This window comes from Lepisma saccharinum, chromosome 3 (assembly GCF_977018435.1).
Source record: "Lepisma saccharinum chromosome 3, izLepSacc3.1, whole genome shotgun sequence".
Taxonomy (NCBI): domain Eukaryota; kingdom Metazoa; phylum Arthropoda; class Insecta; order Zygentoma; family Lepismatidae; genus Lepisma; species Lepisma saccharinum.
The window spans coordinates 50,645,260-50,933,617 of NC_139231.1; the positions used below are offsets into that span (position 1 = coordinate 50,645,260).

A 288,358-nucleotide genomic window follows, 5' to 3' on the forward strand; every position below is an offset into this window, starting at 1 on the left:
AACTCTTCTTGTGGTGGCAGGGAACACTCATCAAATTTAGAAAAATCTGTGACATAGTCATATGGATATACACCCTTCCGCCTAATTAATTTCAGGTCCTGATTTGGAAACGAAGCATGTGTGATTTTCAATTGATCATCAGATAATTGAGTGGTCAGTGTGGCCAGGCTAGCAGATAAAAATCTGTAAGAATCAAGAAATCTTATGTGAATAGGAACACCATCAACTTTAATTATCTTGCTAATAGATATATATTTTTCATCATTTTCAGCTAAAATATTTAAATTCTGCTTGTCAAACCCCTCGTACCTGATCAAATGATGGAAATCATAATTGGATGCTCCATGGCAAAATATGGGGATAAATCTTGGTCTCTTGATCTTAATATTACAGCTATTACACAGGGCCATTAAGAATTTACCATCTGTATGAGAATGGTGATGTACCTTGATATTTGTATCTGAAAATTCACAATCACATACCGGGCATTTTTCTGCATTGTTGAAATCTTCAATCTGTTCCTCTGTTAAAGGCAACATAGGCTTTGATTTTAATAAGATGTTAGATGCTATGTCACGGCACACATTTTCTATTCTATATGCAAATTCTTTGATGGCATTTGGTCCCTTGTATGAATATTTTTTAATAACAACACCATCCCGTATAACCACAAAACAAAAGCTGGAAGGTTCATGTAGCTGGTACGGTGTAATTGATGATTCTTCTGGATCTGGGCTACAGAATGCAAGAGATTTGAGATTCGATTCAGAATCCCAGACAATATATACAGGGTGTTCCAACAAGGCTTCATACTTTTTGAATTTGCAATTTTCACTTGGATTGGGCATCACCATATGAACAGGTTTATGGTTGCCACAGTATTTCAGATGCTCAATTAACTTATTTTTTGCAATTTCTGCACTCTCTTCCCGAACCCCCTTCACCATTTTTCTACCATCAAATACAGTTAAGCATCTTCTGCACAACTTGAATATTGTATGAGTTTTGTCTAGTTGTGTTCTCACTAAAGCTTCAAGATTATGTATCAGAGTATAATGATATGTGCCATCCCCTTCAATTAAGAGCAGATCAATCGGAATTGCAGATTCATCATCAAGTGTACTGATTCTGAGAGGTGCTATCGGGCAATTGCCAGTGGAACAAATAAATACATTAATAGATAATTGTTTGCCATTGATGTGCCTGGCCCTTTTTTCAAATTTATCAATATTCTGAACTGACATTGGATATTCTAAACCCTCCAATGCATCGTCAAAAAGATGTTCATGTTGTTTGTAATAACTTATTCTCTCAGGATGCCTTGAAACTAGAAACAAAGCAGCTAATATACACCACAAAAAGCATTTCTGGTCGGTATTTTCTATATTAACCACGGCTCTTTTGTTTTTGATATTGGCAGGTAATGGCAAATATGTAGATCCTTGTAATGGGCTGAATTCAGAAATATGAACATATAACTTGTGTGATGAACCGCATAGGCTCCATCCTGATTCTTTTGCCGCAAATTCAGAGTGTTTGATGTTCAATTGATTTATCAAGCTGCTTATTATTTTGTCTGAATTTGTATTTGAATATACAGGTACAGTTTCTGTTATGTGGGGCTGTGTAAATTTTGTGCCATTTGGTTTCTTATATTGTGCAAACAATTTAAGGGAGAGCTTATAAGAGCCATTTTGTGCATTAAGAATTGCCTGCAGATCAGAATTTTTACTGTTCAAGAAATTCTCAATGCCACATCTTGGCTCTGACACAAAACAGTGATCCCTAAGTTGGCCATTAAAACTGCTACGGATAGGTTCATGTCGTGGCTGCTTTGCTGCTCTGGCATTAACAGGTGCTTCGTGCTTTCTTTTCAGACCAGATGTAGATGGTTGTGTTGATGACTGTACAGAGCAAGTATTTTTATGTTTATATGTGAAATATTCCATGCTATATTTTCTATGGCATTTGGGGCAAATTTTTGTGGGAGTTCTGTATTTGTCCGGATTACAAATCTTTTGGTGTCTGGCCCAATTAGAGCTAAATATATTTTTATTGCATTGATTACAATATTTTTGATTCGGCATTTTTGTTGTTGTTTATTATATACAATTTCTTGGGATTCAATTCAAAATTCTATGCTGGATAAAAATATCAGTTGGGTTCAACACTGTGCTTTGTATGTGTGTGTATGTATTTATGTGTGTATACACTTAATATTTTTGGCTTTGGTATTTATATACAATTTCTTGGGATTCAATTCAAAATTCTATGCTGGATAAAAATATCAGTTGGGTTCAGCACTGTGCTGTGTGTATGTGTGTATGTGTGTATACACTTAATATTTTTGGCTTTGGTATTTATATACAATTTCTTGGGATTCAATTCAAAATTCTATGCTGGATAAAAATATCAGTTGGGTTCAACACTGTGCTTTGTATGTGTGTGTATGTATTTATGTGTGTATACACTTAATATTTTTGGCTTTGGTATTTATATACAATTTCTTGGGATTCAATTCAAAATTCTATGCTGGATAAAAATATCAGTTGGGTTCAGCACTGTGCTGTGTGTATGTGTGTATGTGTGTATACACTTAATATTTTTGGCTTTGGTATTTATATACAATTTCTTGGGATTCAATTCAAAATTCTATGCTGGATAAAAATATCAGTTGGGTTCAACACTGTGCTTTGTATGTGTGTGTATGTGTGTATGTGTGTATGTGTGTGTGTGTGTGTATGTATATGTGTGTGTGTGTGTGTGTGTGTATGTGTGTGTGTATGTGTGTATAGGTGTGTGTGTGTGTGTGTGTATGTGTGTGTGTGTGTTGATATTTTTGATATTGGTATTTATATACAATTTCTTGGGGTTCAAATCAAAACTCTATGCTGAATAAAAAAAACAGAAATAGGCCACAACTTGGCCACAAGTAGACCGGAAGTAGGCAAACCGGAAGTAAACCGGAAGTGGACCGGAAGTGGACGGGAAGTGGACCGGAAGTGGACCGGAAGTAGACCGGAAGTAAACCGGAAGTGGACCGGAAGTAAACCGGAAGTAAACCGGAAGTGGACCGGAAGTGGACCGGAAGTGGACCGGAAGTAGACCGGAAGTAGACCGGAAGTGGACCGGAAGTGGACCGGAAGTAAATATGTGTGGGTGGGTGTGGGTGGGTGTAGGTGTATATAGGTGTGGGTGGCCTAGTTTTAAGTGTGGCCCAAGAGGGGCATATTTTTGACAAATTTATGGACAACAATCTCACAGAAGTGCCTTTTGTAAGTATAGGCAAATCAATCTGAGGGAGCTCTTCCTTTCTCATGGAATCCATGAGGGCATTTTCACAAAAATCTTGGATTAGGCAGGGTTCCACACTTGAGCAAAAAGCTCATGTAGGCATGTTGAGCTTGTTTTAAGTATAGCCAAATCTGCTTGAGGGGGGCTCTTCCTTTCTCGGGTTTATAATACCACAAATACCACTACTCATATGAGTATTAAAGATACCCTACTACTGGTAAATAGATTATGTTATTTATTATCATGATTCCAGTCATTCGATAATTTTGATAGCTGTGTTACTTCAGTTATTTATTTTTACTATAGTTTTTGAGAATACCATACCTATGCAAGTGGTTTATCAATTCAAATTTGATATATGAATATTGCAATTAGGGTGTTACCCAAATTAATGATTACAACTATACACAAATAAAATTTTTGTAGGATTACGTATTTATGTTCACATCAATATATTTTTCTTGAAAACAAATATTTAATTTTTTTTATAGACTGATATGAAGTCAGCATTTTGAATGAAAAGTACCTGGAGCCCTTTGACTACAAAAGGGCCCCAGGTTCGATACCCAGCGGAGGCACATAGTGGTTCAAATCCAGTCTCGATCAGCTTATCTATGCATAAAATGGACTCATAACAAAAACTAAGAAAGACGCCAAGTTGGGAGGGGGCCTCCCCGATGGCGCAGTGGTAGCGTCGTCGCCTTGTAGTCAAGGGGTCCCGGGTTCGATACCCGGTGGAGGCACATGGCACAGTGGTTCGGATCCCACTTTAAACCGTAGGCCCAGTCCCGATTAGCCTTACTGTGCATAAAGTGGACTTAAAACACCAACTCAAACCAAACCAAGCCAAGTTGGGAGGATGGGATCCTCCTGCTCCTCCATTCCCCACACTGCTTGCTCATCATTCATCATTCTTCCTCGTCTCACAATTAGCCGAAAGTGGCAGAAAGCGACTATAGATAAGAGAATAATTAAATAAACCATTCATCCTCATTGTCATGATTGAGAGAAGTGGAAGAATAGATGAGGAGGTAAACAGAAGAGGACAAATGGGTGGTGGACTATTTCAAAGCGTTCGAAGATTAATATGGAACAAGGATGTACCTATGAAATGCAAGAAGGTAATATACGTATAACACATACTATGTGCCAATAATTACGTATGGAGCAGAGACTTGGACAATGACATAGAGAGACAAAAAAAGATGGAGGCAATGGAGATTAAATTTTTAAGTCTTTTGAGGAAGACTAGAAGGGATAGAATAAGGAATGAGGAGATCCGACAGACAGTGGGTGTAGTGAAGCTTCAGAACAGAATAGATCAGGCACAGACGAGATGGTTCGGACACATGAAGAGGATGGGTGCAGATAGACTGCCAGTAAGAGCTTACAATGCACAAGGAGTGGGAATAAGGCCAAGGGGGAGACCAAGATGTCAGTGGAAAGAGCAGATAGTGGAGAGTGTTAAGAGAAGAGAACAAGATTGGAACACTGTGGAAAGAGAGGAGTGGTGATAGACCAGGAAAAAATGGAGAGGCTTGACTTCTATGCCGACACAGCCAGAGGCAGGAAATGGCGAAGGATGATGATCATGATGATGTCATGATTAGAAACAGTTACAGAAAAGTGCCGCAAAAGGAGGAGAAATGCATAAATTTGAAAACTATGTACTTATATTAACTGAAGAAAATTGTCATTTCTGCAGAAAAGTCAATAACTCGTACATGCTTTTTGAAATATGATAAAATTATTGAGGAAACTGTTGTGTAAACCTGAGTGTTCTAAACATATTGTAATTTTAAAATTTGTGGACAAATACTATCGCAAAAATAATTGTAATTCCAGAAATTCTTTCATTCTTGTAACAATAATTTCTTGATGGTGAGATCCTACATACTGACGATGATCAATGCTGTTAACGTACTGAGCCATTTATTGCTGGCACTATTCCCTTGTCAGTGCAGTGGAAAATCCATCGCTCGTTTTTGCACTGCAAGTTGTGTCTTACACAGCAATTAATGACATTTTGGTGTGTCTTACACCATGAATATCCACAGGATTTGTTCCAGGGGTGACGCAAACGAGGCACTTTTTCCCAGTGGTGCAGCAAACGAGGCATGTTTCTCTCCAAAATAGCGATGCAGCTAAAAAAACGTAGCTGTTAGTTATCTGGATATCTGAATTATTCAGATACTAATTAAATAAATTACACAGATATCTATAATCTACAATCTAGATAATCTGTATCTCCATGTAATAGACTGTCTTTATGAACCTCCTGCAAAATTAAGGGTTATTGTTGATTTTTTCTGACGCTGTTGCCACATTCAAAATTCACCTCAAAATGCTGAGAAAAAATGTAGCTGTAGCGATTTCGCTACAACTACAGGAATTTTGTAGCTTCGCTACCGCTACAACTACAATTTTCAAAATGTAGCATCGCTACAGCTACAGCTACAAATTTTGTAGCTAGCTACAGTAGCGACGCTATAAGTAGCTCGCTACTTCTGACCACTGGATATGGATAGATCTATATGGATAGATAGATAATCGTGTGTCCATACAGGTGTATCGGTACACCATGCTATACATAATTTAGTGAATTGCCTGCAGCACAAACAGTTGTACTGCCGGCGGTACAACTAGGCATATTACCTGAAAGACAGTTGTATCACCAACTGTCAGGTGTTGTACAAATTCAGATTTAATGTTATCACTAGGGGGCAGATTTATATGCACTAAAAAGGCCAAAATTTGCACTAAAAAGGGCCAAAATATGCATTTAAAATATGCACTAAAAATTTTAAACAACCTATTTTAAGATTCTGTACGTCTTACATGCAAAGTAAATGTATCAGCAACTCACTGAACGCAATTATAGAATTGAAAGTGTGATAAATTGTGCTATTTAGGATTACTAAAAAATACAAAAGTACATTTTTTTTAGTTTCATGTAAACATATATCAATTTCATGTAATTTCCATACTTCAGCTTTGCCAGCACACTACTTTGGAGTGTGAACTTATGACTGGTTAACTGCTGCTTGTTTCACATTGAAAAATCTGGTGCTGGTTAATATTGACAATTATCTCCAACTGACAGATAGTTAACAGAAATATTAACTACACATTGAAAAACCAGCCCTAAAGAACAGAAATGTTTCATGCATAATAAATCTCTAAGGACACTGAACTCGGCAATCCCAGGAACACAGAAATTAGCCCAATCTGTTTCTTCTCCATTTCTCACCTCCTTTTGTCAGCTCTTGCAAAGTATATAAGTAAAACACATATTAGCATGTGGATGTTAACTTTATTAGGAGACCGATGTGTGTATATATTTTTTTTACCTCCTTCCCCCCTCCCCCAGTCACATCACTAAAGAAATGAAACTCAAGGACGGGTCGTACAAATATACCATCCTTACTTTCTTTTGGGCCAAAAAAATAATTAATTTTAATGTAAGACATTGAGCATACCATTTGTATCTTACAATCTTCAATTTGCAATCGGATATACAGATGTGAATAGTACCTCATATGGCTTGTTTGAATATGCAAAACTAACTGTTCTTTTATTAGCATATTTCTCGAATGCAAAGTTTCCCTTTCTTCAAATTCCACAAAAAAAAAGTATATGGGTACATAAATTCTTTAAGACCTAAACATGCCAGCACATCTAGATGGAGGGGTATGAATTCAGTGCAGATAACTCAAAACCTATTCTTGTCCCAAACACTGAATTTCCTAGCTACGTATCAGATAAGGAAATATTTAACTTCAAGAAACCATTAACAGATCTACACTAACAGCATTATATACAGAATAAAAATACAACATGAATGCAAGACAAATGTATCTTTAAAATCACATTGATCAATATTAATAGAAAGGAAAAAGTTAAACAAAAACTAATACTTAATAAAACCTTTTCAACTGTTTTGTAATTTGTTGACATTTTGATTGATTTGCTTTATTTTACTTCGCTTTTTGTGCCAGTTTTGGCTAATTTGTGAAGATGAGGATAAGTGATGACATGAAATTCTGCCAACAGGGCCGGCTGTTGACCTTTTGAACCAGTTGGCAAAGGAATTCATTTGATATTTTATAAATTAGTGATAAATATAATATGTAGTAGAAATGAATCTCCATACTAGACAGAAATCAAAACCTACGTTAAAGAAGGCAGTGGTCCTTCAAGGTTAATCATTCATATAACAATAAAAAAGCAACATGGAAGTTTAACGTACACTAAACTTAGTGCCCATTCCCTCTACCCACACTCTAATCCATCATTGCCTCAGTTGTACTGTAGAATAACATTTCTGATTTTTTTGACTCAAAAGAAATTTTCCTTTCATAGATTTTGGTTTTGCCCAGTACTTGAGCAGTCAAGATCAGAAGACTACACTGCGAGGATCTCCACTGTACATGGCTCCTGAGATGCTTCTGAAGCATAAGTATGATGCTAGTGTTGATCTGTGGTCAGTCGGTGTAATTATGTATGAATGTTTGTTTGGAATGGCACCATACTCATCAAAGACATTTGAGGAGTTGGCTGTGAAGATTAAGACTCAGCAAGAAATTCGGGTAAGAGTCCTTCCTTTTTATTTATTTATTTACAGTAATATTGGTTGTGATTAGGTCTGAATCAATACCACCGTCGATACTCATCAATTCCCTCCGATACCAATACTTTGAAATTTTAACAATTCAAAAGAATTCAGAATATTTTGCGATACAGGTTTTCCATTTGAACTATATCATAGCAATCTACAAGTTTTGTTGTAAAATATTCATAATTTTAATGAGATAATCATTTAATCACAAAATCCATTTCTCCCCACAATGTTGTGCCTCCCCAATGGTGCAGTGGTAGCATCATAGCCTTGTAATCAAAGGGTCCCGGGTTCGATACCCGGTGGAGGCACATAGTGATTCGGATCCCACTTTAAACGGTTGGTCCAGTCCCGATTATCTTTACTGTGCATAAAGTGGACTTAAAACACTAACTCTATCAATCAATCCCACAATGTTGTTACAAAAATAATGAAAATTATTCATTTTTCATAATTTCCAGGGTACTTAGACTTCACAAAACGGTTGTGCAACATTTTTGTGCACTCTGTATGACACCTGGATTCCATAAAAGAATCAGCCTGTATGGATGATTAAATTGCAACTATTACTTTCTGATGTCCAGCACCGTGGCCATCCAGTCTAAGGTGTTAGGCCTTTGGGCTGGGAGTTAAGGGACAAGTTTTGGGGGGAAGCATAAAAACTTTCCTCCTGAGATTACAGCCAATGTATGGGACCAACATTGTGAGGAAATTGGGGAGCTACAGATGAGTAGCGTAGCCCAGTCATGGAAACCTTCAACAACCACTGGAGGTTAATTGTACCCCGTAACAGGTTGGATGATCGCCCATCTCTGCTGAGGCATGTGGGAATGGGGTGGGCAGTAGGAAGGTAGGCCCTACCCCTCATGGCCTGTTGAGCAGTATGTTATCAATACTTTCTGATACCAAAACGTTAGTACCTTCCCCTTAGTTGTGATTATATTTATTTTATCATGTGATGTGAATTATCCATAGGTTCATAATTATCATAATAATCCACAAAAGGCCTGCCATAATAAATTAGACAGACTAAAAAAGCTCAGCCAAAGTATTCACCTCTGATATTTTTTTAATTGTGTGTTTTCCTCTGCTTATATCATGCACATGGGAAGTTTTAGCCCTTGTATGTTTTAGTTGCTGAAAAGATCTTCATCATGCTGAGACTGAAATAAGTAGTTTGACATGGGTTTGTTTCTTTAATAATGAAGTTTAAGGTGAGGGTTATTAGCAAAAAGCATCCAATCTTGGTGATAGTGCTGCTACCTCGACCTCCAAGCAGGCTGTTTTTCTGTTGGGGTTTTCTCACTTAACTTTTGAAGATCCCTCTTCACCTATTATTCAGCACACTTGAAATTTAGCTGCAAACGTATAAATCTACTACCTTCCTGTACAACTAATCTGTACGGTATGATGGTCTTGTACTTCACTTGCTTTCTAACTGTTGTACTAATTAGGGCTGAGCTGATACCACTTTGAAGCAACATTGATACCACCAGTGGCGTAGCATGAGCATTTCGGATGGGAACGCCAAGTCCGAAGGAAGGGTAGGCCTTTTTTTATGCTTAAGAGTTTACTTATGGAATTAGCCGACATATGTATTGTCTATTTAAAATCACAATCTCATTGTGTTTATTACATGAAGTCAGCCGGGTTCCGATAAAACATGATCCATGCTAGTAGAGACAATTGGACAGTTCTAAATAATCTTTTGAGGCTCGAATCATCATTTGAGGCTTGTCGTAGCCTTTTATGATGTATATTTTGAGGGCACAGAGTTGGCAACACTGTGGGCTCTTACTGTAGCTTTTTATGAGGGGGGCCCATTGCCCCCTGTTTACATCTGGCAACACTGCCGTAGATTTTTTGACAGTGTTGTTAACCTACTGGGTTTTTCACTGTAAATTTTCATCAAAGGGCCTGAGGGGTCCATGTATTTTTTATGTCTGGCAACACTGTTGGGGGCCTAGTGTTGGCGACCTGTGGGCCCTTACTGCAGCTTTTTATGAGGGGGACCTATTGTTCCCTTTTTACATTTGGCAACTCTATTGGATGTTTTTTTTTTTGAGGCTTGGGTTTTGCCAACCCATCCGAAGAAAATTCCACTATATGATCTTTCACTGGCTAAGCTAACCTACAAATAGGAGTTGGCAGCACTGACGAGGTTCGAATTATTATTTGAGGCTCGAATCATCATATATTTTGAGGGGGGGGTTATGGTTTTTTATGCTGTACGAATACTGGGAGCTTGACAGTGACAACCAACAGAGTAGGTAAACCTACATCCAGGAACTGGCAACACTAGTTTCTGACAGTGAATTTGAAATAAAATATTAAACAAAATACATGAGTAAGCACTGTGGGTACAAATAGTACCAGTGTTGTGCCCCCAACTCCAACTGGGCAACTGGGGGAAATAATTGTACAACAATTTGTACCTAATTGTACAATACTTGTACCTAATTGTACAACATACATATACACAGACATAAAAGAAAGAGCCTTCCCGCAACTTACTTCATGTACATTTTATATGATTTTACAACTGTGAAAAGAAAGCATATGTGTTCTGTATGCACACATTTATTCTTATTTTTCGAAGTTGAATGAAAGCACATGTTTTTACGTTCTCGTAATACTAACCTTGCTCCACTGATTTTAAATTGCTTCCATCCGCTTTTTTTTTTTTCTGTGTTATTTCCGTATGCATGCAACATTCGCTTTCAATAGTATAATGAAACACAGAAGGAATGTTAGTATAGCAGGCTCCAAGTTTACAATTTATTAAATTAAACAATAATTTATGTAAGAATATACTTGTACTTACCAGACACAAAATAATAAAAGCACATGTGAATGTTTGCGTGTGTTTATGTTATATGACGACTGAGTAAAAAATAATGTTGACTCCCCGAAAGATAAAGTTCCTAGTTCGACATCAGATGCATGCAAATTTTATGTTTTGCTCTCCAAAATCTTGATTTTATGTTTGTGCTATTTGTCATACAGCAGAGGAGGAGGAGGAGGGAGAGGGAGGGGAGGGGGTACTATCAGCGCCATCTATTAGCAAACAATAGAAATAAAAAGTAGGTCAAACTTTTTCAACACCCAAACATTTTAAACGTCTTCGCTTAGTAATACGATCTAGCTGAAGACGTTTAAAAGAGTACTCTTAGTCGATGAAGCTAATTGCTAGGGCCCTTATATTACTAAAATATTCTTTAATTTGCATATTTCTCATACCGCCATATGTTGTTCTAGTTGACTTCTTCCAAAAAAATGCTAATTAGCGAGAGTTAATTAAGCAAGGCAAGTAAAAGAAGCAAAATAGAACAACATATGTGCCAGCGTGAAAATATGTAAAAAAATCGATTCAGAGGTGGATCGAATTAAAATTGGGGAATATTTTGCATTTTTTCCCTATAATATACAAAACATTTACCGTACATAATCTTTTCCATTTACAACAGTATAAAATAAGAGGAATGTGTGACAATATCCATATTAATTAGGAAGGTATGTTGTATGCTAGGTTAGCTAATTGTGTCTTCTACAGCTTCACTGTATAGAGGGAAGATGGAAAAAGAGAGCTCTACGGAAACTGACGCTCTTAACAATATTGTATGCCCGTGAAAATTATATATAAATAAGACTTAAGCGTATTATCTGCTTTCATATCAGATTTTGCCAACCTGTGAGCTGTAGTGTTTAGGTGACAAGCGACCTGCTCAAATATGATACTGTTGACAATATTGTACGTTCGTGAAAATTATATATAAATAAGACTTAAGCGTATTATCTGCTTTCATATCAGATTTTGCCAACCTGTAAGCTGTAGTGTTTAGGTGACAAGCGACCTGCTCAAATATGATACTGTTGACAATATTGTACGTTCGTGAAAATTATATATAAATAAGACTTAAGCGTATTATCTGCTTTCATATCAGATTTTGCCAACCTGTAAGCTGTAGTGTTTAGGTGACAAGCGACCTGCTCAAATATGATACTGTTGACAATATTGTACGTTCGTGAAAATTATATATAAATAAGACTTAAGCGTATTATCTGCTTTTTATATCAGATTTTGCCAACCTGTAAGCTGTAGTGTTTAGGTGACAAGCGACCTGCTCAAATATGATACTGTTGACAATATTGTACGTTCGTGAAAATTATATATAAATAAGACTTAAGCGTATTATCTGCTTTCATATCAGATTTTGCCAACCTGTAAGCTGTAGTGTTTAGGTGACAAGCGACCTGCTCAAATATGATACTGTTGACAATATTGTACGTTCGTGAAAATTATATATAAATAAGACTTAAGCGTATTATCTGCTTTCATATCAGATTTTGCCAACCTGTAAGCTGTAGTGTTTAGGTGACAAGCGACCTGCTCAAATATGATACTGTTGACAATATTGTACGCCCGTGAAAATTATATATAAATAAGACTTAAGCGTATTATCTGCTTTCATATCAGATTTTGCCAACCTGTAAGCTGTAGTGTTTAGGTGACAAGCGACCTGCTCAAATATGATACTGTTGACAATATTGTACGTTCGTGAAAATTATATATAAATAAGACTTAAGCGTATTATCTGCTTTCATATCAGATTCTGCCAACCTGTAAGCTGTAGTGTTTAGGTGACAAGCGACCTGCTCAAATATGATACTGTTGACAATATTGTACGTTCGTGAAAATTATATATAAATAAGACTTAAGCGTATTATCTGCTTTCATATCAGATTTTGCCAACCTGTAAGCTGTAGTGTTTAGGTGACAAGCGACCTGCTAAAATATGATACTGTTGACAATATTGTACGTTCGTGAAAATTATATATAAATAAGACTTAAGCGTATTATCTGCTTTCATATCAGATTTTGCCAACCTGTAAGCTGTAGTGTTTAGGTGACAAGCGACCTGCTCAAATATGATATTGTTGACAATATTGTACGTTCGTGAAAATTATATATAAATAAGACTTAAGCGTATTATCTGCTTTCATATCAGATTTTGCCAACCTGTAAGCTGTAGTGTTTAGGTGACAAGCGACCTGCTCAAATATGATACTGTTGACAATATTGTACGCCCGTGAAAATTATATATAAATAAGACTTAAGCGTATTATCTGCTTTCATATCAGATTTTGCCAACCTGTAAGCTGTAGTGTTTAGGTGACAAGCGACCTGCTCAAATATGATACTGTTGACAATATTGTACGTTCGTGAAAATTATATATAAATAAGACTTAAGCGTATTATCTGCTTTCATATCAGATTTTGCCAACCTGTAAGCTGTAGTGTTTAGGTGACAAGCGACCTGCTCAAATATGATACTGTTGACAATATTGTACGTTCGTGAAAATTATATATAAATAAGACTTAAGCGTATTATCTGCTTTCATATCAGATTTTGCCAACCTGTAATCTGTAGTGTTTAGGTGACAAACAACCTACTCAAATATGATACTGTTGACAATATTGTACGTTCGTGAAAATTATATATAAATAAGACTTAAGCGTATTATCTGCTTTCATATCAGATTCTGCCAACCTGTAAGCTGTAGTGTGTAGCAACAAGTTATTACGTAATATAATGATGTCATATCAGTCGTGTTGTTTTCTGATTGGCTTAGTGTCTCGAGTAAAAAACAGAGATTTTGATTGGCTAATAATTTATACGTGGTGTTTTCTGATTGGTTTAAGTAAGCAAGATTTCTATTGACTATCTAAATCTATATAAGCCGGAGCACAGCGCTGATTTCTCACCTTTACTAAATTAACAAAGGAACCCACATAACGGGGGATAGAACCTGAACGGACTCCACCAAAGTATAGGAGACTAGAAGCATATAATTTGGCGGAAAAACCCAAGTAAGGTTATAGAGAATATTTCAAAAATAGATTTTTTTTTAAAAAAAAAAATTAACAATTATATTTTGCATTGCACAGCATTGGGTATTAAATAACATACCCCCAAAAAATCTCTGCATTATGCGTTCTGTAAAAAATTGCCCTACGTGCCAAACTGCTGTGTCAAGTAAAAATTTTCAAAGGCACTGTCGTACTTGTGTGCCGGGAAAGCGAATATGTGCGACCAAACTGTGCTCTAAGTGTGGAAAAAATATTACTATTGCCAACTTCAAGCGACACCAGCTTACTTGCAAGAGCACTGGAACATCTCTACCGCAACCTTCCAAGCGAAAGGTAGAAGTAACCTCCCTCGATGCATCGCCACCTGCCAAACGCGTCAAGCTGGCAAAGAAAGCAGACCGGTTTGCGTTTGAGCATTTATTAGAAGACTTTGACATAACATCAGACAGCTTCTGCGATGTGCGTAGTTTTCTGGAGAGCGAGCGAGCTAAGATACTATCCATCCTCAACGATGCATTGGCCACACACTCCACTAAATTCTATGCTGTGCTATGCTGCAAGTATAAGAAACCGTCTGATGAAATATATAAATTCTTCCATGCCACAAAAGCAAAAACACTGCATCAGGCAGATGTCACTGACCTCGACAGCATCTACGAGAAGTTTGTCGAGGAGCTTGTGGCAAAGCACGAGGAGCATCAGGCTGAAGGCTCGGGCGGTTCGCTGTGTGGCGACCCCCACGAACTTTGTCTGACACTTAACAAGTTCCTGCCACTGGCAGGGTCTAGCTATATTGCCCTGCCACCCGAGGTTGAAGCAAGGAAAGCTGTTCTCAATATTCAGAACAAAGACACCAAATGCTTCCTCTGGTCGGTGCTGGCAGCATTGCACCCTATACCTTGGGAAAACAGTCCACGCTATGTTGCACACTACAAGCAGTATGAGTCGGAACTGGAGGATGCAATGGCCGGGATTGCCTACCCTGTAGAAGTCTCGCATATTCGCAAGTTTGAGGTTCGTGCTCGTGACTTGTTGGGCCTGCAATTAGCCATCAATGTTTACGGTCTCACCGAGGCAAACATCGTCTACCCTATTCGGGTAAGTGATGTAGATGATGATAGTGCACAGCAAATTGACCTTCTTCTTATCAAGAATAACACCTGCCACCATTATACGCTTATTCGCTCTCTTTCCAGACTTGTTTCAAATCAGAAAAATAGACATATTGGTCACATCGTGGTGTGTCGCAGGTGCCTGTCCACTTTCGACAACCGAAACCATTATAAATTCAAACACTCTCGAGGACCCAACATTGCTGCTGAGAAGCTAGCTCGCCACATGCTCTACTGTGGTACCAACAAGCCTGCACGAACTATCCTGCCCGAACCTGGTGCAGTAGAGTGTTTTCGCATGCACAGTGCTATGGTGAAGCATCCTGCCTATATTGTAGCAGACTTCGAGGCCTTTCTTCAACCTCTGTCTAACTGCCATCCCAACCCCGAAACATCCTCTACTATTCCTTTCCAAATCCACGAGGCCTCGACTTACTCCTATGTTGTGGTGTGGCGAGACCAACATATTGCCTCCGAGCCCCATGTGTATCGCGGTCCCGACCCGGTCAAACACTTCCTGGAGAGAATGCAACAGGAAGGCATCAAGATAGGGAAGGTGCTGTTGGCCCCCAAGCCCATGCTGCCTCTGTCTCCGGAAGACAAGCATCAGCACGAAATGGCTCTAAATTGTCCTGTTTGCAACTCAGTCTTCAATGACGATAACAAAAAGGTCCACCACCATGACCATTATGGGACCGGAAGCTACATTGGCCCGTGGTGCAACAGGTGTAACTTGAGAGCCAGGGACCCGCGCTTCATACCGGTTTTTTTTCACAATGGCTCGGGATATGATTTCCATCACTTGGTCACACATCTAGGGTACGACAATGCAAGAATCAATGTCCTGGCACAAAACGAGGAGCGTTATATTAGCGTCAGCAAGTGGGTGCCGATCCCCGACTCAAAAAGCAGGAGCATCGAGCTTCGGTTCCTCGACTCTCTGAGGTTCCTCCAGGCAAGCCTGGATGCTCTTGCTGGGAAGCTCAGAGACGACCAACTAGCCATTACCACATCAAGTTTCCCGAACTTAGATGTCGCACTCATCAGACGTAAAGGGGTCTACCCCTACGAATACGTCACCGACCCTTCCAAGTTCGAAGAAGAGTTGCTGCCTCCCCAGGATAAGTTCTACAGCCAGCTGAGAGGTTCAGGTATTACCGACGAGGAGTACAAGCATGCTCAGTCTATGTGCGTCAAGTTGGGTTGCCGAACTTTTGGTGATTACCACGATGCATACCTGAAGCTTGATGTGACGCTTCTTGCCGATGTGTTCCAGGCGTTTCGGGCGACTGCGATAAACATTTACAACATGGACCCTGTATATTTTTACAGCCTTCCTGGACTGGCATGGTCGGCCATGCTCCTGCTGACTAAAATTAAACTTTCACTTATCTCCGATATTGATATCATGCTTTTCATCGAGAGAGCTATCCGGGGCGGCATGGTCCAAGTGTCGCAACGCTTCGCACACGCCAACAATCACCACATGGCCACTGGTTACGACCCCTCCCAACCATCAAGCTACATCATGTACACTGATGTGAATAATCTTTACGGGCACTCCATGATGCAGCCACTCCCAACAGGACAGTTTAAGTGGGTTGATCCTTTATACCACGACATCGAAAAAGAGTGCGACGAGTTTGGGTTTTTTGCCGAGGTGGACCTTGACTTCCCCGAGAAGCTGCAGGATACATTCTGTGACCTTTCGCCTGCTCCGGAATTCAAGTGTCCACCTGGCTCGGATCAACCGAAGCTCGTCATGGACTTGGAGCCCAAAAAGCGTTATGTGCTACACTACCGGAACCTCCAGTGGTTAATGCAGCAAGGGGTCTCGGTCAAAGCAGTTTACCGCGTGCTCTTGTTCAGGCAGTCTCCATGGTTGAAGCCGTACATCGAACTGAACACCAAACATCGCACTGCTGCCACTTCGGAACTTGATCGCGATTTTTTCAAATTAATGAACAATGCGGTATTTGGGAAGACCATGGAGAATGTGCGAAATCGCGTTGATGTGAGGTTGGTGACGAAGAAAACACAGTGTCGTCGACTTGTTGCAAGCCCGCTGTTCAGGTCTCGAACAATTTACAACGAACAGATGTCTCTGATTCACATGAACCGGGGCGAGGTGCTACTCAACAAGCCCATCTATGTGGGAGCTGCAGTTTTGGATCTGAGCAAGTTGTGCATGTTCGAGACATATTACGGCATACTACGTGCACACTACAACCACAATATCTCGCTCCTCTACACAGACACAGACAGCTTGGTGTACCATGTTCGCACGGCCGATGCGTATGGTGATATAGCCAAAGTTCCAGCTCTTGTCAAGCTCTTCGACACATCGGGCTATCCCCAGCTAAACCGGTATGGAATTCTGCCCCGGAACAAAAAAATACCCGGCAAACTCAAGGACGAGAAAGACGGGGATGTGATTGTGGAGTTTGCTGGACTTCGTGCCAAAGCCTATGCGATCCGGGCTGAGGGTTCTGTAACAAAAAAGGCAAAGGGTGTAAGCAGGCAAGTGGTTCGGGAGCACCTCAAGTTTGAGGATTACCTCGAGTGCCTCAGAACAAAATCGCCCATTCTACAAAAAGAGCATCGTATCCAAAGCGTCGATCATGTGCTTACAACTAATATTGTCAGGAAAGTTGCTCTGGATGCACACGACGACAAGAGGTGTATTCTTGAATGTGGGGTCCATACACTTCCGTGGGGCCACTATCGCCTCCAAACTAGTAAGGCCTGCCCAGAGTGTAACAAAAAGTAATAGGCAATGCGAAAAAAAAAAAACAATTTTAATTTACTTCCACTTCCTCGATTACATGCATGCATGGCACAGCAAAATTAAACTTCTGGAAACTGCTAATTGCAATTTGTACTTATATATATAAAATTCCACATTTCTTATTGTGTGCTATTTTTTTTTTATTTATTTAAAACTGTTCAGTCACTCTTTCATTCTTGACGTCATACACAAATGTTTTCTCTGCAATAAGAATGACACTGCACAGAGTATCTGCAGGCAAGGCATCGTGGAACTCGCATACAATCTTGATGTTGGTACGATCGTTGACCACCACTTGCTTTCTTTTCGTGGTGTTGATGACGAACATCGGCCTGCGTGTTTTGAATTCGCTGGGCGCGTAGTACACGTCCACGCTTCCCTCGGTCACGCGTTTGTAAGCCGTGTAAGCTTCGTAAAGTTTGAGGTAATCGTCTTTGGTCATGTCGAGGTTGTAATTCTCGCGCGGGAACACTTCGTTCCTACCGTTCTTCAGATAAACGTTCTTGATCTTGCAGTCGTCGAACTTGCTGGAATCTTTTTCCTGATTCTTGTCCCTCCCGGTCTGAAAAAGCACTACGACGAAATCTGGCATGTCGAACTGTATGTTGTTGAACTGTGTCGTCACGTCGAATTCCATGTGACTTCCCGACGCCATCTTCTGCACGCACTGGTAACCGTGAAAGTGAATCGGTACCTGCGGACTTTTCAAGATCTCCGCTTTGTACTTGAGGGCGTAGTTCGTTTCGTATTCCACCACCGGCATTCTCAATTCCATGCTCCGGATGACGCATTTCGCTGCTTCGGGTAAAGTGTTGGCTATCGGCGTGGTGCCGTCCGGACCCAAAGTAGCGTATCGCATTAGTGCGTCGTTGTCGTTGGCCGCTCTTCGAAACGTGATCCTCAGTCCTCCCTTCCACATGATCTCCTTGTAGTCCGAGAAGAAACCAGGCAGCAGACGCATGGGAAAGAGCACCGTGTGACTTCTCGTCGATATTTTGGTCCCGGCTTCGAATCCCCCGGCCTGGTAGTACGCTGCGTCCGTTTTGGATAATTTCAACGTTCCCACTGCCGTCGACGTGATGCCTGGATAATCTATTCTGTCGATGACGGTGTTGTGTTTCCTCACCTCCACCTGCGAGAACAGGTGAGGCACGAAGTTGTCCACGAGTATCAAGTTTGCTGCTGCAGGAAACGCGTCTCCGCTTTCCTTCTTCACCACGTCGAATTGAAGGTAGAGGTCCGCTCTGTGAGGATGAATGAACCCGTCGCCTACGTCCACGTCGTATTCGATCTCCCTGTTCGCTTCGTTCAGATTGGCGAACGTGCGACGGTTGGGAGGGAAAGATTGCAATTCGTAACTTTCGATTTGCTCCATTTTACATGTATGGTTATTTATTATACGTTGATCTCCACGATGGCCGTCGTAGTGGCACCTGCGAAATCCACCACGTCTCCTTTCTCGTTCGTCACCACCAACTCTATGTCGTCTATGCGGTTGCGACATACTGGAAAATAGATCGGCGAAGAGGGCATGTAGATGATCGGTTCCATGAACTCGGAACTTGGTTTGAAAGTGGCTATGATTCCCGTCTGCTTGTGACTTCCTAATAATCCGTCGGAAGATTTCGTGATCATGCCTTCCGCCACGTTGCAGTGTACGTTCAGAGTCTCTATGGCCAAGAATTTAGGAATGTTGGTTGCTACGTGCTTGATGCCAGCTTCGAGTTTTGGGTGGTTGTTCTCGAAACCTAAAAGTTCTCCCATGGTGCCCAGGTCCACGGTCTCCGTCGCGGATAGGATTTCCACTCTGTGCGTGACCGAATTTTGAGAAAGGTATATGCCTTTGGGTAATTGAGCTTGCAAAGTGGAAAGATTGTATTGTCCTGGCGTGACGACGATGTGTTCGCTTCCGACGCTAATTTTGTTGTTGTGCTGCGTGACGTTAGGTATGAGGTACATGCTGTAGAATGCACGCAGAGCCACGGATTTAGGATAGACGATGTCGTCGTGCAGCGTGAGTTTCAAGATTGAAGATTCGCTCGTGAGATGGAACACGCCCATCCTAGTGATGCTGTTTGAGGTTCCACAATGCTTTCTGGAAATCCTCGATCGTAGGGTTATTTATTTTAGAGAGAAACGCGAGCACGGAGAGGCAGAGATGACCGCAGTTCACGTCTCCGAAATTTTGAATGCGTTCGTCGTTGTAGTATATAGAGGTTTTGTTCGTTTTCAGATAATGAATTAAATTTGTAGGTGGAACACCTCCGAAAGAATCGAAAACGAATGCTTTATCATCATTTTTGTGGTAACATATCCAATGCGTGCCTGGATTTTCTTGACCGTCCAAGTTGACTACTCCGCATTCTCTTCTTTTAACGCTTGAAGGTAACGAGTCGGACATGAAAACTCCTGTGAAGTGTTTGATTTGTAACGGTTCGATCAGAGATTCAATGTCTCGGTTGATGAGTGCTGTTGTTTCTTTTTTTTAAACTTCTTCATCACGCCCTTCCCCCCTTTCTTCTCCATGGCCAGGTTGTGACGTTTCTGTTCTTCCAATTCCGCCTTGTTCTTCTTCGAGTCGATGACGGTTTTCGCGATGGCGGCACTTCCGCCAGCCAAACTTCCAACGGCCCCCAATGCTGCTAGGATGGCCGGGATGCTGAATATGAAACCTCCGATCTTTTGCTGTTTCCGCGAACGCTGCAAGCGTCTCAATTGAGGTGTGCTGAGAAGTAATTTCATTCCGTGTCCTTTGCTCAAGCAAGAACGTTTCTTCTCGCGTTGTTTCTTGGTGAGTAACCCATCGAGGGCACCTAGATTTTTAAGATTGGAGTATGGTATCTGGTACACGACACCCTTGGGCTTCATGTTGATGCTCTATGTGTTATTTTCACGGTATGTTATTTATATATATATTCTGAGATTTTTTCTTGTGTAGTTTTTTTACGGTATGTTATTTATATACCCCACCCCAATTTTTGTTTCGTGTTCATGGCGATGGTGGTACCCAGTGCGGCAACCCGTTCACCCAGCGATGCGTCTCTGCTCACGAACCTTTCGAAAGCTGCGTGCTCTAACTTTCTGTCTGCTTCGTGACGTGCATCCAGATCCGTCTGCGTGGTGTTGTAAGCGATGTCGTGATCTTTGCATGCGGCGTCCAACGGATTCACACCCTTGTCTCCTCTCTCCAATCTTTTCTCGAGTTTGGTACCCGGTCCGCAGTACTGGTAGCCAGGTAGATGCATCTCGAAAGGTAACTTGTTGATGATGTCGTTCACGAGTCCCTTTCCTTCGGCCACGTTCCAAAATTTCGGAGGCAGCGTGTTGATGACTTTGATCAGGTAACCTATGCCCTTGTCGTCGTTCACGATGAAGTTGGAAAGTTTCGTGCTGATCATGTCCACGATGCCAACCTTCTCGTTGTAGAAATTACGATTGCCTGCATTCTCTTCGCCGGCTATCACCAACAATCGGTCCACGAGTTTCCTAACGTCGTCCACCCAAACGAATTCTTTGGGTAACGTGTTGTAGCGTTTGACGCCGCTGCCTGTTTTGACCTGGTTCCAAATCGGTTTGATGAGATTCCTGTACTTCTCGCCGCTGCTCGATTTCACCCTATTCTGCGAGGCGTCGTTGTTCTGGTACAAGGCATCCGTCATGATCAGAATTTCCTTGTAACTTTGGTAATCTTCGTCGGTTTAATCTTTCGGCTGCTTTTTGGCGACGAGTTCCCACAGTCCCACCGTACCCGGATACCTGGTCCAACTATCCTTCTCGCCTAAATTAACTTTAATATCGTTGCCTTCGAAGGTCACCTTCGATTTCCCAATCTTCCACACCACACCACCGCCTTCGTTGGTTTCCATGCTGGGATACAATCCGAACACTTCATCCTTGTCGAATTTCCCCGTGCTCAGGTAGTCTCGTGCCAAAGGTCCCAACTCGATTTTATCCGAAGACGTGCTGCCTATGGCTCGACGTCGTGCCGGTGCATCCTTCAGTTCGAACGGCGTCGAAGGAATGCTCGAAATGGGCGTGGGTACGGCGTAACTTTTAGCTGCGAGCGGTACGAGTTCGTTGATCAAATTTTTATTTTGTTCCGTGACACTTTTAATTTCTTTACCTAGACCGCTGATGGCATCGATCACAGGTTGATCCTGACGTTTCTTCTCTTCGTAGAATCCGCGATTCTCGGATTTCCAACCTTTGAAGCGTTTCGCGAGGTAATTGCGAAGCTTGAGATTTTCGTCTTCGATTTTTCGTTTCGTCATGACGTTATTTATACACGTCGTTTCTCACAACGTTGCAACGTTTAGAAAGTCGTTGATTTTGTTTCTGTATTTTCCGTCGTTGGGTTTCCTCGTCATGTCGATCGTCGCGAATCCGAAATCGTCACCGTTCCAGCAAGTAGAGCAGCAGCGTTTCGAAAATTGATTGTAGTTCATGTCTCCGCCTACGTAGTCATCGTACGCGTGCTTGAGGTTGGTGTGATCTTGACGAAACAAACATATGAAATTAGCGTTGTCGCGTACTAACTGTTTTGGAATTTTGGAAAACGTTTGAGCTAGGTAGAAGCAATCCATTCCTTTGTGACGACCTTGCGTGAAAAAGTTGCGAATTTCATTTTGATTTTCCAGGATGGCGTCGTCGAACACAACGACTGAATTTTCACGACAATCGTCGAGTGGTTTTATTTCCGAGGCGAACGTTGCAATGTCCAGACCATCGTACAGTTTCATCAGTTGCTGGTATTTGGATTGCTCCAAACTTTTCGAGAACACGTACAGGTGCCTGTTCTTCCAATCTAACCAATTCGGTGCGAGGAGAAAATTGTCCACGAGCAGTGTCGTTTTCCCACACCCCGAAGGACCTACGATCAGACAGCGGATGCTGTCGGGAAGCAACTCACCGTTCTTTTTTTTTCTCGTTTGACTTTCCGGATCCGGTAGACGCTTCACCACGTTCCACGTACTCACAAGATCACTTCGTTCGCGTCGATCCAACTCTTTTCCGGAAGTCCCAGCCATTTGACAAACAGTTTGTCACCTTTCCTACGCAATACTTTCTCGATGAGGTACGTGTCGGGGTGTTTCGTTTTAGAGAGTTCCTCTTCGTAAAATCTTCCTTTCAAAATCTCGCCGCTACTATCTTTTATTATATACGTGTGTCGGTTTCCGGGTAAAACTAGAACCACCGTAAAAAGTTCCGTGCTCCAATTTTTTGTGAATCCCTTCTCGAAGGTGCGTTTGAATTTGCTGATCCTCACCCGGTCTCCAATTTTGTATTTAGCTTTTTTTGTCGTGGGTGTGTACTTTGGACAGTAAACTGTAGAAATTAAACGCTGCTCGTCAGATTTCGTAACGTCAGCTGGCTTCATGCCTATCGTTCTGTGTACCGTATCATTATAGGTGTCGACGAGTTCCGGCAGGATGTCGACCCATTTGTAATTTCCCCGAAGCGTGAATCGTTTCCACATGTGTGTTTTCAAGGTTCGATTGAATCTTTCCACGATGCTGGCTTTGATGTGACTGAAGGTCGAATAATGTTGAATCTTGTGTTTTTGAATAAACTTTTGGAATACGGCGTTGTAAAATTCTTTACCGTTGTCCGTTTGCAGAAACCGTGGTTGTCTGCCGCCGCTTTCGCGAAAAATTAATTTGAATGCTTCCGTGACGCATGTTCCCGTTTTCGCCTTCAAAGGTAGAGCCCATGCGAATTTCGAAAATGTGTCTATGACGGTGAGGAGGTACTTGTTGCCCTTGTTCAATTTATGTACGTTTTTCAAATTGCCGCTACTCATCTCCACGAGGTCACTTTGCCAGAGGTCGTCGATGCCCTTGGTTACCACAGCCAAACGTTCGTAGTTACGGCGTGCAGGTTTATGCAATTCTTCGACGATGGCTTGCCTAGACATTTTTTTTTTTTTAGAGATTACGTTTCAAGAGAAGCACAAGCGTGATGGGATTCAAAGAGGGTGGCACTTCGCTCGTGTTTTGAATGATCAGCTTATCGCCGGCACTCACGTCGAAAACGGTAAGATCTTCGTCTTCGTGTATTTCATATATGTTGCGCGTTTCGTTCCAACGTGCCAGAGGAATGTTTCCTGCTTTCTGGACACCACGATTCGATATCAAAGTCATGGTGGGAACGCTAGCTTTTCTACCGTGAGACCAGTACGAAAATTCGTTTATCTGAATCGTGCCATCGAGGAGAAACTTGTAGTACGGATGATAAGGATGTAACATGTACAGTTTGTTACCTTCGACGAACGTGGAGATTCTCTGTTGATTGGGTACGCTGTTGATTTCGATGGCTTGCAGAGAATGCAGTTTAGCGAATTTAGTGTCGACGCCGAGCAGATTGCTGTGAACGTGTCCGAGTTTATTTTCGATGGGCAGCAAATGCTCGACTATGGTATCCATGACTATGGCAGACAACGACGGTTTGATTTTCACTTCCACGTTCAACTGCTTGTAGTTTTCGTTGAGTTCTTGCAACTTGGAACCGAAAGAGGCCAGCGTCGATTCCTGCGTGGATTCCAGCACTCCAACTTGATCTCTGATGTTGACGACAATGTTCTGAAGGTTCTCGACTTGATTCAATTTCGAGCTCTTCTCGGTAAGATCGTTCACGATCCTTCGCATCTCTGTAAACTGCGTGTGAAGGTCGGCGACGCTCTGCGAAGTGGGCAGCGTCGACACCAGCGAACTAATTTCGTCTCGAATCTGTTCCACGTTCGCCGTTTCCGTTTCTAGTCGTTTCAGCATTCGAGATATGTTTCTTTTCAAAGCGTGCAATTCTTTGGAGGTGGGGAGATTGGCCACCCTACTCTCGAGATCGCTCAATGAACTTTTGATGTCGTTCGAATCGGATAGTGCCGTCACCGCCGTTTTCAATTTTTCCAAATCTTCGCTCGAAGGCACGCTCGTCCGTAACGATTCCAAGTCACCCTGTATGTTGTCGAGTACGTGATGAAAATGAGCGAGATTCGTTTCGACGTTCAAATTTTCTAAATATTCGATCTTCTGCTGAACCGTGCTTAACATGTCTTGAATGCTCGTCAACGCTCTTGCTTCAGCGTGAATATTTTTAATTTCTTCGTTGATCAATTCCAAGGACGCCTGAAGCGTAGCGATGGTGGTTTGAATGTGTTCGAAATCTCGATACGCCTCCAATTGAATTTTTATGTTCGCGACGCTTTTACCGATGACCTGCAGTTCGTCCGACGATGGTAGGTTCGTCATTGTATCTTCCAAAGTCTGCAACTTGGATTTAATTTCTTCCAACGTGCTGGTGAATTCTTCTTGTAATTTGGAAACGACGACATGTAAGCATTCTGCATCTATATCGTTCACAACGGTTTGAAGTTCAGAGAAATTCTTTTCTATTGCGGAAGTTCGTTCTTCGATTTCGAGTTTCAATTTTTCCAAATCTTCATTTTTCGATTGAAATTGCTGTAATTTGGCCAAATCATTTTGAAGCGAATCCACGCTCAACTGTATATTTTGAACGTTGTCGTAAGAAGGTACGTCGACATAATTTTTTATCAGCGTCTTCAGTTCGGAATCGATTTTCAGAATGGGGTCGAGACATTGCGTTTGGAGCGTAGCGATTTCCGACTCTAAACTTTTGTTTAAGGTCTCCTGCAAAGCAATCAAATCGGTCCTCAACTTCTTAACTCGAATGTCCAACATGAGAATCTCTTCTGCGTGGTCTACACGCTTGGTGTTGCCGAAAATGTCGTTAGGCATTTTTGGTTAACGGTTATTTATAATAGGATAGACGATTCGTAATTCTACAAAGAGAGGAATGAGTTTGTCGTAATCTCCGAGAAGTTCCATGTAAAGATAATCTCCTGCAGAAACATCGTACGTAATGTTAGAAAGCATCTTGTCGTGCTTGATTCGAAAAATATTCTTGCCGGTAGAAATTTTGATTTCGCCTGCGTTTTCCGGATTCACGGTGATTTGAAGTTTCCCGTCGATCGGAATTTCGTAGAAATGTAAATTGTTATTAAAAACATAAAACATCTTGCCCACATCGTCATTCAGTTTCGTCCAAATGCTGTTGAGATGAACAATCAGTAAACCATTGAGTTTAGATAACACGGAAGGTAAGAGGTTATTGAAATTTGGCGGTGCAGTCTCCATGTTGATCTGTTTGCGGAAGCCAAAAAGATTCATTGTCCTTGTTAGTTATTTAAGAATACGGTCAAAGTTTTTTGGCAAAGTTTTTTTTTTTTTGTTTGCTTGCGTCACAATACAGGCACGCGCGCGCGCGTGTGTGTGTGCGACACATTGTTCCCGAAAGAGGTTTACAAAGGTCACGATATATAAACATTTGGTCCCACAGTTGGAAAATTACGATAAGGTGCATTCATCCTTCAAGGATGAGAGAGTGCATTCGTCACAATACACGCGCGCGCGCGTGTGTGTGTGTGGCACATCGTTCCCGAAAGAGGTTTACAAAGGTCACGATATATAAACATTTGACCAGGACTTGGAAAATTACTATAAGGTGCATTCATCCTTCAAAGGATGAGAGAGTGCATTATTTACTCATCACGCTGTGTCAGCGCAACGAATAAATGCGCGGAACGTGGAGAGAAAGTGAGGTTTTGAGGTTTTGATGAAATTTTCGTAGGTTTTGCAACACTGTGGCTCACTTCAGTGAATTGAAGTGAGTTTTTGATGTTTTGGTGCTGTTTTCTTCGCTGCGAAACATCATCACCGCAATAAATGAGTCGCGGAACGTGGAGAGAAAGTGACTTTTTGAGGGTTTTTTTTTTGATCCTCACTTAATAACGTTCAACCGGCCCACCTGCACTACTAAAGCCCTTTTTCTTTACCCCCTACGTATGTTTGCTTCGTACAAAAAAAATTAGGTTAAATTAACCTCTCTCCGAGAACTGACCCCGAGCGTCCATTTTCAGCGAGCATCATTTCAGCAAGCGCCATTTCAGCGAGTTTAGTGTTTTGTAGAGCAAGTTGGTAATACTGTTAGTGAGGTTAACATACATTATCAAAAGCACATCGTGAAAAGCTACGTTTTGCTCGGGCACACGTACACTCACACACACACAAAAAGCTAAAAAAATTATACGCCGTGAAAGGCTACAACGAGTTGGAAACACTGCTAGTAGGAAACACTGCTAGTAAAATTAACATACACCGTGAAAGGCTTCAAAATATCATATAGTGGAATTTTTGTAGAGTGGGTTGGCAACACCGACGAGCCTCGAATGATGATTCGAGCCTCAAATAATAATTCGAGCCTCGTCAGTGCTGGCAATTTCTATTTGTAGGTTAGCTTAGCCAGTGAAAGATCATATAGTGGAATTTTCTTCGGATGGGTTGGCAAAACCCAAGCCTCAAAGAAGGAACATCCAATAGAGTTGCCAAATGTAAAAAGGGGACAATAGGTCCCCCTCATAAAAAGCTACAGTAAGGGCCCACAGGTCGCCAACACTAGGCCCCCAACAGTGTTGCCAGACATAAAAAATACATGGACCCCTCAGGCCCTTTGATGAAAATTTACAGTGAAAAACCCAGTAGGTTAACAACACTGTCAAAAAATCTACGGCAGTGTTGCCAGATGTAAACAGGGGGCAATGGGCCCCCCTCATAAAAAGCTACAGTAAGAGCCCACAGTGTTGCCAACTCTGTGCCCTCAAAATATACATCATAAAAGGCTACGACAAGCCTCAAATGATGATTCGAGCCTCAAAAGATTATTTAGAACTGTCCAATTGTCTCTACTCATGCTTGTTTTATCTAGAAAATAAGATGCCTCAGTGGGCAACAAATGCTTGGAGAACTGGTGTTTTATACCATTTTTAATTAGATTGCTCAAGTCAGAAACACCGTACACCATTCGGAGTATTTTGCTCTGCACGTATAACACATGTGTAGCAAAACAGTATTTTATAATCAAGGAAACCTTTCGGCATGACGCAAGTAATTTTTAAAAAACCTACCTGAATCACAAGCGCCTCTAGAACAACAGTAGACTTCATTGTTGTGGATGATACAACTATTGATTGATTTGGTTTATTTTATTTCGCTTTCTACCACTTTTGGCTAATCGCAAATATGAATATGAGTGATGATATTGATGAATCACACTCACAAAGAACAAACATATGTAGGCCGGGATTCAAACAGGAAACCTCTGGCGTCTTAGCGTGCTGTGCAAAACACTCTGTACAATCATACACTCTACTGACGTAACAGTGCCTATTAGTAATTCAGAGTTTCAGACCACTGTTTATTGCATCCTCAGAATGCTGATAGACATTTTAAAATAATTTTGTCAAGAGATCATACGATGTTAAGAGTTTTGAAATGAATGCTAAACATTTCCACTGGCACAATATTAGGCAGTAAGATACTAACGAAAAAATATTTTTTTAAATAAATAGTTTTGCAGGTTAGGTGGTAGATCAGCCACAGGCTGAACTTCTACCACGAGTACTTTATCAACTTGTTTGACAAAGACTGTTTTGTTCTTTTAGTTTTTAATGCACTTCACTGTTCTTGCAATAAAGTACACAATGCAGTGGTCATTATAGATACGTCAGTCAATATTGCATATTGTAGCATCACACAGCACAAGCAGAGGCACGAGGTTTGTCTATGGGTACGAGCGCGAAAAACCGGGTAGGAATTTCTGTCGTCTGCATCGGAAGTACATCGCCTTGAATCGGAAGGCAGGAAAGGTCACATGGCCCCTAGAACCAATCAGGTGCTCCATACGCCCGTGTATGGCGAGAGCATTTCGTCCGTGCTGTAGAGATCCAAGCGACAAGCTTTCCCTCCTCCTCTCTGCCTCCAGGAAGGCATGGTCCTGTACGCCAAACCAAGCTGGCGTCCGGCAAGCAGAGACATTAGAGAAATGCTACAACGAGAGCTGTTAGTGGAGCGTTGTAGACGGATCGAGAAATTAGCTTTTATAATGCCATGATGCTCAAACATGTATATAATTAGTCACGTTTTACTTTATATTTACAGCATTTACGCATTTTTTAAATTTTAAATCAGGGAATGCCGGGCGTATGGGTGTACTAGGATGCTACGCTACTGGATACCACATCCAATACTCATTGTTTCACACTAATGCCAGTACTATTACCTGAAAATTGTATCATTTCAAATTGTATCATTTCAAAGTACCTCAAAATATGTAAAAGCCGTTTTCTCCAAAGAAATGAGCAGTGTACATTTTCGGGGAAAGCAACTTTTATCCCACCCTGTATAAGGTTTGCATTGAAGCTGTGCCATAGGTGTCTACCAGTTTTGTTTTAAAATATTCATAATTTCACGTGAAGCAATTATTTAATCAGAGCCATGGTGGTCGACAGTAGGGCATCTAACCGCCATGCACGGGACCCCAAGTTTGATTCCCAGGGTGGGTGATCTAAGGTTGGAATTTTTCTGGCCTTATCCCTGAATAATGGGTACTTGGGGTCAGGGGAGTAAAGGTGGCTGGAGCATATTGCTGATCACATCACCTTAAAACAATGGCTGAGATGATACAGAGTGCATGGATTGATTGATTTATTTAGTTTATTTTACTTCGCGTTTTGTGCCTCTTGGCTAATTTGCGAAGATGGGGTGATGAAGTGATGAAATTGATGAATGAACATTCACAAACAACCAAGCCCTAGCGGGATTCAAACCCGAGACCCTTGGCATTGCAGCGCGATGTGCTAACCACTCGGCCACAGGGTCCGGCACAAAGTGCATGGATAACTTTACCTTACCTACCTAGTTATTTAATCACATATCAATTTCTCTCCATGATGTTGTCACAAAAATTTTAAGAAAATTCATTTTACACAATTTCCAGGCATGAGCAGTCTCTGCAAGGTATTAGGACTCCAGAAAAGTATCAGCTGTATCGCCAACCGACACTTTCCAATAACGATAGACTGGTTTTGGTATTGGCTCAGCCTTGATGGTAATCCCTGAGTATGGTAAAATAAATGCTATAACCTTGTGTAATAGATTGCATAATTAAATGAAAACTTCAAAAAAAATTCTTATATATTTTCAAAATTTTTCCACAGCTGCCACCACAGTCCTCCGTCTCTGTAGAATGCCAGGATTTGCTTATGCGCTTGCTGCAGCACGATCCAAAGCAGAGGATAACCTTCGATGAATTCTTCAATCATCCCTTTCTGGACCTGGAGCACATGCCAACTCCAGAGTCATTGAAAAAGGCTGTGAAACTAGTACAAGCTGCTGTGCAGGCAGATGCTGACAAGAAGTACAAGGATGCTTGGCAAAAATATTGTGATTCACTGCAATATTTTGTTCCACTAGTCAAAGGTATACAGTGTTGTAGTGGTAATGACATTCTTGAGAAAATTTTACATACGTTGCCAGTTTAGATTAATTTGTATAGGATGGAGAGAATGGTTCTGTGTGTGAATTTATACTGAAACGTGCTTCTGATATCAACTTGCAACTAACTAACACACATTCCAACACCACGTTGAAATGTAGGACACCAAATCAATTCACCTTGCTTCAGTTAAAATAAGTGCTCCTTCCCACATTCTATTTGAATCCATGCCGAGACAAAAGATGCTCTGGATTGCCAGTTCTACAAGTCTAAACTCCGTAGCACAACATTAATTTTAGGGTCAAGGCCTTCCAAGCAGCTTCTTATTGTGTCATGCATGGCTAGCAAATAGAATTGCATCGTTGCCATTTTCTGGTTGTTCAGACGAGAATACACTGTGATTGTTTTCAATCTCATAACTCCCTAAGTGTTGGCAAGATTTTTAAATTGATTACATTAAGAGGAATGATACAAAAACTGAACTCCATGCTCAACACCTCTAAGAGCCAAGGCCTGCCAGAGCAGCTTTTTTCATTGGATGACGCGTGGTCAGTGCATTGAGTCCCATCACCACTGTTTTCTGGCTTTCGAGACCGGAGCCTGATACTTATTTTCAAGTAGCTCCCCAATTGTCCTCTCAATGTTAGGTCATCACCAAAATTTTGGGACCTCCCACCAGGACCACTCGCAACAAAGATGAGAGCAAAAAAATTGTAAAGTTGTAACAGTTCAGTATAGAAAGGATCTTCTTATATTTTCCATTTCCTGGGTGGCTCTGGTGAATACAAGTATATTTTTATAAAAATGAGCACTTTTTCATTAACAACTTTAAATATAATTTACTGGCAAAAGATTGACTTTTTTTGGTTTAAAACATGTTTTTTTTGTTGTGTTTTTCATATTTAAAACAAATAAAACATGTTTAAAAAAACACAATTTTTGCCAACATAAGGGAGCTGTAACTAACTTTCTTGTAATCTAAATTCTCTCATGATTTGATAAATTTATGTAATTTTATGTACGAGGCTGATTCAAATGAAAACCTAAATTATTTATTATGAAGCAAATGAGGAAATACAGAAATATTATACATACATACTTTTTCGATGTAGTCCCCATGACGTGCAATGCACGTATTCCATCCAGCACTTAGGAAGTTCATGGATACCTCGAGAGAAGAATTATTTTGGTTGTGATTATAGCTACTTGTGCACCGTGGTTTCACCTTTTCATCGCTTCGGAAATGCTAGCCTCCCATCGCCTCTTTTGAGCCATCCGAACACATGAAAGTCACTGGGGGCAAGGTCTGGATTGTCGCAACCTTTAAAGGGCACTATGCGGCCGGGCATTGTCATCTGGTAACAATACACCTGAAGTTAGAAGTCCTCGTCGGTTACTCCTGATTGCAGGGTGAAGGTGATTTTGGAGCAGATCTGCATAAGAAGTACTGGTCACTGTTACTCCTTTTTCCATGTAATGTTAAAAATTTATCCCATTTGCATACCAGATCAGAGTGAGCATGACTTTTCCTGCTGATGGTTGGGTGCAGAATTTTTTGGGTTTTGGCGACAAGCACCATTCCTTGCTCGATCGTTTTGTTTCAGGTTCGCGATAGTGCACCCAGGTTTCATCTCCTGTAACAGTTCTTTACAGAAGTCCATCACCTTCAACCTGGAAACAACGCAAAAGTTTGTCACAGGCATTGATGCGATGGTCTCTCAATTCAGCAGTTAACTGACATGGCACCCATCTCGCCGACACTTTATTGAATCGCAGCACATCATGGACAATATTGTGTGCTGAACCAACACTAATATCCAAAGTGGCAGCTATTTCCTTCACAGTAATATGCCTCTTTTCCTTCACAACCTCTTCCACTGCAGTGATGTTTTCGTACACATTTTGCCTGGCCCGGATGCGGAGAGTCCTCCACACAAGTTACGCAGCTTTTAAACTTTCTACACCACAAGGAACACAAACGAATCATCGTACTGCACTTTCATCCTGCGATGAATTTCAAATGGTTTAATATCTTCACTACGCAAAAAACACATCACAGATCGCTGCTCTAACGTGGTGCATGTCAACAATTGGGTGGCCATCTTTGCACTGACGCTCCTTCCTTCTTCAGTGTTGCAGCATCATGTTGCCACCTGTTGGTCATTCTTTCAACCACCAGGATAACTCCTGCCAACATACAAATCAATCGTACAACTTTCAGAACTTTATTGCACTTTTAATATTTTCTTTTGAATCATCCTCGTATATTATACATCAGTTAATTGGCCTATATATACACTGTATAGTGTGTTCAACTTAAAAGTATAATAAAACAAAAATTATTAACTGTAAAGTTTATTAAGAAATTCCATACAGTTTTCTTCTACCTACAGAGTAACTCAAAAAGTATTTTTACATACCTAATACACCTCGATGTGTGCACCATTAGTAACACAACATATGTCCAACCTATATTCCTCAATGAACGAATTTCCTCAACAGCAGCATCTGAAACTTTGCATTTGGGTTGTTTACCCAATATGAAAAGGAAACTTCCCATTTTCCAAAAGCGTTTGTCCCATTCCATTTCATATGTAGCTTGGAACATCTTCAGTTGGTCGCAGTAGATACTCCTGTCCGAAATGACATTATACGAGGTTAACAGACTTCAGCTCGGTGAGAGAAAGCACACACCACACCTTCTGCTGCAGAGTCCACATGGCTACTGACGCTACTACAGCTTACTACTGGAAAGTGTTCAGTTTGCGGATGTGCAACCTAACGAGTACTGACGTCTTGCAAGCATAGTAAAAAAACATTTTGAGATTATGTTTCAAACTACGTATGGCTTATTGTGCTGTTGGTTAAATATTACACATGATTTTTTCTTTTATTATACGTTTAAGCTGGACACACTGTATATAGATATGTGTGTATAACAATAGCCCGTGGCACAACAGCCTGTGAGGGCCAGGGCTACCTACCCACATAATGCTGAGGTGGGATATCATCCGACCAGTTACGGGGTGACGTGTGGTCAGCACAACGAAGCCCCAGTCATTGTTGTAAGTTTCTATGAGTAGGTTACGCTCCCTAATTTTCTCACGATGGTGGGTTGCCACTGGTTACACTCCCCTCAGGAGACGAACCTGCGTGCATCCCGTAGCCAGAGTTCAAAGCATGATGCCTTAAGGGGATGAGGGACAATTTCGCACCAGTTGTGCATTTATTTCAATATCGTCTGAATGGACAATGCTACTGAGGAAAAAAAGCTGGTGTTCAATAGAGTATGACTTTCTCCACATGTTGCAAGTGAGTGTTTTTTTAAAGTTGATTATTAAGCTATTTTTGATGTTTGGAAAACATGACGAATAAGAATTTTCAGAAACCCATGTATTCCTTATAGGGAATCAACTTCAACTTAAAGTTACGTCTAATCAAATGGAAGTTTTGACATTTCTGCCTGTCAATTACTAGTTTAGTCTGTCCTTTTTCCGTTGATATATTTTTCTATGCCATCGGAAATTTGATATTCCCAAGAGAACAAATAAAATAATACTTCCATAAGAGCAATGTATTTCTCCTTGCCTCCTACGGCCATCCTGGCAGTGTTGCCAAACCTGATGCACATAAAAGAGCTAAATTTCACCGTCAACGGAGTAAAGACTTTCAAGCAGCTAGATTTACGAAACTGGATAAAGTGCCTCCTGGGGTAATTTTAGGTATCAAATGAGGTGAGGGGGATTGTTATTACTGTTACCTTTAAAGTGATGGCAATTTATTCTTAGTTTTCACCATCTAGATCCAGCAGCATTATCCATCTCAATAATCCAGCGATGGTCGTATGAAATCTAAAATAAAGTATTCCCGGATAAAATACTATGTCCTCTTCACATCAGCCAAGGCGCTATAAAGGAAATGAGCTGGGGATGTATGAGGGGGTGGGGCGTTGCAGCCAATATAACAATATCACGTCGCATGCAAAATGTATACTTATGACAGAAGTTGTCTATGTAAGGCAGAGCCAATGATGACACCATAGTGGAGCAGGTGCCATAGCTCACAGCCAAACGAGTGCACAAAAGAGCCAGATCTGGCTCCAAAAGAGCGAAGCTGGCAACAGTGATCGGCAGCTGCAGAAGAGAGAAGGACATGGGGGAAATTGTCCTTCTCCCCCTTAAACTGCATTAAGATGGTGCAGGACATATACATAAATGTATCAAAGGCCTTTCTTCTTTGGCATAAATTTTGTACAGGAGTACGTTGAAACCAGATACTCTTATAAATTATTAGCAAATAATATTTTTTGTCATATTCTGTTTTTTAATAAAGTTGAGATAGATGCAACAAAGAAAATTGCCCTGAGAAAGAAAGTGGATGACTACATCCGACGTGCAGAGGACCTGAAACAGCTCATAAAAAAGGAGGCAGGAAGTGGAAGCAGTGATATTTCTGGAATTCAGGACCCTGACAGTCTTTTTGATGAGTTATGTAGGTATTTGTCGATGTGTAGTTTATATGGTTATATAAAAAGTGCAGGAATGAATCGGCCGATTTTAAATACTCCACAGATAAGACAAAATAATGCATAATACATACAAAACATACGTAATTAAGACAAAATTAACTAATTTATTGACTGAAGAAGAAATACCAAAAGAAAATACAAATTTAGTCCTTACATTGTGATTTACTAGAAAATAACATTACTACGATGACCTCCATTTCATTCCAGACACTCTTATCAGTAAGGTAGGAATTTGACCCACCTCTTCCCAGATCTGATCTTTAAGTTAATTGAGAGTGCGTGAGGATTGGTTGGAAGATTTTTCCTTTCAATTACCCCCAAAGAAAATGCAGACTGATCTGGTGATCTGGAGAGGACAAGAAATATCCCCATTGTTGTTTTTGTAGTATGCTTTTACAGCAAATGCATGCTGTGTCCCATTGTACAACTCCCATCATAACTAAATGGTGAAGCAGGCTCTGCAAGTTGGCGGTAGTCACATATTACCTATGAAACAACAACTAGCTATATCAAGTGTTGCACAATTGCCCGATTCATTGCCGCATTGTATAAATTAACACTTTGAAAGTATAGTGGTTTTTGTGTAAGAGGTTTCAAGAAATCTTCAAGTTTATGAAATGCATGAACACATTCTGATCTCATTAGAAAGCTAAAGAAATGGAAAAATCAAATGAACCAAGAACATGCTCTCTAGCTTAAATTTATTCTGAGGTTATAACAGTATTTTGGAAAATAGGAATTTTCAAAATGTGCATAGTGTTTGGTAGTAGAAGCATACAAATTTCTTAGATCTCATTAAGTCTTGTATTGGTTATCTTGCTTTCATGTCATACATACATACATACATTTATGAGATTTTTTGTGTGAACTTTGCAGTGGCGTAATATGAGCATTTCGGGTGGGAACGCAAAGTCTGAAGGAAGGGTAGGTCTTTTTTTGCATAAGAGTTTACTTATGGAATTAGCAGACATAGCTATTGTCTATTTAAAATCACAATCTCATTGTGTTTATTGCATCAAGCCAGCAGGGTTCCGATAAAACATGATCCATGCTTGTTTTATCAAGAGAATGAGATTCCTCAGTGTGCAAGAAATGCTTGGAGCACTGGTGTTTTATACCATTTTCAATTAGATTGTTGAAGTCAGAAACACCGTACACCATTCGGAGTATTTTGCTCCACACATACCACATGTGTAGCAAACCGTCTTTTATAATCAAGGAAACCTTTCGGCATGACGCAAGTCATTAAAAACCTACCTGAATCACAAGCACCTCTAGAACAACAGTAGACTTCATTGTTGTGGATGATACAACTATTGATTGATTTGGTTTATTTTACTTCGCTTTCTACCACTTTTGGCTAATCACAAATATGAATATGAGTGATGATATTGATGAAGGGACACTCACAAAGAACATACATGCCCAAGGCTGGGATTCGAACCAGGAACCTCTGGCATTTTAGCATGTTGTGCAAAACACACTGACAGGGAGGTAGGTGGATGATCCAACAATCGTACACTCTACTGACGTAACAGTGCCTATTAGTAATTCAGACCACTGTTTATTACATCTTGAGAATACTCATAAACATTTTAAAATAATTTTGTCCAGAGACCATACGATGTTAAGAGTTTTGAAACAAATGCTAAACATTTCCATTAGCACAATATTAAGCAGTTAGATACTGACGAAAAAATATTTTTAAAAAAATAGTTTTGCGGGTTAGGTGGTAGAGCAGCCACAGGCTGAACTTCTACCACGAGGACTTTGCCAACTTGTTTGACAAAAATTGTTTTGTTCTTTTAGTTTTTAATGCACTTCACTGTTCTTGCGATAAATTACACAATGCAGTGGTCATTAAGAAATGGTATATTTGAGTTAGGTAAAGATACGACAGTCAATATTGCGTATTGTAGTATCACACAGCACGAGCAGAGGCATTAGCGCGAAAAACCAGGTAGGAATTCTACTTCTGTCGTCTGCGTCGGAAGGCAGGAAAGGTCACATGGGCTCTAGAACCAATCAGGTGCTCCATACACCAGCGTAGGAGAGAATTTCACCCGTGCTGTAGAGATCCAAGCCACAAGCTTTCCCTCCTCCTCTCTGTCTCCAGACAGGCAGAGTCCTGTACGCCAAACCTAGCTGGCGTCCGGCAAGCAAAGACATTAGAGAAATGCTACAACGAGAGCTGTTAGTGGAGCATTGTAGACGGATCGCGAAAAATAGCTTTTATAATGCCATAATGCTCAAACATGTATGTAATTAGTCAAGCTTTACTTTATATTTACATCATTTACACATTTTTAAATCAGGGAATGCCGGACATGTGGGCATACTACGATGCTACGCTACTGTAACTTTGTACCCTCAATCGTAATGTTTCTGTGCCACTGCTCACATTGGGAGTTCAACTTTGGACAATTTTCGACTTCTCCTTGAGGATGAATGGTTTGCGCCGAAGGCAACTTTGATAAATATTTAGCAACTTGGGAGCTCAAGCTGGTAATTGTTACAATCCAATGTACCACGATTTTGTGGGAAGTATAGGGTGAACAGATTTTCAGAGATGAAAAGCAGAACAGGACATTCGTAGATATTCACATTGAGGGTCACTTGACCCACTAATAAAGGAAAAGTCATACTTAAATATTACATACTTATCTTTAATCAGGTTTTTTTTGTGGTCCCACTTTCTGCATTTCTTTTTCAGTTTCCAGTATAATATTTTCAGTATACATTGCCAGGAATGCTAAAATTGTACTTCATAACCAATTTTTTTCTTGTAGGTCGTCTTGCAGCCGTAACTGCAAACATGCCTTCTGGACTAAATATTGGACATGCAGCAGAGCAGTATATGGCTGAAGGCCAGTATAGCATTGCGCTAGAGAAATATGAAATGTGTCTGGGCATACTTCTTCCTCTCTTGGCCCAGGAACCCAAAGGGCGGAGAAGGGATCTACTACGACTACAGGTAATACTACTTTCCTTTTAGAGCTGCGGTAGCACAGTCGTTAAGATGTCTGACTACCAAGCGCAACACCTGGGTTCGATCTCCAGTGGGGGAGAACCGGAATTTTTTCCACCTGTTCAAGTGACTCCAGCACCCACCCAGTATCGTATAAAGTGGGTACCTGGAGGAAACTTAGTCACTCCCACCTTCGGCCGTGATCAAGAAAGTATGGGGATCTAACTCCACACCCCCTATACGCCTTCATGGCATGGTGCAAAGCACAGGGGAGCACTTTACTTTTTGCTTTAATTTACTCTTAGTTAACCTTTATAGAGTGGGTAATTTCAAATTATGTGCTTTGGGATGGCTGGTTTAAAACAAAAGCTAGCAGCATGTGGCAGCAACTGACATGTCATTTCATGAAAACTCCAGATGATAATTCAATTCTGTTCTTCTTTGTTCATTTCTATACATATGAAGGTATGTCATAATGGAATGGAAAAAAAAAAAAAAAAAACCGCATTGTGCAAGAATTAGGAATCCAGTGGAAGACCACCAATTTTTAAAATTACCTGAAAATTATTTTTTCTAAAATTAGTTGCATATTTTCAGGGTTTTTTGGGGGTCTTTGTCATGCTTCCTGCAAATTTGATCCATCCAGCATCCATAGGGCCAAGCTAGAAGCGACTTTCTGTAAATTATTTTCATAAAATGTCAAAGCTGCTTTTTTTATATCTTATTTTTTTCCCAAGAAGTTTCAACGTGATTTTTTATTACATTAAGATTTGGCACACACAGAATATGTACTATGTAGAAATTTCAGTGAAAAATGCAGACTCGAACCTTGATCTCTGGAATACCATCCCATTTTTCAACCAACTGAGCTACTGAGCCAGCCTTGCTTGTTTTACCTGTGTAGAATCGTTTGTCAGTGCTACCGCAATGGGATCTGTTAACGTTTCCTGGTTTCTCCCAGTGTACAGATGTACATTACATTAAGTTTTGGCACACACAGGAGATGTTCTACATAGAAATTTCAGCGAAAAATGTAGGCTTGACCAAATGATTCCACACAGGTAAAACGGCGACAGCGAAAGTTCAGCCGAAAACAGTCCAGCTCATTTGGTAGAGAAATGACACGGTATGGCAGAGAATTGGGTTCGAGTCCTGGTCAAGCCTGCATTTTTCGCTGAAATTTCTACGTGACTTTTCATGGTTGTAGGAATTTACCACTGCTACATACCAGCAGCAGCTCTAAGGGGAGAGCCGTCGTGCCATGGCTCCACCCTCAGAAATAGCACATGCTTCATCAAAATATAGTTAAATTAATACATTAATGAACAAGATGATTCGAATCTCGAAAGCATTCAAGCTTTCGGCCACTTCAATCCCTGCACCACATCCCCAGCTGTTCTCTACATTTGCTCTGGTCTTCCAGGGTCATAAGACACCAGCCAGGCCAATTTTTGTTTGGCACAATGCAAAACCTCTTGCCAATGCAAGAGCTTTTGCATTGTGTTGACATAGTTGCAAACTTTAGAGAGAATTCGCTAATCCTGACCAATTTGTATACCCATTGGAGAAGTAATTCATGAGAAAGATACTTTTTCTGCACTTTTCTGCCTACTTGGGAAGAACGAACATAAAAGATACATTAGAACGTTGTTCATCCACACACTCAAAAAAGCACATAAATAACACCGTACAGGTAGAGTAATGTAATTTAGGCACGTACTGTACGTATATTTCGAGTGTTTTCTATTTTTCTCATGTCTTTCATTTTCTTGTACTGTATACGTATGTAGTACTGTGTACTGTATGTATAAAATAAACCTGTACTGTACGTGCTTTTCTTTGTTAAATAAACACATGTTTGATTATCTGCAAAAATTGTTATCTGGATAACCTTCGGTCCCAATTAATGAGGATAAACAATGTTCTACTGTATATCACTTGCTCTCACGCACACACATTTTGCAACTGACGTCAACAATATTCTAGACATTTTCTGTAAAAAAAGAATTGTCAAAATATCAAAGGGAACTTGCATCACCAGGGCATTTCTTACTTTATATATTTCTTAAAATCTCACAGATAATCTACAATTATATTTGAATTTCACTTGGAGATAGAATTCAATTTCTTGCATTGAATTTTACTTACAAGTTTTAGATCCACATTTCATTGAGCAAGATATTAGTGTAGTTTTAGTGCTAATCATATTTTAGTTGTTGGTAACACTGGTTGTTGATGTGTCGTACTGGAGGTGCAGAATTGTAAACAGCAAGGTGACTTAGGTGAAAATTCTGTGTTTTTAGTGAAGTGAAAGTGTTCTATAGTGTGTGAAATGGTTTGCAATGTTAGTAAACAAAGTTCCATTTACCTCTTTCATTAGATTTCTGTGACATATGGTAGCGAAGATTTTTTTTTTATTTCTTGATCATGTTGGGACTACCCATCATACTAGCTGCAGGCCACCACTGCTACAACTACATTTTTTTCATTCACTTTGGTCCATTCAAGAGGGTGCTGAATACAAATTTCTGTGTACAATTTTGATTTTTCTTCTTTAACACTAGGAGGATGGTGATTTCCTAGCTACCAATTAGGACTAACCCGTCATTTTGACGGGTATAGTTTTTCCTTGCAATATTTTTCCACTGCCTTTATTCTGAGCATCAAGAACTCCTGTGTTTCTTTATTTATTTTATTTTCACATCATTATGACCATTTGTTACAAATTCTGCCTCCTACAGTGGCTAATAGAGGGGCAGTAATGAGCAAATAGACTCGGCAGAAGGACTGTGTTATTCATATTCAGTTAAATCATGGAAGCTCTGGAGTATATCAATCATTCATCAACATGATGGCGTGTATGTGTATATTATGTATTTATTTATAGGTGTATTTTATTTATTTACATAAGCATATTTTTTTTATTTTTTTTGGAGTTTTTGTAATTGTAGAACCATTTTTCCTGACCATTTAGATTACAAATGCTTTTTTCATTGATGGGAACTTTTGACAAATATAATTTTCTAATTTTATCACAAATATTAAAAATACACGAACACTCACTTGGAAAGGAGGAAACGTCAATCTGCCTACACTCACATACATTGTCATCATCTTGCACATCTTCATCTCAAGAATAATTTCTAGACAAGGTCTTAGGTGGTATGTAATCAACATCTATTCCGGCATTGTCATTATCTACTCTGAACTCATCATCTTCATAAATATTGTCCTCTCACTCAGATTAGAAGTCTGACAAATCACAGACATAATGATGTAGCATCACAATCCGATAAGCCACATTCAGGTGACATATTGGACACTGAACTGGGCCAAATACAGAAATAGAGGTTGCAAATGTTTTACTCTACTATCAGATTAAATATTATATGAGGGAAAGTCAATATATAAGTTGCAAAATGAAATATCTTCGAATTGCTGCAATGTGAAATTGATTTATGAATATCAGTCATTGCACTGATCCTTTCCGGAAGTGTCTGTGTAGGTGGCTGCACCACTGTGTATCGTATATGGTGCTAGTAGTCACGTTCTCGTGCGGCGATGAGTCATTCAAGTGCCAAGTGTGTAAGATGGCAGGTGTGTTAATCGAGTGTACATGTGGTGAGCAACGGGCTGTAATTCGATTTCTGTGGGCACAGGGCAAATCTGCTGAGCAAGTGCACAAGGAAAAGTGTATTTCTGTCCCAGCGTCACACTGTCACTTCAGCCACGTATTGCAGAACTCTGAAGAAGTTATGGTCAGCCATTCGCATGAAACGTCCAGGTGCTTTGAGACATGGAGTTCTTCTGTTGGATGACAATGCTCATCCACACAGTGCCTACATCTAGCCTACAGTCCAGATTTGGCACCATCCGACTTTCATCTCTTCAGCCCACTGAAGAATCACCTGGTGGTCACCGGTTCCAGGATATGGAGGAGGTCCATCGGGAAGTTACCAGCTACCTACGACACCAACCACAAACCTTCTTCGCTGCTGGCTTTGAGGGACACTTGAAACGCTGAGACAAGAGCCTAAATGTTCATGGAGATTACATTGAAAAGTAAACCACATTTCATTAGGTAACTATTTCAACTTTTCTTTCTATTCCATTTTGCGACATATATTGACTTACCCTCGTAGATACTCGAGTTTGGACTCCAATTAAAAATTAACCAGTAGACCTACATAACGAGTTACATCAAAATTTAGCTTATTCAATTCTTCATTAATCTATGCTAACCAATTTTTTTTTCGAGTATGCCTTCTATTTTTTATCTTCGTAAGAACAAAAAAAGGGCCAGGTTTTTTGAGTTTTGCAAACGATCGTCATCTTTGAAATTCTGTAAATCAAAAATGGGTTGTCCAATCGTTATGAAATTTTAGTAGGATGCAGGCAGAAAGGTTTTAAACACAATTATTAATTTTCAGGTTTTCAAAATTCTCAAAAATCAGTTTTTAGCAATTTTACGAAACACAGTTCTCTTAGTATTGGGTAGTCCTACAAATACAATATTGGTCTTGTTTTGAAGTTCTTTGCATCTGTTTTTACCAGTTGTGCCGGTTAATAATTCTTTATTTGTCCGAAAGAAAACAAGTGTATCTGGGGAGAAAGGTAACAAATGCTTTATTCAAAGTATGCGCAATCACTAGCTATACATTGTGCCCATCTGTCCGTCAAATTGTGGATACCCTTCCAGAAAAATCGTTCACATTTTGAGGTGATCCAGTCAGCAAGCCACTGTTCGACATCTTCATAATTGTTGAAGTGTTGCTGGGAAAGTGAGTGAGACATCGATGAAAACAAGTGGTAGTCCGAAGGGGCTAAGTCTGGTGAGTATGGCAGGTGAGGCAAGAATTCCCAGCCAAGTGCAGAAATGGTGTGTCTGACACCTTTCGCTGTGTGTGATGAAGTGTTGTCGTGCTGCAAAATCACTTTTCCGTGTCATGTCACCCAATCTGGGCACTTTTCGAGCAATGCATGGTTTAAGTGTTGATTGTAGCGAACGGCATTCACTGTTTCACCTTGTTTCAGAAGCTCACGGTACACCACACCCTTCTGATCCCACCAAATGCACAGCATTGTCTTCCTTCCGAAGCGATTCGGTTTTGCGGTCGATGTTGAAGGTTGTCATGGGTCAACCCATGACATTTTGGGTTCTCAAAGTAGATCCATTTTTCGTCCCCAGTCACTATCCGATGCAAGAAAGACTTTCTTTCATGCCGAGAAAGCAACACTTCACACACCGTTTTTCGGTTTTCCATTTGTCTGTCATTCAGATGATGTGGGACCCATTTTACTGCCTTCTGGATCTTTCCCATGGCATGAAGACGATCAGATATGGTTTGGCGACCAACATTTAACTTCTCTGCCAGTTGTTGTTGCGTTTGCATATTGTCTTCGTCCAACAGTGCTTGCAATTCGGCATCTTGGAATTTTTTCGGCTGGCCCGGGCGATCTTTGTCTTTCAAGTCGAAATCACCACTTTTGAATCGTCGAAACCAATGCACCCACGTCCGTCTTGCGTTAGGACATTGTCACCGTACGTTTCCACAAGGATACGATGGCTTTCACTCGCATTTTTCTTTTGATTGAACAAGAAAAGCAGGACATGCTCCTTATTTGGTTTGAAGGTCAACATGTTTCCCACACAAACCCAATATCACGATCACTCGCACTCGGTTGCACATCCACTGCATTTTGACAGGTACTGTCCTGGCAACACACTGACGTAACAGTTGAGACTGTGCACCAACCCTTGCTTCCACCGCCATCCAGCGACGAAATTAAGAATTATTAACCGGCACACCTGGTAAAATGCATTATCATTGTCAATTCACATTGCGAAACAGATTTTATACAGATTTTTCAGTGGAGTAAATCTGTACGTGGAACGTGGCAACATTGACTACCAGCACCTGCTGGCAGTTTTTTCGTGGTTCAACGGACATCGCTATGTGACGTGTTGCCATGTTCCGCGAACAGCTTTACTCTGCTGAATAAAAATCTGTATAAAATCTGTTTTGCAATGCGAATTAACAATTATAATACATTTAAAAAATGGATGCAAAGAGATTCAAAACAAGACCAATATTGTATTTGTAGGACTACCCAATACTAAGAAAACATTGTTTCATAAAGTTGCTAAAAACTGTTTTTTGAGAAATTTTGAAAACCTGAAAATTAATAATTGTGGTTAAAACCTTTCTGCCTGCATCCTACTAAAATTTCATAACCCGGAAATTAATAATTGTGGTTAAAACCTTTCTGCCTGCATCCTACTAAAATTTCATAATGATCGGACAACCCGTTTTTGATTTACAGAATTTCAAAAATGGCTATCGTTTGCAAAACTCAAAAAGCTTGGCCCTCTTTTTGTTCTCATGACAATAAAAAATAGAAGGCATACTCGAAAGAAAAACAAATGGTTAGCATAGATTAATGCAGAATTGAATAAGCTAAAATTTGATGTAACTCGTTCTTATGTAGGTCTACTGGTTAATTTTTAATCCAACAGTAGATAATTCATTGACCGATCTGAACTAACATTCAACTTGAAAATACATATGTTAGACGAACAACAATGAGCAAAGATAAACAAAGGTTCACTTGCACTTTGATTCCACTATTGCTTACAGACATATCTTACCTATAAACTTTGCCCGTCATAATGATGGGTGATCATACTTATAGTAGTAATATATTGCAGTTTCCTTCAGAGGTGAGATAAAAGTTTAATTTTTTCTAGAAGTGTAGAGCACTAATATTTATTAAAAGTCACAGTACATGGAAACTGTGGAGTAAACTTAACATTATCAAAATTATAATATAGTGGTCACCTGTCAAAATGACTGGTCCAACTTTCATTATTGGGAGATAATATGTGTAAATTTCACCTCGCCAAGAATCTTGTCTTTTGGCAAAAAAGAATAAAACCGATTTCATCTCTCTACTACAATTAGTTCTCTTTCTTCAATTTTGTACATTGCAGTAAGTTGGAAAAGCACACACCTGTAAGGTTTCCATCCCGACAGGCTAACGTGCACGAGAGGCTCCTGCCCTCTAAAACTCTTTTTATTTTGTAAGTGCTCATAAATGGTACTACTATGTTGCAGAATGCCCCCAAAACATACATACATATATATATGAAATGTGAAGAATGTAAATTTTAAATGAAATTAAATTTTATGTATGTTAAATAACCAATGCACTAGAGATAACAATAATAATGTAATGCATCAGCTTTTCACCTCCCTAGCAGCTAATTGATGAAATAACTAAAACAATGCAATGAAACATTGTCCAGTATTTGGTTTTGGTAAACCATGAATTAAAAACATGAAAGTTACTGCAAAAGAATAAAAAAGGCAAATATGCAAACCTATTAATGAGAATAAAGAATGGTAGATTTATGTGATCTCACAGCTAATGTTAAAATGTCAATATATTTATCAGTAAACTGATATACCAACAGTGGCCAACACCAATTAGTTAGTCAGTGTAAACAAGGAGTCCTGGTTTTGAACCCCAGTGGAGGCTGGGACTCCATTTTAAACTGTAGGTTCAATCCCAACTAGTCTTATCTAAGCATACAGTGGCCTTAAAATGAAACATTTTGGCAACCAATTAGTCAGTCCCATCTTAAAAATGTATGGAAGTTCCTTTCTGCGATACCTGTTAAGTGTTTACAAATACGAATTGATTTACACCAAATGATAGTGAGTTACTAGCAGTGGTACTTATTTTCTCAATCCAGGTTGAGCAGTGGATGTCACAGGCAGAAACTGCAAAATTGTTGACAGCAGATAGCTCAGATGACTCCAAAGGTAGGCATTGTTTATTAATCTTTAGGAACATATATTAATTCCACTTTATAGTAATCAAATAGAAGAATAAACTATGAAGTTTTTAATTTGGAGTTTTGAATAACTGTAATAAAAATTGCAGAATAAAGTCATATTATGAACATAGTAATACATTGTGTTTCGCTTGGAGGGATTGAGAAATAATTGATAATTTGAAGTGTAAATAATGGTTTATTGTTTATTAACACACCATACCTTGATGTAGAAACTCTCAAGAGTTTAGGAAAATGGTCAGTGCAAAATGCAACTCTGTGTGTACCTTGAGTTGCCCTGCAGACATCTAAACGATATTCAAACCAGGTAAATACTGTTGCTCTACTGAATAGTGCCAGGCTTGTTCCTGCATTACACTACACATTGGTGCACATGCGCAAGCACGTGTATTCACTATTGGTGTATAAACTCTGAGAGTTTTTGTATCTTGTAAAATGAAAAACAATGAGCATTTATTTCTCGATCCCTATAAGCGAAGCACGCTGTATTAGTCGTAATATGAGATAATCATGTCGTGATTTAACAGTAGCAAATATGTATATACTAGAGCTGAGCCGATACCGATACCATGACCGATACCCGCCAATACCGATACTTGTATAATTCCAGTATAAAATAAAAAGGCTAGTTACAGAGTCATACTAACTTGTCACATCACTATGCACTTATCTAGAAATATAATTTTGGGAGCCAGTCCGAGTCAAGTGTCTCAGAAATATAATAATAAAAGTGTTTCTATTTAATACGTTAATATAATTATTGGTTGATTCGTAATAATATGTAAATTAATTAATTAGTACTTAATTTCTCCGATGCGTATGGAGTATTTATGTATGTAACCACAGACTAAGAAACGGAGGAAAGACAACGTTAATACCTATTTTGTTCTTTATTTCTTGACTAAAAAATATTGTTATTACATAAATAAAGGGTTTTTTTTTAGAGGGATAGAACATGAACATGAAATAAAACACCTGAAACTCGTGGTACTGGCCATGGTATTGGCTTTATTGGAAGGAGAATTGTATGCCATTATTGTTTAAAGATGATTTCGGGCATATGGGCACCGTGGCTGGCGCGAATAAAGTGCAATCTGGAAGTCCAATTGTTGACCACCTTTTCGAGCAGCTGGGGCTGTATATCGGCAATCACGCGAGAATGTTGGCTTCCAAGTCGTCCATCGTCTCAGGTTTATCGGCGTAGACAAGCGACTTCACGTACCCCCACAGAAAATAATCTAAAGGTGTTAAGTCACACGATCTTGGAGGCCAATTCACAGGTCCATGACACGAAATTATGCGCTCATCGAATGTGTCCTTCAATAAAGTGATTGTGGCGCGTGCTGTGTGGCATGTTGCACCGTCCTGTTGAAACCACAGCTCTTCCACATTGATGCCAGTCAATTGGGGAACGAAAAAGTCCTGAAGCATGGATCGATAGCGCTCTCCATTGACTGTCACGTTCTGGCCGGCATCATTTTTGAAGAAATAAGGACCAATGATTCCACCAGCACGTGACAGTCAATGGAGAGCTGTGGTTTCAACAGGACAGCGCAACATGCCACACAGTGCGCGCCACAATCACTTCATTGAAGGACACATTCGATGAGCGCATAATTTCGCATCATGGACCTGTGAATTGGCCTCCAAGATCGTGTGACTTAACACCTTTAGATTATTTTCTGTGGGGGTACGTGAAGTCGCTTGTCTACGCCGATAAACCTGAGACGATGGACGACTTGGAAGCCAACATTCGCCGCGTGATTGCCGATATACGGCCCCAGCTGCTCGAAAAGGTGGTCGACAATTGGACTTCCAGATTGCGCTTTATTCGCGCCAGCCGCGGCACCCATATGCCCGAAATCATCTTTAAACAATAATGGCATACAATTCTCTTTCCAATAAAGCCAATTACATGGCCAGTACCACGAGTTTCAGGTGTTTTATTTCATGTTCATGTTCTTTCCCTCCAAAAAAAAACACCCCTTAGTAAAAAGATGCTATAAAATCAGAGATAAAACAGCAAATATTCATCATCTAGCTTACGTATAGTTAAGACCACTAAAATTTGTGTAAAAACAACTGTCCTGGCAAGGAAATTAATGTCAAAGAAGTAAAAAAAATTGAATATTTATTGAATAACAAAAGGAATGATGGAACGTCAATTAGATGAAAAGTAAAGTTGCTGATAAATATTTTATGTACATTATTGTAAGTAATGGTGTACATAAATCTTCAGAGGGGCCTCTCCGATGATGTCGCTGTCACCTTGTAATCAATAGATCGCGGATCGATACTCAGTGGAGGCACATAGTGGTTTGGGTCCCACTTTAAAATGTAAGTCCAGTCCCAATTAGCTTATCTTCCTTAGTACTGCCATTCAAAGCCGTATGTTCCCAATCCAATCTTGGCGGAAATAATTTATTTGTGCCACTTTTGGCTAATTTGCGAAGTTCGGGGTGAGTGATGATGTGATGAAATTGATGAATGGGACACTCACAAACATCCATCCCCAGGCAGGGATTCGAATCCGGAACCCCTAGCATTGTAGCGCAATGTGCTAACCACTCTGCCATGGGAGCCGGCTTTTGGCAGAAATAAATAACCCCCATTGGCCGATACCAGCAGTCACACGAAAGACAGAAGTGAAGAGGATAAGTATAAATTGCTGATTCCCCTTCGCGCTTGAACGTAGATAAAACACAGCTAATTTCAGTGTCCTTCATCCCTCTTTTCCAAGAATTCCGCAACTACCTGACTCTGTATTAGTGCGGCGGGGGTTAAAAACATCCACCTATCTTAGGACCACGATCTTCAAGCAAGAATTGGCAATGAATGGTTTATTTCCCACAGCGTTAACTAAGTAGCTACATGCCTTCATGGTCATGTTTGGGTTCAGCTTTCTCTTGCCCATGCGTTTGATCTTGCCATCTGCTTGCCAGGAGGGTGGGGTATATGATCCAGTGTTTCTAGGAAAATCTATGGAACTTCCTGTGCTGGTCTCCCAATCTGTCACAAGGAAGAGTGAACGAAGTTTTAGAAAGGACAAATGTTGAGACGAGCAGTTGCCTTTGGCTGCTTTTCTAGCCACTGAAAATCTTTGGTATCGGTAAAAGAAAATCAACCGATACTCACTGATGCCGATATCGGCTCAGCCCTAGTATATACATACATCCAAGTTTTTATATTTGCATAATGCAAACAGTAAGACTTCTGTCTCAATGTCATATTTTGGGGAATTGAATTTGAAATATTGTAGCAGAGTTTGTTTATTCCATAGGCCTTAGATTAGCCCCAGCAAGTAATGTGCTTTTTCATAAATATTTAAAACGCAAGAGACTTACGATGGTATGTTACTTTTCCTTGTTACAGAACTGTGTCGAATGCAGTGATATGTTGAAGTAATGAAGATGTAAATTCATGATATTAAGGGTACATCTATTGCCAATTATGCTGAGTGCGCTTGACCCTGGCAGTAGCATCACATTAGAGCACGGCTGTGATTAGAGGGACCACATTTTATCTTGATGTGTGTAGGAAAACACACGAACAGTTATCTAGTAAATTAGTACTTTACTACAGAATTCTAATTTATTGCTGTTTCTTGCCATGTTCTGACTAAAAGCACGAACACATTTCATTCACCAGTGCATTAAGTTTTCAATATTTTGTCAATGGATTAGAAAAAGTGATAGAAGCAGCTGGTATGTATTTATGTGAAAACCAGTCTTTTAATAATAGTCTTTATCACAGGTAAGAATTCTTTGTTGACCATTTGGACGCTGATTCAAAAAGTTAGTGTAATTATTAATGTGTGAAGGCAGAAACAAATCTTTACATGTTGCTTTGTGATTATCTAGTATTCTTGACTCAAATTGCTGGAAAATATATAATGTAACTAATATGTTTTGTTTTTATGAACTTAATTGGAACCCTTTCTGTACTTACCACAATTACCCAATAATAGGCATTTTTATATTGTGGTTGTATGTATTGATATATAAAAGAACACCTTAAATATTCTGAATTTATCAAAATTCTTATAAAAGGAAATAAATTTTGTAATTTTTGTATTGGTATGTCCAAAGAAAATTGTCATGAATATAAAACAAAATGTTTCCTTATTGTGCCTCTACCAATTCATTCAATAAATATTTCTATTGTTTCCACCTCCTTGTATCATGATTAACATAACTGCTATTCACATGATGTGATTGCTTTAAATACATAGTGACAACATAGCTTCATCATATGTTTAATGTATGCTTTCATTTTCCTTTTAATAACAGAGTAATTTGTTTTCGTATTAGCAGTGTATTTATTAATGTCTGATTGTATACAACGACTTATCATTTTATGCAGTGTATCTTATTTTGTGATTTGAATAGTTCAGAGAACCTATCGTCTATGCAGTCAATTACTAGTCTTTCACCTTCAAGTGAAATATGTGCGTGTAAAATATTGGACATATGAAATGAAACGTTTGGTAATTATACTGAGCATAAGAACACAATGTACCAAAGATTTTTTTCTTCTTTGTAGCTAATCAGTGGTGATTTATTCATTCTAGTTTTTGGACTTTTAACCACTGCTATATTTTAAAAGAGATTTACCTACGTTTCGGAGGCTGAATCTGCCTCCGTCTTCAGGGTAACGTGTAGTCTGTTAGATCATATAAATGGTTGCCTTGGGGGATTATTCTTGGTGGCTCCACCGCGTCTGTCGGTCACAAGGACCTCTATATACAAAAAGTTGCCAGGTAGGATTATCAGTGGCCCAGGCTCCACTTCGTCAGATGACCACGTCAAGGTCACGATCAAGGCTTCGTGTGGCACCGTTAGGTTTCCACCTTGATCCCCGGGGACTGAACCACCCGGATTGCATGTCGCTCCTTATGACCGACAGACACGGTGGAGCCTAGGCCACCAAGAATAATCCTCCAAGCCAACCATTTATATGATCTAACAGACTACACGCTACCCTGAAGACGGAGGCAGATTCAGCCTCCGAAACGTAGGTAAATCTCTTTTAAAATATAGCAGTGGTTAAAAGTCCAAAAACTAGAACCAAAGATTTTGATTTGTACTCTAATGTTGCTTGTTCAAATTTCATTTTTTTAAATTAAATGTAGCAGAAAAACTGTACCTGGTACTTGACCAATTGGATGGATCTACATAAAGAAATGTACTGTGAAAATTCAATGCATATGGAGTGATTATTTTGACATAGATATTAGTGTTACGTGTTTTCTTCTAGGATGTAAGTGTAATAAAATAAACATTTAATTGCTCATGTTCTGACAATTCTGAAGATTTCATACACAACATTGGTAGTGAAATACAACATCACATTTTCAATATGTTAAGTATTTTTTAATGTGCATTTTTGTGACAAGTTTAACAAAAGATTAGTTCTAGACATTAACCTTTACACCGCCGAGCGGGTTTTCGAAAGTAACCCCTCTCTGGCCACGGCCTTTGCGTGCCATTTTTAAATTTTTACACCTATTTCAGAAAAACGTTATATCTCAGACTATTTGAGCAATCTACTTTGGCTAACTTTTGTTTGGAAGAAAAAACATCGGAGCACACAACCGTATACAATTCAGAGTGCCCAAGTAAGAAAAACAGGGTTTAGGGGGGCTAAGTCCCCAAATTTCAATGAAAAAATTCTGGATTTCGCCCCCTCTTCTCCCGCTATTTTGGGGAAAAAGCGCAAACTTTTGCATTGTTTTAAAAGAATAGACCTTTTTCAACAACGTGAAACTTGTTTCAAGTCCGTAGTCCTCATACTGGCTGAAATATGATGCAATATGTCCAATTCTGCATTTTGGCAAAAAAAAATAGCTAATTTGCATATTAGATTATAAATTATTATTACTCCGAGACTATTTGAGCAATCTACTTCGGTTAACTTTTGTTTGGAAGCAAAAACATCAGAGCACGCGACAATATACAATTCAGAATGCCCAAGTGAGAAAAACGGGGCTGAGAGGCGCTTAGTCCCCAAATTTCAGTGAAAAAAAAAATTGGCTATTTTGAGAAAAGGGTGCAAACTTTTGCATTGTCTTCAAAGAATGTACCTTTTGCAACAAAATGAAACTTGTTTCATGGTCATTGCTGTCATAGAAAGTTTAGACTGATGCAATGTCAAAAATATCCCGTTGGGTTACATTTGTCGGCAAACAATACGAAAAAGAGACATGATAAATAATGTTGCACAGCAAAATAACTAGTGTTATGTAATATATGTACTCACCACCTAGTTGCCCACATGGAAAGCCTCAAAGCACGGGTACACATATAGTGCAACTTTGCATGCCTTGCACTCATGGAATGTTTTCTTATCTTTTTTTTGCTGGTAACAAACGTTGCACCTTCTGCGTGTCGTAGTCAATATAGGCCAATGCCTGTTAGCCAAAGCTTCTCTTCTGACCATCTCGAGACGTGGTGGGAGATTGGCACCAGGCAAAAGCCTCGAAGGACCAGCCTGCTCTGCCTTCCCCTGTTTAGCCAGCACCCCGATCAAACTTATCCATTTAGCCAGCTCCCCGATCAAACTTATCCAGCAGAATGTCGGAAAGAATCAAAAGGTGAAGAGTTTTCAGAAAGATCAGAAGTTTTGGGTCCAGGTTGGCCAGTGAAAGGGAAAGCAGTTGGACTTGGAAGATGAGCGGGTCGTGGGCCCAAGGTTGACGAAGTTGAAGTCGATGCTGCTGATGTTGATGGAACAGGAGCATCATCTTCATCCGAAGAAGAATCCGATACACTTTCCCAATGAACATCATCAGCTCCTACAGAATCTTCGTCACCCTCTGGTCCTACAGTCTCATCTTCGTCATCCGTGTTGTCTAGGAAATCACATATCTCCCTTTCGCTCATTCGCTTTTTCCTGGACATGTTTGATCGAAGACCTGAATAAACAGAAAAAAGTGGATTTGCAGAACAGAAGATGTAAGTCCACAATCAGCCAACGCACAAGCAAGCACCAACAACAGGCACACAGACACACAAGTTTAAACTAGCACTCAAGAATCGCTTGTGACCTGTCACTGTGTGCGACTCACAAAGACGCTATTGGTTACATGGAAGGAGGGGGGGGGAGGCAGGATGAATTTCATGAACAAAGACAGCAGAGGCACCACATTTCCTTCGCAGCATGCTGTGACCAACATATTTCCTTTTGTTCCAGTCAGGCGTGACAGTGCATTTTGGCTTCCCTTGTTCAATTTTTAGACTCTCGTCACCAAATTAAGCATTGGAACACACAACCCAACATGTTGACAAAAGATAGCTTGGGTTTCCCAAGCTGGTAGGCAGAAAACTAGCTCGTAAATCTTATTGCATTGCATTCATTTCCCAACTGTCAAACCTCACATCGAAAAGGCGACGGGAAAGGAGGCGAAGGAGAGGGGGTCATGGGTAACTGGGTTTTCTTCGACAAGACATTTCCAAGTCTTATCTGAACATCTGTCAGCGTTTACAACCTCCCATACACTGAACATGTACTGAACTTTTTAATCAGCTGACTACGCCTATATTTTCAATGGGTCACATGTGACCCATTGGCCGAGTAAAGGTTAAGACTCGATCCTTATCTTCCTCCCAACTTTGTCTAGGCATGAAGTGACGTGTATCCATCACTCGACACAAGGATGTTTTCGAGTCCTGTAAAGATAGTGCCGGAGTTGGTCAGTTCCCTATGAACACTTTTTTCCAACTGTTTACTGTAGTGATTTATGGCACTGATGCACATGTGACATTGATGAAAACATAAGTTCCAAGCTATCCTAGTCACCCTCTTGAAACATGTTAAGGGTTTGATTTTTCCAGGATAAAAAGTTTGTAACTTTTGTCAATTTTTGTAGAGCATACAGTTTCAAGCATACACCCGTTAATAATTCTTAATTGCTCCGAAAGAAAACAAGTGTATCTGTGGAGAAAGGTAACAAATGCTTTATTCAAAGTATGCGCCATCGCTAGCTATACATTGTGCCCATCTGTCCGTCAAATTGTGGATGCCCTTTCAAAAAAAAACGTTCACATTTTGAAATGATCCAGTCAGCAAGCCACTGTTGGACATCTTCGTAATTGTTGAAGTGTTGCTGGGAAAGTGAGTGAGACATCGATGAAAACAAGTGGTAGTCCGAAGGGGCTAAGTCTGGTAAGTATGGCAGGTGGGGCAAGAATTCCCAGCCAAGCGCAGAAATGGTGTCTTTGACGCCTTTCGCTGAGTGTGATGAGGCGTTATCGTGCTGTAAAATCACTTTTCCGTGTCTTGTAGCCCAATCTAGGCACTTTTCGATCAATGCATGGTTCAAATTGATGAGTTGTTGACGGTAGCGAACGGCATTCACAGTTTCACCTGGTTTCAGAAGCTCATGGTACACCACACCCTTCTGATCCCACCAAATGCACAGCATTGTCTTCCTTCCGAAGCGATTCGGTTTTGCGGTCAATGTTGAAGGTTGTCATGGGTCAACCCATGATGTTTTGGGTTCTCTACGTAGATCCATTTTTCGTCCCCAGTCACTATCCAATGCAAGAAAGACTTTCTTTCATGCCGAGAAAGCAACACTTCACACACCGTTTTTCGTTTTCCATTTGTCTGTTGTTCAGATGATCCTGCCTTGTGGATCTTTCCCATGGCATGAAGATGATCAGATATAGTTTGCCGACCAACATTTAACTTCTCTGCCAGTTGTTGTTGCGTTTGCGTATCGTCTTCATCCAACAGTGCTTGCAATTCAGAGTCTTGGAATTTTTTCAGCTGGCCCGGGCGATCTTTGTCTTTGAAGTTGAAATCACCACTTTTGAATAGTCGAAACTAACGCACACACGCGTCTTGCGTTAGGACATTGTCACCGTACGTTTCCACAAGGATATGATGGCTTTCACTCGCATTTTTCTTTTGATCGAACAAGAAAAGCAGGACGTGCCACACATGCTCCTTATTTGGTTTGAAGGTCAACATGTTTCCCACACAAACCCAATATCATGATCACTCGCACTCAGTTGCACATCCACTGCGTTTTGACAGGTGCTGTCCTGACAACACACTGACGTAACAGTTGAGTGTGTTCACCAACCCTTGCTTCCAGCACCATCCAGTGACGAAATTAAGAATTATTAACCGACACACCTGGTGTAATAAATTATGCAAATAATTCATGTAAGTTAAAGGCAATGTTATTATTTATGCAGTGTTCCAGTGCACTGTATATACCTAGAACACCGGGAGCCCCTGGTTTAAAATAGAATCATTCAATAGCCATGCAATAAAAATGTTGGAAAGGGGGGCAAAGTGGTAGGAGGCACAGGAAATTCCTTGAAAGAAATTATTCAGGGACATTTTTAGTTTGTTTTTTTCTTTCCAAATTACATACATATTAGTCTGCTACAGGCTACTTCATGTATTTGCCTGTAATAGTTTCTCTCTCCCAGCATTCATCACAGTATGATCAATCGTACCACACTCCTAGTGGTCTGATTAATGCCACCCTCGAGATCATCCTTCAGGAGAGCATATAGACCCTGTACAAACTGGCACTGTCAACTTAAAGCACAATTTAGATTTGCATTCAATGTAACTTGATTGTTACATTTGAATATTATATAGGTAAATTATTCAGGTACTTTCACAATGCACCTAATATCAAAGGATCATTCCACATCAAATCACACAATGAAATTTCAGATTGATAACCACCGATTCAGATTTTGATGAAATTAGGTGTACTTCTTGAGACAACCAAGGTATGAATGCAAGCAAACATTTTCTTTTTGTAGACAAAACTAGGATGCTCAAGTTTCAGAATTTTCCATAGGTCAGTAACTGCCAAGGCAGTGATAATAGCCTACAGTGCTTGCAAAATTGTGAAACTTGAGAATCCTGTTTCTCAGTAACTATGAGAATGAAAATTTTTGTGTGTTCATACCCTTGTATTAACAAATACACCAAGTTTCATTGAAATCTGAATTAGTGGGTGTCATGGCCTGATTGATTTGAGTTTACTGTGAAGTTAACCATGGTTTTCTGGAGCCAAAAGTATTATTGAGAAATGGCAACACCACCTGCGCCTGCTAGTTCAAGAAGTAGTCCACCTCTTCTTCAACGGTAACTACATCATGGATATACATTTCTGACTGAAAACTGACTTATTTGATTAGTGCCTATTGAAAAAAAAAAAAAAATGCATTTTTAAAATTGAAACTGAGGTTTCATTAAAATAAATATTATCTGACATGCAACAACTTCAGTGTCAGTTATGGTACCTACACTTTATATATATATATATATATATATATATATATATATATATATATATATATATATATATATATATATATATATATATATATATATATATATATAAATGTAAGACCATGTTTACATTATTGTACCCTACGTTTTTAACTGAAAAATTAATGTACTACAGAGTTGATTGTAACACAACATGAATAACACAGTAGGTAGTAGAGAAGAAAGCATGGCTCGCAAACTGTTAATATTAAAATTTTTCAGCAATTATGAATTATGGAGAAACACTTTCATGTCTGTGCTGCTTTGCTGGTACACTGAGTTATTAGTAGGTTAAGAAAAATGAATACCTTATGCTTAATTGAACCAGAAGAAACTAACCAAATGGGAAGTTGCTTAATTGAACCAGAAGAAACTATCCAAATGGGAAGTGCCGTACAAATGTACTAACTTTACTACCCATTATATTTAAAAAATGGACTGCATACCAAGATGAAAATACTGACATAACTGACCATTTTTTTATCCTTGTTAGATAATGTTACGAATGGGGTTCAGAAAATACCAGCTAAGCATAAAGATATAGTTATGGTGATTTGTAAATGCAGACAACTAAGAATGCAGGTATTCTGAAAAAATGTCATGGTAACAGTATGGTATAGTGAAAACACATTTCTTCAAATTTACAGGAGAAACTACTTACGGAACTGAGTTTCTGTAGACTTTTGGAAGCTCGTGGAAGTGTTTTCTCCCTTCATTCAACTTATTCGGCCAGTAAATCATGTATTTTTCGACATAAATGTATCTCCGATGCACGATAGCTCTTGCCACCATTACCGTCGACTACGTGAATCAAAAGTTCCGTGCGTTCGATTATGTAACCCCCTGTTAGTGTAGCAACCACGCGGTAGTTTTACAAGATGACATGTGAAGGTTGCATTGTGAATTTCTTTTTTTTTTTCAATTTAATTTTCTGTTTGCCTAACATAACTAAACCTAACCTTCCGTGAATGGTTTGTGGATCAATTTTTGCTTAAAAACCTTCTGTGAATAGTTTGTGCGGCATTTTTCGTTTAATAAGTGAAGGTTGCATTTTGATTTGATCAGAAGTTCATGGTACACCACACCCTTCTGATCCCACCAATTGCACAGCATTGTCTTCCTTCCAAAGCAATTCGGTTTTGCGGTCGATGTTGAAGGTTGTCCTGGGTCAACCCACGACTTTTTGCATTTTGGGTTCTTGAAGTAGATCAATTTTTTGCTCCCAGTCACTATCCGATGCAAGAAAGACTTTCTTTCATGCCGAGAAAGCAACACTTCACACACCGCTTTTCGCTTTTCCATTTGTCTGTTGTTCAGATGATGTGGGACCCATTTTCCTGCCTTCTGGATCTTTCCCATGGCATGAAGACAATCAGATATAGTTTGCCGACCAACATTTAACTTCTCTGCCAGTTGTTGTTGCATTTATGTATCGTCTTCGTCCAACAGTGCTTGCAATTCGGTGTCTTGGAATTTTTTCGGCTGGCCCGGGCGATCTTTGTCTTTGAAGTTGAAATCACCACTTTTGAATCGTCGAAACCAACGCACACACGTGTCTTGCATTAGGACATTGTCACCGTATGTAACAGGTAAGTACAAATGTAAATAATTAGGAAATAAATGAGTGAAATGTGTTTTCACTATAGCATACTGTTACCAAATGTCACATCTTACCTTTGATTGCACATAGCTTATACCATGTATCAACGTAATTCATATTTCCAGTTGCCAATTCACTGAAAACATTTAAAATGTGCAATGTTCAAAACTTTGAGCCATCATGAGAAGATGGAACGTTCAGAAATCAAGGTAGGTGGCAAAGCACAGTAAATGTCCAATGCCACCGCACCAGAATAGTTTCTGGCTTCCAAGTTCTGGTTAGGCAATAGGTATTTTTATTCTCACATAATCATCGTTCAGCCCCATCATCACAATTAAAAGTCAAGGAAACTGGACGTTTTTCGTGCTTCACATGCATTCATATTTTTCTCCAACAAGCTTCTCGATTGTAATTTTAACTATATTTTATGTAAAAAAAAGAAAGTCCTTGTATTTTATTATTCTTGATTTCATGACAACCTGGGACCCTTAGATCCCACCGAAGAGCTAAAATACGAATGAATATATGAATTATATCAACGAGTTGTTTCATATTAAATTATCAGTACAGATATAACAATATGTTGATTTAAATACAGACTTTCATTGATTGATTGATTGATTTAGTTTATTTTACTTCGCGTTTTGTGCCTCTTGGCTAATTTGCGAAGATGGGGATGAGTGATGAAATGGATGAAAATGGACATTCACAAACAACCATACCCGACCGGGATTCGAACCCGGGACCCTTGGCGTCGCAGCGCGATGTGCTAACCACTCGGCCACAGGGTCGGGCTTAAATACAGACAAAAAAAAAAAACAAGGGAATTATGCGATATCGCCCGAACACCTCTCACTCGTTTCTTTCGTTAATTTTAGCATTGATACTTACCTATTCTGCATTGCGGAAGATTCTTTAAGGTGAAGTTATGCCTTTTTCCATAAAATAGTGTCAACTTTTCATATTACGAGTCATTATTTGTCTTCCTTGTTCCGCTTGGGTAACAGACACTCGTCATGGATCATTGCGCATCATGCTTGTGTCTTGTCGATTTGGAGTGGGTATGCAGTGTTTCAACCTTCTTAACCGAAAAATACCTACTTTCGTGTTCATTATGTCATCACAAACCATTGACGGATAGCCCCAAAAAATCCGCCCTAAAATTATTCACGATAGCCCCACGAACCATTGATGGATAACCCCAAAAACCATTCACGATAGCCCCAAAAACCATACACGATAGCCCCACGGACCATTTCCGGCAAGGTTAGGTTAGGTAAGCATTGTTAAAAAAAAAATTCTCGTAAAGAAAGGCACGTTTGGAAACACTGGCGAGACCGCGTGACTTTCAACGCTTGCGCCATCTGCAGGTACATAATGGAAACAACGGCATAATGTTGTCACTTTACAGAAAATGCAAGTTCCTTACATAAAAAGTGATTATTTCCGTGAAATTTTCCATTTCCGCGAAAGAAAATACCTCGAAGAACTTCGACAATGCTACAGAAACTGATTTCAGTAAGTAGTTTCTCCTGTAAATTTGAAGGGTAACACTTTACTATACCGGAGACGGATTTCTTCAAATTTACAGGAGAAAGTACTTACGCAAATCATTTTCTGTAGTGTTGTTGATGTTCGGGAATGTAGTTTTGATCCATTTTAATGCGAATGCATGTGGTTTTCTACGAAAATCTATTTCCGATGCGCTATTGCTGCTGCCACCATGGTGTTGTCCATATATGCTAAATTGAACGAAAGGAGTGCTAATGGAACCTAACCTAACAGGCCGAACCTAACCTAGTAGGCATACCTCGTCCCCGTGATGGTTCGTGGGGCTATCGTGAATTTTTGGGCTAACGTCAATGGTTTTTGGGGCTACCCGTGGATGGTTTGTGGGAAATAAGGAACAACAGTAAGTACTCGTTAATATAAGAAATATACATTATTTTTGTTATAAATTCATTATTTCACCTAAAGAAATGTTCCGCAATGCAGAAGAGTACGTTAGCAATGTTCCGCAATGCAGAAGAGTACGTTAGCAATGTAAAAAATTGCGAAATAAATCATTGATAGGTGTCTCCGGTATAGTAAAGTAGTACCATTTGAAGAAATCCGGTCGGGCGATATCGCATATTTACCGAAAACAAGTGCCGCTGTACTTTGAATATATCAAGTACTGTTTATTTGAAATATTAAGGGACCTACAAATATTTCTTCAAGGTTTTGGTCTATTGGCAGAACCAGAATGTGTTAAAAAAAAATGTAACAAACCACAAAATTGTCTTATATGAATGGTTCCTAACGAAGATTTGATTTAAACACCAAACTTATAATAATTGTAACTATTATAAGCGGATTTTCATTTATATACATTTCGTATATGACACCAACAGAATATATATGCACATATGGGTCTTCCTTATCGCACAGTACTTGAGCAACCAGGGTTCTGGCGTCACGGGAGAATGCTTTTAATTTTGGGCGAAATGCCTAAGTTGTTATGTTAGGCAAGCTAGGTTTAGTCGTCCTACCATAAATAAAACAAAAATCAATCTACTTATGCTAATAGACCCAAACCTATTATCCTATATAAGAGACCTAACCTAAGTATAAACGTAGGCATTCCTCGTCTGACGTCCATGTGCGATAAGAGCCTATACGCAGATGCACTTTGTTACATTGTTGCCAACTTGTCGGTAAAAGTTACACCAAGGATCCTTGGCTTCACTCTACTATCAGATATTTTCAATTTTATACTGCATAATCATTTGCACAATTTTGTATCTCTACCATAGTCTTTACTTCATATTTTATCACACTATGGTTTTGTATAATTTGTTTCTAATATTCATATAGAATAAAGAAATTACGAAATAGACGAACGCCAGAAAAGTGTTTTATTAGCGCGGCCTGACCTTATTCTATGCTCTGACACCCCGATTTTTTTTTTCAACAACTACATGCAACCACATATAATTTTCCAGAGATGCACGATTTATAATTTCGCAATACATTTGCATTTACAGCCTTCTAAATACGGTTCGACACTCCCAGACGGAAAATTCTGGGTAATCCCATGAGCCTTGAGTTTTTTTAAGCGATGCAAATACAGTGTGTAAAAAAAATTCATGGAATAAAATATGATAGCGCCAAATAATTACATTAGAGTTTGCGCCACTGGTTCGAAAGCAACTGTCATCCGTGATTCACTCCTTTGCCGCTAGGTGGCAGAATCGCCAGATTTAATTCGAATAATTTACCAAGAGATGGCGGAAGGCGTATTATTCTATTTCTTCATGTGGGTAGAGTCTTCCAATAACCTTGGGTAGAGTCAAGATACTTTCACAAAGGCAAGCCAGGCATCGCGAAAAGTAAACCGCAATTAAGTTACAGCAACTCAATTGCCACTGAATGAATACTTAAACATTGAGGCAACAACTCAACCTGAAACTAAACGTCGTCAGTGGCGTGCCCTTTGGCCTAGTATTAAAAAAAATAAAAAACACCGAAGGAAGGAAAAGATGGCAATATGAGGGCTGACTACTAAGTATACGTATCCCCTTTCGAAAATCCTCAGCACGACACTGGTCGTCGTATATATTGCTCAGCTCTGTGAAAAAGGGTGGTTATTTTTTTTAATATTATTTTTCTTGTTATTAACTATTAGAAAGAAGTGGAAAAGAAACTTAGAATAATTAGTATTGATTTCCAAATGTTGACGTGCACAGTATTTTTTAGAGGAACGGGGCTACGTGTGCTGTTAGTAGTTAGCCCTCATTTTACCATCTTTTCCTGCCTATTATGTTATTTTTTTTAGGAATATTGGTTCTGAGAGTGGTTATGACACCCCGTCAACTCCTCTTGGGCACGCCACTGCAAGCTGTACATTTGGATCACTCTAGAACCTTTAGCTCTGCAAGTTTTCTATTTTAACATCAACCCTCTTAACTCTTTGTTTCACAGCAGTCCCATGACTGAGTTGCGGGCCTCCTTTTAGTAACCATACGAGAAATCGTGTCAATAAGCTTGAACAACTTTCACACAGTCGTTTATATATGTTTTCACGTTCATCCTTGCAATCTTAACGGACTCACGAATCCGTATCTTCCACCCCACCCCCTTCCTTATTTCTTTTTTCAGATGGAATATTCCACACCGCCAAGTGTTGATAAAAACTGCGCGATAAGGTTGCGCGAGAATTGAATCAGGCATGCCTGATAACCATGATGACAAGTGACTGACTACCTTTAAGGACGAATTTCGCGTAGCATAGAGTCTAGTCTATTGATTATATTGATCCAAAATGGCGACGTTGCAGGTGATCAATTGTATCAGATAACATATCTAGTCCACTCCACTCTGACTCCTCCTCCCTTTACTGAAAGTGGTGAGTCAGTGATGACGTAGGCCACCAAACAAATAAAAAAAAGTGTGCATGCGCGCGCTTCCGGTCCATGAGGTCTAGCTCTTTGTTCTTCACGATCTTCTAGACCATTCCAAGGTCAAAAGGAGAATGGCTTTTTGTGTCTGTTGTCGGAGGGGGGATATGGCTTTCCCCACCTTTCCAACACGTCACACTTTTATATGCGCATGCGTGTCAGATGTTCTGGAATAACCTCGTTCAGAGGCACTCGTTTATTGAATAAATAATCGAAACGCCATGGTGTTTTACCGTTGATACAATTGTTAAGAATGTTTGCATTTTTATTTTTTATTTATAACTTCATTGTTGCTTTTCAACTACTAGTGAGACTTAATTGCGTGTTGTATAATACATATATAAAGACATTAGAAATCCCCTAAAAGTGTCTGCAGGACAAAAGTGAAGGGCTTGTGGGGAGGCTAGCGAAAGTATGCATTTCACAAGATCTATTGCGTCATTATATTTAGTTTTGTGAAAGTGAAGAAGGGCATGCTAAAGGAATCGTGAGTTACAATGTGCACTATTACATATGTGAGAGATCCAATTATTCCACAAACTTCAGGTAAGGTTGTTTTTAATTTTATTTGTATTTGATACATATACTACATGTACAGTATATTCGTATTTTATTGAATCAAAGTTTGATTTTTTCTTCTTTAAGTTCACTTTATGCACAGATAGGCTAATCGGGGTAGGTTCCGAATCACTATTTGCCTCCTTCTGGTATTAAACTTGAATTTAAATACTCGATTTATGAAATATTTCATATGTTATCCGCATAAATTGTACAATTTCTTAACATTCAGTGTCCTTGAACTAGTAGTACGAGTTTTCGTATGTAAGTTTGCTCCATTTGCAAGTACACACATAATTGGAGATATCATGTCCCAAACGTGAACTTTCAAATGACGCATTTTCTTAAATATTTACATTATTGCATAAAAGTAGAATTGACTCCATAATAGATGTATAGTATTATTACTGTCAAGAGTAGTAGTAACTATGGTGAATATGTACGTAATGGAACCACAAGCAAAAGCGCTTTCGGCCAGAAAGCTTCGCGCATGTTCCCCTCCATGCTCGAGCATGATCCACAGGGCATGCTGTTCAGCGCAATTTCTTTTGTTGGTTGTTCTACTGTAGAAACAAACTTGATCCAATGCTACCATATCTTGCAGTAATTTCAGTTACTGGTCAAGGACGCCATTTTAAACAACGTGGACACGAATAATGCGTTAAACATGATGGTAGTGTAGAATATTTGGTTGGAACATGCCTTCATTAATTGAAATCCATAATGCAAGTATACATGAAGCTGTTTATTTATTTATTTATTTTTTTTGCCATTTAACGTGTGTTTGCAACGTAATGTGCTTGTCACCAGAGTAGATGCTACATAGTTTTCCAATAGAAAATGTGTTTCTACGTTAACTTCACAGTGTTTATTTAACTCGTATGGTGTTAATATCCAATGATTCATCAATGGGGGAAAATATTAGAAAATGTTAAAGAAAATATTCCCCTGACAGAAACAGAAAAGGATTTGACAAAATTGTACTGTAATTTGACTCAATTGTGCATATTGAAATAAAAGCAGCAACTGCAATTATATGTTGTACATTGCTGGGGCACTCCAGCGTTATGTGTTGTACATTGCTGGGGCACTCATAGCGTTACGTGTGTGACATTCACACACAAAATGTAAGGTTCTAGACATGCGACTGGATTAAAATATTCATAATGAGCTAATATTATAGAATTATGTAGTACTTTGTGGTATCTGCTAACAAATGAAAAAAAAAAGAGTATGATAAAATAGCCTGAATTCATGAAAAGTAGAAACGAAAATGTGTTACATTCGTGACGCTTTAAAAATTATAGCAAAGTTTAACTTAATTTGTCTGTTAAGCACACAGATGCTAATAATTTGGGTTTGTGAAATATAAAAATTCCAAGCATTCACAAATATTTAATGCAGTTAGAAACAATAATAATTTTCATATTAATTCGTTTTGCTATTTACGTGGAGGAGGACTACTTCTCGTGGAATGCCCCTGCTGCAGAATTTGATGGTTTCAACAATGGGTGCGTTCCGAAAGTCTTAACGAAACGAACGCATTCAACGAAAATAACTGGGCTCGTGAATCTGGTGAAACCAGTTATTTTACAGATTTATGGGACACACTAGGCGAAAGCGCGGGCGCAGCGTTTTGTTTGGAGAAAGTTTCCACTTGGCGCCCAGCATGTCCTTTTGGCAAAAATAAACTCTACTGTGGACACTGTTACTAATTTTAATCACATTCTAATAACGGTTAAGGCATATTCATCATGTGCATGTTGCTTCACATCGCTATCTGTTAAAATTATAATACATTTTTCGAACTAGTGTAGTTTGAATCCATCAGCACGCGCGTTGTCTGAAGGCAGCAGACGATTCTCACCGAACTAACCAGCCTTCTGGCCTGTGCGTTTGGTGAATCTCGTTCTTGCACGAAACGACGGAAGCACTTATGGGACAGCTAGTTACCGTAACTTGTTTAACGCGTTAAACTCGTGCGACTTTCGGAACGGGCCCAATATGATTGGTATGAGCCATATAATTGGCAGATCTTGCCATGTGAATGTTAAGAAATCATTGGTCGAGATTCATAGCAATACATCGACAAGACGGCATGCATACGCACACGAACATAACAGTTGGGCTGAAAAGTTCGTAGGCTGACTCATAGATGGCGTTACTAGAATTAAATCCATGTGATTTTTACTTATTACTAACCTTCAAAAGATACGTGTATAAATTTCACAGCTGCCGGATAATTAGTTCGTGAGATATAGCATTGTGAGTGAAGCAGCTTTTGTTATTGTGAAAAAATGGATAAAAAAGAATTTCGTGTGTTAATAAAGCATTGCTTTTTGGCGAAAAAAAATACTGTTGAAGCCAAGGCTTGGCTTGATAAACATTATTCGGACTCTGCACCAGGAAAATCAACCGTTGAGAAGTGGTTTGTTAAATTTAAACGAGGCGAAATGAGCATCGAAGACGATGCACGCAGTGGACGCCCCAAAGAGGCTGTTACCGACGAAAACATCAAAAAAGTCCACAAAATAATTTTAAATGATCGTAAAGTGAAGTTGATCGAGATAGCTGAGACTTTAAAAATATCAAAGGTACGTGTTGGACATATTGTGCATGAATATTTGAACATGCGAAAGCTGTGTGCAAAATGGGTGCCGCGCTTGCTCACAATCGACAATGCACCGTGTCACAAATCAATGAAAACGATTGCAAAATTATATGAATTAGACTACGAATTGCTTCCCCATCCACCATATTCTCCAGATCTGGCCCCCAGTGACTTTTTCCTGTTTGCAGACCTTAAAAGAATGCTCGCTGGAAAGAAATTTAGCACTGATGAAGAGGTAATCGCCGAAACTGAGGCCTATTTTGAGGCTAAAGAGAAATCGTACTATAAAAATGGCATCGAAAAATTGTATGACCGCTATAATCGTTGTATCGCCCTCGAAGGCAACTATATTGAATAATAAAATCGAATTTTGTCAAAAAAATATTTTTTACTATGTTAGCCTACGAACTTTTCAGCCCAACTGTTACATACACCTACGCAAAGTGAAAACTACCGTATATTTCTGAATCCAAGACGAAGTTTTTTGCCGCAATTTCGTGTCCAGAAGTATGGGTTCGTCTTGCTTTCGCCTTATATGATGTGGAGTTTTTCTTTTCTTATTGAACAGAATCACGAGCTTCCATCAAGCTCTAACTCTACCCTCTGCCACGCCTACCTCTTTAGCCTTGAACGCTCGCATGCGCTTTGAGCATTGTTGTGCGATAGCACGTAGTGAGTTTTGTGGCGAACATTTTTCTTTATCAATTGTGAGACGTTGTAGGTTCCACTTTTAAACTTCGTAGTAAAGTGTGATATACCGTTCTATACAAAGGTGGTCCGTATACGCTATCTTCTTGACTTTATTACGATATTACCCATATGTAATGGATCGTAGTGTTGAACAACATGGTTCAACATCGAACTTCGCAACAGGGTGCAGGCGTTACTATGACGCAAATTTCAAAATCATGGTTGTTCGACATGCAGAAGCAACAAACAATTGTGTAGCATCGAGGAAGTATGGAGTCACAGAAGCTAATGTTCGGAGCTGGCGAAAGGAGAAAGAACGTCTGAAAAATGCTCAGTCGACTAGGAAAGCTTTCAGTGGCCCACAGAGTGGACGTTTCGAAAATATTGAAATGGAAGTAGTGGCATTAGTGTGTGAGAAACGTAAAGAAGGACTGGCAGTTAACCGCGATGTCATACGAATTAGAGCACGTGAATTGGCACAGGAACACGGTGTCCAATTTAAAGACAGCTCTGGGTGGTGTACAAGGATGATGCGACGCAATGGACGTGTGCTGCGACGTCGAACATCTCTTGTTCAGCGTCTTCCAGCATCGTCGTATGAGAAGTTGGTCGAGTATCAACGACACGTTATAAGACTGAGAAAGGAACATGATTACCTCTCAGGGCAAATCTGAAATGCTGACGAGACTCCTGTTTACTTCGACATGCCATCCAGTACATCAGTGAAGAGAAAGGCGCCAAATGTGTATTTATTCGCACTACCGGCAACGAGAAATCGCGAATCACCGTCATGTTGTGGTGCTTGCCAATGGAACAAAGATGAGAGCCTACGTCATCCTCAATCGTAAAACTATGCCAAAGGAAAAGGTGCCGTCTGGTGAGTGTCATATTTCATTGCAACAGAAAAGGGTGAATGACCAATGAGCTGGTTATAGATTGGCTCCGCACAGTCTGGAACAGGAGGCCATGTGCTCTGCTAAAGAAAGGTGGGATGTTGATCCTTGATGCTTTCAAGGGGCATCTGACAACAGTAGTGAAGGAAAGGAAGAAATCCTGAAATTAAACACAGATCCTGTCGTCATTCCAAAGAGGCATGATTTCGCAACTACAAGTGTTAGATGTGGCGGTGAATAAGCCATTTAAAGACCATCTGAAGCAGCTGTACAGCAATTGGTCGCTTCAAGGTGGTTGAAGTTGAAGAAGCCTTCAGTATCTCTTAATTGCAGAAAGGATCCAGACTGCTTGGACACGCATATCCAGTGCATCAATTGTGAACTGCTTTAAGAAGTGCTGTATAACAAATGCATTAGATGGGAGTGAAGACGATCTACTATGGGAAGAAAAGCAAGATCACAATTACAGTGACAGTGACACTGCAGATTCTGTGGACCATTCCAGTGAGGAGGACTAAGGGGGGGATCGGTATGTGACTAAGGGATGTCTGTATCTGATTTTATTTTTGTGTACCGGTACTTTTATTGTCTCCTTAAGTTACTTGTAATAAGGTAACCATTTGTAAGTTTTCAACATATTTTTTCTGTAATCCCTTGTTGAAAAATGGGGGGGGGGGTCGTCTTGGATTCAGAGATATACGGTACTTCACCTATATTTCTATTAAGAGAGTTAATGATTACCAATTTCTTTTGCAGGTTTCTTGTATATATTAATGTAGAGAATATTTCCAAGTCAACATAAATTAGATTATCGAACTATTCAGCTTCTACATGATATGTGTATATATATTAGGCAAGTTTTCTATATGACATGAAGACTACCCTACATTGGAAGAAAAATTATCAGCTAGGTAATTTTGGCATTCTGTGATGTGACACAATTTAATTGGTTCCCAAGAAATTCGAATTCTGATAAGCTCCTGATGCTTATCAGAAATGGTGATTGAAATGTAAATAGAACAGCATGCCCTTTCAAGATGCAGCAGAAGAAAAAATGACGAAGTAAATTGCAGTAAAGGAAAATAATTCAAGTTCTCAAATGTTCCTTTACATAAATGCAAATCCCATTAGTTCAAAATTACCTGCTTCTTGTAAATATTTGTTGAATACAGTTGTGTAAATATTGTTCTGAAAAACATCACATTCTTTGCATATTCATAGACTACCTACTGAAGTCCAACAACTGTTGTCTTTTTTTTGTCAGAGTAACTTTCTATAAATATTACGAATGTCTAAATAGGTAATAACGTTAATTGCAGTCATATAGATAGTGCAAAGTGACAAGTAAGAAGAGCATTACAATGTTTGAAATGTCTTCCCATTTAAATCCTAAGCAGAGTTTCAACAACCTATATGATTTGAAATTATGGTCTTGGTACTGTGATGGTTTTTCTTCACAGTAGCTCTTAATTTTACAATTTGTGGCTGTGAAGTGCATACATATACACACAAACGAGCAATGAACAATGAGATAAGGTTGTATGATTCCCATTCATATCTTTGCCACACTTTGGTTTTTAATGACCTTAGAAATTGTTTAGGTTTTGTATTCGTGTGAAGATATCACTGAGAGAAGAAACTGAAACTAATGTTGGATGCAGAATACAAGAAATAAGCAAAACCAAGAATTGAATGTAATATCTGGCATAGTTGGTTGCAGAGAGAAAAGGCAAAACCAAGAGCATAGGGGATGACAAGGTAGAACAACTTGTGTAGGAAATAGCTAATGGACTCATGCCTGAAAGCATGTGAGAAAATACAAGAATTGGTATGTGGTTATATGATTTCAGGTAAAGTTTCTAAATTACATGAAGTTCGCAAGAAGAGGAAGATTGAAGACTATCAAGGTAGTACAGATTTGGAAATGGATATTCAACATATACACTGTGTATATGGGGGGAGTTGACGAAGTAATGATTTGAGAAAAATCCTTGTGATAACATATACATGAAGTGTGATTCTTTTTCAGATATGAAGCATTGTTTGAATCATCTCTAAAACTACTAGGAAAACATTAATTATGTGTCACGTCAGAAAAAGTTTGTAAATTGATGAGGATTCAATGCTGTGAACATGTTGACAAGAAGCCTGCACAATGACATGAAAATTAACACAGCTGAAGTGACTATGAGGACTGGTAGAGGAAAACCAAGAGGAATTGTACGCTTAGAAATGTTATGGTTATATAACGGATGTATACATAAAGCATGTATATGAATGTAGGATATACATCGTTCAGAAGCCATCCGTAAAACGCTTATTTTCAGCAGCATGCAGTGAATTATACAGACTGAATACCCAAACTCTGAGTATGAAGAAACCTAGAATATAAGAAAGGAAAATGGAATGTTTAGCAGAATCACATAAATAAGCAAGCCTAAAGAAACGGACAATTTTTCCATGTTTCTAATGAAAATAGCAGCAGGCGAAGTGTTATAAATGAAAAATTTTCAACAGCACCCATACACATATCGTGTATTTGTAGAGATTGTGTGTAGAGTTATATATATTTTTATTATCGAGAAATTTTATGAATTCAATCTAACATTTTCGAATCCTAAAAATATAGTGTACGTGCACTCAGACCCAAATTTGGGAGTGGCGTGGCAACGCTACCAGGAGTCCCAATCCAAGATCTGAATATATGTGAATGCAGGATATACATGGTATATCCATAAAAGAGCCACATAGCAAAGAAGAAATGGTTTGGTAAAGTACTGAAATATTAAAAGTCGAGATACTGGAATCCAATGGAATAATATAAGAAACAACTAACCACTTGGAATAACCTAATCTCTAGATATAACTACGGACATGCTAAATTTACTGAAAAAAATCTTTAAATGTGACGCTTAAAATTCACATGAATTTACAAACTCTAGAAAGACCTGTTAAAATTTCCATGTACTTTGCCTATTCGCGATTAAAATTACCACCTGAGCGCTAGTGTCGCTTCCAATATGGGCGCTCTATGTAGGATAAATATTTGTTTATATTCAGCAGTAGTACAAAATAGCAGCGTGTTGTCATGGCTGGTATGGTAGAAACGTTTAAATTACGGGATATTTTTAAATATTGCGAATGCGATATGAATTCCAGGAACTCGAACGAAGGTGAAGCTGTGCTGAGAACGAAGCATTTAATTATGATAGGCAAATATAACACGGAAAACGGAGACGAAACTAATGTATACGAACGGGTTCTTCAAACAGCGCTGTATCATCTGTACCTCATGTTGTAACTGGGGTTCTCGGAAATTATTTGAAAATAAAGGAATTGAAATTGACCTGTACTTGAAAAGCTGAGACAGGAGAAAATTACGAACATATCGTTGCAGTTTTTGTTTTCATGACTTTTCGATGAAAACAAAGTTTTATTTATAAAGTACGAGTACAATTTAAAACTTCACTTTCATGGTAATACATATTTATCTCTCGAAAAATAAAGTGAGCATTCATCATAATTTCCTTGCCGAATTACAGTGTTATCCCCCATGCCAATCTTCTGTCAATCAATTACGTTTTCCCTGATTTATTAACAAATTTCATTTTGATGATTCGACGGGGTGGAAACACATGAAAACTTTAAAATCGGTTAATTTTAATCGCGAATTGCAATACAAAAATGCACGACATGAGAAGAAAATAAAGAACATGATTAAATCGAAACATATTAGAAAGATGGTAGAAGAGGATCCGCGCCAAGTTCTTACCTCTAAGCTCCTGTATGAATTCGGACCTGCCTATTGTTTTTAAAATACTTGATTGGCTAGACTCTTACACATGGTTCCAAACAGTTGTAACTGTTATATAATGTAGTAGAAGAGTGTGATTGGTAAATCTTGCGACAAGTTCCTTTTGTCTGTGAAAGAAGGCTAGTAATCTTCTGGGACGACAACACGTTTTGAAATATTACACCACATTATTTTTTGTAAACCTGTCAGGAAGAAGATTGCTGCAGTACTACAGCTACAGCTTTTTCGATCCCTCGTTAATTGATGAATTCAAACATTACGATCAGTATGAAGGCGGGGAAGAACGCGCTCCTTCCATTCCTGGACGTGCTAGTTCGCCGCGAAACAGCTGGAACCCTTGGACACAACAAATCGCAATTTCCATAATCGAGTTAACCACACTGGCTCACAGATCAGTAGCCATTTTGTATCAGAGAAACCTGCATCCTAAGTCCAACCATCTAAGATTCGCTATACAACGGAACGATTACAATATGAAAGAACTTTGATAACAGCACTGGGAGACTACAAAAAACAACGCAGCCCTCACAAGGACAGCCTAAGCACTGGAAACAACGCTGAGAAACGTCTCATTTGAACTGCAATGCTCTTTACCGGGCACACTTACAATAAACCACGCACGAGATGAAAACCATTTACAAACCAGCCAATACTAGGTCTCTAATACGACCTTAAGTTCCGAGTTTCAGAAGTATGTGTTTTTCTTGGCAATGTGTGACCTATACAAAGGCTACACCATAGAACATCGGCAGAATGAACATCAGTCTGCTAACCAGAACAACCCGGCCCAACAAAGCACTGCATCGTAGAAGATTTGACAGTTTCTGTGCGTCAGAACATGTTTATCTGGTAGTATTTGGACTGCGTCATGGGATTGTTTTCGCAGAAATGAACGTAAGGTTATTGGAACGGAAGGATAAAATAAGCCATATCTATCGCTCGTTCTTTAAGTCCATAGCTACACGTTTTTATGTATAATTACTAGTAGTTTGTGTAGTTCTGTATGCAATGAAAACTGCAGAATCAAGCAACGTACAATGCTCTTCTGAAGAGAAACTAATTTGCACAGTGTCAGCTCATATCTAGCTGAAAGGAAGTCAAATTCCCGATAGCATCGTGAATATCTAGAATCTTCCCATTCCGTCTCGTCACTGTCGTAATTGGACAACAGCGTGCTAACGAAAGTTTCGTGAAATTTCCATTTCGAGCCCTGCTGCTAAGCATACGCTGGTTGCCATACTGGTTATACACTACATTGTCTACGTATGTTACGTGCAGAAAGGGCCGGACTGGCACAACGCTCAAAATCCCGGTACGCCCTCTCAGTGCCCTTCCGGAAACGCACATTTGGCGCCCATTTTTGCTCAATTGTTCACAATTTGGCGCTCTGTTGAGAAAAATTGCCACTGTCCTCTTGCAGTCCCAGTCCGGCCATGCGTGCAGATACATATCGCTAGGTCATACAAGTGAGAAACTATAACCCCCATTAGTCTTTATAAAATGAACGTACAACATGCAGAAAGACAGGACGCAAAGTACTATTTGGCCAAGGAAAACTCATATTCCTTTTCATGAAGTTCCAGCGCAGACTGCTGTTTCGTACGTTATCACAGAAGCTAAAGTAAAATTTACGTGATTATTATCATAAGAGAATTGTGCCACATACTACCAGATAAACATGTTCTCATATGACGGCACAGAAACTGGTTGCATGATCCTGTAGTTCGTTGTTGGGATTGCGTTCTCCGATTATCCTGCAGGCTCTACCTAGCCGAACAGGGTAGTTGGGAGTCAGTCTAAGAAGCACCTTATCGCTAAACGGCTCCAAAGATGGACGAATATGAACGGCCATCTCAACAGTGGAGGAGGCGAAAGAACAAATTACACACTGCCTTAATGGAATGTGCGTAGTAAGCGACGAAAGAAAATCCAGGTGACTATGAAGTGGAAGTCGTCTTTATGGTTGGGCGACATGCTAAAAACCTGCCTCCCAAGACATCACTTTTTTTCGAAATCCATAGGAAGTGTAGGTAGTCGGAAAGCTAAACTGACGACGACACTAGCAAAGAAAAGGAAATTTGAGTTGAATGTTGCACGCTGGAGCAACAAGGAGACTGTTAGAAAGAATAAAAGAAATATGATATTGCTATAGCAGCATGTCAGGAAATTAGAATAAGGGTGGAGTTATAGATTTAAGGTGCATTACAATCTTCCAAACAGGATATGGTGCTATCACTAATTTTGTAGAGGCCTTTGTTTTTCATAAGTATAAAGGAATAATTATACAGTTCGAAACTATCAACGGAAGATTGTGCTATATTCGTGTTGAAGGGAGATACCTAAATATAGTCCTTATTTGTGCACATTTGCCTACTGAATGAACATTAGCAAGAAGAAATAGAAAGACTATGCTATTATAAACTCTGTAAATGCTTTAATAAAATTCTAAAGCGGACGCAGCAATAGCATATGAATATGCAAATGCTAGGATTGGAAAGATGTTTAGGCCAGTAGTGAGAAGATACACTGTACATGATGAATGGATGGAGTAGGGAGTACAGATTTAGCTTGTAATACCGGTAGAAACTTTAGAATTACCAGTACATACTTTGATCATAAGAATTGCAACAAGTAGGCGGATTGCCCGTTGCCAAGACACACGACACACCGGCTCGGTCCCCTCGACAGACAAAGACCGGGCGTCGCTGCCTACCAAATATCTTTCTGTTATTAATATATATATGCCACGACTACGCTCAGTTCCTGCGGGGCATGGGACCCCGCATCCCAAAGTTCGGGTAAGGGTCTGTTTCAAGATAATAATATAATCAAAAGTTAAATTTACACTTACATAACCAAGACTTCAAATTATATTAGCCCTTTCTCATGCTTGAACTCCACCGCAATCGCACCCGCATCCCACTGACCAGTGAGGATACGCATACGATTCGCGATTGAAATCAGCATAATCAATTCTGGCGTCCTTTGGATTGATAAGGCCTCCGCCTCACTGACCAGTAACGGCGGGACACCTCTCCAACCAAAAGGAAGTCAGTTAATTTATACTTATTAGGCAAACTTACTTCAAAGAAATACCAAATAACGATTATAAATTTATTTACTAATCCATATATATGTTAGGATAAAAGAAAGTATACAATCTTCAGATCGAGAAAAATTTACAATGCCAAAATTTAATTTCTGTTCAAATAACTTCCGAAAAACATAGACTGAAACTTGCTTTCTCATAAAATACAATCCAGAGAGCTCCCTCTTATATATATATATATATATCGTCCATATCCCAGCTTAACTTGGTTTCAATAAACAGGTGACAAATTAACAGTAATGATCGACAATTTCCATTAACCAAAACCAAAAGAAAATTACATAAACTTCTTTCCGTAAATATCTATTTGTGCTTCTGTCATATTTTCACTTCAGTATTATGTTCTTTAGAACTCTCGAGGTATACTACCCTCTTCGGGGCCAACCTCCAATAACATTCATAACTAAAGATAAGGGGAGCCTGTCTCTACCCAATTACCAAAGCCATCTCTCGGCCACAAACTACAAATGTTCGCTTGGAATTCCATAACATAACAGGGGACACTGTCTACCCTCTTTGGCTACTTACATTGCAAAAGCAAAACAATAGACTTTTACATAAAACGAATTTCTATAAAAACATTTACTCGACCGGTCACCTATTATAACTGTTTCAAAATTATATCTAACATAAAACCAAAATAAGAAAACCCATTAAACGTTCCGGATACTCAGACTTTAGAAACGGACGTAAAACTATATAAGTTATTAGATTTAAGAGACATCCTCTGACCAGAGGTATGCTCTCGGATTTAAGTATCAAAGAAACAAATTTATTTAAATGAACCTCCTGACCAGGAGAATTCAAAATGATTTAAGAATTAAAACAAATAACTCGACGAGAAGGAAGTATAACTTGAATTTATACCGGAGTCACACTGACCAGTGCCAACTTCGATAGAATTTATGAAACAAAATTTTAAATTATTAAGATTAATTATGTACAAATCAAATTATTTACAAGCCTGCCAAAATCCCCTTTAAGGATCATGCTGACCAGCACAAATCTAGAAAGGTGGCTTACGGAAAACTCAGGACATTGTAGAAGGGAGAGCTGACCAGCCCACTCCCCTCACAATGCCTGTGTTCTCCCAGCCCTGGACCTCGACAGGCAATTTAATCACCTAACGATTCCGGAATCTACTGCTATACTGAATTAATCTGCCAGCGAGAACGCTGATATTTATACTTGCGAGATTGCGCAATCCTATTTCTCAACAAAAGATTTCGACAAACTGAAAAGTTATTTTTAGCATCTAACAATTACCCTTTCCAAAAGACATATCCAGAAACACAATGCAAGCTAAACTTATTTACAAACCCACGCAGCGCCGAACGAAAAGAACTCATTGTTGTTAAGGAAGAAAAACAACGCAAGCTTCTACTTGCTTTGCGTTCTTTCTCGTTGGGCCAAAACTGCGTTACAATGTTAACAAAGATAAAAGATAAAAATGTACATTCAAAAGATTAAAACTCCAAATGAATTTATACGAGGGCTATTAAATATTAAAAAGATTTGCCAAAAATTTTTCAATCGTTACAGAATATACATGGCAACGGGTATTCCGGGTAGTTTTACAAGAAATAAAATTGCTCAAGTATTGATGGAAAAGTGGCATGCTTCGTATATTTATCTGGAAGCTAGAAGAGTAGCTGATTCCGATAGTTACTACTTCCCACTACAAATTTAAAATTTAGCAAATTACCAAAAGAAAATCAATATTATAACACGAGAAATTTGATGTGGAGAAATAAAAAAGATATGAATATAAGAAAACAATACAGAAAAAGAATCTCAGAACTTCAGGTCAGAGCTGAAGGAGGATATCAGAAGAAAGTAATAAAGGAGGCTGCAAAACTAACGATGGGTAGGCAAAATAAGAAAAATGGAGCACATGGGTTAGATGAGGTATGTGAAGATGCTCTCCAGGAAGCAAAATGATGCGAGAATGACAATGTTGCAATGAACGACTTGGCAGATAACCAATGTTTTAAGAACAATAGAAGGAAAGCCCATGCAATAAAAAGAAGGGAGATAACAACATATGAGAATTGAAAAGTAGAAGAAATAGAGCCAAAGATATGAGAACCATATTCACAAAGATAGACACACGAGGAGAGGCTACTAACCAAGATCAACTTTTTATAAGAAAAAAGATCAAACTCTGGAGGCAACAATCAAGTAATGAGAAGCTGGTAGCAATACTTTGATCGGTTATTGGATCATATAGAAGAAGAATTGGATGAAAATCAAAGGGATGGATATATATTATGAACGTGAACCATGCTAAGGAGAACCAACTTGCAGTACACAAGGCTAACAAAAAGAGAAAGAACTGAAACTGCCAAGGCATCAGGTCAGGATGAAATAATAGCCGAGTTGTTAAAGTATGGAGGAGATATGATATTGAATGAAATCTGCCAGTAGATCTGCGGATGTAGGATAAAACCGTGCAACTATTAAGCAGAGTTTCTCCATTAGAAATATCTTGGAATGGTGCAAATAATTTAATATCCACCAGTTCTTCATTGATTTCAAACTAGCGTATGAAAGTATCATAACAAGGGTATATAATTCTTCATCTACTAAAATACGGAATACTAAAAATGGAATGCAATATGTCAGAATTTAGTATACCGATTAAACCCATCAGACTAATTAGAATGATAGTACTTGAGACTTCAAGTGAAGTGAAGGTGCGGATAGAATTATCTGGTGTGTGTTACGTGTTCGGAGGCCCAGGACAAGATGTTATGTAAAAGGTAGATGTAGACTGTTGAGATCAATAAAAGAGGAACAATATTTAATAAAAGTGTCCAATATTTAGCTTATGTGGATGATGTAGCATGTGGACGTATCAAGAAATGTCATCGCACTTCCAGAATAATATGGACAGTTAGAAGAGATGCTTACAAATTAATGAGGAGAAGACAAATGACAACATGAAATAAATTAAAGACAGTAACCAAGCTTAAAATAGAATGAAAAGGCTTAGAGAGTATGACATTTCAAATATTTGACACCAACAGTTACTGAGGAAAATAGTATTACGGTTGAAATTAAGAATAGTTATTGGAAATAATAAAACATATTTCATCTCAGTCCCTATGTTTAGGTCATGAAGATTATCGAAGAACTTGAACTCAGATCTCCAAAACCGTTCTAGAGCCAACTGTGCCACATATAACAGAGAAATAGGGAGAAGTGGAGTAAGATATTTGGGAGACCAGGGCTGTCCAAGAGCTGTAGCACTATAGGAGTAAAAGTTACCTGACTTTACCTCAAGTTTCCGAGTGCCTCAAGTGGTATACGGAATATGTTAATTCGATGTCATTACGTTTAATGGCATTCATTTTCTGCTATTACTTCCAGGTAGAAAATATTTTACCATTTCATGTGTGCCTCAAAGTGTGTAATAAGCTAGTTTTGGTGTTCTCCGCCTGTTCTACATTCCGTGTGAAAATTTACTTCTGATTGTTGGGGCCTCCTCGATGGCGCAGTGGTAGCGTCGTCGCCGGTGGAGGCATATAGTGGTTCGGAACCCACTTTAAACTGTAGGTCCAGTCCCGATTAGCCTTACTGTGCACAAAGTGGACTTAAAACACCAAATCAATCAATCAATCAATGATGTGATGTGATGTGCTTACGGGAGTAGGTTAGGAGGGTCAGGTTTGGGGCTCTTGGTGCTATAATCATGCTCTTTCGGGCTTACGGTGTCACGGTTTAACGTTTTGAGTAGATTTGGTTTGTGTGGCTTGATTGCCTTCGTTCGTATTTCTACATTTCCCTTCCTCTCCTGTGCATAAGTCCTCCGCTATGGCGCAGTGGTAGCGTCATCGCCTTGTAATCAAGGGGTCCCGGGTTCGATACCCGGTGGAGGCCCGTGGCACAGTGGTTCGGATCCCACTTTAAACCGTAGGTCCAATCCCGATTAGCCTTACTGTGCATAAAGTGGACTTAAAACACCAACTCTCCTGTGCATATGTTTTCCATGCATAAAGAGCAAAATACGGGTTCAAAAATCAGCAGCTTCTGAGCACGGTCACTCTTAAGCTTCGTTTTAGCACATATATCACAAATGAATACTTTCTGAGTTTTCAAAAGGTCAAATTAGCCCATCCAATCGTCAAACTTACTTGTACGTACTCTCATTTAAAGTATTCAGAACGCCTTTGTTATCCTTGCATACGAAAAACTCGTAAATAATATGACTCAATCGGATCACAGATCTAGTGGCATATACCATGTACCGACTGAAAATCCAAAACTTGCGCTTGTGCAAACTTTAAACATGGCTCCAACTACACATGTTCTGTTGTTCTTATCACGATAAGAATTTAATTTTCGGTTCGGTTAAATCTAATTTGTTGTTTTTTAGTTCGGAGTTGCATCCCTTTTCAAAATACGTTTTTTTCAATACATCTTATCGTTGACTCATAAAATCATCATTGGCATGCATGTGTATATATATTTTTGTAGGGTACGGTTTTAATCAACACAAGCCGGAAAACATGTACCCTTCTGGCACGGTCGTGTCCCTCTGCCCGTGTGAACTCTCTGTACATCAGAATAGGCGTAAATGGAGCTAAATGGAGGGGGGCTAAATGGAGCTAATCTTATTCATGCTTTTATCCATAACAAAAATAATCATGGCCATTCTCTTTGGGAAACTGGTGATCCCCACATCATCCTATCCAAAAGAAATGGAATTGTGTTTATGTCGAGTGTTAATTTTATTAAAAGAATAAGTACACTACCTAGCTATTATAGATGGTTACAAATTTATTAAAGAGAACATTTCTTCTTTACGATAAGGAAGGTACAATTTTAATGCGTTCATGGTATTGAACAAATAACAAATGATTGTCTTATCTAAGTGCTCTTTTTTGTTCTTCTGTATAAATTCCTGAAGAATTCTTTGCGAACCACTACAATTTTCCTTTCTTTGTTCAATACAGTCTTGCCTCATGGTTGACTTTAGCCATATTCTCAGACGTGTCATTGCTGAAAAAGACCGTTCAGCTGTAGCCGATTACACTGTGCAATGTTCAACATTTTGTGCAACTGAAAATGAACATCTACCCAGGGTACGATTTGTGCTCCCCACCCCCTTACTCCTGCAAATTACGCCTATGCTTTCGGATCTTAAGAAAATGTATAGCTACTGAGGAAATGAATTAGGGAAACGAAGAATTCCAGACTAATTGAGAACCTCGTGAGTTATGGCATTATTCGCGAAGGTGGCTGGCTATTCTTGGTCTCTACGTAGGCTTTAGGATAAATTTGATCTTTTATCAAAATAATTATCATAGGCACCTGAAGAGTAGTTCAGACTTAAACAAAATTTAAGAAAGAAAATGCTTATACTAAACATGCACTAATAATAATTTTTGGCGTGAAGAATACAGAAAGTTGCAATTTATGTGATATATTATTAAATTATCCTCTAAAACTAGACATTTGATTGATTGATTTGTTTTATTTTACTTCGCCATTCTGCCACTTTTGGCTAATCGCGAAGATTTTTTAAAAATGAGAATTCTCAACCAGGGCTGGATTTACCTCTTTGCCGCCCCTAGGCCAAACAAGCTCTGCCGCCCCCATACCGTTTATCAAGAATGAAAAAAAATCATTATTTTCTGTATTACTATTTTTACTATTACGGCATGCTGTATTAATTAAATGATAGTTACATACAAAAATGTAACAAAGCGATATGACATTAATTATATAAATTACATTTTAACATTTACGTTGTTTTTCAGAGAAGACTTTTATTTTTACTTTGCCACTAGTTTCAAGTTTACTCGAGTTCGCCATTGCAACTAAAGAATCATTAGGTGATCCGCCACGGATGACTGATGCCGATGCCTGAGATTCATTGGATGCATGAGGAACATCTGTAGAATTCACAGAACATACACTGGGCTCATCAACGGCACTTTCCTCACCTTTTCCTGATTACATTTCTGTATAAAAAAAGAACTGATTTTCGGAACCTTCTTCAGAAATGCTTCCTGCTTTTCATCTTTCTCCGCTTTTCTCTTTTTGTATTGTGACCCACTGAGTCTTACTCTTTGATCTCTCATAATGAGCGTAATGACGTTTTAAACTTACCCCAACAAACGCACGTCGGACACTGACACACGCGAGACGTGACACACCACCTACTTCTTGAATAATATTCTCGAGCAACTAACAGTAGAATAGTACAATGCGAAACCCCTTTAATAATACTTGTGCCAACAGTTTAATTCTCAACAATTCAACGCGAATTACATGCTTTTGATATGCGGCCAATGCCGGCAGTAACAAGGGACGGCGGCGTTCCTGAAACGCAGCCAAGCCGGTGTTGTCTTTCAAAAGCAAGCGGCAGGCTCCACGTTCTTGCCGCAATCGCCGACCCGTCTCAGCACAATACTGTACATTCGAAACCACAACGTCGGTAATTAAAACAACAAATTACTAAACTCGTTCCGAGCCCTGCTAGCCTATCTCTCTTAAGAAATATTCTTCGTTGTATTTACAATACAACTACGTTAAGTCATTCCATTCGTGTGTCCGGAGAAAAAAAGAGGCAATCCGAGAATTAGGTATTTCTTATAAATTTAAAACAAACAATCGTGCGCCCCTACCAAAGTGCCGCTCCAAGCCCGGGCCTATGAGGCCTATTGTGAAATCCGGGCCTGTTCTCAACCAAACAACTTTTTACACAACCCTGACCAGGTGACTTCAAGAGAACACCAAGTATGACATTCAAAGTAGGATTTATAAGATCATTTAGCATATGCATCCTTTAAATTTCTTTCTCTAATTCAGTAGTCTAAATCTGTTCACTCGACACCTGGCTTTTACTATTAACAAATACAAACTCTTTAATCAAAAGGCATGATTAAATTTGTCATGTGGGACTTAATTTCACATGAGACATGTCTGTTACTTAATTTCACAAACAGAATGAGCAAAACATCAAGGAATGATTTTCCAATAATTTCCAAACTCCAAAAGATGATTAAGATTTCTTGCTGTTATATGAACAGCATAACCAAGTTTTAATTAATCATATTCCTGGTCCCCGGGTGACATATCTTTCATTCCCCGGCACGGGGCCAGACGTCACAATAGGTAGGGGATGCCGGTCGTGTGATTGCAAACGATCCAGGTTTTTAGTTCGGGTACTGAGAGGGTCATTGTTGTCGTACTTGTGCGAGGCGGAGATAAAATACCTTGAAATATTACACTTTTGGCTTTACTTAGTTGTGTCGACTCGAACAATAACAAAACACAAATAGCATTATACCTGATACCTGAAAACATCAAATGATACTCAGACGAACGGTAAAATATGAATATATTGTATCAAATAAAATATTGGAATAACAAATATCTTACAGGTCCCCCTGATTCACTCTCTCATTCTCACAGTTCTGATGAAAAGCAGCTTGCCCTCCCTCGGCGAATTCTCTGTTGGTCCTGACGAAAGTAAGTCCATCTGTCCTCCGTGACGAGCCGCTTCGGTTGCAAAAATATCATGTACTTTGCCGTGTTTACGGTTCGTGCTGACTCAGAAAACCTGTCCCCCTACTCCCGATGTCTTGCTCGAATATCTATTTTACCATACATGCATTGGAAATATTCAGATTACATAAACCAAACTTCACACTTTACACAAGTCATAATATGATTAAATAAACAAAATTATAAATATCGAACTGTGATTTTATACGTCACTGGATACCGTGACAAAGTATTCTCCTCCAATAATCTTCATGTGGTTTACTTGAAACAACAAATAAGCTTCTTCTTACCTCCAAAAAAATTAATCTATCCTGAGACTCCAAAAGATAAATAAGATTCCTAGAGCAGCATCATTAGAAGTGATCCACACGATTCACCTGTCACTAGGAGAATTGAACACAACTTTCAACTGCACCGCCCTCACACAATGGAAAATTCAAATAAATCCCGCGCATCTGCATACATATTCGTGACGTGACGCACCGCCAACGTACACAAATGACTTGGATGGGAACCATTCCACTAATGAACTATAATGATAATTTAATAAAGTTATTGCACGCGATTGAATCGCTTTTATACGATCGCGACACATTTACATTCACACAACATTCAGGAGGTGTATATCTTCAAATGACCCGTACGCAATGCAGATCCGCAGGAACTGATCTAACGCTTATTCCCCATCAAAACTGTTATTCTATTCAAGTCCGTCCCTTCAATGAATTTGTTATTTTTTAAGTCCACTTTAAGGACGCTAATCGGGACTGGACCTACAGTTTAAAACGGGAATCAAACCACTGTGCAATGTGCCTCCACCACTGGGTATCGAACCCGAGAGACCTTCATTACAAGGTCAAGTCTCTACAGTGACGGCTCTTTTTCATGTTCAGAAAAACTCAATTGTAGGACGTTATTGTTCAAGGTACATAGAGATTAGGTAAAGCCATCCGAAGATTGCCGATCTTACACGAACGCTTGGCGTCACCGGAGAAGCAGTGATCTCGACTGAAGCAGACGGCCCCTAGCATTTATATGGGAGATTCAGAGAGCGAAAGTATATTATTACTTTTAGGAGGGGGAAAATAATAATTGTCATCCTCCAAGATGGTACTGAGGCATCCTTTTAATGATTAGTAACATAATTGAAAACGCGCTACTTTTAAAAGGGGGCAAAGTACATGTGAAAAAATGTATTTTGAAAATTCATGTTCCTGAAACGTTCTGACCGATGCGCTACAAAGAAAGTTGCGTGTTCTCCTTTAGAATTTCGTTATTTTACAAATCGTAATATAATTTTAACAAAAACGTGGGATGCTAAAGAAGAATTAAAGAGTTTAAAAAAATAACTGATTAATAGACTTAGTTTATTTTACTTCGCTTATCTGTCACATATGGCTAATCGCAAGGATGAGGATGCGTGATGATATGATGAAATTGAAGAAAGGAAAGTAGACCCATGCCCGTTCGGAGTTCCGAACCTTGGGGCCCTTGGCATCGTAAAGCTTTGTGCTAACCACTTCGCCATGGAGGTCAGCATTACTAGGAAATAAACAGAAAATGTCAATCATAGGCATCTATGTTTTAATATGCGAGGAGGTTATTGAAGTAACAAATAATTATTACAAGACGTTGTGATGAAAATTATTAATATATCTGAAATATCGAGAGTTGACCTTGCAGTCTCTAAATGTACTTTTAGGGTTACGCAAAACCTTTACTCAAAATTGCTAGTGTAAATTTATAAGCTATTAAAATTTAAAACTTATTCCTGTTCGAAAAAAGAAACTGCCAAGTCAAATTAATATTTCGTATAAATACATATATTTTTCTTTCATGAGGACAGTATTTGGAGGGGACGGTGGCTTGGGAAGGCTATAGCCCCGGATCTCGATCTGCAAAGGGCCTTCCAGTGGGAAAACATTGCTATGAAATAGTCCAGAAGAAGGGGCGAAATGATTTTTTTTAAATGGCTCAAGAATACAATGATATAAGTGGACATTTGACAAGCTTAGTCTAAAACGTACAACTGAAATCGTACGTGTGGGGGGGGGGGCTGCGTGAGGTAACACAGTGGAATATGATTCACAATACTAAAGTTAAAATTGTGGGAACAATAGAAATCAAAGTATGTTGTAGCTTTGTGGGTGCTGTGAACTCCAAATTAAATCCACAACTCCAGGGGAAGCCCTGTATATGATAGGAATCCCTAAAAACTAAGCGTTTTGCCTCGTAAGATGGGTATATTAAATTGGAGCATGTACATTCACGAATATTACCAATTTAATTTAAACACTGAAACCGCATCCAATTACTCGCTGAGTTTCAGAGCCACCCACCTGATTGGTAGCGCTGTTTGCGATGACGTTAGAATTACAGTGACCAAATAAGACAAGACAGATCAAACTAAAGTAAAAATAATCCTGCAACAATGACTTCCCAATTATTTATGAGTTAATTGACACTTATCAACCCAGAGCGACTAGTGCGAATTGTACCCCCCCCCCCTTTTCTGAAAAGGAACACTGTCATTAATACATACATAACAATTAACACTGGGATTTCTTTGTGGTGAAATGTTAACGCTACGAAGTACAATTAATATATATTTATTTTGATAAACACAGACAAAGATTTATCCAACTGATCAAGCGCTTTTTTTTTATACTCAATTATTAACGCCAAAGTTGCATGCCATAATATCCAAGTAGCATTTTGTGTCCGTTGACTCCGATAAACAAACAGTGCAGTTATTTATAGAACTCAGCTGTTCAAGCTAACATGACGTGACGTCATCCCCAGCTAGAATCTATTCGACGAATTACTGGTGTACACTTGTGAAATTACAATGTAAACACCCTTAAAACAAGCAGTTAGTAGGTGACTTGTATTATCAAGAGTCTATCTTTCAATAAAAATTTGAACGATTACGGTGACAACTTGGCAACATACAAGTCAATCATTCACTCTATGTGAGGCAGTTACGTATTACCATACGTCACCTACCCGATGCTTAAACATAAAACATTACCCAAACCACATGTTCAAAGGAAGTTCCGAATACACAGAATAAGAGCATCAAAGAATATTTACAATAATTGATATATACATTACAGTTTCTTGACCGATTGTTTATACTCGCCAAGATGGCTACCTGACGCTCTCCCTTCCCGCCTAAATTAACGATGCGACGCGTCGACGAAAATGGCCAAATTCGATGCACACGAAAGCTAGCTTTTATAATTGGATGCAAATAGATTCCGCTGTACCACGAAATATCCTGCAGTCTTCCGATGACACTTAGATAAGTAAAGATACTGTACTTACGACCATCCGGCTACCTCATAACGCAGCTCACAATCGTCAAAGAAAATTTCAATTATCTGTCCACACTATATATTGCGCGCATAGATTTTTGACAAAACATGTTACACAGTCCTTTGTGTTTCGTTGGATCCAATCAAATTCTATCGCAATCCTTTGTGCGTTGGGATGATCACCGATGTCTTTGATCGGCGTAAACTCAAACAACCTTCATGTTTCCTTCCTCTCGAACCAGTCCCCGAATCGCTCCTTTGACCTGCTCATCAGAAAGCGAATCCGTTCTTCGGTTCCTTGATGAGGTTCAATCTTCCGTGCACCGTTGCATCCAAAACCCAATTTAAGTTGTGTCTTCTTCACAAAACAAATTATTAAACCATGGCTTTGCTTTCATGATAAATCATTTACATAAATTAAAGAGAAAACAGTCATTGATTTGTATGCAAACACCAGGTCGGCTGAGAACACGTATTGTTTACGAACTGTTCAAATGAACAGCTGATTCATCCGTCCTGTACACTGCTGTCACCAGGTGTACAAACATTGATCTCAATCGCCCACAAATATCTATAACGAGGGTGGCGAGGCATTTAACATAAAATTTACTCGTTGTATACATGAATTAACATGTTGGACCGAATGATTACATTAAAAAAAAACAACTCCTATGACCACATACGTCATAGTTGGCGCCCAACAAGAGGCTGAACCCAAAAATACACATCTACCAGTACAATTCTACTCTAGATAATACAGATCACTCATATTACAAGACTATAAAGAAACAAAAAACCATTACATGCATATGAAATTAACAATTATGAATCATCACCAATTATATACAACATTTTATCTTTATCTTTCACTGCTTGGTGATAACAAGAATCTTCCCAGAGAGACAAATGTCCAAATCGCACCAGTCACCCTGTGCTTGAACACTTCAGCTAGTGCTGACTCCTGATTAAAACCCACAATTGCATGCTATCCAGGCGAAAGGTTATGCCCACTTGATCACGCAACTGCAAAAGTCAACCCGACATATTGCCTCCGAAACTCAGCGTCATAAAGGATAGATCAATTTATTGTGCACGAGACTTAAAGATTTGGCCTGATGTCTTTAATGATGTCAATACCCATGGCCTTCATATTTGTACAAAACACCATCAGTGTTCTCTTTATACTGGAATGGAAGGAACTTCCACCCGTTACCCAGCACGCGCCAGAGCAAAAACAGTTTTGAGTTTGTCAACAATTTCCTTAAATATGCATTCCAGCATCAATCTAGAAATGAAGATTGACATAAAAGCAAGAACCAACATGGAACATATGCAATCAAGAATCGGAAATGAAGGGAGGAGCACTTATGTTCCGGTCCGCCGCGAAATTGCACCGACTTGGCAAACTTGCCCGCCGCAGGCGCTAACTCACTTGACACACAAGAAATTAATCTCCCTAAGCTTAACGACCCTCAACTTCATTTCGAACCCTGACATTGGGATTTTTCTTGTTCATTGGAATTCAACAGTTTCAGTAACATTTCTTCTACCCCATCCAGATTCATATCTAGTACTTTATTTACCCAAAATTTTAATTTGTCAATGGAACACTTCCATAATTTACAATTCTCAATTGATTGATTATCAAACCTTTCCCCAGACACGCAATGAATTAACGACAATGTTGAATTACTGTTATTTTTCACACACAGGTAAGGTCCAACAAAGAGTTCACAATACTTTTTTATTATTTTATCTTTCAGACCACCTGGGTTTTGGTTCTTAATAAAGACCAAATTACCCACTTCGACGGCAGGATTAGACATCTTTTCGGCATTGAGCCTTTTTAGTCTTTCGTGCCTTTTACTAAAACTGTTGAGATTTGACATCACCAGCTTACCATCCCATGTGACGTTATTTTCCCCGTCCCCAAGCGGAATATCCGTCAGTCTTCTTGACATATTTAACCTAAGCTCCGAGGGAGAGTATCCCGTCTGAGTCGCAATAGAACCATTTAAGAGGTATAACGCCTCTGCTATGTGTTCCGGCCATTTGTTATGATTAGAACAACACAGCACCCTCATCAATCGATTTAACTCTGAGTGATAGCGTTCGACCAGGTTCGAGCTAGGATGGTATACCGGAGTATACACCAGTTGGATACCCCAAGTTTTCATAGCCTCTTCAAAAAATTTTGACTTAAATTGTGGTCCGTTGTCAGAAACTATCTGTTTCGGGACACCTAAGTGCACAAAATAAATCTGAGTCAACTTATTTACTATCGTCTTGGCATTACTATTAACAATGGGATAGGCAACCATATACCTGGATGCAGCATCTAAAACCGTAAATAGGAACCTTTCCCGCTTCCGACCCAACGTGAACGGACCTTGGAGGTCAATGAACAGTAATTGCCCAGGTTTGTTCATGACGTGAGATTTTGCAACGAATTTTGCCGGATGTTTATTCGGTTTGGTGCGCTGACAGAGCTCGCAATTTTTTACGTAAGACTTTACATCCGTCTGCATCCTTTTCCAATAAAATACTTGGTAAACTTGAGATAAAGTTTTCGCGACACCGAAATGTCCCATATCATCATGACATGCCCTTAACACTTTTCCAATTAACTTGTCAGGAACACAGATCCTACAGCGAGAATCTGTATGGAAATCTTTAATATACAATACATCGTTATACAAACTATACGTTTGGTTCCAAGTTCTTGATCGAGGATTGACATTCAGCATCGTGCCCCTTAAATGATCTATGATTTGTTTCAAATTAGTATCCTGACTCTGGAACAAAATCAATTCCTCCCTAGTGACTATTTCCTTTACCAACTGTGAGACAGCAGAAATATTAACTAAAAATTGTTCATCCAACACATCGGGAAAATTCCTGCTCAGTGTATCAGCCAAAACATTGTCAGCTCCTTTACAATACTGTACCACAAAAGTATAATGTTGCATTTGGATGAACCATCTAGTAAGTCGAGCATTCCAAGAATGGGCCGACTCTAGCCACGTAAGCGATTTGTGGTCAGACACGACCACAAATCGTCTACCTTTGAGAAAGGTGGAAAATTTCCCTATAGTAAACAGGATGGCTAAAACCTCAATTTCAGTCGAGGTGTAAGACTTTTCATATGATCTGAGCAGTCTACTAACAAATCCTAAAGGTTTCATGTTTCCCTCTACGATTTGAAAACAATAACCCCCTATTCCCACAAGAGATGCATCCGTTTGAATATAAAACGTTGCTTCAAAATTCGGAAAATTCAGTGTCACCTCTTGGACCACCAGGGACTTTAGTCGCTTAAACGCTTCATCTGCTTCCTTGGACCAACGCCATTTGGTCTTCAATTTCAACAATTCATATAAAGGATTCGCAATGATGGCATAATTGTGTATATATTTAGCCAACCAATTGAAACTGCCTAGAATTTTTTGTAGTTGTTTCAAATTTTCTGGTTTACGTAAGTTGACTATTGAGTCCACGTAAGCTGGATCTTTGGTGATACCCTGCGTGGAGACGATATGTCCCAGAAATTTAAACTCTTTAACCGCGAATTTGCATTTTTCCAACTTCAATGTGAAACCTGCACAGCTTAGCCTTTCCAACACCAAAGCTACGTGCTTTAGATGTGACTCGAAGTCCCCAGACTTGATGATTATATCATCCACGTATACAACCACAAAGTCTAAGAACGAACCGAGCACTCTGTTCATCACGTCAACAAATACCGCTGTGCCGTTCACCGAGCCAAACACCACCCGCCTGAATTGATACAAAATACCCTCGAATGCAAAAGCAGTGTACCTGCGACTGTCCTCATGCAAAGGTACCTGCCAATAGGCATTTCCCAAATCAAGTGAAGTAAAAAATTTACAGTCTAAAAAAGAAGTCAATAGATCATCAATTTTCATTGGAGTCAGTTGCATCGGTTTAACATGCTGGTTGACTTTCTTTAGATCGACGCACAGGCGAATTTCCCCATTAGATTTCGGAACAACTAACAACGGCGAACGGTATTCAGAGTCTGAGAGTTCTATTACCCCCCATGTCAACATTCGATTTAATTGTTCCCTCACCTTATCCCTGTATGCATAGGGAATAGGGTAGTTCTTTGCAACGATCGGAACCTTCGTGTCAAGTTCCATGCGATGGACATATTCTTTACACAACCCTGGCTTGTCCGAAAAGGTCTGTTCAAACGAGGTTAGCATCTCCAAAAACCTTGAATTTAAATCCCCATCTAGATTTAGAGAACCTTTTAATTTATCTATCCAATCTAAGGGTTGATTTTCTAATCCGGGTGAATTCAAAGATACGTTGGATATTGGCACCTCCGATTCCAGAGTGTCGACTTCTTTAAGAAGAGTAAACTTTAAAAGAGCCCTACCACTGGGTGTTCTATAGAAAAAGGCCTCCTCATCAAAATTGAGTTCCCCGTGAATCCCATATATGACATCTAATCCTAATAACACAGGAATATTTAAATTTTTCACTACGATAAATCGCACATAGAAATCATAGCCCCCCAAATTGATCATTACCTTCGCATTTCCCTCTACTGATTTTGCTTTTGAGCCGGAATAATCAATCAATTTTATGCCGGAAGCAGGTTCCAACCTTGGCCTAGAAATTAATGATGAGATGGATTTCCAGACGCTCATTCCCATTAGGCTCGCCTCAGCGCCACTGTCGCAGAGGGCAACAAATGGTTTACCTAAAATAGCAATTTGAATCAAAGCAGAAGCGCACCGTTTAGAATCAATATTTACAGGTACAAATAAATTCTTCGAATCATCAAAATCACTTCCTTCCCCGATATCATTAATATGTACAAAACAAATAGCAGGATGTTTTATCTTGCCCTCACCCCCTGCCCAACGGTAAGAGCTCCTCTCCGGTTTTCCGAACTTGGATTTTCCCTGGAGGACCCGTCCAGCGCATGGATCTCAGCCTCAACTATGATTTGAGAACCAGATTCAGAAGCCCCTTGTCCTATCCTTCTTAAAATTCCCTTTTTCCTAAGAAAATTCAAAACCAGAGACATTCCTTCTCCATTCCAATGTATTCGATCAACTTTTCCCCGTGAAGGATTTCCCAAATATTCTTCATAAACGTCATAACGAATTTCACCCGAGCTATCAAAAAACAGAGAAGAGATATCGTGTACTTTGACATATCTTGCATCATGAAACGAGACTATGAAATCATTAATTCCTTTCCATTTGTGCCAGACATTGGAATTTTTGTTACGCATTATACGTGCTAAGGGAGGTAGGGTCAACCAATTGATCTCCTTAGTCCTTCCTTTCAACAAATCCAGCGTCTCCGACATGTTGCGCTTTATAGTTTCTTCCGTCTGAAAGTTAAGTATATCGTTCGTACCTATCATAATTATTACAGAGTCAGCCAACTTTGAGTACGACTTTAACCTGCCGTTCAATTGCTCGGTAGTTTGTCCGCTGACTGTTAATCCAATCCTACGATTTCCTTGTTCATCGAAATTGAGCTGATAATTACCAAACTTCTGAGCTACTCTGAGTAACATACTGTCGCCGATTAATTGTTTCCCTTCTAACAACGGTTGAATAGTACTTCTCTGTTGTTCTGCTTCCTTACTACTCTGAGGTAACGCAGACGCAACCCTATTAACTGGAGGTTTATTCATGCCTGAACCCACATCACCTCCTACGATGTGAGTTGGTTTCCGTTTCCCAACAAGGAATCATCGGCCGAATCCCTATTGTACTGAAAACGTCGTCTTGATTTGGGACTGAAATTGGTGTTCTTTCTAACGCCAGTGGGTGAAGTTTTTAAAGTCTGTGCCCCTGGTTTACCCTCCACCTCAGCACCCTGAGACGTGGCGATCGTGATTTTGTTTACCCCAGCTTTAAAACTCTTACCCTTTTGAAGCGGAGCTAGATCTCGCTTCACGGGTAAATCCCTCAATGACTCAAAATTTTCTATAGTATGCATGGCATCTGCAAATGATGAGATATCCTGCATTACGAAGTGCTCTCTCAATTTATAGGGCAATAGTGAACCTAACTGAGCAACAATATGAGCCTCTTCCGCCTTAGGTTGTATTGAACGTAGCAACTTGAAGTTCTTAGAAAAATACTGTAATACACTTTCTTCAGATGTTTTCTGGTAAGGAGAGTTCAAGATTTTGGCAAGACAAGTACTACGCCATCTAGAACTTTCGTAATGGCTTATGAATTCCAATTTAAATACATCATAAGAAATCAACTGAGCCTTTCTCTCTGCAAACCAGAGCTTCGCACTTTCAGTCAATAGTTTAGGAACATATTTAATGTAATGCGCTTGATCAATTCCATATAACTCCAAAAGTTCCTCTACCTTTTCCAGGAACTCGGTTGGAGTTACATTCGTGATCAAGCCATTAAATTTTGGGAATTTTACTAAATCCTGGGGCTTTATGCTATATACTTTCACAGGAGCGAACCCATGAACAGCATTAAAATCAGATTGTTCCTTCTTCCCTTCAATCTCTCCCTTTGGATCGTCAACTTTTTCCCCATCCCCACACATTTTAGATTTTCTGTGCCTGGTTTTTAGATAACCCTTCTTTCTTATCGCTGAATTAACTCTCCAAGATTTCTCAGCATCAGTCGATGACTCTGCACTAGAAACAGAATAGCCCGCAAATGGTTTCCGCATTATACCTGACTTGACATTCCCTGCATCCGAATTGTCTGTAGAAGTGGCCTTATCCAATCGACCCACCCCAGTGATTTCAGTTACCGAGGGATCGACACTTTTACCCTTAACCGGTTTTCCTTCACTATTCTGCATTTCAAATACCTTATGAGGACTCCCCTGCTCCCAGCTGGCCATAACCTTGCTAAACCTATCCATGGAATTCTCGAGAGACTTTAGCGTTACCATAACTTCTGGCGGCAGAGTATTAACAACCGAAGTTCCCGACCCTAGGTGCTGAGAAGAAACATGCACAACCGGTTGAGAGGATGATAGAGACTCCCTCTTTACCACTACCACTTCACTATCACTGATCGCTTTTCCTATCTGATAATCCTTAGGAACTCGATATGAGTCCTGACTTCTACCTGCAATCTTAACCAACACCTTTTCTACAATTTGCCCTTCCAAAGATCTAATGTGACTTTCATTATCAGTTTTAATTTGTACCAACGATTTCTGCACGCCCTGTACTTCCGAATCTATCCTACGTGCCATTTCATCATACTTCCTTTCTAACCCTTCAGTTCTATCCATGCATTCTAGTCTGTATTGAGATACTGTCAAAGTGAGATCATGAAGACCCTCACTTGTTTTGACCACATCCTGTTGCAAGTCCAAGATACATTTGCTGGTATCACTGAGGTCTGACTGAAGTTTTCCCACCAAGCTACTAGTGTGGGCAGTAAGTTCAGACTTCAGCAATCTGTTACTGTCATCCAATTCTGACTTCAGTAATTGGTTACTGTCACGCAATTCTGACTTCAGCAACTCAATACTAGCTTTTGACGCTTGGAACCGTTGATCATTCCTTTCATCACTCTGCTTGATGAACGCGAACAACGATTCCAACGTCACAGGTTCGTTTTCCGTTCCCATTTTGTTACTAAAAAATAAAAATAAAAATTTGCTTAATACCTATAAAACTTTCAACACTGACGTCTCATAATCTACTATTACGCTCTGTGGGTGCTGTGAACTCCAAATTAAATCCACAACTCCAGGGGAAGCCCTGTATATGATAGGAATCCCTAAAAACTAAGCGTTTTGCCTCGTAAGATGGGTATATTAAATTGGAGCATGTACATTCACGAATATTACCAATTTAATTTAAACACTGAAACCGCATCCAATTACTCGCTGAGTTTCAGAGCCACCCACCTGATTGGTAGCGCTGTTTGCGATGACGTTAGAATTACAGTGACCAAATAAGACAAGACAGATCAAACTAAAGTAAAAATAATCCTGCAACAATGACTTCCCAATTATTTATGAGTTAATTGACACTTATCAACCCAGAGCGACTAGTGCGAATTGTACCCCCCCCCCCCTTTTTCTGAAAAGGAACACTGTCATTAATACATACATAACAATTAACACTGGGATTTCTTTGTGGTGAAATGTTAACGCTACGAAGTACAATTAATATATATTTATTTTGATAAACACAGACAAAGATTTATCCAACTGATCATGCGCTTTTTTTTTATACTCAATTATTAACGCCAAAGTTGCATGCCATAATATCCAAGTAGCATTTTGTGTCCGTTGACTCCGATAAACAAACAGTGCAGTTATTTATAGAACTCAGCTGTTCAAGCTAACATGACGTGACGTCATCCCCAGCTAGAATCTATTCGACGAATTACTGGTGTACACTTGTGAAATTACAATGTAAACACCCTTAAAACAAGCAGTTAGTAGGTGACTTGTATTATCAAGAGTCTATCTTTCAATAAAAATTTGAACGATTACGGTGACAACTTGGCAACATACAAGTCAATCATTCACTCTATGTGAGGCAGTTACGTATTACCATACGTCACCTACCCGATGCTTAAACATAAAACATTACCCAAACCACATGTTCAAAGGAAGTTCCGAATACACAGAATAAGAGCATCAAAGAATATTTACAATAATTGATATATACATTACAGTTTCTTGACCGATTGTTTATACTCGCCAAGATGGCTACCTGACGCTCTCCCTTCCCGCCTAAATTAACGATGCGACGCGTCGACGAAAATGGCCAAATTCGATGCACACGAAAGCTAGCTTTTATAATTGGATGCAAATAGATTCCGCTGTACCACGAAATATCCTGCAGTCTTCCGATGACACTTAGATAAGTAAAGATACTGTACTTACGACCATCCGGCTACCTCATAACGCAGCTCACAATCGTCAAAGAAAATTTCAATTATCTGTCCACACTATATATTGCGCGCATAGATTTTTGACAAAACATGTTACACAGTCCTTTGTGTTTCGTTGGATCCAATCAAATTCTATCGCAATCCTTTGTGCGTTGGGATGATCACCGATGTCTTTGATCGGCGTAAACTCAAACAACCTTCATGTTTCCTTCCTCTCGAACCAGTCCCCGAATCGATCCTTTGACCTGCTCATCAGAAAGCGAATCCGTTCTTCGGTTCCTTGATGAGGTTCAATCTTCCGTGCACCGTTGCATCCAAAACCCAATTTAAGTTGTGTCTTCTTCACAAAACAAATTATTAAACCATGGCTTTGCTTTCATGATAAATCATTTACATAAATTAAAGAGAAAACAGTCATTGATTTGTATGCAAACACCAGGTCGGCTGAGAACACGTATTGTTTACGAACTGTTCAAATGAACAGCTGATTCATCCGTCCTGTACACTGCTGTCACCAGGTGTACAAACATTGATCTCAATCGCCCACAAATATCTATAACGAGGGTGGCGAGGCATTTAACATAAAATTTACTCGTTGTATACATGAATTAACATGTTGGACCGAATGATTACATTAAAAAAAAACAACTCCTATGACCACATACGTCATATAGTGACGGCGCAATAGTAAAGATGGAGGGGTAAATCATATTTTCCCGGGGTAATCATGTTTATTATTCCGTTACATACGACACAAAAATGCATATTTTGGCTAAAAGAGCATTCATTCATTTATATATTTTTGTCGTTTTACTGGGGGCAGATAAGAGAGAGAGAGAGAAATTGTCGAACGAGAATAGGGGGACGTTCCTGCCCCCCTGTAGTGTGGTCACTGCCTATAGCTATTCTGGAGAAGAATGCACCAATTAATACGCTATTAAATAAAACAGATACTTTTAAAACTTTTAATCAAATTATTTGTGAACTATGATTTAAATTTAGAGAGAGCACATACCTGTTTAATTTCATTTGGATGAGTTAACTTCTGAAGCCTGCATTTCCGAGCCTTCTTGCGGTGTAACTGCACTGCCCTTTGAGCCCTAGCTGATGCGTTCAGGTGGCGGAACGAGCAGAATACTAATTAAAACAAATATGTGACAAATATATATATATATATAAGAAAAACAACGTGTTGAAGCTATCGACGGCGCCAAAGAAGAGACATAAGAGAAACGTGGAGAGTGCAGTGATATTTTACGGGAAGCAGTCACGTTTATTACATCCTTACATTTACATACAATATAAAAAAGTTCTGCTTTTAGATCTCGCACAATGCCTCTTTCACAGAAATGGGCAATCCCGCATTTTTTATATCCGCAATCCCGCATTTTTTATATCAATCAAGCTGTGATATTTAGATTTCTTCCGTTAATTTTCTGATAATAGTTTTCACAGCTTTCCATAGCATTTAGGCATGATTTCAGTTGACAAGAACAAAATAATCTTATTTCAAAACATAGAGCAAAAAGAAATCCAACGCGCTTAAGTTAAAACTCCCTTACATTGGAAGCCTGGAGAGAACAAAACAGGAGTTCCTTCGTAACACGATTTCTTGAAAACCATTTTACACATTTGAATCAACTTTGTGATAAATTTATTAGAAAGGATGAATCTTAACAGTAAAAGTTGTAACTTTTCCCCTGCTACTATATTTTAGAAGATATTCGTTGTCAAATATCTCAATATTTGCATAAGGAACCAGCCTTATCCGTGACGAGCGTTTCGACGATGACGTCATGCATCCACGGACAACTGCGCATATGATCTGCGCCGCCGAACGAGCACACCCCGGTTATTGTTGAAAGACTCCATTTACGTTAACAATGTACGCCAAGCTGCTATTGTTTGAGAGCAACAACATTATTGTTTACCATGCTCTCCAAGGAGGAATATCAACGGTGATATATTTTCTTGGAAATCTTGTCCGTACATATGGTCCATAAAATGCACATGGACTTCAACTTTTATAGAGATGTCACACCACAAGATGTGTGATGAATTTTCAAATTTTGTGAGCAGTTTCTCTTTCCTTAATTAATTTGTCCATATGCCGCATGCGTTTGGGGGGTGGGTTAATATCAGGCTGAGGGGGGGCCTAGCCCCTACCTAAGTACGCCTGTGTACATCAGAAACTATCAGACCTATAAAGACAAAATGTGGTAATTCGTGATGGTGCTTGTTTAGACATCAAACAAAAAAACGATCGCTATTAACTACTGTATTTTGTTGATTCACAATTTATTGTTGCTTTTAGACATTTCGGCGGACGATCCTATAATTATAATCCTAACCATCTGGGGGAGTGGCTCGGTTCCCATTTTAGGCGTCAAGGAAGAGCGCGGACAACTTATTGTTAGTTTTACATGTCTCAAAGGTGGGGAGGGGGCGATGGCCATTCCATTCCCATTAAGTTTGACTCCTACTGAGACGCGGAGAAACCTTTAAGATAACCTGCAGACTTCTGGCACGGAAATTCCGCACGTTTCCCTGTAGTGTGCGTTACACCATTTGATTTCAATAGAAGGACACAACAGAAGTTCTGGTGCCGCGTTTCCCCACGTCTCAGTGGGCGATATGCTTTAGTCTGCCCATGCCTTGAAGGCGCTAACACTGCCATCAACTTGGAACGCAGTTAGCAAAATATTCCCGTAAAAGCGCTCATTGTGTTCAAATGCTTGTTGAAAGCGCCATTTTGCATGCGGCAGACTCATGCGAGTACCAAGTGATGTTTCCGTAATGCTTACTTGATTGACTGATTTGGTTTACTTTACTTTGCTTTTCTACCACTTTTGGCTAATGGCGAAGATTAGTGATGCGTGATGGCATGATGATATTGATAAAAGGGGACTTACAACCAGGGGCGCCGACTTGTCAAAATTATTGGGGGGGCTCTGATCACTGAAATAAATGAATGATGACTCACTCCCTCTCTTTTCTAAAAAATAAAAAATACGTCTTCGTATAGCAGTTTTTAAGCAGCTATTATATTCCTCATGCAAATGAAATGTAACATGAAAAACGTTTAGAAAATGTTTCAAAGTCTCTTTATGTCTATTGTGTCTGCTCATTTGTTTTTTTAGATAACAATTAACATTTTTATTGAAAAGTATGTATTTACATTAAGAGACCAACCTAAAAGTTTTATGCCGACCTCGGTGGCCGAGCGTGTTGGGTGGTAGACTCAACCCGCTTTGATCCAGAGGTCTCGGGTTCGAGTCCCGGCGAGGGCATGGGCGTGTTTTAATGTCCGCAAAAGACATGTGATGGGTTGCAAATAACCCATAAATTAAACAATATTTAACAGTTTTATTTAATTATTTACATAAATGCTAACACAAATCGCAGGAAAATGGTTTTACTTTTTTGTTCTTGCTACAATATTTTACTTTCTAAATTTAATTTTACAATAATAAAAACAAATAGCATGTACACTAAGATATAAATTGACATACACAACAAAAACATATGAACATGATCTAAAAATAAAGCAAAAGTTGCTCTACTCACTGGGTTATTTTTTATGAACTCATTAACGAGCGGTCTCAGATCCAAATTATCAAGCACAGTTTGATGTATGTGAAGTACCGCTAAGCTGCTTAGTCTCTTCTACCTCATTGTAGATCTCAAATATGTATTTAGTCGGCTAATAACACTGAATGACCTTTCGGCTGTGGCTGTCGTCACTGGCACAGTGCTGAGGACCATCATGAATTTGGCTCCTGGATGGTGCTGTCTTCCAAAAGAAACTTCCTTATGTCACGCATGGTAGTTAGAACCACTTTCAACTGTTTGGCGATAGCACCAAGCATGGGCATGTGTAAGGAGAGCCTATCGGCATCCAAATCTTTGCGAAAGAATTCTCGCGTTTGCTGAAACTTTGTTGTGCAACTGTTCACAGCTGAGATGCATTCTTTCTCTACGGCTGTTACTTTTTGTAGTCCTGTAGATTCATGTCCTTGTTTAACACATGATTTTACATGATTTTGCTGTGTCACACACGTCAGTGTATATTGATTTATAATACTATTTTGGAGTGTAGAACTTGTGATGTTTGGCAGCATCAGGATTTTCAAGTCTCTTAGGGACCTGACGTTGCCGGGGCAATTCTGGCTCAACGAGGCTCGGTTTGCCCTCTGTGCATTTCAGCCAGAACTGCTCAAAACACATTCGCTTTTCTTGAAAGATGTCAGTCAAGTATTTTAGTTTTGATTCTACTTCTATAGAACCAATGCTTTGAGACTGAATCTTACAGTTTACCTCTTCTATTTGACCCATCACATGGCAGTAGAGGGAGAGAAAGAAAAATGTCTTGAAGTGAAGCATTGTCTCCAGATATCCAGCTCATTTTAATGTTGCGTCAGTAGAATCCTCTTCAGAAAAATTATCAAGAAAATTGAGAAGGTTTTCATAGTTCCTTAAGATCTGTTGCATACTGGAGGCTCTCAACGTCCACCGACGAGGGCAAAGTGGTCGCAGTCCAGTATGGCCAGCCTTCTCATTCACATCAATAATATTCCTAAATATTTGCATTCTTTTAGGGGATTCCCAAACAGTCTTTAACAAGTCGTTGGCTAAATTCATTATGTCTCTGATTAATATATGTATAATAGTAAATAATAATTATATACATACTTAGTATATAGTTATAAGTTTTGTGTTTTGCTGTTTCCGGTCATAGCCCCCCCCCCCCAAAGTTGATGGTTTATCGGTCTCAGCCCCCCCAAAGTTGATTGTATAGAACATTTCAAATGTATATTTAAAGTTAAGTTCATGTGGCAAAATTCAGAGTAAGCTTTACAAGTGAAGAAAAATAATACATTAGATCCTCTTAAGCAAAATTATTGGGGGGGGCTCTGCCCCCACATCATTAACATTGGGGGGGCTCGAGCCCCCCTAAGCCCCATGGAGTCGGCGCCTATGCTTACAACGAGCAACAATGCCTAGGCGGAAATGGAATCCGGGAATCCGTGGGTTTCCGTAATGCATATAGTACAAAGAGGGGGAGGGAAAGGACAAATGTTAAATAACCATATTAGCCGAGTGAGTTTTATGAATAAAATAACATTAGATTTGATACAATGTTACAAGAAAATCGGTACTTAAGAGAGCCTTATTGTCCGTGACTGTTTTGTTTCCTTTCAAACCTTTTTCATATAGTATAATACAATGACCTACGAAAGTACCTTAATTTGGATTCGATTTTTGTTATTTAGCGTCGCTTTTCTTCCACTTTTGACTAATCGCTACGATCTACGAACGTTGCATGTGCGACTAAGAAAATGTATTGAATTTCCTAGTTATTAACTATCCGGATTTTTTATTATTTAGCAATGTAGACTAACGGTAACCCAACAGATGTAGGTACCTGTTTGTTTATTTTATGCTGCATACTGGAGACATCAACACTGGCTGTGTAATTTGAGCTGCACCAAGTTGGGTGCAACAGGGGTTTGTCCAGAATTTTCCATCTGTGAGGAGTTAAGAAATTTAGAGCCAAAGGAACCATAAAATCATAAATTAGGCCTTTATGAAATTTTATATTAGTGTTCAGGAAATTTAGGGGGGGGGGAAGTTCGGTGGCGTTTGGATGCACGGTGCAGACATACCACTTCCTTGAAATAGACACCCAACGCTTGCCCATACCCTCTTCGTCACACCTCATAAATGTCCCTTTTGACGCGTTTTACAATTCGCGAAATTTAAAATTGTTTGTATTGAATTTAAAACAATGTTTGAGAGTTCCACCCTTCGCTATGAGATGCTTCGGGCGCAGTAGCGGCGATTGGGGAGGGGCGGGCAAGGACAGTGAGGGGGCAACTGACCTCCCTAATCGGCACCACTATTTGGGTGCGTTTGTTTCTCTACGTAGCGGCCGAAAGCAGAGCGACTGGTGCTTGCCACCGAGTTATTGAGGGAGTTTGAGACTGCAAAATTCAGAGAAATCAAGTGCAAAGGAATGTAAATAAGGCTAAAACACCCCTCATCATCATCAGATAATCTAAAAGCTAGTAATAACTTGTCTATTGACATATGACTAAATTACTATCTCCTTATCTTTGACGTCTAAAACAACTACGGGCGATAGCTAAAATAAAGCTCCACGAGAGATCATTAATCCACCACTGGGTTAGGCAACAGAAATACAGCTGTACACGTACAGTGGGATCCATGAGTATTATCGTGCACATTGTCCATCACCATGTTCGTGCACTTTATTTGACCCAATAAGAGCTTCAAGAATTCAAAGAGAACTCAAAACAAGCTGCAGACAACTTCTGCACCAGCATACATAAAAATCCATAGCTTAAAAACATAGAATGCATGTGAAGAATTAATGAAAATAGCCATGGACAATTTGCACGGTAATACTCATGTATCCCACTGTACGTGTACAACTAAAATTTTAGAGGAGCGTATGTACATACATACAAGTGGCCTAAACGGACGACGAATATGTGGTTTGGCAACATTTCGTTCAATCGCAGGTGACGTTTAAGAGTATCGCGGGCCATACTTCGCGTAACGCCAGCTTGGCGTGTCTGCAAGAAGAAAGAATATGAGAGTGAGAGAAAGATATTGCAAGGAAGCAATTGCAGTTTGTTCTAAAATAAATCTCTGAAAGTAGGCCATCTTCCTTGTCTGAGCGCGTGAAAAATGTAAAGAGAAAGCTGGTGAAAGCGCGTGCTAGAAGTAGGACAAGGCCATTTAGTGCAAAGACAAAAAAAGGAAAGATTGACGTAGATTAGTCCTACAGTTTAGTGCCTTCCGATACATGAGAAACAGTCCTTGTAATTGGACGATAGCGTAAAAAGTGAAGGAATGTTGAGAAACTGCTTTGCGAGTTCAAGGGAAGATGAAGCAAGGAAGTAGTATCCTTTGCCTCCGTTGATTGTACCATCCCAGCATTGCCTTGAAATCTCCAGCAGGTTGAAACACGCAACCTTTCGAACAATAGGATGAATTTAAAAATGAAAGGTTGTGGCTAATGTAGCATTTTTTCGATGCATATTCCCGTATATCGGCGAAGGTACATGATGGCTCGATTTAGTGGCGTAGCGCAATTTTCTGTGTTATGTTCCCGAAAGTTGTATATAGAACCCTCTCTGAATGTATGTATCGACCTTTCCAAAATGTATTAATTTCATTGTATTTAATAGAACAACTAGCACAGTAAATACACTATTTCCAATGTTTTCTATTTCTAGATACTTTGTAAAAGATTTTGGAATGTTGTTTCTTAGTATAAGATACATATTTATGAAAAATGACGTGTTACAGTATGTCTAGAGTTGGCAATGTTTAGCTAAATCATTTATAGGACCTAGATGTCTTGAGGGACTGGTATATTTGAACCGAAGCAGACGAAGACGACAGACGACACCTACTTTCCGATTTTAACGATTTCCGATTATCAAAAACACATAGTATTTAGTCATTAATCGGCACCTTGTATGCCTATTTCACATCATCGTGAGTATATTATGTGCAGTCACGGACCAGGCCCGAAGCTAGAGGGGGGACGGGGGGGGGGCAACTGCCTCCCCTGCGAGTCTGCTTTGCCCCCCCCCCTGTGAAAAATACAGAACACATTCCTACCTGAATTTTCGCTAATCTTTACAATTATATCATGTGTTATTCTATCAACATAACAAAAGTTTTGTGATTTATTAGGGTGTATGGGATTCCGTATAATGTCGTATCTGGGGGGAAACATTCCCTTCCAGATTCAGACTTCGGTAAATCATTTCGCAATTTTCAGTATCTAGAACAGTTTTGGCATTTTGAGTATTCTTGTATTAAAGGTGCCTAATGTGTTCGGATGTTTTTCCTGGATGTGTTGCTATGAACTTGGAACTGCTTAAAGTTTTGTTTCCCATGTCTACCTTTTGGTAATAGTGATTCATGTGGTTGAGAAATGTATTTTTGGTGGTTATTTGATTTCTGTTACTTAGCGTTGCATTTCTGCCACTTCTAGCTAATCGCAGCAATGAGTGATGACGTGAAATTGATGAAGAGACACTCATAAACAGTGCCGCAACCACAGGGGGAAACCTTGGAATGAAGTTCATTCAAGGGAAGCAAACATTGAAGTAAAAACAAGACTATAGTCTAAGAATAGCAGGACAATTTGATACCCATGATGAAATTAGTTTTTACGTGTTCCGTGCATTTTTCTTCCAGACGGTCAAGGGCACTTGCAAGGGGCACAGAAGGGCAATTGCCCCCTATCGATTTCAAATTTTATAGAAATAAAAATACATTTCGTAAAATTTCCTTGCTCGCTTCGCTCGCACTCTCTGCTATTCTTATAGTCCTAGTTCAGAGCCAAAGCTATGGGGCGGCGAGAGTCCGCCCTTCGAGGCAAACGATCTATATCAAAAAAATGTTAAAGAGAATGCCATGGCGCCCCGTAAAATTATTATGAAGTATTAATGATGACACTAATCCAAGAAGTCATTGATCAATCAATGGATTCCTATTTGTTTGTCAGGTGTCAAAACATGTATTTCAACTATAATATAATACAATTCACACAATATTTTGCAAAATGGTTAACGTAACCAGTAGGCAAACATTATCTGTAGTGATGCAAGAGTCTCTCCTTTGAAGGAAATAGTCCGTGGTGGACTAAGGATCCACGTGTTAATGTTTTAGCAAGTACAAAAAAATTGCTACAATTTTTTACACAATTCATCAAAGTATTGATAATATGTAACCATTTTTATTTAATTTATTTAATTTTTCTTGCATAACACAACACAATGGTGTTGTTGGATTCTCGTTAGATTCCTTTGGGCGTAAAAATCTTGCATACTGGAAACTAGAGGGAATCTTTATGAAGCATGATTTATAAAGGGCTCCCTTAATCAGTTCTGCAGAGAGGCCCAAAGCTGTTGGTACATATTAATCGTCTATTAACATTATCGACCTGTAAATATGAAGTAGATACTGTCCCTATTAGCCTATTTATGTTAAACTTTATATTGTTTAGCAATCTGCAAAGGTCATCATCGAAATATTGCTATTTGATGTTGCTGGAAGGTTTTCTTTGTTAGTTGCAGTTCAAGATATCAACCCTTTTCTGATACTTATATACCTTTTGGGGGAAGGGAGAAGTGCCTTTGTGTACCCAGCTATATCTGCCAATGCGACACAATGTATTAAAAATTTGCCCCCTCTAGGATTTACTTCGCCCCCCCCCCCCTACAAAGAATTCCTGGCTACGGGCCTGTCACGGACACTTCTGGGTTATAACAATTCCATTAACTTTCAATGGAATCGTTACAACCTAGAAGTATCCATGACTGTACAACAACTGGTTTTCAGTTAAATACAGGGTGCTCGGAAATTCCCCTTACAAACTCCTTAGGCCTAGTAGAGTGTACTGAGTAGACAATATTTGGAATAGGAACCCATGTCCGGAAACGGAAACGTACCGTTTCCGTGCTGCAACCATGACAATGTGTCGGATGTGCCTGTGTTGGTATGCAACCGGGTAGGCAGTACATGACGTCACAAGATCACCTGATGACCTAAAGTGTAATCATATAAAGCTGCAGAAATAGGAACCATGTCAAATGAAGTGTTACGTAAGGTACAGAATTGAATGACGTGTGACTCAGTACATAATACAAACAAATTTATTTGGTAATAATGCCAAGGGAACAAAAAGAAACTTACTTACTATTCATTGATCACAATAACACTTGTGTCGACAGTGGAACGCAACAATTTGTTTATGTCTTCTGCACTGGATGTGTCGCATACGGCACTGCTCAACTACAACAGTGGCTCGACGTGACGACCACCAACGTCGTTGCACACATTGCACCGACGAATCATGTTCCGGTACACTCGCTCCATCACACCTGGTGTCCCGTCAATCTCTTGTGCAGCGACCCTAACTCGTGCCAGCAGTTCTTCCTCTCTCTACAAGAGTCTCCGCACACCCAGTGATGCCAAAAGCAGGGAAATTTCCCTTTGCACTGGGAAATTTGAGGGTGAAAAGGGAAAAGGGAAATTTAATGAAAAATAGCTAAAAAACAGGGAAATTTCAACTCACATTTTCGTTTCATTCTTTTAAAAAATTCGAATTTTTTTTTTTCAGCGTGTATTTTTTTCCAAATAAATAGTTAGCAACAGTGACACTTTTCAGTAAGCTTTCTTTCTCCCTGTTATAGATGACCTTGACCGGTCAGTCTTATATTTGTCGCGTTTCCTAGAAAGGCCTCAAGGCACGAGCCGCGCTGCACCTGGAAATAATTTGGGACGGGATTTTCATTTTTTTTCTTGTTCCGTCTATCATTTCAGAACGTGTCTTAGTGGCGGCTGTGTGTGTGACTTTGTGTGTCCTGTGTCGTTGCAAGGAGAATGGATGATGTTACTGATAGGAAGAAGCTACATGCAACTCCCCAAAAGGTTAGAAAACGTCGTGGGGATTTATCTGCGGATGAAAAGATATCAGGGAAACATGTGAAAAAAAATCGTATTGAGTGGCTGCCCATTACTTCACAGTTTTATGATTTTCATAAATATTTAATAATAATAATAATAAAAAAGTTTGTTCCTCAGGCAAAACAGGCGTGAAAAGAAAAATATTAACAGCAGGCCCCTAGCTAAGCTTTGACAATGGGTGGGTTTCAAAGTCCGACAATCATTACGCAGCAGACGAAATTGTTTTTTGGTTTGGGATTTTTTTTCAATACATTAGTGTCTTAATTTAAAATTCAAATGTTTATTTTAGGATAATTATATTATGAAACTATGATCAGTTTGTAGTATTTTATTCAATGGGGGGTTTGAACCCCCTAAACCGCCTTATATACGGTCCTGATTAACAGTTATAGTAATACAAAGATACAGCTTCAGATGTGTTTTGAAAATCGAGGGAAATTTAGGTCGAAAAAGGGAAATTTTACACTTGTAAAAGGGAAATTCTGCATTCGGAGATTGGCAACACTGCGTACACCATACTGGGGCCTCCCCGATGGCGCAGTGGTAGCGTCGTCGCCTTGCAATCAAGGGGTCCCGGGTTCGATTCCCGGTGGAGGCACATAGTGGTTCGGATCCCACTTTAAACTGTAGGTTTAGAAATAGTCCAATGGCGTTAAATCCGGCGATCGTAGGGGCCCCGCGGTTGGACCATCTCGCCTTAACCATCTTTGCCCGAATGTTCGGTTAAGATGTCTCCGAACGTCACGTGTATTGTGAGGCGGTGCGCCATCGTGCTGAAACCACAGTTCCTGACAGACGTTCAATGGAACAGCATCCAAGAACAGGGCCAATACTTCCTGTAGGAAGATCAAGTATGCGGCCACCCGTTAGCCTGGCTGGAAGAAGGTACCGTCCAGAATACCTGCCCACACATCGATAGCAAATCTGTGCTGGAATCCCCGGGCATGCGTCGCACGAGGGTTTTCGTCTGCCCAGACATGGCTGTTTCGAGAAATTCACTCCCTAGTGAATTTACATTCATCTGTGAACAGAACTCGACGTGAAAACTGGGGCTCGTCGATGCAGCGGTGCAGAAGTTAACACGTGGTACAAAATCGGCTGGTCTCAAAGCCTGTACCCTTTGGTGGTGGTAAGGATATAGTTGTTGCTCATGCAGAACCTCCCACACGATGCTGCGAGAAACACTCATTGCACGCGTACTTGTTGATGGGTCCTGTTCAACGTAGTGCAGTACAGCCTTTTCCAATTCGGGTGTGCGGCGTCTCTTTGGAGCACCACAGTCCTTCCTGTCGGCGGTGAAGGTACCTCGTTCTCGGAGCCGTTGCGTAATGCTGGCAAAAAGAGTATGCGATGGAGTCGCACGTTGTGGATAACGCTCTTGATACAGCCGACAAGCTGCTATTCCATTCCCTTCCGCTGCGCCACACACAAGGATCACGTCCGTGTATTCTGCAAACGTGTACTCAACCATGTTCATCGGAGACGCACAGGTACGTGAATGGGGCTCCAGGCAGGATACCGCGGCAGGGTTAACGTCACCTGCCATCAGGTGATCTTGTACTGCCTACCCGGTTGCATACCAACACAGGCACATCTGACACATTGTTCTCGTTTGCGGACATGGGTTCCTATTCCAAATATTGTCTACTCAGTTCCCTCTATTAGCCCTAGGAGTTTGTGTGGGGATTTCCGATCACCCGTATAAATGTGATGGAACTATTGGGGAAACGTCAGTATTGCGAGTGAAGCAAGCAAGAACATTTTAAGATTTAGATTTTTGCAATTTGATATTAATAATTAGAGAACGGATTTTAAGGTGCAGCATCTTTCCAAAAATATAACTGTTTTCATACCGAACGTTTGAGATACATATTTTAGGACATGAAATCAAGGACACGTTGTTACCTTTTTGCACCTTTTCGTGAGATTAGCACATTTATCCCCTTTTAACCCCCTCTTTGATGCTTCAGCACCTTTTCCCTTTCTTTTCTTTCATGTCTTGTTAAAACATGTGACAGAAAAATAAATGATTTTCACTCTTCTTGAGCAGCTACATAGAATCCTGTACTCATTTTGTAGAGGAGAAAGAGAGCTATAGTTTCCAAGATAATGTAGCAAAACCCGCGAGAGAAAACTTAAACTTCAACAAAACATATATCCGCGCGCATTAAAAAGGAGAAAAAGAGAACATTGAATAAAGGCATTTTTTCAGCACTTTTTTTTGTACCTTTTTTGAAAACCTTTTCAGAACCTTTTTTTTTCCCTTTCCCGACCATAATTTTGCACCTTGAAATATTTTCCCTAGTAATAATAATTGGTCACCAATAGGTGTGTTTTGTAACGAGTGCACTCACGGTCCCCGAAATGACGTGTCAATCATACCCCGGCACGGGGCCAAACGTCGTTATGTGTACGGGAAACCGGTCGTGATTCACGGTCCAGTTATCAAGTTCGGTACTGAGACGGTCGTTTATTGTCATACTATTGCGAGGCGGAGATTAATACCTTGAAAAGTTACACTGTTTTGTTTACCTTTGATATGGAGATTCGAACAATCATAAAACACTAATAGCATAATATCTGGTACCTGAAAAACGTCAAATAACAACACTGACGAACGGTAAAAAAGTGAATATATATTGTAACAACAAAAAATATTGCAATCAACAACTGTTTACAAAGCCTCCTCACTCTCACAACATTCACGCTATCTCTCTTTCACACACATGAGGTATTTTTACATGTGAAGTATGGATACAAATCATGGATCTCATTAACATATCATTCCTTTTAATTTTTAAACCTTTATGTGAATTTAGGGCATTTGTCTGCCAGCTCCTGTGCTCTTTTAAATTAACTTGAGTGCCAGCCCTCGGAAAGCGGTTAACTAAGACAATTGGGTCGGCGTGGTTAAATCTTTCGTTCGAATGAACGTTTGCACCCAGTCGTAAGCACGACATTATACAAGTTTCTCGGACGGGGGTATTACACACAAGCCTCTCTCGTCCAATGAGAACAACTACTCAATTACATAGTGATGCTAAAACTTAATTGGCTCCAGCTGCCGGAATACACTAATCAATCATCGGCGCGAGCAAAAATTTCCTTAAAAACCACTATGCAACAAATAATACTATTTCACGCACACGACCTTGCAATAAAAACAACTACGCTTTCCACAATTAAAAAGGACTCATCAGTCAACTATTGAAAAATTAAATGGCGCGACGGGGCGGTCGGTTACACAAGAAATGGAGCACACTTTGACAATTTATACTAACTATTAAAGAAATGAAATGGAGCTTCTAACGCTGAATGCAGACAATTAAATTAGAACATCTGAACATGAAATAACCCTTTTTTACAACAATACCAAAAATTGTCAGAGACGGAAATTAGGTTCGGGGTTTCCTGAGTAACATTGCAAATAAGTGAGACTTCGGCGTTAAACGTACGGTGTCGATACTAACGACGCACGTTTACATTGACATGAGACCCTCTGAAGTATACTGTACCAGACACTGCTACATGGCGCGGTCATTCATCTCTCCTGGACGCGGGACTTGCACACGGTTCCTTTGTGGCGAAATTGTCCTCCGAGGTCGATCGCGACGAAGAATAATTGCGACGATCTGGTGTACTTGCACCTCCTTAGTACTTCGGGCGTTCCTCTTGCCACTAGCGTCGGATGTACGAGGTCACGCGCCGGTTCGGAATCTCTCTGGTGACGGGCTTCGATTCGGCGTCGTTCTGGAAACGTCGTTCTGGAGTCGTCCTTCAATCTCTCCCTCTGGCTTCGATCGGCGTCGTTCTGGAGTCGTCCTTCTATCTCTCCTTCTGGCTTCGATCGGCGTCGTTCTGGAGTCGTCCTTCAATCTCTCTCTCTGGTGACGGGCTTCGATCGGCGTCGTTCTGAAGACGTCCTTCGGGCTTTGGGCAGTGTTTGGCTTTGGTGTCGTCTTTGACGTTGGCTGACTGGCTTCATCGGAAGATGGCGATGCATCGTTGCGGGGTCAGGGAAGTCGACAGACTCCCTTCTCAATCTCCTTTAGCCGCCCATGATTATGTAGTTAACGCTTGGCAAAAACAAATCACCGCGTAATCTTCACCAAAATAAGGCGCACACTGGTACCTCTCTATCTGCGATTCGCTCACGGTACGTAAGGAAACAAAGTTCACGGACACAAAACAATGATCACGCGAGAGTGTAGCGCGGAGATGCTCTCTCTATGAAATCCGGGTAAAAACTGTGTCTGGAATCATAGTACTGCCTATATATAAGATATTCGAATTCTTCCGTTGAAAATGACGCTCAAGTGGCTTGGCTTCTGTTTCAGAGGGATGGAAATGACCTCTCTCCATTGTCTTGAAACGCGGTCAAGTGCGCGTCGTCGATCCTTTCAGGCTTGGGCTCCAGCTGGTTTTCCTGGTCATCCGTGAACATGGGTTCGAACGCCTGCTGCGACTCAAGCCCGGTAGCGGCGAAAATAATCTTTCCTTATCTCCGTGTTGGTGCAAATATGTCATGTTCTAAGCGGCGGCTGTCACTCAAGAAAAACCCCATCTCCCAAATCCCGACGTCTGGCTCGGATACAAGTTTATTCACAAAATAAAATCAAACCTCACACTTTCATGTTTGTGCATAAAATGAATCAATAAACAAAAAATAATTTATATCGAACTGCGTTTCACATGTCACTAGATACCGTGACAGTTTCACCTACTACGTCACAAACTGTTGCATTGTGGGATCGAGCAGCCATGATTGAGGCCGGTTCTTGTAAACATACGGAAAATAAGCTGGCGGGCGGGAGATTTGAACCTTGTTTACGATGGTACAGTGTGCAGTATTCGGCTGTTTAACAGAAACTCACGTTTATCCTCCAATTTTCCGAGAAAAAACAGAAGGTGCGCTTCACGGCACGGGACTCGATAATTGTTGATCAGAAGATACCGAGTCGTCTGGTTGGCGAAAGTAAATCGTGCCAACATTAGTGAACAAAGCGAACATTACAGAGTATGCAGTGAACATTTCCTCAGGTAAGTTCATATGCCAGTGACTTTTAGTACAAATGGATCGAACTGGTGTGTTTAATCATACTTGCATTGCAACAGTGTTTCCTTGTGTTTTGGTAGAAAGGTGCTGATACTTCCGATAAGTATGACGATAAAAATTAAGATTTTCAAAGTTTAATTCATCTTGATAATTGTAGTTTTTGTACTTGATTATTAATTATATTTCGTTCGTTAACACAAACTATTATTGATTGTTATTCGATCTATGAGAAAAGGTGCCGGTAGTAGGCTTTGCGTGCTGTCAGAAAAAAAACACTGCTATCAAATATCCCAAATTGATTGATTGGCTTGGTTTATTTTACTTCGCTTTTATGCTAGTTTTGGCTAATCGTGAAGACGAGACTGAGTGATGATATGTTGAAACTGACAAAGCGAAACTCATGCTCAGGCTGGAATTCGAACGCGAGACCCCTGACATCGTAGCGCGCTGTGTTAACCACTCTGCTACGGAGGCTGGTATATCCGAAATTGTTAAAGCAAGGAGTGAAATTACTTTTTTTCGAGCAACTCAACACTTTACATTACAGAGCTTCAACAAACCTTAAATGGAAACAGAGACGATAATGGCGGAGCCTTGGAATTTACAGTTGATCTTTACTGGATGTAAATGTTTCGAGCAGAATCCTAACCACTAATAAATAAGAAAACAAATTTATTCCAGGTAGCTGGGTCAAGTAAATAAACACACGTGAACTGCAGTTGGCCAAAGGTTTAGGCCCCTTTTCATTTCGTTATCGTCCAGTTCATATGGATCTACACCGCAAAACTTCGCTTTTTCTCCATATCTTTGTCGACTGCGCAAAGAGTTTGAACATATGAAAAATTACCGCTATATCCAAATGGCACGTCATTAATTTTATGCAATGTTACCGACATTTTACACAGTACTAACAAACGTACAGCTGACGCAGGTGTAACGAACGCTACGTGGTGGGTATTTCCTCGCAGACGACAAACAACTTTGCCGCGAACATGGCGGTGATGCGAATCCTGACGTCACATGAAATCCACCTATAGGTGGGTTTCATGTGACGTCAGAATTCGCACCGCAGCCATGTTTGCCACCGCCGCAATGTTTGCGGCCGAGTTGTTTGACGTCTGCAAGGGAATACCCAGCACGTAGGAGAATGGGATCCATTCTGTTTGCACGTACTGTTCGTTACACTTGCGCCAACTGTACGTTTGTTGTTAGTACTGTGTAAAATTTCGGTAAAGTTGCATACAATTAACGACAATGTTGTGCCATCTGGAAATGGCGGTAATGTTTCGTGTTCAAGCTCTATGCGCAGTCGACACAAAAAGATATGGAGAATTCATCCAAGGCTCTGCCATTATCGTCTGTTTCCCTTTGAGATTTGTTCAAGCGCTGTAACTTAATGTTGAGTTGCTCAAAAACAGTAATTTCACTCCTTGCTTTAACAATTTTGGATATGCTGGCCTCCGTGGCGGAGTGGTTAACACAGCGCGCTACGATGCCACAGGTCCCGGGTTCGAATCCCGGACTGGGCATGACTTTTCTTTGTGAGTTTCCCTTAATCATTTCATCATATCATCACTCAGCCTTTGTCTTCACGATTAGCCAAAACTGGCAGAAAAGCGAAGTAAAATTAACCAAATTTAATTTGGGATACTTTGATGTATCATTAATATGTTTTAATCAAGCAGTGCTTTTTTTATGACAGTACGCAAAGCCTACTACCGGCATCTTTTTTCATGGATGGGCTAAAAGTTAATAACAGTTTGTATTAAATAACGAAATATAAATAATCAACTACAAACGTAAAATTATCAATATAAATTTAACGTTGAATGTTATCATTTTAATCGTCAAATTTATCGGAAGTATCAGCACCTTTCTACGAAACAAAAGCAAAGAAACACTACTTGCAAGTATGATTACACACACCAGCTTGATTCATTTGTACTAAAAGTCACAGAGAAAGGTGATATACTCGTATGAACTTACCTGAGAGGAATCTTCACTCTACAGTCTGTAATGTTTGCTTTGTTCATTAATGTTGGCACAATTTATTCTCGCCAATCTTCTGATCAACAATTATCAAGTTCCGTAACGTGAAGCGCAGCTTCTGTTCTTTCTCGGAAAATTGGAGGATAAACGTGAGGTTCTGTTAAACAACCGAATACTGCACAATGTACCATCGTAAACAAGGTTCAAATCTCCTGCCCGCCCGCTTGAATTCCGTATACTTACAAGAACCGGCCTCAATCATGGCTGCTCGATCCCACAATGCAACAGTTTGTGACGTAGGTGATTCACACCTATACTTAGTACACGGGGCGCCAACCAACATTGTGCGCTACCCCAGAATATATGGAGTGTTCATCACTATATATCAGGTGGTTATAATTAAAGTGACGGTGTTCAGAGTGGTACAGCACGGGCTGTAATGAGAGTAGCAGTCTGAAACTTCGTAGATATGCTAATGAAGCAATGCGCTCGCGAATTATGAAAAAAAAAAAAAAAAAAAAGTTCCAATTCTCGCCACCAGGGTAAAAAATGGCGCTGTAAGCAGTCAAAACTTGGTATAGTTACAGGAAAAACACTATAAATCGCAGAAAACGATACTCTTTGTAATAAAATATCGCTACAATTTCACTATTCGAATTACATGAACATTACTAAAGGAAAAAGCAACAAGCGTCACCAACAACAACCAGGGAGCTCACACAATGGTTAGGCAATTTCACCGACTTTGACGTCAGAGTTATGGAAAATTCCACGTTTTGACTGCTTACAGCGCCGTTTTTTACCCTGGTGGCGAGAATTGGAACTATTTTTTTTTGGCATAATTCGCGAGCGCATTGCTTCATTAGCATATCTACGAAGTTTCAGACTGCTACTCTCATTACAGCCCGTGGTGTACCACTCTGAACACCGTCACTTTAATTATAACCACCTGGTACATCTGTCACTCTCTGTGTATGGGCTAAGCCAACCTGGACGTACAGTTTTAAAATGAAATGCTAACTTCTATGCAATACGGCCTCACGTCACTGTGGCAATAAAACCCTCGCCCAATCAATATCTAACCCGTGGTTCTCTCTGGTTATTCAATATTTTTACAGCTTATATAAGTTTCAGCTGGATCTGTGGGAAAAGGAGTCATCGCTCAAATAAAAAACACTAACAAACTCTGAAGTAGCATTATAAGAGAACACAACATCTCATCACAAATATTGCAATTGAAGTTTATTACCCGTTAAGACCTCTAAAACAGGGTGACTCAGAGATGCATCATCAGCACGTGTGAACCCTAACAGTATAAAAGAACTACACCCTCTCTTCGTTAGGACATATTATAGTTTAATATAAATCTAATAAGCATAAGAACTAGCTCTCGTCAATGAAAAGCACATGTATCAATTACATAACAATAGAACGCTCCCCTTCCTGTAACTCTTGGACAATACCCTCGCCAGCATCCTCTTCCTTTTATTCGATTTGTTGATTTTTATTTACCGTCGCCTTTCTTCCACGTTTGGCTAATCGTGACGATAAGGATGAGTGATGATATGATGATGAAGAGACACAAAGAACACCCATGTCCAGGCTTGGATTCCTGACGTCGTAGCGCTGTGCTAACCACTCCACCACGGACGTCAGATCTTTTACTCGATTCGTAGTTAATTAACAATAGCGCCCCTACCCCTTTCATTAATGGCACATCCGGAGGGGCTACCTCAAATTGAATATCGCCACCATCTTAAAAAAGACACTCTCCAAATATATCTATTTCCCCAAAAGGAGAGGAGGTATGCGGCATTTGGAGCAAGAATAAAGAGCAGATTATTTCTGCCTTTGTCGATGTGGGTCGACCTATCGAAAATGCCGATATTAATTCTTACTCCTAGACCGTCGCGGGATATAACAACCTTCCGAACTTTGACGGGTGATCAAATTATATGAAATTCAAAATGGCATATAGGCAGAACCCCATGGTAACAATATTTAAAATTATGCGCCTCGTAATCAAAGGATTCGTGGTTCGAGTCTCGGTGACTATCTAGCGGACTTAAATTTTAAGAATGATTGCGTCATATACAGGATGAAACTTCTTTCAGGCGCCGACTGCCTCACAGAAAATCGGCCAAAGCACACACATACACATACTTTACTTTACTTTACTGCTCTTGCAGTAAAATATATTGTGGGAATTATCATATTCAATTTTGTACTTCCGTGGTGTTTTCTTTTCAGTTACAGTCGCATTCAAAGATGCGGGGAGAGAGGGTCTTACAATGCTTTACGCCTGACATGGAAAGGGTGAACGTTGATAAGAGTGACTACTTTCAAGTGTGTTTGCAAAATTTGGCGAGCCTAGAGCAAATAATTTTCTTCGCGTTGCAAATCAAATGAATGATGCAGTTCGAAATATACAGTTCAGTAATTTCCTGCAACACAACACACTTTTGTCACAAGGCCTTTCTCTCGGTTCGACCAGCTAGACTATAAAGCGCTTCATCATTCACCTTATTTTCCTGATCCATACTTATCAACCTGAGACTATTGAATGTGTCCCTGAATTGAAATTGCTCTTGACTGACGCGTATTTCCAGGACAATGGTGCTGCGGTTGGCACTGTATGGAGAAATGTAAAAGGCACCTAGTTTTCCCCACAGGTTAAATTTGTTGCAAGAGGTGCATTGCACTTTGAGGAAGCAAGGGTGGGCCCTAGCCCTCCTCTCCCCCCCCCCTTCCCTTGAATTTGTCATTAAAAAAAAAGGTGTCTCCACCTAAAATATTGTACTTTCATAATGTTATTCACACAACACAAATCTTGATAGAAATTGCGAACTGGCCAAATAACTAATCGTAGCGCACGAGAATGTTTGGAATTGTGTACGTCATAACAGCATCTTTATTTACGAAGAAAGCTATATAATAGCTACATAAAAGGCAAACTCTTCAGCAGAATCAGTTTTTTTTGTCGTTTTTCCTTAAGTAAATGCCTACACTCGGTCCCAGGAATCTGTGGAGTAAGGCCGCGAATAACGGTAGAGAAGGGGAGAAAGTGAGGGTGGAGCAAAGCAGTGCGCGCTGCTGCAAACGGCATCATATTCATTCGCTTTTTTCCCCATTCTTTTAATTATTTTTTTTTAATGCGGACTTCAGAAATTGACACAATACCATCAACAAAACATGAGCGGATTAAAGATGTTGCGGGATTTAAAACCTCCGAAATTTTCAAAACTAACAGCAAGTTGTTAATTAACGCAGAGTAAGTGAGTAAGTAGTAGTGATCACCTAGCCCCCGTTGATACATAAAATTAAGCGATCACTCTTAGAAACGACTTGTAAAACTAAAGCTAAACCTTAAAGCAGGGTTGTTAAAGGTCCACAAATTTTAATATAAATTCAATCCCGGTCCAGGAAAGAAAATCAGAAAGCGTAAATAGGTTCTGGATCGTAAAAAACCTTTTTATCTAAAGTATTTCAATTCGGTCCAGGAACCTTTTTTGCGAATGAATTTAAATACGGTCCAGGAACCTTTTTTAGAGTCAATTTAAACACGGTCAAGGAACTTTTTTTCAATTAAACAATACGCAACTTGGACCGAATTTAATTTGTGCGAAGAAAAATGTTCCTGCAACGCCGCCAGTGCAATAGCCATTCGATAAGTAAACAGGTTGTAAAATAGTAGCAAATTAACTTAATGGTAGATAATGTGTCCATTAGAAAAAATGAACTTGTTTGTGCTAGAATTTTTCTGATCGGGGAAAGGATGTTCAAAATGAATAACGAATAGATATTGTATTAGAAATATAACTCCGGGCCATATCTTCGCCAGCAGGTAGGTATTGCAGAACTCGTGCCAGAGGAATATAGACGGGGGAGAGACATGCCAGCAACTGTGAATGTCTTCGGTATCAAATTTGGCAGGCTGCCAGGACATTGCAAAAAAAAAAAAAAAAAAAAATCCATGCTCTTGTGAGATAGACGTTGGCGTTGGTACGTACCCTGCTTGGGACTTTGCATCCAGTGGTTGCTAACAGACACACAGACACTCTCCAGCCATCTGTCTTGAATGAGATTTTTGAGTGGTATTTGTAGGCACGTGCTGCCATGGTTCATTTCCCGGAGGCCACGAACGTATATCCAGCTATTTAACTGATTTGTACATATTTCACTACTTTATTCAAGAGGGTTAGTGATTTATCCACACACTTCTAAAACTTCCAAGTATTTTTGTGATAACTCCCTAAAGTTTTTGGTATCCCAATACCAGATTTAAAGTCCAGAATAAACCTCTAAAGAGGGAAATCTGGACTTCATAGTGTACATCTTCAGTAGTATATTTTCTTGACATAATTAAGTTGAAGTTGTCTTATTGCAGTTCTATTTGTTGTCGATTAGCTAACACAGAAATGAGGTTGCTCGAAGTGAGAGGCCATGTTATATGCTGATGTAATGTTATTGTCATCAAAAGACTCATGTATGTAAACCGAACATAATCCGTGGGAAATAAAGTGTCCACAGTGTCGACCTCAGCATCATTGTCCTGGAAGCTACGTGTCTTTCAAGTGCAATTTCAATTCAGAGAACATTCAACAGTCTAATAAGGCCAGATCAGGAGAATAAGGTGGGTGATGAAGCTCTTCAAAGCCTGTTGGCTTATTTTACCTGGACAAATTGCAGAGAAAACACGCCTAGATGTTTATTAAAAAAACAAAAAAAAAACAGTTGCCATGACTTTTCGTGCAGATGGAGTTTGCTTTCTTGAACTTCTTGTGCATTTGGTGGGTGTGAAGGCACGAGACCATTGCCGTACTTTTCCTTCACTCATTACACTCGGACCATACACTTCACACAATTCTCCTTGAATTTCGGCTTCGTTAAGAAATCGAATCACAGACCGTACTTCTCTACTGGTGGGATTGTGTAATCGCGCAGCCATTGTCACACGCTCTAACTAACGGATAACCAACAGCTGACTGGCGAAAATATGACTGCTGGGTCGCCAATGGACTACACTCCTTTTCCGGAATGTCTTGAGTAAGAGAACGCGAACGTGTCCTGGACGCACGTTGCTGGTGTGTACCTCGTCCAATGAACGCACGGATGGGAGGGGGTGACTCGACTGGTCATTCGCGGTCCAGTAGTTCTGTAGTAAGCATGACAGCTCCCAAGCCTACTAGGGGAATTCTGCATTCCGCACCCTTCCCCACCTAGTCTGGCCCCGCCCACAAGCTTTCACCTCTGCGCGTCGCTACTCCAGACATTCCGGAAAAGTTGTATAGTTGATGTTACTGCGCACGCGGGATCCGATCACTGTTGCCAGTTGCTTTTTATAAATAATCGGCCTTTACTTTGGAAATGCGCCTGGTATTTTTTCATTGTGTAAGCCTTTTCAAGGCGATTTTTCGGATCTCTCTCTGCAAATGCATGCCCGAGGCTGTAGCACCTCCTTCATCTAACCAGCCTGGATATTAATTAGGCAGTACTGCTTTACGAGGTTGGAGCAATGACACCGTGTATATTTGGCAACGAAATGATTTGTTGCTGTATTGCTGTAGCAGTATGCAGTTTGCGAACTGAGCTTTTTACTTTTGGGGGGTGCCCACTCAGTGGCGTATTTATGATTTCATTTCGGGGAGGTAGGTTTTTTTGGGTGTGCAAATTTAAATAATTTACCAGTTAGTAAACCTTCAAGTTATAAGTTCCTTAAAATAGTGGTTCTAACGTAAGACATTGGATCTTATGACAACATTTACACGTAATTCAGAAACAGGATATTTACATTCTAAGAAAACCGAAACTCATACATAAAAAGAGCTATTAAAATGAGAAAACTTGACCGAATTTCTATTGCCTGTTCCACTCAATGGCCGCATGCGGCGAGGAATGTAACCTACCTCCAACGAATAAAGCTGACAAATCAACTCTACTAGCCATGGCGGCAGGTTTTCGTAGTTTATTTAACAATGGGCAGAGAACAAATAAACAATGGGGTATTTAAAAATAGAACTTCAGACGCGAAGTAAGATGCAATTGTTTCAAAGGTTAAATAACAGTTTTCCCGATTGATTCTTCAGTGGTGTTTGTTCCACTGTTAAGAATACTACAATGCTTATAAATAAAATTTCTTTGGCGGGGTTAAAAGTATCCCTGTCAGGGATTTTTCAATTTTCTTTGGCATGGATAAAAAACATCCATGTCAGGAATTTAAAAAAATCTTCTGTCGGGGAGAATTCGCACACTGGTTGTGGATTTGAAGTTAATTCACTTAGGATACAGTTGCCTAGATTTCTATACTGCAAACTCAGCGAATATACATTTTCGTAATATAGAAGTCACGGTCGCCAGTCATTCTCGTCGAATAAGTTGGCGCGATCCCGTGTTCGATCTCCCTTGAAGAGCCAGAGTTCGCCCAGCAACGTGAGGACAGTTCAGGAGTAACTTGACAAAAGATGCGAGCTCCGGTCTACAAAGCCAGATAATGACGGCAGTAAGATCCCACTATTTCGTTTACCGTTGTACCTTTTCTTAAAGATAGTACTTATTTGAGCTTGGCAGTTGAGTTGGCTAATGTTACTGAACTGCCTTGTACTGAACAAGTCCATTTCCTCTTACTCTTAATCTCACTCCAGCACGTCCGTTCCTCGGGCATCGGCATGTTATACATCTTGTGTCTCTAATTTCCTCTATATTATATTTCCGGTGCAATCCAGTCAGGATTTCCTGGCGACATTGTTATAACTCGAATTTGTAGCTGCAGTATTCTGCCTTTGGATCGCATATTACTTTCCAGAAGCCAGCAAATAGTTGGCGCTAGGAATATACTTCGGTAAAAGGGCAAGCGCTGATGCAACAGGTGCAAGGGGAGGAAATGGGAACATGGGCGAAAGAGATCAGAGGTAAACTATACGAAATTGGACTGGGATGGATCTGGGAGGGGGAACACGTCGACCAGGGGACATTGCAATTAGTGAAACAAAGATTAGAGGATATAGATAGGCAGGAAACAATAGCGGAATGTGAAACCAAGAGATCGCTCGAACTCCAAAGAAGGGGACCGCGGGAATGGGGACAGGTACCGTACATCAAGAAGGTGAGCATGGTGGCAAGAAAGGGGTTGGCATGGATCAGGCTAGGAGGATGGAGACACAACACAGTAAAAAATGAGGAAGGGATATATAAATGCGTATTATGCAATGGTGAGGATGGGACAGAACATTTATTCTTATGTCAGGACACGCGCGTTCTGCAGGAGGAGAAGCTACGCAACATCAGCTTGGAAACTGTGTTCAAATCAATCGTAGAGCAAAGGAACATGGAACTATTGGAAAAAGTGGGGGTTTATTTACAAACAGTTAGGGGAAAAAGAAGTGTTGCACAGAGACGGGATAAGGAAGAGGAATAAGTGTTAGTTTAAGTGAGAACAGTTAAACAACCAGAACTGCTATTTTACACCTATACGAAATGTAATGGAAAGTGTAGTGTGTAAGAAAAATCATAGTTGTGTAATACGAATAGATGTAGTGCGCACAGCCGATGGCTCGCACATGAGATGAGCAATAAATACTTAAATACTTAAATACTTAAAATACAAGTTACAACCAGAGCTGTAGTTAAAGGGAAAGGGCGATGGCTCCTGGCAGTGATTTATCCACATACGCCAACACCCCCTAAAATTTCCTTCGCACTCCCTACAATTTCCCCCAAATGCACAATTTACGGCCATGTTGGCTCAAAGTTACCCTTATACCCCCCAAAATACAAACGTACTCCCCCCCGATGGAAATTCTCCATAAACGCCTGGCTCCGCCGGACGTAGAATGAGCAAAAAGAAAAGTTGTATATATAAAAAAAAGAATGAATGTCGCGGCGCCTTGTGAAAGTAACGTCGCCCTATCAAAACAATATTGTCACATTGAATCGCATAAAGGTTACACTTATTTTATTACTTAAAACTGCATACGTCGCTTTCTGTCACTTTTGGCTGAACGCGACAATGAGTGATGATTAGATCAGAGGCGCAACCACGATTTTTTTGTCTGGTGGGGCAAATACCAGGATAAACGTACCAATAATAATAATAATAATAATAATTTTATAATAATAATACTACTAATAATAATAGTGTTAATAACATTATGATTATTGTTATTATTGATTTGCTTTATTTTACTTCGTTTTTGTGCCACTTTTGGCTAATTTGCGATGATGGGAATGAGTGATGAGATGAAACTGATGAATGCACACTCACAAACATCCATGCCCAAGCCGAAATTCGAACCCGGGACCAACATTATTATTATTAGTAGCAGTAGTAGTAGTATCAAAGACGTTATTACCCTCGTAAATTATGCAAAAGGGGGTAGTAGTTGGTGCTAAAGCATTTGTGTTCGAACAAACGATTTGAATTATTTTTTCAACACCTTCAATTTCACATTAATAATGGAAAACAAGCACACAAACTATTTTTGAAAGACAGAAAATGCTTGATATATGCATTCCAAATATAATTCTTTTTTTACATTAACATGTATAACTTTCATGCACGATATATGTTTCACATTATGCAACATGGAGCCACGTGGACACTAAATTGTGTACGTATTCAAAGTTTCTTAATACATATTATATACAACATATATTATTTAAATACATTACACAACCAATTCATCCATCTCACAATAAACGAACAGCAAAAATTACATAAATTGTATCTCAAATGTGCACGCTCCCTTTCCGCAAAACAATGTTTCATGCATTTAAAACAAAATCAATTAAAACAAGTCTTATTTCTGTCTGGTAATTTACAATGCATTACAGAGAACAATGAAAATTTGCGAGCGAAGCGAGCAAGAACATTTTTGGATCCAATATTTTTGCAGGCTGAAATCAATATTGATTTAATAGGGTGCAAATAATTTCACGGGATGCCAGTGCATTCTCTCCTTTACAACTTTTGTGTCTCCCCGATGGTGTAGTGGTAACATCGTAGCCTTGTGATCAAGGGGGCCCGGGTTCGATAGCCGGTGGACGCACATGGCACAGTGGTTCGGATCCCACTTTAAAATGTAGGCCCAGTTCCGAATAGCCTTTCTGTGGGTCAAGCGGACTTAAAACCACAAACCAATCAATCAATTTTACAACTTATATCCAATTAGATCGTTCGGCGACCACGGCCGACTCCCGCTGTCCCTTAACTACAGTCCTAAACTTGATAAGACTAAGAAAAGGAGGCATTGCGAGCAAGAAAATTTTACGAAAAGTATTTTTATTTGCATAAAATGTGAAGTTGTGGGCTGTAATTGCCCCCTTGCAGGCACACTTAGCCGTCAATGTTTGCCCCCTAGAACTCATGTCCGTTGCCCCCTGCCCCCCCTGTGATTACGCCACTGGATTAGATAAAATTCTGAACCCGGAAACTTCAGTAGTGAGATCGAAAGTCGGTCACCAAGCCCCGGGAAAAAGGGGGTTCAGAATCGATTGACATAGCTGTGCACAGTGGACCTAAAAGAAACCCCAAGAAACTTTCTCTTTGTGTCCTCTTGGACGTAACTTCTAGTTTCCATAAGCCTGCACTTCTGGGCGTTACTTTTGTAACACCCTGTATTTGGAGGATACTCAGAAGACACTCAACAGCCGAGAGTAAGGTATAGCGTACACGCTCGGAATGATCCAGTCTCGTGTTTTCTCTTCCTAAACTTTAGCTATTGTTGTACGAGAAGACCATAAAGGGGAACACACAGTTTAATACTACTACTCTACTACATAACCTAATACACAGGTGGTAAAATTGTTATTGCAAAATGAATTAATCATAATTATTTTACATGTCTTTTATTTTTTCTTTTGAGGGGCGGAAAAGTATATATCACAGTGCATAAATCCGGCTTTCCAACAGGATGAAGCTCAAAAGAGGAGCCGTGGAAACTCCCCCTCCCCGACCATTAACCTCTCCCACTCCTGCCGACCTTCCCCTCCACCTCCTCCTCTTGCAACACGTGACAGAGCCGCACCTGGCGTGCCTAACCGAGAGGATCTACATTAGAGGGAAATGCCGCACGACCAGGCGTTAGAGCTCGAGCAAGGGCCTCGGAGAACGGAACTTTGTTGGCATGGCCCTAGGAAAATAATCGTGAGTGAAACGTGATAGCCTGGACGGGTCCATGTTGGGCAGTTAAGGGGGGTGAAGTTTTTTCCCCCCATTGTTTCCTTTTCTATCATGTGCTTCCAGACATGGCATTAGGGTCCGTTATACCATGTTACATTATTTACGCGTGCGCTCATATGGAATGCCAACATTATATCGCAATCACGTAAAGTGTTGGAATTGTAGGAGGATGACGTCATGTGTGACGAAGACATTTGTAAATTACAAGTTTGAACTTGTTTGGAATTTCAGTTTTCCAAAGTGCATATACGAGGTGTGTTCATTATGTCCGCGCTCCGACTTCGGCAAACATCCGTTTTCGGAGGCTCTCGTGGGTTGCCTTTCTGAACGACTACTAAGTATGCAATGGAATGCCAGCATGATATCTTAATCACGTAGATTGTTCGAATTGTAGGAGCATGACGTAATGCTACCGTCCGACGTCATGTATGATGAAGACATTTCTAAATTACAAGTTTGGATTTGTTTGAAATTTTCGTTATTCAGAGTGCATGTACGTACGAGGTGTGTTCATTATGTGCGCGCTCCCACTTCGGTAAAATTCCGTTTTGGAGTCGCTCGCGGGTTGCCTTTCTGCTAGGTGCAGATCCAAGTCATTCCTACCAACAGCAATTCACTCCGCTTGTACAAACAAGCTGGCTATATTTTGAGTTAACGAACAACCTGTTTTCATGTTCTTTCTGTTTCGTTATTTCATTTTGGTCTCTAGGTCTTGGATCACTCGCGAGGATGAGTTACGATCTGATGAAATGGAAGGCTGAACAAATACAATGATATAAAGGTCTTTCCCAGGTTCGCACCTGGAAACTGGTTTCGAAGTACGTTATCCACTTTCTTAACTGTAGGTACAGTGACGACTTAAGTTGCTGGTTCCCGTGCTTTGTGTGGCAACGTCAATCAGGCTGTGTTGCCTAGTTCGAGCGTCAGACCGACCTCTCTCCGGGGCACTTTTGTGTTATCCCTGACTTTTCGAGCAAATATTTTCATTTTGTATCACATGGATTACAAATACCAACTCTACAACGAGATCTTTCATTCTCTCAAACCTCCGAACACACAGGGTTGTGCTCCGACGTGGCAACAGCGCGAACTTATACCACTCGCATAATTTCATGGCCTTGCGTTTAGTCACTAAAGGGAAAACAGGGTAAGCCACGGCCGCACAATAAAGCAGTTCCGCCAGCCCAGCTTCCAAGTTTTTAGGAAAAATCTAATTTGACTAAGAAATTATCATGGCATAGTTATTTCTATGCACAATATTCTGTATACAATTTAGAATTTCTGAGGATTTTTTATCTACCTCCAGCTTCTCTGACTACATCTTATATCCCCTCTTCTTAATTTTCTTTGGCGTCAATATAGTGCAGGCACAAATTATCTATTTAGGTATAAATAAAGGTAAGCAATGCAAATTTAATGCATGGATATCGGTGTTCCACATTGAATTTAATTCCTCGTAATGCGTTATCTAAAAAGGTAGCGTAGAAATTATCGTAATAAATCCGTAAAGATGCAAACAACATTTCTATTTTCGCTTCCTTGTGTACTTCTTTCGGTTAATCGCGACGATGAGAATGGATCGATGAAGTAGATGATGGAACAAAGAGAATGACACATCCATGCCTCACCCAAGATTCGAAACTATGACCATAGGCGTGCGCAGACCCCCTGATTAAGGTCGGGGGGGGGGAGTCTTAATGAAAGTTCATTCGGGAAAGAGAAACCTCATTATTTATCACTTTTTTAGTTTCATTGCATTGATGGGTGTATGTATATACCATACCGGGTGAGTCACCTAAAATTATCACCGGAAATATTTCGTGAACAACACTAAATATTGAAAAACTGCTTTCGCAGATATATAGGTATGGGAGGGGCTCATGAAATTAGTGGACACAATATTAAAGTACCGGTACGTAAGGAAGAACGAGTTGGTTGGTTGATTTGGCGTTTTAAGTCCACTTTATGCACAGTAAGGCTAATCGGGACTGGACCTACAGTTTAAAGTGGGATCCGAACCACTTGTGCCTCCACCGGGTACCACTTTTTTATTATTATTATTAAAGAAAGGAAAGCCCCTAAGCGGAAGCTTCCCCCATGACACTTCATTCACTAATATCATTTCATTCACATTTCTATTTCAGGACTTTTCAGGACAGAAAAATGCCTTACCCGGGACTCGAACCCTGAACGCCTGGCGTTGTAGCGTGCTCTGCTAAAAACTTCGTCACGGAGGTCGACACCACTGCGCCATCGGGAAGGCCCGTAAGGAAGTACGATTTTCAACACAACCTTACGTTTCTTTAAATGGAAACCGCATTTACTTTTCAGCTCATTTGAAAGTATGTAAAAATTCATTAAGAATGCCGTTTGTTACATTGTAATACGTCAGGTAGTTCTCAAGTAATTGTAACGTGAAGTTGAGCGTGAAGGCGCATCCCCACTATGTCGTTGGCAGAGCCGAGCGTAAATGCCCGCACGCTTGTGTTGCATTTTTTCTACACTCGCCATTAATAAGTATCATCTCGGCCTTTTCAGAGTTTGAAAATACTATTTTCTCAGCAACAGTTCTGACGTAAATACACTATCACAAACGTCTGGTTAATCATGTAGTTTGTTACGTCATTGCTTTATTTGATAAATCAATTTGAAAGAAAGAAAAATGTATAAGGTGCAAAGTTTAATAGTTGAAAACTTAAAGATTTGTCATGACCAAACGAGAAAAGTTGATTGTTCCGATGTACTAAAAATTATGACGTAAATGAATGAACGTAAATTAAAAATTAGAATGTCGTTAATGTACTAACATTTATGTATGTAACTGATGGTGGAATGTTCAAAATTTATACTTTTTAATTAACAAATAATTGTTAACTCGGAAAGATGTATCAGAACGTTTTAGATAATTTGTCAAAGCTTACTCATGTATAAACTACACATTTTATTGTAACCAGCAGTTGTTGGAACGTAACAACTTTCCTAAGCACAACGCATAAATGGCCTCAAAAGGGGGATATGTTTGTTACGACACCACGAATCAACTTGTGAGAATGTTTGTTTCAAGCGGCAACTTCACGTTACAATTACTTAAGAACTATTTGACTTATTACAATGTAACAAACGGTATTCTTAATGATTTTTTCCGTACTTTGAAATGAGCTAAAAATAAAATGAGGTTTCCACTTGAAAAAATTAAGTTTGTGTTGAAAGCCGTATTTCCTTACTAATTGAACGTATTGTGTCCACTAATTTCATGAGCCCCTCTCACACCTTTATATCTGCGAAAGCAGTTTTTCAATATTTATGTTCACGAAATATTTTCGGTGGTAATTTTAGATGACACCCTGTATATGATCTAATGCAGGAACATAGAGGCACCATAACGAATAAATAAATATCTCTGACATGTGCTGCGCTCCTTCTCCTCCAAACAATTGTGTTCATGCATTTATAACAAAACTCTTTGGCAGCAAGAGTCTGAAGTACTTAGTAGTTATAAATTTTCTCTCTCTCTGATAATTTATAATGCATTACGGAAAACAATAAAATTGCGAGCGAAGCGAGCAAGAACATTTTTAGATCCAAATTTTGCAAACTGAAAACAATATTGATTTAATATGGCAGAAAATAATTCATGGGCCGCCATGGTGTTCTTTTACATGTCTTTGTCATTTCGACGCCCAGGGCCAACTCCAGCCGCACCCTAGCTACGGCTCTGAACTTGACAAGACTGTAAGAAAAGTTTACGAAATTTATTTTTATTTGTACAAAATTTTATATCGAGGGGGGGGGGTGCCCCTATGTGCTCCCTGCAGGTATTCTTGCCCGCCTGGAAGAAATAATGCAAGAAAGACGTGAAAACAAATCTCATCTTGGATATATATTTTTGTCCTGCTTTAAGCTTCTACTAGTATTGCTCCTCAATGTTTGCCCCCCCCCCTTAGATATTTCAAGAGATTTCCGTCCAATGTTGGGGAGGAGCAATAATAGTATAATAGCGTTTAATAACGGCGATAAGATTCCTCTACACTAAATTTCTAGGTGAAAGTATAATAACGTAGGGACCTAGACGTTTGGAGGGGGGGGGGGCAAGGATGGCCACGCCTACCCCTTAGAAATCAAATGTCAACCTAAAAGTATATATTTCACACGTCATAGTAATTTACATTAATGCGATAATTTCAAATTCAAGTGGTGTATTTTTTGGGGGCAACACTATTATCGGGGTAATATGCCCCATGGAAAAATACCTTGCTTGTCCCTCCGTGGAAAAATCTGCGGACGTCCATGGTTAGGGGGGCAACTGCCCCCCGTGCGCACGCCTATGACCCCTGAGTTACAAAGATTAGGCCTAATACTCTTGGATTAATCGCGATGATGAAGATGAATGATGAACTGATGAAACGGTGATTGAACAAACACACATCAAAGCCTGACCAGGGTTCGAACCTGGGACCTCTGGTTTCGTAGCGCGTTTCGCTAAACCCACTCTGCCACGGAGGTCGGCAGCGTTGCTACACACTTGTGCAGTGCTATAAATCACTGCAGATAATAGATGATAAAATATGCAGAATTAAAGGAAATAAACCGCCAACCGATTTCATGAATATTTTGTCTGCAAACTTTAAACGCGCTCGCCGATTTTACTCAAACGCAACACCAGATCAGCCCTCGTCTGACCTCCAATATATCTAGCCATTGTAACATTTTGCTCAAAATATCTAAACTTACGACATTTAGGACTGTCACAACATTGGCGATTTGCCTTCTTTCGACTCCCAACCCCTCCTGAACTACTTAGAGTATGCTAAATTTACTTCAAAAAAGGGTAAAATGTAGTATGAAGGCCGAATCACACGGAACTGGATATCCAGTTATAGTTGGAGCTGAACTGGCTACTTGACCAGAAGTGATGGCTTGCTTGACTGATTTTGAGGAATAGGTCATGTTCTAATTGCTACTGGCTTTCCTCGACTGGATTCTGTGCAACAGCAAATCAGAGCAAAGTCTGGCCATGTGAACATAATCTGTGAGTTTGCAAAGAAGACTTCTTATCTGTGGTTTCCGAGTCTTGGCTGTTTTTCTTAGGTTCGATAAAAATAAAAGTAAAGAGATGACGTGCAGTGCATTCGTGTTCAGTTCATTAATATTTAGGTATTTATGCAAAGCGATGAGATGTGTACGTGACGAATATGATTAGCCGAAAATGATCCTTATTATTACAAGTATCTTTACAGATTGTCTGCTCTGCGCAATGTCTTATGGGAACAAAAGTATTATCGACAAGTACGGCAACAAGTATAGTGTGAGGCGAAAACAAGCAAATGGGTAGCCAGTCGAGCGCCAACTAGGGCATTCCTACTGGAAATCCAGTTCCGTGTGTTTCGGGTTTTATATACATGTACTGGAAATGATATCTACTGGCTGGTAAAGAAAAGCGCCTGCAGGGATAAGGAAGGCAGGCAAGAGAAGCCACTCACTCCCTGAAAAACTGAAACTTTTCTTACATTATCGTCTTGCATGTAAATGTAAGTATCTATCAATTACATATTGTGTGATCTACAAAAATGCACTCAAGGAAAGAGCCATCGCCGAATCAACAAAGAGAGAAACTGGAAAGAGCAAACGTCGAAGCGCTCTGTGACGGTATTGACGAACTATTAAAGTGATATCACTGTCAGTCGTCAAAGAAATGGATCAAAAAACTTTCTTGCTCTATCTAAATAATACTCTGGATTTGAAGGCAGGATATACGTATGTGGATAATTCTGGCAAGGTATCCAGATACACCTAAACTATAAATCTGTGTATACACGATCAAATGATTCACGAACAAGGCGTTGAATTGAACGCTTAAAATCGACAATTGATCAGCGTTCCTATTGAAATCTTGAATTGTCTGAAATTGCACATGTTCATGATAAAAAAAAAAAATTGGTCAAGTTCACATTTTACCAAAACGTGGCAGTGTGTACGGCACGAAAAGAAATTGACTAGCGATTAGCCTTAACAAAAAAAAAAAAAAGGTAAAGTGCTCCCCTGTGCATAGCACCACGCCATGAAGGCGTATAGGGGGTGTGGGGGTAACGCCCCACACTTTCTTGATCCGGTCGTGAGTGGGGGTGATGTGATCAGCATAACGCCCCTGACCGCCTTTACCCCCAGGTTATCCCCCAGGTACCCATGTTATTCGACGCTGGGTGGGCGCCGGGGCCGCTTCCATCGTTAGAAAAGTTCCCGGATTTGAACCGGCCGGGGATCGAACCCGGGACCTTTAGCAGGGTAGTCAGACGCGTTACCGACTGAGCCATCGCGGCCACTAAATTTACATCACATAACCTTAACAAAGATAATTTTCTTTCTGAAGGAATGTGTAGGGCATATTAAAAACTCGAATTAAGTGTGATAGTCATGTATTTTCTCGGCATTAATAGTCTAAGTGTAATATGAGACACCAGAAAAACAATGTGAACACAATAAAATAATTGTATAAAAATCTCATTTCCACAGATATACAGATAGTTGTTTTTCATTGTGATGTGTTTATCTAAACTTAATTGATTGATTTGCTTTATTTTACCTCGCTTTTTGTGCCACTTTTGGCTAATTTGCGAAGATCGGGATGAGTGGTCATATGATGAAATTAATGAATGGACACAGATGCATCCATGCCCAGGCCGAGATTCGAACCCAGTTATCTAAACTTAAATGTAATATCAACACAAAATCTTATGTTTTACGGTTCGTTGTTGAATATATTTTATAATCACATTACTCACTGCTGAAGAAATATACATCATTCTTTAAACGAGAATTTTCCACCGCTCCACTTTTTCTTTCTCGCAAGTCGCAAACATACAACTACGTATGTTACGCTTTCCGTGTCTTTCTCTTCACCACAGAATATAAATAAATAGCATTCTGTACCTAGATGCTTCTTTTCTATAATCGATTTCAATAGCATGTCTGATTGGTCGATAGTCGGTCACGAAAGGCGTTCATTAGAACCGTTCCTTTTTAGAAATTCTTGGTTATTACGAATGCGAGAAGCAGCATGACGTGTAATCTGACGCCACCATGACATTCAACGACTTGTTCGTGATTCATTTGATCGTGTACAATCAGCTTTAGAATCAATTCTTGAATCGAAAAGATCCACATAAAGCCCGAAAAGCAAAGTTAAATAACAAAAAATCGAAAATTCAATAATAATAAGTATACTCATGGGCGTATTTAAGGAAGGAGGTGTTCAACGGGTCCACGCCACCCCCCTTTTGGTTCAGTAAAATTACCAGACTACCTGTTCTATCCGCTTGTTCATAAAATTTATTCAAACCTATTTTATTCTCCTAAATTCGAGACGTATAACACGGGATACAGATGGGAAGGAAATTACGTAATTCCACACACCAGATGGCAAATGCCTGCAATTTCCTGATAGTTTCGGAATTTCTGCGAAAAGAAACTTCATTCTTCTTACAGGAATTTGGTTTTTAAAAACCCAGTGCAAGAAAACCAGGGAAACACTGTAACATTCAAAAGTTGTTCGACACAAGATTAACAGAAAAGTATCAATACTCAGTAGCGTGACTTGTGGAAATGTGGAGAAATATTTCAGCAAGCTCTTCAGTTTCTTCACCGTGTAACCTGTGGGGGAGTTTGAACATTTCCACTTGTTCTAACCAAATTGTTTTCATGCAGTGCGTGTGCAAGATTATGCTGGGCACCTCAAAAGGTGGACTGTTCAGTACTGTGAACATGTCAGTATTAGTTCTGAGAACTTTAATGAAATTTAATCCAAAGCAGAGAAACTACTTAGAGACTATGATGAAGAAACGAAGAGATCTAGAACACTCAGCCGTCAAATCTGAGGGAACAATACACCAGCTGAGAGCACAAAAGAATATTACAAGGTAAACCTTCGTTGGCCATTTTGTAGTACAGAGCATTCCCTGACATTCGCTACGAGACTCGGCGGAAAGCGGCCCGGCATCAGAGATTGTCTTTCCCGGTGAACGGGTCCGCGACAGTCGGTAGAGTCGGCTATTAAAATTACAGTTTTCATATTGTGTACTAACCTTGACTACAGAAGGTGTTGAAAATGATGTCCCTCTGCTGCAACACATTCCTGGCATCTCCGAAGGAAATTGGCATTTACACCTGCAAGTTCGTCTACTGTAATTCTCGTACAATACTCTCTTTTAACTCACGGATGGAGTGCGGAAGGTCTTTGTATACTTTATTTTTTTAGATTTCCCATTTTTCTTTCGAGGTTTAATAGTCCTCCTATGTGGAACGGGAACACCAGGAAATTTCGTTGCAAATTTCGTTGCAAAACGTCGTCACACTTCTCCACAATCCCTCTTTCCGAAGTAACACTCGACAAGATAAATCCTTTGTTGTAATGTAAACTTTTGTGGTGCCATATTGAGCCACAATCTTCAACACACGGACACGACACAACACAACTTCCGAGGGAGGATTATACTGGCGTCAGTCTGCAACGTCAACAGAAAGCGAAAGAGAGCGAAGGCAGGGAGAGCGAAAAAACAGACTGTAGCATGCGACTGTCGCGGACCCATTCACCGGGAGAGACAAGGGATGATGCCGGGCCGCTTGCCGCCGAGTCTCGTAGCGAATGTCAGGAAATGCTCTGTAGAATTGAATTCACGTTTCTCTGAACACAGACAACAACACATTGCAAAATTGCAACAACTTATTCGAAAAATGTGAAATGGCTATCCTCATTCATTGGAACAGTGTGTCAAAATGTTGGATGGCCTGGTATAAATTGGATTTTGATAGCCTGATCATACCTAGGCCTGCTATACGTCCTGGACTTTCCGGGACAATCCCGGAATCATATAATTTATCCTCGAGTCCCGAATAGTTTCTTCTAGATGCACAAATGTCCTGGATTTGTGTGGGAAGAAGAAATGATTAAGACCTTAACTTTATTTATATTTAAATGCGTAATAGCCTATTAAAATGCTGATTTTACTAAACAATCTAACTGTACATTCAACCGCTCCCTCTCGATGATATAAGAGTTATCGAGTTACAAGAAGATGCTGCAAGGATATTTGACTTCACGATAGCGCCAAAGTCTGCTAGCAGCACTCAATTTCAGTTGCAAATCTCTTCCATTGCAAGCTGTTTACTGCAAACAGTCAGTGCATGAGCGCCCGCACTGTTCAGTTCGCAGTTCTCAAATAAAGTTTCGACATTGTGAGATAACAGCTTAATTCATTATGGCACGGAAATTCAAGGTTAATGATATACTTACACACAACTTTGTCGGGTCCCGCACCCCCCCCCCCCTTCCTTAAGTGAACTACGTATATATACGCCCATGGGTATATACAGCTATTGTTTTCAGTAATAATAGTAAGAATGAAAATACCTATGAACACAAAAATAACAAGTTTGATGAACTTAACATTCGGTTTCAATAATTTTCAATTGTTCTCCTCCCAGAAGTAGAAAACAACGCCTAAAATGATCCGATATGCCATCTGGTGGAATTTTCCGGAACTGCTCTATGTAGGGTAGGAAGTCGTTCAAAGCATGGGAAATGTTCGAAAGAGTATCGTCTACTGTTGAGTTTTTTTTTGCTCTAAATCGTTTTGTGGGCCAGGACAAGTGAAAAGTTTGCATGTGTTTCCACCCCGTGGAATCAACAAAATTAAATTTGTAAATAAATCAGGGAAAACAGAATTTATTGACCGAAGATTTGGCATGGGCGATAGCATTGAAATACGGCAAGGAAATTACGAAGAGTGCACGAGTCTGTTCACTTTATTTTCCGAAAGATGATTTTATTACCATGAAAGTAAAGTTTTAAATTGTTCTTGATGAATAAAACCTTTTTTCCGAAAACAATGTATTATGTATGAAATTTGGAACATGTGCAAGACGATCAAGTGTGAAGATGAAATAGTTTGAGAATGAATTAATGTCTGTAATCATAATGGTGAACAGAAAAAGAAAATCGACATGTTAATGTTGTTTCATTCAGTAAGTCCTTTTTCAGTGAAGAGAGACTCGATGAAATTGTGAATTCTATTATTATTATTATTATTATCCTGTGTTATTATTCCTCTTTGGAGGAAGAACTGCAACGGTATGTTTACATTTTTCTCCTGCCCAAGCTTTGCAAATACAGGTGAATTGCTTTATTTTCAAATCATTTCCGAGAGCCCCAGTTACAACCTGAAGTGCAGATGAAACAGCACTGCTTTGAAGAACCAGTGCGTATACATTACTGTAGTTTCGTCTGCGTTTTCCGTGTTATTTTTGCCTATCATAATGTTTCGTTCTCAGCACAGCTTCACCGTCGTTATAGTTCCTGGAATTCACATCGCATTCGCAATATTTAAAAATATCACGTAATTTAAACGTTTCTTCCATACCAGCCATAACAACACGCTGCTCTTACGTACTACTACTGAATGTAAACAAAGATTTATCCTACATAGAGCGGCCATATTGGAAGCGACACTAGCGCTCAGGTGGTAATTTTAATCGCGAATTGTCCTCCCGAATACTTTGAAACTAGCGACGTCTGCTGTTGTAAGATGAGTTTGAATTATCTGTATTGAAAATTAGAGTATTCTCTGGGCGTGACATGTCTGAATTATATTTCCATCATGTTAACAATGGTACACATATATTGTTGTAATGTATCTCTCTTGTTCGTGCTATATGGTAAGGAACCGGAGGGGCGATCTCCTATTGTCATCTAAAATTGAGTGAGCACCCCTTATCAACGAGACGACTAAAATTAACAGTTAATGGCCCTGAGGACGACATTAAAACTAAATGATCATCCTCTCCATGTAAGTTGTTAATTCGCCATTATTATGTTCATAAATATAGGTAAAGTTTATGTTTGCGACTACTCAGGCCGACTGCCTCAGATTGCTTGAACACCCTGTATACAGAAATACAGAGCCCACTTTAACAACAGAACTGGGCGGCCCTTGGAAAGAGTTTATGTATAGTTCTCCTTTCGCCTTAAGTAACAGTTCGTCTCAAAATAGATCAACCTAGTTACGTTGCTGCCTACGTCACTACAATCTTTTTTTGAACCTTCCAACTGCTATATGAACAAGTAAATACGTCTGCGTGAAGAAAGACTAGTGATTAAGTTGCTGCCATAGATTTTTTTTTAACTAACGGTGTTGAAGAACTTATTAACCCAAGCATGGATATTCGTTATCTTCATCGATTTGTCAATTCATTCTCATAGTCGCGATTGACCTAGAGATGTATACGGACGATGTACTATAACCAACGGCTTTCCCGAAGGGGCAGTGGTGACGCTGACGTCTTGTAATCAAGGTGTGCCGGGTTCGAAACCACGTGGAGGCACATTATATTTTATTTATTTATTTATTATAGTTTTCATGGCGAAGTTGAGACCACTTAACCAGGTTTAGAAGTCATTACATAAAGGATAAAGAAGAAAAAAGCAATATTATGATCGTCCGACGAATTGATACGAACCCAAGACCCTTTGCTCCGAAGTTGTTACAATCACCTATAAGTTGAAGATTAACTTGCAGGTACAGTCATGGACATATCTGACTTGTAACGATTCCATTCACTCTGAAATGTGCGTGAGTGCACAAACTCCCCCCTCCCAATACACACACACACATACAGGGTGTACCATTTATGAAGCGATTGAAGCATGGATAATGGGGAACAAACATAGAGCAGCGGATCTCTCTCAAGGAGAAGCAGAAAGAAAGGAAAGTAAAATGTACGCAATGTCGGACAACAGCAGTTAAGTGAAAGTGGGTAACCAATGTACATTTGAAAAATAACCGATTTTTTCTTTTTTCTTCTTTGCTATATTTTATGATTTCATGTTATAATCAGTATGATTGAACTACTTCCTTTGCATTGTTGTTGTCCCGCAAGTTTTCTCATATTGATCTCTGCTTTCCTTCCGACAGCATTTTCGCGAGGGATACTTCCTGAAGAATAGTAACACTGTTAAGCCTTGTTTCCATGTTAATAAAACATAAAATGCTGACAAAGGCAAAATTGATTGTATAAAGAATATACACTAAAAACAACGTTTGTACCCTCTAGTAGAGTCTTCTTCAGTCGAAGATTCTCAATAAATTATTTTATTTATTTTATTGTGAATCTTCGACTGAAGAGGACTCTGTTAGAGGGTGGAAACGTCGTTTTTAGTGTATATTTTTTATACAATAAATTTTGCCTTGCTCAGCATTTTATTTTTTCTTTCGTGAAAAAGCATTTCCTTTCACTGTTGTCAATCATATCGACAACCAGTCGGGTTAGTATTAGTGTAAGCGCAATTTATGCACAGATATGCCAATCGGGACTGTCACCTCAACCACTATGTGCACCACTCAGGACCGCTTGATTACAAGGCGAAAGCGGTAACCACTACGCTACGGGTGGGAGAGACGGCCAATATTCGGGAGGCACCCTGTATAGTGCCAGCATTATGAATCATCGCTGTGGAAGAACGCGACAGCTTTCTTTCCCCTCCCTTGGCAACCGTTGTCAGGGAACCCTTTCCCCTCTCCGTTGCCTTGGTAACGCTCCTCCTTCCCCTCAGCACCCGCTGTGCAAAGACCGGAATGCACAGATTTGAGTCTGGGAAGCACGGACTGCTGGCTGGACCCCAACGGAAACTCGACCTGCCTACTCGCCATTGGAGCCTTGCAGGAGGGTTCTCTTACGTCGCGCGTTTCTCTACCGCTGAGCTAACCGCAACGACACAGAAAAAATCAATGCCTTGTTCTGAAATGTCTCGGTCTCGTCTCGAACTGTACATTCGTGTCTCGTTCACGGAATCGACTCGATTTATAAAATATCCATCTCGTTCTCGAAGGGCAAATCTCGAAATATAGAGTACAAAGCAACATTTGCAACGTGTCACAGCGACAACTTTCAGTGTAAAAAAAATGACATTTTGTGTGTGGACGAAAAAGTAAGTAAGGAGCATGCACTATTGGTTAGAAACACTATCCGCAAATATGCAGGAATAGTAAAAATTTCCTTATGTAACTTTCCTCCCGTTCAAATATTGATTTCTCAGGAACTACAATACGCAGAGAGATGAAACAAATTGTGGACACACAATACACTCTTGCCATGTAAATTGTAGCAGATAGGAATTTTCGTGATAGCGCACACTAACATGATAGCCTAGGTCCACGCAATGTTCAAATCGACCCGCCTGCGTGAGCGAGTGAACCATCAATCAATAGCACGTGACCTTTCAACATTTCATTGACTGGAAAAGTTAGAGATGCATACTATCTGTATAGCCTTAATCAGGACTTAATGTGAGCCGGAATGTACTTCCTGCTGCAACAGTGGACATCCACTTTATTTTTTTAATCCACTATACAAAAACCAATCCTTTGTTACGTTAATTCTTGTAAACAATAGATGAAGAGGAAAAGAAACAGTTCTTGTACTAAATTTGTCTCCTGTCTGTGGGCAATCAGTTGGCGCCAGGGATTTCAGAGTGACAGGTATATCACATGTTTAATCTTTCGTTCTGTAGTCCTCAATGCCCAAAGTTATATGCTGATGCATACCTCTGAAGAGGGGTGGATTTCCAAGAAGTGGAAATATAAGCTTCTTGCGGAGAATTCTTTCATGTTGGTGTCCGTTTGATATTGTCAGTTGTGTACTGTGATAAAATAATGTAATTGTATCTACATGATTTTATTTATGTCAATTCTTGATAATCTATAAAAAGTAAATAAAATATTTTCGGTTAGAATTCGCTAACTAGTTACGATTATTCAGTATTTACGGAAATTTAGAAAAATAATATATTTTGTAGGGCATCGGTTGATTTTCATTTACCGATACCATCCGATACTAAAGATTTTCAGTGGCTAGTAAAGCGGGCAAAGGCAACAGCTAGTCTCAACATTTGTCCTTTTTTAAAAGTTCGTTTACCCTTCCTTGTGACAGATTGGGAGACCAACACAGAAAGTTCCATAGATTTTCCTAGAAACGAGGGATAAAACCCCACCCTCCTGGGAAGCAGATGGCAAGATCAAAGGCATGGGTAAGTGAAAGCTGAACCCAAACATGACTATGAAGGCATGTAACTGCTTAGTTAACGCTGTGGGAAATAAACCATTAATTGCCAATTCTTGCTTGAAGCTCGTGGTGGTAAGATAGGTGGATGTTTTTAACTCCCCGCCGCACTAATGGTTGGTTTACATTGGTCGAGTAAGCGGGAGAGTTACTGGCCTGTCTGCTGCACTCGACCCTTCTATAGCGAGTAGCTGTTTACACACTTTCTACTAACTCCAGCAAAGTGGGATAGGAGCTGAAGCTGTTTGGTGCTCTTTTCACAGAATGAACCCATCGACGTAGTTGTCTATTTAAAAACAAAAGTTCTTAAACTGTTTCCACGTTTTTTTGCACGAGAAATGTATACAATAATGCAGAAGGACATGTCTTAAAAAAAAAAAACAAATTTCTTTGATTTTTCTATTTTCGATCATTCTTGGTTGAACGTAAATTCCTTATTTTTAATTTTCTTTCTCCTGCGCCAAATACATCAAGTATACATCAAGTGTCATCTCTTCAACTTCATACACCCGTAGTTTATTTTGTTTGTTCCTATAATAGGCACACATTCCATGGACACTCACAGACACAACACAACACAGACTCTATACTGTCCTCAGAAAGCGTTTACTCGGTCGAGTCGCTGTCCTCCGTGGACAGCCACTCGACTGTCCTGACTACTGGAGCAAGTACTGGCTCCAGTGCTCTCCCCACTTGTTTACACGGGGAGAGTAGCTCGCTTTACCCTACTCGCTCCAGCTACTTTCCCGTCTACTCGACCAATGTAAACCAGGCCGGGTCAGGTAGTTGAGGAGTTCTTGGAAAAGAGGGATGAAGGACATTGTGAAATTAGCTTTGTTTTTCTCTACTTTCAAGCGCGAAGGGGAATCAGCAGTTTATACTTATCCTCTTCGCTTCTGTCTTTCGTGTGACTGCCGTTATCGGCCAATGATGGTTATTTATTTCCGCCGAAAGCCGGCCCCCGTGGCGGAGTGGTTAGCACATCGCGCTACGACGCCAGGGTTTGAATCCCGGCCTGGGCATGGATGTTTGGGAGTGTCCCTTCATCAATTTCATCACATCATCACTCATCCCCATCTTCGCAAATTAGCCAAAAGTGGCACAAAATGCGAAATAAAATAAAGCAAATCAATCAATAATTTCCGCCGAGATTAGATTGGGAACGTACGGCTTTGAATGACAGTACCAAGAAAGATAAGTTATAAAATATTTATCAGGAAGTTTACTTTTCATCAAATGAACGTACCATCATTCTTTTTGTTATTCAATATATATTCAATTTTTTACTTCTTTCATATAAATTTCCTTGCCATCACTGTTGTTTTTACAAAAATTTTAGCGGTCTTAACTACACGTAAGCTAGATGATGAATATTTGCTGTTTTATCTCTAATTTTATAGCGTCTTTTTACTATTTATGTAATAACAATATTTTTTTAGTCAAGATAGAAAGAACAAAATTAGTATTAACGTTGTCTTTCCTCCGTTTCTTAGTCTATGGTTACATACAGCAATACTCCATACGCATGGAGAAATTAAGTACTAATTAATTAATTTTCATATCATTACAAATAATTATATTAACGTATTAAATAGAAACAATTTTATTATTATATTTCTGAGACACTTGGCACGGACTGGCTCTCCAAATTATGTATTTCTAGATACGTGCCTAGTGATGTGACGAGTTAGTAATACTCGGTATATATTATACAAGTATCGGTATCGGTGGGTATCGGCAAATGGTGGTATAGGCTCAGCTGTAATATTTTATTAAGTGCTATTCGTTTAAAATGTGAATGGGAACTTAATTTCCTGAAATGTCAGACGTGACAGACCTTGTGTTTATATATTTACTTTGGCTGCAATAATAATAATACCATTGTTATCTTAATATGCATTTATTATTGTTGTTATAGTAGTAGCAGTCCTGTACGTTCATTTGTGGTTGGCGTACCGGCTATTGACTGAAACCACTTTAAGCACTGCCCTTTATAATGAACCCTAGAACTGCGGAGAATGTTTAAATTCTAGGATGTCTGTGCCAGTCAACAATCGATGATACTTTAATGATGCAAATATTTTGATTGTTTTAATAATAAAAATAAAAATACTCGTATTTATGCAAGCAATCGTGTATCGGTCAAATCTCGCCAATAAGGTAGAGAGAGAGAGTAAAAAAAATACATGACTAATAATAAAAAAGTACACGAGAGTAACAAAATTGTAACATACTGGACCTGCAAGTGGGATCCGAGGAACTATGTGTCTCCACCACCGGGTATTTAATGCAGGACCCCTTGGTTATAACAATAACAATGGAAAGGAAATAATAAAAGTGATAAGGAAACAATACATTTGTTTGTAAATATGCACAGGAAAGGTGCGATTACGTGGCATAAATATAACCCACTACTTTTGAATCGCCCTGTATTGTGGTTAGGGGAAACACGGCACAGGTTTTGTGGAATGTGCAGGGAACAAAACCCGGACGCAGAGAACAAAACACCTGCACAGCAGATGGACGAATGGCAGAAGGGGAGAATGATAAAAGCAGGTGTGGCGCATAAGGCGGGAAGCGATTGGATTGGTGAATGAAAGAGGAGCTGGCGGGAAAGAAAATTGGAGGGAGAAAAATAAACCCAAGTGATAAGTAGTTCGACAGGGACGGACCATCGCGCCAGGATTTTTTGTAGAGTGTTGTTCAATATCGAAGCTGCGGTGTAATAACTCAGGTGCCAACCTCACTTACACACAGTACACTCTAGACTGCAGTTTGAAGACTAACGAATCTCTGGCGCTTAGACTTACAGTCAGTATAATCCTCTGTGGGGCTTAAGTGGTCGTCCATGTGAGTTTGTGATTGCCCTTTCATCAATGTCATCAGCTCACAATTAATCCTCATCGTCGAAATTAGCCAAAAGTGGAAGAAAGCGACGTAAAATAACCAAATCAATGAATTAATCCACCATCTGGAGCAATTGTTTAATGTACATAGGACAGTAACAACCATCACGCTTGACGTCCTTTTTCAAAATGACGGCTCAACCGCTCGACAAGTTCCATTAAAGAGAAAGGGGTTTCTATCATGGACTGGACAGCGCCAGAAATGTTTATAAGGGGGCTCAGGCAGTTACCGTTTTAATCGGCGTATAAGACGCACATCCTTTTTTGCACACATTTTTTAGGAAAAGGCTTTATCACGGAATTTTAATTAATTTACAAGATTTTAAATATAATGTAATATGAATTACTAGTTTCAACAAATAGCTTACCTAATCTTACTAGCAAAGAATACATTTTAATCTTCGGCTACACACCGCAAGGAAGGAAGATAGAAATTGTTTAACTCAGAGCAGAAAATTTCTGGAAATGAAGGCAATCAAAAAACTGAGTATCGGCGTATAAGACGCACCCTGTTTCTCAGACCTATTTTTAAGGGAAAGAAGTGCGTCTTTTACGCCGGCAAATGCGGTAATTGATAAACCTTGAAAGTATAAATAATAATTATTATTAACATGCTTATCAGTATTATTATCCCACTACTAACCATTATACACTAATAGAAATAAGCCGGTCCCCGTGGCAGAGTGGTTTGTCCATCGCGCTACGACGCCAGGGGTCCAGAGTTCGAATCCCAGCCTGGGCATGGATGTTTGTGAGTGGTTTGAGTTGATATAATACAAAACAAATGTGAAAGAAGAACATAACCACTGTTGTGGGCAGGGCCGGATTAACCTATGGGCAACTGGGACAATTGCCCCGGGCCCCCCACCAAAAGAAAGCTGTGAAGGGCCTCCACCAAAAAAATCTTTTAACCAGCTGGCTATGCTTGTGAAAAATTACATAAGAAGTAGTATTTTAAAAATAAAAAAAAACTTCAATATTGTCGTATGTCTACCCTCTTCTGGATCCAATTGTAGCACAGCTCTCAGTCGATCTGTTGTAGATATCTGAAGCTCAGTATACTTTATACCATGGATTGATTTGGGTGTGATGTGGAAATAAGGGACACTTATTCAAACAATCAATTCTCAGATACGATTAAGATAATAAATAATCCTACGAAGTACATAACTTTCTTTCGTTAATAACATCGTATTGGAACTGTGAGTTTTTCTAGGGAAAATATTTGTGGAGAAACTAGCGCTCTCTCTCGGTGCATCAGTGAACTACGGGACACCTAACTTTAAGCAGCGCTTTTATCCCCTTAATGTTTACTATATATTGTAGTTACGGTGTTCACTCTTCATAATATACTGTAAACATTTAGACGCAGAATTATACTGCTGCTATAGCGCTACAATTTTCGTCCTGTAACTATTTTACTGCGCTATTCTCCCTGCAAACCTATCTGCGATATGTTCGATTGTGAATGACTACTGATTCTAAAATCAGGTCTACCGTTTCAACTGCTGAATATTGGTAAAGGTAAAGTGCTCCCCTGTGCTTAGCACCACGCCATGAAGGCGTATAGGGGGTGTGTGGGTAACGCCCCACACTTTCTTGATCCAGCATCACGCCCCTGACCGCCTTTACCCCCCAGGTACCCATGGCATTCGACGCTGGATGGGCGCCGGGGCCGCTTCCAACGTTAGAAAAGTTCCCTGATTTGAACCGGCCGGGGATCGAACCCGGGACCTTGAGTATTGGAGGTTAACATATTCAGCTAATAAAGCTCCTAGTAAAAATAATAAAAAATGGGGACTCCCACAAAACATTTTGCCCAGGGGCCTCCACAAACCTCGATACGGTCCTAGTTGTGGGCAAGTAGTGAGTTAATTTTGGTGACCATGGTTCACTACCACCAAGTATTTGGTTCTTACAAGAAGCAGTATTCATAGGGTCTCTTCTTGATTTCAATTTGAGGAATTAATCGCCATGTAGTAATATGATATGATACAGTGGCGTGCACATTGGGTTGGGTGGGAGTTATAAACCCCCTTTGGCCCAGCATTACTAAAAAAAGAACGTCAAAGGAAATAAAAGATAGCAAAATGAGGGCTAACTACTAAAAGAAAAGTGTATGTTTCCCCCTCCATTTTCGAAGATCCTGGGCACGCCGCTGATACGATATGTATTTTCATTAGAATTTAAAATTAAAAGCAGAGGCAAGTTATGAAAAATTAGAATTACGTTTAAAATATTTGGTTGTTCTTTAACACACGTAGTTTTGCAATACATGGTATTAATACGACTGAAGGTTTTAAAACCGTTTTACAGTAATTAAAGTAACTTAAACTTATAATGTTAAACATAATTTTAAAAATTACTGTCAGTGATCAGGGACGACCGATCTTTCGTCTCTGGTCAGATAAATGTCTTGAATATGAAGATTGCAGTCTACGCAAGTGGGAAATCTTCAAGAAAATGCACTGTGTAATGTATATTATATCGGCTGTTATCTTAAAGTGACAGCCTAGAAATTCACTTCTATCGCTGTAAACTCAAGAAAGTATAATGCAATATTAAAAATCACAGACAACTAAAGTAAGGTCAGACTGTCTACTTCTCATTTTGTCGTGTATAGTGGAACCACGAGCAAAACAACCTGCGCAGACCCGCGACTCCTGTACACCGTACCCCCGCGAGAAGGGGAGGGGGAGAGTGGACCATGCTTCCTTATGGCCCGAGATGGAGGGAAGAAGGGAAAGCTGCGCGGGGACTTTTCGTCCCAAGGTTTTTTCCTTGTGGTCGATCTATAGGTGTCAGAACTTAACATATCAGGGGGAAAAAAGATCCGCTTTACCCCACCGGTATCCTTTTTTTCCTAGTCTCCCCTACTTGGAACTTCTCTTGGGAACATTGAGGGGACCCTCGACCTCATGATCCTGCCCAGTGGCGGCGATTAGGGGCAGGCGGGGGGCAGTAGCTGTTCTTACTCCCAGTTTTGACACCCAATCGCCGACACTGCTCCTGCCTCAATACTGGATGTAGCGAGTTAACATCAAGTTAACATTAAGTTAATATCAAGAGAGCGTAGAAATATAACTAGAAAGAAGCGTAAAAACACCAAGGCATGGCATTTGGACGCATCTGACAAACTTCACGGTCAGATAAGTAGAATGTGCCCCGTCATCTTGATGAGAAAGGTATGGATTAACAGTTATGCGACCTTTGCATGCTTCTTATCTAGGAAGGAAAGCAAGCAACTTGATTGGTCAACCAAAGTAAGGGCAGAAATTACTGTTCTCTGTTCGTCGTATCAAGAGAGTCAATGTAAACAAAAGCACGTGACTTGTGCTGCTTATATATAATCTTTTGTGCAGCAGCCCTGAAGGGCTTTGGCTTACCTACCGACTGCCGGTCTCCCTCCCACGCTTTCCTTCGTCACCTCTAAGGGTGGAAATCTGCAACCAGTATTGGAATAGTCGGGGGGTCAGCCCGACGTATTCCCAGTCGTTATGAATTCTGACCAGAGCCGGATTCGAACCTACGCCGTCCCGCAGCGAACGATCTTAAGACGAGTGAACGCCTTAACCCGCTCGGCTAACCTTAACCCGCTCGGCTACGGAGGAGGACACTTGTGCTGCTTGACTGTTGGTTAATTCAGCTCGAACATTGATACTGTACATTGCCCTTAGCTGTAGCGTTCATGAAATAAAGTCTCGTAATTTCACTAGGGTAGCTTAGGTGGAATGGTTTCAAACTAACTACCGTGCGTCCATTTCGATCTGCAGCCGAGAGATCGGGAGAAGCGTGGCGGGCGGCGCTGACGGAGATGCCGACATTTGCGGCCTGAAATGCCCGCTTATTTTTATGGACATAAAGGCAGAAATGAGAAGAAACAAAGTAGATGTTATGGGAATATCAGAAGTGAGGTGGGAACAGAATGGTGAAATAGTGAGTGATGAGTTCAAGATGTTTTATTCTGGAGGTGATCAACAAGGAAATCGTGGTGTGGGAATAGTGCTAGGACCACGTGTGAAACATAAAGTTATAGCAGTGCGTTATGTGGATGACAGGATTATAATGGTGAAACTTCAAGGAAAGAAGAAAGACTTAGTGTTAATTCAAGTGTATATGCCACATAGTGGGTTGTCAGAAGAAGAAGTGGAGGAAAACTATGAGAAGATAGAGGAATTGATGGAAAAAGAGAGAAGGGGATCGTGCATTATCGTAATGGGTGATTGGAATGCTGTAGTAGGAGAAAGGCAGTATGGAAGTACAGTAGGAAGATATGGATTAGGCGAGAGAAATGAGAGAGGGGAAAGCCTGGTAAATTTCTGTAAAAGAAACTCCCTAATTGTTGGAAACACACTGTTCCAGCAACATAAGAGAAGGAGGTACACCTGGATATGTCCAAGAGATTGTAAAAGATACCAGATAGATTACATACTGGTACAAGAAAGATTTCGAAATTGTTTGAAAAATGCGAAGACATTGCCAGGAGCTGACATTAATTCAGACCACATCTTGCTAATAGGAGAAATCAATCTTACATTGAAGAAGATAACCCAAAACCAGGTGAGCAAGAAACCCCACTTAGAGAAGCTAAGGGAAGAAGACGAAAGACAAAAATTTGCAGAACATTTCCAGGGAAACTATAATAAGTTTAAAGCTAGTTGTAACAACAAGGATGAGATGTGGGATGGAATAAAAAGCTGCTTACAGAAGGCAGTGGATGAAACAATAGGCTACAGGGAAAGGAAAAGTGCAAAGAAACCATGGATTACTGAAAGTATGCTGGAAAAAATGGAGGAACGGAGAAAATGGAAGAATGTAAATACAGAAGAGGGAAGACATAATTACAAGATACTGAATAACCAGTTAAGAAGAGAAACTGACAGGGCAAAAGAACAATGGATGAAACAAAAATGTGAAGAAATTGAAGAACTGGAAAAAAGAGGAAGGTATGACTTGATGTATCGTGAAGTAAACTGCTTGGGCTTCCAAAAAGAAGAAATGGAAAACAATGTGGATGATAGAAGACGAGGAAGGATGTGAAATCACAGACAAAAAAGGAATATCGAATGTGTGGGGAAAGTACGTTGAAGAGCTCTACCAGAAAGAGAATCGCCCAGACAGTCTGAATGTAGAAAATGAAGACGACGTGCCTGATGATGAGAAAGGATACTATATCCTGAATGAAGAATTTGAGCAAGCACTCAAAGAAATGAGGAATGGGAAAGCAACGGGCACTGATGAAATTCCTGTTGAACTTATCAAATGCCTGGGAGATGGAAAAAGAGAAATACTGCACTTATGCAATGAAATCTATGAGAAAGGGGATTGGCCACAAGATTTCACGGAGACTGTTTTGGTACCTCTGCAGAAGAAAAGCAATGCCAGAAAATGTTCTGAGTACAGGACAATCAGCTTGATATCTCACTCGGCAAAAATTCTTCTAAGAATTCTGAACAGACGCCTATACTCGAAGGTCAGTGGCGAGTTAGAGGAAGAACAGTTTGGTTTCAGGAAAGGAAGATTTACAAGGGATGCAATTGGTTTACTGAGGACCATTGGGGAAAGATATTTAGAGAAAGGAAAGGAGGTGTTTGTAGTATTTGTAGACCTGGAGAAAGCCTTTGATAGAGTGAATTGGGTTAAACTTTTAGAAATTCTGAAGAAAATTGGTGTAGATTGGAAAGAGAGAAGACTTCTAAGCAACTTATACATGAATCAACGAGTTAAAGTGAGAACAGGAGATGAAATGACAGAAGGCTGTGAAATTGGAAGAGGAGTACGACAAGGATGCTGCCTATCGCCTACTTTGTTTAATATCTATTTAGAAGATATAGTGAAAACTTGTTTCCAGGGCACAGGAGGTGTCAAATTGGGAGGAAGAAGAATAAACTGCATAAGATTTGCTGATGACATGGCATTATTCGCTGAGGATGAAATAACCATAAATAGTATGTTAGAAGAGTTAAACAGCAGCTGTGAGCAGTATGGGATGAAGATTAATGTAAAGAAGACAAAGGCAATGGTTATAGGACGGAAACCAAGGAATATTAATGTGAGAGCAAACAGTGAAAGAATCCAGCAAGTGGATAGCTTCAAGTACCTCGGATGCACTATAAGCAGTGACATGAGCTGCAACCAAGAAGTGAAAATGAGAATCGCAATAGCAAAAGAAGCTTTTAACAGAAGAAAAAATGTTTTTTGTGGACCCATGGACATAGGTCTAAGGAAGAGATTAGTGAAATGTTTTGTGTGGAGTGTAGCACTATATGGTGCAGAAACCTGGACGTTGAGAAGAAATGAAGAGAAACGACTCGAAGCTTTTGAAATGTGGACATGGCGAAAAATGGAGCGTGTAAAATGGACAGACAAGGTAAGAAACGAAGCCGTACTGAAAAGAGTTGGTGAAAAAAGATCTATACTGGAGACCATCAAGAAGAGGAAAAGAAACTGGTTAGGACACTGTCTAAGAAGAAACTGCCTGCTAAGAGATGCCTTGGAGGGAATGGTTGAAGGAAGAAAAGTCCGTGGAAGAAAGAGATATCAGCTTATGGATGATATTAAATTAACTGGGTCGTATGCTATTACGTAGCGTAAGGCAGAGAACAGGGAAAGCTGGAGATTGCAGTGAAAAACCTGCCAATTAGGCAGAAAACAATGAATGAATGAATGCAGACATTTATATAAATATTGCAAAACGAGCACTAACCTGTGTTATAAGAGTATGGTTTTAATTTTAGTAGCTTAGTGACTGTATGTGCCGATGATTTTGACATGACCACCTCTTGTGAAACACGGCGTAGAGGTTTGTTTGGAGAACGTTCTAACGCTGCACCAATATCATCGAGTTTTGCTTCGGTTAGAATCCGTCGTTTTTGCTTAGGTGTTTTAAAATTTAACGATACAGTTTCTCGTAATTTAAGGACAAGATGTCTAACCGTATCTCTGTGTGGAGTTGAAACGCATGGGAATTTCTGTACAAATTACCTACACACGTCTCGACACGAGTTTGTTTTCACGTACGTGTCATACATAAAAAATCTTTGTTCTAACGTGAATCTTGCGGCTGGCATTCCAATCGTCTCACTGACACGTCACACATACACACTACAATAACACAAACAAGTAACTGCAAGTAACCAAGAATAACACTCTTGCGCACAGTACGAAATTAACACGCTCTTGGTTTACATTGCTCGCCACTATATTTACAACTCTGTCTTCATCTAGTCGCAAAGGAACAAAAAACTCGAGCTCGGATATTTCGGATTGCAAGGAAGCTCACGAAAACCATTCACTTTTATCGGTTTCGTCTGCAGTGTAATCCTGATACAGTGTTGCACATTCGAAACCTCCAAACGATTCCCATGGCCACAAAACTCTTTCAAGGATATAAACTTAAACAGGACGTTACTGGTCAAAACTATGATTAAAATGCTTTATTATCTGTGGTTCTTAACATCGTTTCTATAGCGTATTTATTTGTGTATATAAGAGCAGAACTTGGATGAATTACAGAAGAACTTTTGCGTGTTATAACACAGGTTAGTGCTCGTTTGCAATATTTATATAAACGTCTGCATATGTCTATAAAAATAAGCGGGCATTACAGGCCGCAAATGTCGGCATCTCCGTCAGCGCCGCCCGCCACGCTTCTCCCGATCTCTCGGCTGCAGATCGAAATGGACGCACGGTATATTCCCACTCGACACATTTCTGCGCAACAGTTGACATCAGAATTAGCTTTCTCAAACGTCACGTTTGTTTACGTTTGACGTAGAAATTTCTAGTTGGGGGAATGTTTGGTTGAGCCGTGGGGCTATTTCGGGGAGAGGGGTGTTGCTCTCATGGTTCAACATGGCGACAGTGAGACATCTGAGGGGTGCTTTGCGGTACCCCCGCATCCCTCTTACTCGAGCACTGGTTTACACCGACTTCGTTCTTGCAGTGGACAAAGAATATTTGATTTTTACGCATGTCTGAATTTTTGAAGATTTAAGTGTCATAGTTCTGACCCGTGATTAGGGAAATATGCCTGTTGTACTAGCGTGGATTAAATCAGAAGCATGTGGTAACGTCCATAGCAACCGGAAACAAACATTCAGCAATTGGAGATGTTTTTATCGCTGTAACAGATGCAGGGGCGGCGCCAGGATATTTCGACCGGGTGGGCAGAAGCTGTATGTTGATAAATTAGGGTGGGCAGTACAAACGTAAGGCATTAGGTGAGTTTGACAACATGTATCCCCCCCCCTCTCTGTCTCACTCGAGATTTCCCTCTTACCTTGTGTAGAAAGCGATTTGGACCCAAGCAATTCATCAAACCTAATCATCGTATCTCTTTTACAGATCATTTGGGCTGTAAGTGTGAGCTTTTCGAACACACTCAAATGTCAACCTTCCTCCTGAATAGTACACCCTGGGAACTGTATTCTTATAGGCAAATGAATCTTTGGCGCCTGTAACTGCAGAGATATAATCCTCTTGGGTGTTTTGTGTCTCCTTGCGTGTTTGTGTTCGACCCTTCATGAGGTTCGTCTAATTTCCATTCAACCTTACCATCACCATTGGTCAAAACTAGCAGAAAATCGACTTGACATATAAAAATGAGTCAAATTAGTCTCGATTACTTTCCACAAATAGCACATTGAAAGTTGAGGTAGTAATTTCAACTCCACAATGCTTCATATATTATCAAAACAGATAACTCCGCGAACAACGACGTGGTTTTATCTAAATCTCAAATATTTTTGTCCGTACGTGATAGAAGTAGTTTAAATCTCAGGCCAATCCATCGGTGTCCGGAAGGAGGGGGTGCAAGGGGCACGCCCCCCTGGAAAATGGGTCTTACCATAAACGTATACATTGCACACATATATTTCATTTCATTCACAGTAATTTATGTTAATTATTGGAAGGGTGCAAAAGGAACATGGTAGCTTCAATTTTAATAAGTGTATTTTTTTAGGGGGTAGCACTATTATCGGGGGGAATATGTCTCATTTGCCTCCCCTGGATCATGTTACCGTGCTTGTCCCTCCCTGGAAAAAATGCTGCGGACGTCCATGAGCCAATCATAATAATACTGTAATCCACCTCTTAAATGGACGCATCTTATGTTATGATAAAATGATACGGTTGACAGAGTTATTTCTGTATATCGTCTCTCCGATCGCATAACGTTCTCGTCTTATAAGTAAGGGGTCCTGGGTTCAATCCCCAGTGGAAGCCAATGCGCACTCTTTAGGATTACAGTTTAAAATTAAGATCTAGTGACAATTAGCCTATTTGAGCATGTGGACTAAAAAAAATCACTCATGGATCATTTTTCTGATTATTAATTTTTTTATTAAATTTGGCTGCCTCACTATTCTATAGGTCTCTTGACACTCTTTGAAATTCATGCAAGTTAATCATAAGAACTGCATAACTGATAGTGAAAATTTATACCGGGTGTCCCAGAAGTCTTTCCCTGATTACAAACTTTATTCATATCCGCTATATGCAAGGTAGAGATGTGAAAGTGGTGCCAAAATGTTGGAAAACTAACCAAGTTTTTTTGTTGCAAGTTTGAGTAACGTGGCTGTAGTGTAGCAGTGTCAGTGCCCAGAAAACCGGAAATGTTCACAAATCAGGAAAAAGCTCAGCATGTCCTCTGGTATCACGAGACCTGGTCACCAATAACAGTGCAGAGGAACTTTCAAATGTACAGAATTCTATCGTCTAGAATATCTGCCATCAATAAGTTGGTATTTAAAAAGTGGAATTTATCTTCGTTCCCAAATCCTGTCAAGTCCAAGAAACATTGTATGGAAAGATGCCACTCGATGTCATGAGCATTAATTCCGGATTCCTTGGCACTGACACTGCTACACTACAACCACATTACTGAAACCTGAAACAAATAAACTCGGTTAGTTTTCCAACATTTTGGCACCACTTTCACATCTCCACATTGCATATAGCGGATATGAATAAAGTTTGTAATCAGGGAAAGACTTCTGGGACACCCAGTATGTTGGAAGAGAACTTGTAAATAGTGCTAGCCACTAATTACACCAGTTCAGTAATACTAAAGATTTTTTCCAAACCTACAAGACTGCTACATTAAAATTTGGCCACCTCGGTATAGTAGTGATTGTGATTACTCGTCATTAATTAGAACAAATTAAAAATTGTAATTTTAGAAACATTGCATTATTTGAAGATGACAGTTATGTATAAAAAACTGTGATAGAATAAAGAAAGTGACACATCAAATTACCCGCGGAGTGGTTATCGAAGTGCGTTATGACGCCAGGTTTCCCGGGTTCGAATCCCGGTCTGAGCATGGGTGCTTTTGTGAGTGTCCCTTCATCATCATCATCATTCATACTCATCATTACGATTAAGGCAAAGAAGATGTTTTTTTTTTTATCGCTTATTACTTTGATCAGGCCGAGATTTATGTGGAGGGCCGGTGCTGACAACTGAACTCACTCCCACTCTATGCACAGTTGAGGACTAAAAGTGGTAAACGTTGTAAGTGCCAAAATCGAAGGTGTTGGGAAATCGCATCGTTCCGCACTTCAGCCCGTAAGAACGTTCACACTAGTGACCTCTTTACACGCCCTTTGAACTACTTAGAGGGCTACCAGCCACTTTTCACGTATACCACATTATAAAACATGGCACATTTCACAGTTTAACGTGGAAAACGGTGTTTGAATTATTTTGGCACTTACAGCGTTTACCAATTTTAGTCTTCAGTTTCAGATAGTCTATAACCTTTAGCCCAAGTCATGTCAGATGGTTAGTTATACTTCTTATACTTCCACATTCCTAATATATTTTATTCCTAATATATTTTTTTCTTCAATATATGGCTGATTTGAAAGCAATTTTTCTCCATTGAAAGCTGGGATCTGCAACCCTCCAAATTCTCCTAAATCCTGATGAACTCTTGATCATATACACATACCTCATAATTGTGAGTATCCCATAAAACTTACTAAGCCTGTTGATTGCTTCTAATCATAGCAGTGTTCATTAGATTACATTTTAAGAAAGAGTTCTGAGAGTTCCTTTAGATTTTCAATGACAAAATTAAGGAAGTAGAAAGAAAAGCTTAAACTAATTTCATTCAACAAGATATTTGCTCTAATCTTCGTAAACTTACTTATAAGAGAAAAGTCTCGCCAAATGACAGGGGATGAATTGTAACTTATGAATTTTCTAGTATCTACAATATTCACAAGGAAAATATACATGTAGTGAGAACCAGCCTATACTTACAGAACCGTTTACATTTCCCTATTTGTATCTATGTATTGAATTTGATTGGGTGGGCATTCGGGTGGGCACAGGCCCTGTCGCCGTCCCTGAACAGATGCATACACTGAAGACACGGAGAGGCTGCTGCTAACGCAACTGGGCTCGTTGATAATGGCGAAGCGGTCAATGAACTGATTCCTATTAGATGAGATATATAAGATTGATTCTGAAAATTTTCCATTTTTGTTTGAAGCTGTTGGTAATTTAGCGTTTTCGTTATGTCATGTTTGATTTGATTGATTTTTGTTATTTATGTCGCTTTTCTGTCACTTTTGGCTAATCGCGACGATGAGGATAACGGATGATGTGATGAAGTGGCACAAAGAACACCCACGCAGAGGTCGGTATACGAACGTGGGGCTCCTGGCGTTGTAGCGCGCTATTCTAACCACTCCGTTACAATAGGTCATGTCATGTGTGTTAGGTTTGATATTGTTAGTAATTCTACGTTTTCGTTCGGTCATGTGTGTTAGATTTAAGAATGTCCGATCCTGGAAAATGAATGTCAAATAAAAGTATATATTTACATATAATTTCATTTTAGTCACTAATTTGTGCAGCTACGTGATTACTGTAAAATGAAGGAGTGTTTTTTTTTTTCGAGAGGGCAACACTATTATGGGGGAAATATGCCCCCGCCTAAAAATACCTTGCCTGCCCTCCCTGGAAAGAATCCTGCTGACGTGTATGGTTACGTTTGATATTTGTAATTTACCTATGAATTGAAATGAAGTGAATGAGAAGTAAAGGAGACGCACTTCCTTTATTGTGACGAAAACAAGGTCCAACCTTTTGGAAAGAGGCATAGAGAAGAAAGGGGAAGAAGACACAACGAACTGGAATGGGGGACTGAAGATAAACAAAGAATGGAAGAAGGCGTTAGAAAGAATGAAAATGGCAAAAGCGAAGGAGGAGAGAAGAAGGGAAGAATGAAGAAAGAAAGAATAATGAAAAAGAGCGTGAGATAAGGAACCCAACCAAGTTTCAGATGAAAGGAAATGTTTATCTAAATTGCCTGTCAGGTGAAACAACAGTTGACAGAAGGCCACCTGCTGGAACACCTGGAAAGGAATGTTCCAGATAAACAACTTTCTTATATCCTTGTGTCTGGTGGGGAGTGATTTTTGTGTATATATATCTTCCTGTTTTTTACCTTATTTCATTTATATTTGGTACAGAGTCTGAAGAAGACCTTGCTAGAAGGTTGAAACGTATCGTTTAGTTTATGTTTTAAAATAAAATAAATTCTGCTTTGGTCAACATATTGGATTTTTGGTTATCATGGAAACAAGTCATCTTTCCCTTCATCGGTTCATCTAGGGCCATAAGGAAGTATGCTCCATTCTACCTCTCTCCTCCACGTGGGGAAAGATTCATAGGAGTCGCGGGCTTCACTATATTATTTGTACTACTATAATGAAAAAAGAATTGACGCTCATGAAACTGACAGAATCAGGTAGGAAAGTCAGCAGAATTCTCGCAAATTGTTGACACTGAATGCAGTCTTCATCACAACTTGCCGCGTCAGTTTGCTACAGTAATTTCCTAACAACATCACATTGGAAAAACTCTCGAGAATGCGATAGCAACATACAAACCAACACCGAAATATCGAACTTGTGGTAGAGAAGTTGAATAATGCTCAGTGGTTGAGCAACGTCATGTGATTTTCAGTGCTCACTGCAGATCTCCAATCAAAGCTACATGCCTTTTGCATTGTATGCTAACATTATTAAAAAGATTATTTGGCACAGTTAGTTTCTCTAGCAAACGAAACTAAGTTGCTAATCTTATTTTGTACTTTGGGGGTTAACTTCGTTATTCAGGAATGATTTCAGTTGTTTGTTGTGACTATTTTCGTTAGTTGGATTTCAATTTAACCTGTGGCACGTCGCACTATACAAGATATGAACTGGTGGTAAAAAAATCGGGGTGAATTGTGAGGGGTAGTTTTGTGCAGTCACGGACATTTCTTGGTTGCAATTGCAATGACCACATTCACTTTCAGTGGAGTCGTTGCAACCCAGAAGTGTCCCCGACTACTGCAAGGGAGGATTCTCCTCCAAGCATAGGGGAAAGAGTTAGATCATTATGCCGTGGAAACCGGTTAAACCACAATCTTTCAGTTTGAAACGGTCGAAAGGGGGCTCTTGCACATTTGACACAATCGAAGTACTCCTGGTGTTGTGATACCCCACTTCGTGCACCTTCAACTACTGTGTCACCGAAAAAACAACCCTCAACATCTTCCAGAATTTCAAACAGATTTTCTGTGCAGACATAATAGATCTGTTGACCAGCACGACACACCGATCATATGCACATGAAACCATTTTTAATGCAAAATGAGCATCCCTGGATTAGATTTACGCTTATCAAAAATCTCGTACATAACATGTACCGCGCACACACACACACACACACACACGCGCGCGCGTGTACACATCCGAAAAAATGTTTTATATTCACACACACACACACACACACACACGTATCCATGATTAGCAGAAGAGCGTCAAGTATGTGAGCGCTCAGTGAGCAGTTGACAGTTGAATTTTCTTGAAGTTTTTCTGTAGAAGCATCGTTTCCTTGACTCCCATCTGTTTTATAGTTGTGGTAATGGCGTAGTGCGATGATTTGGTGTCTATTACCTCTGCAACTGTCGCTCAAGGTTCGGTCTGTGATGGCAGTTCAGTTACGAACTGAGTGTTGTGGTCCTCAAAAGGGCCGACAGAATTTTGGTCCTCAAAAGGGCCGTCAGGATTTTGGTCCTCAAAAGGGCCTATCAGGTGATCGCTCGGCTATGCCAAATAAGTGTTGCTTGGCGAGCGCTGCTCAGTTGCTCGCTGATTCGCTGAACGAACTTGAACCCTGCTCGCCACGAATATATCGTTTTTGTATTTCGATTTCATGAGGCAAAGAGTACGAAGAGGAAAATTGTGTGAAGACGGGGGCTAATGAAGAAGTATTTGTGAATGGCTTGCGATATAGCGTAATTACAGAGGAAGTTCAAGCAACAGAAGGTAATATAATTTTCCACTTTTTGTAATTATTCCAAATATACACCGTAGTTTTACAAAGTTCTGCAAGTGTGTGGAAAATAACATTTCGACAGTTTTGTCCACATCAACCATTCCCGTAATTTCAAAATCACTGAAATCTTGTCCACTCGACGCAGCCATATTGATCGCATATCACTCAAAGGCACAGATATTTTGATTAATGAGCACACCCCGTCAAGTAAATGATCTGTCTGAGAGCTCATTCTTCACTACCACAGGTAATGCCTAAATCACACGAGGCTAGATCTCCTGCTGGATTGGGACTAGTGTGTGGTACTGGCACGAATTCTGCACACTATCTCAGTTGCAAGTTTTCGCCTCACACGATACTTGCTACCAGTGGCGCAGGAACGTTTTTCATTTGGGGGGGTACAAAATTCAGCCTCCCATATATATAAACACACATACTACTGCCCCTAGAAATACATTTCGGGGGGTCCAACCAAGTGTTGCAATAATAATAATAAATAATAATTATTATTGTTATATTTAATTAAATTAAAATATTAATTAAATATGTAAGTTAATTAATATTGTATTGTTGTTATTACGTGAATAGGTAAAAGATAGCAAAAGAATAGCATCTAGCTTGCATGTAGTTAAGATCGCCAAGATTTGCATAAAAACAACTGCCTTTGCTTTGGCAAGGAATTTAATGTCAAATAGAAAAATAATTGAATATTTATTGAATAACAAACAAAAGTTAGATCCAATTAACGAAAAGTAAAGTTTCTGATCAATATTTTATGGATATTATCATTAGTTGTGTGCATAAATCTTTATATATATATATATAACCATCGATTATATAACAAGTGCTAAACAATTATATTTTGATTATTTACTTTTACTTCTTGGTAAGTCTTTCGGGAAATTGTCCGGACCCCCTCCTAAATACGTCCTTGATACTTAGGGATAATGTGAAGGCATGGGAAATATTCTATTTTAGAACAGCACATACGAATGTCCTGTTATTTAATGCAAAATTTGCGTAACTATTTTTTTCTTTGTTTTTCTTAGAATTCATGTTTTTTTTAACAGATTTTAAAACCAGGTAAAAATTCTGAAACATATATAGCTCTGGACTTCGTTCTGGGCTTATTTCAATTTAACGGAACGAAAAATCAGGAGTTCGAAATGTGAAAATTGCGAACAAGGATACATCTATTCATTTTAATACAGGTTGAGATTAAAGGGTGTGAGGAGGATCTTGAGCCACCCCAACCAGGAACCTCCCACCCACTGGATATAAAAACCACATTATTGAATATATCATACTTAATAGAGTTCCACTTCAGTTCAGTTCATTCTAATTTTAAATTCGCATAAAAATATCTTTAAACAATTTATGGCAGATGTGTACCACATCCAATGTCTTTTAGAAGCCATGTATTTGGTATTTACTCAGACATCTGCAGAACATTGTATTAAAAAAAGAAAAAACCTGAGTTGAGATGGTTCCCGATCAACTCGTAAAAAGTCTAACTGAAATATTTGTGAAACATTTGACAAAGCATTAATTGTTATATAATTAGCCGTACCTAATGACAGTCTTCAAGCACTGAAAGTACTATCATTACATATACAAAACCGAAATTCTTCAGATGTCAGAGGAAGCAAGGAAAGGCATACTCTCAAAAGGTTTTTTTTTTTTTTTTTTTTCCTTGGTGGACAATATGAAGAACAGCGCAAGGTTTCCTTTCGTATAGAGTAGTATTAAATGCAGATACATGCGTGTGTTTTAGGGTGACATGTCAATTTCTCGTTTATGTGAAAAGGTAAACTTTAATGTAAGCAAAAGCATGTGCGCGTCACAGTTAAAGAAAGATTGTCGCATCTACAAAAAATCCAAAACACATTCCCACCTCGCCGGCCTCCGTAGCGGAGGGGTTAGCATAGCACACTTTGACGCCAGAGGTCCCAGGTTGGGCATGTGAGTGTTCATGAATTTCATCATATCATCACCCATCCTCATCTTTGCGATTAGCCAAAAGTGGCAGAAATGCGAAGTAAAATAAACCAAATAAATCAATCAAACATTCGCATCTCACTCAAAGACCTTCCGAATCCAATCCAAAATCTACCAATAGAACCTGCAGTGAGTTTCATACATCTCGTGCATTCATCTGACTAATGTAATTTTCTTACAGATTGACTTTAGGGTTTAACTTAAAATGGCATTGTGTTTGTGTTGCATTCGATACCAAAATTAGATTTTAAGTAATTAATGTCCAATTATAAGTATACCTAATACATAGGTAAAAATAATTCCCTCCCCCTCCTCTGATAATATCGCAAATTGAACCCTGTTTAAATGTCTAGGAAAAATTTCATTGCACCTAGGAATGATATCGCGATGCGATGAGTCGAGAATTGTCACAGCCTCATCACGTCTCTTGTGTGGCGAGGTTCTTCTCGTTCATGTTTGTGTTTATTTTTGTTTCGGTTTCCACTCAGAAGTTATTAAAACTTATTCTAGATTCACTTCATGCTCAGATAGGCTAATCGGGAAATATTTTAAACAATATTCATCTCCTTAAAGAGGTTTCCAAGAACATAGGTCAATGAACTAACTACTAGTAGCAACCACAATGTAGTAGAATAAGTTTAGAATGGTTTGAATTTCTGTGGTAAGGAAGATAATGTTTAGGCCTATAAGTTATAAACAATATACAGTAGACTCGTGATTATCCGAGCTAATTGGGACCGAGATTACCTCGGATACGGAAAAACTCGGATAATACGGAGATAATGTGCTAATAGGTCGTAAATAACGAAACAACACTTAAAACTGTATAGTAATTATTTATTATTAGTACATCATAAATGAGAAGATTACTTTTTCCGCTTAGAATAGGCCTACACAGACTTAAACACCACCGTAACAATCGGATACACCGACAATGTAACGAACACGTGCTGCGCGGACAGTGACTTGACTCCATAAACAAACAGGGGGTTGCGTTATGAAGCGCGATGTTTTCCAACCACTCTCTCGGTTAACCCGGCGCCACGGTTAATCGGGTCTCTGTTCATCGCGAGTCTACTGTACACTTTTTTTATTGGGTGAAATTAAAATAGGTTCTTTCACCTTGCGTCTGCTGTTAAATTAGCAAAGGGGGTACAACTCGATTTACGGATTTAGGGGGTACAGTACCCCCCTTCAAAAATTTAGGGGGGTACAATGTACCCCTGTACCCCCCCGTTCCTGCGCCACTGCTTGCTACCGTACTTATACCGTCGGTATACTTTTGTAGCCACAATACATTGTGCAGAGCAGACGTGACAAAAAGATGGTCGAGCGATTTGAAAATCGTTGTAGGAGAATAACCACTGCTGTTATTAAAAAATAAAATAATTAAAAGTAAGTATGGACTAGAGAGACAATACGATAATCAATGCATACTGAACAAGCTTTTTAATGAACTCGGGCATGCATATTCATGCACGAAATTCGCAGGGTTCAATTCAGTCAAAAAATATTTTCCTTTTCTACTAAATATGTCATGCATTTAATACACTTATAATAATAAGGATTTTAATTGCTAATCACATCTGTCGCGTACAAATCTCATCACTTTGGATACCTCAATATTAATGCATTGAGCACGAATTCTGCACACTATCTCTGTGATTTTTGTTTTTATTTTATCGAGAAGCGAACAAAACAACCAAACAAATACTCGGAAACCACAGACAAAACCAGTCCAGCAGCCAGCCCGGCGGCCATGATTTCTAACCAAGTAGCCAGTCCAGCGACAACTAGGGCATTCCTACTGGAAATCTAGCTCAATGCAAACTGACCTGGCAAGCGAGAAAAGACTCGTAGCAAATTAACTTTCACCTAGCCTTCCGCGCATGCGTGACACTCTGGTCCAGACAATGAGTCATGCCTTCAGGTGACATTTGTGAGTTATGATTGAAGACTGCATCACAGAGTTTGAGTCATATAATATACATGAAATTACTACGTGTATAAAGAAATATAGACACTATGAATTCTTCCGTAGATATCAAAACATCTACGTCAATTTTGGAATAACACGTGGATATATAAAGGGGTCCCAGGTTCTAATACCGGGATTTAATACACTTCACCACATATTATTGTACAAAACGCGCGGCTTCGGGCCTCGACAATAGTTTTACCTCGCACAACATTTCCAAGTGCAGAGCTCTAGCTGCGAAAACGGTATCCCTGCACACGAAGGGAGCTGTGTCACGTTGGCTGTCATGACAAACCGTGACCTCACTGCTTTTCCTATGTGGTTTAGCCTTTTCCGCGACTGAAGATCTGGGCCGATGCAAAGGAATCTATCTCACTTGGCCTTCGAGGAGTTGAACTGAGTCGTATTGTTGCCCGTGTCGATTTCTTACGTGCAGTTTTAAGAGAAATATGAAGCCTGTTTAATGATTTAGTGTGTGTTTTGTTAGAAACCCCATTTTCTCGTTGGATAAACGAAGGTGTTCTGTTCTACATTGTGGGCGTCCTACTGAATCACTAACAGTCGAAGAAATGTTAATTCTAAAGGTCAATTTTACAAGAGAGACTTTCTTCGTTAGCGAATATTGCAATTAAGAAACAACTGTTACTTCAGCTAATAAAGAAGCAGCCGTTTCACGAGGACATCACTGACAGGTTTTTGCCCTGTCCTTTAGGACAGGAAGATCGACTACATACGTATGCAAGAAATATCTGAGTTCCATAAGTGTGTCTAACTATTGACTAATTTTCTCTATTACCCCATTTTTTTTCCTACTAGCCCTTCACCTAACTTCAGAGCCAGCATCCACCTCTGAGCTAAATATAATTTGTGATAGCGTTGTCATGTGGATGCAATCATCAGAATAAGAATTCCATATTCCGCCCCCTCATGACAATTAATTACATCTTCTTTTCATGTCAAACGAAGAGTGAATACGAGGGCCACTATTTATATTTTGAGCCTTGGCAACACTGATTGAAGTTAGGCGCGATTTGACGTTTGCAGGGAATCGTCTGGCATTATTGACCATAACGTACTTCAAATGTTTTGTCAATAGCTTGATTTGTGTTGTTTATGTTGCCTTGGAGATTGCGCGACAACAATAAAATGGAATTAACTCGTGAACATTTTCGTGCGATGATTTTTTACGATTTTCGACGTGGATTATCAAGACAAGAGTGCATCGATCAACTTACTTCTACATTTGGCGATGAAGCCCCATCCTTTGCCACTGTGAAACGTTGGTATAACGAATTTAATCGTGGCCGCCATTCGCTCACCGACGAGATTCGCGAAGGTCGTCCAAAATCAGTTGTTGTTCAAGAAAACATTGATGCTGTGCAAAACCTAATACTGCAAGATCGTCATGTGACATGCTGTGAGATTGAGGCAACCATAGGCATTAGTTCCACCAGCATATATAAAATATTACATGATCATTTAGCAGTGAGAAAGGTATGTTCTCGTTGGATCCCACACAATTTGACAAGAACTCAAAAAGACGCTCGCATCAATTGGCGCAAACAAATGCTCAATAAATAAAATCGTGGTGCTTCAAAAGACGTATATAAGATTGTAACAGGTGACGAATCATGGATATATGCATATGAGCCGGAACGTAAACAGCAGTCGACTGTATGGGTGTTTCAAGATGAACCCAATCCAACAAAAGTTGTTCGCGCTCGAAGCACATCGAAACAAATGGTCGCCTGTTTTTTCGGGAAAACTGGTCATGTGGCAACTGTGCCTTTAGAGGAACGTAGAACGGTCAACTCTGAATGGTACACAACAATTTGTTTGCCAGAGGTCTTCGGTCAAATACGGAAAACAAACAAACGCCGTCGGATCATTCTTCATCAAGACAATGCCAGCTGTCACACATCTCGTCTAACAACCGACTTTATGAACAGTCAAAAAATCGAATTGATGGGTCATCCGCCGTACAGTCCTAATTTGGCACCCAATGACTTCTTCTTGTTCCCGAATGTCAAGAATAAATTGCGTGGACAACGATTTTCGTCGGCGGAAGACGCCGTTGATGCGTTCAAAAACCATATTATGGAGGTGTCTCAAGAAGATTGGAAAAACTGCTTTGACAAATGGTTCGAACGAATGCAAAAGTGTATTGACCATAAAGGAAAATACTTCGAAAAACAATAAAGCAGTTTTCAATGCCAAATTCCTGTTTTTTCATTGTTAGGCTCAAAATATAAATAGTGATTAGTGGATGGCAACTAAGAAGCACACTATGTTGACACAACTTTTATTCGGATAGCAATAGCCTAAACTTATAACAAAATGTTTATTGTTGAATTATTGTAATATATGTCAGTCACCTGCACCACACGGATTTGTTTTATGACTTCATTGTCTTCCAAGTATTACCTAAGAATTTTGCGCCACGAAGTGTCTGTAACGTGGTAAAAAAAAAAAGAAGAAAGAAGTCATCATAGGTCAGCATGTGGCGTAATATGTTTGCATTTTATATTTGCATGGTATGAGCCGAACAAAACATAACGGACGTTCTTGTATTCCTTTATGTATAATTTTATTGGAATCACAGTATATTTTGGTGGCGAATTATCCATTTGCTCGATAACTATTGGAGAAGTGACCAGTCATCCACTCTCCCACCCCTAGAGAAAGTTGTTTGGTTCTCTTCCAAAAAAATTGAGGACTCACTCTCCGCTCTGCCAATGGTTGATAGAGGCATAACATCTATCGATTTCACACCAAAGTGACCGACAAGAGGCTTTGCCCAATAAAATACACGTATGTGCGGCCTGTCATGCCGCTACGGTGTGAAACGTTGCTGCTGATTGATTCGTCCCTAAGTGACATGTGTCGCGGGTCGCGTGCCACTTCGGTGGAAATGCTCTCCACGTCATAACTCTACATGGCTCGGTTAGAGATCGGTTAGTCCCCATGCCATGATATCTCCAGCCTAACCATTACCAGTGCGTAGTTAGAGATCAGTTAGTACATCGAACTCTCCAGCCTAACTATCTATTGCCTATTGTTTGGGGAGCAGGAACAGGTTTTATATCCTTGCCTTGACTCATATCGCCCAACAGGTCGGTAGGTGCCGGGGCTTGCCTCGAGCTGATACGTTCCTGAGGTCTGCTCGAAAAGGTTTTATAAGTCGGTGGAAGTGCTGCTCTCAATCAAGAAGTTTGTCTTCAAACTTCTGTTGAGAATGTTGTTTTTGGGCAAACAATAAGTCACGTGAAAACAAATTTCGAAATCTTTGAACTTGAGCAAATTATGGACGAATGAGCAATGCATAGTATAGCCACCGTAACAACCGGCTGCCATTCACAGCACAAAACTGTTATCTTGACAAAATCTTGTTTCCCTGCTGGCTGATTCGGGGAGGAGGGATTGTAAGGTTGCCTCTTGTTGCTCTAACAGGGGTCAGCAGCAGAAATAATTGGTTGTTTGACTGCAATTTCCTTCCTTGGTAAAGGCGGCAACAGCGGGTGACTGCCATAAAGGCGTTCTCCTCGCCGGCTGTTATCGTGATGGTACTTTAGGTTTTCCCCAAATGAATAATAGCAATAGGTCTTGGTACGCAAATATACAGTATATTTTGTGAGAAGGGGGAATCGCATTTTAATACCCCGAAATATCACATGAAAAATGTGTATTTTTGGGTAAACGCATATTACATTGCCACGTAGGAGTGGTAAGACCATCCGTGTCCCCCTCATGGGTCATTTCTGTTACTACAAGACGTTCTGCTGTGATTAATATTATCGTTGCTGCTTCTTGAGATTAAGAGGTGGAGTGGGTTGAAATGTTTGGGTATAATTAGAGGAAAGTGGCCGAAGTCGAACCCCCAATTGGTTTTTCGATTATATATTTCTTAATATTAAAGTTAACAATGTTTTTTTCATTGTTAAATACTCTCTAGTGAGTTGTCGAAGGGCTCTCTGTATCAGAATCCACTTTAGGAAACACTGCCAAGAGAATTCTCAATTATAGCAATATATTACAAAAATGAGCGTTTTGAAAAAGTACTTTAAATTCGGCCCCCCTACTATTATTTGTAAAACAAATATTATAAATGGCAAATGAATGGCAACTTAAACCAAAAACTCAATATGCTGACCAAACCAGAATTTATTATATTTAAAACATAAACAAAATATTACGTTTCAACCTTCTGTCAAGATCTTCTTCAGACTCAGTACCAAATACAAATGAAATAAGGTACATACATACATACACCCCCCCACACACAAAAATAACTCCCTTCCAGACACAAGATTATCAGAAAGTTGTTTATCTGGAACATTCTTTTTCAGGTGTTCCAGCAGGTGGCCTTCTCCTGTCAACTGTTCTTTCAGCTGACAGGCGATTTAGATAAACATTTTCTTTCATCGGGAAAGTGGTTGGACTCCTTATCTCACTCTCTTTTTTCGTATCCTTTCTTTCTTCATTCCTCTTTCTTCTTCTCTCCTCCTTCGCTCTTGTCCTTTCCACTCTTTCTAACACCTTCTTCCATTCTTTGTCTATCTTCAGTCCCCCATTCCATTCATTGTGTCTTCTTTCCCTTTCTTCTCGATTTCCTTGACCTCCTTCCATTTTATCACTAGTACTCTCTTCTACCATTCTTTCTGCTTAGCCTCATCTCTCTATATCATATCCTGTTTCTCTCCTGTGCTTAAATATCGCATTTATCTCTCTTAACTCGTACATCATCCCTATGTTCTTTCAACCTGTCTTTCAGCCTCTTTTTCGTTTCTCCTATGAAATTCTTTACATTTCACTTCGTAGATAATCCCTTCCTCTTCTCTGTTTTCCTTTTTCTTGTTTGCATTCTTCGATAATCTTAAGATGCTTCGTCCTCCCTTTCTGTAAGTTTTAATGTCCGCTTTCCTAAGCACTTTGCATATATATTCTGTGGTCTTCCCCATACTTCTTATGCCAAACTACCTCTCTTTCTTTTTATCTTCCTCTTCCCTTCCTTCTTCTGTTTTTGTGCCTCCCCGATGGCGCAGTGGTAGCGTCGTCGCCTTGTAATCAAGGGGTCCCGGGTTCGATACCCGGTGGAGGCACAAGTGGTTCGGATCCCACTTTAAACTGTAGGGCCAGTCCTGATTAGCCTTACTGTGCATAAAGTGGACTTAAAACACCAAATCAATCCAATCCTTCTTCTGTTTATGTCCAGTCTATCTTCCTTCTTGAAGCCATTCTTTTCCAGCTGTTTCCATAGGCTATTTATTTTGCCTTCTTTTTCGCATTCTTTCGCGCATATTTTCTTGAGTCTGCCCTCCATATTGAGCATATTGAGTTTTTGATTATCATGGAAACGTGGCTTAATGGTGTTGGCAATTTAAAGTAGAGAATATGTAATAAACTGAGGTTATGCAATATTATGATGATATTTTTAAAGAGAGTTATATTTGAGGACTTATATGTAAATTCATAGTGGAGTGGATAACCTCCAAAACAATGTTTTGCAGTCGTTCTGCTCTAGCAGTAGGTCGACGAACAGACATATGTTTTCTGTGTCTCTTCAGGAACAAGGTGAGCCATTTTCGTCTGGTCAAACTGTCTCTTTTAAAAGAATGGTCAATATTGTTCCGTTGACATGCTATGCGTCTTAAATCTGAACGCGTTAGGCCAAACAACGTTCTCTCCATCGCTAAACAATACTTAACAAATTCCTCCTCTAGCTCTGGTGTAAGTAAAGTCGGACGATCCAATTTTGTCTGGGATGCTTCTTCAGGATTCCAGTATCTCTCACTGGACAAAACGTTGTTTTAGGGACAACAAACGTATTAGCAGTTTTCTTCCAACCCATTTTCTTTGTTCTGATTGGGTCTATCGCTCTGGCCATAGAGGTGTAACCACGAATTTTTGTCTGTGGGGAGGGGCAAGTACCAGAATAAACGTAATAGTAATAATAGTAATAATGATAACAAAAACAATAATGACAATAGTAGTAACAAAGACATGATTATCCTCATAAATTACGCCAAAAGGGGGTAGAAGTCGGTGCTAAAGCATTTGTTTGGAACAAACAGTTTGAAATATTTTTTCAACACATTCAATTTCACATTAGCTAATATTGAAAAACAAGCATACAAACTGTATTTTTGAATGGCAGAAAATGAATGATAAATGCATTCCGAAGATAATTCGTTTTGTACAATATAACTGGAAACATGGGGATCCGATTTTGGAACATGGAGGTGTCCGACTTAGGAAAAAGGCCATTGTTTCGAAACGTCGTCATAGCCACTTCATACCTTTACGAAACTATTATATAATCACATACGTTGTTAGATCTACTATACTTTTACATACTAGTAATGAGCAGGGACGGCGCCAGGAATTTTCAGCCGGGTGGGCAGAAGTTCCATATTGATAGATTAGAGTGGGCAGTATAAATTTAAGACCAAATATATGTGCATGTAAGACGTATATATGTATCCCCCTCTCTCTTACACTTCCGATTTTCTTCTTGCTTCTTTTCCCTTTCCTTTTCTTGTTTTCTTTTCTAATCTATTCTCGCATCTTGTTCCATTTGCTTTCGCGTTGTCTCTGATAGACACAATTATTTCAACGAAGTGTTCATCCTTGCGCAACCATACATTCACAGTCACATTCTTTCATGCATGTTAATATAATGACATAAACGTGAATTAGGTTTAAGCTTGTGTTGCATCACATTTTGTCCTTCGAGAACAAAAAAAATATATAAGGCACATACTTGATTTTATGTATTCGGCGACAGTGATAGAAAGTGCGATGATAGACAATCGTGATGTTTGTCGTAATTGAAAAGCATGTTCCTGAGCATAGTATTTCCATCTTTTGACTGAAAGAGTTCTCTTACTCCTTGGGGGTCGCTTTTCTTAGCTTACAAGGTTTGTACAACCGACAAATCTATCTGATTGTTTGCAGTAGGGGCGATTGGGTGCCAACATTTGAGGGGCAAGGGCAATATACTTCATTTTTTTTTTTTTTTTGTAGAAAAGGCTTAGCATAAAGAGGTCATAGTGCGGGGACCAAAAAGTGGCAACATGTGCCGGGGGAACTGCATCCCCCACCTCCCGCTCGCCCTAATCGCCACCACTGAATGTTTGGATTAAAATGATCGTCTTATTAGGAATGATTTAAAATACACGGAAAACCAATTCTTTGTTCATTGTCCATGAAGTATTCCTAGGCTAAAGAAAGGCTATTTTGACAAAATATTACTCATAAGTAATAAACTAGTAAGATTGAGAAATTTGTTCAGAATTGAAGAGATTATTAGCTAAGTAGATATTCGTTTTCTGAACAAAGTCATGTTTCTCATACGGGAGAAGCAATACACGTATGGTTACATGAACATATTTTTTGAGGTAACAAAATTATTTAGGACACAAGGAATTCATCGAAGTTGATCACCGTACCAGCAATAATTCATCTATTTTTTATAGATGACTTGGGTTGTATGGCCTGACCATTTCGAGCACACTAGAATGCCAGCCAACCTCTGCCCTGTACAGCATGCTCTGCAAACTGTATTCTTGCAGGGCAACGAGTTCCTGGTGCCTGGAACCACAGTCGAAGTAACAATTTATGGGGGTTTGTATTTTGAGTGTCCGCGTGTGTTTGTTTTCGCCCCTTCGTCACTTTCATCTAATCACCATTGAACTTTATCGTCGTCATTATCAAAATTAGCAGAAAATGACTTAAAATAAAACAAATCATACACAACTTACTCTTCCAAAAATTGGAGTTTCATTAGTACATACCACTTCGAAAGTTGAGGTGGTAGTTTCTACTAATGAAACTTATTGCACAGTGTTCATTAGTAGGTCAAGCCAGGCAGCTAATTCCGTGAACAATGACGTTGTTTCCCAAAAGTCTCAAATATTTGTCTCGGACAGTACACCCTCTTAAAATGGACGCATCTTCTGTGGTGGTGAAATGACACGTTTTTTGTGAGTTCTTTCTGTATATTTTTTCTCCAATGGTATAACGCTGTCGCATTACAATGAAGACGTCCTGTGTTCAACTCCCCCTCCTCTGGTGGAAGCACAATGCACACTGGTTCGGAGTACACGTTAAACTGTAAGGATAGTCCCGATTAGCCTATCTGAACATAAAAGTGGGCTTAAAAACAAACTCACAAAAAGATCTTATGGATACTTCGTGACGTAACTTTTCTTTCTTTACTTCAGCTGCATCTACAGATTCTGTTGATATTTTCGGCTGATTCATGTGGCAAAATTTATGTGTGGAACGAGGATTTCTAAATGGGATAAGCCACTCATTAGCAATTGAATAATTCTGTAGCTTTTTCCATACATAACTGGTTTATTAAAATTTATTCAGTTCGGTATTGTAGTGATTATTGTGATTCCTTCTTATTAGTAGAATGAATATAAAGTTGATATTTTGCATACCATATTCATATTTGAAGATAACAGGTATATAAAAATTGTAATGAAATAAAGAAAGGGACACTTCTGGAATTTCAATGCAGAGCTAATTAAACCTATACTACAATCTCTAGCATTTATGGCTGCAGCAACACAAGCCTTCCATCTGTCCCTATCCGGGGCAAGATCAATTAAATCTTTCCCATCCTTACCGATTTCCTTTAGGTCCATCTCAACGTTATCCCTCCATCTTCGTCTTGGCCTTCCTACTGGTCTCTTACCATCAGGTTCCCCAACAAGAATCGTGTAAACTATTCTTTCCTCTGCCATTCGTGTCACATGGCCTTCCCATGTAAGTCTTGTTGATTAAATTATTCTAATAATAATAATTAAAAAGTCGAAATAATTTATTGTGTTGCTGAAGGAAGTAACGCTAAGATGATGTTTTTATTTGTTTATTTGGAGATTATTTTAACCATACTCAGGCCGCGATTTATATACGATATATATTTGTGTAGGGGAGGTACACAATTCCAAAGAGATAATGGATTGGAAGATAAGATATAAATATGCTTCAAAAGAGTACCGCTGAACTACACTTCCAAATTTTTAAAATACTATTTTCAGAAAATGTACTTCCACTATAAATCGTATTAGCTACATTTTATCGAAACTATACGGTAAAGTTTGAAATGAAATTTTTGTACGATAAGTTTCAGGAAATAAATTTTATATCGGAATGAGTAAATGAGAAAGTTTGTTCTGAGCTCATTTTTAACGGAAAAAGATTAGGAAATCAAGGCAAAATTTGTTATCAATTCGTGTAAGTATTCAACGTTCAAAACTAAACAATTCAATATACCACTGCCTAATTCTGGCAATTTAGGGATGTGGTCATTTGGCGTTCTTCTCAAAATTACAGTGAAATGCTGAAGAAATAATAAGTTACTGTTCTTGCATTTTAATGCAATTCCCTGATGGCAGAAAGTGTTTAGGCTTTGCTGATTTTCTGCACCTACCAATAATGGACAATCAAATGCAACTGACGCATCACAGGCACCAAGGACCGTAGAGAGACCATGAAATTTTGTTTCCTTAACTTCCATAAAACAATAAGAAATAACTAACTATTAATAACAAAAGTTCACTTTTCAAGTCACTCTTGGTGAAAATTTTCTTCCTTTTTATCTCCTTGATGCGATTGTCACAAAAGATGTAATTCTGGATTTTTAATACTTGCGAAAATTAAAGCTTTTCATATTCCTTCACTGTAAGCAGAATTGATATTTTATTCATTTTGCGCATGAATAAGGCACTGAAAATGCCATGTAATTTTAACGAATAAATCATTTGCAAATATTTTATGATCCTACACAGTCAACGTGGAATAATGAAAGGCAATAGAATGAAACGACAAACTGAAATACTCCCACCGACTTATGTCATATTTAGTATTCAGCAGCTAATTTCTTCAGTTTTCCTGAGATAGCTGATTTCTTAACTTTGTCAGGGGATACGTAGATTTTTCAGCGAAAAATGCAAGCTCGACCAGGACACGAACACGGCTCTCTGACAATCCGTGCCATTCGCGATTAAAATTAACCGATATGCCATCTGCCGGGATTTTCAGGAAGTACTCTAAGTAGGATACGTTGTGTTGAAGTCGTTTAAAGCATGGTGAATATGCGAGAAAGGAAGGTCTACTGTTCAGGTTTTTTTTTTGCTCTAAATAGTTTTATGGGTCAGAACAAATTAAAAGTTTTCATGTGTTTCCACCCCGTGGAATCAACAAAATGAAATTTGTTAATAAATCAGGGAAAACGTAATTGACAGAAGATTGGTATGGGGGATATAACACTGTAATTCGGCAAGGAAATTACGAAGAATGCACGAGTCTGCTTACTTTATTTATCGAGAGATAAATATATATTTCCATGAAAGTAAAGTTTTAAATTGTACTTTATAAATAGAGCTTTTTTTTCCGAAAAATCATGAAGCGTCTTAACCAATGCGTTCATGTATTACCGGTGTTACGTATGTGTGAAATTTGGAACAGGTGCAAGTCGATTAAGAGGGAAGATGAAAATAGTTTGAGAATGAATTAATGTCAAATGTAACCAGAAAAAAAGTGGACATGCTAATGTTACAGTTCTTAATTCAGTACGATGTCCTTTTTCAGTGAGTATAGCCTGGTCATGAAATTGTGAATATTATTATTAAACCAGCCTTTCTCTTTCGAGAAAGAACTGCAACGATATGTTCGCAATTTTCTCCTGTCCCAGCTTTTCAAGTACAGGTCAATTTCAATTCCTTTATTTTCAAATAATTTCCGAGAACCCCAGTTACATGACGTGCAGATGATACAGCACTGCTTTGGACAACCAGTGCGTATACATAGTTTCGTCTGCATTTTCCGTGTTATTTTTGCCTATCATAATTAAATGCTTCGTTCTCAGTACAGCTTCACGTTTGTTAGAGTACGTGGAATTCACATCGCATTCGCAATATTTAAAAATAATGCGTAATTTAAACGTTTTCTACCATACCAGTCATGCCAACACGCTGCTCTTTTGTACTACTGCTGAATGTAAACAAAGATCTATCCTACTTAGAGCGGCCATATTGGAAGCGACACTAGCGCTCAGGTGGTAATTTTAATCGCGAATTGCTCTAACAACTGAGCTACCGAGCCGGACTGGCTTCGCCTGAATTTTCGCTGGCGCTGTTTTACCAGTGTGGAATCGTCTCTGCAAGTGCTACCGCAACGGGATCTGTTGCCTTTGAAACACTGTAGATGTCGACGTTGCACACACATTTTTCGCTGAAATATCTACGTAATACATCTCCTGTGTGTACCTAATTTAATGATTTGTCAGGGGATGTTCGGAAAATTAGTAAAACGTATCTATAGATCCACCAACTTATTTGAAACCCTGGCCAGAAACAAGTGGCGCTAGTGTCGAATGTTTAGGAGGGGAACTCGGGAACTCTGGGGCAAGGGAAGGGATGGCAGAAACACGTGTTTTCCCCCTGTGTTGCCAAATCTAGAAGTGGGCGTGTGCCGTGAAAGGTTTGCAAGTAAACAAATATGCAGGCCGAATATTAAGTTTCGTTTCTAGATGTGGTAATTCAAATAACATAGCATAAGAGAGAGGCGGGAGGGGGACACTAAAGTTAAAAACGCCAGCTGTCTCGCAGAAGGATATCAACAATTTAAACACATAATATTAATATTCTAAATTATGTAAACTATAAAAAAAAATATGTAAAAAAAAGAAAAAAAGCATGAATCCAAGTTTCATCAATGTAAACAACAGGCCTCCCTTCGTTGCGGAATCTGTTGATCGCACGAAGATATCTTGCTCTCCAAACCACAATGTTGCTTCGTTCAACCAGAGCTAAGCGAGAGTTTCTACATTTCTTAAATTTAAAGCCTATTTGTTTCATAATTTTCCGTAATGTTTCTCGCCCCCCCCTGATAATTAATTTCTTCCTTAGCAATAACTAAAAGTTTCAATATTGTAGGAACTTCTCTTTTCACTACGTACATTTCATGGACAATTTCTGGTCAGGGGTTTGTAAATCTTTTTTCTCTCTTTTCAGTTTTTTAAGCAATGACTCCGACCGTCCCGTTAGATATACTGCTCTCTTTAGGGGTTGATCGCGAGGATAATTCCACCCGTCTCTTTTCTCTTCTTCACACTTCTCGATCATTCGTAGTAGCAAATTTCGCTCACTGCTGTGCACAACTTTGGACACTTTACACTTACTCAAAAACACGTCTACGCACATCAACAACACTCCTCGAATTCTTGAAGAGAGTAAAATTAGCAACACTGTGTCAGCGGAAGTGGGAAGGTCCTTGCCTGACCAGCGCCAGAGCAAACACCGGGGGTGAAAGAAGGGGGTGGGGGAGGCCGGTTAGTTCGCATATTTTCCGAGGTTTCAGAAAGCTTGCTGGATCTATACCTGGGTATATAGATATTGTGTTGAAAATGAATATCTTGCTATACAAGTTTCGGATTCTCGGTTTCGCCTCGAATTTACATAACTATGGGACTTATTCAGACATACAAAGCGGATATATCATATATTCAGGATAAAATTCCGTTTTTCGAGAGTTCACAGCATTGAAGTGAGGCATAAAGCAGAAAAACATTATTAAGAAAAAATGTTTGCTTTAATGACCTCTATACGTTGCGAGACATAATGTATAACAGTTGGGCTGAAAAGTTCGTAGGCTAACATAGTAAAAAATATTTTTTTGACAAAATTCGATTTTATTATTCAATATAGTTGCCTTTGAGGGCGATACAACGATTATAGCGGTCATACAATTTTTCGATGCCATTTTTATAGTACGATTTCTCTTTAGCCTCAAAATAGTCCTCAGTTTCGCCGATTACCTCTTCATCAGTGCTAAATTTCTTTCCAGCGAGCATTCTTTTAAGGTCTGCAAACAGGAAAAAGTCACTGGGGGCCAGATCTGGAGAATATGGTGGATGGGGAAGCAATTCGTATTCTAATTCATATAATTTTGCCATCGTTTTCATTGATTTGTGACACGGTGCATTGTCTTGATGAAACAGCACTTTTTTCTTCTTCAAATGGGGCCGTTTTTTCGTGATTTCATCCTTTAAACGCTCCAACAACGCTATGTAATAATCGCTGTTGATGGTCTGGCCCTTTTTGAGGTAATCGATGAATATAATACCATGCGCATCCCAGAATACTGATGCCATAACCTTGCCAGCCGACTGTTGCGTCTTTCCACGCTTTGGATTCGGTTCATCACGTGCAGTCCACTCGGCTGACTGTCGATTGGACTCCCGAGTGTAGTTATGGAGCCATGTTTCATCCATTGTAATATATCGACGGAAAAATTCGTGTTTATTACGGTTGAATATCGCTAAACATTGCTCCGAATCATCAAAACGTTGTTGCTTTTGATCGATTGTGAGCACGCGCGGCACCCATTTTGCACACAGCTTTCGCATGTTCAAATATTCATGCACAATATGTCCAACACGTTCCTTTGATATTTTTAAAGTCTCAGCTATCTTGATCAACTTCACTTTACGATCATTTAAAATAATTTTGTGGACTTTTTTTATGTTTTCGTCGGTAACAGCCTCTTTGGGGCGTCCACTGCGTGCATCGTCTTCGATGCTCATTTCGCCTCGTTTAAATTTAGCAAACCACTTCTCAACGGTTGATTTTCCTGGTGCAGAGTCCGAATAATGTTTATCAAGCCAAGCCTTGGCTTCAACAGTATTTTTTTTCGCCAAAAAGCAATGCTTTATTAACACACGAAATTCTTTTTTATCCATTTTTTCACAATAACAAAAGCTGCTTCAATCACAATGCTATATCTCACGAACTAATTATCCGGCATCTGTGAAATTTATACACGTATCTTTTGAAGGTTAGTACTAAGTAAAAATCACATGGATTTAATTCTAGTAACGCCATCTATGAGTCAGCCTATGAACTTTTCAGCCCAACTGTTACATTGCTTATTCTATTTCATGACTTGAGACGAGATAAAGAGCCTCTTCGCCCTTTAAGCGGTCTTTAGATCGATCCCGGAAAGAGGCACATGCACAGTGGTTCCAATTTGAAACTTAGATCTTGTCCTGATTAACCTAGTCTATCTGAACATAAACTGTACCTAAAATAAACTTTGACAAACTTTTGAGTTTGGCTTTAAGAACATATCGTTGAAATAATCATACCATTCTAAATACGTAAATGTATCCTAAAACAAAACTATTTATGCGAATTTTGCATTATAAAACAAGAAACCCATGTTTGCTGTTCTAAAATGGTGTTTCAGATGTTCCCTTATACACACACATAATTATATATATATCCATGCGCAGTGGCGTGCCCAGGATTTTCGAAAGGGAGGGGTTAAGTACACTTTTTCTGGTAGTCAGCTCTCATTTTGCCATCTTTTCCTACCTTTGATGTTCTTTTTTTTAGGAATACTGGACCAAAAAGGGGGGGGTTATAACCCCCACCAACCCCCCCTTGGGCACGCCACTGTCCATGCGCGTATGTGTGTGTGGAGCTCGAATTTTGTACCCCCCAAATGAAAAACGTTCCTGCGCCACTGCAAACTCTTACAAATGTAGAAGTCAAAATATGATGAAATTATTGACCGTCGAAACATTTTCACTTCAACAGGTCAAGAGAAATTCATGCACCACACGCTGCTACTCAAAACGAAATAAAAATTGACGAGGCCACTGGCTCATGACGTCATTCAGAATAATTAGGCTACACGTCGCTAGTCTGCGAATTGCCAAACTTACCGTAAAGCGAGGGAGTTCTCCGACAACGATATCGTCCACACCAGAAATCAACGGGGGTTAACGGTATAACTGCACCTGCACTCGTGGTCCTGCATAATGAAGTTTCCGGAACGACAACCTCTCAAGCCAGGTAACTGGCAAGAAAAACAGAAGTACGCTGGCAACGTTGCTCGGAGAGCTATGTTACCCCTACAGCTTTTACTTCGCAACTGAGTTTGTGGACACCCATCGAGCCACATATACACCCCGAAGACGATTGTGGGACAGAAATAGCCATGAAGGCCAGCCGGAAATTCGACCAATATATATTCGCAGAAAATTACTTCTAAACGCTATGCTTTGAAATTAGATTTATTGTGTTGTATTACGAAAAAGAGATAGTGGTATATATTAGGCAGTAGCGTACGCAGGATTTCATCAAGGGGGGGGGGTGTTAATTTCTAATTTTTTTTTCCAAATTCACATTACCATTGTTTTATTATACTTTAATTAAATAATAATAATCACAATTAATTAATAATTCTTATAATTAATTAATTAGCTGATTTAATACTAATAATACTACTAATACCACTACTACTACTATTAAGTAGTAGAGATCTACATAAATATAGTATTTATGAAAACAATAGAACGAAATTACTTTCTGGTTATTCGATTTTTATCAAATCCTGGGAGCATTTTTTTGTTTCTTTGTTACGAAATAATTGTCTGGTCCACGAGGTGAGCCATTTCAAGGGTGAAGAAGATCCATAAATACAAGAAAATATATTAAAATAAATTGAAATAATCAAAGTATGGGACTCATCCAAGGAGCTGCTGTGATCTGGTCGGTAGAGCGTCTGACAAGTGACAATCACGCGGGAGATCCAGATTCGATTCCCGAAATTGGTTGGAATTTTTCCGGTATTTCCCCGCATAAATGTCCCCGATAATTCACATCTGGATTATCTCTCTGTTCTTACCAACAAAACATTTTACAATAGTTAAGCTTATTGTCGTTTGAATAATTGTCTAGTCAACAAGGTGAGACATTTTAAAGAGACATATTCAAACGAGCTGTGGTAAACAATATAATAGGAAGGCAAATTCGTGACTGTGTTCTTGTCCGCCTAGCCTTTGTCTATACATTAGCCCTTACAACGTACCAATAACTTTATTTAGTTAATTCTCATTGTTCACACAAAACAAAATACATGTTCGTTGAACACTGGCGTACGTAGAGGGGTGGCCGATGGTGTTCCAGCCCCTACCTAAATTTTGAGAAAATCAGAATTTTCAAATAAAAGTCCGTTAAGAAATTTAAAAAATCAAAATGTGTAAATGCGAAACCTCTTTTAAAGTGAATCCCGATTACCATTTTTGTCTTTGAATACAATTTTAATAGACTGAAAAGCTCCAAAAATACGAAATATTTTATTATGCATCCTGCCCTCCAAAACGAAGCCATGTGCTATCCATATTTACTATTCCAGCCCCTCCCGAAAAAAAAATCCTGCGTACGCCAGTGTATTGAACATTGTTGCAACTGAGATACAAAACAACTTTTTTCTCTTTTAAATCATAGTTACCCTAACCTAACCTCATAAACTAGTGTTTATTTTCAAGGCATCACTCTGAAAGACGCGTGTGTTTGGAATGCTGTGCTTTTCTCCATTCTGCATGGAAATAATAATTCAAATTATTATTATTGTTATTAGTAGTAGTAGTAGTAGAAGTAGTAATATAGTGCAGAAGGCCTTAGAAAGATCGCTTCGCGGGCTTACAGCAGACAACAATATGGGGGTGTGTCTGCGAGAACCAATCAGGTCCGCGAATGAGCGAGCCTGGTTGCCACAGCTAACTCGCTGCACCCTTCTGGAAGGGTGAATGACCTCTGCCTCTTGCTACCTCCGCCTGGTTGTTCAGCTGAGGAGCAGACGACACGAGAGTATCGGCAATAGTGTGCGAGCGACGTCTGCTGTTAGCCCGCGAAACGCTCTTTCTAAGGCCTTCTGCACTATAGTAATATTATTGTCCCAGATCTTTGACTAAAAAATTGGCCATTTTTTTCCACAGCATTTTTCATAATATTTCACAAGTTCAAGGGGGGGGGGGGTTTAAACCCCGTAACCCCCCCTTGCGTACGCCACTGATATTAGGGATGGCCAAACGGATCCAGATCCGAAAGTTCCAGATCTGGATCCAAAAGTTCCGGATCCGGATCCGAGGGTTTCGTATCTCAATCCCAGAGGCGTATATTCGGGGCTATCTGCGAAGCCAAGACTCAGGGAATAAAATACAGAAAAAAATATCTATCAGAAAATTGTGCATAAAATTGTTCATTTCAATAAGTAGATGAACCTGACTTCTTAGTGGAGTGGAAACATTGCCCGCTTTCTTTGAATTCGCGAGACGACTGGCCCAGCTCGCGGGCAACTCCACGGGGGTGACGGGTAAGCTTGACAAGGCTCTGATCAATGTTGCAAACCAATTTTTCCCACCATGTAATTTCCCCAGGATCGGGGAATTGTGGAGTCAAACTGTTACAGGAGACAGAACAGGGTTGCATATGGCGGGGAAAAACCCTCTGAACTTCCTCAACAGTCTGAGTCAATGTTTCAAACCAATATTTCCCAGCTCATAATTCTCCCAGGAATGGGGAATTTTGAAGCCAAATTATCGCGGGCAAGGGGAAAGTGTCATGTGGCAGGGACAGGAACATCATTGAACGCTTGCAGAGGAGTTGAAAAAGAGGTCGTTGACCTTCAAACAATTAGAGATACAGGAGGGAGTAGAAAATTGTTGGCTGAGCGGGAATGGTTTACCGAAATGACAAGGACCAGTTCTAGTGTAGATCGCGTCGAGTGGTCTTGGTGCGTGGAATTTATTTAGAGGCAACGTGTGAATACAGTAGTTAGTAGATTGTATTTTTGTGAATTATATGTGCTGTGTTGGGTAGTGAACTGAAATGAGGGATATAATTAACAAGCTGTCTTTCCGGCTTACGAATGACGATAAGCTCCAAATCATTGTGGATTTTTCTTGTATGTCCACTTTATGAACAGATAAGCTAATGGGGATCGGACCTACAGTTAAAGTGGTATCTAAACCACCATGCATCGAACCTGGGACCCCTTAGTTTCAAGGCAACGACGTTATTACTGCACCAACAAGGAGTACCCGAACTTAAAATCGTGAAAATAGGTAGCTTGAAATTTTATTTTTATTCTCGTATATAGGCCTACATAATATTTCACAATATGGGCCTCTCATTTATGCAAATAAGAATGAAATTCTTGAAATCCTTTCCTTACTGACAGTGTATATTTCCATGTTTTATTTATGAGTTATATATTTTAATCACAGAGTCACGTCACTTCAACCTGCCACCCCAAATGAGTTAAAGAAACAAAAACACCCCCACCAGCAAATTTTTGTCCATTCAAACACTATGATATGGTGCGATAGCCCAGGTTCTTAATCCAGTATACGCCACTGCTCAATCCATTATAATATCACCACACCTTAAAAGGTATTATGATCTTCGATTATAAAGACATTTTTCATTAGTTAGTTTTCAAGTATTGTTCCTAAAATACTTTGCTACGCATCGGCTAACACACTCGTCCACAAAAATAATCTTACTTGTTTAAAATAAAATGTCAGAGGTAATTTTGTAATTGCCATTGAAACGAATATGCATTCATTCGAATATATTGGAAATGGAAACACACATATATGTGAGACTTTATATTCCAGGATGAAACCTTTAACACATTTAACCATGGTCGTCCGGAAGGGGGGAGCAAGGGTAGGCCGTGCCCCCCCCACTGGAAAATCAAAGTCAATCAAAAATTATGTATTTCACACATATAATTTCATTTCAGCCACAATAATATGTGTTCATTACTGCATGAACATCATACATTCAAATTTAAGAAATGTTTTTTTAGGGAACAACACTAATTTTGGAGAAAATGTGCCTTGTTTGCCCCCCTAGAAAAAAATATCTTCCTTGCCCCTTCCTGGAAAAAATCCTGCGGACGTCCATGCATTAACAAGATAGAAATGTTATACAAAAATTATAGAATTGTTCTACAATTATATATATATATATATATATATATATATATATATATATATATGTGTGTGTGTGTGTGTGTGTGTGGGGGGGCGTTACCCCCACACCCCCTAAACGCCTTCATGGCGTGGTGCTATGCACAGAGGAGCACTTTACTTTATATATATATATATATATATATATTATCAGGTAACAATATGTTATACGAGGGCCACTATTTATATTTTGAGCCTTGGCAACACTGATTGAAGTTAGGCGCGATTTGACGTTTGCACGGAATCGTCTGGCATAATTGACCATAACGTACTTCAAATGTTTTGTCAATAGCTTCATTTGTGTTGTTTATGTTGCCTTGGAGATTGCGCGACAACAATAAAATGGAATTAACTCGTGAACATTTTCGTGCGATGATTTTTTACGATTTTCGACGTGGATTATCAAGACAAGAGTGCATCGATCAACTTACTTCCACATTTGGCGATGAAGCCCCATCCTTTGCCACTGTGAAACGCTGGTATAACGAATTTAATCGTGGCCGCCATTCGCTCACCGACGAGATTCGCGAAGGTCGTCCAAAATCAGTTGTTGTTCAAGAAAACATTGATGCTGTGCAAAACCTAATACTGCAAGATCGTCATGTGACATGCTGTGAGATTGAGGCAACCATAGGCATTAGTTCCACCAGCATATATAAAATATTACATGATCATTTAGCTGTGAGAAAGGTATGTTCTCGTTGGATCCCACACAATTTGACAAGAACTCAAAAAGACGCTCGCGTCAATTGGTGCAAACAAATGCTCAATAAATACAATCGTGGTGCTTCAAAAGACGTATATAAGATTGTAACAGGTGACGAATCATGGATATATGCATATGAGCCGAAACGTAAACAGCAGTCGACTGTATGGGTGTTTCAAGATGAACCCAATCCAACAAAAGTTGTTCGCGCTCGAAGCACATCGAAACAAATGGTCGTCTGTTTTTTCGGGAAAACTGGTCATGTGGCAACTGTGCCTTTAGAGGAACGTAGAACGGTCAACTCTGAATGGTACACAACAATTTGTTTGCCAGAGGTCTTCTGTCAAATACGGAAAACAAACAAACGCCGTCGGATCATTCTTCATCAAGACAATGCCAGCTGTCACACATCTCGTCTAACAACCGACTTTATGAACAGTCAAAAAATCGAATTGATGGGTCATCCGCCGTACATTCCTGATTTGGCACCCAATGACTTCTTCTTGTTCCCGAATGTCAAGAATAAATTGCGTGGACAACGATTTTCGTCGGCGGAAGACGCCGTTGATGCGTTCAAAAACCATATTATGGAGATGTCTCAAGAAGATTGGAAAAACTGCTTTGACAAATGGTTCGAACGAATGCAAAAGTGTATTGACCATAAAGGAGAATACTTCGAAAAACAATAAAGCAGTTTTCATTGCCAAATTCCTGTTTTTTCATTGTTAGGCTCAAAATATAAATAGTGACTCTCGTATACACATTCTTACTTTCCAAAGAAGCGCACATGTGGGATGGTCAAACGGATCCGGATCCGAAAATTCTCCGAAAAATTTTAGGATCCGGAACCAACCGCGGATCCGGATCTGGCCATCCCTAACATATATAAGTAATTTACGTACTTATTCAAAGGTCGCGTAAACGACAAGATTTTGTATGAAGAGGAATTACAATATAGATTTACCAAATTAACATGCAACAATTCATTTTGACATAATTCTTGTTTACGGAGGGCTCACACCAAAACATTCGACAAACTCCAGTAATGCGTTGATTTTAATTAATTTTATTTATGATAAATTTCAGCTTATTGAGTTCCGGAACTTTTCAAAATATCAACTGTAAGTTTGTTATTTTTTTTTCCTTCGGCAGATTAAGGATCGGTAAATGAAGAATGTTTCACATACGAATCAGGAAACAACATGCGTAATGTGATCAGTAAACAGCTGGCTTGCTTTACAGTATTTGACTTTCCAGAAGTATTTATTCGCGTATAAATACAGGTAATTTTACAGAAGTGTGTACACATGTTTCCAAAGTAAGGGGGGATGCCAGGGGCCCTGGGTTCGAATCCCAGCTTGGACATGATTTGTGATTGTTCCAACAATCTCTGTAAATCGATGCTTTCCATACTCTTTCAGCAAGGGTCTACAGAATAAAGACAAATAATATAATAAATCACTGAACCTCGTCGCGATTAGCCAAAAGTGGCAGAAAGCAAATTAAAATAAACCAAATCATGCAGAGTAAGGAGGAGCAAGTAAGGTATTTCCCCAAAACACTGCCTCACGTTTGAAGTTCTCGCTTTCCGGATGCCCGAAACCAGGGCAATGAAGAACGGTGCAAGTAGCCGAAGGATTTGACGTGCGCATTAATTGATGCCATAATGATAACACTAAATAAATATTCCTTATTTCATGTTGGAACAGTGGAGCGCCCATAGCATATGTAAACAAAAAAAAGAGTGTGTGTAGTCTTTGTGTGCACGAGAATAGGCCGCCAGTTTGGTAGTAGCACCAAAAAATTGTGTTTCTGTTCTACAGTCACAGTGTTCTTGTTCTTTTGCAAGGCAACAAGAGGCCGCGAATATTTGGAAAATGGTTCTTAAGTTTTCAGCAATGAAGGCGTATGTTGTACACGGTGCTATTAGAAAAACGTCCGTGTATCCTTGCAGTAAGGCTCAAAGTCGCACGGCACACTGATCTCTCGTGTACTGTCGAAGTGGGGCTTCTTCCACTGAGCTTCACTTGGTTCAGGTTTCACCCGGTTGTTGACGCTGTAGATACGGTTGGGGCCGTTCCAAGCGTTATCCGACATTTGTGTGAAATCATTAATGTCGCATTATTCGCAATGCATGCTTGAAAAAAATCTTATTAAAATAAAAATCACATGTTTTGTGAAAGAGGGAACCGTTCGAAACACAAGTAGGCAGAAATATCATGAAAGTTCACTTTATGCACAGGGGCTAATCGGGTCCTGAACTACGTCGTCTGTTGGACTGAATAGCTGACATGCATCTCCATTACGATAAGATACCCCGGAATTAAAACGTAAGCGCAAGAAACCTAATATATACACAGCTTAAACAGTTGTAAGTATTATACTATATTATATTATATACGCGACTTCATACATGGATGAATAAAAATCAAGAAACCATGAGTAAAAATTATATGTGACGTAGATTTGATTCTGGTTTATCGAACATTTGGCTCGTGAAGGCTGGCGCAGTATACAGTGTGTGCAGGAAAAGTGAGACCCATTTTTTAACGAAAATCTATCTTATCATATATCTATTTTTGTGTCTATCGGGTGTCGAAATTGTTTTGTTTACAATTTATATAACAAGCGAGACAGTCGAATGATAGGTTGATTTCATCTTAAAGATGTATGCACGAAAATTAAAGTTATAAGGTGTATATTAAAGAATGTGATGTAGTCAGCAGCAAACTCCCTATGCTCAAAATGTTAATCACTGAAAAATCAATGTACCCAATTTCTTATGTTTATCCGCCACTGGCCATTTTAGATTGTTACAAACTACATCATTAGGTGGAAAAACAAAGAATACAAGTCGCAGAGGGTGTCATTAGGTTAACTAGTAAAACAGGATAGTTCCAAAAATTCTTGAGTTAGGTACAGTATGTTACCAGACCACTTATTTTTCCTCGTATGCGCGCGCATATATGTACCTGATAATGAATTTATTTAACCTATATACTAAATAAAATCATGAGGAAAATGAGAATAATAATATTTTTTCTATTTATACCCTAAAATTTCACAGGAAACGGATATTATCATTTTGAAAAAGGTTTGACGTGCATTGGAATGGTCCCTTGAAGAAATCCGTGGAAATTTGGGTTCTACCCTCTTCACGAGGTGCTCGCATTATGGTGACGTCAGTTAATAGCTTGCGCGCTGTTTTTATTATGGTGTACTAGGCCTTCTGATTGGTCGGAAAATCCAATGACCTCTGTTCTGTACGCTGCAGCACTGAGGCTACAGATCCTGTGTTGAGAAATTGGGGAGCCCTGCTATAGAGGCTACGCATAACATTTTCCGTAGGTTCGAAATCGAAGGCAAGAAATGTTCCTGTCGTACAGAGTAGTGAAAAAAGTCGCAGAACATGAATGTAATTACGAATTAGTGATTACCGGCATTTTGAAATTTGCAGAAAGTATACGTGTTAAGTGAGAATGTTTTGCGGTATTTCTGAGGTTGCCGTCGCTTTTGATTCTCATCTGTTTTCGCACTGTGAAGTCTGCCTAAGCCTAACGCGAGAGTAAAATATAATGGCGTTGCCTACGGTTGCCGCCTTATCAACTAGCGCAAACACTACCACTCCAAATACAGGTATGAAGATTATTTTCATAAAAATATCATGTTTCTTAGCCAGTGGAGGTTTGATGAAAAATATGAAAAATTATGTTATTTCGTAACTGAATAATTGGAATTCTACGTAGCAAACAATGTCGGGGATCGGTTGGTAGCACTTTTCGCCTTTGCTCCAAGCATTTGTTTCCCACTCGTATAGTTGTTGGCCAGCGTGGCTCTGCAATAGTAATCAATGAATGTAGTATGCGTATAGTAGGTTAATTTCAGACCTGCTCACAATTATGTTTTCGATGACAAGTGAATATGTTCGGGCACAACGGTAACTATTGTTGAAGCATTGAAAGACAGCCGGATGCGTTTTCTATTTGGTTGAGGGAGATAACCTCTGGCGCAAAATAAAAATCTTCCGAAACAAGAAGCATGTATAAATAACCTTGTTTACCTTTACCCGATATAGTTATTATTGTTACTTCATTAATCGCTGGAAAGAGTCTTGGGGTCCTCGCGAATTATTAGTTCAATCAAATTAATTCTGCAATGATAAAATCACTTTGTTTATGCCAATCTAATAAAAATATCGGAGTTTATCCAAATTTCTAATTCCCATGAACGAAAAATAATTATTCTCCCCAACTTTCAAACCATACTTTAGTGTTCTTCCTATTTTTGCCCAAAATACATTTTTCAACATTTCAAAATTGTCGTATTTTTTAATATCGTTGTATCAATAATGATCAACCTACAATTGACTACTTAAACAAGTTGATAGTGGCAATTCGAGTGATTATTATTTAAAGACACAAGTGTGATTTAACCCAATTTAATTTTTGAGCAAGGGGTATCAATCCATGCAAATTTTTTTGGTTGCAATCAGTGAGGCCTACAACAATTTTCTGCTGATGTGTTGCAATTAGTTAAGAATGCTCCTATTTAATATCTTTATCATTAGAAGCACAATCATTGAAATATTAGCAGTGCTAATTTGTTCTATTCATTCTTAGTTAATTGCTCATAATGGGAATGCACAACATTCACTACAACCCATATACACAGTTATGGAAATGTACATTTTAAAATTGTACCTATCTTTTCGGTAGTTTCCTTGTTTAATGCTTTATAATTATTTGGTTTTTCATGTGGGTATTACAAATACATGTGCATCATCATACAGCTGTGTAATTGGAAGAGTTGACCTCAGTTTGAAACAGGCAAATACTATCTGTAAAATAAAACTTTGATTTCTCTGTTGTCATTGAACCTGAGCTACCTATGTACAAGTTGGATGCCTTACCATGTAGATCTTATTATTTTTTTTTTTTTACATCTGTAGCAAATGTTTTTTTCCTTTCATAGAGAAAAACTTGGGACTGCGTTCAATATAAGAGAACACTTTTTGCAATGCTAATAATTTATGCTGAGCAGATGTTTTTACTGATAAAACAGTGTAGAATAGTATAGAGTGATGGCCCAAGTTCCTTTTGTTTTTTATATTGGGATTTCATCATGCTACAAATGCAATTTCAAGATGGTTCGATTTTATTCAATATATGATTTTGTAGTTAGGTTAGGCAGCCCAGGCTTGGTTCTCTTAGCATTAAAATAAAGTCCGTAAATGAATTATAAGGTTCTGATTTACTTCTACATTAATTCCCACTAGTCTACAATACTTAGTCGCTTTTCAACGGAATATACATTGTCCGTGGGAAGCATGCACGCTTGCATAAGGTAACTTTTTAGTTGTTTTTGTTTTTTTTCAACATAAATAACTTTTTTTCGAAATCCAATCAGTGCTCATTACTTTAAGGAAGATTCAAATTTTGTGTGCAATGATTACCAAAATTCTATGATAATTAGTTTTCCTGCTAGGAGAATTTGAAAGAAATCATAAAGCAATCGGAACTGTTACCAGAGTGAGTGCGCCAGTAAATGACGGATGAAGAACATTTTACCACAACTTTATTTCTAGCTCAACTAAGAAACCAACTGAATCCAAGCAAATTGCATAAATGAATTCTTCATAATGTTGGATTTAATTGGATACTATTTTAATGTAAAATACCTATCGGTATGAAAGATGTAGTTAAAGATTGGTGAATTCAACTCAAAACACTAGTGAATGACCAGCAAAATTCAGTGAATGACCAAAAACATTTTTAATAATAATAATGTTTCCTGAACAAATAAATTTGAAAAACTTTTTTTTTTTTTTTTTGTATATATTAGCATTTCAGGCACTGTATAGTAAACCCCATAAAGACCTTCAGACAGGATATTTGTGGAGCTTGAATACGCTCCTTGATGTCACAATGACTGTACCAAATTTGATTAGCTTTGTTAGGCCATGTCCATTTGTCAGCTAACACAGTTATGCATAACTTTTATTTCAGATTCATCCTCGAATTTACAAATCACTGCTCCTGGAAAATATTCACTATCATAACACACTATAATGTAATCATCAACATTCTGCATAATGCAATTTTCACTGCTTGCACTCTTGTTTTGCACAGCAGATAATGACAACTCTTGTAAATCCCCTTCAGATTCTGATGCAAAGGACATCTGATCTGAATCCGTATTGGTCTCACTATCTTCTTTCCACGGATAGATTTTGATTTCAACTTCCATTTTCTCCCTTGTTGTTTTAGTTCATGATATTATTTCCATTTCTTTACTGTTATCTTCTTTTCTTCTGTTGCCTAATCCAAGTGAGTAGCCCACTTCCTCTGGAGTTTATGGTCATTGGCACTCATCCTCTTACTCTCAGTGACCCAAGAACTGGCCTGCATTGGATGTACTGGGAGATACATCAAGGTATCTTTGGAGACAGCAGTATTGATGTTCATATCAGAGTTAGAAATTTCAGCTTTACTTCTTTGAACTTCACTTCCTTCATGTAGCAATGAGCAGGGCAGATCAGTATTTCCCATAATCAAAATGAAAATCACGGTACTCATTTCCAGAAGCTTTCTCTTTGATTTTTTTCCAAAGATCAAAAAGAGGTAGTTGGTCTGTCAGCATTGCAGATTATTGGAAGGCCTTAACAATGTCAGCTGGAACTTATTTTCTTTTCTTACTGCAGTGGTCATTTACTAGAGATGATGTCAAATTAGTATCTAGTATCTCAACCCCTGCTCCCTTGCAGTGTCGTGCACAACAGAGAATATGTGATTTTTAAATAGCGTATTCTGATTTGATGATATAACCAATACATATGCACAAATTACACACAACTTGAATGTTTCTTCTACACGTGATTACAATGTATTAATCCTTACCTTATTAGTAATACCAGGTTCTTTATCTCGTCTGCTGAACTCACACAAGTGTGCTCATATCCACAATCCTGAACTCCCTTACCTTGTGACCTGGACAAACCAATCACAATCTATGCCAGAGAATATAGATTGTAGATGAATGCAAGGCCATTTCCTATTGGCTCAGTTTCTTCCAAGCCTTATTTTGCTTTGTAGTATTTGGGAATGGTCATTTACTGGTGCAATCACCCTACTATATTTGATATTAAATACGAATGTGTAACCAACCACCTTAGATTTGAGCCTCATAACTTCATGCATTGTGTGCAAATGTCTATTTTAACTATTCCACTTAGTCTGCTCCACAAACAAAACTTACACAGATGTTACAAATAACATTATGTAATTATTTATAATGTTGAATGGTAATTTTACTCTAGCTCATCATGAGGGGGGGGGGGGGGATAACAATATCACACATACAAAGAATAATCATGTGCTATTTTATATGTTTAACATTCCCATATTCATTATTTGGTCTTGCATGTACGTATTGCTTGCATTGTAGAATAATTTCTCTTGTAGCCTACAGTTGTTACAACAAAAAAAAAACTGTTTTTATGGTTGTAGCAACCATAGACTGCAAGAGAAATTTGGGAATTGTTTGTTATAAAAACCTTTAAAAAGTGCTGATCAAACATCTGATCATCTTGAGCAGAAGTTTCAGGCCTTGGTACTGAAGATGATTTTTATTTATATATATATATATATATATATATATATATATATATATATATATATATATGCTGTGGTTACTATCGGCACACATTTTTCTTTCAGCTGTGCTTACTATCAGCACACACCGACACATTACAGTTCTATCCCATAGAAAGTGGTCCTACTCCATGTAAATAAAATGAATTAATCTGAAATTTAGTAGTTTAAGGTTCAGATGTGAATGCATCATATAATTTGCATATTTCACTGACAAAATATATTAGCATTTGTAGCCTATATGCTTCACATACAAGTGAAGTCAAATTTTGCTGCATTTTTAAACCAAAACACATTTAATTTAATGCTTGTCATGCATTCAGGCTATGCTTTTACACCAAGCTTTTTTTCCCCATTTGTTAACATACACCACAAAGTACTTCATGAATCTATGGCTTCAAGGTAATGTCGTGGCCAAGGACCAAACCTGATAGTGATAACTCACCCCCTTAAATAACACAACCAATGGAAATTGTGAGAAGGAAAAAATAACTTAATTGATTTAGTTCATTTTACTTTGTCTTTCTACTAATTTTGGTTAATCACAAAGATGAATAAATGGTGATAAGATGAAAGAGATGAGGGTACAATCACAAACATACGTTAACAATATACAACAAAGTCCCATAGAGGATTATACTGGCCATGGATCCAGATGCCAGAGCCTCATTAGTCTGCAAAATGCAGTCCATGGTAAACAGTAGTGTGCCCATTAGTGGGTTGAGGAGATGGGGACAAAACATGCTGCGTGTCAATTTTCTTGGAAGGGAGCAGATTCACAGGTATACAATAGATATCAAGTGTTTTGATTAATTGGTAATTTTACAAATACAATATATGTTTAAATAGTCTGTAATTTTGTGCAAAATTCTGCCATTTTATTTTATTTTGATTGCTGTAATTTGTATGACGTGGCTTTATAAACTCAATACTCGCCCTAAGGTAATAAATACAATTTGGAGTTATTTGACCCTTGTAGTGTAATTATACATCAGTTCGAATTTTGGGGAGTCAAAATCCCTGTAGCAACGTAATCAAACAAAAACATATCGAGAAATTTAAATGCATAATGTATTCATCATTACTTTCCTTTCGAACCTTTCAAAGCACATTTTTTTTTGTTATTGTGTTGTTTTTATTTCTGTACACCAAAAGGCATAAAAAGATTTACATCGGTGTATGTTTCATTTGTTGCTTAACCTGTTGTTTTTATTACTGTGGTCAATCAGTGTTACAATAGTCATGTATTTGTCACGTTCTGCTAAATGTACACTCGTAGCACTACTATTGAACACACTTCTTTGGATACTTGTCTTTCCTACTGAATATCAGGGTGATCAAAGTTGTAATCCTCATGCTCTGAGTAGTCGGTTCATTAATATTTTCATCATGTTTGTTTACACAACCGTCCCACACTATGCTGTCTAAAGTATCATGCTTTGGGTTCTGGCTACAGAACGTGCACAGGTTTGAGTCTCCTGCGAAAAATATAACAACTTTTCTCCTGAGATTTTGGCTGGTGTATGGGACCGGTGGCCACTCACCATCGTGAGAAAATTGAGGAGCTACAAATGTGTAGCGTAACTCAATCACGGAGTAGCAAGTGGTAGTGAGTCTGGCAGTCAGTAGGTAGGCCCTGGCCTTCACAGGCTGTTGCACCACAGGTTATTATATTATTATGTTTACACAACTGTAAAAAATATAAGCCAACGTCCAGTTACCCCATCGTAACTCTGTGAAACTAACAATAAAGAAATGGGCTAAGTGATTGTCATTGCAGGCCCAAAGATAAGAATGCTCACAATAAAATGTGCTATAATCATGGTGCAGTTGAAAGTGAACTTAACATGACATCCAGGGCATGCTTTTTGTGCATCAAATTCTAAATGTTTGGCATACATTATGCACAAACGAACACTAGTGTGAGCTCTGTAAATTCAAGACCAAATATGCAGTTTCTTTTTCAAAGGTAAACCCCATTGCAGTGACCTATACGGCATACGTTTTTAGAAGCGATATCGGGTGGGGCCACGCATGTTCTTGGCAACCAGCCTATGGCAGGAGTTCAACGATGTACAGTTAGGAGACTGCGGCATGCAAGTTATACGCCGTGTTCTGTATTTTTCGTGCACGCAAGAAGTTTTCATAAAACTTGCCACTGTGTTCATCATAAAATGGGGCAAGACATTTTGAACCTGACTGTCCCAAGTCCCATAAATTTCTTTTGCCTACAGCCAGAGTTATTGTTTCTTGAAGAAACATGGGAAACAGCACGTCTCAACATACACACACCTTCATTTGCCTTCTGTCAGTTTTTTTCATTGCCACCTTGTTGATGCCGCTGAGTTGTGTCTTTGGAAAGCTGTGGGTGTTGAATTCGGCTGAATATACACAATGACCCTACATTGTTGTGGGCGTTCACAAACATTGCATGTCTGAGTCAGTTCGAGTTCAACGTTTTCGTAGGAAGGCCGGTGTAAATTATTTTACTTGTACCCCATGAAGAACAGTTGTGAGAGGATTCAATACAGCCCTTATTGATTTGATTTAATTTATTTTACTTCGCTTTTTTGCCACTTTTGGCTAAACGCAAAGATGAGGATGAGTTGAAATTGATGAAGGTACACTTACAAACATCCATGGCCGGGCTGGTTTTTGAACCCGGGAACCTGGCATCATAGCACGATGTGCAATACAGCCATGATGTTTCATTGTTATGCAAGAGTGTGTGTTCTGTGAGTGTTATTTAATATATCTCTCGAAATCTAGCACCAGTAGTACAGGCACCAAGAGTAAAATAAAATGTTCACAAGACAGAAATCTTATTTTAAAGGGGTATTCTTACTTCAATGAATTGGCATCTGAAGAAGTGCATGCTGAAACATTTTTTTTCTCAATAGTCTAGAATTTAAGACTAAAGCATGTGGGGTAGGTGTGCTTATGGAGTTGTGTATTATAAAGCAGGGTAAAATATCGACCACAGAAATCTGAGAACCCCTTATTCAAATCTCCTGGGAAACATGCTAGAAAACAGAAACAAGAGCGATGATGATGACCTTGCAGTTCCTCTACAATAAATACCTTCAAACTTCTTTCTATTATATGCTGCAGTGATACGATATTATAATCCTGTGTAGAAATATTCACTATATATTTCACTGTACTCAAATATACTCAAATATAATGTGCATGCATTATATATAAAAAAGCTGAATATTGGACACAGTGAATGAATTCTCTGTTTCCCTTCTGCTAGCAGTTAGTTTGGCAACAGCGCAATAGCACTGGCTGCATATTGGCTGAACTCATGTTTCTTCTAAAAGCGTACACTGTATAGTTGCAAACATCAATGAAGAAAGTTGAACTTCAATTTCTTTAAGGAACATTTGCAATTCCATATTAGATCTTTATTACTGTTGGCAACAATTTAATATCAGTTGATCCATAATTTATAATATTGTGATGATCATCTTGTTCCCCATCCCATAGTTGTCACTGCTGAGGGTTGATTTGGGGGAGCGTAATAACCGCCTAAGGATTTCCTGAAAGAATAATGTCAAAATGCAGGTAAGATGGCAAAGTATTGGCCCAACTAATAAAAGAAGGAACCTTAACTCCGTTGTTACAAAATAGCTGCCCATGCCACTGGTTGAAAAACCTTGCAAGTATGACCCATGTGTGAAGATTTTATATACATTGCTATTCACAGTAAATACACGTGTTATGCAAGAGAAAATATAGAACAGTGTCATTAATTTTTATGCTCTTCATTTTGTTTATGCTATTTGTGATTCTTTGTGTACTTTCAGATTTCAAAAATGTACGAGTCAAACAGGAACGTGCAGATGAAGCGGAAATTAGGGAACTGGCAGCTAAGATGGTGGAAGCAAATAAAGCAAAAATGGCTGCTGTTGCAAAAACTGGCCAGGCTCAACCGCAACAGCAGCACATGGTTCAGCCTGGACAGTTGGGTATTCAAGGTTTCCTCACAAGGAATCAAGTGACATCATCCAGCACAGCTAAAACAGATGAGAAGAAATCTGACGAGAAACCTGCTATGGACGAAGCAAGTGTCCGGGGGAGATTCGGTTGGGTGACTCTAGGGAAAAGTCACATTCCATTCATTTATAGATTGGGAGACAAGTATTGTGTGGTGCGAATGGTGGAGATGAAAGTGTTGAATAAATACCTTAATTATTTGAGTCCGGATATTTATAATTGCACTTGTATTCGAAGTTATTATATTACAGAAGCGGAAGTGAGGCTGCTCAATGAAATCAATATTAGACATTGTGATTCCCAGTTTGGGAGGGAACCTTTCACTCCAAAGGATTGTGTTGTAAAGTTACAAGATGTTGAAGAGTTTTACAGTTTTTTGGATGTATGTTACAATAAACTTCTTTTGAATGCCAGCGGACCAAAGGAAAAGTGTGGTTTTATCAGGATAAATGGTGAATCAGTTGTTCCGTACACGGTGAAAGATGGTGTAAAGTATGTGCCATTGTTTTATTTTGAAGGCGAAACCGATAATTTGAAGTTAAAGGCTGAAAATCTTGATGGTTGGGATTTGTGTTATTTAAAGTTTTGCTGTAAAGTGCAAGGAATTAGAAATGAGTTGTTTGCAAGTGAAAAGTGTGCTGTGATTAGTGTGATGGATATCAAAAGCTACTTTCCTCCAGGCACCGTTTTCGAAGATTACTGGCCGAACAAAATGGTAGACTCACATTTGCTCCTCAACTCGAAGGGGATGAATGCATCTCAGCAAAGTTGTGCAGGGTCGTGGACCAAACAGCCAGGAATTTCTCCAGTTTCGAGTGTTCACTCGCAAGCAGCAGCTAGTAACAAACCAACTACATTGCCCACATCAACACCATCAATGACCCCTGTGGTTGCACGGACTGGATTATCTGGCTCTGTTAATATAAATTCAGTTCCAGTGAGTAACGTAGTGTACAATGGATGGTCGGGTTTGGTAGGGGGTCAGCCATTTTCACCGTCTGTAGTTCCACAACCAAATCAAGTTATTAGAATGGCACAACCACCAACTGCTACTATGCATGGGGTACCGGTAAGTGGCTAACTTAAGTTGATAACTCATGTTGCATGAAGGTAGAGCTTCTAATTGTGGTCATGGTTTTGTGAGGAAATATGTTTAGTCACCTGTGGGTTATGAAGTGTGATTGCATGCAGTTTTGTGAATCAGATATCATTTTAAGGAATTCCAAACAATTACAGTAGGCTATATGCCAAATCATGAACTGAGGTTCCCAACCTGATTTCCTTTTCCAAGATCTATGGTGCAGGCAGTGCTCTGTCACAAGGGCAGTATATTTGGAAGTGACTTAACTAACATCCATGGTTTAGTTTTTTTTTTTTGCATCGAAAGTGTTAGAAAATCTTTAGCAATGTTGTTTTCTATTATCTTTCTATCTCACTGTATTGACAGGATAACTGGATGTGTAATTTTCTTCCTACTGAAGTTCCCAGTCAGAGTAACTAACCAGTGTCAAAGATGCACAGTATGTGCATCAAAAGCTCAACTTTGAACCTTAAGGTGAGGAGTTAAATTGTGCATCTATTTCATTCAGTATTGCCCAGATGGGCACTACTACTTAAAGAAAAAGTGGGTCTGTGCAAGAGTGTGAAAAATCTTGAAACACTAGGGGTGCTGTGAAACGAAAAAGCTTGGGAACCTCTGCCTTTTGGGGAATCAACTTCAACATCAAGTTACGGCTAATCAAATGAAAGTTTCGACTTTTCCGCTTGGAAATCACTTCTTCAAACTGCCCTCTTCCTGTTGATATATTTTTCCATCCCATTGGAAGTTTGATAGTCCCAAGAGAACAAATGAGATTATACTCCCTCCCATAAGCGCAATGTATTTCTCCTTGCCTCCTACGACCATCCTGGCAGTGTTGCCAAACCTGATGCACATAAAAAGAGCTAAATTTGACCTTAAATGGAGTTAAAACTGACACTTTCAAGGAACTAGAATTACAAAGTCTGGATAAAGTGCCTCCCAGGGTAATGTTAGTTGTCAAAGGGGTAGGGGTACTGCTATTACCGTTAACTCTAAATTGATGACAATTTATTCTTAGTTTTCACCATCTAGATATGGCAGCATCACCCATCTCAATAATACAACGATCTTCACTGAAATCAAAAATAAATTGTCCGCTGATAACAATATTATGTCAATTTCACGTTAAATACAGCACTATAAAGAAAGTAGCTGGGGAGATGTGCAAAATGTATAATAATGCCAAAATTTGGTCTATGTGGGCTGGAACCAGTGATGGCATTATAGTGGGTGCCCCAGTTCACAGCCAAACTAGGGCACAAAAGAGCCAGATCTGGCTCCAAGAGAGCTAAGTTTGCAACACTGCCACGGTGAGAAGAGCCCCGTGGAAACTATTCTGCATGCCCTTAAGTACACAAATACACACTATACCATAAGCACTGAAAGAGCTTAACAACATTTTTCAGCTGCAAGTTTGGGAGTTTCAAACTGCAGCCATTTCCACTCGGTCATAAATAAACTTTACCATGTCAACATCCACCATTTCCTTGCAGTGCAGGGACAGCAAAGAAGGGGAAAATCATTCCCATTGCCAACGGGCACCAACAACTCAGCTCCACCATGCCTTGGGCCCCACTTACCACCCACCTATTTGAAAAAGATTTCTTGTGGCGAAAGATTCACCATGGCAACTCGACCAACCTGATTGGTTCCACCTTCTTGTGGGGAAAAAAAAATAGATTCCAACTTAGAACACTGATTGTGTGACTCTGTTGCAGGAGTTAACTCAAGGCCAAGCTTTTAGCCCCCACTTTGTACCAACTCTCTTTCATATTTTCCCCTCTCCTGTGTAATATAGAATGTTCATTAATTTTTTTTAAAACATACCTTTACTCATCCCCTACAATTTTTATGGTTTTTCTCAAGGCAGTCCCCATTGAATTAAACTTGTCCCAGTTTCTGCCAGTCTTCAGACATGCCTGGAAGCCTTTTTCGTTAAGTCCTTCAGAATCTCCTTTGCAGCCTTCACTATTGCTTCTGATGAAAAATGTTTCCTGCGAAGGCTTTGTTGTTTGCTCTCCAGATCAAAAATGATGTAGGCAAGTGTATCTGCAGTGAGATCACCTTTGAAAGAAACTCCTCGTCTTATAACGTCATCTTCAGCTGAGTAAACTGTCACTTGAATGTCCTGTTGTTCAGGTATGAGTGGTCTTGGAAACCACCACCACCACACACACACATATCTCAAGTGTAATTTTTCTGTTACCCAACGTGTGAGCAGCACCCAATGAAATTTTCAGTATTTCTGAAATTTTAACGAAATTCAATGATGTCTCTCAATGACGGCAGCTATTTGATGTTTGTTCAGTAAAAGCAATGATCGGAGCTCCAGGTCCACCATCCTTTGATGTCAAAACCACATTTTTCTCTACTCCAGTGGATTGCAGTTTTTAGTGTCCTTGGGAAGACATCAATCTTGGATGTTTTTCATGTGAGAAAATCAAAGGAATGACACAGGTTTGAACTGACAGTAATCAATCCTGTTGGGAGACCTGGGTTAGTTTCTCAGTGTGGAGATCTCATGTGAGATTTTTCATCAATGTACATGCATAAACACACTGGGGCTCACTTGAGAAGGGAGGGGGGAGTCAACGTTTGATTCAGATCATATCACCACTACTATTACTGAGATCGAGAATGTCTGGGGTCCTACCTTCGGTCTTCCTAGTCTTCCCTGCAAAGATGTCAACAGTACCAATGATGGACATGTATGACTTTATTATCCTGTTTCATTTCAAATGATTTTAACTAGGATGACAACATTATTGCCAGCCTGGTGGGCAAGTGCATTAAGTGGTATGCTTTTGATCTCACCACCAAAGTTCCCAGGTTCAGTTTCTGGTCTAGGCATGGATATTCTTTGCATTGTTCCATCATAATTTTTATCTAATCATCACAGATCCTCATCTTTGTGATTAGATAAAGGTAGCAGAAAAACACATTAATCGGATACAATTCAACATTATCAGATTTAGTTTTTTTTCTGTAGTACAAAGTAGAGATAAGATTAATCACTATTCTGTTGGTATTCTCCTGTATAGGCATGTTAGTTTGTGACTAAAGTTACCTAAATTTTTATTGATTACATATGCCTGCCAAGCAGCATTTTCTGTAGAGTAATACATGTCACCACATTGGATTCATTGCTCGCTACTGTTTTCTTGTTTTCGACACCAGAGCCTTTGTATTTTTTTTTTTTTTTCAAGTAGCTCCCCAGTTATCCTCACAATCCTGGGATAACATGAAAATTTTGGATACTTTAGTATAATACGGACTACCTCATTTCAGACCGTCTGTTTTCTGGGAAAGCAAAATAAACTTAGGGACATAATAGGAACCTAACATAACCTAATGAGGTAGTCTGTATAATACCGTGCGTTCATTTCGATCTTCAGCCGAAAGATCGGGAGAAGCGTGGCGCGCGGCGCTGACGGAGATGCTGACATTTGCAGCCTGTAATGCCCGCTTATTTTTATGAACGTATGCAGACATTTATATAAATATTGCAAAACGAGCACTAACCTGTGTTATAAGAGTACGGTTTTAATTTTAGTAGCTTAGTGGCTGTATATGCTGATGATTTTGACACGCCCATCTCCTGTGAAACACAGCGTAGAGGTTTGTTTGGATAACGTTCTAACGCTGCACCAATTGCATCGAGTTTTGCTTCGGTTAGAATCCGTCGTTTTAAAATTTAATGATCCAGTTTCTCGTAATTTAAGAACAAGATGTCTAACCGTATCTCTATGTGGAGGTGAAACGCCTGGGAATTTCTGTACAAATTGCCTACACACGTCTCGACACGAGTCTATTTTCATGTAAGTGTCATACATAAAAGTTCTTTGTTCTAACGTGAACCTTGCGGCTGGCATTCCAATCGTCTCGCGGACACAACAAACATACACAATGCAATAACACAAAAAAGTAACGGCAAGTAACCAAGGGTAACACTCTTGTGCACAGTACGAAATTAGCACGCTCTTGGTTTACATCTGCTCGCCACTATATTCACAGCTCTGTCTTCATCTAGTCGCGAAGGAACAAAAAACTCGAGCTCGGAGATTTCGGATTACATGGAAGCTCACAAAAACCATTTACTTTTAACGGTTTCGTCTGCAGTGTAATCTTGATACAGCGTTGCACATTCAAAACCTCCAAACGATCCCCATCGCCACAAAACTCTTTCAAGGATATAAACTTAAGCAGGACGTTACTGGTCATAACTATGATTAAAATGTTTTATTATATGTGGCTCTTAACATCGTTTCTATAGCGTATTTATTTGTGTATATAAGGGCAGAACTAGGATGAATTACAGAAGAACTTTTGCGTGTTATAACACAGGTTAGTGCTCGTTTTGCAATGTTTATATAAGTGTCTGCATATGTCCATAAAAATAAGCAGGCATTACAGGCTGCAAATGTCGGCATCTCCGTCAGTGCCGCCTGCCACGCTTCTCCCGATCTCTCGGCTGAAGATCGAAATGAACGCACAGTACTAAAGTACCAAATTTTGTGTGGACTTCCACTGTGACTCAAACCCAGGGCCACTTGAACCAACGGTCAGCTCTAAATATTTCTCTACTGTGTACATGTTTCACTGGTAATATTGTTTCTGAACCAAAGATATTGTTGTGACTGGGATCAACATTTTGTCAGTGTCTGAATGCATACCTAGGTATGCAGTAATAATCTGTTCCATTATAATTGCCAACCAAAATACCTGTGGTATTATTTTCGTCCCATTATTGATATTTTTGTTGTGGCACATGAAGAGAACACACTATGCCAAACACTTCCAGATGATCTACATATGGTTAATCTGTTTTTATACAAAAATTCACATGGTGTCTTTATCCCAAGTTTTTGATCCAATTCTCTTTAGTCAGCAATTTCACTGAGAGGTCCTCTGAATGCAACATTGAGTGACCACATTCAAACAAATTTCTGTTTTCACATTTTGTTGAGGTGTGTAGAACTAATGAATTTGGTTCTCACTTCTGCAGTATCTAATTCTTTTTCACTATCTGTTAGTAACTCTTTCCTTACAAGATGTGTAACACTGATTTTATCCCACAAGAAAACTGCTCCTTCTCCAGCACCTTCATGCATCTCTGATGGCATAGTAATAACGTTGTAACCTTGTAATCAAGGGTTCCTGGGTTTGATACCTGGTGGAAGCATGTAGTGGTTCAGATTTCGTTTTAAATCGTAGACCCAGTTCCAATTATCAGATCTGTGCATAAAGCAACTTTAAAACAAAACTTATATTCATAGCACCTTCAGATTTTTGTTTCCAGAAAAAGACATATCCGAATGTAGTAAAATTGTCCTTGGAACAAACAAAATACAATATACTATCTAGGGATTTTGTTTTGAATGGTCCACAGATATCAGCATTACTTCTTTATCATAGATTTTGTGCACAAGTAACACATCATCTGAAACTTTGTTGCTGTTTACCAATAGCGGTTTTTGCTTTAATTCCTTATTCAAGAAACTTCTAAATGTCATGTTTTCCTTGATACACAAATCCATTCATGCTACAGTTGCAAACTGTTAAAATAATATGTAGTAAGCAATTATGTACCTCTGCACAGAGGAAAGAACCTCCTTTAGATATGATTTTACAAAGAACATATTCTTACTGATTTCTGGTATGTACCAGTACCATGCATCACAGAGATGATCTTCGCCCACCTACCATTGGTCAACATTTCCACATCCACTGTGCTAGAATTATAGCTTTAGGTAAATATGAGATATTGCCTGAACGGATTTCTTCAAATTTACAGGAGAAACTACTTACTGAAATCAGTTTCTGTAGTATTGTCGTAGTTCTTTGAGGTATTTTCTTTCGTGGAAACTGAAAACCACCATAGAATGCTGCAGAACAAGAAATGATCACTTTTTATGTAAGGAACTTGCATTTTCTGTAAAGCGACAACATGCCGTTGTTTCCATTATGTACCTGCAGATGGCGCGAGCGTCGAAAGTCACGCGGTCTTGCCAGTGTTTCCAAACGTGCCCTTTTTTTACGATTTTTTTTAACTATGCTTACCTAACCTAACCTTGCCGGAAATGGTCGTTGGGCTATCGTGAATGGTTTTTGGGGCTATCCGTCAAAGGTTTTTGGGGCTATCCATCAAAGGTTTTTGGGGCTATCCGTCAATGGTTTTTGGGGCTATCCGTCAATGGTTCATGGGGCTATCCATCAATGGTTTGGGTGGCTATCGTGAATGGGTTTTGGGGCTATTTGTCAATGGTTCGTGGGGCTAGCTTGAATAAATTTTGGGGCTATCAGTCAATGGTTTGTGGGGCTATCATGAATGTTTTTTTGGGGCTATCCATCAATGGTTTGTGATGACATAATGAACACGAAAGTAGGTATTTTTCGGTTAAGAAGGTTGAAACACTGCATACCCACTCCAAATCGACAAAACACAAGCACGACGCGCGATGATCCGTGACGAGTGCACGCCATATTGTCTGTTACCCAAGCAGAACAAGGAAGACAAATAATGACTCGTAATATGAAAAGTTGACACTATTTTATGGAAAAAGGCATAACTTCACCTTAAAGAATCTTCCAGAATGCAGAATAGTTAAGTATCAATGCTAAAATTAACGAAATAAACGAGTGAGAGGTGTTTGGGTGATATCGCATAATTATCTAGCTTTATTCTAATTGCAGGGACTTTGATACTTGAGAAGGCAGTCTTTCGAATTTGTCATATCTGCTGTGCAGCCAGTGTGGCTAATCAAAACTTCTGAAGCAAGACAAAAGTTTGATTCAAAGCTCTTAACTCTCCTTCTGGAGCATATCTTCTGTCACTGCTGATGATTCACTTAACATTGACTCACAGCTCTTTACAAAAGGACGTAAAGCACTTTTCAATTTATCCATTTGTTTATTGTTTCTTTGAATCAGCACTTTTTACCACAAAATCTGTTGTCATCAATTTTACTAGGAAACCTTATTTGAAACAATCAAAATTGTCACTGACACTGATTCCCACACAATTTCAAATTCTAGGCAAAGTCAACACTTTTGTGCTCATTAGGAAACTGTCAGATCAAAGTGACAAGTGTTGACTTTGCCTAGAATTTGAAATTGTGTGGGACACTTGTCACTTGGAAAAAAAATCGGCAGAAGTAAATGTAACATTTTGTACTTGTGTGTCACTCGGACCATACTGTTTTCTCAATAGCATGTATAATCTCACCTGAATTTTCTGATCACACATACTCAGTGAATGTTCTTTTATAAAATGGAAGGGGGCCTCCTTGTCACTTTGATGTAACCTTTACTCTGCCAAGGGGGTCGTCAGAAAGTAACCCCAGTTTTACAAAGTCCTTTGGCTCGAATTTTAAACTCATACAGTTATTTGACAAAATATGTTATAACTCTTAGACTATTTGACCAATCTACTTCGAGTAACTTTTGTTTTGCAGCTTGAACATCAGGGCATGCAACCGTGCAGAAATCAAAATGCCAAAGTCAATAAGAGGGGTTGGGTGGGCCGCTGCACCCAACTTTCAATGAAAAAATCATAAAAATGGGGAGTTTTTTTTCACATATTTGGTAATGTAATGCACCCAGGAATATGAAATGACTTTCATTTGTTTGAGAAAGGACCATTTTTTGAAAATAAGGCCAAAGTTTGCCTCCCCTTCCAAAAATAGCAGGGGAAGAGGGGGCAAACTCCCCATTTTTATGATTTTTCATTGAAACCCAACCCCTCTTATTGGCTTCGGTGTTTTGATTTCTGAACGGTTGTATGCCCTGATGTTTTAGCGGCAAATCAAAAGTTACTCGAAGTAGATTGGTCAAATAGTCTACGAGTTATAACATTTTTTCCGTTTCGCCGAGGCCTTTTGGTGCAAATTTTAAATTCGTAGACTATTTGACCAATCTACTTCGGGTAACTTTTGTTTTGCAGCTAGAACATCAGGGCATGCAACCATGCAGAAATCAAAATGCCAAAGACAATAAGAGGGGTTGGGTGGGCCACGGCCCCCAACTTTTAATGAAAAAAATCATTAAAATGGGGAGTTTTTTCACATATTCTATAATGTAATGCACCCAGGAATGTGAAATGACTCATTTGGTTGAGAAAGGACCATTCTTTCAAAATAAGGCTAAAGTTTGCCTCCCCTTCCCAAAATAGGGGGGAAGAGGAGGCAAACTCCCCATTTTTATGATTTTTTCATTGAGAGTTGGGGCTACGGCCCACCCAACCCCTTTTATTGCCTTTGGTATTTTGATTTCTGCACGGTTGCATGCCCTGATGTTTTAGCTGCAAAACAAAAGTTACCCAAAGTAGATTGGTCAAATAGTCTATGAGTTATAACATTTTTTGTGAAATAAGTACGAATTTACAATTTGCACCAGCTTCCATACGTAACTTTGGGAGTTGGCGGAGGGGAGGGTTGCATCCACATTATGTGCCAAAGCTTCGTCTAACCCACTGTAAGTGTTTCCGACCTAAAAGAAAAGTATCACGATAATAAAAAACAGGAACTTTTGTAATCAGCTGCATGGTCGATATATCCACCAAAATACGAGTAGCACCTTATATTCGATGGTCGATATATCAACCAAAATACGAGTAAAGGTTAAAAACAGATTAAAAAAAGGTTAGTAACATCTACTTCATAACATGTCCATATTTTCATTCATCTGCTGGAAATTCTGTGAAGCCTGGACAAGCATGTTGCGGCATTTTCCCCTCGCACTTTCAACTTGTTGACGTATTCCAACTGCAGATGGAATTGTGATCATAAACTAACATTAATTTCCCCTATGTTACATTATGTGTCACAAATACTGTTTAGACTTAAATTTACATCATTCCAAATTTGCATCATTCATGCACAAGTATCATTACTATAATAATTCCTGCCTTTTAGAATGTTTTAATGTTTACCTTGTATTTACATTGATCTGTTACCCTACACTCAACATATCCATTTCATGACTTTCAGTACATCATAGTGTCAAAGAGTAGTAATTCTACATGCTTTTACCACCTTGGCTAGTTCTGCACATCTCCAGACATGTTAATGGTAGTTTTGATCTCCCATCTTTAACAGCAGAATCTTCCAAAAGCTGCAAAACTCTTACATATCAAGTTACAAAGACAGTACTTTTACATGAATCTAAAAAATTAACTGGATTCAATTAATATAATGCACCGGACACCAGTGGCGTGCGGTGACATTTAAACTAGGGTACGCAACATGGGCCAACCGAAATGAATTATGGGGGCCAGAACTCCCCCCCCCCTCCCTGGCCATCATGTTATTCAGAAAATAACTTTCTTCTACAATTTTATAATGGGAAATTTCTAATCCTTGTATCAATATCCAAATGTAACGAGGTAAAATATATGTATGATATTTTATATTTGCAAATATATTCTGATAGTGGCTACGTAGAGTCCAACAATTCACCTTTGTTTATTTCCTTCATGCAGTGCGATGAACATTGAACGGGAAGGAAATGGCACAATCATTTTCCATCCTTTCAAATTTCATGTAATAAATTTGATAAATCTCAGTATCCTCTACTATTTCACCCCTTTCGCAGAGGAAACCAACGAATAAGGCCAACAATAAAGTTTCACTGTTTTTCTACTCAGTCAATCACTCTGTAGAGATATTTTTTCTTCTTCTCAAAAATCAAAATGCCTAATATACTGCTTACCATCCTTCACAACTCCTACCTGAAACAATTTTTCCAAATCAGGAACAGACCTTCCATTTCGGATTGTTTACACTTTTTTCGTAAATTCCGAAAATCCCTTCTCCAGTATGTCTTCAATAACTCCCGGTTCCCCTATTTTATCACTTCACAGCACCGACAAACAATAGAGATCCTGTAATGTAAATAATATGAACGAAACACTCACTGCAAATTTCGCACGACAGAAGAAAACAAAAGACAACCTCATGCGGTATGTTGTGTCCGGTCCCGCTATGCCCGAAAACCACGCGTTCTTGTGGACGAATGAATCGGAGTTGCCAGTTGACAAAGTATTTTGTAGAAGGGAGATAATTAAGGACAAGTAGAAAATACGTCAGCATACATCCCAGAACACTTCAAAAGCTAAACTACCGTACATCACTTTGCAATGTCTGGTGGGAGGGATCCCATTGTAAGCATTGTGTTTTATTATGTTTTTCTTTTATCATTCATTCATATCGTCGGGTCAACAATCAACACCCATGCTATGGAACTCAAAGGAAATGTTGATCCCGAAAGGAGATAAACAGATACTTTCATACTCTGAGAATTGTGCGAAACTTGCAAATTGTTCACATATTTTCCCCTCGACACAGTGACAGTCCATTCTGGTCCTCACCTCCCTATACGAAAAAAAAAACTTGCTAGTGTAACTTTAACCTCACATAAATATTTTATATGTGATAGTTTACGCGTATATTAAATATGATCTTCCACCACTACATATTCTTGCCCTCCTGTCTGATTCCTGTATCACTTTTATAATGTATTTTTATTGCAACCCAACAGTGATCTATCTACATGTGGCTGCTAAATGCTAGTAAGCTAAGCATTCCAGAAAAAAAATATGTTGACTACTGTCAACACTGCATACGCTGTCAAAATCTTGGGTACCCTCGATGCTTAGAACCGGGAAAGAAGTGGGAGAGAGGGTAGGCGCGGGCAGACCCAAACACGTGGTCGAGGCTGATATGAGCCAATGGGGTTACCTTCCGAATTTCTAGGGTACCAAGCAGAAGAAACAGCGTCTTTCTGCGGAAATCGGGAACGCGGATCGGGTGGGTGCCGAAGTCACAATCGGGATAATTCGGGACTGCCTTCAGGAAGGCAGCAGCGTGTTCGTGCGGAAATCGGAATTTCTTGCAGTGGAACTGCTTTCGGAGCGATAATTGTTGAATTTTCATGTTCGGGGAAGACGAAAAAATGTTTATTTTTTCTTACTGTGTTGTGGGTACGCAGTGCGTACCTTGCGTATCCTGAATGCACGCCGCTGCCGGACAAAAACACATGGACCCATAAGCTGTTGAACATTTAGCAGTTTGTTAGGTGAAAATAGAAGTAACAGTTTTGGCTGTCATACATTTAATAAGGAAAGAAAAAGTTTCTGCTATGATTAGATTTGCAAAAAAGTTGGCTTTTTTGAATGGACGGTCTTTTTCCGATAAAAAGCTGCCTTTTTTGTGGGGAAAGTGGAAATTTTGGCCTTTTTGACTTCTTACTAATTACAGCTAACCTATTTCACTTGAAGTTACTGTTATGAGTTTACAAGTTTGGGGTGACATATTTTACAACTAGCTAAAATAAATTGACATGATGTAGCAGCCAAGAGACAGATATTGGCCAATCCCAGTGGACACATAATACATAATGGTTCTTGTACAATTTTCAGCTTACTGAGGGGTGGGGGAAGGGGGGCTTGCAGGCCCACCACCTCTATTTTTTAGATTTTTCAACAGTTTGAAAATAAAATTACATAGTTTCCTAGGGTATTACCAATTTCCTAGGGTGTTACCAATATTTCTTTATTACTTGTGTTCATAAAAACAAATGTAATATAATTAGGAGGCAAAATGCACTTGGTGCTCATATCAGGCGACATCTTTGAATGTGTCTCATTCAAGTCAGTTATGCCAGTGACAGTGTACAATTGGTTGGTAATGATGGTAATTATTGTAAAGATTATATTTCATAAACAACCGCACTTCTACGAACTAAAAAGTATTTATAAACAAATATTTTGGATTTTGTGAGTTTTAATGAATGATAAAATATATGCATGAGACAATCATGCAATAATTGGTTATTATTTTTTTATTTGTGATAGTAATTTTAGTAATTATTATAATTAATAAATAACTGCACATATAAAATCAGCAAAGGAAGCAGTGATTCAATAATAAAATGTTTCCTTGAATTTTAGTGATAAAAAAAAGTGTGGGCATATGAGCAGCCCCCCGGTATGTTTCTCGTACGGCACTGGTAAGCTAGGGTTAAAACTAAACGTGTAGTCCTGATGAGCACATCTGACCATGAAATTGACTTTAAACATGTTTACATGTTTTGTGTCTCAATTGAAAGTTTGATGTCATAAAATATGAAACAAATATTCGATGTTTCGGTACAATTAAAATTTTTACTGTTCACAACACCTATGCAGAAGCATACGTATTATGTTAATTTGTGTATATATCCTGTTGAACAGAGCTTTGAGATGGAAGCAACACGTGGCTCTTGGCCTTAGAAGTAAATTCAACCTTTCGAACCGAAGCAACATAAGCTGCAAGTGTCGCTTGTCACTTGACCTTTAACGTTTTCTCAGGGAACTTTGACTGAAGCAACAAGTGACATGTGTCACTTGGAAGCAGACCCTAAGTAATTAATTCAACCTTTTGAACTGAAGCACGACAACGAGCTAAACATGCCACTTGCATGTTGCTGGAACTATACTGTTTTCTCAGTGGCGTGCATCGTGGCGCTTCGGTCTCTTGTTCTTGCATGCAGGATGAACATTTTGCTTTATACTGAAGAGGTCTGTGTCGCTTGTCATCTGTGACTTCAGTCTGAAAGCTCCTTCATTGGTGTGCACCATGTAGCCTCGGTCTCGTTTGTGGATGCTGGCTTACAGACTGAAGGGGCTCATGTCACTTGAAACTTCAATGTAAGATCCACTAATGTCATGTGTTGCTTCAGTCTGAATGTTCTCTCTACTTGACAAGATTGTTAGCAACTTCATAAGAGATTAAGATTTAATTTAGCCTATATATCACAAGGGAACAAATTGCAAGTAATGTTCATGGAAAAAGGCCGGCTTTTTGATAGAAGGTTCCTTTTATAATCATGAATGACCCTCTGGAGTGGAATAAAGTAATGCTGTTGCCTTGTAATAAGAAGAGGTCTGAGGTTCAATCCTCAGTGGAGAGGCAGAGTGCTTCTGATCTCGTTTCAAACTGTAGGTCCAGTCCAGATTTCTTTAACAGATTTTTTTCCACCATTTGCACCCAGTCTTATTTGCTTCTACTTCAGTTTTGGTGCCAGTGTTTTTCAACCTCCAGGCTGCAAAAGGTCCGTTGCACCCAGGGGTTGACGACTATTTTTTTAAATTTAATTTTACGTTTGACAGCAAGTCTATATGTAATTGAAGTATTATTATGCCATACTTGATATATTAATATTAATTAAGGATGCATATTAATTTCCATATAAACTTTATACCAATGGCATAAAGATCAGAAATGTATTTATGAGTGAAATTGTTGGATCAGGACATCAACTTGTAAGAAATAAATTTACTGAGCTGTGGTCTCACAAAGGTTGAGAATCACTGCAACAAGCAGCCAAAATATGTCGCGAGTTGCTCCGTGACCAGGTCTAGCGGCCATTTATCCAAATTATACACGATGTACTGCAAAGCCAGAATACAAATATATATTTTACTGAACGCAAAATTTAATGTAAATAGATTTGGTACTAGATTTTCAAAAGGTAGAGCAGAATTTTGTTTTTGGCTTGATGTATGTGTTCCTATAACAAATTCAAAAAAATTGTAAATCATATCATACTATTACGTTCTATTAAAAACACATACAAAACTACTCTAGTTATGTGAATATGTTTGTACTTTCTAGATATATTTAATAAGCCTACCGAAATATGAAGATAACACACGGATAAAAGCCAGCTTTCTTGAAAACACTGTTTATGTCTAGCTACGAATTTCATATTGTAAATTGTATTTTATATTTAGAAACAGAGTTGGAAGTGGTTGGAAGGAAACCGGCTTTTTTGGAAAGAAATCTGAGTTTTTTCCGCGGCTTTTTTGGTTGGGCTTTTTTCGGCTTTTTTCACAAAAGTGTCTCAAGTCCTTGAAAATACAGGAGTCGGCAAAATTTTTCCTCTTCCATGGTTTTTGTTTATCTCCCTACTGTAAAATAGACCTGATTTCTAAATATAAAATACAATTTACAATATGAAAATTCGTAGTTAGACATAAACAATGTTTCCAAGAAAGCTGGCTTTTTTGAATGGGTGATTCTTTCAGAGTATTATCTTCATATTTCGGTAGGCTTATTAAATATATCTATGTAGTATGAACATATTCACATAACTAGAGTATTTTTGTATGTGTTTTTAATAGAATCTAATGTTACGATATGATTTTCAATGTTTGAATTTGTTATATTAACATGTACATGAAGCAAAAAGAAAATACTGCTCTAACTTTTGAAAATCTAGTATCAGATCTCTTTACATTAAATGTTGTGTTCAGTAAAATATATTTGTATTCTGGCTTTCCAGTACATCATGTATAATTTGGTTAAATGGCTGCTAAACCTGGTGTTGGAGCAACTAGCGATGTATTTTGGCTCCTTGGTGCAGTGGTTCTCAACCTATGTGAGACCACAGCTGAGTACCAGGTGTTGGCCGGTTAAAAATTCTTAATTTCGTCGCTGGATGGCTCTGAAAGTAAGGGTTGGTGCACAGTCTGAACTGTTATGTCAGTGTGTTGCCAGGACAGTACCTGTCAAAATGTCATGGATGTGCAACTGAGTGCAAGTGAACGTGATATTGGGTTTGTGTGGGAAACAGTTGACCTTCAAACCAAATAAGGAGCATGTGCGCCACGTCCTGCTTTTCTTCTTATTCAGTCAAATGAAAAACGCGAGTGAAAGCCATGGTATCCTTGTGGAACCGTATGGTGACAATGTCATAATGCAAGATGTGTGTGTTGGTTTCGGCAATTCAAAAGTGGTGATTTTGATTTGAAAGACAAAGATCACCTGGGCAAGCTGAAAAAATTCCAAGACGTTGAATTGCAAACACTGTTGGATGAAGACGATACGCAAATGCAACAAGAACTGGCAGAGAAGTTAAATGTTGGTCGCCAAACCATATCTGATCATCTTCATGCCATGGGAAAGATCCAGAAGGCAGGAAAATGGGTCCATCATCATCTGAACGACAGACAAATGGAAAAGCGAAAAACTGTGTGTGAAGTGTTGCTTTCTCGGCATGAAAGAAAGTCTTTCTTGCATCGGATAGTGACTGAGGATGAAAAATTGATCTACTTCGAGAACCCAAAATGCAAAAGGTCATGGGTTGACTCAGGACAATCTTAACATCGACCACAAAACCGAATCGCTTGGGAAGGAAACAGTGCTGTGAATTTGGTGTGATCACAAGGGTGTGGTGTACCATGAGCTTCTGAAACCAGGTGAAACAGTGAATGCCGTTCGCTTCCATCAACAACTCATCAATTTGAACCATGCATTGATCGAAAAGCACCCAGATTTGGTGACAAGACACGGAAAAGTGATTTTGCAGCACGACAATGCCTCATCACACACAGTGAAGGGCATCAGACACACCATTTCTGCACTTGGTTGGGAATTCTTGCCCCACCTGCCATACTCACCAGACTTAGCCCCTTCGGACTACCACTTGTTTTCATCGATGTCTCACTCACTTTCCCAGCAACACTTCAACAATTACGAAGATGTCGAACAATGACAGGCTGACTGGATCACCTCAAAATGTGAACGATTTTTCTGGAAGTGCATCCACAATTTGATGGACAGATGCGCACAATGTATTGCTAGCGATGGCGCATACTTTGAATAACGCATTTGTTACCTTTCTCCCCAGATACACTTGTTTTCTTTCGGATCAATTAAGAATTATTAACCGGCACACCTGGTATAGATCGACCACAAGGAAAAAAACCTTGGGCCGACAAGTCCCCGCTCAGCTTTCCCTTCTTCCCTCTACCTCGGCCCATAAGGAAGCATGGTCAACTCTCCCCCTCCCCTACTTGGGGGGTACGGTGCACAGGACTCGCGGGTCTGCGCAGGTTGTTTTGCTCGTGGTTCCACTATACATTTATTTCTTACAAGTCAATAAATACATAAATGCCCATAAATACATTTCTGATTTTTAAACTTTATATGGAAATTAATATTAATATATCAAGTATGGCGTAATCATAGTTCAATTATGTATAGACTTGCTGTCAAATATAAAATTAGATTTAAAAAAATAGTCTTCAACCCCTGTGTGCAACGGACTTTTTGCACCACGGTGATTGAAAAACACTGGACTAAAGCAGAAGTATAGAAGCAAATAAGACTGACCATAATCTGGACTGGACCTACAGTTTGAGATGAGATCCGAAGCAGTATGCCTCCACTGAGGATTGAACCTCAGACCTCTTCTTATTACAAGGCAACAGCATTACTTTATACCACTCCAGTAAGTCATTCATGATTATAAAAGGAACTTTCTTTTAAAATACTGGCCTTCTTCCATCAACATTACTTGCAATTTATTCTCTGTGATTAAGAGGCTAAATGAAATCTTAATCTCTCATGAAGTTGCTAACAATCTTGTCAAGTATAGAGAACATTCAGACCGAAGCAACACATTACAGATGGAAGGCAGTCACATTGAAGTGACAGGTGACATGGACCCCTTCAGTCTGTAAGCCAGCATCCAACAAGCATGCACCAAGAGCGAGGCTACATGATCCACGCCAATGAAGGAGCTTTCAGACTGAAGTCGCAGATGACAAGGTACGCAGTCTCCTTCAGTGTAAAGCAAAACGTTCACCGTGTATACAAGAACAACAGACCGAAGCAGCACGATGCACGCCATGGAGAAAACAGCGTAGTCTGAGCAACATGCAAGTGACATGTTTAGCTCGTTGTCTTATCTCGGTTCAAAAGGTTGAATGTATTACTGAGGGTCTGCTTACAAGTGACACTTGCAGCTTAGGAGCGAATTGACAATATAGAGAAAGTCTCCAATTTTGTTAAGTTTCGGTATACTAACTAATTTTGGCCTCCTAATCACGAATCTGTTGTAAAAAACCAGAGGTCACGTCTGGAAATTTGAAAAAACCGATTGATTTTATATATATATATCTATAACTATGCTTGCCTAACCTAACTGAATGTAACCTTACCTTCTGTGAATGGTTTGTGGGCCAATGATCACTTTCAATAAGGAATTCCTAGTTTTGTAGCATGTACCAATGAACAATGTTTCACGGAACGCACCATTTTTCCTGATATCAGCGGTGGAGTTAAGAAGTGAGTATAAGAAGTAGGAAGTGAATTACAGACTTTCTCTATATTGTCAATTCTTACCGCAGGTTATGTTGCTTCTGTTCGAAAGGTTGGATTTACTTCTAATGGTTGGTTTCCAAGAGCCATGTGTTGCTCCCATCTCAAAGCTCGATTAAACAGGATATATACAAAAATTCACATAATACCTATACTTCTGCATATGTGTTGTGAACAGTAAAGATTTTTGATTGTCCCGAAACATCGAATATTTTGATATTAAATTAAATTAAAATTTGTTTCATATTTTATGACATCAACACTTAACTTGAGACACAAACATGTAAACGCTTGTTTTAAGTTCATTTAATGGTCAGTTGTGCTCATCAGGACTACATGTTTAGTTTTAACCCTAGCATAGCCATGCCATACGAGAAATTTACATACCAGGAGGCAGCTCACAAGCCCTAACTTTTTTTTATCACTAAAATTCAAGAAAACATTTTATTTTTGAATCACTGCTTCCTTTGCTGATTATGTGCAGTTATTTATTAATTATAATATTTACTATAATTACTATCATTAATAAAAATAATAACCAATTATTGCATGAGTGTCTCATATATATTTTATCATTCACTAAAAATCACAAAAGTAATATTTTTTTTATTTAATGCTTTTTAGTTTGTAGAAGTGCAGTTGTTTATTAAATATAATAATTAAAATAATTACCATAATTACCAACAACCAATTGTACACTGTCAGTGGCATGAGTGTCTTGAATAAGACACATTCAAAGATGGCACCTGGTATGTGCACCAAGTGCATTTTGCCTCCTAATTACATTACATTTGTTTTTATGAACAAAGTAATGAATGAATATTGTTAACATCCTGGGAAACAATGTAATTTATTTTCAAACAGTTGAAAATTCTAAAAAATAGAGTGCTGGTCTACAAGCCCCCCCCCCTCCCCCTCGGTAAGCTAGGGTTAAAATTGTATCTGAACCATTATGCAATATGTGTCCACTGGGATTGGTCAATACCTTGTCCCTTGGCTGCTACATCATGTAAATTTGTTTTAGCTAGTTGTAAAATATGTCACTACAAACCTGTAAACTCATAACAGTAACTTCATGTGAAATAGGTTAGCTGTAATTGGCAAAAAGCAAAAAATTCCGTTTTTTTATTCGAAGAAAGCGAGCTTTTTATCGAAAAAAAAAAAAACCAGTCCATTCAAAAAAGCCGGCTTTTTTGCAACTCTATTTAGAAATGAGTGCATTTTACAGTAAGGAGATAAACAAAAACCATGGAACAGGAAAAATACTGCCAACTCTTGTATTTTCATTGATTTGACACACTTTTGTGAAAAAAGCCCAACCAAAAAAGCCGTTGGAAAAAACTCCGGTTTTTTTTTCCGACCACTTCCAACTCTAGCTATGATATAGTGCATAACCCTGACAACTTATTGCTTATATGATCCATAGTACAGTTACAGGCAATAATAGATCAACCCCAAAGTCAGACACAGATTGGTATAGATGATGTGATGATTTAACCATGACTGGAACTTCATGGGAGTATTCAGTATAACAGTTCGAAACAAGAGGAGTTCTCAAAAATTACCTTGATGGCACAGGCCAAAGGTCAGCACAGCCTTAGTGTACTTGAATTTGGGATATTGAATGTTCAAACATTTGTAACAATGACCCTTTATGAGCTCAAGAAGCTTTCATTGCTTTTTCTTGTTTTTCCCGTATTTAGCCATCATAATACTATAATACTTGGCAAATTTTGGATATTTGTATTCAGTTCAAAACCCATCAAAATATAATATCATTTTGCTAATGTACTTCTGATTTGGGAGGGGGAAAAAAGGTGTAGCTACGGTATAGTTGCATCAAGAAAGACATTTTTTTTTTTAGCTATGATATAGCTAATGTGTTACATTAAAGCCTGTGCAGGGTGACAACCTAGAGTTGTGGAATACCCAAGTAAGAAATATTGTAGTATTGCTGACCAAATCCCTATTTTGGACTTTGAGGTAGATGTAAAAGCAAACCTCCTCAGTAGGATATTTCCAAAACTGTTTTCGAAATTTTCCTTATGTATATAAAGTACATTGTTTTCCCCATTGGGTGCATCTTGACACATGATACGTGATCAAGGATTTACATAACTCAATTTAAGGTAAAATTCATATTTTTCCAATCTCTCTCACTTTTACATGAACTTTATTAGAACATGCTGAATCAAACTGTACAGAACACTTCTAGCCATTGAATGTTCTTTGTTGCAGTATTTGCACTGTGCTTTGTGTTTATTACCACTATCCTTCAACAACAGGGGAAAATCATGTCCAATCATGACTTGCAAAATACATAAAGATGTTTTGTCTTCATTGGTTCATAAGATTCTATGTTAACCACTCATCTTTGAAATACATTGTAGCAGTTACGCATAGACAGGAAGCAGAACGGGAATTAACATTGTCCCACACTGCACTGCCACCAGAGAAAGAAAAGTAGATGATTTAACCATTCAGAGACATGAATATACCGTAGGTGGGAAAATTTATAATTTTGAAATATATGACAATTGACATCCTGAAAAGAATTGACACGGGACATCTTAAATAGAAAAGGATGCTAGGCAACCTTGTGTATTATTTTTACAGTCAGCAATTGGGTACATGTTGCCTCACATGCATCTGCTGTGCTACTAGTTTGTTGCCAACCAAATTGCATGCCATTAAATTACCAGTTTTTAGCTTTGTCAATGACCATTATTCCCAAACCGATTAATTGCTGTCTGTCACTTCCATTAGTTGCAAATTATGAATTGTTGCCCTGTGATAATTTCTTATCTCCATTTCTCCCTTAAAATTAACATTCTGAAAATAATCACCAAATTGAGGCAATAATTAATTCCTATATCAAACCAGGCAATCAAAAATAATCTCCATAGATATGAAGCTTTTTAATATAGAAAATCTATGAATATGAAAGCTAGGATCTATGACTTTTTGCAAACATTTATTTTACATAAGTATGCTGGTATTATGCAAGTCGAAGTCTTTTAATTCCAATCATAAAGCTCCGTTAAATTGCTACTGTTTTTTTTATGTGTTATTGATTATAACATATGCCTTGATCTTTAACATTGCTTTTCTTTTCTAATTCAGGTATCGAGACCATCCTCAATGCAAACATCTATAGTGTCTTCACTGAATAATTCAATGCCACATACTGTATCGTATGCCACATCTCAGAACAATCACACTGGGCCAGCAGCACCTCAACCACCACCTCTAGTCAGGGTTACTGGCCCACAGACAACAATGGGGTAAGTTTCATGAACTGGAACTAAGTATTTGTGTAACAATTGCACTTTAATGAGTAAGGTTATAGTGCAACAAAGATAGGAAACAAAAAAGAGAAAACAAGATTTCAGTACTTGGTTGATTGGTTGAATTTGAAATTTTGGGTGTGTCAGTACTTAGGCGGTTTTGCACCAGCCACATTATATGGGGTCCATCCCCTTACCATAACTAAAATACAACTAATACAACATAACTGTAATGTCGATGGACCAAAATATTCCTACTTGTGTTTAAAAGCTGAGGCTGTAAAGGGGCACTCAGCACACATAAGGACAAAACACATTACAACACACACACAGCCCTACGAGGATTATACTGGCCATAGATCCAGACACCAGAGCCTCGTGAGTCTGCAAAATGCAGTCGAGTGTACCAAGTGGAAGTGAGGTTGACATTTGGGTGTACTATGTGGAAGCGTCACCCATTACACCCCTGATTTCAATTAAATTAGAATTTTGATTGAACTGTTGATTAGCATTGATTGACCAGTTGATTACAGTGTTAAAGTTTTATGGGTTTGTTGCACTTTCAGTGTAACACTTTTAAATTAGATGTAATAGTAAATAACTGAACTGTAGGCATTGAGAACTATGAAGGCACCACACACAAGAAAGCTTTCAGCATATTACAGTGTGGTCAGTATAAATCTTTTCTTCTACGCACGTTTCGAAACTAAACTTGGATATTTAGTTGCCATTTGGTGACTATTGCATAACATTTAGACATTAAAACTCAAAACTTGTACCCAAAGCCAGATATACCAAAATTATTGGGCAAAAGGTATAACTCTACCAGATTCCTGCAAGAAGAGGACACGACACAGTAAGGAACTGTGTCAGCGAAAACAAACTAGCCACCACCATAGATAAAACTCATTGCCCTTGTTGATAGGCTCAATGACCTCCCCTTGCTGGTGCTGTGTGGCTCAAAATAGAATACATATGCAACATGGAAGAGCTTTATGTTTGGATGCAAGGGAGATGGTGATTAATGTTCAAAAGCAAATAGGTAAAGAAATTTGCAAGGAATTCTTGCAATGTAGAAAGCACTTCTGTGGTGATGCAAGTGACGAGTGTTACAGCAACGGTGTTCACATGACACAGCAGGGAGTGCCAGGAAACTGGTAGAGTTATGCCTTTTGCCCTATGATGTGTGTGGGAAATCTACCTTTTCTGATTTTAAGGACCACACAGCAAGAAAAGAAATTTGCTCATATATATTACTTTTCAACACACATGGTGAAACCTTTTAGTTAGCACAATGCTTTGAAAACAATGCTGACACATCTAGTTCAATTTTTGACAGTGCAAGAAACATGCAAATTCATTGGTGCTGCAAAACTGTGAGGCCCTAGGTTCAAATCTGGGTGAAGAGATTTGTTATGGTTATTCTCTCATGAATTTCGTCAAGTATTTAGTATTTTTTTTTATGCTTTCTGTGCCTTCATGGCACAGTGAAATGCACAGGGGATAGCTTTATTTTTCTAATGTTCATATATGAATTAAATTCCCATGTCAGTAATCTGAAAATATAAAATACTACATGCTTCTATTTGACCCTGTATTAGGTGTGTTACTTTCTGTAATATACTCAGGCATGCAGGGTACACCTGTCACCCAACCTTTAATTATTTTAAGATATGAAATGCACCATGAATTATACTGCGCATGCATGCTGAACGATCTTTCTTTGTCTTCTATGATCAGCTGTAATTTTCTGTTGCACTTTCTAAGTGACATAATACCTTCCTCACAAAAAATTTGGAATATTCTTACATTAGGCACAAGAAGTTTGGAATATTAGTATATTAGGCAATAAGTGATAGGCACGGTGGCATATGTTGGCGAAAAGACTAGAAGGTCCACCCTACAGATACCATGTGGTGTTGCTTTCCAAGGCCGTGTCTATCACTTATTCTCTAAGATAACAATGTTCCAATCTTTTCGGGAGAAGTGTATTAGATAATTAATGTCAGTCATATACTTAGGGGACAGTTGTTGTCCCATGTGCCTAAATACATAACAACGAAGCAGTGTCACGTTCACTTTCAACCACGTGGTCACTTTCATGTTTACTCTTGCCACTAACACTTACCTACATGTCCTCTCCTTCGTCACTAACCCACTTCCCTATATCAGGCCTCCCCGGTGGTGAAATGGTAGATCCAGTCCCGATTAGCCTTACTGTGCATAAAGTGGAATTAACCAACCAACCCTATAACATCAGAATCTGCTATGTGTGTGTGTGTGTTCTGTCTTTCTATAGTTTCATTTTTTTTACATATTGAGGCACAAGGGGGACAACTCTACTCCAAGCATGCAAGAGACTTTAATATTATAATATTACGTGGCTTTAAAGTGCAACAGAACAACACAGCTGAGCTTAGAACAAAGAAGAAGAATGTTCAGCTACACAAAAGCACCCATATGCAGTAGTATAGTTCACATTGTTGCAATCTCACAATGAATATCGATGGAGGACACTGGTACCCCACATGCCAACGGAGGGTTAAAAGATCCAAGGCAACAGAGAAAAAATTTATTTGTGAGTGCTAAGTTGAGACATCGCCTCTGTGTATCATTGAATGGGATGTCACTTGATTAATGTTGCTGATGGGCTCCTTGCATATTAACATGCACAAGCACAGCTGGAAAAAGCACAAATCATACTAAAATCTGAGAATTTTGTTCAAAATTTCATTTCCTAGAAAATGAAAACTGTTGAAAATTGAAGATGGTTCAAGGTCAAGTTAGAACAAAGTACCACATAGTAATGGTTCAGATGCCTGAGACTTGTTAGCCTGCAGTGACTTCAGCATATTGGATATTCATATTTTGCTGAACACACGATACTCCCAATCTTTCAAGATGATAAAGTAGGTACACTGTAACAACTGTAATAACAGTTTCTAATATCCTTGCTGCTTCTTGCTTGGTATCTACAAATTTCGAAGCCTCATTGCCTTCATTGTGTAAGGATACTAGAAATCTTTGATATTCCCATTTTCCACACATCAAGAAGTGTACTGTATTCTTGTGTAAGCTTTAAATGTCTAAGTACCAGAAAACTCTTTATGTAGTTCTTATCATTAATTGTTAAGTGAAACATTTCCATGTTCTCTAATCCTAAATTATTTAAATATATTTAATCACTGTTTTAAAAAGACCAATGATTCAATTGAAACCTTCCCTCCATGGAGCAACTGATTATAGCCATACCCCTAGGTGGCAGCTTGTAAGGTGTATTATTATCTAGGTTAGTCTTAATTCAAGGGGAGGGAGGGGATTCTCCTTTCCTCCCACAGAAGGCATTGTATCTTAGGTATCCATGTCAGATTGACAATATCATGTATTCATCATTAGGACAATGTTAATTTTAAAATCCTTCATAAAGCAAGTAAGCTTTCGTTAGACTAATTTCAGCAGTGCACTCAATTATTGCCAGCACTTATGGCTATGAGAAAAGTAAGAATATGTATTATTTTATTGTTGGGCAGTGACCTGCGGCAGCTCAATTGGTAGAGCACCTGGCTACCATGTGGAAGACCCAGGTTCGTATCCTGGTGCAGGTGGTCGGGCGTGATGCTGATCACATCATCCCAACTATGGCCAAAATCAAGAATATGTGGAGCAGTATACATGGCTCTACATCACCCTTTATGCCTTCATAGAATGTGCGCACACGCAAAGGGGTACCTTTACCTTCACCTTATTGTTAGTGCCGAGAGAAATGTGCCAGTCAAACACATTTGAGACACTTCTGCCCTCTGTTATTTGTCCGGTTAAAAGAAAGATGAAATAACATATTCTTTGTTTTAAGACGAGTATTGTCGCTTCTATAAAGATAATGTATACTAACTCAGAATACTTCGAAATATCAGTGTTTAGAAGTAACTCAGTTACAAGTAACAGTTACTTTTTTGAAGAAATGTTACTGTAACTAGTTACTTTTATAATCAAGTAGCTGTAACTGTAACAGAGTTACTTTTTCAGCAGAAGTAACGTTTCAGCAGTTACTTTATAAAACTTAAATTGTTATTGTGTCATAAATTATTGAAGGTTTGGCTATTTTTGTCCTCTTCGCCATTCATTTGCAATTTGCCATGCTTTCCTGTTAGACAGTTGGAAGCTGTATTTGGCAAACACAGTATTAGCCTTAATCGATACCCTAATCCTGAAATTGCCCAAGTGGCGAGCATGAAGACATCACCCGGGAACCCACTGAAGTGATTGATGATCAAGGACAACTTCCCCTTCTCTTTTCTCTGTCCATGGAATGTGTCTCAAAATAACATCACAACGAATGTGAAAGTTGCCACGTGACTCGGATGTACTCATCACTGCAGAACTTCTGTATTTGAATGAATGAGTGGAACAATAATAGTGCGCGGAAGATAAACTTTATGGAATTCTTGTCGTGAGAGCAATAGTCCTTTACCCAATCATTCTCTAAGAACAGTGTGACAATTGCAACACTCATGTGGCGAACCAACAAAGAGGAGGAACCTAGCCATCACACACACTTGTTTACATGTAATCGTCTCTGGGAGGACTGGAGGAATAAGTTTTCAATGTCAATCTCGGCTTCATTAATAACGTATAATTACATACTACTTAGTTCTCAAGCACTTGAAATTTATTTCTCTGTAACACTCTTTATATGCACCCCCCCCCCTCCTTTCCGTGGAAATATAATTGCATAGCGTCCAAGTTCTTGAACATTTCAAACACAGCGCTACACACCAGAGGTCCTGGGTTCGAATCCTGCCTGGTCATGGGTGTTGTTTGTGAGAGTTCCTTTATCAATTTTATCATATCATCACTTATCCTCGTCGTCGTGGTTGGCCAAAAATGGTAGAAAAGCTATGTAAAATAACCCAATTCAGTTAATCAATCATATATATGTGTGCGTGAGAGAGTGAGAAACCGGCATGTTAGGTGGTATAAAATCACTAGCTCACACTGTTTCCATACAGTTAATAGAAGTCCCCTCCTCTCAATAGAAATTTCTTAAGCACAACACTGATAATATCAATATATGAAGACTTATATTATGTACTAGAAACATAAATAAAACAAATGTAAGTCTTCACATATTATTTTATTGCAATTAGTGATTATTGATTGTGTATTAATTATTTGCAAGAAAATTTCCAGCAGAAAGTAACTGTAACTGGAGTTACTTTTTAAAATGAGTAATTGTAACTATAACTCTGTTACTTTTTGGAGCAAGTAACTGTAACTAGTTACCTTTTAAAAAGTAACTTTCGAACACTGCGAAATACAAATGCTGAAGCAATTTTCTTTGTTAAAAAAAAGCAGCAGGAACATTTTCCCCCTGATAATGTTTGTAACATTATGTTCATTGCCTACTCTTGTTGCTTACTCGCATAAAGGTTGAATACACAAGTGTTGTTTTTTATAGATATCCACCCTATGGGAAGGATATGTGGTAAGTATAAGAAATAGTACTGTCTTCCTTGTAGAAAATAGCATAATATGTAACTTTTCAGCTTGTATTCTATGATTCGAAAGTTAGTCTTTAAATGTTTATAGTCCTAGTTAATATAAATTTATGTATGTCATGGAATTATCTTGAAGAAAGAACACACAAGGAATATGCTGCATTTATGTAGCATGTGAATTAAATGCATGGTATTTTTTCATTTAATCTGAATAATTTGTATGCTTGATGTACTTTCTTTGTGATTTATGGTGTTTTTTGCATGACATATTATTTGTAACAACTTATGGAAATTTATTTGAGGTATCCCAAAAGCTCTGAAAGGATCCAGGTGCCTGTAGTTATACATACAATATTTGGGAATATTTCAGTTATGTATTACCTATTCATACTTCATGTAATGGAAATATAATTTGAAAGTATTTGTGTGAGGTGTGCTCCTGAATAGTGGTTAGAAATATACACTCCTGTCTAAGAATTAATATTCCTTGTTCCCTTTGTTTATTACAAGAAAGAAATTAAATGTTTTCTGCAGTGAACTGTATCAAGATTTAATAATTTTTAATGTGATTGTGTGGTCAGTGTGTGGGCACATGTTGCCTGCATCTGCTGTGTTGCAAAACCAAGGTTATAAGTAGAGCCCGGAAGTTCAGGCATTTATTTTCGTTAAAATAGGCAGGCAAAAAGGCATTTATAATGTGGAAAATAGGCACTAAAAATGAAAAAAGGCAAAATAAACCGAAAAAAGGCACATTTGGAAGTCACTTACTTTTATCTATAATTTCTGGCAACATGTTAAAATCTACATTGGGAAGAGCATTTCAATTTTCTCCATCTTGATTGCACATAACTACAAGGTGTTTTTTTTTAATTACTCAACATTCTGTCAGAGAGAATGTTTTTCATAATAGAAAATGATATTTCTACTTCGACAGAAGTTATTGGAGCATACATAAAACAAGCTAATGTAGCTGGACGCATTTCGGTAACAGCATTTTCACCTTTTAGAATATCACAAATTGTTTTCAATTGTTTCAAGTCCTCATTTGCACTCACTACCTGCTTGCTTTTTTCCGCAACAGCTGACCCCTTTTCTCCTGGCACTTCCATCATCTGCTACATAGATTCCTCGTACATTTTCATGGATGCTACAAGGTGTTTTTTTTTAAGTTCTGTAATTGTAATTGTCTCTGGGAATGCACCATAATGTGCAAAAATAAACTTGAATAGCACAGGAGTTTTTTCACTTCACGAATTGAAGCCGCTTCATTTTCTGGAAGAGCATCTATCACCTCACTGATTTTTCCAAGGTTGTTAGCATAATATATAGCTGCTGATATCCAGGTTCCCCATTTGGTCAAGACTGGTTGCGGAGGTAAACTAAGCTCAGATGCAACTTCCTTAAATTTTCGGGTTCGAGAGGGAGATTTCAGAAATATCTTCTTTGTGTTCGAAATCAACCTGTCCACTTCAGCAGTCAATCATGCACAAGGAAATGTTAACCGAAAGGCAATATCCTAACTGAGCATGAAATACATTTTTCTCACACTTTTCTCCTTCAGCAATGTTGAAACATGCATGAGTTCAATATTACTTAAATAAGGCAAAAATTATTCACATAATAAACGAAAGAAAAATAAATGCCAACAACGTTTTTTGGGAGAATAATAATTTATATACACACATTTTTTTTTAAAAAATGGTCAAATTTCATTGAAAAAGGCAAAAAAAGGCATTATAATTAAAAATAGGCAGTGGGGTCCCAAATAGGCAAAATAGGCAAAATGAAAAGGCTTCTAAAACATTCGAAACAACATGAGAAACGTATATCTGGAAAAATTTTATCAATATATGCAGTAGATAAAAAGAGGCATTTTGCCAAATTTCCGGGCTCTAGTTATAAGCCACTAAACTTCCCTTGTAAGGAGCTATAGAGTGTAAATAACTATTGTGGTTATCATGTTATAAACTATTGAAAGTTGCAGTTGTGTGACTTTTGAAACATGCTGTACTTCCGTAGCACCACACAAGGGATCCTAAGCAGATTTTATTTTTCAGAATTTGGTTGTTATATATTTTCAAAAATTAATTGCATTTCTTGTCAAGTTTCTATGTTAATAAAATAGAATAAAAGATGTACAGATGGCAGCCTTCCACCCTCATCTCCTTTTAAAATCATCCTTTTTTTAACTTTCTGTGATGCATTATAGGTATGTCTTTTATTGTGTTTTACTAAGTAATTGCCTAGTTTTATAGAATCATAGTCCAAATTGCTCATGTTTCCTATTTTCCTCATTACTTAAGTCTTACCTTATTCATTCTTGCTCCAACAATATGGATTTTCAGCTTCTTTAAAAATATTAACATGATTTTTGAAGAATGGTGCGAGTTCTGTTGGATATTCTAAGGTTCATGGTTTTATTCGTTCCTTTTCTTCCTCCTTCTAGGTCTCCTTCAACTTATACTACACCAGGTATGCCAATGCCAAATGTTTCATCAAATTCCCTGTTGATGGGACTCGAGTCTTCCCAGATGTTGCCACCACACACACTTAGTGGGCCAACATTAATTCATGGACCACCAGTCATTCCATCGTCTCCAATACCTGCAAGCAACGTACCATCAAGGCCTACTGCACCCAACGCTGTGAAATACCCACCTCCTCTCATTCCTGTTAACGGGACGCACGTTCCCACAACTCGATACAGCTATGCAAACTCAAACTCTGAAGAAGTGATTGATTTGTCTTCGCCGCCAAGGTCCCCGCAACGATCTCCTCATGTTGGAAATGGACGTGGCCCTACACCTGTCGGATCGACCAATTGTGCATCTCCTCCCGGTCGGAGACTTGTTTCAATTGACGACTATCCCATCACAGGACAACATATGCCGTACAAGGTTCAAAAGGCATTAGTGGAAGGCAAAATGGTTCCTTGTATAAATGCCAAACCCTATGTGTATTCAGAACTTTTAATGACATTACCAGACTTAGTGGCCCATTTTTTCCCTGCGGTTCCACAGAGTAGCTGTCAGCAAGTATTGCAGGATGTGCTGGGAGTCGACCTTTACAGTGGGAACAGGTATTTCCCCTTTTCTTCTTCTAGGTTAAAGATGGTAGAAGAAACAGAATCACAGACTATATCTTAACAAATATGCAGTTCATTGTTACCATTTTATTCAGACATTGGTATCTTTTGTCATTATTTAGGGGCATGAATTTTTTTTTTTTGTACAGCATTGATATTGACAAATAACAGCTTATGAGTTTTATTTGTTAAAGCAGCTGATATTGAAAAGAAGCAATGTTGCTAATTTTACTGGTTTATTTTTATGCTCTGTAAGCACAGTTGTACAATATTGAATCACTACCAATACTAACAGGCAAATATGTCGTGAGTTAAAACTTTATCCTTGATATTTTTTTTTCCAAATATAATACATTTGCGATAATAATTTTCATGCCACAGCTGCACAGCTTCACTTGTAGATTTTGCAAAATTCCGTACGTTAGGCAGTTGCTTTCCTCTGTTGAATTTTCCCACATCTTAAGGGATACACATTTGACAGCAGTGTGAAGATCAGAATCACGAAAGTGGTGGATCTGTAACTGTCAATAAATTTGTTCACATTGAACAATGAAACTTCAAATTCAGGATTTACATTATATTTTCTTGCACTTTCAATGACATTTAATTACACTTCACCCATTTGACTAAATTTTAAACAATCCCTTTACACTAAAAGTAAGTGTAAATGAATTTCATGTCTGTCATTGAATAATTGTTTATACTGTACTATGTAATCTCCATTGATTTGAAATCCAGGTACATGTTTAGACTTGTAGTTATAATTTTCAAGATATTCTTTGTAATTTTATTTGAAAAGCTTTCACTGCAGTAAGGATAGCTTCAGCAGGAATGGAAAATGGCCAGTCAAGTCAGTTTTTTCAACTTGATCTGTAATTTGAGTTTTTTGTTTGTTTGTTTGTTTTTGGTCTTGCATTTATGGGAGATACGTGATGAAATCCAAACATATTACAAATGCTACTGAGGAAAATTCATTGTCCTAAAGCAAAACTGCACAAGCAAAGAAGCATTAACAAAAAGGGGTCCCAGGCTTTCGATTCTGTCATCATCTGTAATTGCAGCTAATATCTTACATTATGGGAGTCAGCATGGTACAACTCGTGCTAGGAGAAGTTAAAATAGCAAGGACGAGAATACAAAAAATTCTTGCAGTAGAAGTTTGAGAAATTGATGGTTAATTGAGTTATTTTAATAAAGTGAATATTTTTACATTAAATGTTTATGTACAGTAATGAAAACATTAGGAATTAAATGTTTATGTACAGTAATGAAAACAGGACTGAACTGGGCCTCCCCGATAGCACAGTGGTAGTGTCGTCGCCTTTTAATCAAGGAGTCCTAGGTTTGATACCTGGTGGAGGCACATAGTGGTTCGGATCCCACTTTAAACTGTAAGTCCAGTTCCAAATAACCTTACTGTGCATAAAGTGAACTTAAAACACCAACTCAAGCACTCAAATTAGGACTGAACCAATAATGATACATATGTATTGATATTGGAAAGTATTGGTTGTAACAATCATTGATTCTGGCTGATAAATATCTTGGAAATGATGCGTAATTTTCATTATTTTTACAACATTGTGGGAAGATGGGTTTTATGGTTAAATGATTAACTCATGTACAGTCATGAATAGTTGAAATCAGATCTCAACTCTAATATACCTAGTCTGGCCATAAATAGTGTTACAAACTTTCGGCTTGGACTGTACATGCGGTAGTCAGGCTCATGAACCATGCTTGTGCTGAAGTTCACTCCTGACCATTGTGTGTTCAGCTATGAAAGAGCAAGCGCGTATCTTTTTGTGCTTAGCATGGAGCAGGACGAATATGAAAACAGAGTAGCCATAATTGCTCTGCATATGGTTGGGATGTCACCCACTGAGATTTTCCAGCCCCTAAAAACCCTGAAGATCAGCAAAAGGTTTGTGTGTCAGACAATCCAGAGATTCACTGATATTGGTAGCATGAAAGATCGCCCAAGAGTTGGTCGACTTTACACCGTATGAACAGCGGCGGCTGTTAAAGCAGTGATGGCTCGCATCTGCCGAAATGTCATCCGGAAGCAAGTGATAATGGCACAGGTAAAGGTAAAAAAGGTAAAGTGCTCCCCTGTGCTTAGCACCACGCCATGAAGGCGTATAGGGGGTGTGGGGGAGTTGAAGATTTCACAACGATCAATGTTTAGGGTACTTAATGAAGACCTGGAAATTGGAGTTTACTGGTGGAGTATGGGAAATTTCCTGATGCTACAAGTGAAGAAGCAGAGGGAACTGAAATTGAGAGACTGCTCCTGCAGCTGTACGTTGGCAATGGGCATTGCAGGATTCTCTTCACTGATAAGAAATTGTTCACCACTGTTAAGTTTTAACCCCCAAAATGAAAGGGTGTATGCTTTAAAACTCTCAAGAAGTTTGTGAGAGAGTTCCCAAAAATCAGAGATGTCACCAGCCCCCCTCAGTCATGATTTGGTGGGGGGTGAGCTATGAGAGTTCCACCAGGCCTAATTTTTGAGAAAAGGGCTTAAAAGCTGTGCGAAAGTGTATGTGGAAAGTGTCCTGGACCATCTCGTGACACTGTTGAACCAAACAATGTTTCACAATGAATTCTGGATGTTCAAGAAATATTCTGCCCCAGCTCATAAGGCAAGGATGACGCGACGGTGACTGGAGACCAGTGTACTCGATTTCATGTCCACTTTTGATTGGCCATCTGATAGACGTGATCTCAGTACCTTGGACTACAAACTGTGCCCAGAGCTAGAGGGGACTGTTTGTAAGAAGAGGCACCCTATAATTGAAAGTTAAAAGCGCTGCTTCATAGCAGCAGGGGTGGATTTTCCCATCGAGACCATCCGTGCTGCAATAGATGCCTGGCCAGGGAGAGTTCGAGCCTGTGTGAGGGCGTAAAGTGTACATTTTGAAAACTGATTGGTGCTATTTTTGTGCAATATATGTAAGTGTAACATACTAAAAGAACATTTAAAAATCTGAAACCATATTAAAGTTATTCACAAAATAGTGTGTAACAGTATTTATGGCCAGATTAGGTAGTTCCAATGGAAAATTTATATATCAGAATGTATAAATATTCTGAACTACTTTGAATTGTTTCAGTTTTGATGGATTTGTATCCGTGGAAATTTATAGCAGTATCAGTTTTGGTTCAAAGTGATATCAGCTCAGCCCTAGAAAATATAATTTTCATAAAAACATTAGTTTTGTGTTCAATGAAAGTATGTATGGTAGCTTGTTGGGAATATACTGGGAGTTATTTCCAATCTCTGGTAACAAATCACAGGTGTGATTGTGATGTTGCTAATTGTGTACTGTCAGTGCTGTTGGGATATATACAAGCCAATGAATGCTATTGGGAAGGCTACATTACTGCCACTTCCAGTATAAACTATAGCTATCATAGATGTGCGCAGGAAGCAAAAGTTTTCTATATCAAAGAAATGGATTAGCAGTGTGCTGAATAAAAAGGGAAAGACCCATTAGGATTAATTCCAAAATAAACAGGCAAATCCATAACCTGCTACTAGCCCTACTCTAGACTTGGTGAGAAAAGCCCTTATCTCGGACCGTAACCCTGACACGCAACGAACCATTACACGTAAGTTGGGAATATCATTAAAAACTGAACACCAGCATGAACCAGAATTTGAGGTTGGGAAGGAATCGCAAAATAGAGCTCACAAATTGTATCCTCGTCAGATTGCAGAATGTTGCTCAAAACAGTAGGAAGCTGTGCAACAACTACCTGTTAGGAGAAAGATGAAAATTTGGATGAAGCATATGTCTGAGTGATGGCAACAAAACCAGTACAATTTACTACCAAAAGATGAAAACATTCTCAGTCATGGTACTTGGAATGCAAGGAAACTTTTCCCAAAGGATTCATGATTATTGCTGGATACAGTTGTAATGGGAAGTTAACTATTCTCCATGTTTCCAACAAGGCCAAAATCCACTCCACATACCATCAAACAAGTTGTGAATCCAATTTACTGCACTGAAATCCTGGCTCTGAATTATAGACACAAATCAGATCTGGGTGTATCAGGATAAGGCCTCCAGTCATACCTCTTATTCAACTCTTGCATTTGAAGAGAGAGTGGGGCAGGAAACAGGTACACAATGCTATTTCTTTCAATAACATTCCAGTGAAATCAACTGATATATCTCTCATGGCACTTTGTGCTTTTGGACTGCTAAAGGGATCATTGGGAAACATGCATCCTCATACCATAGATGGCATGTTGAAAGCCTGTAAGGAAGAGTGGGAACTAAAGGACATGGCTATTCGTCGCAAAAACTTTCTGTGATGGAAATGAAGGTACAGAGTTATAGCTATCATGAAGGGACACCAAATTCAGCATATTTTCTGTTGGAGCATTTCTTAAGAATAAATCCAATTAAATGTTGTTACCAGAAATTGGAAACAATCCCTCATAGAGGTCAGATAATACATATTGAAATCTAAGTTTTTCTTTTAAAATGCAAACTTATTATATTGTGTACTGAAATTGATCAGTAGTCAGTATGTGGTCAGTTTTTACCTTTCCTTTCTCTTTTTTGATTAGTTCAAGTCAGTTATTGACACTTGAGCAGTTTCTACTCCTTCACAGAAATCAGAAAGATCGATCAGTGCAACCTGTCAGTGTTATAGGTCAATAAATGTGTTTATGTATAATGTGAACTACTTTTTTGCCGAATTGTAATTATATTTATTATATTTGTAGGTTGCAAATGCATATACTTCAAAAAGCAGGGAAGTGTCAGTCTACAAATGATATTTTACCACTGGTGCAAGTTCGAGATATAATGCAGTACATGCCTCAGTTGGATTATATCGTTAGGGGAATGAGTTCGGTAGACAATCCTGCCAAGAGACAGCGAACTAGCTAGAATGAACTGTGTTTGTCTTCAGCATACTGCCCACAATATTACTGTTTACTGTGACAACGTGAGTGAAAGACACAACGAGGGTTGAAGTGCTCAGTGTTACATATGAAGTTTATGCATTTCCAGTGTGTGTTTGATAAGTCACTACATCAATATTGCACATATATAAAGAAAGTATAATGCAATATGGTAAGGAACGTCCACTGCTGAAGAAAACATGGAAGAAGACTGAATTTTAAAAATGCAGTGGAATTTTCGTACAATGAAGTCAGTATTGTCATGGAAATAATGTTAAAAAAGAGAGAGAAACATAATTTTGTTTGCATTTTACCAAAAGAAGCATTTTTTTTTGTTCACTCCTCAAAAACAGATTGTGATACATAACAGTGTGAATGATATATTGGTAATCAACAACCTGTGTGAAAGAAGTAAAAGCAGTGTAGTACTTTTATTTTATGTGAGTTTATTTATTATGAGAATGAATGATGTATAGACGGATATAATAGGAAATGTGTGTTTGTAAATTGGTTTTGTACATACAGTTTTGGGATTCTGAACAGTATGTAAGCACCACCCTTCCCTCCTATGGAGAGTGTTGATAACATGCAAAAGAATTGCACCTCTCTGTATGTTTTAAAATTATTATTAAGGATCTGGAGTTCTGGAGTCTGCTATTTCTTTGTTATTAAAATACCGAAGCTTCTCATAGCAGTCATTTCCTTACTTCTAGTCCCTATTGGTCTCTTTTTTATTTTTTATTTTTTTTTGCTTGTGCTACAGCATATACATGACAGTTGTGTGGCATGTTATTATGATGGGAAAATTACTTAGTTATGTATACCATTGGAGTATACTTGTATAAATGGAAATGCAATCTGTCTAATCAGATTCTGTATAAAATGTGTAATATACATTAACAAGTACCCTTTTTTTATCCCTTTTTTTTTTTTCATTTACCACTTGAAAATGTGTTCATTGCAAGTATAATTCAGTATCTAATGTCTTGGTACATTTTTGTCATTGTTTGAGTTCTTTGTTAATTTTTTTTTTTTTAGTTTTAAAAAGTGAAATACAACCTGAAGTGCAAAAGAAAGTTTAAAAATGCAAGACTTCTTGACCAACATGATATTGATTTCTGAAATAGATTGTTGTTAATCGATTTAAATAAATATGTTCATGGCATAAACAAAGTTAAAATTAATTTACAGATAAAAAATAATAATAATAATTGTGTACCACTTTGAAGAAAAAATGTCAATTGCCTACCATAATCAACTCTCCATGATCGGCAATTAAAGTACTCTTTTTTAACAAGTGGCAGCAGTGGTGGTGATTAGGTAGTCAAGAGGGGCAGTTGCCCTCTTACTTTTTTTTGTGTTTTCCCCCTACACTACAGCACGTTAATACTAAGAGAATTTGAACTGTTTGTGATCCCCACCCCCATTTTGCCATCTAATCACCGCTACTGAGTATCAGAATTATTATTATTTTTTACTTGTAAGTGAAATTTCTTATACCCACCCCCTCTATTTTACTTCTTTATACCACACATTAAGTTAATTGCCAAATAAAAGATATCTGTTGTGATGAACCAAAATTGTGAAAGTATTACTTATTATACATGGTGGGCCAAAAGTAGGTATACATTATCCCATCACAAATATACTATATACTGTATACCTACTTTTGGATCACACTGTATATTTTGTAACGGAAAGAAAGGGGGAGAGAAATTCAATGATGGTGTTATTCTATTATTGTTGAAGGTACGTTCAATTTACAATAAGACTGGGTTTCAGTTTTTAGGTATTTCCTCCAATAATCAAGTTTTGAAAACTTATATTCCTGTCACTAGTAAACCCAACGACACTGATCCATGGAATTGCATTCCAAGAACACTTCTGAAAATGAAGGAACAATTTTTGCTACATAATCATCTTACACTAATGTAGAATAAATATGTTTTGTTCAGTGATTAAGATTTGTTCATGGCAGATAAGTATTGTCAAGCATTTGTTAATTGCGCACAGTGCTCTAATATACTACATCCAATTATTAAAATTTAATGCTTACTGGAGAACATTTCCTTGTAATCATCTGTGAGTAGTTATTTTAATGTTACTGTTACTGTTCACATGGTGGGTGCTATATTTTTTTGTTTAATTTTCTTCCTTAATTTTTGTATAATGTAGATAAAAATAGGCACAAGGAAGTTAATTGAAAATTATTGAACCCATTGTAATGGTATAATTAAGTGTAAATGATTCAAGTTGCAGCTAGCTGAAAAATTATATTTTTTAATCCACCTCTAGTGGGGGGAAAAAATGGAACAGTAAAGTGTTGTTTCTGAGCAAGGAAATAACACTGAATGATTTTAGCTTGTAGGTCTTGCAAATTCTGAGTTTAAAAGTAGGACATGGTAATTTTATGTAATGGGAATTTTCTGTCATGATAATAATGGCAAGTGCACAATAAAACCTAAGCTGTAAGAAATTTTTTTGACATTGTGTTGAAATTCTGAGAGGTTGTATTCATTGTTGATTACCAATAAATATTCACAAGAGGACTTAATTCCATATTTTACATGGTGAAAAGACCGAGAGAATAATTGAGTTAAAGGTGTAAGGTAAATTAATATTTTTTTAAAATATAATTGACATTAAACAGATTTGAAAATCATAGTCAGTCAGGGAAGGGGAAAACTTACCAGTATATATAGACAAGTATGTTCTAAGTTAACAAAGCTTGAATATATCCTTGACTGGGTAGCATAGTTGACACAGTGGGGGTTTATTGCCAAAGGAAACCCAGAGCACGGATACTCTCCTCAACTTCGTATTTATATTGTAAAAGTATTCTGTCAATGTTGTAGCATTAATATTAAAAAAATCTCGTTTTTCGTATTTGTGTTTGTTATTTACCCCAATGCTTATAGGTGAAACTGTAACGTAACTTGCATTTTCACCATCTTATTTAGTCTTTAAAACTTTAAGGATATGATGCTTATAACAGATAAAAAAACTATGTGAATAACATCGCTTCGCTCTAGGGCTGAGCTGGATACCACTTTGAACCAATACTGATGCTCTTACTGATTCCCGCCAATATCGATACTTGAAAATTGCAATAATTAAAATTTGGTCAAAATGTTAATCAATATTGTTGTGTAACTATTCTTCTCCAATTATATGCATCAATCTACCAAGAAATTTTCTTCAGAATATTCAAGAATTGCATCAGAATTTTAAAATATATACAGGGTGCCCACAGGCAGGAAATGTCAGGAATTTCAAGATTTCTCAGGAAAATAGTGAAATATGTGCTCAAAAGTCTGGAAAAAGTACAAAATCTATCATTGGGTCAGGGAAATTTATGAAAAAGTCAAAAATTGTGAACTCAAAGCCTTACAAAGTTGTTGCAGAGCAGGTTAGTAATAAATTTATCAAATGTAAGTTGTCTTTTTTCAAGACACTTTGTTCTGAATGTCAGTCTTTTTTGACATTTTCAATCTGCAAGTCCCTTGGCTCCATATTTATTCTCTTAAATTCCATAATCTCATGAGATCACTTATGAAGCCAAGTAAGTTGAAATCAGCTCCCACTGTAAGTACACTCATGTCACTTGACCTTAATGATGCTGAAAACTTGCTTCCAGTAAATAAAGTTGATGTCTGCTTCCAGACCCAGATGTTCCTAAAGGAAGTACAGGGAACTGAACTTGAATTGTTGCAATTCCGAAAGGAATGCCAGACATTTTTGAGAACTACGGTTGAGAAGTTAAAAGAAAGAAGCCCCTCGAGATATAAGGTATTCAGAGGATAGTCTTCCCTGGATCCTTCTGTAATGTTAAACCAATCACAGGTTGGTTGAACTAGGTTCAAATGCCTCCTTCACTGTTTGTTCAAAGCTAACACAGTACCAGAGGACCGCAGAAAATGCAAAAAAAGAGTACTCACTACTGTGTGAAGATGACAGAACATCCTCTTCACAAAGCTTTGAAACATTTCTACAAGACGAGCAAGGAATTGCCAGACTCGATGATTTCTATGCTTCCCTTCTTTCAAACAACCAAAAATACTCATCATTGTGGAAAGTGAAAAAGTCTGATATTTTCCCACGGAAATGCTACAATTGAGGGTGGTTTCTCAATCAACAAGTCTGCCCTTATTGATAACTAATACCAACATACAATCCTAGCACTGAGGAGAGTGCATGATGCTGTTATCAATTGCAAAGGTATCCATGGTATTGTCATCACACAGAAAATGCTTATATATGCCAGATCTGTTCGGAGGAGATATGAAGATTATTTGGAAACGCAGCTTAACAGTAAGAAAACAGATGAGAATAATTCTGCCAAAAAAGGAAGGTCATGAATGAAATAAAGAAACTGGAAGATATCGAAGAAGTTGAGACAAAAATCTGAAATGAAGCAAGAACTTTCTCAGAAAATCAAACTTTTGCGGAAGTTGCAAAATTAACATCTGTGGGCATGGTTAAAACTTTTGTTTTCATTCTGGTGATATTGTTCAATTTTTGTAATAGTCTAATATTCATTGCATATACAGGGTGGGCCAAAAGTCAGGTGACAGCATTGTCATAGGAAAGGCTGGTGTGTTGGAGGTCCACTTTGGCCACGTGTGATGTTTGAGGGGTGGGGCAAACCCAAGGACACATGTGACAACCCCGGTCGCCATCTTGGAATGCACTATTTTGAACACAACTTAGGTTTCTTAAATGGAACCATAGGCACGTGACATAATCTCCAATTGATTTTTCGTCAGGAGTTCAATGCTGCAAACCATTTTGTCCTATCGTGAACTTTTTCCTAGTTATGGCCTGTGTTTCCCCCTTTGTCTCCTCACAACACATGCTCGAAATGACCACCCTCGTGCACAATGGTTTGTGCCAGCACGCCTCTTCGAGTCCTCATGCACAGCCAGCAATGTCTCCGGACGCACAGGAGCACAGGCATTCACATTCACCAGATGCTGTAAATTCTGGATTTTCACGGCATAAACCATGTCCTTGAGGTGGCCCCACAGGTAGAAGTCGAGAGGTGTGAGATCCGGTGACCGTGGTGGCCATTCTACCGGTCCCCGATGCCCGATCCACTTTCAAGGGAACTGCTGGTCCAGGTAGTCCCATCCACAATGTCCGTAGTGGGGAGGGGCTCCATCCTGTTGGAAGAACGTTGGGTATGAACTGTCCTCCAACAAAACCGACGGAAAAATCTCCTCATCCAGAAGTCGTTGGTAGTTGTCGGCATTCAGCGTGCTGAAGATGAAAAATGGGCCAATGATCCTCGTGCCAAAAATACCACACCATACCATAACCTTCTTGGAACCAACGATCCGCGATGCATCAATCCAGTGTGGGTTGTTGTCACTCCAGTAACGGTGATTTTGTTTGTTCACTTCTCCGTTTACGTAAAAAAGTGCCTCATCGGAGAGCAACACCTGCAAGGGGAGATCCGGGTTGGTCTCAAGGTCCTCCGTCGCACATTCGGCAAACTGTACCCGATGGTCAGGATCGTCCTGTGTCAGATGCTGGTGCATCTGAATTTTGTATGGGTGACACTTGGTAACGGCAAGTGCGAGGACAGCGATAGTGGTTGCCTCATCTGTTGACGTTTTCGGGCGACCAATGTGTGCTTTATCGGCCACAGATCCCGTATTTCGGAATCTGCTGATGAGTTTGGCCACACCATTGTGGTAAATGGGCTCCCTATCAGGGTAATGCATTAAACACTGCAGCCACCACATGCGAGCTCCGATTTCCACACATGAGGATGATCTCCACACGTTCTTCGGTCGTCAGCACCATTATTCACACGGTGATACCTGCAAAGATAAAACAGGCCATAATTAGGAAAAGGTTCACGATAGGACAAAACGGTTTGCGGCATTGAACTCCTGACGAAAAAACAATTGGAAATCATATATCACATGCCTATGGTTCCATTTAAGAAACCTAAGTTGCCTTCAAGATGGCGGCTGGGGTTGTCACATGTATCCTTGGGTTTGCCCCTCCCCCCAAACATCATATGTGGCCAAAGTGGACCTCCAACACACCAGCCTCCCATATATATATATATATATATTGCATGCATGCATGTATGTATGTATATGTCCAATCTGTTGCAATAATAATAACTAGGATAATTATATTTAATTAAATTAATATATTAATTAATCAAATATGTACATTAATTAATATTGTATTGTTATTATGACATGAATAGGTAAAAGATAGTAAAAGAATAGAAATATAACAGCAAGTATTCATTATCTAGCGTATGTGTAGTTAAGATCGCCAAAATTTGCATAAAAACAACTGCCCTGGCAAGGAATTTAATGTCAGATAGAAAAAGAATTGAATATTTTTTGAATAACAAAAAATGAATTAGACCCAATTAACGAAAAGTAAAGTTCCTGATTAATATTTTATGGATATCATCATTAGTAGTGTGCATAAATCTTTCGAATCCTTCAAAGCCGTATGAGCCAAATTCCTTGCCTTCCAATAAGTTCAGCGGAGAAAACCATCGAGTATACAGGGTGCAGCAGAAATAACTCCCGAATTTCATTCGTGAATAACAAAGCAACGATAGATGTTATGCAAAATTTTATTTCACAGTTGGAAAGAACAAGGATTACCATTTTGTTTCCCATATGTACCGAGACAACTCCATGAACGCCCCTACTTTTTTGAGGAAGACGGCACGCAGCTAATGTAACATCCGACCGTTATGTATGGATGTTACGCAACTTCCTGCAGCCGCAATCGAACGAACGTGGCAAATTGGCTGTGTGGTTCCAACATGAACGTGCTACGTGAAATGTTTCCAGGGCGTCTGATCTCACTTCGAAGTCACCTTCCATGGCTAACTCGTTCCCCACGAGCTCGCACCCTGCGACTTCTTTCTGTGGGAGTACCTGAAGGCTAAAGTTTACCAAGGAAGGCAGAGGACAGCCAATGATCTGAAAGATGGTATCAGACAGGAAAGAGCGGCAATACCGACCAGGCATGACTAGAAGGGTAATGCAGAACTTCAGGGCGAGACTTCAGAAATGCGTACACTGTGCAGATCGGCATTTGGACGATATCATTTTAAAACAAAGTCAACTATGTCACAAAAAATGGTGACTTGTGGCAATTTTGACAAAAAATAATTGGAACATTTTGTTCTTTGCAAATGTGCAATAAAATAATAAACCTTGTTCTTTCCAATTGTGCAATAAAGTTTTGCATAACATCTATCGTTGCTTTGTTATTCACAAATGAAATCCGGGAGATATTTCTGCCGCACCCTAACTTTTAATTGTTACGCTGTTTAAGCATGGTATTGGCATTGATGGAAATTGAGTATAACAAATGCTAAACAATTGTATTTTGATAAATTACTTTTACTACTTGGTAAGTCTTTTGGGGGGAAGGGGTCCAGACCCCCACAAAAACGTCCTTGATACCTAGGTATAATGTGAAGCCATCAGAAATATTCTCTTTTAGAACAGCACACACGAATGTCCTGTTATTTAATGCAAAATATGCATAAATATTTTTTCGTTGTTTTTGTTATAATTTAAGTTAAAAAAAAAAAAAAAAATTTAAAATCAGATAACAATTCTGAAACATATAAGGCTAAGCTCTGGACTTCATTCTGGGCTTATTTGGATTTCACAGAACGGAAACCCCAACCAGGAATAATCATCTCCCACCCACTGGATATAGAAACTACATTATATAGAGTTCCACTTCAGTTCCGTTCATTCTAATTTTAAAAGTCCCATAGCTACGCATAAAAATATCTTTAAACAATTTGTAGCAGATGTGTACCACATCCAATGCCTTTTAAAAGCCATGTATTTGGTATTTTCTCAGACATCTATAGGGTGTTGTATTTAAAAAGAAAAAACTGAGTTCAGACATGGACGTCCGCAGGATTTTTTCCAGGGAGGGGCAAGGAAGGTACTTTTTTCCAGGGGGGGGGCAAACGAAGGCAAATTTACCCCCAAAATAGTGTTGTTCCCTAAAAAACATTGCTTAAATTTGAATTTATGGTGTTCATGCAATAATTAACACATATTATTGTGGCTAAAATGAAATTATATGTGTGAAATACATATTTTTTGGTTGACTTTCATTTTCCAGGGGGGGTGCACGGCCCCCCCTTGCCCCCCCTTCCGGACGCCCATGAGTTCAGATGGTTCCCGATCAACTCGTAAGAAGTCTAACTTTGATATATTTGTGAAAAATTGACAAATCATTTATTTGTAATATAATTAGCTGTACCTAATGACGATCTTCAAGTACTGAAAGTACTATCATTCGGTACATTTACAAAACCGAAATCCTTCAGATCTCAGAAGTAGCAAGGAAAGCCATACGCTCAAAAGTTTATTCTTTCTTTTCAATTTTTGGTGGACAATGTGACGAGCCGGCCAAGATTTATTTTCGTATGTAGTGGTATTAAATGCAGATACATGCGTGTGTTTTAGGATGACTGTCAATTTCTCGTTTATGTGAAAAGGTAAACTTTAATGTAAGCAGGAGCATGTGCGCGTCACAGTTAAAGATTTTCGCATCTACAAAGAAAATCCAAAACACATTCCCACCTCGCCGGACTCCGTGGCGGAGGGGTTAGCATAGCGCGCTATGACGCCTGAGGTCCCAGGTTCGAATCCTGGCCTGCCCATGGGTGTTATTTTTGAGTGTCCATCAATTTCATCATATCATCATCACTAATCCTTATCTTCGTGATTAGCCACAAGTGACAGAAATGCGAAGTTAAATAAACCAAATCAATCAATCAAATATTCCCATCTTACTCCCAGAGACCTTGTAAATCCAATCCAAAATCTACCAATAGAACCTGCAGTGAGTCTCATTTATATCGTGCATTCACCTGACTAATGTAATTTTCTTACAATTTGATTTTAGAGTTTAACATACGAGGGCCACTATTTATATTTTGAGCGTTGGCAACACTGATTGAAGTTAGGCGCGATTTGACGTTTGCACGGAATCGTCTGGCATTATTGACCATAACGTACTTCAAATGTTTTGTCAATAGCTTGATTTGTGTTGTTTATGTTGCCTTGGAGATTGCGCGACAACAATAAAATGGAATTAACTCGTGAACATTTTCGTGCGATGATTTTTTACGATTTTCGACGTGGATTATCAAGACAAGAGTGCATCGATCAACTTACTTCCACATTTGGCGATGAAGCCCCATCCTTTGCAACTGTGAAACGCTGGTATAACGAATTTAATCGTGGCCGCCATTCGCTCATCGACGAGATTCGCGAAGGTCGCCCAAAATCAGTTGTTGTTCAAGAAAACATTGATGCTGTGCAAAACCTAATACAGCAAGATCGTCATGTGACATACTGTGAGATTGAGTCAACCATAGGCATTAGTTCCACCAGCATATATAAAATATTACATGATCATTTAGCTGTGAGAAAGGTATGTTCTCGTTGGATCCCACACAATTTGACAAAAACTCAAAAAGACGCTCGCGTCAATTGGTGCAAACAAATGCTCAATAAATACAATCGTGGTGCTTCAAAAGACTTATATAAGATTGTAACAGGTGACGAATCATGGATATATGCATGTGAGCCGGAACGTAAACAGCAGTCGACTGTATGGGTGTTTCAGGATGAACCCAATCCAACAAAAGTTGTTCGCGCTCGAAGCACATCGAAACAAATGGTCGCCTGTTTTTTCGGGAAAACTGGTCATGTGGCAACTGCGCCTTTAGAGGAACGTAGAACTGTCAACTCTGAATGGTACACAACAATTTGTTTGCCAGAGGTCTTCGGTCAAATACAGAAAACAAACAAACGCCGTCGGATCATTCTTCATCAAGACAATGCTAGCTGTCACACATCTCGTCTAACAACCGACTTTATGAACAGTCAAAAAATCGAAATGATGGGTCATCCGCCGTACAGTCCTGATTTGGCACCCAATGACTTCTTGTTCCCGAATGTCAAGAATAAATTGCGTGGACAACGATTTTCGTCGGCGGAAGACGCCGTTGATGCGTTCAAAAACCATATTATGGAGGTGTCTCAAGAAGATTGGAAAAACTGCTTTGACGAATGGTTCGAACGAATGCAAAAGTGTATTGACCATAAAGGAGAATACTTCGAAAAACAATAAAGCAGTTTTAAATTCCAAATTCCTGTTTTTTCATTGTTAGGCTAAAAATATAAATAGTGACCCTCGTAAAATGGCGTTGTGTTTGTGTTGCATTCGATATCACAATTAGATTTTAAGCAATTAATGTCCAATTATAAGTATACCTAATACATAGGTAAAAAATAGTCCTCCTTCTGATAAAATCGCAAATTGCACCCTGTTTAAATGTCTAGGAAAGATTTCATTTCACCTAGGAATGATATCGCGATGCGATGAGTCGGAATTGTCACAGTCTCATCTCGTCTCCTGTGTGGTGAGGTCCTTCTCGTTCTTGTTTGTGCTTATTTTTCTTTCGGTTTCCACTCTGAAGTTATGAAAACTTATTCCAAATTCACCTCATTCTCAGATAGGCTAATCGGCACTATTTTTAAAAATATATATATATCTTAATATATAGGTTTAAGTATAGTTTTACCAACACCCTCTTACACATTTATGAAAAATATGGGTGAGGTACAGGAGTGCATTTTAACCACCCCCCCCCCCCCCCCAAGTTGGTCTGTCGTGTCTCGTCTGGTTCGTGTAAGTGTTCCGTTTCGGAAAATTCCATTATAAATATTCAAAAGAAAATGGGGTCAGTCATAGACGCTTCTGATGAAGATTTGTATCTTATCTTCGAATCGACGCGACCACTGCTTTAGAAATGTGTACCCTCCCTTACGCAAAGCAGGAATCGTCTGCAGCATAATTGTCTGAGAGTCAATCTGATTCCATCGTTCCACACACATTTTAAAGAATTTTCATCTCCTTAAAGAGGTTTCCAAGAACTTAGGTCAATGAACTAACTAGTAACTAGTAGCAAGCACAATGTAGTATAATAAGTTTAAAATTAAATGTTTTGAATTTCTGTGGTAAGGACTATAATGCTTAAAATTTATAAACAATAATACATTTTTTCATTGGGCGAATTGATAATAGGTAATTTTAACAGTAGCACCTTCCGTCTGCTGTCAAATTACCAAAGGGGGGTACAGGGGGTACAATTCGATTTACGGATTTAGGGGGTACAGTACCTCCCTTCAAAAATTTGCGGGGGTACAATGTACCCCTGTACCACCCCGTTCCTGCGCCACTGGCCTTTCCTATGACAATGATGTCACCTGACTTTTGGCGCACCCTGTATACATAGAATTTATTCATATAAGTGTGTTGTAGTTGTTAGCATAACATGTTCATGATGGAAAATTGTAAATTTGGGTTATTTTAATCAGTACCTTTGCAAATTATTTTAGTAAAAACTTTTTTCATGTAATTTTATTGTATTTTGAATTGTAATGAAGTAATAAAAAAATTGCTACTCAGGTGAGAGTTGGCCAGCTATGGATATGGTGGAGGCTGCATGTAAAAGAAAACAAAATATTTTGCAAAAGTAAGAAATTTGATAGTGTGTGTCACGAATTGCTCAGGAAAAATCAGGAAATTTAACTTCACAAATGTTGTGGGCACATATCATATAATTGCAAAATATAGTTTTTTTTTGTGCAAAATAAGAAGCAAGTTTGAATTTTGCATCATTTCCAGGATAATTACATTCCGCAAACGTGTCGCGCCAGCATTTTTGCGTATCCTGTGATAGTCCAATGTACTGGAAAACAGTGGCATGCGGTGCTAAATCAGGCAGGAGAACAGGTGACCTGCACTTACCCCCTCCCCTCCCATACTTGTCGTAATATAATACAGTAGACCAAGTAAAATTCAACCCTTGTTGAAATGAACCAAATAAACATACAATACATATGTTACAAATTGTCAGAAATGACATACATAAAGCACGTTAAAATTATGACAATACCAATGTTAAAGCAAATATGATATAATTTAAAGAAAACATTAAAAACAAAATTGTTGATGAGCAACAAAGAAAAAATTAATAAAAGCAATTTATGAGTGATCAGAGAAAAGAATTGTTTTTGTCGAAACCTGTTTCATATCTCTATTTGTAGATGAAGTTGATGCAATAATGACAATCAGATGACAGAGATTTTTCATGACTTCCGCTAGATTTGTAGAAATTGATACAAAACCAAAACTGTTCAAAACTCCTTTCTCGGGAACAAACAAGAACACAATAATTTGCCACTGGAAGAGTATCCAGTTAATCATTTTACAGAATTGTAGTAACTTGTTTGAAATGTCTTGTGTACGATTTCGTTTTAGTTTTTAATTTAGTTAAGCCCCTATCACACGGAACTGGATTTCTAGTTGCAATGCCCTAGTTGGCGATGAACTGACTTTCTGGGTAGTAATCATGGCCGCCTGGCTGACTGCTTGACTGGTTTTGAGGAATAGGACATGTTCTAATCGCTACTAACTTTTTCGACTAGATTCTGTGGAACAGCCAATCAGAGCAAAGTTAGGCCATGTGAAGATAATCTGTGAGTTTGTAAAGTAGCCTTTTTTTGTCTGTGGCTTCCGAGTGCATACAACACGAAAGGCATGTGTAGAATTGAAAAAGCTAAAATATTCTTCCATACGTGTATAGTAAACGTTGTAAAGTACGTATTTTATCAGCGCCGTTCTTCTCTACCTAAAACCATTTAATGCGATGAGATATTCCTCTCGTTTGGATAGTTATCGTATTTTAAAAGTGTGAAGTGATACGTTGTTTACATCTCGCGCAGCCGCCATTATGGGAACGAAAGACTATCGACAAGTACGGTATAACAAGTACCGTGTGAGGCGAAAACCAGCAAATGGGTAGCCAGTCCAGCGTCAACTAGAGCATTCCTACTAGAAATCCAGTTCCGTGTGATAGGGGCTTAGGATAGGTGTTTGTTTGCTGTCTTTTCTGTAAAGTTCAATGAACTAAAACTTTCTGTCTTCAGCCGGTCAATCATACAACATTCGCAACCCTACGCTCGCAACATTCACTTTCTTGTCCTGCGCGTCCCGCTGCGTGCGGCTTGGGGCTGTTGGAACAGGTGGACACGAGCTGTTCCCTCGGAAGCTATTTCGAAGCATTTAGCCAAGGCTTTTAGCAGACGCTAAAGCCCCTATCACACGGAACTAGATTTCTAGTAGGAATGCTCTAGTTGATGCTGGACTGACTACCCATTTGCTAGTTTTCGCCTCACACGGTACTTGTTATACCGTACTTGTCGATAGTCTTTCGTTTCCATAATGGCGGCCGCGCGAGATGTAAACAACGTATCACTTCACACTTTTAAAATACGATAACTATCCAAACGAGAGGAATATCTCATCGCATTAAATGGTTTTAGGTAGAGAAGAACGGCGCTGATAAAATACGTACTTTACAACGTTTACTATACACGTATGGAAGAATATTTTAGCTTTTTCAATTGTAAACTTGCCTTTCGTGTTGTATGCACTCGGAAGCCACAGACAAAAAAAAGGCTACTTTACAAACTCACAGAATATCTTCACATGGCCAAACTTTGCTCTGATTGGCTGTTCCACAGAATCTAGTCGAAGAAGTTAGTAGCAATTAGAACATGTCCTATTCCTCAAAACCAGTCAAGCAGTCAGCCAGGCGGCCATGATTACTACCCAGAAAGTTAGTTCATCGCCAACTAACTAGAAATCCAGTTCCGTGTGATAGGGGCTTTAGACTAGAAGATTTTTCCAGTTCGTTATGACTGGCAGACGCAATTTTGCAATGAGATTAGCAAACTATAGACTTACTACACTCTCACTACGACGCAATTAAACTTTAGCACATAGCATAAACTCGAAGGAAAACAAATTCCCTATGCAGGCACGTATCCAGAGGGGGGGCTTAGGGGGCTCGAGCCCCCCCGAAAGTTTTAGGTTTACACTAGATAAAATAAGGTTTTTGGTTTCTTGTGGTGTGAAATAAAATAATGTGACAAAAATTTAAGGAGAGAAATAATTATCGAGGCAAGACGGAGAATGTTCCGTAACCCTGTTATTGATAATAGCACGTATCCAAGATGGGGCACAGGGGGCTCGACCCTCTCCCCAGGAAATTTTTCAGTTTAAGTTAGATAAAATTAGGTTTTTGGCTTCTTGAATAATGTGAAAATAATTTAAGGAGAGAAATAATTATCGAGGCAAGACGGAGTATATTTTATACCCCTATTATTGTTAATAGCACGTATCGAAGGTGGGCATGAGGTGGCTCGAGCCCCCCTCAGGAAATTTTTCAATTTACACTAGATAAAATTAGATTTTTGGCGTCTTGAATAATGTGATTTATAAATCTGAGAGAAATAATTATCGAGACAAGACGGAGACTGTTCTATAACCCTATTATTGTTAATAGCACGCATCCAAGGTGGGAATCAGGAGGCTCGAGCCCCCCTTCAGGAAATTTTTCTGTTTACACTAGATAAAATTAGGATTTTGGTTTCTTGAATAATGTGATGATAATTTGGGAGAAATAATTATCGAGACAAGACGGAGAATGTTATATAACCCTGTTATTGTTAATAGCACGTATCCAAGGTGGGGTTGAGGTGGCTCGAGCCACTCCCAGAATATTTTTTATTTTTTACTAGATAAAATTAGGCTTTTGGCTTTTTGAATAATGTGACGATGATTTAAGGAGATAGCCAATTATCGAGGCAAGACGGAGAATGTTCTATAACCATGTTGTTCATAATATTGCACGTAAACTTTTCTTGCGCTTTCGGTGTTGTCGCAGCGCACTTGAGTACTATGTAGAGACTTGTCAGCATTTGGAAGCTGCACAACAAAGGTAGCTCCACACGTAGGGCGATTCGTTGTAATTTCAAATCTCTGGAAGGCGGGAGATGGTACGTTCTTGAATGAGAGAAGGAGTCACCTACTGGCAATATTAAGGAATCGTTTTATCTGAGGAACGTTCTAGAATATAATGAGGATATAAATACGCGGATTCAATTTTTTGATTAGTGATCAGTCAGCGTCCTCTGGTTGCTTTATAAGATATAGTGATTCGGAAAATGAAGACATTGACGACTGCAGAACTTCCGGGACCTCAGTGTAACCGGATATTGGAGTGGTTTATAAAAACACAAATAAGCTGCATAGATCAACTGAAAATCAAAGTTTTCAGTAATGATTAAGTTTTGCCAGAACTAAATTTCGTATATGCAGTCCGAGAATTTCATGGTATAAAAAAATACTTTTGTTTAAGCCTACTGGGTTCGAAACACATTCAAACACTTAACTACCATAAAGAGACAGCCGAAAATTTTATGAATGTCAAGAAGAGAAAGCAAGAAGATGTTGCATATGTAGACATTTTAGGCGGAAATTGCAGGCTCTACCAGGACCCACATCAGGGTTCTACCAACTGAGCCACCTAGCCATCCTTGATTTCAACCGATTTTTCGTTAAAATGTCTACATAGTACATGTCCTGTGTACTATATCAAATCGTAAGGTGTTGCCTGTATAGTGAACAAGCACAGAAAATATAGGAGAGAGAATAAAACTGAGGAGCATTCCCACCGGTTGAGGATATTTTTTTTCTTCTGTGGTCAACAAGAGCTACTATTTCGAGGTGACAATGACAGTGGCTTAATACGGGAGATTTCACACCGTGTCGCCTGAGGATTTTAATTCGAAATTAGGATTGTGAGGCCTTTTGTGTCGCTACGGTGTGAAACGTTGCTGTTGATTGGCCCATTCCAATGGACATGTATCGCCTTTTCCTTCGGTCTGAAACCTTCCTAAGTCTTCAAAATCCAAGTCACAAGGATGGAAAATTAGGGCCTTGTTAAGGTTAGGTGTGAAGGCAGGCAGACAGCACCGCAAAGGATCATATCCAAAACTGCAGGAAGAACGCATCTTACTTCAATCTCCAATACGGAATGATAAAACTTCTGGTGAGTTGATTTTTAAAAATGTGTCCGAGATAAAGAGTGGCGTGCCCAGGATTTTCGGAAGGGAGAGGGGTTACGCATACTATTTTTGGTGGTCAGTCCTGATTTTGCCAATTTTTTCCTGTCTTTGACGTTCTTCTTTTTTTAAAGAAAAGGAATACTGGATCAAATGGGGTTATGACTTCACCAACCCTCCCTTGGGCACGTCACTGGAGATAAATGAATAAGCATTTGATCATACTGGGAGACGAAACATGAGATGTGTTGTGAACGAAAGGTTTCATTGTGCATTGATTGTTTCGTGATCCAGCTGTATTCGAGAAGACTTCCTTTGTTTCGTGCCGATATATGACAAGACAGCGGAAGCTGTGACAGTCATTTTTGAACACTTGTGAATGCTAAGGCCTGAATCTGAACAATTTCGTAGGTTTCGGCTTTTATAAGAGCTGCAAACATTGGAGGACAAGACACATTAGTGGTGTTCAGGCTCGAATCAGAGAAATATTCGAGAGCTGTCTGCGTCAGTTGGCAGCCCACAATTTGAATCTCGCGTTGTCGAGTGGATTACCCATCCCATGCATGTGTAACAGCTTCGTAAAAAACACTCAAAGACACCATAGATGTTTTTTTGCTTGATGAGAAGAAATGGACAAACACACATACTGAGATGGTTCCGGTACACAATGTTAATGCATAGAAACAGAGGAGTCGAGTGGTAAAAAATGTTCCGATTTCACGTTCTGATTAAAATGACAGCCTTACAGTGGCGACGATTTAAGGGATAGTTGCTCCCCATTTTTTTGCCTCAATATTATGCCCTGTTAATGTTAAGCCTTGTCTACCAAGAGAAAATAAACTTTCCTTGCACCACCCTCCCCCCCCCCCGTTTTTGAACCCAATTGCCACCACTGGTCTTAAACATACAATTGTGAGGTTCTTACTATACCCCTTAAAAAAATTGGTGTTGAGCCCCCCCCCCCCCGAAAGGAATTCCTGGATACGTGCCTGTCCCTATGCAGTGACGTGCACTGAGGAGTAGCTAGTCTAGCAGAGATAGATCAATCAATCTCATCTCGAATTATATTCAAATCACAATATTTATTGTCTTAAAGCCACCACAGCTCATACGCAACACTTTCTTTTCCACGCGCTTCTCGTCCATCGGGTTCTCCGCGGGCAAAGCCGGCTGGATACCCTAGCTCGCTCTTCTTCCGCCAGACCAGTTTCCAGGTAGAAACGGCCGACCCAAGGAAAACTAAGATTTCTACCTCTACCTCCCTTGACCCTCGCCCCGTGCTGCAATGGTTGAAAGCCCAGGCTTTCAGGTCCCCCAGTCTATCTCCTATAGGACAGATAGGGGATTGGTTTCTCATAATTTTTTTGTAAACCCTCTAAAGGACACAGGGTAAAATTTTCTGCAGTACTTATGTTCTCTGTATTTACACAACCTTTTACACGTTGTACAATATGTGCGTATGTATAATATGGGATGTAGTTTTATTATTTATGAAATGGGAACGTGTTATGTGCTGACAATAATGTTATGCTTTCTTTCTTTTTTTCTTTTTCAAATATGGAATATATAATAATTAAATTACAAATATGTGCTCAGGCTCTCTCTGACTCTCGTTTTTGTAGTGTTTTATTTAAATATACTACTCTTGGTCTCTAACAGTCATAAATACGGATGTATTTATTTGGGCAAAAGAACGCGTGTTCATATTGTTGTTGGTTTGGTTTATTTTACTTCGCTTTTCTGCCACATTTGGTTATCGCGAAAATGAGGATTGAGTGATAATATGATGAAATTGGTTAAGGGACCTCATATGAACAATCCAGTCCAGGATTCGAACCCGTGATGAGTTCGCATTCTTGTCCTATGTGTTGCAGTGAATAGTAATGAAATAATTTGGAATGAAAAATGTATCTCAGAACTCAAAAAGTCAAATGAATATCATTGAAGAAACTACAAAAAAGTGTGCTGTGTTTTGTTACCTATCACCAAATCAACCAAGCGTGGGGGAGTGGTTATCACAGCGCGCTACGACACCAGGAGTTCCGGCTTCGAACCCCGACCTGGGCATGGGCGTTCCCTGTGCTCGTCCCTTAATCAATTTCATCGTATCATCTTCGCAATTAACCAAATGTGACAAAAAAGCGACGCTAAGTAACAAAAATGAAATCAAATCATTGATTGATTGCTCAATTTGGTTTATTTTACTTCGCTTTTCCGCCACTTTTGGTACGACAAAATTGATGAAGGGACACACACAAAGAACACAAATGGCCAATCCGAGATTCGAACCCAGGATCTCTGGCTTAGAGTCAAATCAAATAGTTTTTTAAATTGTGAATGTGGGTGGGGGTTACGTGTACTTTTTTCTAGTACTCATTCTAATTTTGCAATCTTTTCCTGTTATTGAAATTCTTGTTTTTTGTAGGAATACTGGCCCTAAAGGGAGGAGGGGTGTGACCCACACCAACACCCCCCCTTGAGCACGCCACTGGCTGCTACCCCAAGTGTCGACGTCACCGCACGTCACTGTCCCTATGTCTCTCGTAGGAAACAGCTAGAGAGTTCAGCTTCCGTGGTGGTGGGAGGTGGCACCATGAGGATCGTTTACCTTTTCGCATGGTCGGAAATACTCTGTGTTAAGCCCCTATCACACGAAACTGGATTTCTAGTTGGAATGCTCTAGTTGGCGAAGATGAACTGACTTTCTGGGTAGTAATCATGGCCGCCTGGCTGACTGCTTGACTGGTTTTGAGGAATAGGACATGTTCTAATTGCTACTAACTTCTTCGACTAGATTTTGTGGAACAGCCAATCAGAGCAAAGTTTGGTCATGTGAAGATATTCTGTGAGTTTGTAAAGTAGCCTTTTTTGTCTGTGGCTTCCGAGTGCATACAACACGAAAGGCATGTTTACAATTGAAAAAGCTAAAATATTCTTCCATACGTGTATAGTAAACGTTGTAAAGTACGTATTTTATCAGCGCCGTTCTTCTCTACCTAAAACCATTTAATGCGATGCGATATTCCTCTCGGTTGGATAGTTATCGTATTTTAAAAGTGTGAAGTGATACGTTGTTTACATCTCGCGCGGCCGCCATTATGGGAACGAAAGACTATCGACAAGTACGGTATAACAAGTACCGTGTGAGGCGAAAACTAGCAAATGGGTAGCCAGTCCAGGGTCAACTAGAGCATTCCAAATAGAAATCCAGTTCCGTGTGATAGGGGCTTTTGACAGCAGAGGGTGGGACGATGAGGGTAGGTGAAGTATGTGTCGCCCCTGTGAACACATGCTTTTTCAAGCAAAAAAAACTATTCAATCTGTATTGTATTAATCTATGTTGGAATCTTTTCTTTAAAAATGTGTTATTGTTAATGTAATGAATTGTTTAACTTAAATCAGGGAAAAATGATGAAACTATGGAAATATTAAACAACTATGTAATCTAAAGCCCGGATTTATATGTAATTACATATTTTTTCCTTTATATGTACAAGCGTGGAATTAAAATATATTGACGAATTACGTCAGTAGAGATGTCACAGTGAAGTTTTATATTACATATTTTTACATATTTTACTAAATGTTACATGTTCCTAAGATATGAAATATTTTTTACATAAAACAGTCCTTAAGAGGAAAATCCAATGAACTTTTGGCTTACTAGTTAAAAAAGTATCTTCTCATTTCCCCTCCCCATTTCCAGGTCTAAAAAAATATAGTAACTTAAAAGTGCGATTTGCCTTCGTTGTACGTACATAGCAGTTCGTTGATTCGCCGCATCGTAACAATTACATCAAGATTCGACAGTGTTTCAGTTTCCAGTTTGTAACATGGAGCGGCAAGCAACACACACCGAACGAAGAGAACCAACAATGGAAGGCGGCAAGTACAACGCTGAGAGGCACTTACCTTTCATCCGTACATTGTTGTGATCGTTTTGATTTTTGCAGCCGGCGGCGACAAATCTTGAATAAAGTATTGTTAACTCAACCGTAGAATTTCGTATATGTATTTCGTCGCCTTTTCATTTTAACCATTGGAGTTTTAAGAAGAGCTTGCCTCAGTATTTAAACAGTGTTTTAGCTGTAGAAAGCTGGAATGGCTCCGCCTACCTCCTCGTTATCTCAAAAGTTGCGATCTTGGATAGCAGTCGATGATGCATTTACTACGGATGGTAAAGTTATTTTTTGTCGAGTGTGCGATAAAAAAAGTTGGGTGCACTATGAAGTCTCAATTAGATCAACATGTTCGCACTTCACTTCATGTGAAAAACAAACAACTACGGAGTGAAAAGAAGCAAGTTTTACTAACCCAGATGCATTCAGTGTGTTTTACAAGGAAATGTGCGAAGCAATGATTGCAGCAAACATCCCTTGGTATAAAATTCAAGTACCGAAGTTCCGGGATTTTCTGGAAAAATATTGTGGCCGTAAACTTCCTGACGAGTCAACCCTTCGAAAGCGATATCTTCCACATTCCTACAAAGAAACTTTAGAATCAATTAGGGCAGAAGTAGGCAGTTCCTATGTGTGGATTTCCATCGACGAAGCAACTGATGCTTTGGGACGGTATGTAAGTAATTTCATTGTTGGAACGCTAATTGCTGATTCTCCATCTACACCACATCTCATTGCATGCAAAGTTGTAGAGCGATACTAATCATTCCACCATAGCACGATTTGTGAATGACAGTCTTAAATTGTTGTATCCGGATGGCGTACAAGAAGAGAGAGTTCTTCTCATGTTCACAGACAGTGCGTCATACATGTTAAAAGCTGCTACGGCACTTAAAGTGTTTTATTCTAACTTGATCCACTTTACTTGCTTGGCACATGCTCTCCAACGCATTGCTGAGGAGGTGAGAGGCAATTTCCCGGAAGTCAACCAACTTATTTCTTCCACGAAAAAGGTGTTTCTGAAGGCACCACAACGTGTGCAAGTTTACAAGGAACAATTGCCAGGTGTACCACTTCCTCCGGAACCTATTCCTACTAGATGGGGCACTTGGATCCGGGCAAGTAAGTTTTACAACGAACATTTTGAAGAAGTTAAATCTGTGCTTGACTCATTTTCGGCGGACTCAGCTGTATCGGTACGCACTGCTCAAAATATCTTCAAGGACACCAAACTTGCTTGCGATATGGCATACATAAACAGCAATTTTGGTTGGATTGATACAAGCATAAAAAAACTTGAAACTGTTGGGCTTCCTCTCCTAGAAGCCATGGATATATATGAGGATGCAAGAAAGAAACTGTCTGCTGTTGGAGGAGATGTGGGAGAAAAAGCTCGAAGAAAATTTGACGCAGTGACTGAAAGAAACCCAGGTTACGTCAGCTTATTTACAGTGAGCCGCATTCTCAATGGTGTAACAGTTAACCCTCCCAATGATATTTCTCCCGACCACATTCACCTCCTGAAGTACGCTCCGGTTACTTCTTGTGACGTGGAAAGAAGTTTCTCTGCGTACAGAACATATTATCTGATCGGCGACAAACATTTACTTCTGAACATTTGGAAATGTACCTGGTAACATATTGTAAGTTAAATAATAAAATACAGTGCCTGCCCCAAGATCAAAGGTAACCTGAATTTTTGTAAGTGCTTTTTGAGTGAAAAATTTGGGCAACGAAAATTTACTACTGAACATTTTGAATGGTAAATGGTGACATTGTATATTAAATATTGAATATATTCAAATTGTGGTTAATATTTTTGCTCTATAAGAACTTAAAAAATACTTAATGTAAGCATTGTAACTTCAATTTTTGTAAGTCTTTTTGAAATAAACATATCGCTTTGTGAGGAAAAAATGTAACAAAAATAGGAAGTAACGTTTGGAATAAATATTTATAGTACATATTTCATTATGAATTTACATATTTGTTACATATTTCAAACATTTTTATTACATATTTATGTACATATTTTAGGGGTTGATATTACATAAAAATCCGGGCTTTAGTAATAACCATGGTAAATTGTAAACAAAATTATGATATAAAAGAGCTAAACTTTTGTAAGTCTACGGGACATTCTCCTGGTTGCCGAAAGGCTGATGGTTCAGGGGACGTTGGGTAATATCTTGCTTCAATCTTCGGATTGGCTGGTGTACTTGTACTCCATTTGGCAGATATTCCACAAACCCAGCTCTGAATAAGGCGTTCTCCTGCATCATCAAAAAGACCAGGGTTATAAACTTCGGTACAACTAATAGGTTTAGGCCTACAAGTTGTATCGGGTGAATTGTCTGTTTGAAAAAGTGTTTGTATAACATCAGAAGTTTAAATAAATCTTCGAGTAAAAAGGTCTTAATGATCTTTCATTTCAAACCTACATAAGTGATAATTAAAAATTATGGTTTGTCGCCTCGGTATGAAATATTTCTCAGGATACTATATATATTCTAATAACATAGAAAAATAAAACTCTAGTACACAATCCAACACCTGACGTCCGGAATCACTTTGCGATGTTTCTTCTTGTGTTACGCATGCTATTTATGTATTAATTTTATTTTACCTTTTTTTTCCAAATTAATGTCATTTCGTGACTGCAAATCACTCCACAAATATAACTGTTTCCATGAATTCACTTACCGCCTTTCTAGACAAACAAATCTACACAATATATTCCAAAAACTAACTAAGCCGCATTACTTTCATAACAAAATTAGCACCTGTTTCGATCGCACTGCCATCTATATTTTCATCGTTTCGGGAACCAGTTTCTTGGGTCGTTTTCCACACTACGTTATTCAAGACGCTGTAGTACGGTCGTATATGCGGGAAGACTAATCTTACGAGTTCAGTACGTATGCTTATAACGTGCTCGTGAGGCCGTCCTCGCGGTGTGACCTACTCAGGGTTGGCAAAATTTGTGTTTTTTTTAAAAAAGAACAAAACAAACTGTTTTTTTTGTTTAAAACATGTTTTTTTTGTTTTAAACATAGTTTTAAACATGAGTTAAAAAAAACATGTTTTAAACATGTTTTAAACAAAACAAATTCAACCTTTTGCCAGTAAATTATACTTAAAGTCGTTAAAGAGAAAAAATACTCATTTTTATGAGTACAATGGCGACAAGGACAGTTTATTTACCTTTGGAGATAAGGTTTACCATACTACAGGGAAGGGGTGTGCGGGACAGAATATTTTGGGTCGAGACGGGAAATTCTTTAAATCCCGACATTCAGGACGGGGAAAATTCTCAATTTCCCGAAAAAGTCGGAAAATTTTCGGGACGGGATGTGTTCGAAATTTCCCAAAGCTCTTGAAATCTCGAATTCTACCCGTAATTTCCATCTTAAGTGCTTGTTTTTGCACTTCCGGTACAAAACCACAATGCAGAGAACGTCTAGAATTGACGACGTTTTAAAATGACCATTCGAAATTTCCAGACTGCTTGGGATCCCAAAAAGTCGGGAAGTCATTTCTGGAAGTCGGGATCGGGACGGAAATTTTCTTTCCCGATCCCGGTCCCGACTTTTCGGGATCCCGCACACCTCTACTGCAGGCATAGTCGCCGACTCCATGGGGCTTGGGAGGGCTCTAGCCCCCCAATATTAACAATGTGGGGGCAGATCCCACCAAATAATTTTGCTTAAGAGGATCTAATGTATTATTTTGCTTCTCTTGTAAAGTTTACTCTGAATTGTGCCATATGAACTTAACTTTTAATACACATTTAAAATTTTCTAGACCATCAACTTTGGGGGCTGAAACCGCTAAACCATCAACTTTGGGGAGGCTATGACCAGAGACAGCAAAACGCATGATTTATTACTAGTATATACTAAGTATGTAATTATGAGTATTGTTAAATTTTTTTACTAAAAAAGAGTTTCAAAAGACGATGTGCATGAACTAGGGTAGTGGATGGGACGTTCGGGCTACAAATGGCTCTCGCATGACATTCAGAACGAGATCATTGATATATTAGGGAGATCTCTTTTACGCTCCGTGGTAGCAGATAATAAAAGTCGGGAATATTTTGCTATTATGGTTGACGAAACTTGTGACATATCCATCCGTGGACAATTAATATTCTGCATTCGAACTGTGAATAAAAAAATGATATTTTTGAGGAATTCATGGGCTTTTATTAAGGGTGTGCGGGACGGGAACGGGACGGGAAAAATTTTCAATTTCCCTACTGAGTCGGGAAATGTTCAAAATTTCCCTAAGCTCTGAAAATCTCGAATTATACACGTCGTTTTCACTTTAAGTGATTTCTGGATTAAAAACTAACCATTTACGGCAAGTTCCAGAAATTGACTATGCAGAAAACGTCGAGAAATAACATTTTCAAATGAGCATTCGGTATTTCCCGACTGCACGGGATCCCGAAAATTCGGGAAATCCGGATCGGAAGTCCGGATCGGAACGGGAAATTTTTTTCCCGATCCCGGTCCTGACTTTTCGGGATCCCGCACACCCCTAGCTTTTATGAGATTCCGAACACTGAGGCTAAAACTTAAAAAAGGGAGAGAGTGAGTCATTCATTAATTTATGTCAGTGATCAGAGCCCCCCCCCCCCAATAATTTTGACAAGTCGGCGCCCGTGTCTGCAGGGACAAAAGTTGTGGGTAATAACCCCCTTTTTCCGCCACTACTGAAGTAGGTTAGGATTTATATTCATCTAAATTTCAAGAAACTAAATATTATAGAATTACTATCCTCGTCCTGAAAAAATCACGGTGAAATATTTCCTGTTGCCTGAACAGTTTATATAGCAGAAAACAACCTGCAGTGTCATAATAGATTCTCCAAATGAATTTATCTTTCAAAGTACAAAATTATGTTACCAAAAGTAAGCATCTGCGCTTCATTCAGTTATACAGACCAATGAATCGTATCGCAAAAGAAAAAAAATCAAGTCATGATCAAAATCACGCATTGTGTATTTAGATAATTAGTTTCCATTTCAAGCTTCCACCAGTCTCGAACTTACAGGACGATAGGAAACAAGGAACTGAGAGGTTTCGATTTCTACAGTAAAGAACGGGTCTTTCTTGCCGCACAACAATTTTGCTACTTTGTGCATACATAGTTAGCCTGCCTACCCTAACAACATAGGCATTTAGCTTAAAATTAAAAAGCTTTCTCCCGTGACGTCAGAACAAAAGGTTGCTCAAGTGTTGTGCGATAAGTGAGACCCGCAAAGCAAGGATTAATTGACACAGATTAAATGAAAAATAGGGTTGCCAAACAAAAAAAATATCACAGACTATAAAATATCTACCACCAAAATGTGTTTTAAACACTTGTAAAAAAAACATGTTTAAAACACATTGTTCTAAACGTTTAAAACATTTGTAAAAAAACAAAGCCGTGTGTTTTAAACGTTTAAAACAAAGTGTTTTAAACACTTTTGTTTTAAACATGCCAACCCTGGACCTACTAGAACGAACAGAATATCAGCAACACTGCATTTCCGCCAGGGTTGGAAATTTGTGGTGTACCAGCAATTTTTATAAACATTAGCCTGTGTTCGTGCAGAGCTATTTCTATTTCATTGTACATTCTCCATATTTTGTACGAAACTTAGATTTTCCTTCCTTTCATCGACAAGTGTAAGTGAAATTGAAAATTACGGAATACTGTAGTTCTGACTTCGTTTTCTGGTCAGAGTGCTGATGGTCTTGTCGGATGGTCTTGTCGATTCACCCAACACCGTAGCGTAAACAGAAAGTCTAAAGAACTTGTATTTGTAAAGTAAGTCTTCATACCAAATTATGTAAATTAAAATGCTAGCTACGCCTTATATTTACAAAGTAGTTTTACTTTCACTGGAAATAGAATAATTTATTTTTATCATGAAGGGGAATTCCCTCCTTACCCTTTGTTCCCTGTCTGTGAAAACTTGCCTCCTGCTCAGGACGCTAGAAGGGAGCGTGGCTCGGAGCGCAAAGTTCGTGTCGGTAGAGCTTTGTTTGTGATTCGTGTCGTGTTCAGCGATCAGATTTATGCAAAAAAGTGCTCGACTGAAATGCAAGAACAATCGAGTTAATTGAGTGAAGATGTAATCATCGGTAAGGTAGGACCTACTTCTGGTCTTTCGTGTTTCCTTCTTATAACAATCATTTCTAAAATGTTTTCAACTATATTTTCCTTTGCAAGTAGCAGTGGCAAGTGACAGCAAAATATTTTTTTAAAAAATAAAAGTTGTTGAAACGTTATTTAACGCGTTAACACTGTCGTCGAATAGATATTACAAGCAGACATTTTTTTATGCAGCCGACACAAGCGAAGAGGTAGAGGCAGTTTCGTTTTCCCTGAAGGGATAACAAGAGAAGAGGGCGGTCAATGAGAGTACAATGCAAAGGAAGACTTTTTTTGGGTTTAGGACAAAGAGTGTTATGGGGTTATTGCGCGGGCCATGCCTGTTTGAGGTCTGGCGGAACAGGCCAGTGTTGTCACATTGGATTGGCAGAAAAGAGCTAAATTGCGCCTAAAAATTGGGATTCTATTCTCTCAAGCAACTACATTTATTATAACCTTTTTATATGTTACATAGTAACCTGTCGTGTTGCCGGGTCCCAAACAAGGATCCTATGTTCTATTATCACGTAAAGGTGTCTACTAACACAAGGGGTAGAACAAACTAGGATGCGAAGTATACACACTGAATGAGAGAGGTCACCTTTACTTATGTTTTTTCTTGAAAGCCCCGTAGTCTTCATCCTAACTCGTTACGAAGCCAGGTGACCTAATTGTGGTCATGTCAATGTTTCCTGATCATCTTTAATTCATTCTCCATACATCCTCATCGTCCCGATTAACATAGAGCAGAACAAATGAGACGAAAATAATCAAAATTTAAATTATGTTTACTTGCACATACAGGTGTCAGAAATTCATTTATCTAGAAAGCCAAGACTGGAATTAACTACAACCATTCCTTTAGTTAAACAACAGATAACAATGGTGTTTTCCTCGGTGCGAGGAAGTCTTGCTAAAAAAACTAAGTTGGCAGCAGTAGAATGTACCTACCAAACTGACAGTCGCTGAAAGTGCGGAATTCTGTCGTCTGCTCACGGCTCAAACGTCAGACTGACCCGAAAATTATGGGGTTCTTCTAGCCCTTTTCACCTCAATTGCAAAATAAATCAATAAATTTAGAAAAAAAAAGGGATGAAGAATTGACAACAGGGCTCGAGCACTATTCGTAGGATTTCCGCGATGTCTCATGATTGGTAGTTCTTTCTGGAGGTGTGTGCATAAATCAGGGGTTGAAAAAATACAAACAAATAAAAAAACAACCGAAATGAACAAAAATCTAGATCGATGACATCTGGTGGGCGGGAGGAGAACGTCTAAGACATAAATATCGTATTGATGGCCGGTAACAACACTTTAGAAAAGGTCACGCCACTGGCAAGTAAATAAGCAGCCTGGAGAGACATTGAACCACTCTCCATGACATAGCCCCCGCTCACTTTCTTTTTACAGATTTAAGCAACTAATGGAAATTATCGCACTTTTGTGCCTAACCTGCTAGGAACTCTACGCTTCGCCACTGCGCATACACAAGGACAAATACTGAGACTACTATCCGTGACAAAAATATTGAGCCCTCGGTTTGCGTGCTTGTAAAATTGTATTCCGTGGGAGGAAAAAAGTCAAATATAACTCAATTGAAAGCTACAAGTGTCTGCTTTTAGACAAAAGAAAGACAAAGTGATTTTAACTCTGTCTGTTTTCTATTCAGAGAAAAATGTTTGTAAAAGTGTAGTTTTTTCGTGTATTTTTTACACAAGTCGATTCAATTGTGTGTAGCTTCGTGTAAAACCGTATTAAAAATATGATTTTTTTTGTGATTGAAGCTTGTTTATATGGAAATATAACAGCGAAATATCAAATTTAAACACCGTGCACTGAACATAGATGGTGTAACTCTACGTGCCTTTCATGCTGTTGCATGTTATAACAGGGACGGCGACAAGGGTGGGCACGGGTGGGCAAGCGCCCACCCAAAAATTCCTGTACCCACCCGATTGCCCACCCAATCAAATTCACTAAGTACATATACTTAGAGATATGTGAATGTTGCAATAAATAAGTGTATTCTGGTGTTCATTACATGTATATTTTACTAATGAATATTATCTATACTAGAAATGTTCACATATCATCCCATAAAAAGCTGATTTAACTTTGTCATTAGAAAGCAAAAGGAATTACTAGAGATCTTCAAACAAGAAAACTGTGGCCAACTGAATATTTCTATGATTACAATCAGCTAGTGGGCTTAGGAGGCGCAAAATTATCCAGGGTATGGTCAAAATGAAGGTGAGGGTGAGATTGAAGGCTGCCGCTCTGGGCCTTCACTGGGGGAAAACCTGCTTTCAAAGTACCACATAAAGAAAAAAAATAGGTACTTCGGATGTGGTGAAAAATGTAGAAATACGTATAACTAACCACCTCATGTAGCTCGGCGAAAAGTTAGAACTGAAACTGTGCAGGGGATTGGGGGTGGGGGGGGGGTCTTGGTATTGTAAGCTCCGGGTCTTCACTTATATAAATCCCGGCCTGCGTATGATTAAAATAATCTCTAAATAAACAAATAAAAACCTCAGCTTTGCTTCCTCCAGCAACACAATAAATTATTTCTACTTTTTAATTAGGTCTACATTGAAATTCCAAAGTGTCTCTTTCTTCATTTCATTACATTCTTTATATTTACATTTTACATACCTGTCATTTTCAAATATGTACATTGTATACAAAATAACAACTTTGTATGCGTTCTACTAATAAATACTAATAAGAAGAAATCACAATAACCACTACAATACCGAGGTATATTAATTTTGATGTAACAGTTATGTGGGTTTGGAAAAAGCAACAGAATTATTGAATTGATAATGGGTGTCTAATTCTATTTAGAAATCCTAGTTCCACGCATAAATTTTGCCTATCAGTTACGTAATCATGCGATTTTTCTTGTGATTGACTTACGTAGAATTAAAAGAAGAAGGTGTTGGAAGGAAAGCTTTGTTTTGAGGGCGTCAGAGAACTAATCAATCACGATGAGAATGGGTTAAACTTTTGAAGCATCCGAGGTTTAGCCGAAAAAGTCAACAGAATCTGTAGATGCAGATGAAGTAAAGAAAGAAGGTGTCACGAAGTATCCATTAGAAAATTTTGTTTGTTTGTTTGTTTTTAAATCCACTTTTATGCTCAGATAGGCTAATCGGGACTCAACCTACAGTTTAAAGTGGAGTCCGAACAATTGTGTATTCATTGTGCTTCCACCAGGGGAGGGGACAGTATAAACCAGAACCTCTTGATTATAAGGCGACAACGTTATGCCATTGGAGAAAAAAGATACAGAAAGAACTCACACGGAACGCGTTATATTATCACCATAAAAGATGCGTTCATTTAAGAGGGTGTATTGCCAGAAACAAATATTTGAGACTTCGGAGAACAACGTTATTGTTCACGGAGTTAGCTGCTTTGATCCAAGAATGAAACAATGTGAAATTGAAACTAACACCTCAACTTTCGAAGGGGTATGAACTAATGAAACTCCACATTTCGAAGAGTAAGTTGTTGCCGATTCGACTGATATGTTCTATGTGAACTTTTCTGCTAATTTTTCTAATGGCGACGATGAGGTTCAATGGTGATTAGGTGTGAAAATACAACCCCCCACAAATTATTATTTTACTGTGGTTCCAGGCGCCAGATACTAGTTCCCATGCAATGTTAAAGTTTCCAGGGTATACTGCATTGGATAGAGGTTGACATTTGAGCGCTTTCGGAAAGATCACGCCATACAAACCAAGTCGTCTGTGAAAAAGAGATGAATTACCGGGTGTGGGGATCAAATTCGATTAATTCCTTGTCCAAAATCACATTCTACAAAATGTAAACTATTTGTTACCTCAGTGCATGTGTTCATCTAACCATGCGTGTGTTACTTCTCCCGCATGAGTAACGAAGACTTACTTCAAAAAACGAATTACGACTTAGCTAACAGATTTTTCAATGTTACTTGATTATTACTTTTGGGCGATATTTTGTCAAAATAGCCTTTCATGAGCCTGGTGATACTTTATGCAGAATGAACAAAGAATTGTTTTTTCCTTGTGTGTGTGTGTGTGTGTGTGTGTGTGTGTGTGTGTGTGTGTGTGTGTGTGTGTGTGTGTGTTTACATTCCCAATAAGACATTAATTTTAATCCAAATATCCAGTGGCGGCGATTTGGAGGAGCGAGGGGGAAGTCCCCCCGCCACATTTTGCCACTTGTTGCACCCGCACTATGGCCTCTTAGTGCTAAGACTTTTCTACCAAAAAAGTAAACTGTCCTTGCCCTCAAGTTTTGGTACCCGATAGCCATTACTGCAAACATTCAGATACATTTGTCAGTTGTAATAACCTTGTAAGCCAAGAAAAGTGATCATTAATCCCCAAGTTTCAGTCAGAAACTCATATGATGAAAATAATATGATCAGGAAGATGAATTTAAATTACAAAAAAGTAATTTAATCCTTCACCTTTGTCTACCATCACAATTTCTATCACTGTCGCCTAATATATAAAGTGGAGTAGGTATGTGCCTTGTATTTTTGCACTTGATGGACAAAATGTGATTGGAATGTATGGCTCCACGCACACACAAACACTTCCTTGAAATAATTGTGTCCATCGGAGACAAAGAAGTAGAACAATATGCAAGAATAGATTGGAAAATAAAGAGGGAAGACACCAAACACGCACATACATACATGTGATGTGTGTTTGTATGGCAGTTAAGAGAAACATTTGAAGAATGGAACTAGAGTAAGTGAAAGGGAAAAGATATAACAAGCTGAGGAAGAAAGATATAAGAAGGCATTATTGAGTAAAACAGAAAAGATGAAAAGGAAAGGGAAAAGAAGTGAAGGGAAATCGGGAGTGTAAGAGAGAAGAGAGAAGGGGATACATAAGCATGTATGTCATACATATATGTGTCTTACATTCATATATATATACTCTATGTGATCAAAAGTATCCGGACACACCGCGAAACGTGTGTTTATCATAGAGGGCGACATAGTACTGCCATCTACCTTGTGGAACACATAGTCAGCGAACTCAGTAGTCTGCAGACAGTGTGAGACGGCAGTATGGGATGGTCTGAGGAACTCACAGACTTTCAACGTGTTGAGTTGGTTGGGTGCCACTTGTGTAGGAAGTCTGTGTGTGAGATTTCCACCCTCCTAAACATCCCTCTGTCCACTCTTTCCAATGTTATAGTGAAGGGATGTGTACAACACAAAAGCGTGCAGGCCCACCTCCCATGTTGGCCTCCAGAGACCATCGAGTGTTGAAGAGGGTCGTACAGCATTATCGTCAATCATCCATCGCCACCATCACACAGGAATTCCGAACTGCATCAGGATATACTCCAAGCACCATTACTGTTTGGCGTAAGGTGCGGCAACTTGGTTTTCATGGCCGAGCAGCTGCCCATAAGTCAAACATCACACAGACAAATGCCAAACGCCGCCTCGTGTCGTGCAAGGAGCGTCGAAACTGGACCATAGAACAGTGGAAAACCTTTGTGTAGAGTGATGCATCACAGTACACAATGCGGCGATCCTTTGGTAGGGTGTGGGTGTGACGAATGCCTGGTGAACGACATCTACCAGCCTATATAGTGCCGACAGTGAAATTCGGAGGTGGCGGGGTTACAATGTGGTCATGTTTCTTCTGGAGGGGGCTTGAACCCCTTGTTGTTTTATATGGCAATGTCACGGCACAAGCTTACGTTGACATTTTAACAGCTTTCATGCTCCTACCGTCGAAGACCACTTCGGGAATGATCATTGTGTCTTTCAACACGACCGAGCACCCGTACATACTGCAGGGCTTGTGGGGGAGTGGTTTGATGACAACAACATCCCACTAATGGACTAGCCTGCGCAGAGTCCTGATTTGAATCCCATAGAACATCTCTGGGATGTTTTGGAATGCCAACTTCGTGCTGGACCACACCGATCCACGTCAATACCTCTTCTCATTTTGGCGCTCTGCGAGGAATGGGCTGCCATTCCTCAGGAAACCTTCCGGTACCTGATTGAAAGTATGACTGTGAGAGTGAACGCTGTCATCAAGGCTAAGGGTGGGTCAACACCGTATTGACTGCCAGTGTTCCGGATGGAGGGTTGCCCAAACTTGTACTTTATTTTCAAGTGGGTGTCCGGATACTTCTGATCACATAGAGTATATATATATATATATATAGCCTTACATTTATACCTGCCCACCCTAATCTATCAATATACAGCTTCTGCCCACCCGGTCGAAATTTTCTGGCGCCGCCCCTGAATTGTTATACATTGTAATCGCAAAAGCTAGCCGATAAGTTACATGAAATGCTTGCGTTGCGTTACAGTGCCTTGAATAACGTAGTGTGGAAAACGACCCAAGAAACTGGTTCCCGAGACAGATGAGAACATAGATGGCAGTGTGATCAGTATCGGTGCAAATTTTCTTATGAAAGTAATGCGGCTTAGTTAGTTTTTGGATATATTGTTTAGATTTATTTGTCTTGAAAGGCGGTACGTGAATTGATGGAAACAGTTATATTTGTGGAGTGATTTGTAGTCACGAAATGGCATTAATTTGGAAAGGAAAGTAAAATAAAATGAATAAATAAATAGCATGCGTAGCACAAGAAGAAACATCGCAATGTGATTCCGGACGTCAGGTGTTGGAATGTGTATTAGAGTTTATTTTTCTATGTTATTAGAATATAAATAGTATCCTGAGAGATATTTCATACCGAGGCGACAAACCACAAGTGTCGCTTGAAAGCGAGCAGTCGGTAATCAACGCTGCCTTTCGAACCGTAGGGACACAAACTCTGACTGCACCGTTTCCTCAATGAGATTTTAGACCAAAGCGACACGCGACAAACGATACGAGGATTTCACACCAAAGCGACACCGGTCCTTTGGTCCAAGGCAACTTTCATACCGAAGCGAGACGCGACACATGTCGCTTGGAAACGAGCCAATCAAGAGCAACATTTCACTTGTAAAGGCATGACGGGCAGCACAGGCCAGCGTTCGGTTGGTGAAATCCTCAAGCGTTAAGTGTCGCGTGCCGCTTTGGTGCGCAATATCCCTAAAGCAAGACACTCATTGCATCGCGCATGCAACAATGGCAACACGTTGCAAGCTATTGAGGAAATGGCCCAGTTTGAGCGACACACAAGCGACAACGCGAGACGTGTAATTGATTGATTGGTTTGGTGTTTTAAGTCCACTTTATGCACAGTAAAGCTAATTTGGACTGGACCTACAGTTTAAAGTGGAATCCGAACCACTATGTGCCTCCGCCGGGTATCGAACCCTGGACCCCTTGATTACAAGGCGACGACGGCGACACATGTAGCTTATAGTGTCGCCTAGATCTGTTGTTCGCACAATTAGCAGCAAACGCTTGCTAATAGACTGAAGTGCCGCTTCAAGGCTGTCGCTTGTCACTTAGTTGGGAACTCCCCCTGTAGCGCGTCGCTTCAGTCTGAGCACCCTTCTTTTAAGGAGTTTTCCGACCGAAGTAACAAGTAGCATGCGAATACGACATATGAAAGTGTCCTTTGCTGTTTCGACCCTCATACGCAATGAATGCTATTTTACAGTCTGGAAGTGTCTGTGTCACTAGTCACATGAGTGTAAACATCCCGTGTCGCTTGTCCCATTGGTCTGAAAGTTCCCTTACGCTCATGTCGATGGCATTAAGGACGTTTTGTGGGTTTCCCCTTGTCGTTTCATGCAATCATCATTATCATCATTGCCGCGATTAGTTTAAAGCGGAAGAAAAGAGACAGTAAATATAAAAATAATATAAATGCTTCAGTGTGTATATCTTTAAAAGAAATGATGATGATGATAATAATTATGAACCTAATTCATACACAAAAATTTAGTTACCATGAGCATTTTACGCGTATATTTTGTCCCGTATTATTAATGAAAGTAACGTTAACAGGACGTGGTCGACTGTCTAGAAAGTTCTTTAATATCTTCGCGACCACTGTACTAAATATCATAGAAATTATCACATTCATTGAAATGCTTCATGTAAAAGAATCAGACGTTGCAACGAAAACTCCATTTACTTCCATTATAAGCAGACGAATACCATGCACAGAGTCCAACACCAGCGCCTCTAGCGGTATCATATTCGAGTGGAACCAGCCAGAGATGCCAGAACAGTGCCGTTTTCCACACTACGTTATTCAAGGCGCTGTAGCCCTACTTAACCACCTTGTGAGACTGGCTTAACACATAGTTCCCAACTCTCAATGTAGTTGGATCAGTGATCGGTTAGTTCGTATTAACTTTCCAGCCTGAGCATTACCAGTGCGTAGTTAGAGATCGGTTAGTTCATTGAACTCTCCAGCCTAATTATTGCCTATTTTTGTGGGAGCAGGAAAAGGTTTATTATCCATTTTGCCTTGACTCATCTCACTCAACAGGTCGCTAGGTGCCGTGGCTTGCCGCGAGTTGATAGCTTCCTGGAGATGAGGCCTTGCTCGAAAAGGTTTATTATCCACGGCTTAACACATACAGCACGAAAGGCACATCGAGTTACACCGTCTATGATGAGTGCACGGTGTTTACAATTGAAAAAGCTAAAATATTTATCCATACGTGTACAGTAAACTTTGGAAAGTATGTATTTTATCGGCGCCATTCTTCTCTACCTAAAACAATTTAATACGAAGCGATATTCCTCTCGGTTGGATAGTTATCGTATTTTAAAAGTGTGAAGTGATACGTTGTTTACATCTCACGCTGCTGCCATTATGGGAACGAAAGACTATCTGTGCGAAAACTAGCAAATGGGTAGCCAGTCCAGCGTCAACCAGATCATTCCATCTGGATATCCAGTTCCGTGTGATTCAGGTTCCCTATCACACGGAACTGGATTTTAGTAAGAGTGCCCTAGTTGGCGCTGAACTGACTTTCTAGGCTTTAATATTAAAAATTAAATCTTGCATGCAGGTTGTTAAAGAAGCTTCAGCTAATGCACAGTTGCCAGCCCCACTCTATCCACGTGGTAGCTGCTCTGATTTTCGAAATAGGACATATGGGGGTTATTCTTGAGTAAACAAAAATGATCGATGAGACAATTCGATTATTGATGGCGGGGAAAGAACTTCCGGTTTGGCGAATTTTTCAATGTAAACAAGTGGAATACAGATAGTCAGCGAGCTCATTTTCTTATAAAAGATCGGCAACAAAATTGATCACCGCAAACCGGCAAACATGCGAAAGTGTCTGTGAATGAGGCAACAATCGAACGTGTGAGAACGGTATTTGCAAGGAGTCCAAGGAAGTCTATCCGAAGAGCTAGTTCCAAACTTCAAATTCCTAGATCGACTATTCACAAGGTCTTACACAAGCGACTCCATTTGACTGCTTACAAGATCGAGCTTCATCACCACATAAAGCCAAATGATCGTCCGCTTAGGGCACATTTTGCAGCTGAAATGCTTCTGCGAATTGAAAATGACAACTCGTATCTGGACAAGATTGTTTTCTCGGATGAAGCAACCTTTCATTTATGTGGCAAAATCAATAGGCACAACTGCCTGATATGGGGTTCAGAGATTCCCCATGTTATTCACGAACATGAGAGAGACACGCCTAAAGTGAATGTCTGGTGTGGATTGACGAGGAACTCTGTCATTGGACCATTCTTCTTCTTAGAGGCTACAGTCACAGGACATGTGTATCTAGACATGTTGCAGAACTTCGCCATAGACCAATTTCCACCAGGATCGATTTTCCAGCAAGATGGAGCACCGGCCCATTATCATCGACAGGTGCGTGATGAACGTTTCCCCGATATGTGGATCGGAAGAGAAGGTCACCCGATTTGACCCCTTTGGATTTTTTTTTCTGGGGATATGTTAAGGACGTTGTTTATCAAGGAGACAGACCAAGAAATTTGCAGGAACTGAGGGGCCGCATCACAAATGCAGTAGCGCTTGTGCCTCCCCAAATGCTAGAGAACACTTGGCGGGAAGTTGAATACCGTTTAGATGTGTGCAGAGCCACCAAAGGTGCACAAATCGAGTTGCATTGAACATAATCTGAAACTCGGTGAGTTTTGTATCAAGTAAAATTAAAGTTTATGTTACCAATACATTCTGTTCACTAGAAATTATCACTTATTTCTCGATCCCTCTAGCGTGGACACCCTTATTTTCCAAGGCAATGTTGATCTTCTACCATCAGTTTCGTTTTTGAAAAGACTTCTCCAGGTTGAAATGAAGCTTACATTAATTATAAACATTGAAATACTTCGATCACAACAGTAAAAGAAATAATAGTAATTACCAGTGGCGTAGCGTTATAGTACGCCTGTACGCCCGGCGTTCCCAGATTTAAAATTTCAAAAATGCGTAAATTCTGTGAATATAAAGTAAAATGTGACTAATTTCATATATGTTTGACCTCCATGGCATTAAAATAGCTATTTTTCGCGATCCGCTTGCAACGCTCCACTAACAACACCTGTTCTAGCATTTTTATTTCAATGCCTTTCCTGGCCGGACGCCGAGCAGGTTCGGCGTAAAGGACTCTATATTCCTTGCTGCCTTTCTGGAGGGAAAGCTTGGATCTCTACAGCACGCGCGTGAATGCTCTCTCGTACGCCAGCGTACGGAGCAGAGGGCTACGGTGATTGGTTCATGTGACCCTTCCTGCCTTCTGAAGCAGACGACACCGGTAGAATTCCTACCCGGTTCTTCGCGCTCGTGTCACTCGTGCTATGTGATGCTACAATACGCAATATTAACTGACGTAACTTTATCAAACTCAAATACACCACTTCTTAATGGCCACTGCATTATATAATTTATCGCACGAACAGCGATGTGCATTAAAAACAAGAAGATCAACACAAGTTTTGTCAAATATGTTGGTGAATTCCTCGTGGTAGAAATTTAACCTGTGGCTGCTCTACCACTTAACCCGGAAAACTATTTTTATTATTATTATTATTATTATTATTATTATTATATCGTTAGTATCTAACTGCTTAATATTGTGTCAATGGAAATGTTTAGCATTCATTTGAAAACTCTTAACATCGAATGGTCTCTGGACAAAATATTTTAAAATGTTTATCAGCATTCTCAAGATGTAATAAACAGTGGTCTGAATTACTAATCGGTACTGTTACGTCAGTTGAGTGTACGATAGTTGGATCATCCGCCCACCTCCGTGTCAGAGTGTTTTTCACAGCGCGCCAAGACGACAGAGGTCCCTGGTTCGAATCCCGGCGTGAGCACGGGTGTTCTTTGTGAGTGCCCCTTCTTTAATATCATCACTTATATTAGTATTCGCGATTAACCTAAAGCGGTAGAAAAGCGAAGTAAAATAAACCAAATAAATCAGTAGTTGGAACATCCACAACAATGACGTCTATTGTTGTGCAGAGGCGCTTGTGATTCAGGTAGGTTTTTAATGACTTGCGTCATGCAGAAAGGTATAAAACACCATAGTTCAAAACATTTGTGGCATAGTGAGGCATCTAATTTTCTGGCTAAAACATGCACGGATGATGTTTTATTGAAAACCCAGCTGACGTCAGGCAAATAATACCTGTGGCGACTAATACCATAAGTAAATTATTAAGCAAGAAAGGGCCGACCCTTCCTTCGGACTTGGCGTTCCCACCCGAAATGTCCATGCTACGCCACTGGTAATTACTAAGGTCAAATTATTGATATACACTAATACCTAATTAAATACATTTTATTCGAATTTAATTATTATATTATTGTTGTTGTTTGTTTATTATTATCATGCTATTCGATCCCGAGTGAATATCCAGCACAACTATCTTCCATTAATACTTTCACATTTCATAGTTACTATACTGAAATACACACATATTGTAGTTTGTTATTAACTTTTGCATGTGTCGTTCAAGAAAGGACTTTTGAAGTTAGAAAAAATACTCACAAAGTTTATATTGTGTAACCTCATCTAGAATTATAATTTTTCGAATTCTGAAAACTGTGGAACCATTTATTCTTTGAATTAAATGGTGGAATAAGAAAATATATCCTGATTCCTGTATTTTTCACTAATTTTTTCGATCTAATGCATATTTTACATTGATTACTCTGTTCGAATACTACCCAAGTTAACATTATTTCTGTTTTAACAATAAAAATAACAAACTTCCTGCTTTTTTCAACTTGAAATGAAGGATACTAATTTCCAGAGGGGGGAGATTAGGTCGACTGACCTGCCGACGCCCATGGAGAGAGCGCTTATCAACAACCAAAAGGAAAATGCTTTATAATATGATTAAAAATAGTTCCAAATTTTAAATTTAATGAACACATGTGCGTTAGACAATTGTAATTTTCGAAACATGTAAAATATTTTTATTTGATTTGATGAAGTGCCGACTGCAGAGCCTACTCCCTTGGTTTTGTGTCCAATCTTTTCGCTTTACTGCCTAAATCCACTGATTTTTTCGTATTAGGTCTGTCTGAAAACGATGCATAGATACCTGAGAACAATTGGTTGTTCCCTATCTCATGTTGAAACTAAATGCCACACAAATATTGTCTCCTTTTCCGAAGAAACTGCCTTTACACCATTGAATTTCACTAGATACAACTTTTAATTCATGATATCGTAAACTGCATGTTCTCCACAATTCGTCTTAAACGAAGCTAACCCTCGGATTAAGCAATGGAAAGATGCGAATTGCAAAAAGGTGAAGGGTAGACGATACCGTGGATTAAGGGGTCTCATCCAATCGGATGTGTTGTCATCATCAGAAAATCACTTATAAATCACGTACCTGAAAATTTCACCTTTCTTGTTACTATTGTGCAATAACTTGTTTTCAATCATCTTTCGAAGGTGTTTAGGTGTTTTATAGTGAATTAGTGTGTCGTCTCGATCTGATCAAATATAAGTTTCCTCTGGTGTTTTGTGCCGTCCCCAAGAAATTCTCTATAAATAACATACCTGAAAAATCTGCTGTACTTGCGACTATAGTTCTTTAACTTGTTTTAGAGCTATATTCAAACAATTATTTCAAGTTTAAAGAGTCTTTTGAAGGTGTTTCATAGTGATTTTGACCAGATTGAATTTTGACTTGATCGGGCGTTACGTGTTGTCCCCGAGAAATTCTCTATATAAATAACATACCTGAAAAATCTACCATTGTTTACTTGACATTTTATTCTCTTTGATTTGTCTGTTTCCTTAGAAAGCGTATAAATACAGTATTAAAAGAATGGCATCGACCAGTTTCACTCGTAAAAATGATAAAACCAAATGCGTTACTCAAGCTAATCTCAAGAAACAATTTATCAGTACATAGGGCAAGGTGTAGCGAAACAGGTTCAGGAATAAATCGTTTGTTACCTTCTAAGCCCTGTCGTCAATGCGGAAAGAAAATTAACATTAACAACGTAAAAAAGGCATATTAAGATTTGCAAAGCATCATCTAATGCTACAATTCCCGAAGCAGCAACGACTAGTCAAATTGCAAAACCCCCACCTCTGAAAAGAAATACTGTCAATCCTGTAACTGATGCACTTAAACCAAAACAGAGTAAGTTACCGATTGAAATCAAACTACGTCGAACTGCTTTCGGTATACAACTCAAAGACTTCCATATTTTCAGATCAGAAGCATGCTCTGACATCAGTAGCGCCTTGAGTGAAATGAAATCTTCTGTAATGGATCTTCTAAAAAACGAACTCGAAAATAATCCGATTAGATTTTATGTCATTCTATCTTCTGAACATTGGAATTCCGATGATGTGATAGACACATTCCATGATAGCTCAAAAACCCAAACTCTATATTTGGCCGATACGAGTAATCTGAGAGTCATTTACGATCGTCTAATTGACGAAATGGTTAAAAAGGCATGGAGATTTCGAGGCTAATGGTTCAGGTTGGACATTGCGCGGATCTTATCATGATTTAGAGTCGAAAGTGAATCATTACACACCTTTTTCGAGAACCCCTCACGAATTACAGGTGAAATTGAAGCAAATCAAGCACCTTTCGGCATCTAGTTGCATTCCCCTTCCACCTGACATTCAAAATAAGAAAGCCGTGTTGAATATTCAAAATAATGATGCAAAGTGCTTTCTTTGGTGCGTCTTGGCGGCTCTGCACCCGGTTCATCGGTCAAATAATCCACACCGGGTTGGACATTACAAGCAGCATGAGATCGAGTTTGAAAGTACAATGTCTAGTATCAAATACCCGGTTGTTATTTCTGATATAGCGAAGTTTGAAACCCGGGCACGAGACGAGGAAGGCAATCGCTCAGCCATAAATGTGTATGGTTCCACATCGGACAAGCATATAATATATCCCCTTAGAATAAGTGATATTGATGATGCCGAAGCCGTGAAAATCAACCAGCTTCTCGTTGCCGACGATGAGAACTTCCATTATTGTCTCATTCGTTCACTCTCCCGATTGGTCAGCGGTCAAACAAACACGCATGAAGGTCACATCAAGGTTTGTCCAAGATGCTTAACCACGTTCGATGTTCAAAAACAATTCAACCACCGAAAATACACTGGACGTCAAATTGCTGCTCAGAAACTCACAGACCATAAAATATATTGCGGTGTTAACAAGCCTGTGCGTATGATTTTGCCGGAACCGAATAAGATCGAAGAATTTGAAATGCACAGTGCAATGTTAGAACATCCCGTCATCATTATTGCAGATTTTGAGGCTTTCCTCAAACCACTCTCCTATTGCGGACCGGACCCCGAAATTTCTTCCACCACATCTTACCAGTTACACGAAGCATGAGTTTCGGATATGTGGTTGTGTGGCGTGATTCAACAGATAAAACAAATGCACCTTATGTATATTGTAGATCTGATGCTGTCGAACACTTCTTGGATAAAATGGTTGAAGAGGTTGGGAAAATTGGCAGCGTGTTGCATAAATCGAAACCGATGATTGCGTTATCTGCTACCAAATTGCAAAATGACGATGCAACCATTGTCTGTCCAGTGTGCGATCAACATTTCACAGTTGATAATTGGAAAGTATTCCACCATGACCATTTCACCGGAAACTATATCAGACCATTATGTAGTACATGTAATCTCGAAAACTCGAAGAACCAAAAGAAGATTTGTTCCCATATTCTTTCACAATGGCAGGGGATATGATTTTCACCACCTGGTTAAGCATCTCAGGTATGATACAAAACTTATAGGTGTCTTGGTCCAGAATGAGGAACGATATATCAGTCTCAGCAAGCGTCGATTCCTGGTACTCAAAATACAATCGAAATGCGTTTTCTCGACTCGTATAGATTTCTTTCGGCTAGCCTCGCGCACTCGCAAGCAAACTCACCGTAGTCAATTAATATTCACGATCGCTAGTTTTCCTAATTTGAACGTAGAACTCGTTAGGGGAAACGGAGTGTATCCCTACGAGTATGTGACCGACCATTCCAAGTTTGAGGATGAATCACTTCCATCACGGTCAACGTTTTACAGTCGACTCAAAGGTTCAGATATTACGGATGAAGAATACCAACCTGCTGAATTGATGTGGAACAAATTAGGGTGTAGGACACTTGTTGAATATCATTATACGTACCTGAAATTGGATGTAGCGATCCTCGCTGACGTGTTTCAAGCATTTCGCAAAGTATCCATACATATTTACAAGCTGGGCTCCGCATACTTCTACAGTCTTCCAGGTTTGGCATGGTCGGCCATGTTGCTTCAAACAAAAATTAAACTCGAATTGATATCGGATGTAGACATGCTTCTCTTTATCGAAAGTGCTGTACGTTATGGCATGGTTCAGTGCACTCAGAGATATGCTAAAGCAAACAATTTTGCATATGGATGAGGAGCAATATGTTCCAAATCGAACCTCAAGATATATTTTCTACATCGATGTCAACAATTTATACGGACACTCCATGATGCAGAAACTTCCCTAGGGTGGTTTTGAATGGATTGATCCCACTTCGATAAATGTTTTTTATTTCGATGATAGAGAATGTGGTTTCTTCGCAGTGGTAGATCTTGATTTCCCCAACCACTTGCACAATCTGTTCAGCGATTTACCACCAACATCCGATTAAATGTCCACCTGAATCGATTCAACCAAAGCTTCTGATGACTTTGAAAGCAAAAGAGAGATATGTTGTTCATTACAAAAATCTTAGGTTCTTGGTGGAGAGAGAGGTTCGAGTAGTGTGTGTACGAAGGGTTCTCATGTTTAAACATTCGGAGTGATTGATTGAAATCCTACATTGTGACCAACACGGAGCAGAGAACGAACGCCACTTCCGATTTGGAAAAAGATTTTTATAAACTAATGATTAAAGCTGTATACGGAAAGACTATGGAAAATGTAAGGAAGCACGTGGAGGTGAGATTGGTTTCCGATGCAAATAGGTGCAGGAAGTGGATAGCAACTTCAACATTCAAATCACGAAAAATTTATCACGATCAACTGGCACTGATCCACATGGAGAAAAAAATGATATGTTTCAATAAGCCTATTTATGTTGGAGCTACGGTTCTCGACTTGTCGAAGCTTTACATGTTGGAATTTCACTACAATATTATGAAACCCCTCTATGACAACCGCATATCTCTGCTCTACATGGACACCGATAGCTTCATCTACAACATAAAAACACCTAACCTATACGAAGACATAAAAAATCCAGCTGTGCTAGATTATTTCGATACATCTGCATATCCTCAGCCAAACAGGTTCGACATTCCGTTAAGTAACAAAAAATACCTGGTAAAGTAAAAGACGAAAAAAATGGTGGCATCATTCTTGAGTTTACTGGATTACGATCCAAAATGTACGCGATTCGAAGAAAAGGTGGCGTCACCAAGAAGGCTAAGGGTATTGGTTGAGAACAAACTCACTTTTCAAAACTATGTCGAGTGTCTTAACACATGGTCACCGATATTGAGGGCCGAAGAAAGAATGCAAAGCGTTGACCATATCCTCACCACAAACAAAGTTAGAAAAATTGCACTAGATCCTCGTGATGATAAGAGATGCATCCTGTTGTGCGGTATTCACACATTGCCTTCAGGTCATTATCGTTTGAAAGCTAGCAAGAAATGTATCGAATGTCCATAATCAAACAAACAAAAAAAAGTCATCCATTACATCATAGAAAAGAAACAGTTTTTTACATACAAAAATTAATAAATAACCATGCCTATGAACTTGTTCAGTTTCAGAAAGCAAACCATCATGGAAACGACACCACCAAGTTTTGATCTCTTGCCTTCCGTATTATCTAAACTCAACGGTCTATTAATTATTCACCTGAACAGCATTTGGACGAAATACGATGACGAAGTTGGTAAAACGTTTTACATCTTCAACAACAACCTCAATTTCTACAAGATTCCGATCGGCGGGAAACTTTAAATAATCGTGAATCCGGAGAATACAGACGAAATCAAAATTTCATCAGGGAGTAACATTTACCGAATCAAGCACGATAGAATGGACTTTGCTACCACGTACGACATTTCCGCCGACGATTGTCTGTACGTCGAGCTTCTGGAAGAATACGACAAACTGATTCATCTCTTCATAGAATTGAGAATCACGTATCCGATAATAAATAAATAACCATAGTAATAAAAATGCCTAACGATATTTTTGGACATACGAAGAACGTGGATCATGCTAGCGAGATACTTATGCTGGATGTCAGGGTTAAAAAGTTAAGAAGCGATCTGATAGCTTTGCAAGACACCATTACAAATTTACCTTTTTCCGACAAATTGCAAGTTCTCGGTAAGAGCGAGGCGAATATAAAGCTTCAGTTAGAGGCGTACCAAGATTTTGAACACATTCCAACTACGATTGCTACGCTTCAGGCGTCTTTGGAGTTGATTAATGACGAAATTAAAAATATCCATGCTCTTATAGAGAACTTCCAAAATCAGACGATCAGTATTCAAGACACGTTAACTAAGGTTCAGCAGAAGATTGATTACTTAGAAAATTTGAACGATGAATCTAATCTCAACCATTTTCATCATGTCTTGGACAACATACAGCATGATCTCGAAACATTGCAGACGAGTGTTCCATCGAACGAAGATTTACAGAAGTTGAAAACAGCGGTGTCAACATTGTCCGAATCTAGTGACGTGGAAAGTATCAAAACTTTTCTGACTGCATTCAAAAACACCATAGGTGGTCTTCCCACCTCGCAAGAACTTCGCACCGTTAAAAGAAATATTGCACGCATACTGAAAGATAGAAACAGAAGTGACAAATACAGAACAGATTCAGGATGAAATTTCTTCGCTTCGTGACATGGTGTCCACGTTACCAACATCGCAGAGTGTAATCGATCTCCATACGCAGTTTACCGAGATGAGAAACAACTAAACGATCTTACTGTGAAAAGCTCGAAATTGCATCTACAGAAGGTTGTTTCACGTTGATGGTAACGATTTCGATCACCAAGGAGCAGCACGTAGGCATAGCCCAGAGCAGCCAGAGTCAGTAGGACGAAAGTACTGTGTGTTGACTTGCAAAAACGATGGTTGGTGTGTTAGTGAGTGTTTATATGGCACCAAAAAATCCAGCCTTTTGGGAGGGGTACATCTGTGCCCTTTCCTACGTTGGTTATAGTTGGAGCCCGGAAGTTCAGGCATTTATTTTCGTTAAAATAGGCAGGCAAAAAGGCATTTATAATGTGGTAAATAGGCAACAAAAATAAAAAAGGCAAAATAAACCGAAAAAAGGCACATTTAGAAGTCGCTTACTTTTATCTATAATTTCTGGCAAAATGCTAAAATCTAAATTGGGAAGAGCATTTCAATTTTCTCCGTCTTGATTGCACATAACTACAAGGTGCTTTTTAAGTTCTAAACATTCATTGATAGTCGTCTGTCAGAGAGAATGTTTTTCATAATAGAAAATGATCTTTCTACTTCGACAGAAGTTATTGGAGCATACATATAACAAGCTAATGTAGCTGGACTCATTTTGGTAACAGCATTTTCACCTTTTGGAATATCACAAATTGTTTTCAATTGTTTCAAGTCCTCATTTGCACTCACTACCCGTTAGCACTTTTCCGCAACAGCTCACCCCTTTTCTCCTGGCACTTCCATCATATGCTGCATAGATTCCTCGAAGATTTTCATGGATGCCATAATTGTAATTGTCTCTGGCAATGCACCATAATGTGCAAAAGTAAACTTGAATAGCACAGGAGTTTTTTTCACTTCACGAATTGAAGCCGCTTCATTTTCTGGAAGAGCATCGATCACCTCACTGATTTTTTCAAGGTTGTTAGCATAATATATAGCTGCTGATATCCAGGTTCCCTATCTCGTCAAGACTGGTTGCTGATGTAAACTAAGCTCAATCGCAACTTCCTGAAATTTTCGGATTCGAAAGGGAGATTTCAGAAATATTTTCTTTGTGTTCGAAATCAACCTGTCCACTTCAGCAGTCAATCATGCACAAGAAATGTTAACCGAAAGGCAATATCCTGACTCAGCATGAAATACTTTTTTCTCACACTTTTCTCCTTCAGCAATGTTGAAACATGCGTGAGTTCAATATTACTTATATAAGGCGAAAATTATTCACATAATAAACGGAAGAAAAATAAATGCCAACAACGTTTTTTGGGAGAAAAATAATTTATATACACTTTTTTTTAAAAAAAATGTCAAATTTCATTGAAAAAGGCAAAAAAAGGCATTATAATTAAAAATAGGCAGTGGGGTCTCAAATAGGCAAAATGAAAAGGCTTCCAAAACATTCGAAACAACATAAGAAACGTATATCCGGAAAAATTTTATCAATATATGCAGTAGATAAAAAGAGGCATTTTGCCAAACTTCCGGGCTCTAGTTATAGTTATAGCCAGATAATAAAACAGTGCCACATGAAAGCATTCCATGTGTCAAAGAAGGGCATCAATGCAGTGTTCAATCGCCATAGAGCTTGCACTGTACCTGTTGCTGGAACCAGTCAAAGTGGGCCTCGGACATATCGGACGCCCAAGCGTTCCTCCGATGTTGTGCGGAAAGTGAGATCCTTGGTGCGATGTGAAAACCCTGCAACGCAAAGAGTGATTGCACAGGGAATGCAATGTTTCCCTGCAACTGTGAATCGCATCATAGCCCAAGATTTACTACTTGTGCGGAAGCACAAGGCTCAAGTTCATAAGTTGCGTGCCTCACATGTCCAGGAGAGGAAGACCAACAGTCTAAAGCTCTACGAACGCCTTCTTTCAGGGGACCGCTGGAAGTATGTGGTGTTCCTGGATGAAGCATGGGTGTTTCTGTCGGGATGTGGTAAAATAAAGGGTCATCTACTATCGTCCACGTGATGTAAGAGGTCGATCTGAGTGGGTACGTGAGTGTGCTGAAAGTTTTTCACGCGGGTTCATGGTTGTTGGTGGTTACTGCCATAACGGCAAACTTCCACTGCGCATAGTGGAAAAAAGGCTAAAATAAATGCAGCCTATTACCAGACGAATGTTTTGGAGCCACTTTACAGACATGATATTCCTTCTCTCTATGGCAGCGACACATCTCGCGTTGTCATCCACCAGGACAAGGCTTCCAGTCATACGGCAAAGTCCACGCAGGCATACATGGATCGGATGGCACGTGAAACGGACATTCATGCAATCCCCTTTACAGACATCCCTGTGAAATTCCCCGATGCTTCTTCCATGGATTTTTGTGGGTTTCCGTTGTTGAAACGAGCCTTGGGAAGCAGACCGCCCCGCACAATTGAGGGTCTTTGGAAAGCTTGTCAGGAGGAACATGATCGTTTGGACCAATGTGTTCTTCAACGCAGTTTCCTCCAATGGAAACTCCGCTGCAGGGTCATTGCTGCAAGACAGGGGTATCACGTGCAGCACCACCGCTCGTGGAGTCATGGTTTTTATTAAGGTGAGGTGGGTTCTAACTTTGTTACCATGGACATGAAACGACCTTCGGTATTACTAGAAAGTCTTCAGCAAATTGTCATCAGTGTCAGAGAACAGGTTGGTGTTCTCGCAACCAATACTGCTTCGCAGGAATCGACGCTAGCCGCTTTCGGATCTAAGTTACAAGAACTGAACGAAAACTACAAACAATTGAATGTTGAAATAAAAATCAAACCATCATTTTCATCTATAACAGATTATATCGTCGAGCAATTGTTACCCTTAGAAAATAGACTGGGACATGTTCACAGTAATATTGTTACTGTCGATACTAAAATTGCCAAATTGTTTTCCTTGCACACTATGGAAATCAATAGCATACCAAACCAGCAAAGAACTTCCACGTTCGTTAAGGACAACAAGTTGTACGTATTAAGCCCACATAAGCCATATTACAGATTTTTAATCAATGGTACTATATACTATACAAATACACGAATTTTCATACTGGGCTCATGAGAAAGAGATCGCTATTCCTACAATGACATTAATAAGTAAGCGCGGAGTTCAGAAGGCAGGAAATATCCCTTTAGCTGTATATGAAATACATAAGGATGAAGATCTTACAGTTTTTGATGTGGTCGCTGGAGATAAACTTTTTATTCAAAATACCAGTGAAGTACCACCTTCGAAACATCCAATCACGTTAGTCATTTTCTTCAAACGAAATATCTCACTCAATGTCTAGGAAGGCTATAGTGAACGAGTTGCACAAACGTGCACGTCGCAGCTACAAACGTTTATCGGTGGTGACAAAAGGCATAGACAATTTGTGGCAATGTGACCTCGTCGAAATGAGCAGTGGTAATTTGAAAAATTACATAACAAGGGCAACATGTACCTCTTCACCGTTATAGATACATTTTCAAAATTTGCATGGGCTTTACCCCTCAAGGCCAAAACGGGAACATTCAAAACAATTTTCGATGAAAGTGGCAGACGACTCCGATTCCTTCAACCAGATAACGGCAAGGAATTCTACAACTCCGTTTTCCGGCAATTCATTCAAAAACACAACATCGAGCATTATTCAACCTTCAGTCACATAAAAGCCAGCAAAGTGGAACGTTTCAGTCGAACCTTGAAAACGCACATGTGGAAACGGTTCACGCTTCAGGGTAATTACAAGTGGGTCGACATTCTACCGGAACTCGTAAACGATTACAATCACACAGTTCACAGCACGATACGCATGAAACCCGTCGACGTTACTATATCTGACGAGCGGCGTTTAATTTTTACAGTTTATTGTCCAAAGTACAGCCCCTTCGACAAAAAAAAAACTAAATACAAAGTAGGAGAACAGGTGAGGATCAGCAAATTCAAACGTACATTCGAGAAGGGCTTCACTAGACATTTGAGTACGGATCTTTTTACTGTAGTTCGAGTTCTACCCGGAAACCGTCACACGTATATAATAAAGGATAGTCGCGACGAAATTTTGAAAGTGAGGTTTTACGAATAGGAGCTCTCTAGAACTAAATACCCCGACACATATCTCATCGAGAGAGTATTGCGTAAAAAATATAACAAACTGTTGGTCGAATGACTGGGACCTCCGGAAAAGAGTTGGATCAATGCAAACGAAGTGATTCGATGAGTACGTGGAACGTGGTGAAGCGCCTACCAGATTTCAAATTTCAAACTAAAAGAAAAAACGGCGATTTGCTACCCGATAACATTCGTTGTCTTATTGTTCGCCCTTCTGATTGTGGAGAAACTACATTGCTCGTGGACAATTTTCTCCTCGCACCTAATTGGTTAGATTGGAAGAACAGATACCTGTACGTGTTCTCCAAAAGTTTGGAGCAATCGAAATACCAGCAACTTACGAAACTGTGCGAGGGACTGGGCATAGCAACTTTTGAATCCGAAATAAAACCACTCTGCCGTTGTCACGAAAATTTGGTAGTGGTATTCGACGATGTAATTTTAGAAAATCAAAATGAAATTCGCAACTTTTTCACTCAAGGTCGTCACAAGAGAATGGATTGCTTCTACCTAGCTCAAACTTTTTCAAAATTCCCAAACAGTTACTATGCGACAATGCTAATTTTATTTGTTTGTTTCGTCAAGATCACACCAATCTCAAGCATGTCGATGATGACTACGTAGGAGGAAATTTAAACTAGAATCCATTTTCGAAATTCTGCTTCTTTTGCTGGGACAGTGACGATTTTGGATTTGCTACAATCGATATGACTCGAAAACCGAACGACGGAAAGTACAGAAACAAAATCAACGACTTTGTAAATGTTGCAACGTCACACGACGTTTAAAATAACCCCATATCAAAAAATGACAAAGCGAAAAATCGAAGACAACCTAAAATTGCGCGATTACCTTGCAAAACGCTTCAAAGGTTGTAAAACCGGAAATCGTGGATTTTACGAAGAGAACAAGCGCGAGGGTCAATCTATCATCGACGCCATTAGTGGTCTCGGTAAAAAGGTTAAAAATGTTACAGAACAGAACAAGGATCTCATCACGGAATTCGTACTTCTTACCGCTCGAAATTATGTCGATTTTTCATCCACGCCACTTTCTAGCATTCACAATCCTCTCGAACTCAGACAACCTCCGAAACGTCAAGCCATACGAAGCACTTCATTATCTTCGGATAAGATCGAGTTGGGTCCGTTGGCGAGAGATAACCTGAGCACCGCGAAATTTGACAAGGATGAGGTGTTCGGATTGTACCCGACCATGGAAAGTAACGAAGGAGTGATTTGGAAAATTGGAAAATCGAAAGTTACCTTTGAAGGAGACGACGTAAAAGTTAATTTAGGTGAAAAAGATAGTTGGGCCAGATATCCCGGTACGGTGGGGCTGTGGGAACTCATCACCAAAACGTATCCGAAATATTACACGGACGAAGATAATCAAAGTTACACGGACATTTTAATATTTTCGGATGCCCTGTACCAAAACAACGACGCCACTCAGAACCGAGTGAAATCTAGCAGCGGAGAAAAATACAGGAGTCTCATCAAACCTATTTGGAACGATACAAAAAGTGGAAGCGTCGTCAAACGCTACAACACGTTGCCGAAGGAATTTGTGTGGGTGGACGATGTTAGGAAACTCGTGGATTGTTTACTTGTCATAACAGGCGAAGAAAATGCAGGTAATCGTAATTTTTACAACGAGAAGGTAGGCATCGTGGACATGATCAACACCAAACTCCCCAACTTCATCGTGAACGATAGTAAAGGAATAGGATACCTGATCAAAATAATCAACACCCTTCCACAGAAATTTTGGAACGTGGCCGAAGGCAAGAGACTCGTGAACGACATCATAAACAAATTACCGTTCGAAATGCATATCCCAGGTTACCAGTACTGCGGTCCGGGTACCAAACTCGAACAACGCTTGGAAAAAGGAGACAGGGGAGTGAATCCGTTGGACGCCGCATGCAAGGATCACGACATCGCTTACAACACTCAAACAAATCTAGATGCACGTCACGAAGCAGATAAAAAATTGGAGTATGCAACATTTGGGAGACTCATCAGCAGGGACGCTTCTCTGGGGGAACGGGTTGCAGCGTTGGGCACGACCATCGCCATAAACACAAAACGAAAATTGGGATGGGGTCTATAACAAACACCCCGTAAAAAATGACGTAGTTTCAAATAACAGAACTTCCTTCCGAACTGTTGCATAAAATATTTACGATTACGTTCGACGGAGGTGACGAGGATGTCTCAAAAATCGTCGACTTGGCGAAAATAACATCGGAATTTCGATCACCGTGCAAGATGGTTCTCATGGATCATCTTCGGAAAATATGCGACACAAAAAGCTTGCAAGATCTCGACATCCAATTTCAGACTGCAGGGGAAAAGTTGGACAGCAGATTGGATTAACTTCACGAGGCAAGGAAAGGAATAAGACGATACACCGACTATTGGTACAGGTCCTACATGGAAACAGGTAGCATCATTGCACACCTTATTGCGTTGTCCGAAGCACGAACTTTCTTTTTCGACTCCCACGATATATAAATAACCGATTATCAAAAATAAAAAAAATAACAAACTTATCACGTGACTTATTCACAAAACTCATAGACCTAGCGAGAAATTAGATCAGATTCTATCGAACACAGAGACTAATAATATTATCGATCACATCATCGCGCTGAGTAAGACAGAAATTTTTTTAATTTTTTTTCCCCAGATTATATATATAAATAACATAACATCATCATGAAGCCCGAGGGTGTCGTGTACCAAGTACCATACTCGAATCTGAAAACTCTGGGTCACCTCGATGGGTTACTCACCAAAAAGCAACGCGAAGAGAAACTTTCTTGCTTGTCCAAAGATCACGGAATGAAATTGTTGCCCAGCACTCCTCAATTGAAAAGATTGCAGCGTTCGAGGAAAAAAAATCACACGGGAGGTTTCATATTCAGCATTCCAGCAATTCTAGCGGCTTTGGGTGCCGTGGGAAGTTTAGCAGGTGGTAGTGCCGCCAAAGCAAAAACCGTAATCGACGCGAAAAAGAACAAGGCAGAATTGGAAGAACAGAAACGTCACAACCTGGAAATGGCGAAAAAAGGTAAACGCATCAGAAGAAAAAAAATCGACGCTTTGAGCAAATTTTAAGAAGAGAAGAACCACACAGTAACCAAGACATTGAATCTCTGATCGAACCGTTGGAGTCAAACACTTCAGAGGAGTTTTCATGTCAGATTCTTTACCTTCCTCCATAAGAAAAAAACAGCGTGGAGGCGTCAACTTAGACAGTTACGAAAATCCAGGCACACATTGGATATGTTATCTCAAACATTCAAATAACCATTTCGTTTTCGATTCTTTCGGAGGTGTTCAACCATCGGGTTCAATAAGATATCTCAAAGCTTCCAACCTCTACTACAACGACAAAAGAATCCAAGGTTTCGAGGAAGTGAACTGCGGTCATCTTTGCGTTTCCATGCTCGCCTTTTTGTCTCGAATAAATAACCCATCAATTCGAGATTTCCAGAAAGCATTGTGGTACCTGAAACATCATCATGGAAGTGTTCCATCTCACAACCGAAACTTCGATCTTGAAACTCACATTGCACGACGACATCGTCTATCCTTAATCCCTAGCTCTTCGTGCATTCTACAGCATGTACCTGATTCCAAATGTGACCAAACACAACAACACCATCAAGATCGGAAACGAAAAAAATCAGCATCATGCCAGGGCAGTACAATTTGTCCACTTTGCAAGTCGAATTACCAAAAGGGTACTTCTCTCTCAAAATTCCGTGACCCACAGAGTTGAGTTGGTGTCCGCAACAGAAACCGTGGTCCTGGGTACGATCGGAGAGCTTTTGGGTTTCGAGAACAATACCAAACTCGAACCTGGCATCAAACACTTCGGCGCCAACATTCCTAAATTTCTGATCATTGAGACTCTGAACGTGCACTGCAACGTGGCAGAATGCATGATCAGAAAAGCAGACAATATCGGCAGTCACAAACAAACGGGAATCATCGCGACCTTCAAACCAAATTCAGAATTCATGGAACCGATCATCTTCACGCCCTCGTCGCCAATCTACTGTCCAGTGTACCGTAACAGAATCGATGATATATAATTAGTGGTGACCAACGAAAAAGGTGAGGTTGTGGATTTTGCAGGAGCCACGTCAACGGCCATCGTTGAGATAAACATATAAATAACTACAGTCATAAAAAATGGAGCAAATCGAAAGTTACGAATTGCAATCTTTTCCTCCCAACCGTCGTATGTTCGCCAATCTCAACAAACCGAACCGAGAGATCGAGGTGGACATCGACGTTGGAGACGGATTCATTCATCCTCACAGAGCAGACCTGTACGTTAAATTCGACTTGGTGAAAAAGGAAAACGGAGACGCATTTCCGACCAACGCAAATTTGAGACTCGTAGACAACTTCGTGCCTCACCTGTTCTCGCAAGTTGAAGTTAGAAAACACGGAACGATCATCGATAGAGTCGACTACCCCGGGATCACTTCCACGGTAGTGGGAACATTGAAACAATTTGGAACGAAAATCTTGACGAAAAGTCACACCGTACTGTTTCCCATGCGTCTACTTCCGGGTTTCTTCTCAGACTACGAGTACAAGGAGATCATGTGGAACGGAGGTTTGAGAATCACTTTTCGCAGAACCTCGAACGACAACAATGTTTTGATGCGATACCGTAACTTGAACGTCGACGGCACCCCACTGCCCAACACCCTACCCGAAGCAGCCAAATGCATCATTCAGAGCATCGAGTTGAGAATGCCGGCGGTAGAATACGAAACCAACTACGCACTCAAGTACAAAGCGGAAATCTTGAAAAATCCACAAGTACCCATTCAGTTTTACAGTTACCAGTGCGTGCAGAAACGCGCTTCGGGCAACCATTACGAATACGACGCCACGATGCAATTCAAGAAGATACAGTTCGACATGTCAGATTTCGTGGTTGTGCTTTTTCAGACCGGACGCGACAACAACCAGGAAAAAGATTGCAGACAACTGCAAAATCAGGAACGCATACCTCAAGAACGGAAGAAACGAAGTTTTCCCGCGTGAGAATTACAACCTAGACATTACCGCCAACGATTACCTCAAACTATACGAAGCGTACACCGCATACAAAATTGTAATCACAGGAAACGTGGACATGTACTACACCGCAAGCGAATTCAAAGCACTGAGACCCATGTTCGTAATCAACACGTCGTAGAGAAAACAGGTGGTGGCCAACAATCGCACCAACATCAAAATAGTGTGAGAATTTTGCGACGCCCTGCCCGCCGACGCCGTATGCAGCGTAATCCTGGTGGCAGAGAAGTCATTAGTCCAAGATGTAAAAAATGAGAGGGTCACGGAACAGTTCTAATGTCAAGAAGTTTCAAAATTAAGAACAAGTATCACCATTTTAGAAATCATAAAATTCGCACAAAAATTATCAAAAATTCAAAATACTAAAAAAAGAAATGTTGACGAACTGGAAAAAAATTCAAACATCCGAGTTTTGTTCTGTCGTCGCCTATCACGCACGTTGACACTTACGTAAAAAAAATTCCGAAATTCAAAAATGGCCACCGGACGTGGACGTATCTTGAAAGCGGTAAGAGATATCGCGAAAATAACTCGAAAAATCCCCCCCGTTAATCGCCCTGTCGATTTCGGCAACATAGAGTATGCGTACAAAATTTGGTGGTCCTAAGGTCAAGGAGTGGGCCAACTACTATTTTTTTTTCGATCACACGTAACTTTAGGAAGGATGATCGTAGAAACATGGGGTTTTCTGCGTTAGCATCATCTCGATATCCTATTTCCTCCCCGACTGGAAGAAATTCAAAATGGCGACCGGAAGTGGACGTATCTCTCGGAAACAGTTTATACACTTGGTGAAAAAATCTGTTTGCAAATTTGCAAGGACATGCATACGTAGGTTTGATTAGTTCGTAAAAGATCTGAAAACACATCGTAAAGGACCCAAGGACCCCATCGAACAAGTCGAGAAAGGGTCCACGAGGTTTAAACATAACGTGAAAAATCATGGGACCCCAAAAAATACATCGTAGAAGATTACTCTGAGGTCCCTTCTTACTTATGATGTGATTCGTACAAATGATGACTTTGAACCGACCAATGTACACTAGTGCTCGTGAAATGCTACGGGACTCGTCCCAAGTCCGGGACGAGTTGAGACGACTTTTTGAACAGGGACATTCACTTGAATTTGCTCAGTTGAGCGAGTCAGATCAGCCTCGTGCGGGGGAAATAACATTCGATCCGAAGCTAAAACCATGTCCTCGAATCATACAAAAACCGGAAGTGTTTTCAAATGAAGAGTTACTACCTACTAACACTTTAGTCCGTAAAAGATCGTTAAAGAAAGGTCCTCGTGACAGGTTACAACTGGAGTGAAAGAGAACGACCTGTATGTTATCTAACTCGTAAGAGATCGTAAAAAAAAGTGAATAGGTTAAGCTGTATCACGTAAGATCGTAGCATACCTACAAAGAATGTGGTAGGAAAAACCGAGTTGAGGTGAAAATTGTACTGGAACGTCGTCGAATGCCATATAATCCACAAAGAAATCGTCATAATATTATACAACTGAGGCTAAATCCATAGAAATAAGGGATACCTACAAAGGATGTTGCAGAACTGTCTAAAATACACTACTTTGGATGCATTTCTTGGATGTGTTACTATGAAGTTTGAACTGCTTAAATTTTTGTTTCCCAAGTCTACCTTTTGGTAATAGTGATTCATGTGGCAGAAGGAGGGAGTGGATTTTTTATTTGTGTTACGTAGCGTTGCTTTTCTGCCACTTCTAGCTAATCGCAACAATGAGTGATGAAGTGAAATTGATGAAGACACACTCATTAAACAGTGCCGGGTACTATTATCGTATGGGCAAAACACCTCAGAATCATATATTTCGGACTTCTTTACATCGCTAACGTGTTGCGGAACATTTCTTAAGGCGAAATAATGCATTTCTAACTAAGATAATGTTTATTTTCTCTATTTACGAGTACTTACTGTTACTTGTTGTTTCGAATCTGTAACACATTATGGCCGTGATAGCATACTGGTTTAGGGGGCGTTCTGAGAGTGTTTTGTCGATTTATGCAGTGGTGCAACCTCGTTCACCGGAAAATATCTACTTTCGTGCCCCTATTTGAAATTATGCTAATACGTCGCATTTACGTGTAGAACTTGTGAAATAACCTTGCGATTTACCACGTTCATTTTCGGAACCATCTTCCTTTCGCAATTCGGAACCATCTTTCTTTCGCAATTCGTTAATCCTCTTCCTTTACGCACAACACTCTTGCAACCTTGAACATTGACGTCAGACGAGGAATGCCTACGTGGTTAGGTTAGGCCTGTTAGGTTAGGTTCCATTAGCATAAATACAAAGAAAAAATAACATTTTCGCTAAGAGACGCGTTACCTTTGTATTGCCTAACATGAAAAAGGTCTCTCCTGTGACGTCAGAACACAATGTTGCTAGGGTCTTGTGCGATAAGTGACACATATTCGGGTCGGAACCATCTTTCTTTCGAAATTTGTTAATGCTCTTCCTTTACGCACAACACTTTTGCAACCTTGAATATTGACGTCAGACGAGGAATGCCTACGTGGTTAGGTTAGGCCTGTTAGGTTAGGTTCCATTAGCATAAATACAAAGAAAAAATAATATTTTCGCTAAGAGACGCGTTACCTTTGTATTGCCTAACATGAAAAAGGTCTCTCCTGTGACATCAGAACACAATGTTGCTAGGGTGTTGTGCGATAAGTGACACCCATTCGGGTCGGAACCATCTTTCTTTCCAAATTTGTTAATGCTCTTCCTTTACGCACAACACTCTTGCAACCTTGAATATTGACGTCAGACGAGGAATGCCTACGTGATTAGGTTAGGCCTGTTAGGTTAGGTTGCATTAGCATAATTACAAAGAAAAATTATAAAAAAACCTCTCTCCTGTGACGTCGGAACACAATGTTGCAACAATGTTGTGCGATAAGTGACACCAATTCGGAAAAAATGGCTTGTTCCGAACTCGACAGGTGGTTCTAGTGAAAACACGGCGAGGCTGAAACACTGGCTACGGGGTTGCATCGTCTTAACACACGGAACATTGCACTCTCATGCAAAAAGCAAATGGCGTGAGGAGAAACAGCGTGTCGGACAGAGATTTTCGCAGAAAACAACACGCATTCACATTAAAATGGATCAAATCTACATTCAGGAACTTCCAAAACGCTCAAGAAAAAGATTTCCGTAAGTACTTTCTCCTGTAAATTTGAAGGAAATTTCAAGGAATCCGTTTTGCCCATACGATAATGTTACCGTTTAACTCGTAAGAGATCGTAAAAAAAAGTGAATAGGTTAAGCTGTATCACGTAAGATCGTAGCATACCTACAAAGAATGTGGTAGGAAAAACCGAGTTGAGGTGAAAATTGTACTGGAACGTCGTCGAATGCCATATAATCCACAAAGAAATCGTCATAATATTATACAACTGAGGCTAAATCCATAGAAATAAGGGATACCTACAAAGGATGTTGCAGAACTGTCTAAAATACACTACTTTGGATGCATTTCTTGGATGTGTTACTATGAAGTTTGAACTGCTTAAATTTTTGTTTCCCAAGTCTACCTTTTGGTAATAGTGATTCATGTGGCAGAAGGAGGGAGTGGATTTTTTATTTGTGTTACGTAGCGTTGCTTTTCTGCCACTTCTAGCTAATCGCAACAATGAGTGATGAAGTGAAATTGATGAAGACACACTCATTAAACAGTGCCGTAACCATAGGGGGGCAGGGACATTGTCCCCCCTCCCTAGACCCTGGACGGAAGTCCATTCTAGGGGAAGCAAACATTGAAGTAAAACACAAGACTAGGAGAATTTAAGAATAACAGGGCAATTGGATATTCATGATGGAATTAGTTTTTACGTGTTCCTTGCATTTCTCTTCCAGACGGTCAAGGGCACTTGCAAGGGGCATAGAGGGGCAATTGCCACCCCCTCGATTTCAAATTTTATACAAATAAATAAATACATAAAAATACATTTCGGGCCTCCCCATGGCGCAGTGGTTGCGTCATTGCCTTGTAATCAAGGGGTCCCGGGTTCGATACCCCGTGGAGGCACAAGTGGTTCCGATCCCACATTGAACTGTAGGTTCAGTCCCGATTAGCCTTACTGTGCATAAAGTGAACTTAAAACACCAACTCATACCAAAAATGCATTTCGTACACTGAGAGAAAGGATTAGTTCCAGATACAAAATATATTTGGTTCCACAAAATTTCTTACAGTCAAACAAGGTTTCGTTTCACCTACAGAGTGACTGTTCACATAAACCATTTGGTTGAGTTCTCTTAACAAACATATGAGTTTGACGTTAGTTTTGTCCATTGAAACATTGTCCATTACATCGAAAGAAATATTTTGTTCCGTGAACAAAAACAAGGTGATACTCGTAATAGCAAGTGTGACAAGAGCAAACATGGCGGATCTGCGAACCCGTACGCTTTGAGTACCTTAAAGTCGTGGAGATTTGAAACACTAATACGTACATTTGCTGGTAAGTGTAACATCATTGATGTTAAATATGTTAAGTAGGAAATGTAAATCATAGAAATATATAAATACAGGCGTAGAAGTTCAATGCAAAATTTTGAGGTGGTTTTGTCTCGTATCTTAATTTGTAATTCTTATGCACGTAGAAAATATGTAATATCTTATCATGCTGAATATAAAATAGCTACAATACATTACAAGTTGTGCAAGTGTGTTTTACGTTAACACAGGCACAGCATCTTGACTACCATACGTTCGACCTGTGTTCGATCCTCGGGTTAGATGATCTGGGCCAGGCATTTTCCCAACAGTTAATATAATTTTTATAACAATTTACCTTTTGATTGTAAGCTAATTACTGGCGTAGCAGTGTAACGTGTACCGTGTTGGTTTCTATCGTATATTGCACCTTTTTACATTATGGGGTCCTTTGTCTCACTGTACTCCGTCGAGAATTACTTTGTGTTTTCTTTTAAACGACAGATTTCGAACATTTATGTAATATAAAATTGGTTCAAACATGCGGAAAACACATATAGCTGAGACATTTAATCCCAAAATATGGTCAGTGGGAGGGAGGGGGGAGAGAATAATTTAATGTAAAGCAATTCGTACAGGAGGGTACTTAATTGCAAAAAAGGGCCTGAAGCACCTCCACCATGTTGTAATCCCGTTTTACCTGGGATCTGAGGTCACAGGGAAGTTTCGTTTAATCATTTAGGTAGAGCTTAATAATATCTGTTGGCTGAACCTGCTCCGTTAGGAGGGTAGAGATATGGAAAGTTGGTGTAAGGTTATTCACGCTTGTTCATACCTGGTAGGTGTGTGTGTTGTCTTGTCCTGATGCTTCTCGCAGACCGAATCGTGACAGTTGCCAAAGTTCTATCCAGCGACCCTCAGCTCACCAGACCGAGCGATCCCTTGCGACTTCTAGCATGCTAGGCAGCGGTAACTCCGTGTTCCATCGTCGTAGTTCAGCAGTGTAATGTGTTGTAAAGTATTAGACTAATTATCCATGTAGCGTCGATGAGTGTCAAGTTCTAATAGAGCGAGCGAGCTCCGGGTAGGAGCTTGCTTTTATAATCTCAGGCGTCGAAAGGTTGTTAAATCTTTCGAACGCGGTAGATCTTGTTTAGATCCACGCGTTTGCCCTTCAGTTCCTTGTTTTACGGAAGTTACAAGTTAGCGCATTCTTGGGATCACTCGCTGGTCGGACAAGTTCAGGAAATAAACAAGTGTGAATATTAACATGACGATGTTTTCTCGGTTTAATAATCTCCATATCTCTACATTCCCCTTGTTGAGATAATCGAACCAATCTGTGATGGTCGACTACCTTCCTCCGGAGTAGGTTATATTTAAAAATTATTATTTATTAACATATCAAACTCGTAGAAAACCAATACAGCAAGCCAATCACTAGAAGAATCACATCACCGTAAAAAAAATTGAAATTACCAGAATAATCATATCATCAAAAATATCGTAGCACCAAACACCGTTGAGAAAAATATAAAAACACGTAGAGAAAAAAATTAAATTGTAGGTCATAGCCTCTTATAAACTCCAAAAGTACGAGCACAATAACTAAGTTCTGAGACATGGGTATAAATAATTGCATAAGTGTGACACTGAACCAGTTTTGAATGAATGATGACAACACGATAATAAAAAAACAAACACATGTCAGCACAGTGTGAAGAAATGCCGTAAAACGCACGAGGTTGTATTTACTGTTTGCTGAGTTCAAAGTACACTCGGCATAGCACACGATGCTGGGCGGAGCCTTGAGGTAAGTTACCACGGCAACGCTGTAGACTTCATGTCGCCATAGGCTGGACGTTCTTTGCAGCGGACGATAATAAAAAAAACACAAAAGAAAGAGACGTATCTCTAATCCAGTATGGGTAGCACCCATGGGCACAAACTTTGGGACTGTAAAGGACATGCGTGTGTACTAATTGCGTGTGCCTGACGGTAGTTGAGGTAGCTGAGCACCGGAACACTTCTAGCCGATGAAAAATAACATATGCATCATATGACGTCAGGAAACAAGGGCACGATGCACTCAGTGGGAGGGGCCTTGGCGATGTAGGTCGCCGTGACGTCAGGGAAGTTCAGTCTGGAAGTCAAGTTTGCGATGGCGCTTCGGGGCAAGAAACGTCCTGAGGAAAGCGCTCCAGTTCTGGGTCGCGGTCTGGGAGATGGGAAAAATCAGCCATGGGGTCCAGACGGGAACGGGTCCTTTTGGTGCTGGAACTCCACAAGATCGTCGTCGGTCTCTGCGATGAGCCTAGGTCTGTCGCTCGATGGTACAAGCCGGTGGTCGTCATGGGTCCGGTAACATCCGTGGCGATGAGAATGAAACAAGCGCAAAAAGGGAAAAATTAGGAAAAAAGCAAAAGGTAGTGGAGCAGATTTACAATAAATGATAACGGATTATAAAATCAATTGAAAAAGGACTTTCAGATAAAACTGGTGAATTATTTTGGGGGGAGGGGAGGTAATATCTAATTTGAATGACGGCGAAGGGGCGTTATTACTTATATGATGTAGAGTTTTTAAGGGGGCCTGTTTATGATTAACAGGTTTACCTGAAGAAAAGTTCGCCGGGGCAACGGGGGGGGGGAGTAGGTGGAATAATTCCATGTTGTAAGGAAAGTTCGCCGGGGGGAATGGGGGGGAATAGGTGGAATAATCGGCCTAGCCGGAATAGGGGCCGGGGGCGACGGTGGCTTGACCTGAGGTGCCGGAAGTCGGCGTCCTTTCGAAAGAATGGTGGTACATTGAGTGGAAGTATTTATTTGTTTCGTACCAGAGGTGAAAGGGGTCGGTGGAAGAGGGTGTGGTGTGGGAATGACTGTTGTCTCCGGGGCATGTGAAAGTAATTGTAAGGCAATTGGGGCACTGATGGAAGGTTTCTCTAATCGTAGTTGGGGTGTGGTGACAGGTGATTTGGGGGAACGACAGCAAGATATAATTAATAATGCCAATAAAATAAGTATGCCGAGAAGAGCTATTACGATGGATGCGATAATAGCATAATGAGCTGGAGACATCTTGTTGTAGGGGTCTGAAATGAGAAAAGAAAGGGGAATTCAGCGATAATAGAACGAACTAAGTGATTACGACACATTTCCTTCTGTAATATGTGTAAATGTCGTTTATAAAAGCAATTGCAAGAATTTTACGTGTATTGTGGACAAAGGTTTAAGCGCCTTCGATTCGCTGCTAATAAAAAAAAATTGAAAAAGAAGTGAAAAAGAGTAAGTAATATATTTGTGTAAAAGTTTATTGAAAAATAGAGTAGGTTTTAAATTCATGGGATATGAGCTATACCATGTTGTATGCTATCAATATTTGAACTATAAAATTAAAGGAGAGAGTGGGAACATTTGCCTATATTTATTATATGCTTTGTTAACATATTTAGTGCATTGCAGCTTTCAAAGAAGCAGTTCGCGTTACACCTAAGCGTAAATAAAAAAAAATTGCTATGGCCAAAAAGCCAAAAGTTCAAGCAAGTTCTACGCAGTTCATTTGTTCTTTAAATCATTGATCTTGTTCTATCTTAGTTCTTTCGTTCTTTCTTTCTTTGTACTTTTTTTTTCATTTGAGCGTATATGTACCAGCAAATGGGGAAAAAAATATTTGCTAGTTAGAATCATAAACACACTAAGTACTTATTAGTCAAATCAGCTAAGTGATATGTTCTGACTATTACTATGCGTTTAATCGCAAATTATAAAATAACATTAAAATATCAGTAAAAATAAATTGTTAGGCAAGAGATTTATTATAAATGTTCCGACGATTGAGATAGCATTCTATAATCCTGGTCTTGTTAAAAATAAAAATGAGTTCGTTCTAACGCAGAAATGCAGTGCTAGCACGGGAAGTGGAAAGAGGGGAGAGGTGGATGAGCGTGAGAAAATGCTGGATCATGGGATGTTAGCATGTGCAATGTACGCAACGAGAAGGCTAAAGAGAGTGATAACGGAGTGGAGTGTTAATGAATGTTAGTGGGGTTTTCATAGCACTAATCGTAGCGGGCTTTAAGTCTAGAAATGGTAATAGTGTCAGTCTTTTGTTTACTCCTGCCGTCGATGAAAGTTACTTCGTAGGAATTCTCGTTAACTTTGCGAAGAATAGTTCCTTTATACTTATAAGAGGACGCAAAAGCTTTTGACACACCTGGAGTTGGAGTGGCATCTAGAATCCATACATGTTGTCCTGGTGAGTACTGTATTTGTCTAGAAGTGCGCTCTGTGTACTTTTTCTGTTGTTCGTAACGCTTGTGTAAGTTGTCATGTGCTGTCTTACGTATGGAAGTCAGGAGTTCAAGTCTCTGTGCGTTCGTCTGGGAAACATTGTCGGGGTTCGAAGGAAGGACTGCGTCAGCTAAGATCCTTGGGTTGTAGCCAAATAAAGTAAAATACGGGCTCTGGAGGGATCCAGAATGGATTGTAACGTTGTGGCTGAACGCTGCGCTAGCTAAATAGTCACACCACGAAGCCTTCTTTTCCAACACAAAAACTCTCATAACTTTCTTCAAATAACTAAATGAACTTTCAGCTAATCCATTCGTGAAATGGGCACAAGTATCTACATATTTTAGTTGTACGCCTGTAATATTAGCTAACTCTCGTAAGAGTAAACTTGAATTGGGTGTTGAACGATCTAAATAGATCGTTTCCGGGATGCCATGGACTAAAAAGACTTTCTCAACTAAAGCTGTTGCTATGTTCTGTGCATCATGATTAGCCAAAGGAGCTGTAATTACGTACCTTGTACAACTATCAACTACTGATAGAAAATATTTGTATTTGTGCGTTTTTGAAGAGACTAAAGGACCACATACGTCAATATGAATTCGTTGGAAAGGAATTTGGGCTGGTTGAAATGTTTGCAGCGTATGCGGTTTAGAACCTTGTGGTTTCTTTGAAATCTGACAAGGGATGCAATGTCTAACCTTATCGTACACAAATTTCTTCATATTAGGGAAAAAGTAACGCATAAGCATTAAATTATATGTCTTTTGAGCACCTTGGTGACTTCCGTTCATTTTGTGTGCATGAATAAGGTCGAAAACTTGATTTCTTAATGCATGGGGAATACAAAGTCTATCCCTATTACCAGTTTTGATTTTATTAGTCCTGTATAAGACTCCATTTTTGAGTACATAAGAATACGAAAGCTTTTCTAGTTTAGGGTTACTAGCTTTGTCTTTGTTTTCTAAAACGTCAATGATGTCTCTTAAATAGGGGTCTTTACGTTGTTCTGAACTAATATCAAAATCTGCTGCTTGTGCATGAAATACTTGATGAAAGAATAAGTCATCATCATGATCATCATCTTTCTTGTCTGGATTAGTCTTTTCTATAGGGTTGTTTTTGGGAATGACAGGTGACTGAGTGTTTACTGTATCATTGGGAAGGACTACTGGATGCTGGCTCATAAGGGAAGCAGATGGTGTAAAAAGTACAGGCTTATGGGTATTAGGTGTCGTAGTGGTAATGTTCAAATTGATGTAAGTCTTGGATCGTGGACTTAACTGAACTGTGTTTGAAAGGGTAGCTTTTCCCTCATACACATTTGCATTTTCAATTTGAGTGAATATGTCATGGGACAGCTGGTGAGTCTTGTACTTTGATCTTAAAATACTATAATTAGGAGTACGTCCTAAATCATAAAGTGTTATTGTGTTGTCTTTTAACGACATTTCGCACCTCTGCGTTCGTAAAAAGTCATTTCCTAAAAGGGGAGGGACATTAGTTGAATCTACTATTCTAAACGGATGCGAATATTTACGCTTTCCAATTATGATAGGAAGAACTACAATTTCAGACACACTCAGTTTCGATCCGGACACACCTTGGATTGTGGATTGTACCTTGTATGTTTTTCTTTCAGAAGGAAGAAGATGGGAAGGATAAATTGATATTTGGGAACCCACGTCAATAAGTAAATCTACTTCTGTCCCTTGTATGCTACTATTAATAAAGTATAGGCCATTTCTCTCAATGATAGGAACTTTGTCTAATCTGGTATTATCTTCGATTTCGTTCCTGCAAGTCGAAGACGATTTTAGTTTAAACCACTGTCTCGTTGTGGCTTGTAAAAGCAGTTGTCGCTCTCGTGATTATAACGACCACAGAATTTACAGGCTGATGTATTTGCTTCGTCGCGATTACCCTGATCTCGACGTTGAAATCTCTTGTTACTATTACCTCTGAACTGGCCTCGAGAGTTCGACCTATAATTACCTCTGTGATTAGCTCTATGATTATTATTATTCCTGTAAGAAGAGGAGTTATTATTCCCCTTGTTGAAACCTCTGTTATGTGCGTTTTGATTAGCCGTTTTCGCAAATTCCAGTACATTTGAGCAAAGATTAAAAAGAGAAGTTGCGTTCATCTGTTCGGTTGAATGCAAAGCTAAGTTCGACATTTGTGACGAAAGTTTATTTATCTCATCACCAGAGGCGGCATTTTGAGCGTGTTCCACTGTGGCTACGGCTGGTGGCGCCGCGCAGCGGGCACTATCAGAACTCGGTACAGCAAACATGCCAGATTGTAACGGTGAGAAACTGGGTGCTTGATAGGTCTGGGAAGGAATTACAGGAGCGGGCTGTGATTGTAGACTTTGGACTTGATGAGCCGATGGTGGGAGGAAAGGAGATGGACACTGGTTGTATGGTACAAACTGCTGACTCGGGTTCAATGGATTACTTGGGAGGGGGAGTAGACCTGTGCATGCGAACAGCTGTGAAGTGGTGACGGGGTGAATGTCTGGGGTAAGCTTGCCTGTGCAATTGCCTGATCTATTTCCAATTTCTCCTCCAACATACGTGAATTAATCAATGACTGCTGGCGTTCGAAATTTTGTAGGTGGGCAATTAATTCTTCTGTTTTGGCGAAATGCTTGTTGGTTAAACAGCCAATGTATTTGGCTCGCAGTCCCGTGATGATGTAAGAGAGAGTTTGTTCTTCAGTGGCGTTCGGGAAGTATTGCTGGACTAATGCCTTTTTAGCAATAACGTAGGTGTGAATGGGTTCGGTTATCGTTTGTTTTCTTTGGAGTATTATCTGTACGGGATCTGCTGATAGGTACGATCCTTTAAATAGCGTACTTAGCTCGTTTTTGATATGGGTGTATGTCAGGTCTATAAAATTGGGTCGTGTCTGTATGTCATGAAAATAAGTTAAAGCGGTGTCAGTCAAAAATAGAGGTAACATCTCTTTACTCTTAGCTTCCGACCATCCTGTGGCGTGTGCTACATTTTGAAACTTAAGGAAAAATGAATCAATGTATTTTGGGTCATTTCCGCTAAATGGTGCCGGGTATAATGCAGTGGGGATTGGGGTGGCCATGTTAGTGGTGGAAATTTGTACAGCTACGTTACCAGAACTATTAACAGTGTTAGAGGGAGTTGAAACGGGAGCTGGGGTACTTGCTAAGGGTTGGGGTCGGTTTCTGTCGGGTGTTGCTAGTCCAAGGACAAATTGAGGGTAATTTCTATTAGCAGACCTTAACCGTGTTAGTGGAGGGGAGGGAATTGGGGAGAAAGGACGTGAATTTGCCGTGATTGCAGTTGCTAACTCTATGATTTGGTCGAGGGAGGAATCTAGGTGTTCGTGCAACGCTATCTGTGACGTATTCATTAACGAAGGTTCGTCGTGCTGACCAAAGAACAAATTAAAGTATGGGTATACAGTTATTTATGTCATTAATATATCGCTTGTCAAATAAGTATAAGCAAGTGTTCTCATTCCTGTGTGAATGATGCTTGAATACGTGTTATGCAGAAGAACTAGACTTTGTTGGAAAGGGGGGGGGGCTCGGCATAAAAAG

General features: G+C 39.3%; 2 protein-coding genes across 5 annotated transcripts in view; both read left to right on the top strand.

The window, feature by feature from the left end:
- The window catches only part of Aduk (unc-51 like kinase 3 homolog Aduk), an 81,574-nt gene extending 31,597 nt beyond the window's left edge, over window positions 1-49,977 (top strand). For both annotated transcript variants that reach the window (XM_083118527.1, XM_083118528.1), the window contains exons 5-10: window positions 7,657-7,883; window positions 29,752-30,013; window positions 34,362-34,520; window positions 37,347-37,531; window positions 45,282-45,351; window positions 48,756-49,977. In XM_083118527.1, the coding sequence (XP_082974653.1) occupies window positions 7,657-7,883; window positions 29,752-30,013; window positions 34,362-34,520; window positions 37,347-37,531; window positions 45,282-45,351; window positions 48,756-48,775 (923 nt within the window). In that variant the 3' untranslated portion in view covers window positions 48,776-49,977. The remainder of the gene's footprint in view (window positions 1-7,656; window positions 7,884-29,751; window positions 30,014-34,361; window positions 34,521-37,346; window positions 37,532-45,281; window positions 45,352-48,755) is intronic.
- Window positions 49,978-61,921: 11,944 nt separating this feature from the next.
- LOC145985024 (uncharacterized) lies at window positions 61,922-225,282 on the top strand. Of its 3 annotated transcripts, none has more exons than XM_083118530.1 (6): window positions 61,922-62,270; window positions 187,196-188,454; window positions 208,734-208,894; window positions 214,356-214,382; window positions 216,842-217,474; window positions 222,225-225,282. In XM_083118530.1, the coding sequence occupies exons 1-6, from the start codon at window positions 62,222-62,224 to the stop codon at window positions 222,388-222,390; spliced, it is 2,295 nt and encodes a 764-aa protein (XP_082974656.1). In that variant the 5' UTR covers window positions 61,922-62,221; the 3' UTR covers window positions 222,391-225,282. The 3 variants fall into 3 exon arrangements, with proteins under 3 accessions (XP_082974656.1, XP_082974655.1, XP_082974657.1); XM_083118529.1 differs by lacking the exon at window positions 61,922-62,270 and adding an exon at window positions 178,983-179,373; XM_083118531.1 differs by lacking the exons at window positions 61,922-62,270; window positions 214,356-214,382 and adding an exon at window positions 178,985-179,373.
- Window positions 225,283-288,358: the final 63,076 nt, after the last annotated feature.

Bases quoted from the DNA above. Each gene is read 5' to 3' on its own strand.
- LOC145985024 (XM_083118529.1), top strand. From the start codon at position 179,313: ATGGCGTTGCCTACGGTTGCCGCCTTATCAACTAGCGCAAACACTACC. The intron at 208,895-214,355 runs GTAAGTTTCATG...TGTTTTTTATAG, and splicing joins GGCCCACAGACAACAATGGG to ATATCCACCCTATGGGAAGG. The intron at 214,383-216,841 runs GTAAGTATAAGA...TCCTCCTTCTAG, and splicing joins CCCTATGGGAAGGATATGTG to GTCTCCTTCAACTTATACTA.